At 44.3% G+C, this 280,778-nt stretch overlaps 5 protein-coding genes and 1 long non-coding RNA gene across 29 annotated transcripts in view; 4 read left to right on the forward strand and 2 right to left on the reverse strand.

Annotated features, from left to right (window-relative positions):
* The first annotated feature begins 17,294 nt into the window (after positions 1 to 17,294).
* On the forward strand, positions 17,295 to 194,615 carry LOC127915142 (plectin-like). Of its 18 annotated transcripts, none has more exons than XM_052494082.1 (35): positions 17,295 to 17,526; positions 143,940 to 144,001; positions 150,713 to 150,802; positions 152,388 to 152,465; positions 152,667 to 152,759; positions 155,698 to 155,864; positions 160,382 to 160,497; positions 161,133 to 161,233; positions 162,262 to 162,381; positions 164,600 to 164,695; positions 164,916 to 165,043; positions 167,447 to 167,540; positions 168,099 to 168,253; positions 168,515 to 168,860; positions 169,087 to 169,164; positions 169,335 to 169,496; positions 169,707 to 169,811; positions 170,043 to 170,138; positions 170,284 to 170,409; positions 170,740 to 170,892; positions 171,060 to 171,217; positions 171,473 to 171,599; positions 172,458 to 172,641; positions 173,003 to 173,023; positions 175,484 to 175,641; positions 178,289 to 178,470; positions 178,653 to 178,791; positions 179,302 to 179,658; positions 179,909 to 179,992; positions 180,111 to 180,212; positions 180,356 to 180,454; positions 182,129 to 185,482; positions 186,001 to 193,246; positions 193,502 to 193,618; positions 193,772 to 194,615. In XM_052494082.1, the coding sequence occupies exons 1-33, from the start codon at positions 17,310 to 17,312 to the stop codon at positions 192,352 to 192,354; spliced, it is 13,902 nt and encodes a 4,633-aa protein (XP_052350042.1). In that variant the 5' UTR covers positions 17,295 to 17,309; the 3' UTR covers positions 192,355 to 193,246; positions 193,502 to 193,618; positions 193,772 to 194,615. The 18 variants fall into 18 exon arrangements, with proteins under 18 accessions (XP_052350042.1, XP_052350043.1, XP_052350044.1 ...); XM_052494083.1 differs by having other exon boundaries at positions 168,515 to 168,836; XM_052494087.1 differs by lacking the exon at positions 17,295 to 17,526 and adding an exon at positions 32,010 to 32,241.
* Positions 61,627 to 66,620, forward strand: LOC118367293 (uncharacterized). Its single transcript, XR_004822098.2, has 2 exons — positions 61,627 to 65,064; positions 65,221 to 66,620. It is a non-coding gene; the product is annotated as an uncharacterized LOC118367293 (long non-coding RNA).
* A 2,826-nt stretch (positions 194,616 to 197,441) lies between the features above and the next one.
* macf1b (microtubule actin crosslinking factor 1b) lies at positions 197,442 to 242,985 on the forward strand. 5 transcript variants are annotated; one of them, XM_052494100.1, is made up of 41 exons: positions 197,442 to 197,902; positions 198,158 to 198,210; positions 202,512 to 202,622; positions 215,207 to 215,263; positions 215,445 to 215,615; positions 217,852 to 218,018; positions 218,199 to 218,358; positions 218,505 to 218,589; positions 219,001 to 219,245; positions 219,480 to 219,599; positions 219,862 to 219,969; positions 220,085 to 220,303; positions 220,886 to 221,089; positions 221,596 to 221,827; positions 222,214 to 222,440; positions 222,661 to 222,783; positions 222,885 to 222,986; positions 223,528 to 223,629; positions 223,823 to 223,987; positions 224,244 to 224,399; positions 224,539 to 224,736; positions 225,075 to 225,203; positions 230,303 to 230,473; positions 230,744 to 230,899; positions 231,089 to 231,295; positions 231,510 to 231,629; positions 231,787 to 231,956; positions 232,248 to 232,407; positions 232,566 to 232,760; positions 233,054 to 233,179; positions 233,852 to 233,995; positions 234,416 to 234,604; positions 235,089 to 235,203; positions 235,782 to 235,951; positions 236,095 to 236,257; positions 236,535 to 236,689; positions 236,826 to 236,900; positions 237,066 to 237,183; positions 237,474 to 237,628; positions 238,087 to 238,207; positions 240,152 to 242,985. In XM_052494100.1, exons 3-41 carry the CDS (start codon positions 202,527 to 202,529, stop codon positions 240,175 to 240,177), a joined length of 5,802 nt encoding a protein of 1,933 aa, XP_052350060.1. In that variant the 5' UTR covers positions 197,442 to 197,902; positions 198,158 to 198,210; positions 202,512 to 202,526; the 3' UTR covers positions 240,178 to 242,985. The 5 variants fall into 5 exon arrangements, with proteins under 5 accessions (XP_052350060.1, XP_052350056.1, XP_052350059.1 ...); XM_052494096.1 differs by lacking the exons at positions 197,442 to 197,902; positions 198,158 to 198,210; positions 202,512 to 202,622 and adding exons at positions 209,709 to 209,971; positions 214,139 to 214,920; XM_052494099.1 differs by lacking the exons at positions 197,442 to 197,902; positions 198,158 to 198,210; positions 202,512 to 202,622 and adding exons at positions 209,709 to 209,971; positions 214,139 to 214,920 and having other exon boundaries at positions 233,879 to 233,995.
* Positions 225,560 to 228,638, reverse strand: LOC118367292 (nuclear factor 7, brain-like). The gene is made up of 6 exons (XM_035750610.2): positions 228,164 to 228,638; positions 227,097 to 227,192; positions 226,776 to 227,006; positions 226,646 to 226,668; positions 226,443 to 226,570; positions 225,560 to 226,334 (listed from the first exon to the last, which is right to left on the reverse strand). The coding sequence occupies exons 1-6, from the start codon at positions 228,554 to 228,556 to the stop codon at positions 225,793 to 225,795; spliced, it is 1,413 nt and encodes a 470-aa protein (XP_035606503.1). The 5' UTR covers positions 228,557 to 228,638; the 3' UTR covers positions 225,560 to 225,792.
* A 4,696-nt stretch (positions 242,986 to 247,681) lies between the features above and the next one.
* Positions 247,682 to 254,879, forward strand: LOC118367294 (riboflavin transporter 2). Of its 2 annotated transcripts, none has more exons than XM_035750612.2 (4): positions 247,682 to 247,933; positions 249,181 to 250,265; positions 250,589 to 250,712; positions 251,105 to 254,879. In XM_035750612.2, exons 2-4 carry the CDS (start codon positions 249,226 to 249,228, stop codon positions 251,315 to 251,317), a joined length of 1,377 nt encoding a protein of 458 aa, XP_035606505.1. In that variant the 5' UTR covers positions 247,682 to 247,933; positions 249,181 to 249,225; the 3' UTR covers positions 251,318 to 254,879. The 2 variants fall into 2 exon arrangements, with proteins under 2 accessions (XP_035606505.1, XP_035606506.1); XM_035750613.2 differs by lacking the exon at positions 247,682 to 247,933 and adding an exon at positions 248,116 to 248,232.
* An 8,622-nt stretch (positions 254,880 to 263,501) lies between these two features.
* LOC118367295 (nuclear factor of activated T-cells, cytoplasmic 1-like) overlaps positions 263,502 to 280,778 on the reverse strand; it is an 89,323-nt gene continuing 72,046 nt past the window's right edge. For both annotated transcript variants that reach the window (XM_052494101.1, XM_052494102.1), the window contains exon 10: positions 263,502 to 265,156. In XM_052494101.1, the coding sequence (XP_052350061.1) occupies positions 265,101 to 265,156 (56 nt within the window). In that variant the 3' untranslated portion in view covers positions 263,502 to 265,100. The remainder of the gene's footprint in view (positions 265,157 to 280,778) is intronic.

The following is a 280,778-nucleotide window of genomic DNA, read 5'->3' on the forward strand; positions in this document are numbered from 1 at the left end:
AGGCTCCAGACAGTCCGTTACACAGGGTCTGTGCTACTGAATGAACTGTCTCAATTGCAGCACCACCACACAAGCAGAAGGGCAGCGGCAGCCTAACCGCTCACAGAGCACAGCTTTGTTCAGTCATTCTGATGCTTTTGGCTGCATGGCCAAATCTAGGGGTTTTATAGTGATGGTTTGGATCCAAACAAAGACTTCAGAGAGACTGATGAGAGGACTGAGTGAGCTGAATGTTAGATTAGCCCAAAGAAAGAGAGAAGTTTGTTGAAAATTGCTGAGGATATAGTCAGATTGCCATGACTTTATTGTGATCTGCTCTGAATGATGGCATACATGCAATCTGTTACTATTGAAACCATAGCCCTAAGATACATTATCTAAGAGACAATCAAATAGCTGTGCTTCATGGAGCTATGGTGATGAAACATCGGTTGAGAGGTACATCATCTGATCTCTCAAACGCTCAGTTTCTCTCCAAATCAGTAGGGCAGAAGGCAGAGAAGTGATCATTGGAAAACTGAGGTTATCAACAGAACATCTCATCTTTAAAACAAAGGGGGAAATATATTTACTGCTGTAACTTGTGATAGGGCTCCACTGAGGCCCCTGGCTAATAGCTTACACTCATCTTGGGGTTGACTCTCTCTCTGGCTCTATAAGTATCATTAACATCAGCCATAGATAATTATATCTCCGGGTGAGTTTCATTTCAGGATGGCTGGCTGCACTTCTTCATAACCCCTCTATTACAGGAAACATCTGCATCAGCCATTCATTGTTGCTGTGTTATCCTTATAGCATAAGTCATTGTTTCTCTGAATCCTTATCAAATAAAAATATCCTATGAATAAGGATTTTGATTTTGATTCAAGAATAAAGGTTGCCAATGGTCTTTCTTGTCCAGAACTAATTTGTCCCACAATTCCTGGCTGCAGCTCAGGAAACTGCTGTGGTAGCCATTTTGAAATACAAAGGTGTTCTCTACCAGAGACAGAAGAGGAAGCGAGACACCCCACTCGCTGGATTTTGTCGTTTTTTTTCTGGTTCAATGAAGGTCAATGAACTAAGTAGACCAAACCCAGCTGCTATTGCGTTAGTGTCTATGGGAGAAACACACCGTTGATCAGAACTGACCATGTTTTCAATGGTAAAAGGCTTGAGTGAACTGTCTCCATTTATCCACAATCTTTACTCTCTACTAAAGCACAAGGAAGACAACTCCATAGGACACCAATGGAAAATCTCAATTGCATAATCCTGGTGTAAAAAAAAAGTGAACTTGTTTCATTTCAGTTCGCAATTGTAAATTCTAAAATTTGAAAAGCCTACCTGGTTAAATAAAGGTTAAATAAAAATAAAATAAATAAATATGGAATTGTTTTAAGATGGTCATACCATGGATCAACTAGCTATTTGATTTAACACATTCATAAATGACAGTCAAAAAATAAATCATATCGTGTCCTATATCTAAGAGATATAAGAAAGCTCAGGAAAATTGTTCTTTTTTTGACACATATTTAACCCCTATTTTGTTCCTCCGTACTTCCATTCATTTTTTACGGGTTACCTTCAGACGAGTCCCGTGACACTTTATTTTTTAATTATTATATATATTTTAAATGTAACCTTTATTTAACTAGGCAAGTCAGTTAAGATCAAAATACTTATTTACAATGACGGCCTACCATGGCCAAACCCGGACGACGCTGGGCCAATTGCACACCGCCGTATGGGACTCCCAATCACGGCCTGATGTGATGCATCCAACTTTACAAGCAAGTCATTTTTGGCTAGCCAAAGCAGTCAACCAGATAGCTAGCTGTTTAGCTTTCTAGCACATGCACTCATTTATTTGTAAACAATTAACAAGCTAGTTATCTAACACATGTTATTGTCAATCTGTCAACAGAGTAGCTAGCAAGCGACAAAATATGCCAAATAACAGTCTAAAAACCCCTTGAGGGCAAATAAATCCGATATGACCATTCAGACACAAGTTACATGGCCTGGAATCAGATTTGTATCTGACTTCAAAACACCTTTGTGGCTTGAAATAGCCGGTTCATGTGCCTTTAAGCTGTTCAGACTGCAGGAAAAATAACAGATTGGAATCTGAAATGCAAATAGGATTTGAGTTCTCAAACTGCCAATGTGAACAAGGCTTAATTGACCGCACTTTAAAGCGGATGTAGTAGTCAGCTTGTATTCCTGATTGCTGCCAAACTCTCCCTACACTGTGCATATGAAATGTGTAACTAAATCAAGTCAATCGTGAGTTAAATAAGCTATAATATTCTGTCAAATGAATTTGTAGTCTAACAAAGTTGTTTCAAATGACATTTACGCGGAAATGTTTGAATGAAGTATAGCCCTACTACGGTTCTTATAATAACTATTTGACATACATCAGCCTTATGGTATCTTATACTCCTAATAGATTGTTATTTCATTGAGGGTGGGAAAAGAGAACCTAGAAAGTTGCAGCTGTCTGGTATGAACGTAAGATCAGCTAAATCACTGGCGTGCAATCTCCTGTTGGTATCTTTTTTGAGAAAGCTGTCACCACTGACAAAAATGGACATTCTCAATAAAGGCCTTATTTACACCTCTCTACACATATTTGCCACTGTACCATTTGCACTATAGAAGTTATCATCATTAAAGAGATGGGATTGTAAATCCTCAGACCCTCTACTGATAGGATCCATTGTCATAGCATGAAGATTTTCATCGTTAGTCCGTTTTTTTTATATTACTTAAATATCAGTAACTTTAAACTATAATTTTGGTGATTTTTAAACAGAAAACCATCCAGTAACGGTCAAATAAAAACATTTCAGGAGGACTTTTACTTTTTTATTAGTTGTATGATCATTTGACCTTAATGCCGCTAGCTTCACAATGCTCATCGGTACATTGTGTCGGATCAGCAGTACTTTGAAAACTGCATCTGAGCATCGCAGCTCCAGTATCAAGCTTCCCATCACTACACCTGACAACTTTGAGGGCCTAAACCTCTTTTTATTGATCCTTTATTTAATTAGGCAAGTCATTTAAGAACAAATTATTATTTAAATGACGGCCCGCACCGGCCAAACCCAAACGACACACTTTTTAAAATTTGTGTATTTCTTTAAATTAAATTTTATCCCCTTTTTCATGGTATCCAACTGTTAGTAGCTACTATCTTGTCTCATCCCTACAACTCCCGTACGGGCTCGGGAGAGATGAAGGTTGAAAGTCATGCGTCCTCCGATACACAACCCAACCAAGCCGCACTGCATCCAACCCGGAAGCCAGCCGCACCAATGTGTCGGAGGAAACACTGCGCAACTGGCAAAATTGGTTAGCGTGCACTGCACCCGGCCAGCCACAGGAGTCACTGGTGCATGATGAGACAAGGATATCCCTACCGGTCAACCCCTCCCTAACCCGGATGACGCTATGCCAATTGTGCGTCGCCCCACGGACCTCCAGGTCGCGGCCGGTTACGACAGAGCCTGGGCGCAAACCCAGAGTCTCTGGTGGCACAGCTGGCGCTGCAGTACAGCGCCCTTAACCACTGTGCCACCCGGGAGGCCCACCTTTTATGTTTTAAAGAAAACAAGAGGGGTATCCGTGCTTATAAACACTGGGTCGCTGCACAACTCCCTCTTTTCAAAGAGCGCTTCCTCGCTCTAGCCGTAACAGAACCACGCCTTACAGGAACACGCTTACATACTGGTTGGCTCTCTGTGTCTTTCTCACTCAAACACTCATACGCACAGCCACACACTGCCACACACAGCCACACACAGTCCCCGAGCACCGCCCCTCTTCCAACACAACGGTTGGATTTTCAAATACCCCCAATAATTGTTGTTGTTGTTGTTGAGAGAACCAATCAACAAATTTTGGAGCGAGTGCTGCATTAACAGCCTCCTTTACAGACCAGTGTGGTCACAGCTCTCCTTGCACTCTGAGTCACATGGGTTGCGTCAGCCAGGCTAGGAAGCGTGCTTGTCCACAGTGGTATTTGAACCCCCAACCTTCTGGCCCGTAGCCCAGCGTGCCATTGACTGTGCCACAAAAGACTGCTCATGTGGAAGAGTAGATCAAGCGGTTATATACACAGGGTCGCTACAATACTGTAGAAGTGGAAACAAAAATGACTGTACCTTTGGGTCAAACAGCAGTGCAAATCCTGCCTACGGAAATGTAACATAATCGAATTGTCCTCTTGTCAAGCAGAGGTGAGTCGGCCCAGTGACAAAAAAAGTGTCCAAGTCTTTAGGAAGTCAGAGTCACGTCTGTGCACTGTTTATGAGTGAGTTTGGATCATATCAATTGCAGTGAGTCAAACACAACGTCAATCAACATGATGATAGTCAGACACAACGAATGTCAACCCTGTCAGTGTCTGAGAGTTAGTGTGAGTGAAAATCAGCTGCGGTCTCGTTGGGTGTAGCCTAGCTCTTGCTCAACCAAAGTGGGCTTTGTCTTTGGTTCTCAGTTGAAGCATTAATGAAGGCACAGGAATGTTAACAACAGTCTCAACACTCTGTCTACATGTTAATAATCCTCGCTTGCGATAGGTTTTGGCAACCTTTCGAATGTTAATTTCTTATGATCGAGAAAAACACATTTCATAAAACAAAAGGTACAATTATTACACGCTGTCACATTCTGTCCATCGTTCGTATGTGTTTTCCTTGTTTTAGTGTTGGTCAGGACGTGAGCTGGGTGGGCATTCTATGTTGTGTGTCTGGTTTGTCTATTTCTATGTTTGGCCTGATATGGTTCTCAATCAGAGGCAGGTGTTAGTCATTGTCTCTGATTGGGAACCATATTTAGGTAGCCTGTTTTGTGTTGGGTTTTGTGGGTGATTGTTCCTGTCTCTGTGTTTGCACCAGATAGGACTGTTTAGGTTTTCACTTTTCTTGTTTTGTATAGTCTGTTCATGTATAGTCGTCTTTACTAAAAACACGAATAACCACCACGCTGCATTTTGGTCCACCTCTCTTTCACCAGAAGAAAACCCTTACAGAATCACCCACCACAACAGGACCAAGCGGCGTGGTAATGGGCAACAGCAAAAGCAGTAGCAGGAGAAGGAACAGAGGCAGCAGCAGCAGGAACAGCAACAGCGAGGTCAGGATTTCGGGACATGGGAGCAGAATCTGGACTACACAACTTGGGAGGAGATAGACAGGTGGGCGGTCGACCCAGGGAGAGTGCCGGAGCCCGCCTGGGATTCGATGGAGTAGTGCGCGGAAGGTTACAGGAGAATGAGGTTGGTGAAGCAAGCACGGCGGCGCAGACGGAAGCCCGAGAGTCAGCCCCAAAAATGTATTTGGGGGGGGCACAGGGGGAGTGTGGCAGAGTCAGGAGTCAGACCTGAGCCAACTCCCCCCGCTTATCGTGAGGAGCCAAGTAGGAGCTCAGAACCAGAGCTGGTGTTGGAGGTGAGCGAAACAGAGACTGTGAAGGAGTTAATGGGGAGATTGGAGGAGAGAGATATGAGGGAGTTGCTGTGTTGGTGCATGAGACACGGAATTCGCCCGACGGAGCGTGTCGAGGATTTGATGACACCTTGGTCAGCTCTCCATACTCGTCCTGAGGTGCGTGCTAGTTGTCTGGTGAAGACTGTGCCAGCCTCACGCACCAGGCCTCCTGTGCATCTCCCTAGCCTTGCACGTCCTGTGCCATCTCAGCACTACAGTGCTCCTAGCAGTGCTAACCGTGGCGAGCGTGGTGCTGGTCAGGCACCGTGTTATGCGGTGGTTCGCACGGTGTCCCCAGTACGCGTGCTTAGTCCGGTGCGCTACATCCCAGCTTCCCACATCTGCCGGGCTAGGGTGAAGATCCAGTCAGGGCGTTAGTGCCAGCCCTGCTCTCAAGATCTCCAGGACGCCTTCACGGTCCGGTCCATCCAGTGCCACCTCCACACACCAGCCCTCCGGTGGCAGCTCCCCGCACCAGGCTTCCTGTGCGTGTCCTCGGCCCAGTACCACCAGTGCCAGCACCACGCATCAGGCCTACAGAGCCTTCCTCCTCTCCAGCGCAGCCGGAGTCTCCCGCCTGTTTGGCGCTACCAGAGCTCCTGCCCCTCAGTCCAGCGCTGTCAGAGCCTTCCTCTCCAGCATTGCCGGAGCTTCCCGTCTGCCCAGCGTCGCCGGAGCTTCCCGTCTGCCCAGCGCCATCTGAGCTACCCGTCTGCCCAGCGCCGCCAGTGCCGCCAGTCTGCCCAGTGCCGCCAGTCTGCCCAGCGCCGCCAGTGCCGCCAGTCTGCCCAGCACCGCCAGTGTCGCCAGTCTGCCCAGCGCCGCCAGTGCCGCCAGTCTGCCCAGCGCCGCCAGTGCCGCCAGTCTGCCAGGATCAGTTAGATCCGCCAGTCAGCCAGGATCCGCCAGTCTGCCAGGATCCATCAGTCAGCCAGGATCCGCCAGTCTGTCAGAATCCGCCAGTCAGCCAGGATCCGCCAGAACTGCCAGTCGGCCAAGATCTGCCAGTCAGCCAGGATCTGCCAGTCGGCCAGGATCTGCCAGTCGGCCAGGATCTGCCAGTCGGCCAGGATCTGCCAGTCGGCCAGGATCTGCCAGAACTGCCAGTCGGCCAGGATCCGCCAGTCGGCCAGGATCCGCCAGAAAAGCCAGTCGGCCAGGATCTGCCAGTCGGCCAGGATCTGCCAGTCGGCCAGGATCTGCCAGTCGGCCAGGATCTGCCAGTCAGCCAGGATCAGTTAGATCCACCATTCAGCCAGGATCCGCCAGAACTGCCAGTCGGCCAGGATCTGCCAGAACTACCAGTCAGCCAGGATCCGCCAAAACTGCCAGTCAGCTAGGATCCGCAAGTCTGCCAGGATCCGCCAGTCAGCCAGGATCCGCCAGAATTGCCAGTCGGCCAGGATCTGCCAGTCAGCCAGGATCTGCTAGTCAGCCAAGATCCGCCAGTCAGCCAGGATCCGCCAGTCTGCCAGGATCTGCCAGAACTGCCAGTCGGCCAGGATCTGCCAGTCGGCCAGGATCTGCCAGTCAGCCAGGATCCGCCATTCAGCCAGGATCCGCCATTCAGCCAGGATCCGCCAGTGTGCCAGGATCCGCCAGTGTGCCAGGATCCGCCAGTGTGCCAGGATCCGCCAGTCTGCCAGGATCCGCCAGTCAGCCAGGATCTTCCAGAACTACCAGTCAGCCAGGATCCGCCAGAACTGCCAGTCTGCCAGGATCCGCCAGTCTGCCAGGATCCACCAGTCAGCCAGGATCCGCCAGAACTGCCAGTCGGCCAGGATCTGCCAGTCAGACAGGATCTGCCAGTCAGCCAGGATCTGCCAGTCAGCCAGGATCTGCCAGTCGGCCAGGATCTGCCAGTCGGCCAGGATCAGTTAGATCCGCCATTCAGCCAGGATCCGCCAGTCTGCCAGGATCCACCAGTCAGCCAGGATCTGCCAGATCCGCTAGTCAGCTAGGATCCGCCAGTCAGCCAGGATCTGCCAGTCAGCCAGGATCTGCCAGAACCACCAGCCAGCCAGGATCTGGTAGATCCATCAACCTGCCTGAGCTTCCTCTCACTCCTGAGCTTCCTCTCACTCCTGAGCTTCCTCTCACTCCTGAGCTTCCTCTCGGTCCCGAGCTTCCCCTCGGTCCCGAGCTTCCCCTTGGTCCCGAGCTTCCCTTCAGTCCTGAGCTACCTCAGTCCAGTGGGGCCCGTTGTTAGGTTTCCTAGGCCAAGGTTAGCGGCGAGGGTCGCCACTCAAGGGACACTAAGGAGGTGGACTAAGACAATTATGGAGTGGGGTCCACGTCCAGCGCCAGAGCCGCCACCGCGGACAGATGCCCACCCAGACCCTCCCCTATAGGTTTAGGTTGTGCGTTCGGAGTCCGCACCTTGGGGGGTTCTGTCACGTTCTGTCCATCGTTCGTATGTGTTTTCCTTGTTTTAGTGTTGGTCAGGACGTGAGCTGGGTGGGCATTCTATGTTGTGTGTCTGGTTTGTCTATTTCTATTTTTGGCCTGATATGGTTCTCAATCAGAGGCAGGTGTTAGTTATTGTCTCTGATTGGGAACCATATTTAGGTAGCCTGTTTTGTGTTGGGTTTTGTGGGTGATTGTTCCTGTCTCTGTGTTTGCACCAGATAGGACTGTTTAGGTTTTCACTTTTCTTGTTTTGTATAGTCTGTTCATGTATAGTCGTACAGAGAGATGACCACCTGTTCTAATTAGCTATCTAGCTCTCCAAACACCTGTGTATAACAGGTGAAGGATGCCAGGAAAGTGTTGTAACTGAGAAATACTGTCTGATATAAATGTGTTGAAACAGTGTACAGTAAGTGTATATTTTGTATTTGTAAAATGATTCAGATGTGATATGAAAGGAGAAGGCTTTATGTTTCTACAACCGTATCGCAATTGAGAATCGATTCAAGTTTCGATGGAGAATTTAGATGTTTTGGCTGCCAAAACGTCCTTGGACGTTAAAAGAGTAGGCTAGCCTAGACTCCTTAAAGGACCTGCATGGTCAATCTGCGTCTGCACTGGTCCAGCATTTACAGTGATACGGCGTATCCAGACGCCAGCACTTCTCGGAGCAGTGCAGAGCTGAAGTGATTTTGTGTTTCTATGGGACCTCATGCCCCCCACCTACCATCAACCAATCATGTCAATGCTGAGCTATACAGAGCCCTGGGCATTGTTATAAACGGGTGAAAAAATAAATACATACATTTGGCCTCTCCATACAAAGCCTCTGACTAAAATTTCGGATCAATCATAAATTGTCTCTTCAAAGCCCAGTGCAGTCAAAAATGTGATTTTCCTTTGTCTTATATATATTTCCACAAACTGAGATTTCTAATAATACTGTGAAATTGTGAAAAATTTGATAATGCCTTTTTAGTGGAAAACCTGTTTGAAAATCCTGCCTGAAATTTCTGCCTGTTTTGGTAACATCGCCAGTCGGTGAATGAGTTAATAGACCAATAAGAAAGAGAGTTCCAAACCTCTCTGCCAATAACAGTTAGTTTTCCATTTCCCACACCCCACAGACAATCCTAGCAAAATTCTTGCTTGAGAAATTGTTCTTGGCTAAGAAGCTGTTTTTGTTTTTTGTTGGCCATTTTAATTGAAAACAATCACAGTAAGGTACATAATTGTTACTCAGAAATGAGTTGATATTTAGATAAAAAAAAATGGCTCCATTGGACCCTTTAACAGTAGATCTTGGGCTAGGTTGTAGCCTAGCACATTTTGTCCTGTTCGTTAGACAGAATGATTTGGGAAGTTTATTGCCAGTGTGTGATAGTGATGTATAATCTGGTTGGGCTGTGTGTTTAAAGGAGTGCTTTCTTGAGGAATAATTCAGAGCTCTCAAACACCTTGACAGCAAGATAATTTAATCAGCAATACATTCTATATAATCTCCGGATGACTCAGTGGCAGAAGACATCCGGCTTTGTCAAGCACTCCTATTACCCACAGAGCCTACGTATTCATCACTGCAGTGCAGTATGAGACTTCTCCCCTGTGTCTCAATTTCTCGATGAGAATCCAGCCATGGATTCAGTGCAATGCTACTGCAGGCTTATGGTTTTCCCAGTTTAATACTGTACTTTATGTACAGTAAAAATGTGAATTTTATTTTATTGATTTTTTTTATTTCACCTTTATTTAACCAGGTAGGCTAGTTGAGAACAAGTTCTGATTTACAACTGCGACCTGGCCATCATAAAGCAAAGCAGTGCGACACAGACAACAACACAGAGTTAGACATGGAATAAACAAACATACAGTCAATAACACAATAGAAAAAAAGTCTATAAACGGTGTATGCAAATGAGGTAAGATAAGGGAAGTGGCAAGCATCTTCATTTAAAAGGATGGCATGTTCACCAGATTTCTTCTCCATTACACAGCTGTGCAGGGTGCTATTATGATACTTGTGCTTGGGGGAGCTAGTGGTTGATGCTTGTGGGCTCAGCTCTTGCAGCTACGCTCTCTTCTGTATACTACTCTCACTTACCTCTGTTTCCATGGCAGAGGACCTGAGCACAGAAATAGGGAGAAATCAATCATTCCATTATGAATTGTTTCCACCCGAATCTTCTAAATCATAGCCTAACCCACAATAATTGTTTTTTGGAATTAGAAAAATAAAAACTAAGTATTACATGGGATAGTCATTTGCATGTAATAATTTTGAACATATAATAACAGCCACACAATAACAGGCATGCTACTGATGCTGAGGAAGATGATGATGGTAGTGACGAAGACAACTGGGCTATCACTCTATTAGATGAATCCGTATTTCAGGTTAGTCTTCTGATTTCAGAAACATGCGTCAAGAGCATCTCTCTAACCTCGACTGGGCTCTAGCTCTCCTCAGGACCAGGATAACTAATCGAACAACGAAGCACGGGCTCTGGGTTAAATTCACTGCATCAGATTCTCCCAGCAGACCCAGCCCGTGAAGGTACCGTCAATTGCTCCCGAGCGTGTCGTACCTCGCAATGAAGTCTGATCTTCTGCCTCCATCTCTAAATGATGAAAGGGATATATATTTGTAATATTCTCTATCGGTTAACGTTTAGATCCAACAACAGACGCGGGAGGGGATGGTGAGTGAGAGCGAGTGAGAGCGAAGGAGACGTTCACATTCACAAATGCGCCGAGGGTAAATAGTACCGTCAGAGGACTGCAGATTCTGCAATTCGGCTCGTCTCTCATACCCTGCCTCCTGAAAAGGAGTGGCTATTGGAACGTTACACATGCAAGCACGGTCGTTGACAGGGAGCAAGTGCATTTGTTTCGGTTGCAGCGAAGTCGTATGGACACCCGCATTCATGGCTATTTGACAGGAGCCCGTAAAGCAGCAAGCAGAACCAATATAGGGTACGGTAAGGCTATTTTGTCACTCACAACAACTACACAGTACTTGTACTTTAATATTCAGTTTAACACTATTTAATGCAATGTCGAGTAGCCTAGACTACAGAGTGTATCAATACTGTAGGTTCCATGGTCGATTCACTTATCCACTGGGGGGGAATTATGGGCTCCATTTGCAGCAGGTGCTTAATACTTTCATTATGAAACATCATTGACTTTTTTCAATAGTAAAGTGGTAGTTCCATGATATGTTCAGTCACTTTGAATTGCGCACAAGAATTTGAAGCTTAGGCCTAATGGTGCAACACAATTATACTTTTACATAGCATCATTGCCTTCATGTAAGGGACAATGATTGGTCAATAGTTTGGTAGGAACCCATCAGTGGCAGTTGTTGCTGTTTTAAGATTAGGGAAGGTGCTTTTTATAATGAGCATGGCCTTATTTCTTTGAAAGGATATTGGAGGACTGTCATTCATATTCCATTCACCCAGTTTAATGTAACATCGATAGGTTTAGACTACTACATAGTACAAACATTTTCCCTATACCCGTCATGCTACAGCCTATCCTATGAATAAAAGTTTATAACGTAGGTGCACAGGTCGAGAGACAAGTTGGAGGTGGCAAATAGTGACACATCTTGTCTGCATGTAGCTGATCTAGGGTGTAATCATTTGTCCAAACAGGAGTTTCTATTGGACACATTCAGGTAGGTTTATGACCGCTTCAACCGCGCACACAGTTCACTTTCATAGCAGCCACATACAAATAGCATCATCACTTTGCTCGTTGTATAATTCCTTCTTGCATCTTCACGCTCCACTCCACTCACCTTTTCCCTTCGCTAGTGGACTTCGGTGCATAACACAACAGCTATCTCTGACCAGGCAAAAAAAACTTTCCAAACCAAACCTACATTCCATAACCGCCAGTGGTTGACTGAAATAGGTGCCAGCACTCATTTTGGGTGCTGGTACTGATTATATTTAGGCGCAGGAGCTCCACAATACTTTTGAGCTAATATTCTATAAGAGGAACAGGAGCTCAAGCAATAGAAAACTTGAGGTGCCAGGTGAGCTCCTACTCACCGCTAACCGCTACACACAGTCTACATCGTTGTCACCATAGCCTACATAGTACTGCATGGTATACAAATACCGCTTCCACCTGCCCTCCTGGCGATGATTCTAAATATTTATTCAGATATTCAAATCCTCCTGCTGCAGGATTATTGTCCTCCTGTGACGAAATGGATCAAATTTAGATCCAACATCTGTACAGTACATTGTCCATGCTCATTTCCAGGGGTCAAAGGTACAGTGTCACGCCCTGACCTTAGAGAACCTTTTTATTTCTCTATTTGGTTAGGTCGGGGTGTGATTTGGGTGGACATTCTAGTTTTTCTATTTCTTTGTTGGCCGGGTATGGTTCCCAATCAGAGGCAGCTGTCTATCGTTGTCTCTGATTGGGGATCATACTTAGGCAGCCTTTTTTCCACCTTTAGTTTGTGGGATCTTGTTTGTGTGTAGTTGCTTTCTGCACTGCATGTAGCTTTACGTTCGTTTTTGTATTTTTGTTGTTTTTTCGGTGTCATATAAATAAAAGTAAAATGTACGCCTACCACGCTTCACCTTGGTCCAATCCATCTCTAAACGATCGTAACATACAGTAAGAAGGTGACAGTAAACTACATATTTCTCAAGGAAATCTAGACATACTGGGCTGAATGGAATTGAACAGAAGAATAGAATTGTACTTTATTAGTCCATCCGAAATGGGAATTCTTCTTCTCCGCTAACAACTGCCCACCAGACAACAGACAACACACAACACACGTTGAATGGAGCACAGGGCATCCGCAGTGCAGTGCCCTTGGAGATATGTTGGTGTTAAGTTCCTTTCTCAAGGGCATAACGGCCGGAGATGGTACAGAGGAACTGAAACCAGCAACCTTCCAGCTACTGGTTTGTTTTTCTAACATCTGGGCTATCTACTGCCACCAGATGCACTATGTCTCTATGAAGGACTCATTTGCACTCAGTCCAGGCTGACACGTCCCAGTAGCATGTCTCTGGGCTAGTGCTTCACTGTCTAGGACCTTGGAGCCACAGGACTGTTTTACACCCATATGCTATGTGTCACGGTAGGCATGTCACTGTGCCATTGGTACTAATCATTTGCAACTCAAATATGCAATATGCATGCCTATGAAGATACCACGGTTCTTCTCTATATCAGCAACAGTTGGTCTTTGTTGTGGCATTGACCTCACACCACATTGCTGATTGCCACGTTTCATGATGTGACAGTGAGACACTAGTGAACTTATCATGGTATCCATCTCTTTGGTAACCCTTTCAGGAAACACAGTTGAATAAACAAAAATAACTATTGCGCCATTGGCTATAATGAGGCCTAGTCTGACCCACATCCTCATAGCTGAGGTTAATTTCACTGTACCAATATATATTTTACTGGCTTCACTGTATCGCCAGTGTGTGTGTGGGAATGGCATAAGATGTCATCACTAATAGCTAGTAGCCACCCAATGTGTGTGTGTGTGCGCGTGCATAGTATGTGAGGGTGTGTGCATCTGTGTGTGTGTGTGTGGGGGGTTAGGGTTAGGGGCTGATGGGGAGGGGTCTAGTCTAGCTGGGTATGACATCATGTGTTGCATGGTCTGACATTTTACTAGTGACCACACAGAAGAGCTGTGACTCACTGGTCTGGAAAGGAGGTCGTTTGATAATGCAGTTCCCGCTCAGCCCAGTCAAAACTGTTCGCTGCTCTGGCTCCCCAATGGTGGAACACACTCCCTCACGACGCCAGGACAGCGGAGTCAATCACCACCTTCCGGAGACACCTGAAACCCCACCTCTTTAAGGAATACCTAGGATAGGATAAAGTAATCCTTCTCACCCCCCTTAAAAGATTTAGATGCACTTTTGTAAAGTGGCTGTTCCACTGGATGTCATAAGGTGAATGCACCAATTTGTAAGTCGCTCTGGATAAGAGCGTCTGCTAAATGACTTAAATGTTAATGTTAAATGTTAAATAATGCAATATTTGCTCAGAAATTGAGTGGCCACGTTGATTGATTATCTCCAATGTTTTTTTTTTCTTTCTTTCTGGGGGGGTTGTTTGCATGTGAAAATCCAACAGCTGTAATTGAAGGGGGCATCGCTCTGGGGCTGTGTGTGGCTGTGCCTGTGAGTGTTTGAGTGAGAACGGCACAGAGGAGAATCAACCAGTAAAAGCACACCCGACTTCTTTATCAACACATCGTGCCGACAACATCAAAATAGCCTTTCCAGCCTTTTCCAGAAGTCAGAAGGACTTTGAGTTTGGTATCAGTCAGACCTATATTCCACTGCCAGAGAGCCTCTCTGTCTGTCACCATGCCAACCAAGGATTACATGGGAAGCAAGTAAATATGTCTGGGGTCAGGAGGGGTCGAAATCTGAACAAGTTGATAAAACTATGCACTGAAGGTGATTGGTCATGTGATAGGTAGTTTCAGTTTCAGAATACTAGAGCAAATTTTTCAATTTCATCACATGACTTCAATGGTGTGGCGGTTTGCCTTACGGCTGGCTTCAAAATACTAATTGGAACGTACAGGAAGCCGTGCAGGAATGACTTTGCATACATGTGGCTGTTCTTTGCTCTGCGTTTCACCATTTTACATATCAATTTTGGAGCCGCAACTCCTTCAGGTCTCTTTAATGTTGGGATTTACAACATTTCCAAAAGGACCGTATGGGAAGCAAATGCCATAGTCTCTCGTGAAAGATGTGAGATTTGGTTTTGGGAGATTATGAGATTATGGCCAATCTATGCCTTATGCTTTTGTCTTCATCTAGTTACAGTATAATCAAATACTTTGATTACAAATATTAACAGATTTGGCACCGCTTACATGTTTTTACCCCCCAAAAACGACATTAGTGCATTGTTATTGGGTAACATTAGCAGAGCGGGTTTTTGCATTCCGATCAGAGCTTAAGGTCCATCACTTACCGATAGTTGCCACTTAGTCAGACTTTTTCCAGGAAACTCAATAGTTCATAGTCAGCCTCGTCTCGTTTTCCTATCAAGTGCCCAAGTCTACGGACAGTAAGGGATGCAAATGGTAGTTTGCACTTTGTTCCACTCTATGACTGTAATATGGAAATATTTTTCTTCACATTTATCTTGGCTGCATATTTTCATGGTGGTTAATCATCAACTGGGAGTTGGGTCACAGCGAAAGTGTCCCTCCTTTAACACGTGAGAATTGCCTACCGGACCCTAACTCAGTTATAAATGTTGGGTGCTTTTTAGACACCTTGACTGGCAGCAGCTGGATGATATATCCTACTGTGTTGGCTAAGGCTTTTCATTTATCATGTGGCAAGTAGATCATAGAATGTTGTCGTCATTATCCTACTGATATCTGAATACCAGTCTGGACTATCTTTTCAACTAACATGGAGGCATGCTCTGTCATTGGTGGACAATTTTTCCGACAATTTTTCCTGACATGCCAGGCGATTCCAGAGAGTCGTACTGTAAACCACAGTTGTTCCAGTGTATCCACTTGACCCATGTTAGGCAAGGCTTCCAACTGAACATGTTATAGACATTGCCCGTGTGTGTACCTGTGGCTGTGTATATTTGTATCACGTGGACTGTATCCAGTGTTAAATTGTGGATCTCAAAGTGTTCAAATATGAACAATGTACAGTACCAGTCAAAAGTTTGGACACACCTGCTCATTCAAGGGGTGGCAGGGTAGCCTAGTGGTTAGAGCGTTGGACTAGTAACCGGAAGGTTGCCAGTTCAAATCCCTGAGCTGACAAGGTACAAATCTGTCATTCTGCCCCTGATCAGGCAGTTAACCCACTGTTCCTAGGCTGTCATTGAAAATAAGAATGTGTTCTTAACTGACTTGCCTAGTTAAATACAATTAAAAAGGTGTTTTCTTTATTTGTACTATTTTCTGCATTGTTCAACAAATCAAAATATATTCTATATTCTATATATCTATACTCTTCAAAGTAGCCACCATTTGCCTTTGTGACAGCTTTGTGACAGCTTTGCATTCACTGAACCAGCTTCACCTGCAATACTTTTCCAACAGTCTTAAAGGAGTTCCCACACATGCTGCGCACTTGTTGGCTGCTTTTCCTTCACTCTGTGGTCCAACTCATCCCAAACCCTCTCAATTGGGTTGGGTGATTGTGGAGGCCAGGTCATCTGCTGCAGCACTCCATCACTCTCCTTATTGGTCAAATAGCCCTTACACAGCCTGGAGGTGTGTTTGGTCATTGTCCTGTTGAAAAACAAATGATAGTCCCATTAAGCACAAACCAGATGGGATGGCGAATCGCTGCAGAATGCTGTGGGATCCATGATAGTTAAGTGTGCCTTGAATTCTAAATAAATCACAGACAGTGTCACCAGCAAAGCACCACCACACCATCACACCTCCTCCTCCATGCTTCACGGTGGGAACCACACATGTGGAGCTCATCCGTTTACCTACTGTGCGTCTCACAAAGACACAGCGGTTGGAACCAAGAATCTCACATATGGTGTCAAAGGACAGATTTCCACCGGTCTAATGTCCATTGCACGTGTTTCTTGGCCCAAGCAAGTCTCTTTTTCTTATTGGTGTCCTTTAGTAGTGGTTTCTTTGCAGCAATTGGACCATGAGGGCCTGATTCACGCAGGCCCCCGTGAACAGTTGATGTTGAGATGTGTCTGTAACTTGAACGCTGTGAAGCATTTCTTTGGGCTGCAATTTTTGAGGCTGGAAACTCTAATGAACTTATCCTCTGCAGCGGAGGTAACTCTGGGTCTTCCTTTACTGTGGCGGTCCTCTTGAGAGCCAGTTTCATCATAGCGCTTGATGGTTTATGCGACTGCACTTGAAGAAACTTTCAAAGTTCTTGAAATGATACGCATTGACTGACCTTCATGTCTTAAAGTAATGATGGACTGTCGTTTCTCTGCTTATTTGAGCTGTTCTTGTCATAATATGGACCTCTACCTTGTCACAACACAACTGATTGGCTCAAACGCATTAAGAAGGAAAGAAATTCCACAAGTTAACTTTTAACACGGCACACATGTTAATTGAAATGCACTTTAAGGTGACTACCTCATGAAGCTGGAGAGAATGCCAAGAGTGTGCAAAGCTGTCATCAAGGAAAAGGGTGGCTACTTTGACGAATCTAAAATCTAAAATATATTTTGATATGTTTAACACATGTTTATTACATAGTCGTTTTGATGACAATGTAGAAAATAGTACAAATAAAGAAAAACCCTTGAATGAGTAAGTGTGTCCAAACTTTTGACTGGTACTGTATGTTTCAAATAATCATAGGCCTATTCACGTGCCATGTCTTACTGCTGCTCTCCTCCATGTCGTTGTACAGTACTGTAATATAGGTGATGGCGTCGGGGCGTAAGGACAGACAGAAGGACAGGGACCGGCAGAGGGATAGGGCCCTGCTAGACAGCTATGGAGAGAGGAGCTTCCCTGCCCCCTTCCCTGGGGACACACTCCCCTGGAACCTGGCTAAACACCAGAGGGTCAAACGCTCTAAGTCTGCATCAGGCGCCGGGGACGTCCTGGACCCGGCTGAGAGGGCCGTCATCCGCATCGCAGGTAGGCAGTCTGCTGTCTGCAGCACCACGACACTCCTCCTGCCACCTCTCACACATGCTGCTTTGCCATGCTACTGTTCCAAACAGGCCTCACGCTCGAAAATTGGGTCTGAACTAGCCTTGTCTGAATGGGGCTAATGACACGTTCTATGTATGAGTGTGTTTATCATACCAGCCATTGAAGTAGTTGATTTCTGTAGAATTTTGTTGACTGTTCTCATTGGCAGTAGCCGAGTGTGTGTGTGTGTGTGTGTGTGTGTGTGTGTGTGTGTGTGTGTGTGTGTGTGTGTGTGTGTGTGTGTGTGTGTGTGTGTGTGTGTGTGTGTGTGTGTGTGTGTGTGTGTGTGTGTGTGTGTGTGTGTGTGTGTGTGTGTGTGTGTACGAGTGCTGTGTCGGGCAGGTGTCCTTGGACTAAGTTTCACCAACTGAACAGGATGTGTGGGTCCACAGAGTGTGGGGCTATAGTCAAGTGTTAGGTGTGATTGTCCTTACAGGGCTCAGTCAATAGAGGGATATCTAATTCACATGATTTATTTAGATAGTTGGGGCACGTAACGTTGATGTTGCCTTCTTATTAGCTGCTCCACCCATAACACTGTAATTCGTTGGGTGGTTGTGCAGCGAGACAACAGAACAGTTTCAGAGACATTAAATAATCTATGTTACATATTTGTGACAACTGTGTCCCTCAACTGGTAGCCGAGAACATCCTACCGTGGGGACGGTTGTACATTCCTTACAGTATACTGACACCATATTCACTCAGTCGGTCTGTGCTATTGAAGTCCCTGATGGCAGTGTAATGGACATCAAGGGCCCAATCAGATTACATTTCACCATTGTGTTGCCACGGCAACGTGGAGTTTGAGTTTACGACCTCAGGTGCACGTTGGAGTGCCTACACCTTCCCCCCTTCATTAGATGCTTGGAGGAAATGCATGTTCCTTCCCCTCATTCTGTAGCATAATTGGAATAAGAACAACGTCATTGTCCACACACCATGTATGTGAAAATGTGCCTTTGCTTCACTATAACATTTTTGACATCAAAGACAAACAAACATTAATACATCAGGATCATTATCGACATCTAGCTCATTTCAATGAAACTATTCCGTGTTTTGCTGGTCTCCTCTCTGGTTAAAGTAAGGTTAGATCTACCCAGAATTTGCTGATGGCTTTGAGGCCTAAACACGTCCATTGCAACTGCTGAGATTTGAAAATACGTCTAAGTTATAGCCTAGTCTTTTTCATTATATACTGTATGATTATTATTTATTTTTTTTGTGTGGTGGGGGGGGTTGTCTCCTGTCTCCTATCTCCTATGCTCTCCCTCTGCCATAGGACCTGGTGGGGCTGTGTCAGCACACATGGGGCAGCCTTTGTTCTATTCTCTGCTGACATGCTGCCCAGAGAAGGCTATAAACCCTGACAGTATGGGGAATCATGCATATATCTCAGCCTCTAGCTCTCCAACAGCCAGCCGGGGCATTAAGATAGGTCTGGGGTGTGCACATTTCAAATGGCAAGTGGACTGCCTCTGCGGCTGCATCTGTGTGTGTGCACTGCGTGTGTGTGCACTGCACAGGTACTTGGATGTGTGTACACTACGTGGGAATCCTTTGCTGGGGTGCATCCGAATTTGCTACACTTCTCCCAAAGTGTGCACTTGCACATTCCATATCATGGCTTTACAGATGGTAGTTAGTGCTAATGCTCACATTTGGGAAAAGTGTGGAGAACATCAGTCATGTTTGTCAGTCACAAGTGTATGGCACCAATTAAAGCCATGTACATGTATGTGTGGCAGGATGCTGCTGACGGAAGAACGGCTCGTAATAAAATGTCCGGAACGATGCAATTGGAATGGCGTCGCACACATGGAAACCATGTGGTTGATGTATTTTGATACCATTCCACTCGTTCCCCTCCAGTCATTACCACCAGCCCGTCCTCCCCAATTAAGGTGCCACCAGCCTCCTGTGCTGTGTGGGACAGGCGCTAATTAGTAGGCTTTGCTCTGAGTGCAGCAGTGTTCCCTAGAGGCAGGTGTGTATGTGCATACTGGCAGGAACCGGAGAACGGTGCCTTCTGCAGATAGTTCCTCCCTTAAACACATGTATCCACTAATGTCTCCCTCGCGTGGCGGGTCTTAGACAGACAGGTTTTAAAATGTATTACTATGTATCTAATTACTTCATCGAGGCTGATTTGAACCACTTACGGGAGCTCTCTGGCTCAGAGGAGCAGGGGAGTTGTTGGGCTCCTCCTTCATGTGTTCGGTTATAAATTAAATACCATGAAGCTGCATCCCCTAGCAGTGACATGTGGGGTATGGCTATTTGTCATATAGCACTCTCCTTTGGCACACTTGGAACAGTTGGGAATGGTTCAATCTGTCTCATTTACACTCCAGTGTCAAAAGGCTCTTGTTGAGTTCAACTCAATTCTCCCAGAGGGAGTTCTTCTCAGCTCCTCTACCAGTGTTCTTGAAAAGGGTGAAAAGTGAGGTCAAACTAGGGAACCGGGAGGTGAAAGGTCGTGTAAGCGCCAGGGCCGAAGAATGTGTGTCATCCTTAATGTGTCCGCTGGGACCTGAACTCCAGAGCAGTGTCCCCGCTTTTCAGTCACTCACACCAAAAGGTCAATACGTGTTTTGAATGCCATCCAACGGCGCTAGATATGCTAGCTTTGATTTTAGAGGGCTGAAGAGAATCATTCAATGCTTTCACCTCAGACAGGAGTCATGAATAAATATGTTGACACTGTTGACACATTAAAACAAATGTATTACAACATCTGGTGCCATGCTAGTTGCACACTTTGACGGCCTTGTTGTGTTCAGAGCTGTAAAGTGTGTGAACGGTGTCTGTTTCTGACAGGGCCCTCCTCTGGGGTAAGGCTTTACTTAACCGGCTAACATCCCTACTGAGTGGCTGTCTATTATTCATAACAGAGCTGCTATGATCTAAAGCTGTCAAAGTCACGGAGCCGGGTACACACACACACACACGCACGCACGCACGCACGCACGCACGCACGCACGCACGCACACACGCACACACGCACGCACACACACACACACACACACACACACACACACACACACACACACACACACACACACACACACACACACACACACACACACACACACACACACACAGAGAGCAGATTTTAATGTGGGAAAGAGCCATTTGATTCATAGGGCCGTGTGATTCTGCACTGACTGTATATTGATGACTGGATGAGTCATGCGTCCTCTCTGTTCCTCTCAGAGTGTGTTCACTGTGCTGTAAACAGAGTGAAAGAGAGTCTCTTCAGTCAGTGTAATAAATAATCCACCATTCACACGCATTGGTACTGTCTCAGTCACTGAGGGACTTTGGGTTGAAGCCATGCCTGAGGGCTGCCATCAGTAGAATCACTAAAAAGAACATGCTGTCTGTCATTCCACACTGTGGTACAGCAAGTGTCTTATTTGTCTCTCGCAGATCTCCAAAACATCTCAGGCATTTGCTCGACAGAGGCCTGCCGTGTGTCAGTGGACCCTTTTCCCCATCCCTCCAGAAGTCTCCAGGCTGCAGTAGCCGTATTCACCACCAGGTGTCAGTCCGCATGGGAAAGTTTCCCAACCGGGTCCTGGAGTAGCCCTGGAAACCCTTTGAGCCTCTGGAAAATGTGCCTCATTCTCTATCGTTTTCAATAGAATGTGTTACATATTTGTTGCGGCCGATCTTATTGGCCACAATGGCTCTCCTTTCATTTCACAGAGGACAAGTTTTATACTTCCTGAAAAGTCAGTCGGAGGGGTTCAATTTCCATTTTCTAATATAATATATGTGTGGTAAAGGACTTTTTGGACACAGCATAAAATGGCTCACTGACGAAGCCCCATTGTATGCTCACGCAAATGAATGACGTTACTAGTATGAAGAGTAGAAGGTGGGGTATTACAGTGGTGCCTGATGGTGACTAGTTAGAGGCAAGGTAGAGCATGGGATAGACTAGACCTGATGTCACCAAGATAAGAATGTCAGACTGAATGACTTGTCAGTAACCAGAGGGTGGCACCAGCCTGTTTCCATGGCATTCTCCTGTACTGTCAACATCATTGCACAGTCCGTACACACTCGTTAGACAAGTAGTACACTGCTCAGAATACGCCATATAAGCTGGAGGCTTATAGGGATTCTATATGTAATTATACATGAACCCGAGACATGTTTAGAGACTCCTGTCCTGGCTGTAACTGATTAGCATGGAGATATGTTGTCAAGAGGTAGGAGTGAGAGAGGGAGCGATCGATAAACTGAGAGATGGGTCTCTGTAGCCCTCCTTACCCCCCCCCACACACACACTCAAGGCATTAAGGGACAGCTGGCAGGAAGGTCACTTTGAAACACACACAGAACGGTGACACATTTACAGTATGTGGGTGACGTAGTAGCCTGACATGAGTAATATTCTTTGTGTCAGCCATCTTGGTCATCGGCATAGATCTTAGTCTGTGACACAGATTTGATTTGTTGCAAACGAATCTAACTTGAAACAAGCAAGAGTGCCTAACCCAGTGCAAACGCAAGTGCCAAAAAAGCTGATATTGTTTCAATAGAACATTGGAATATTAGCCCTGTAGGACAGTATCCCTCTACGCCCTTCAATTCCAGTTTCATTTCTCACTTGCCATATTAATTTCCTCCCCGTTGCAAAGGACTATAAATCATAGCGTGCATAAACCAAGAGCCACACACACAGTCGTAGTTATGGCTTTAGAATTACAGCTCAGGAGTCTGTTATCTCTGGCCCACCTTTACTGCCAAAATTAGCTCCTTCTTGCGTGTGTGCGCGTGTGTTTGCGCTTAACTGTGTGTGCGTGTGTATGTGCACGCGCATCTGTGTGTACACCCGTGTATGTGCGTGCATACTTGTGTCTTTGTGTGTGTGTGTGTGCCTTTGCTTGCAATCTGCCGCGTCCCTGTACCCGCTCTGCTTACAGTAAATGCGGTCATCGCCACCATCCTCCAGCAGAGTATTCATTAATAACTTAGACATACATTTATAAAAGCTGCTGAGGTTGGCGCGGGCCCTGGGATTAATGACACTTCACTCTCGGGATGTACAACGCTGAGAGAAACATTAACGAACTCTGATGGATGCTTAAAGCACACCGGCGGTTTGAGCCATACATTCTTAAAACAACAAACGGATCATAAAGGGCACAGGTCACAGGTCAAGTTGGGCATGTTTAATTCCGTGTTTGTGCCAGCTGTGTTAACATGTTAACGTGTTCATGCAGTGTCATATCACTCACCTCATAGGCCGAAGTGGACATATTCACTCCCATGGTTGTTGTGTACATGGGTTTGTACAGGGTTATACATCCCCAGAATCATACATCACACACATGCACACTAGGGATGTGACAAATGTAAAAATGTTCTTAACGTTTAAAATTCATTTTTTTAATACAGTTTAAACAATAACAAAAAAAATGTACATGTGAATTCATAATGCAGATATGGTGCTGCATATGACCACTAGGGGGCCATTCAGTTCAATCTACCGCAGTCTTGGCTACCATACGGCGCTCACCTTATTACTGTCCCCCACCCACTCAGCAACGGGGGAGTAAATTACGTTTTTTAGGTTCTCAGCTGTGTGCCTCTCCTCCATTTTCTCAGTGGTCAGTATATTGGACTTCATGTCCCACTTCTCTTCAATGGCTCGTTGCAGGGATGTATGACAGTGTGTTCAAAGACATCCAACAATCATACCATCATACCGTTTCTGTACCGTTCCGGGGCATATGGTATTACCGAAAGTGCACACAAGGGGCGCTATTTAAAAAAATATATATCCAGGAGGGAATTGAACTATAAGAAATCTAACAAGAAGCTTGTTCTTAACATCTAGCCACATAGCTAGCAAGTTAGCAAACCAAATGGATAGCTTTAGCCCTGAGCTGGATACAGTGCATTTGGAAAGTATTCAGATTTTTAAAAATGATATCACATTTACATCAGTATTCAGACCCTTTACTCAGTAATTTGTTGAAGCACCTTTGGCAGCGACTACAGCCTCAAGTCTTTTAGGGTATGACGCTTGGCACGCCTGTATTTGGGGAGTTTCTCTCATTCTTCTCTGCAAATCGTCTCAAACTCTGTCAGGTTGGATGGGGAGCGTCACTGCACATCTATTTTCAGGTCTCTCCAGAGTTGATCGGGTTCAAGTCCGGCTGGGCCACTCAAGGACATTCAGAGCTTGTCAGAGGCTTGTCCTGAAGCCAATCTTGCGTTGTCTTGGTTGTGTGCTTAGGGTAGATGTCCTGTTGGAAGGTGAACCTTTGCCCCAGTCTGAGGTCCTGAGTGCTCTGGAGCAGGTTTTCATCAAGGATCTCTCTGTACTTTGCTACGTTCATCTTTCCCTCGATCCTGACAAGTCTCCCAGTCCCTACTGCTGAAAAACATCCCCACAGCATGATGCTGCCACCACCATGCTTCACCGTAGGGATGGTGCCAGCTTTCCTCCAGGCGTGACGCTTGGCATTCAGGCCAATGAGTTCAATCTTGGTTTCGTCAGACCAGAGAGTCTAGTTTCTCATGGTCTGAAAGTCATTAGGAGACTTTTGGCAAACTCCAAGCAGGCTGTCATCTGCCTTTTACTGAGGAGTGGCTTCCATCTGGTCACTCTACAATAAAAGGCCTGATTGGTGGAGTTCTGCATAGATTGTTGTCCTTCTGGAAGGTTCTCCCATATCCACAGAGGAACTCTGGAGCTCTTTCAGAATGACCATCAGGTTCTTGGTCACCTCCCTGACCAAGGCCCTTGTGATGGCCTATGATATATTTTTGCAATAATTGCAATAATAAATAGTCAAGATAGTAGAGCGTAGGTTCTTTCAACAATGAGACCAACGTTGAGGAAGGTGGTCTTGATCACGCTGTTGCTTGGAGGAGCCTCTGCTGAAATGAGTTGAGCGGATCTGGGGGCTGGTACTTCCAATGACGTTGTCAATCTTAGTTTCTCTCCCCGTTTCTCTCCTCATTTGTCTCAATGGCCACATCCTGTTCAACAAGGTCCTCAGTGGTCACTTCCGTGAGGGTCATAATAATCTCATCGGCTCCCATATCCAGAGGTGCTTCCTCTATTTCAGCATCTTCCATCTCTGCACCGGTGGCAGTGGTGGTAGCACTTGTAGATGACGAAGAGGTTCTTGATGTACCATTGGAGGTGGTGGTCACGCTTGTGGATGACATAGGCAACGTAAAGGGCCTTGCTGCAGTGGAGGTCACACTTGTGGATGACGTAGAGGTTCTTGATGCACCGGTGCCGGTTGTGGTCATACTTGTGGATGACGTAGACGTCGTAGAGGGTCTCGCTGCAATGGTGGTCGTCACACTTATAGATGACGTAGAAGGTCTTGATGCACCGGTGGCGCCCTCACTTGTGAAAGACGTAGAGGATCTGGCTGTAAAATTGCCACCCGTTGCCCTAGGCACAATAAATGGATCCAGAAAAGAAAGAATGTGGCAGAGGCGCCAAGGCCGCTGGCCTGAAGCTGCTGACCCAGATCTCTTTTTCTCTGTTTCTGCCCTTCTCTCTCTCTCTTCTCTCTCTCTCTGATACTTGTCCCTGAGTCCTCTCCACTTACTCCTACAGTTTTCTTCTACATAGACATTTACATGATAAACCAAACCATCACCTCGCATAGCTATAGTTATTTGATTGCTAAAATGGACATCTCACCAACTGTACACACAGACACATATACACGCAGGGTTGGGGAGTAACTGAGTATGTGTAATCTGTTACACGTAAGGGATTACCAAAAAAATGGTAACTGTAATCCGTTACGTTACCAGCAAAAATATTGTAATCAGATTACAGATATTTTTGAAAAACTAGATGATTACTTTGAGGATTACTTTTAAATTCAGAAAGTCTTTGATACTTCTCTGTTTTCTCAATGACGTGCAAGTTTCCGTTTGTTCCACCTGAGCGAGTCTGACCACAAGTCAGAGAACACTATGATGACACACCAAATGGGTTTGATGGATGAAAAGAGCAGGAATAGGCTTTTGTAGGCTACAGTCCAATGGTACAACTGCTGTCAGCATCCAAAGACTATCCAACTTGAATAAACGCTTGGAGGTAAGGTTGACAGCAGTGGTGTATTCTACGGCTTTACGGATATCACTTATTATTGATGTCTACTGTTGAAGTCGGAATACACCTTAGATACACCTTACATACACCTTAGCCAAATACATTTAAACTCAGTTTTTCACCATTCCTGACATTTAATCCTAGTAAAAATTCCCCGTCTTAGGTCAGTTAGGATCACCACTTTATTTTAAGAATGTGAAATGTCAGAATAATCGTAGAGAGAATGATTTATTTCAGCTTTTATTTCTTCCCTCACATTCCCAGTGAGTCAGACGTTTACCTACACTCAATTAGTATTTGGTAGCATTGTCTTTAAATTGTTTAACTTGGGTGAAACGTTTCGGCTAGCCTTCCACAAGCTTCCCACAATAAGTTGGGTGAATTTTCACCCATTCCTCCTGACAGAGCTGGTGTAACTGAGATGAACGTGGTACCTTCAGGCGTTTGGAAATTTCTCTCAAGGATGAACCAGACTTGTGAAGGTCTAAAATTTTTCTTGTGGAGGTCTTGGCTGATTTCTTTTGATTTTCCCATGATATCAAGCAGTGGCACTGAGTTTGAAGGTGGAACTTGAAATACATCCACAGGTACACCTCCAATTGACTCAAATGATGTCAATTAGACAAACAGAAGCTTCTAAAGCCATGATATCATTTTATGGAATTTTCCAAGTTGTTTAAACTTAGTGTATGTAAACTTCTGACCTACTGGAATTTAGATACAGTGAAATAATCTGTCTGTAAACAATTGTTGGAAAAATTACTTGTGTCATGCACAAAGTAGATGTCCTAACTAACTTGCCAAAACTATAGTTTGTTTACAAGAAATGTCTGGAGTGGTTGAAAACCGAGTTTTAATGACTCTGACTTCAACTGTATACACTACCGTTCAAAAGTTTGGGGTCACTTAGAAATGTCCTTGTTTTTGAAAGAAAAGCACATTTTTTGTCCATTAAAATGACATCAAATTGATCAGAAATACAGTGTAGATGTTGTTAATGTTGTAAATGACTATTGTAGCTGGAAATGGCTGATTTTTAATGGAATATCTACATAGGCGTACAGAGGCTCATTATCAGCAACCATCACTCCTGTGTTCCAATGTCAAGTTGTGTTAGCTAATCCAGTTCATAATTTTAAAAGGCAAATTGATTAATGAAGGAATAAAACTGGCCTTCTTTAGACTAGTTGAGTATCTGGAGCATCAGCATTTGTGGGTTCGATTACAGGCTCAAAATGGCCAGAAACAAAGACTTTCTTCTGAAACTTGTCAGTCTATTCTTGTTCTTAGAAATTGAAGCTATCCCATGCGAGAAATTGCCAAGAAACTGAAGATCTCGTACAATACTGTGCACTACTCCCTTCACAGAACAGCGCAAACTGGCTATAACCAGAATAGAAAGAGTGGGAGGCCCCGGTGCACAACTGAGGAAGAGGACAAGTACATTAGTGTCTAGTTTGAGAAACAGACGCCTCACATATCCTCAACTGGCAGCTTCATGAAATAGTACCCGCAAACACCAGTCTCAACGTCAACAGTGAAGAGGCTACTCCGGGATGCTGGCCTTCTAGGCAGAATTCCTCTGTCCAGTGTCTGTGTTCTTTTGTCCATCTTAATCTTTTATTTTTATTGGCCAGTCTGAGATATGGCTTTTTCTTTGCAAATCTGCCTAGAAGGCCAGCATCCCGGAATCGCCTCTTCACTGTTGACATTGAGACTGGTGTTTTGCGGGTACTATTTAATAAGCTGCGAGTTGAGGACTTGTGTTTCTCAAACTAGACACTATAATATATTTGTTCTCTGTCTCAGTTGTGCACCTGGGCCTCCCACTCCTCTTTCTATTGTGGTTAGAGACAGTTTCATAGTTCAGTTTCATAGTTCTCATAGTCAATACCCCCAACCAACTTCATCACTACTACACACTACACCCCCAACCCCACACAAAAAAATAATCTTGCTCTTGACTTTCCTACCAGACTTTGCTGATACTTTCTTTATTGAGGAAAATGTACTTACTATGACTGTGATATGTGGTTGTGTCACCTATCGATCTTAGGAAGAATGCACTAACTATAAGTCGCTCTGGATAACAGCGTCTGCTAAATGACTACAATGTAAATGTAATAGACATGCACACACACGCACACCTTCTCGAACCCTCTCATGTGGACAGCGTGTGTGAGTATCTCAAGCCACATGCAAACTGCCACATGCCTAAGCACACAGCGTAGCACACCTGTTGTCTGCATTGGGAGCTGGGAAACTGCAAACAATCACCTCAGATTGTGTTGACACAAAGTTAGATATACATAGATGCACATTGAAACACGCACGCACGCACGCACACACACACACACACACACACACACACACACACACACACACACACACACACACACACACACACACACACACACACACACACACACACACACACACACACACACACACACACACACACACACACACACACACACACACTGGTCATCTTTCACCTCATATAGACAACTGGAGAGTCCTCAAAGATGTCGTTAACTTGTATCTTGTTAACAACTCACAACTCACCTATTTTTAGGGGGCTAGATGAAATGTCGAGGCACGGAAAGAAGTAAGTGTAAATGTAAATATTTCTAAAAGGGCCTGTTGCTGATACACCAGTAACAAGTATGAATGTGTGACGTGATGTGTGTGTGTGTGTGTACATCTCCAGGTGAGGTGTAGAGAAATGGTGTAAATGGGTTTATACAGGAACACACCACTCCACTCCCATCTGTTAAGCCACAGTACAGTCTTCTAATACCCTCAGCCCTTTAGCCTAGTGGTTAGAGCGTTGGACTAGTAACCGAGCGGTTGCAAGCTCAAATCCCTGAGCTGACAAGGTAAAAAGAAATCTGTCGTTCTACCCCTGAACAGGGCAGTGGATGTCAACAAAGGTAGCTCCCCGTACCTCTCTGATTCAGAGGGCTTGGGTTATTTGCGGAAGACACTTTTCAGTTCAAGCATTCAGTTGTACAATTGCCTAGGTCTTTCCCTTTTCAGGTTTAGAAGAAGTGAATGCTAACTCCCGTTTGTTTAAGATGGTTAGCATAGCTAGCATACATAAATCGTAGTTTTTTAACTGTAATGCAGTTGATTGGTAACGATGACATGAACATGTGTTAGGGTTAACATCCATACAACAATTATACTCAGATTTCTACCTCAACATAGTGTTAAATACACATACAAACAATAACCTAAATGTAGGCTAATTTTGCAAGGAGGCAATGAGGAGACTCTTTCCCCCATGGCTCTTTCCCCCGCGCGTTTCCATGGCAATTTCATTATTTTAGTCAAGTTCGATTGGCCTCTTTACCGCATCTACCGTATGCCGAAGGCTACTCGAGTTTTCTATTGTTATGGCACATGGCAACGATAGAATACTAGAGTTAGCTTCAGCACAGTAAAAACAGTGCAGTAAAGTATGGATGCAAGCTTGGTCTCGTATCTGTTTGTGTTGACTTGCCAACTCCTATGGTCACTGAGTCGCCAATGTTTGGCTTGATAATAATAATAATTAATAAAAAACATTTATTTTGTGCTTTTCATAACAGGCTGAAAGTGCTTCAAAAAACCAAGCAACACATCATTATGAGTAGCCTAGCTATAGTCAGGTAAACCAATAGAGGCCAAGTCTTTGAGTGCGTGCATCCTCCAAAGATGGAAAGGGACAGTGATCAGAGGAATGACCAACAATGTTCATAGGAGTTGGCAAGACAGCATCAACAGATCTGGGACCAGGCTAGATGAAAATTGTGGTGAACCATCAGGTCTGTGTAGTCCTAGTCCTATCCTGTGCCAGTAGTGAAACAGTTTCCATTTCCTGTCGAAGTGTGGGCGTTTGTCTGGAACGGCAACAACGGCTCCTTTTCCAGTGGCGAGTGAGGCGTTTGGACTTATCCTGTTTCCTCACAGGAAAGGCCCCTGGCTGATGTCAGGGACTGGCCTTGGTCATGAGAAACTCGCTGATAGAACGGCCAGGACAGCAATGAAACAACGAGGGGAGATTTTCCTACGGTACTGCCTCTACTCCCTGTTATTGTGCTGCTGAAGGGGATCTGATGTTTAAAGACACTGAAATATAACAATACTTGGAGGAGTTAACACTAGAACCGTTGGGCCTCGAGGGACCCCCCCTTCAAGCTAATGAGCAGTCATTCTGACTGCAACATTCTAACAGTGTAATTAATACATTTCATATATGCTTTTGCAAAAATAATAATTTGGTAGTGTTTATGAAGGCTGTGGGTAACGTTAGATTACTTTATTTTATATTATTTTATAATATAATATTTTATATCAAAATCTAATTATCAGTTTATGTTACTGTAGGCTCCATGTAAAAGAAATATGTGTTCAATCAATTTTATTAGTGTTTGTTAGAACTATGAAGCAGAAATGTGTCTGAACACAGTAACAGTTTCGTTTTTATAACAAAATAGACTAAAAATAGCCCAGCCACCAAGATGCAGGGTCAAGATGCACGGTCAACTGATGAAAACATTGGTAGCCTAAACATCATTATATGCACCAAGTGGCCTTGATAAATAGTGAAACTCAGCACAAAAGCAATAATGACATTATAATGAATATAAGTGTCGATATGGCAGCAGTCAAAAATAGTCAATTATTATCAGCATGTGCTTGTGTGCGTCTTCACGCAGGAGTTAGTGTGATTTCATTTAGCTGTTATCCCTTGTCCTAACAGTTGACAAAATGTTTGTAACTCACTCGTTGACACACTTTCACATACCTTTGTTTGGTTGTAGTGCGTATTGGTCTCCGGTTTTCTCTTTATAGGGGCCTTATTTCGCGCAGAGGGAGGGAGCTTTGTTCACGGTGCCAGCCAGACTTGTTTTCTTTGCAAGCAACTTGGCCATAGTGACATTTCTCCCCTTGCCTCATCACCACATTCTGCAACACTCACCACATTCTGCAACACTGATAGGACTGCTTTGATTCGAAGGACTGATGTCGGGTACATACAATTTTAAGATTAGAATGAGAGTGGATCAATACAATAGCATGGGCCGCCCTGTTCTTCACTCACAATGGCTGAGTACATAATTATGCATTGTTCGCACCTCCTCTAGTTCATCAACTCACCCGTTCTCCCCCTTTCTCCCCATCGTGCTTTTACGTAATTTATTTCATCTGTTGTTGCATGTGTGAAATTAGTTTCAGTATAGTTTAGGTTCCGTTTCGAGGTCAAGTATCAGAGTGATTATCAACTGGGCACGGCACTTTCAACTGTTGGAAGATGTCAGCATTGTTAGTTGTTTTATTGCTTTCGCACCGATACAGATGATTCATCAAACCTTTTATGTGGCTTGTATGGGTACCGTGAGTGAGGCCGCCAAATCAGGTGTGATATTAAATTGATGAAGTCATGACATAAAAAATAAATAATAGTTATCCCTGGATTGTCAAGTAGAGGAGCTGCTGAATATTCAATGTTGCCTGCTTTCGAAGGAGCTTGTTCCCAGAGGATGCCAAGGGCATATCTGCATTGTAACTAGTTTTTAAACGTATTCATCAATTGAGAGGCAGCAGCATCAAAACATTGACTTCCACTGCCTGGTGAATGACCCAGACACGCCAGCTAGGCAGCAACAGCATAGTGCATTGGCACAATCTGGGGAAGGGAGGGAAAAATATCCTTGATCATGAGAATTGTTTTTATTTGGTTTGTTTTTTATAATTCAATTGAGCTTTTATTTTGTTTCTGTCATTAGGAGTGCATATACTGTACATTATACATTATATATTATATATATTTTTCACTGTTTATGTTTGGGTCTTGCATCTTATGTTGAGAATTTGTTCTTCCTTTTTTAACCCTAAGTCAGGAATTGGGCCCGCTGTAGAAATGCTGAAGCAGCTTGTGTGTTAATTTGTGTAGGAGTTGTCACTGGGTGTGACTGTGAGTTTGGTTAGGAAAGTACATGCTAAACCCATGTGGTGCTTTTACTACCATGCAATGGTTTGATGGTGCTCTCTCTCTCTCTCTCTCTCTCTCTCTCTCTCTCTCTCTCTCTCTCTCTCTCTCTCTCTCTCTCTCTCTCTCTCTCTCTCTCTCTCTCTCTCTCTCTCTCTCTCTCTCTCTCTCTCTCTCTGTGCTTCCCCTGCCATGTGTCTTTAAGAGCTTAAGAGGAGGAGCCTGGCATTCATATTGAGTATTTCTCTGTTACGGGGGTGGTGGGGGGGGGTGCTGACCACTGGAATGAAGTTGAGAGCTGGGGAGAGCTCACAACCTACTGAGAGAACTACAGAGCAGGCAGAGAGACAGCAGGGGTTGTCGCACGAACAGGGAACGAGAGAGAGGGAGCCCCCTGACCTCAAAAGGAGAAGAAGGCAGAGGAGAACAACAAAAAGAGGAGCAGAGGGTGACGTGCCCCGTTGACAGACAGCACCGGCCATGGCCATGTATGAACCCGCATGCCTGCCCCCCAATGCAGAGGAGCAGGACTTCATCCAGGCGTATGAGAACGTCAGGGAGAAGTACAAAGGTACATGCCAACTAGGGCCCACACACTCACATAGAGGGGTGTCTGCTGCTACTGCTGCCGGTGATGACAGGAATTGAGTGCGTGTGTGTGAGGAGGTGTGGGGGAGAGGGAGAGTGTGTGATATCGGTAGCTCTGCACTGGGGTGTTAACAGCACGTGTTTGTATAAGCCTGTGTACCTTCATGTGTCTTTCTTCACGTCAAGTGTGTGTGTGTGTGTGTGCGTGTGCGTGTGTGTGCGTGTGCGTGTGTGTGCGTGTGTGTGTGCGCAACAGGGAGTGCAGGCGGCCAGCCACACACTGCTCCTCCAGAGTGCTGAGTGAAGTGTTGATTGGACCACGTTTTGCTGCCACTCTGCCGGTCTCTCTCAGTGGAGGTTGTCAAAGTTCACTGTTGATTTACTCCACTGCTCTACTTTGACATGTGGCCATAGCCAACTAGGTCTACCATTCTAACCTTTGACCTTAATGAAATGGAGCGGAGAGGGTCTTACGTGTACTGTAAGTGCTCATCTGATTGTGTTATCTTTTGCCCCGCTGCAGTTCATGGGACGTGGACAGGGGTTGTTTCTCTACAATGAAACATACTGTCCGTCAATTATTATCACATTATGTGTCGTCTACCACAATTAATACAATTCATGTTCTCTTTAATTGTCTCTTTTGAGCCACTTGGCTAATGTTCCTGATAAAGAATGCTCTGTCGTTCGTAGTCTGTCACATCCACTGGTTGGAATGTCAATCACCTCCTTTTGTTCAGTGCAGAGGCTTTGTTTAAAAATGTCACCCTGCTTCCGCACGTCTGAAAAGTGAAGGCGTACCCGTGTGGGGAGTCTACCTGGTAGTCTGTATAGGGATCTATACAGCAACCCCAGAACAGTCTGTGATTTTATATCACCATGGGGAAAAAAAGAGCTAATGTGTAAATGCAATACTGCAATGAGGACTTGATTGAATTGAGCCCCCAGTCAGAAGTGGGTTTTGGGATGCACAGGTGATTATGCACGACCTCAATCATATCACACACCTGCATTGGTGTGTCTTTGTACCCATAACTCCTCTCCATATCCCCATCTCTCTGCATGTCTTTCCTTATTCCTTTACTGTTCTGGATATCAAAGCTCTAACTCCCTCCATCTCTCTCATCCTGGTGTCCCTTCTCTCTCCTTCTCCATGCATTTTGCTCCCCTTTATGTATCCCCGTTCTGCTTTCCCCGAGGAAGTAGTCCTTCCAGCCAGTCCTTCCTTCAGAAAACAGAGAGCTCATCTATAAATATCGCCCCAGTTTTTTTTTTTTCCCCGAGAGGATCTGGAGAATGAGCCCCGGTGCTGAATCAATTTAGCTGTTGCTGGATGGATCTGCACGTTTGTGGGTTTCTGTTTGTGAACTATTTGTGGGGGGGGCATGCATACACGTGTTGAGCTGAGGTCACTGTGTGTGTGTGTGTCTGCGTGTGTTTTTTTTTGGGCGGGGGGGTTATAGAACGCATGGCCAAGAACGGTGGCAGCCAGGCAGGTGTTTATATTTGAGACGTTACTCTGTGTTCTGTATTCACAGTATCTGTCCTACAGGCATGGAACGTAAAACAGGCAAGACTGTCCTGCTCTGCTCTCCTTATTAAGGCACAGGAGTCAGGGAGGCAATGAGCTGCTCATCTGTCTCTCTCCATCTCTCCCTCTCTGTCTCAGACCCCGCTCTCTCTTTTGCTCTCTGTCCGTCCCTGTATCTCTGTCTGTCTCTTTCTCTCTCTCCATTCCTCCCAGTCTCTGTCTCTCTCTGTATCACCCCCACTCTCTGTCTCTCGCCATCCCTACCAGTATCTCTGTCTCTCTCTCTCTTTCTTTCTCTGTCTTTCGCCATCCCCCCCAGTGTGTCTCATTCTGTCTCTTGATTTCTTGAGTTAATTGTTTTAATCTGAACCTGTGTTCCTTTCAGTGGTGTTTCCTCACTATCATGCACAGGTGAATCTCAGGTCATGACTCATCAGACTTCTTGTAAAACCCCCTTTTGCCTTCAACTCTGGTTCTGGTTCTTCTCTGCGTATCTCTCGGCATATAGTAGGACCTAGTGTGCCTGCTGATGTCCGATAATAGAGTAGTATTTAGTATTTAGTCTGTAAACATTGCCAGGTGGCTCGCAGTTCATATGTCTAGTTTGTTCTTCCGCTTGGCGTCTTTAGCCAGGGCAGCATACCGTGACAGTGTTGGTGTTTCACTGGGAGATTTCATTTCATTGTCCACACTCACCACTCACCGGAGAATTCCCCATTTGTTTTGAGCTGTAAGTGTGCTTCTCGCCTCACTGTTGGAAGGAGGAGTGGTTGCCATAGAAGTGCCAGATTATGGACCACTCGAATGACCTCGATTCAGAAATGATTATATTCAATGAGAGAAGAAAGTTGGTGATGCATATTATGTGAGATGAGGTAAATATGTCTGAATTAGAATGCTAAACCATTGCTCTGGTACTTTGTACTGATGCTCCTCCATTTCACTAGTCAGAGTTTATCTCCGGTAGAAGACGTATCCCCCTGGGTGATGAAACAACTATTTGAAAATTCTCACCGTCCGTCCCCCATTCTGTCATACCGCCAGATGGACAACATGACACTTGGGTCTTACATTCATCACAGTATGTACAGTACATAGAATGTGTGTAACGTTCTGGGTGTCGTGAGTGGGAAGTCAGGCGCAGGAAACAGAGAGTTCAATATAGTGCTCTTTCAATGCACTCATGGTGAACAACGGCCACCCCACAAAACACTGGGTGCTCAAAACAAACGCCCCAGTCACGGGGGACGAAAACTGTCCAGCAAACTCCACGAACATAAACCAACACGTTCGTCTACACCAAACACAAAGGTTACAATATTTAATCCCGCACAAAGAAACAGGCGGGCCGGCTGACTAATAAAGCCCAACTAATTACAACAAACTCAAAACAGGTGTAACCAATAAACACATAAGGAGGGGGAGGAAAGAATCAGTGGCAGCTAGTAGGCCGGCGACGACGACCGCCGAGCGCCACCCGAACGGGAAGGGGAGCCACCTTCGGTTGGAGTCGTGACAATGTGTCCCTCTCTAGGAGTCACTCAGCCTGTGTTCTTTGATCCACTGTCATATCAGGAAGACGGACAACATTAATGGATAACAATAATGCAATACATTTGTAAGTGTCTATATATATATATAAATGTATCCCTCTGTAGGAGTTAGTCAAAATTTCTCTTTGGTTCATTTGCAGCTCGGGAGACAACATGACACTACTGTCTTACGTTCGCCAGAGTTTGTGTATAGAACATATCCCTCCTTGGAAGTTAGTCAGCCTGTGCTCTACCTATTTCATTCACTTGTGCTGTCTCATTGTCCCAGCATGGCGAAGGGAGTGAGGGAGGCAGGTGGGCTACTGTGGCTGGCCGGCTTCCCAGCGTCCTCTAATGCAATTTGTGACGACAGGTGATGTAGACGGGTCGTCACTGGTGAGGGGGATTGCCCCAGTCTGGATGGACGTGCCGGGCGGACGGGCGGACTACGGTTGGCATCCACGCTCTCTCCCACCGCCAACTTCCATGGCGCCTCCCTTTTCCGCGGAGGCTTAAAATAACCCACAAATATAACCTCAGCCTTATTCGGCCAGCCAATTAAATAGTTATTTTTGGCTCGAGGGCAGACTTTGATTGTACCATCTTATTCTGGGTTATTAAACACAGACATATATGGACTGTGGTTAATAGTTTGATTTGATATAAATGTGCTTATGCTATGGAATGATGGAATCTTTACTCATGCTAAAAACAAAGGTTGCAGGTTGCAGAAAGTGAGGGGTGCACTCACAAGAAAAGACTGTGGTTGTGACAAGCCGAACTTGATGAATCTCCATAGATCAATGAAGAATCTGTCAGTGGATGACTTAAGTTATATTTAGGGGCCTTGTGTAAAGTCCTTTGGGAAGTGGTCAGTCACCCAGCTTGATGAATGAACAAACTATTTAAAACCAGTGGTGTCTATTCTACTGTTGCTATGTAATGTGCGACTGTAGTGACTTTGTCTGCTTTAAAGCGGTGAGTGAGTGCGTATACTGTATATACTGAACAGAAATATAAACGCAAATGTAAAGTGTTGGTCCCATGTTTCATGAGCTGAAGTAAAAGATCCCAGACATTTTCTGTATGCACAAAAAGCTTATTCCTTTGAAATTTTGTGCACAAATTTGTATACGTCCCTGTCAGTGAGCATTTTTCCTTTGTCAAGATAATCCATCCCCCTGACAGGTGTGGCATATCAAGAAGCTGATTAAACAGCATGATCATTACACAGCTGCACAACACATGATCAGTTGTCACACAAAACAATCCTACAGATTTCTCAAGATTTGAGGTTGTGTGCAGTTGGTATGCTGCCAGCAGGAATGTCCAACATAGCTGTTTCCAGACAATTAAATGTTAATTTCTCAACCATAAGCCGCCTCCAATGGCGTTTTAGAGATCTTGGCAGTGCATCCAACCGGCCTCACAACCACAGACTACAGATTTCCCTAATTAAAATCACTTGGAGCTGATTTCCTGGTGTTTTTATAGTTTTGAAATGTTTTTGGGGGGCCAAATAAAGCCAACCGTGGGTCAAATTCAGCTCGTGGGCCGCCAGTTGGGGAACCCTGCCCTAATCTATGGATTTCACATGACTGGACAGGGGCGCAGCCAATGCCACGCACTTGCTCAGTCATGTGAAATCCATAGATTTAGTGCAGGGTTCCCCGACTGGTTGGTTTTATTCGGCCCCCCAAGTTTTCTGAAAAAAAAAATAGATATATATTTTATTTTCATTGTTAGACATAAAAAACTGTAAAAACACAAGGAAATCAGCTCCAAGTGATTTTAATTTAGAAAATCTGTTCCCAATTTTTTCCACACATAATAGAGAGATGTGATCATATACAAGTGTAAGCAAGGTTTGAAATCATTATGTTTTGGTCAAATATTATATCTATTCGGCTTCCTGTGGTCAATTTGCACTCTACAAATGATTTGTAATTACGTTCCGTCCCCCCGACCATCCTCTCAAAAGAAACCGTCCCGTAGCTGCGTCCCGTAGATGGTCCCTGGATTAGAGCCTACTGAATTTATTTAAATTGCTTGATTTCCTTACATGAACTGTAACTCTGTAAAAGCGTTGAAATTGTTGCACGTTGCGTTTATATTATTGCTCAGTGTGTATATGAGCTGGCAGATCAGGTTTCCCCAATGGACAGGCTAGTGAGTGATGTGTGTGTGGTGGGCCCGAGGAGCTTCTTGTGGCTGATAGGCTGAAGTGATGGGGATTCTAAGGATCAGGGTCAGTGACAGGTCAGATCTCCATGAATCACTGCTCTCTCTCTATCTGTCTCTCTCTCTCTCTCTCTCTGTCTCTCTGTCTCTCTCTCACTCCCCCTCTCTCTTTCTCTAAGACTCTCCATGCATGTCCGTCTCCCGTCGACCGGCTGAATTAAGGACTCTCAAAAGTGTTACTTTAAATATACCCTTTTTAGTGTGTTTGTGTAACCACTTTGAAATGGAAATCCATACATATGCAGTGTGTATGAAGCTATTCACATACCACTTGCATTTAGCTTGCCGCAGAAGTACTGAAATTGAATAATACATATATTTGAGAACCATGCTGCTCACGTGTCTCTGTCTGTCTTGTGTTCTATCTCACAGGTAAGCATTGTCCCTCTCCTCATTGACTCCAACACAGGTCCATTGGAATCAGGTGTTGTAGCCTACTGTGCTGTCTTAAATTGCTTTGCTGACAACGTACCTGTGATTTTCCAGTAGTACCCTCAGTGCTTGTGTCTACTCGAAAATCGCCCCTCACCCTCTGAAGCATTGCCCTACAGTGGCCCCTATGGCTGTAGCTCTGTGAATCACACACACACACACACACACACACACACACACACACACACACACACACACACACACACACACACACACACACACACACACACACACACACACACACACACACACACACACACACACACACACACACACACACACACACACACACACGTGCGCACGCGCACGCACACTGAACTGACGCAGAGGTCAACCAGGCACCGCAAATGACATGTGAATGCTAAAGGAAGTCTTGAACAATTGTGCCTAGGTAGAAAATCAAAGTGTGTGTGTGCTGTCTGCTGTGTAAAATGTGTGACATTATGAGGACGTTTTCCTTAATTGAGTGGCTACCAAAATGGTCCCTTTCAAAGAGCTTAAGCTGGCAGTTTTCCGGAGCAAAAATTGAAAAGGAAAATCTCAGTAATGGAAATGTTCTGTACAGTATGTCTGTGAAGTCGTTGCAGCAGAAATGCAGCGAGCTCAGAGTGTGTGAGAGTGAAAAGAGAGAGCGAGCGAAGGAGTGTGTGTTAGAGAAAGAGAGGGGGGAGAGAGAGAGCGGGGGAGAGAGATGGGTAAAGTGTGAGTGGGAGAGAGAGAGAGAGTCCTTTGTTCCGTCGGACTTAACTCTGAGAGGCGTCTGAACCATGCTGAGGGAAAGACGGCGGGTTATTCCGGGTCTTTTCCCGGCCTCTATGTGTTTCTGTATTCCTGCCATGTCAGCATTCTTAGGGCCGGTGGCAGCAGCAGCCCGGGATAGATCAGCACTGACACACAGCTCAGTTGGGAGGTCACTTCAAGGCCAGGAGGGTCATGGCTAGCCGGGATCCAGCTTTTGTCAAATGAACGTCAGATTTGACTTTTCGTAGCAGGTTAGGAGAACTTGTGCAGCACCTTAGGATAATTAACGTATCAGGTTAGGAAAAGGGTTAAGGTTAGCTAAAATGCCAATTTTTTTTCGCCTTTGGACTTTAATTTGACAAAAGCTGGAATACGTCCTGGCCGGTCATGGCTAGACCCTTCCAGCTATGACCGGCCAGGAGGGATGATAATAGATGCTTTACAGAGATTCCTCCGGCCTTATATGGACTTTGCAGAGTCCGCTGGGAGCCTTCCCAATTATTTACTGTCCGTTTCCTGTCAGAGAGGCATAGCTGTGCAGAAGCTACTGTTCTGTTTGCTTGGATTACAGCAAGTCCCACAGTAAAATCTGCTCTCTGTCTGTGTCTCTGTCTGTATCTCTGTCTGTGTTTGTCTGTGTCTCTGTCTGTGTCTCTTTCTGTGTCTCTGTCTGTGTCTGTGTCTCTGTCTGTGTCAGTGTCTCTGTCTCTGTCTGTGTGTGTGTTTGTGTGTGTGTGTATGAACTTCCTCGCGCGTAATGTGTCTGTTGAAATTCAGTTTTTAACAATGTTGTCAAACATTACACGTGAGGGAGTGCGCACACACACACACCATCTGAGCCTCTGAACATGCTGAACAGACCGATCTGCAGTCTGCTGATAAAGTCGGTGAAATGCTGAGCCGTCTCATTCGCTTACAGTCATGGTTTTTGTCCACCTCATCTCTTCTCCTCGAACTACATGACGTGACATCTTTATTTGATGTTTCTCAGACATCTTTGTTTGAAAGCGGCATGATTGACAGTTTAGCTGAGTGACAGGTGTCAGCGTTTGATGGAGTGACAGCTCAGTGTACCAGATAACTTTTCACCCCTGCTTTAGTTTCAACCTCGGGTCGATTATATGCTACGTACAAGCAGGAGTCCCCACATCATTTTTTTGCAACAGTTCCTTTAAGCTTTTCATGGAGACACATGACTTTCATTCAACTGTTGTCGGGAATTATGTGGAAAAACACTGTTTGCACCTGGACTGTGTTTGACACAATGCCTCTCTTTCTTCCTCCATCTCTCCCTGTTCCTCTGTTCCTCTGTTCCTCTGTTCCTCTGTTCCTCTGTCTAGGGCTACCAGGGTTAGGCTCTATTGACTGCACTATGTGTCTGGTACGGCTGCCCCAAGGCTTCAGTAAGCAATGAAAACATATAGGAGTAATCTTATTGCTCCTGCAGTTGCGCGCGCACGCACACACACACACACGCACGCACGCACGCACGCACGCACGCACGCACGCACGCACGCACGCACACGCACGCACGCACGCACGCACACACACACACACACACACACACACACACACACACACACACACACACACACACACACACACACACACACAGCACAGAATGCATAGAAGATGAAGGTATCAGGATGGAATGGATTCAGTGTGAGTGGCCACAGTGTGTGTTGTTTTCCATGGCCCTAATTGGACCTCTTCTTTAATGTGGAGTCTTGTGCTGTGATGAGTTTTTAAACGGACGTGTCTGTCTGTATGCTCTGTGAAGGAGGACTGTACGAGAGAACAAGCTCTGTTTGATAGCACTTTTATTTATATCCAAATGAAAGATGGTCCTTCTTACTGAGAGAGGAGCAATTGGCTGATGGAAACATGTTTTCCGCTCCAGAGAGAGGGTATGGATTGAAATGGACTTGAAACAGTTGAGCATTCTTCTAGCGGGTAACTACTCAAACAAAGTCCCTAAAAGGTCATATGTTTATTACTGTGAGCAATCAGTGAGAAATGAGGGTGCTTCTGTGTGGAAGAGATTTAGATCGGTCTGTGTGTGTGTGTGTGTGTGTGTGTGTGTGTGTGTGTGTGTGTGTGTGTGTGTGTGTGTGTGTGTGTGTGGTCAGTGGTCTGCCATGACATTCTCTAGCACATTGCTGCTTCCAGGCACGTTGCGCAACTCGAGCCGGCATGACAGAGTCACCACGAGGGCCGGTAATGTCACAGCAGGTCACCCTGCACAGCTGCCGCACACACACACACACACACACACACACACACACACACACACACACAGGCATGCGTGCACACATGCATGACGTGACACACACACACACACACACACACACACACACACACACACACACACACACACACACACACACACACACACACACACACACACACACACACACACACACACACACACACACACACACACACACACACACACACACACACACACACACACACACTCGTAGAAAACCCTGGGGTAATACAGATTGTCCTTGAGGTATCACTTGCTACATTCTACCCTGGTAGCAGGCTGCTTGGTTTGCCGCATATTGACACGCTAAAGACTTTGGAGAAGTGATGCCTGGAGGCAGAGACAAATACCTCGCAAGCTGTTATTCCCCAGCCTCAACAATACCAAGCAAAACACTGAGTGACAGAAGTTGCCATTACCCAAACTTCTTGTATAAGGAATACCAACTTATCAGATGTGTGAACAAGGTCTCAGATACCTGAATGTGGGGAAACTCTGGTGGTAACTCTTTTTGACTGCTATTGATTCCGTTTTGTATTTCACCACTATTTTTTTTGAGTGGTATTCTCATTTGAACATGAGACCTGGGTCTCAATATGACTCCCTGCAGAAATAAAGGTTAAATAAAATGTAACGTTGGTCTCTGACCTCTCCAGCCCAGAGGGGTGTACCCCTTCTCCCGTGGGGAAGAATGGCCACACTGGAAAACAGTTTTCGTTTTTATCAAAGCACGAAGAGCGCAGCTAATTCTGGGTTTTCCTGTTGTAGCCCCTCCTGTAGACATGTTTAATCAGTCAGAGCAAACGGGGGTCAAGGTCGTTCAGCATTTCTCAACAGTAGCAAAAGCAAGGTCCTATCTGAGCTCGCTTATCAGTGCTCACAAAAGCAGCGTGAAAAATCAAATATGAAAAGATATTCAGCAACCCTTGGCTGGACAATGGAAGTTTGCTTTGACATTGTCTTTCCAGGAGTTGCTGTTTTCCGTTTCAGTCTGCTCCACTGTTCACTGCATCAGCATTTCACTGTACGAGCGCTTTACCGTGTTTTTATGTATGATAAAAGAGGACAGAACAATAAGAGGATACAGTGCTGCCCATCAACAGTATGCTATACACTGAGTGCACAAAACTTTTAGAACATCACACGCTCTTTCCACGACACGGACTGACCAGATGAATCCAGGTGAAGGCTTTGATCCCTTGTTGATGTCACTGGTTGAATCCACTTAAAGTCAGTGTAGGTGAAGGGGAGGAGACGGGTTAAAACCATATTTTTTAAGCCTCGAGACAGTTGAGACATGGATTGTGTACATGTGGCATTCAGAGGGTGAATGGGCAAGACAAAATATTTCATATGTTTTTGGAAAGGTTATGGTTGTAGGTGCCGGGTGCACCCACCGGTGGCAGTGTGTCAAGAACTGCAACGCTGCTGGGTTTTTCACACTCAATAGTTTCCCGTGTGCATCTAGAATGGTCCACCATCCAAATGACATTCAGCCAAATTGACACAACCGTGGGAAGCTATTGGAGTCAACATGGGTCAGAATCCCTGTGGAACGCTTTCGACACCTTGTAGAGTCCATGTCTTGACAAATTGAAGCTGTTCTGAAGGCAAAACGGGTGGGGGGGGGGTACAACAACATATTAGGAAGGTGTTGTTAATGTTTTGTGTAAATGTGTATAGTGTAAATGGTGTATAGTGTAAATGTCATGTCCTCTGGCTGGCATCGTCACTCTGCAGTTCTATTGTCATGTTAGGAATCTGTAGCTCAAAGGTTTGTGTACATGGATATGCCATGACAACTGCTTGTCGTGTCACCGCTAGGGTTAATGTCTTGTGTGTGTGGATGTGTTTGTTTTGAAGTACTTGTTTTTGCTTCTGATAGTACTGTTGTGCAGTAATCTTAACTCCATCTCATGTGTATATACTGTATTCTATTCTACTGTATTTTAGTCAATGCCACTCGGACATTGCTCATTCTAGTATTTATATATTACACTGTTGGAGCTAGGATGTTGATCTCACCAATCATTTGGATTTGAATAACGCATAATCCTAAAACATTGTATCGTATGTGAATGGGATTACGTGTGAAATTCTAGCTATGACAGTTTTAGATGTCTCATAAAGGAAAGGACTCCTTGAGGGGCTGTAAGTTGTTCACCTAGTTAAACCAGAGTGAATGCTGCTCTCACTAATTGAGCACAGCGTTAGGTCTGCTTTTACCGAGCTCGTAAAGCTGTGGTCATTTTTATGTATTGTACCTGTTTTGGTTGCAGACGATAGATTCCCCCAGGGCCTGCTGGATGTGGCCCTTATGAGGCAGCAGTTAAAAGAGAGGAGAAAGACATATGTTTATTCTGGAGATGCTGAGGCTCCTGTAACAGAATCAGTACAACAGTACCCAGGTCCAGGCAGAGACAGACATCTTGGATGAGTCTGGCCAGGCACCCGGGGGAACACAAAGTAGCCGAGCCGGCGCCTTCAATCAAAAAACTCCCCGCATCATTACATATTCCAGGCATATACAGAGAGAGAGGGAGAGAGATGGGAGAGTATGAAAGGGAGGAAAACACAGAGAGGGAGAAAGAGAGACACAGGAGGGAGAGAGAGGCTATTAGTCTCTCCGTGCTACTGTATTGATCAGCTGTGTGGTTGGCTTCCACTCAGCAGTTTGTTTTTCGATTATTAGACATGTGTAAGGTGACAGTACAGCCCTGTCACTGTGGGACTCATGTTCAGCCCTGAAATGGCTGTCTGTTTCTGCTGATTCGCTGCAACGATATCTAGGCAAGCCAGAAGAGACGCACTCACTCACTCACCCCCCCAAGGAGACAGCCCCTTGGCAAGGGCAACATTTTGAGCCATATGTGAGCATCCAGTTTACAGCTCCCATGGCAACCTGCTATACTCCCTGTGAAACTATAACATGCGGACTCTACCGACGTAGGACATGTATGCAACCTATAAAAAAAAAATTGCATGTTACTGAGGGTAGCATCAATAATGAATACGCTGTTTCGTATACATTTATGTAAGAAATATGGTAAAACTACTCCATTGCCCCCCATGCCCAAGCACATATGTGATTGTGATTCCATCTGTTTGTGACTCGTTTTCTTCAACAGACCAAAATAGCATTTTGCTATTTACTTGCCGTCTGGACAGTAACTGCTGTCTTGTTTCCTGTAATTTAACAAACCGTTTCCTAGAAAACAAATAGTTGTCTTTTCACCCTTTCTCCACTGAGAGTCCTGACTCAGAGAGTTGGGGATAGTTTGGTTGTACAGTGTAAGCACAGCCCCTAGTGGAACATAGTCCACATAACAACGTATAGCAACTTTTGGACCCACTGTTCACTTGTTTGAAAGAGGAGATTGTGTCAGGCTTCAGATAAAGGTACCTCTGGAATACTACAGCCAAGCAAATAAGTACTGCGGTTATTAACGATCAAATATTGCAATGAGTACTCAATTTTTTTTTTTTTTATTTGAACATGGATTTTTACAGAAGGAGACACATGTTTTGATCATCTCAAACACACAGAATTAGGTCTGCCTTTTGCTACTGAGATGACAGCATCTCTCCAGTGTCCAGCGGGGCTCATGGTCCAGCTCCAGCCCTCTGACCTTGACTTCCCTGTCCGTTCCCTTTGAGCATGGGTGTGTGCCTTAAACCCTGGGGCCTGGTCTGGTCTGGTCCCTGGTCTGGGACAGAACATAGAGGAAACCTGGCTGCAGTCATCACTTTCTGTGCTCCGTTACCCTCCAGCCCCATTCCCAGCATTCCTGCACCAGGCCAACGCACGCTACCCAACCAGCCGCCCAGCCCTTTGGGTCGGAAACCATCTCCCCGGGCAGAGTTAGAGCAGCTGCATGCTGTATGCCTGTCAACATACTGTAGGCAAGCAGACGTAGAGAAGCAGATCCACAGTGACAGTACCCACTCATTCTCTCGCCACACACATCATGTACTGGTCAGCGTATAGACATTTAACCTCAAGATTGTAATGTCAATAAAATGTCATGGTATAAATAATGACTTAAGTAGCAGTTGTTTGAAATACATGTTCAGATCTAATTAGAGACTTTTGAATATCGAATGAAAGTTATGGAAGTTGATAAGCTCCAGTTATTGCGAGGGGGATTTGGCTTTTTCGAAAGTGTATTCAGCAATATCCTCCAGAGGGCATGAGGTTGAAACTCTGGGTTCTCTTGCAGTGTGTTGACATGATCTTCTTATCTTGAGAAGTGAATATCCGGTGAGGTGGAAGATAAGGCAGTATGATCCTGTAGTGGACCGCCTTTAGTAGCAGGATACAATGGTGGGGGTGTGTCGGGCAGAATGTGTGCCAAAGCACCCTGCCCTCTCAGCACACTCTTACAGGGGATTGTATCTCCCGTGTGTGCGTGTCTGTGTGCACGTTTGTGTGTGTGTGTGCTTGTGCATTTAATGCAGCCGTGTGTGTCTAACACTCTGCGTGGTATTTAACCTCAAGATTATTCAACTGCACCTGCAAGGGATCCTCAGTTACCAGCATCACCTGTGACTTTAATGAAGTAGACAGTGATGTTTCACAGGGATATTTGCTAAGTGTGTGAGTGTATGTGTCCTCTTTGTAGTGTGTGATCAATAGACTGGGACCTGTTGTGTGTTGGCCTTGGCCTGTCCATTGACTAACAGTTTTATCACCAGATACGGCCTCTGTGCAAAGCTTTTCTCTCAGTGCTGCGGGAAATCTGTCCGGCCTGGCCGCTGCCCTGCGCTCTAAGCTGTCACATTGGACTGGAGATTTGTGTGGCTGTGTGACCTCAGGGAGATGGAATGTTTTGTCTGGACAATCACAGCGGGGCTACCGGCATCAACTGGCCAGGGGCTGCAAACACATTCAGGGCCCACACAGTCAGGGGTGAAAGGATATAAGGCTCTGAAATGGACAGGGCTCTGAAATTGTGACGCCTCTGAAATGGACAGGACTGTGAGGGAGTGTCCACTCCGATACTAGGTGCTACACTGTCCCACACCGCCTTTCTGTGGCAGATTTAAAGAAAGGGAGCACTGGAAAGCGTTCTATCCTACATCCCACATTCAATCCACATCCACACGCTAGCACAATCTACAATACTGTTCCTCTCAGCAAATGTACAGAGTCCTCCCCTTAACCCTCCACGGGAATAATATCTCGACTTAAGCTACGTGTGAAAACCAGTGCACAGAGCAATAGAGACATCACTGGGAGAGTGAAACGGGCCGTTGGATTCGTCATGGTTTTGGCGAGAGGAGAAAAGAGGATTCCTTTAGCAGGCGTTAACACTTTGTAACCCGGACCACTAATAAACGGCTGTGGGGATTGACATGTTCCCCCATAAGTCTGCACTCTGCATTATAAACCGCAGACAAGCACATAGCTCCAACACAGGCCCTACTGTTACGACTAAAGGCCTCTGCCTCATAACTTCATTCCACGGAGGCTCTTTGTCACTAACAAATGCCCGCTACTGCTAATGACACAAAGTTCCATCTCTGTATCCTTGACCATATGTGACCAAGATTATTATTACTGGGACAACCCCTTCAAAAGAAAACCTTAGTAGTCACAACTGTTTGTTATCTTGAATACACCCGTTGAGTACTGTGGCTCAGACTTGTCTTTAAATGGCATTTGACATCTTTCAAATACTTTGAATGTGTGCTCGAGCCTTGCTGGAGTCCAAGATGGGCGGGGTTTGCACTTTTGGGAATATCAAGCTCAATCAATCACAGCTGAAGTATTTGAAAGATGCCAAATGCTATGTGAACCCAGGTCTGCTGTACCTAAATCTCAGTCAGTCACTAAGGCTCACTCAAACATGCAGTGATGCTGGTGAACTACATTTGAGAACTACCATTAAACCTCCCTCCCTCTGGCCAAACATTTGCTGACTCATACAGCAGGCTGCAGTTGCAATACGCATCTGATGAATTCGGTTTCCATTCCTGCCGCCTGCAGCCATTTTTTGAATTTGCTCAATGCCTATTCAAGCAGACAACCAAATAAACTAATGACTGAACACAAACAGTAAACACACTAATCAAGCATGCTAATAAATAGACTTATGGGCTCTATCTGGTCTCTTCAGTTGGACAAAACATAGTGTCTCATAGGGATTCACATCTGGACATATTTAATCTGGGAGACAATGTTTACTGTGTGACAACAAATGCATTCAACGGGGTAATAGGCTTATTCAAACGCGCACAAATCTCTCTGCTGTTTTGACATGATCCTTATCCTTTAAACCTCCTAGTATCAGTGGTTTATCTATAGCACCTATTAGAGGTCGACTGATTATGATTCTTCAATACCGATACCGATTATTGGAGGGCCGAAAAAAGCCGATACAAAGTGTTGGAGAAGAAAGTAAAAGTGCAATATGTGCCATGTAAGAAAGCTAACGTTTAAGTTCATTGCTCAGTACATGAGAACATATGAAAGCTGGTGGTTCCTTTTAACATGAGTCTTCAATATTCCCAGGTAAGATGTTTTAGGTTGTAGTTATTATAGAAATTATAGGACTTTTTCTCTCAATACCATTTGTATTTCATATACCTTTGACTATTGGATGTTCTTACAGGCACTTTAGTATTGCCAGTGTAACAGTATAGCTTCCGTACCTCTCCTCGCTCCTACCTGGGCTCAAACCAGGAACACAATGACAACAGCCACCCTCGAAGCAGCGTTACCCATGCAGAGCAAGGGGAACAACTACTCCAAGTCTCAGAGCGAGGGACGTTTGAAACGCTATTAGCGCGCGCCCCGCTAACTAGCTAGCCATTTCACATCACATCGTTACACCAGCCTAATCTCGGGAGTTGATAGGCTTGAAGTCATAAACAGCAGAGCTGCTGGCAAAACGCACGAAAGTGCTGTTTGAATGAATGCTTATGAGCCTGCTGCTGCCTACCATCGCTCAGTTAGACTGCTCTATCAAATCATAGACTTAATTATAACACAATAACACACAGAAATATGAGCCTTAGGTCATTAATATGGTCAAATCCGGAAACTATCATCCCGAAAACAAGACGTTTATTCTTTCAGTGAAATACGGAACCGTTCCATATTTTATCTAACGGGTGGCATCCATCCATCCATCTAAATGTCATTTACATAAAATTCTGTTACATTGCATAACCTGGATTTCTTTTAGCTAAATATGCAGGTTTAAAAATATATACTTCTGTGTATTGATTTTAAGAAAGGCATTGGTGTTTATGGTTAGGTGCACATTGGAGCAACGACAGTCCTTTTTCGCGAATGTGCACTGCATCGATTATATGCATCGCAGGACACGCTAGATAAACTAGTAATATCATCAACCATGTGTAGTTATAACTAGTAATTATGATTGATTAAGTTTAATGCTAGCTAGTAACTTACCTTGGCTTCTTACTGCATTCGCGTAACAGGTGGGCTCCTCGTGAGGCAGGTGGTTAGAGCGTTGGACTAGTTAACCGTAAGGTTGCAAGATTGAATCCATGAGCTGACAAGGTAAAAATCTGCCATTCTACCCCCGAACAAGGCAGTTAACCCACCGTTCCTAGGCCGTCATTGAAAATAAGAATATGTTCTTAACTGACTTGCCTAGTTAAATAAAGATGAAATAAAGGTGTAAAAAATATATATTTTTTTTAATCGGCAAAATCGGCGTCCAAAATTACCGATTTCCGATTGTTATGAAATCTTGAACTCGGCACTAATTAATCGGCCATTCCGATTAATCGGTCGACCTCTAGTACATATTGGATAAGGACTAGGGACTCAGATCATCCGATCTAAGTTGGGTAGAGGGAATACAGTATAGCTCTGCTATTCTCTTCTCAAACTCATTAACACATGCTGTAGAGATTCTTATGATGAACAGTGAGGCACTCCTGTGTGTCCGGTGTGGAAAAATGCATGCAGCATTTAATCACATGCATGCGATACGACAAAATTACATTGGCCAGACATATTCATCTCTCCACACCTTCTATCCTGTTTCATCCTGTTGCACTTGTGAGTGACATGTGAGCAGTCCATTTCAAAGTAGTCCAGTTTTAATCTGGATCCACTTCTATGTTAGTCAGCTCACCCATCTGGAAGTTATTGGGGAGTGTTGTTGCTATTGTCACATCTAATTCATTACAGTTCTTGCCTATTGCCTTCTGTTGGTTACATGCTGGTAAGTATTCATTCAACCTGTCACACTGACAAAGCGGGAGGTACAGGAAGAGAGGGAGGCACAGGTCCAAAGGGATGCTGGTGTGAGCCAATCCAAACAACAGTCACCCCATACACAGTTGTGCCATCTCTGTGTCTTTTGTTGGCTGTTTAGTCTCTCTGGTGCTGTGGAATACTGGGATAGCAGGGAACACATCCATAAGGAAATAGTCAGGGACCCCAACCATGGACCCTCGCACGCACCTATACACACACACACACACACACACACACACACACACACACACACACACACACACACACACACACACACACACACACACACACACACACACACACACACACACACACACACACACACACACACACACAGTTTTGTATGTATTTTCCCTTGAAATTACAGAATGGCTAGACTGCCAGTTCCTTTGCGGCCAACAGTATGTCACTCGTTTCCTCCCCCCTTCCTTTATTATATGGGAGAGAGAAAGCAATACTGATTGTGACTCAAATAATAGCACCATTCATTCCAGGAAGAGCGCTTCAGGGTTGTGTACTCTGAATCAGACCGATGCTTCAGAATTATAGGGTCATTTCTATGTACAGTGCATTCGGAAAGTACTCAGACCCCTTGACTTTTTCCACATTTTGTTACATTACAGCCTTATTCTAAAATGGGTTCAAGCAAAAACAGTTTTTTAGAAATTTTGGCAAAGTTATTAAAAATAAGAAACTGACATCACATTTGCATAACTATTCCGACCCTTTACTCAGTACTTTGTTGAAGCACTTTTGGCAGTGATTACAGCCTGAAGTCTTCTTGGGTATGACGCTACAAGCTTGGCACACCTGTATTTGGGGAGTTTCTCCTATTCTTCTCTGCAGATCCTCTCAAGCTCTGTCAGGTTGAATGGGGAGCATCACTGCACAACTATTTTCAGGTCTCTCCAGAGATGTTCGATCGGGTTCAAGTCCGGGCTCTGGCTGGGCCACTCAAGGACATTCAGACACTTGTCCTGAAGCCACTCCTGTGTTGTCTTGGCTGTGTGCTTAGGGTCTTTGTCCTATTGGAAGGTGAACCTTCACCCCAGTTTGATGTCCTGAGCACTCTGGAGCAGGTTTTCGTCAAGGATCTCTCTGTACTTGGCACCGTTCATCTTTCCCTCTCCTGACTAGTCTCTCAGTCCCTGCCGATGAAAAACATCCCCACAGAATGATTCTGCCACCACCATGCTTCACCGTAGGGATGGTGCGAGGTTTCCTCCAGATGTGATGTTTGGCATTCAGGCCAAAGATTTCAATATTGGTTTCATCAGACCAGAGAATCTTGTTTTTTATGGTCTGAGAGTCTTTAGGTACCTTTTTAGAAAATTAATGTGCCTTTTACTGAGGAGTGGCTTCTGCCTGGCCACTGTACCATAAAGACCTGATTGGTGGAGTGCTGCCGAGATGGTTGTCCTTCTGGAAGGTTCTCCCATCTCCACAGAGGAACTTGGCCACCTTACTCTAGGAAGCGTTTTGGCGGTTCCAAACTTCTTCCATTTAAGAATGGAGGCCACTGTGTTCTTGGGGACCTTTAATGTTGCTGACATTTTTTGGTACCCTTCCCCAGATATGTGCCTCGACACAATCCTGTCTCGGAGCTCTACAGAGGACCTCATGGTTTTTGCTCTGACATGCACTGTCAACTGTCAGACTTTATATGTGGCTCACCACCTGGACTCGTTCTTATGTAGCTGAATTTGAAATGGTGTTTTTTACATTGGATAAAAGTAGAGACTCAGAGCTACAAAATGGTATATCATACTTCATTGTTGAGGAACAATGGGAAAGTTATTCTGCTTTGAAAGTTGATAAACTCGGAAAATGCAATTTTGAGAAAATGGCCTTTGATTGTTTTGGTATCTAGTGGTATCTTTGTCTTCACCCAGTCAGCATTGTTCACACCCCTCTTAAGCTTTAGCCACACCCATCTTGCTTCGCCCTCGGAGCGTTCAGAGCGCACACTTGTTCACCTATGGATAACATGAAAACAGCCTAAACAGCTCTGCTGGCAACAATTTCATTATGCTTCTTTGCAGACGTTTACTGACACCGGCCATATCCAATGCGTGATGTACACTTTATCTTAAGACATGTAGCTAGCTAGGTAAACAATGATCCTAACTAGGTAAACAAAGTGTGTAGCTAACGAGGCAGCGTGCTAACGTTAGCTAGTTAAACAACAAGGTAGATAGTGCCAAATCATGTCATTACTACCCTGCATGAATAAGCTGGGAGCTAACCATCCAGGTTCATTGTTAGCTAGCTAACATTAGGCGCTAACTAGTGAAGCAAACAGCTGTGGGATACCAATAATAATGTCAGCTAGGGAGCCAGCCAGCAAACGTTAGCTAGCTAGCTAACAGTACATTTTAGCTTAAGACATGTAGCTAAACAACGAGCCTAGCTAGGTAAACACCGTGTAAAATCACACACATCATCACGTAACGTTAGTCAACAAGCCAGCCAGCTAACGTTAGCTAGTTAAACAACAATGTACATAGTGCCAAATCATGTTGTTACTACATTGCATGAATATAATGGAAGCTAACCAACCAGGTTCAATGTTAGCTAGCTAACATTAAGCTCTAACTATAGCAAAGCAAACAGCTCTGGGATACTAATAATAACGTCAGCTAGGGAGTCAGCCAGCTAACTTTAGCTAGCTAGCTAACAGTATACTTTTTTCTTGAAATGAAACCAATTTTTGTCAAGATATTACACAAAAAATGTGTAATATCTGAAAATGTAGCTAGCTAATGCTACACGATCTTGCCCATTTACATCATCATGCATGATGGACTCGTTTCCATGTCATGGATGCCAATGTCACAGTTGCCCTTAGTTTGAAGATGTAATCCGGACACAGGTGTTTTCTCCATCTCTTTAGCTATTATAATCTAATTCCAATGATTTCAAAACTTGATCCTCCAGAGAGTGCAGAGCAACACTTAGCTATGCAGCTCCACTACAGCTCCACTACTAGCTCCACTTTCGACAGTATTACCAACACAGACGTACCAGCTCAAATAGACAGAAGCCTTCAAATTTGGGGTGTCAAATGAAAGCCACGAGCCTTTTAATTTTTTAAAACATTTTTTATAAATGAAGACCTACATACATTTTTCAACCATTTTACACCCTCAAATTAGGAATAAGCAAGGGCTTGGATTTTTGGTCAAACTGATGGAAAAGGGGTCTTAGAAAACATATACTAGAAAAAGTCTTAAAAGGTATTCTAAATACATCAAAACTTCAATAATAATGAAGTTAAGTCCCTTGCAAACTAATATCAACACTTCTATTTAATTTTGCCTAAATGACTTGCCTTCTGTTTTATTGCTTAGTGTCTTGAAACTATGTTAGAAAAACCTCACCTACTGTATCTTTAAGATACAGTATTTAAAAAGATATATTATCATGAGGAAGGAAAATGAAAGTTCGCAGAAGTAACAAATAAAGGTAGACCTACCAATTAGTATTTTTACTGATAACAATTTTGTTTATGATTCATTAAGTGATTAATACTGGGCTCCCGAGTGGCACAGCGGTCTAAGGCACTCTATCTCAGTGCTAGAGGCGTCACTACAGACACCCTGGTTTGAATCCAGGCTGTATCACAACCGGCCGTGACTGGGAGTCCCATAGGGCGTCGCACAATTGGCCCAGCTTCGTCCTGGTTTGGCCGGTGTAAAATGTGTTATTCTGTTACAAAATCCGTAAAATCTTTAACAGAATGACTGCAATTGAATTGGCTAAAATAGGAAAATATAGTAGTCACAAACCACAGTTGGTTCACATGCTACTGTCCTTCCACTGGCATACTGTTATGTTCAGCTCATAATTGTGAAAACAATCTGGACAACTGCTCTCTCTCTCTCTCTCTTTTCTCCATCACTCTTTTCTCTCTCTGTCTCTTCTCTCTGTCTCGCTCTCGCACTCCTTCTCCTCTCAAGTTAATGTCACCTCTTCCAGCTCTTACTGAATAGTTGAGTAGAGTATAGGTCAGTACAGTACTCTAGAGTTTAGTACAGTAGAGCACACTACAGTAGAGTACAGTATAATTTACTGTACTGAACTCTGCTGTGCTGTACTGTACTCTATTGTGCTCTACTGTGATGTCGAAACTTGTGTAACATAGACGTCTATGATTGGTTCAGATTTGGTCTGGTCCGTACCAACCAAATTTGGTCTTGTTTGGGTTTGGGGAAGAATAATAGTCAATTTGGTTCTGTAGCTCATTTGGTAGAGCATGGTGCTTGTAACACCAGGGTAGTGGGTTCGATCCCCGGGACCACCCATACGTAGAATGTATGCACACATGACTGTAAGTCGCTTTGGATAAAAGCGTCTGCTAAATGGCATATATTATTATTATTATTTACCCAAACAGTCAGGTGTTAATCCACTTCTCTTACTGTAGTTCAATAAGCAAAATCATTTTTTTTCAAACTCAAGGTGTCATCATATTTGACACCCCATTATTTACGCAAACATCTTTGAATCTCCATTCAGAGTAGATATTTAACAAAGATTTTGGAAAACTTCATAACATAAAACACTGAGGGGGATTTCACTGTCATTCTGTTATGAAACTAGCTTGTTTTTGTTTGGCATACGTTTTAAACTGAGTCTCAGCATCATTGTTTTTCCATTGAATTTTTCCATATTCAAATCATTTACATGAGGATCTCATTACTATCATTAGTTATTGTGTGGTTTTAGGGAGAGTTGTCTCTGTCCATGAGAGTGGAGCAGAGGTTGCTGTGAAATATGCTCAGATTTTGTGCCGCTCTGTCTTCAGTGTAGCCTGGGGGCTCTGTGTAATATTGAAGGAACCCAGGGGACTCTAAAGATGGGATGGGGTTGGGTTATGTTGAAATTGAACATGGACCGTAACTGGAACATTTGACAAAGTCCTGGCAGTTTTTCAGTGGCATTTCAATGTCAGATCAGCAGCTAAACAGGGATATTTGAGCATTGGTTAGTTGCTACTGTGGACAGTTACTGTATGAATTAGAGTAGATGCTAAAGTAAAGTCATGCTGATGGGGCTCTTAATTAAATGACTTTTACTGGGTAAATAGTTCTGCAGTGATCATGTTTTTGTAATGCAGATCTGTCAAATTTAGAGTGGGTTACTGTTTTTGTGTCCTCCCACTATTCCCCCCCAAGCCTGACCGGGGATAGCTCTTATACGGGTGTGCGATATGGTGTCTAGCCTATACATTTCTGTGTGTCGATAAGGGATCTTCCTTCCTTAGTTTTATCTTCCATTTCCACATGACTTGGGATTTCTGGTCTGTCTGGTTCGGGAACTGGGTGTGGCACAGGGATTTTATCATATGTCTATTATGTCTATTACTCTATCCCCACTCTCTAGCTCTCTCTCTGCCGCCAACTCACCATCATTCAAACTCTACTTGTTACAGTAATGAGTCTGAATGGCAGAGTTACACTGTGATTGGTTGCACTATAATGAAGCGGATGCCAGTGCCCTTCAACCATTGGCTGAGTCATGGTGAATGAGAGGACTGTGCAGTGCAGTGATTTGCAGAGGCACTGTCCTCAGTGAAAAGCCAGCTTTAGGCGGAGGAGGAGGGAAGAAGGGAGGGGCTTCCCACAGAAGGATATTCCTGTACACCCAAGGTGTGTGTGTCCGTGTGCATGTGTATTTGAGAGGGGACCCAAACACAGCAGCCTCTTCCGGCAAGCAGCACTACAGAGACCGAAAGAAAGAGGGCAAAAAGAGGGAGACAGAAATTGGGCAGTTCTTAAGCCTGTAGAGGAGTAGCCAGGACTCACAGACACTTGCAAAGTCAACTTGAGGCAGAGGTACACAGTAGGAGCTGAACCGAGAACTGGCATCAACATCATCACTGTCATCAACATCACAGAGAACTGTCATCAACCATCAACAGCAGGCCAGAGAGTCAGAATGGAAGGCTACAGGTCCATTCAGCAGGAGATCATTTCTCTCAAAGGTACCTTCTGTCTGGACTGCGGGCAAACTTTACTTTGTACTGTCACTGCAGAGTTACAATATACTTGTAACGGGGGATTTTACAGAGGAACTCTCTGTGCGTTCTTCATTGTACTTAACCACAGACAGACAGACAGACAGACAGACAGACAGACAGACAGACAGACAGACAGACAGACAGACAGACAGACAGACAGACAGACAGACAGACAGACAGACAGACAGACAGACAGACAGACAGACACCACAGAAAATTTTAGGTACATTCCAGATACAAAGTTTGGTAACAGAATGACGACACAAAAAGCACAAACCGTCAATCTGTTACCAAACTTTGCATCTGCACTGTTCTTAACATTTTCTGTGCAAATTGTTAAAAGTAGTCCTTGTGCATGGAGTTGTATGGTTTGTTTAACTGTACAATAATTTGTCTTTTGTTTGACATACATTTTATAGGTGAAAAATCTGTCTCAGTTGTCACAATTGTCACAATTGTCCGTCACTCTGTTACTGTGGAATTTTCCTAAAGCAACATTGTTTTTGTTTTTTAGGCTGTCTGTGAGGAAGGGGTGTCCGGCAATGCCATTGTTTTCAGAGCAGTGGGGGAAGAATATCTCCCAGCTCAGACATTTACATCCTTGCATGTGTGTTTCAGAGAGAGAAAGAGAGTGTGTGTTTGTGCGTGCGTGCGTGTGTGCGTGTGCGAGAAACGATTCAAGGCAAGAGTGTCTGTCTGTGTCTCTTAAGTCTGCATTGTTTGTATAGGAAAGCTACAATGTCTTTGCTTCGACTGACCTGACAGACAGCTGCAGTCCTAGAGGAGTTGTGTAGAGTATGTAGTAGTGTGCTGACGTGTGCCATGGTAGCACTAACATCTCAACTTCATATTTCCTATGCACACCCATCAGGCAAATCTGACTTGCACGTTTCCAGCAGTTAGTACTACCACAGCTACTCAAACCCTATGAATGAAGCATTTTAGAGATTGGTATTGTCTTTCCTAAACATGCTGGAGTAACCAGTCAAGTTTTGGCTTCTAAATCATGCCACTACAGTTTCTGCTGTCATGATGTAATGACGGACATGTGATTTCATCAGCAAAACAATACTAAGTCTGTCGACCATGTAGACCAACATCTATCTACCACCATTTTATTTTTAATATTTTGAACAGGGAAAACTGCGGGAGATTTTAGCATGACCATAGCCTAAATTATGATTGTTTTGATGAGGATGACGATGTGGATGGTGTTGCCCACGATACTTACCTGCTTGTTTGCCGGAAGTGTGTGTGCGTGCGTGTGTGTGAAAAAAATGAAGTCATTCAGTAATAATCCTGTTGAGCACCAGACAGTGGTGTGACTTAATGATGTCATGACGGGCACTCCTTGACCCTGCTACCCGGCCAGCAGAGCTGAGATGACATATCACCAGGGAGTGTGAGAGCAAAGAGAAGGTGTTTGTGTATGTGTGTGCACACGGTGCGGTGCATGTGATCTTAATGAATTGAGTGAGGATACAGTAAATCCACTAACCTCACGCTGGCACACCACAAATGCGGTTCTACCACACCCATTGGACGATTGGCGCGAGGGGGTAATACTGTTTGACTCCCGTCTTAGTCTGGTGTAAGCACTCCTCTCAGCCACTGTGTTCGTCGGAAGTCCCGGATCAATTGCTCTGTATAATTCCAGACATGTCACTCACTCTCTCTGACGCCCCGTCCCTAGGCTAGCCTGTTAACACTGACGCGCTAATAGAACACATTGTGTCTCGCCGCGGTGCTACATTTGGACAAGGCCTACTGATACATTTTAGATGACACCTTGTCATCAATGCCCATCGGTCAGATGGAGGAATTTGCAGTCATGGCGAAGAAGCAGGGAGGAGTGGCTAGTTCTCGTTCAGCACTGAGATAGAGATCCAGGACGAGTTAGTGATACGCGATCTTGATCAGTCTTAAGCCTATATCCTTACTTGGTGTGTTTGTGTGTGTTTACTGCGTTTGTGTGTGCCTGCACGAATGCATTGGTGGGTGTGCTTGTGTATGTTACATTGTACATAACATGTGCATCAGTGAGTGCTGGAAGAGGGTGCGTTGCCAGGAAGTGGCTCCTAGATGGGGGATTCATCTCATCTCCCCCTTGATCACCAACCCAGCAGCCTCTCGTATATCAGCTCTCCAGACCGCCGATCGATTTCAGTCTGAGCTGGACTTCCTGGTGGAGATCTACAGCCATATAAACCCACTGTAGCCCTGCTGCACGGTGAACCACACCACTGTACCAGAGCCATCTAAATATATAGCTCTGCACTATACCGTATGATGAATAGGAGCTTTATGGTTGGCCTGGGGAAGAGGGAGAGAATATACAGATTCTCCCTCTGGTCTTAGTCTGATATTGTCATAGTATCTTGTAGAATATATAGACTCTCCCCATGAGGGATGATGCCGTTGTGTGTTTGAGTGTAAAAATGCCAGGGTATCTTGGAACCTAAAATAGTGTATTGATGCTTTGGACTGTCTAAAAAAAAAACTCCCCACATTTCTGGGTCAATACCAAGTGAGCAGCAGACTGCAAGGTAAAGCATTTGCTTGAGGAAGGATGATCAGCTCATGTGCTGGATGAGCCACTCCACTATTTGATAGGCTGTGAATTTCTGAAATAAAAAAAAGCCTTCAGCGGTATGGGATAGGTTTTGATTCGAACTGTCCAAACTCAGTCCATTAAGCCACTGCAATGCAGCTGAGCAAAGAGCTGGTGAGACCCAAACACAACCGAAATGAGTGAATGCACGCGCACACACTGAACAAAGGGTGTTGCTGTCTAAAGGAAACACCTCTGATTACACAGGAAATGTTCCAACTGCATGCGTGTGTACTTTACCTCCCATCTACTCTGTGTGTCAAGAAGTAATGGAGAAGAACACCGTTAAAAGGATTAAAATAAAAAAACAAGGTTAATATGCCTCTCAAAGATTAGGTCTATTAGAGAGAGAGAGAGAGAGAGACGGAGGGAGAGAGAGAGGGAGGGGGGGGAGAGAGAGGGAGGGGGAGAGAGAGAGGGGGAGAGAGAGAGAGAGGGAGGGGGAGAGAGAGAGAGAACTACAGTAAATCAGGTTTGACTCCAGGAAATATCCTGGAATCCCTCCGATTTCTGCCTAACAAGCGTTTTTATTTATGTCGTACCATAAATGAACTGAGATTTCCTCTGTGCCTGAGGCAAACAGTCCTTTTTGGATCTAATGGGAGTATTAGAAATCATAAATAAAAAATGTATAAACTCTTGCCTTTACCCTAACTTAAGCAAAATGGCATCTCTGCATTGCCTCCAAGTAGCCTTGGCACACTGAACCTCTCACACTACATTACATTTACATTACATTTAAGTCAAAAAGTTTTAGTCAGCCACCAATTGCTTCTCCCACTATTTACCATTTACATTTAAGAGCGACTTTAAACAAAAATTGGTGCATTCACCTTATGACATCCAGTGGAACAGCCACTTTACAATAGTGCATCTAAATCTTTTAAGGGGGAAGAAGGATTACTTTATCCTATCCTAGGTATTCCTTAAAGAGGTGGGGTTTCAGGTGTCTCCGGAAGGTGGTGATTGACTCTGCTGTCCTGGCGTCGTGAGGGAGTTTGTTCCACCATTGGGGGGCCAGAGCAGCGAACAGTTTTGACTGGGCTGAGCGGGAACTGTACTTCCTCAGTGGTAGGGAGGCGAGCAGGCCAGAGGTGGATGAACGCAGTGCCCTTGTTTGGGTGTAGGGCCTGATCAGAGCCTGGAGGTACTGAGGTGCCGTTCCCCTCACAGCTCCGTAGGCAAGCACCATGGTCTTGTAGCGGATGCGAGATTCAACTGGAAGCCAGTGGAGAGAGCGGAGGAGCGGGGTGACGTGAGAGAACTTGGGAAGGTTGAACACCAGACGGGCTGCGGCGTTCTGGATGAGTTGTAGGGTTTAATGGCACAGGCAGGGAGCCCAGCCAACAGCGAGTTGCAGTAATCCAGACGGGAGATGACAAGTGCCTGGATTAGGACCTGCGCCGTTTCCTTTGTGAGGCAGGGTCGTACTCTGCGGATGTTGTAGAGCATGAACCTACAGGAACGGGCCACCGCCTTGATGTTAGTTGAGAACGACAGGGTGTTGTCCAGGATCACGCCAAAGTTCTTAGCGCTCTGGGAGGAGGACACAATGGAGTTGTCAACCGTGATGGCGAGATCATGGAACGGGCAGTCCTTCCCGGGAGGAAGAGCAGCTCCATCTTGCCGAGGTTCAGCTTGAGGTGGTGATCCGTCATCCACACTGATATGTCTGCCAGACATGCAGAGATGCGATTCGCCACCTTGTCATCAGAAGGGGAAAGGAGAAGATTAATTGTGTGTCGTCTGCATAGCAATGATAGGAGAGACCATGTGAGGTTATGACAGAGCCAAGTGACTTGGTGTATAGCGAGAATAGGAGAGGGCCTAGAACAGAGCCCTGGGGGACACCAGTGGTGAGAGCGTGTGGTGAGGAGACAGATTCTCGCCACGCCACCTGGTAGGAGCGACCTGTCAGGTAGGACGCAATCCAAGCGTGGGCCGCGCCGGAGATGCCCAACTTGGAAGGGTGGAGAGGAGGATCTGATGGTTCACAGTATCGAAGGCAGCCGATAGGTCTAGAAGGATGAGAGCAGAGGAGAGAGTTAGCTTTAGCAGTGCGGAGCGCCTCCGTGATACAGAGAAGAGCAGTCTCAGTTGAATGACTAGTCTTGAAACCTGACTGATTTGGATCAAGAAGGTCATTCTGAGAGAGATAGCGGGAGAGCTGACCAAGGACGGCACGTTCAAGAGTTTTGGAGAGAAAAGAAAGAAGGGATACTGGTCTGTAGTTGTTGACATCGGAGGGATCGCGTGTAGTTTTTTTCAGAAGGGGTGCAACTCTCGCTCTCTTGAAGACGGAAGGGACGTAGCCAGCGGTCAGGGATGAGTTGATGAGCAAGGTGAGGTAAGGGAGAAGGTCTCCGGAAATGGTCTGGAGAAGAGAGGAGGGGATAGGGTCAAGCGGGCAGGTTGTTGGGCGGCCGGCCGTCACAAGACGCGGATTTCATCTGGAGAGAGAGGGAGAAAGAGGTCAGAGCACAGGGTAGGGCAGTGTGAGCAGAACCAGCGGTGTCGTTTGACTTAGCAAACGAGGATCGGATGTCGTCGACCTTCTTTTCAAAATGGTTGACGAAGTCATCTGCAGAGAGGAGGAGGGGGGAGGGGGAGGATTCAGGAGGGAGGAGAAGGTGGCAAAGAGCTTCCTAGGGTTAGAGGCAGATGCTTGGAATTTAGAGTGGTAGAAAGTGGCTTTAGCAGCAGAGACAGAGGAGGAAAATGTAGAGAGGAGGGAGCGAAAGGATGCCAGGTCCGCAGGGAGGCGAGTTTTCCTCCATTTCCGGCTGCCCGGAGCCCTGTTCTGTGAGCTCGCAATGAGTCGGAGCCACGGAGCGGGAGGGAGGACCGAGCCGGCCTGGAGGATAGGGGACATAGAGAGTCAAAGGATGCAGAAAGGGAGGAGAGGAGGGTTGAGGAGGCAGAATCAGGAGATAAGTTGGAGAAGGTTTGAGCAGAGGAAGAGATGATAGGATGGAAGAGGAGAGAGTAGCGGGGGAGAGTTGGGACGGCGCGATACCATCCAGTAGGGGCAGTGTGGGAAGTGTTGGATGAAAGCGAGAGGGAAAAGGATACAAGGTAGTGGTCGGAGACTTGGAGGGGAGTTGCAATGAGGTTAGTGGAAGAACAGCATCTAGTAAAGATGAGGTCGAGCGTATTGCCTGCCTTGTGAGTAGGGGGAAGGTGAGAGGGTGAGGTCAAAAGAGGAGAGGAGTGGAAAGAAGGAGGCAGAGAGGAATGAGTCAAAGGTAAACGTGGGGAGGTTAAAGTCGCCCAGAACTGTGAGAGGTGAGCCGTTTATCAAGGCATCAAGCTCATTGATGAACTCTCAGAGGGGACCTGGGGGCGATAAATGATAAGGATGTTAAGCTTGAAAGGGCTGGTAACTGTGACAGCATGAAATTCAAAGGAGGCGATAGACAGATGGGTAAGGGAGAAAGAGAGAATGACCACTTGGGAGAGATGAGGATCCCGGTGCCACCACCCCGCTGACCAGAAGCTCTCGGGGTGTGCGAGAACACGTGGGTGGACGAAGAGAGCAGTAGGAGTAGCAGTGTTATCTGTGGTGATCCATGTTTCCGTCAGTGCCAAGAAGTCGAGGGACTGGAGGAGGCATAGGCTGAGATGAACTCTGCCTTGTTGGCCGCAGATCGGCAGTTCCAGAGGCTACCGGAGACCTGGAACTCCACGTGGGTGTCGCGCTGGGACCACCAGATTAGGGTGGCCTCGGCCACGCGGTGTGGATTTGTATGGTCTGTGCAGAGAGGAGAGAACAGGGATAGACAGACACATAGTTGACAGGCTACAGAAGAGGCTACGCTAATGCAAGGAGATTGGAATGACAAGTGGACTACACGTCTCGAATGTTCAGAAAGTTAAGCTTACGTAGCAAGAATCTTATTGACTAAAATTATTAAAATGATACAGTACTGCTGAAGTAGGCTAGCTGGCAGTGGCTGCGTTGTTGACTTTGTAGGCTAGCTGGCAGTGGCTGCGTTGGTGACACTACACTAATCAAGTCGTTCCGTTGAGTGTAATAGTATCTACAGTGCTGCTATTCGGGGGCTAGCTGGCTAGCTCGCAGTGTTGATTACGTTACGTTGCGTTAAAAGAACGACAATAGCTGGCTAGCTAACCTAGAAAAACGCTCTAGACTACACAATTATCTTTGATACACAGACGGCTATGTAGCTAGCTATGTAGCTAGCTACGATCAAACAAATCAAACCGTTGTGCTGTAATGAAATGAAATGAAAATGTGATACTACCTGTGGAGCGAAGCGGAATGCGACCGGGTTGTTGAGTGCGGAAGTTCTATTCAGTAGACGTTGGCTAGCTGTTGGCTAGCTAGCAGTGTCTCCTACGTTAAGGACGACAAATAGCTGGCTAGCTAACCTCGGTAAATTAAGATAATCACTCTAAGACTACACGCTCTAAACTACACAATTATCTTGGATACGAAGACAGCAAAGACAACTATGTAGCTAGCTAACACTACACTAATTAAGTCGTTCAGTTGAGTGTAATAGTTTCTACAGTGCTGCTATTCGGTAGACGGTGGACGTTTGCTAGCTGGCTAGCTACTGGGCAGATAGCAGTGTAGACTACGTTAGGACGACGTAATACGAAGTTGCAATAGAAGTGCTGACTGTTTCACTTTGTTGTCCTCTTTCTTTTCCTTTTTCTTCTGTCCTTATTTTGTCCTTATTTTGTCTTCCTTTCTTCTGTTAACTAGATATTTTTTGTTGTTATTCTTTGTAAGCTAGCTAGCTTCTAAAAAAAAGGAAGGAGAGGCCTGTAATTTATCATCATAGGTACACTTCAACCATGACAGACAAAATGAGAAAAAAAATCCAGAAAAATTACATTGTAGTATTTATAATGAATTTTACTCAAAGCAAAGAAGGTATCTCAAAGCCCCCTCTCATACCTTAACTGCCTAACCACTACTTAGCTAATTTTGCACCACCTGGTGCCCTAACCAAAATACAGGGGGTGATCCGCCCAGGTCTTACCTAGTGTGCTTAGACAGTGAATATACTACGGGTATATGTATGCCCGCGGGCCTATTGCCTAAGCACTCCCTAGGTGCCTTCCCCTTCCCCCTGGGAACAAATGAAACAGGAGAACAAACAATCTCAAACAAACTAAGAAACAAAAGGACATCAAATAAGCGCTATCTGAGCAACAAACTCACACAGTACATACCAACGACCAACATGCTACGACCAACATGCTACGACCAACATGCTTACAACCCTCCTCTCTCAGCAATGATCTATATCACATTCAATCTCTCCCCTGAACAACAGAACACTGGCTTTTATAGCTTCAGAAGGCATTGGAAATTGGAGAGGGGGGTCAGCTCTCCAATTAATCGTGGAGTCGACCAATCAGCTGCTGGGGGATTTCAGGAAGCCATCTCCTGAAACACACTCAAATACACAAACTACAACACCGAAACTGGGGAACGTAACATATGAGGATAGTAGATTGCCATAGTTATTTTAATATCTTCAATATGTGTCTTCAAATTCGATAATTGCATCCCCAGTGTGTCTGTCTTCACTTGTAGCCTAGTTCGGAACTGCAATGCCTGTGAAAAGGATCCAATCACGTGACGGTAGGGGTGAAACGGTTCGGTACAGGGTCCACGGTGCACATTTCGGTACACACTGCGAACCGAACATACATTAATCATATATTATAGCTAGGAAAATATATATATAATTGTAAAAAAAAAAAATATTATACTGCATAAACCAATGGCGTATAAATTAATGTGAGAAAAATATCTACATAGTAATAAAGTTAAAAAAAATAAATAATAATTGTCTCGTAGCTGTATGCAGCTCCACTCCTTAGTTATTTCACTCCAGCGACAACAGAGCTGAGAGATCGTCTTAGCAGCAATTAGCTTATGAAGGAATTAGCAGTTAGCTAAATGCAGAGGAGCAACATGGCAGGCATTGGCGAGCCAGAACTAAAAGACGCCCCTGTATCATTCCGGTCTGCCATCTGGGAACATTTCGGTTTCCCCGTAAACTATAACGGGGATGGCCAACGAGCGGCGGATAAAACCTCTACAACATGTAGCCTCTGTTCATTGCCAATAGCCTATACGAGTAAGAGGACTACTCATTTGCGCTGACATCACACCAACCGACAACCAATCGGCATCCACTTCTCCACACAGCCTTCAGGCAACAACATGCGTCTGACTCCGGTAGGGCTAAAGAAATCAATGCAGCGATAGCAAAATTCATAGCAGCAGATATGAGACCCTTCTCTGTGGTAGAGAATGAGGGGTTCAGAAACATGTTTAAAGTGGTCGAGCCGCGCTTCACTATTCCTTCGCGTACACATTTGGCCCAGACATTAACAACTTGAGAGCGAGTTGTCAGAAACGTGGTCTGTTGCTCTTCAAACACGTCCCCTTGAGAGTCGTTACACCAGTGTAAACTTGGGGGAAGAGCTAAGGGAAGTAGTTGCAGTGTGGAAGTTGGAGGGGGATAACGAAACGATTCCTGTGACCACTGACAACGCTAGAAATATTGTAAATGCAGTTGCACTAGCTGGATTGGTGCCACAGATAGGATGCTTTGCTCACGTTAATAATCTAGCATCTCAAAAAGCAATGTCAGTGAATCCAACCTCTCGCCTCCAAGCAAAGATCAGGAAGGTGGTATACTTCTTTCATAAAAGCACAACAGCTGCATATGTTTTCAAGACAGAACAGGAGATGCTGGAGCTGCCAAACCACAAACGAATCCAAGATGTCCTTACTAGATGGAATTCAAGCCATGACATGGTTGAGAGATACCTTGAGCAGAAAGTCGCGGTGTATTCTACACTGTCTGATCAAGCTGTGAGGAAGAATGTCAAAGATATTGTGACTTTGTCTGACAATGACATAAAACTAGCAGAGGAAGTTAGCAAAGTGTGGAAACCTCTCAAAACAGTCACAACACTGATATGCACTGTGTGCGTTCCATCAGTTTCCATGGTCCTGCCTATGAAAGACAATGATCCTGAAATCAATGGTGGCATCTGATGAAGATGAACCCGCAGTAAGGGATGTGAAGACTGCTATCAGAGTTGACCTCAAGTCCCTGCTGCACCTGGATGCTGCTCCCTCGTCTGAGAGTCTACAATGAACTCACAGAGGAGATGGTGACCAATATACAACAGGTATTGTATTTATTTTGTTAATGAGTGATTTAACAATGAATTATAAAGTAATAATTGTAATTGTCATAATAGTGTCTGATTATATATTTCAAACAACAAATCATATTTTTAAAGCCACTTCAGAGATAGTAATTTTCATCTAATTTAATTCTGCAGGGTCAATCCACAGATACCGCAGGAGCCAACCCCTCTCCAGAGATGGCAGACGACGGGGGTTCTCCTCCAGAAAATAAGTCTGCCATGGATGAGCTTTTTTGGGGAGTTGTTCACGACCCAGGAGCAGGGAACCAAGTCAAAGGTCAAGGTCATAGAGGAGGAGGTGACCTCATACAGGGAAGTGGACTGTATTCCCCAGGATGCTGATCCACTTACATGGTGGAAGACTAAAGGGTTAGTATACCCTCATGTTGCCATGTGAGCAAGGCGCTACCTGGCTGTGTCTGGGACCTCTGTCCCTAGCGAGAGGGTTTCATCCACAGCGGCTGACATTGTTACAGCAAGCATTATCTGTGCTCACTGCAGATAATGTGGATAGACTCATCTTTAAGAAAAACTTGAAAATCTGATTTAAAAAATATATATTATTATAATTAACCAGTCTCAAGTGGTCCTATTTTGTTTAGGGCACTGCTATGTGACTCAATTCTTCAATATGTTGCTTGACTATACACTCTTTTGTTGTTTTTTAAATTACAATTGTATTGTTTTATGTTATAAGGCAGGCACTGCTGTTTTTGATGTCCCTTTGTTTCCATATGCTCCTGGGAACTCAAGCTACCCATGTTTACTATTATAATAAATGGAAAATCTAAATACAAATGACATATTTCTCAGGCGTTTATTTTGTCGATGTATCGAAACCGTACCGAACCGTGACACCGCTGTTCCGTATCGTACCGAACCGTGACACCACTGTTCCGTATCGTACCGAACCGTGATACCACTGTTCCGTATCGTACCGAACCGTGACACCACTGTTCCGTATCGTACCGAACCGTGACACCACTCTACCGTATCGTACCGAACCGTGACACCACTGTACCGTATCGTACCGAACCGTGACACCACTGTACCGTATCGTACCGAACCGTGACACCACTCTACCGTATCGTACCGAACCGTGACACCACTCTACCGTATCGTACCGAACCGTGACACCACTCTACCGTATCGTACCGAACCGTGACACCACTGTTCCGTATCGTACCGAACCGTGACACCACTGTACCGTATCATACCGAACCGTGAATTTTGTGAACCGTTTCACCCCTACTTGACGGGCATTGACTAATAACAATTGAGATATCTGAGAGAGCCACGTGAGTGAGAGGTGCTTTCGAGCATGGTGATTAGCAGCCAGGAGAAGGGAATTATAATTATTATATTCAGCTCGAGGGCACAACGGCCAGATTTTGTTTAGGGGGCATTACGGCAACTCAAGGGGCCATGGCGTCACAAGGGGTTTCTTGCAGTGCCTGCTACTGCCTTGCGCAGTATATTGTATTGTTTATTTTTTTGTCCGTTTATTTTTTATCAATAAAACATTTTGTTTTAAATACTGCATGTATTTTTTTTAAAGGTTTGGGGCTGGACCAAAAACATCCAATACTGAGGCCCCTGAAGCCCAGACCTAATGACACTGCTGGATTTTTGGTAAATTACTGGAAGCTTTGCAACCCTATGTAAGGGGGAATCCCTGGGTCTTGCGTGAGTGGCATGCAGGGAGGTACTCCACATACCCTGTCTTCCTGAAGTTCCTGCACTCACATTTCCTTGGCGCCGAGGTCAGTCAGACCAGGAACTGCAATGCTGAACCCCTGGTAACAACAGAAAACATAAACAACAAGTGTGTTATTTCGCTTGTACTTACCTAGTGTATACACTATCATGTAGGTACAGTACGTGTGCCCATGCCTGATAAGTCTGGATGTTATTGTTTATGATTTGATATATTCCAATTTGCCTCAACCAGATTTCATAAAATAATTGAACGTAGGTCCTACTAGAGGGTCCCCTCTCTACCTCCCCACACTAGCCTGCTCGAGATGGCCTGATTAGTCCTTACCAGGCGGGGCTGAAGAGGCCCTACTAGAGGGCCCCTCCCTTACCTCCCCACACTAGCCTGCTCAATGAGTTCTTACCAGGCATCCTACCAGGAGGGGCTGAAGAGGCCCTACTAGAGGGCCCCTCCCTTACCTCCTCGCACTAACCTGCCAAAGACAGTTTGACCCAACCCCGCCAGGTGTGATACAAGGAGGAGTTGGGGAGACCCTGCTGGAGGGCCTCCCCCTTACCTCCCCATACCCCCTTGTCAGAGATTATTTGACATTCCCCTAATTGGTCATTGTAATGGTAAAGGTTAAGCTCTTTGATTAGCTATTTTGAAATGATTTTTCTTCTTAGCCATGAAGCTCTAACTGCCCTCATAATAATATATGCTATTTAGCAGACACTTTTGTCCAAAGTACAGTGCAGTGAGGCTATACGTGTTATGGTCCCAGTGGGAATTGAACCAACAACCCTGGTGTTGCTAGTGCCACACTATTACCAACTGAGCCACACAGGCCCACAGTCAGTAGCAGTACTGTTAGCTCCATGTGATTGTGGAGAGTGTTTGCGCTGGGTTGTGCCCTCTCACTGTGCTGGACTAGTCCCTGAATGGCAAGCAGGGTGGCATCAAATACCTCAGCCTCTTTCAGAATCCAAGTGCTGAGACTTGACCTAGTTTTGCTGAAAGATGTTGGTGTGCCTAACCCCCCCCGCTATTGTATGAGTCTAAACCACTCATAATGCCATTTGACTAGACTTTTTAAAATCAATCAAACACATTGGTTGAAACCATATGTTTGAGTTAGTTGAAGTCATATACTTTACTGAGCATAGGCCTTGAATGTCAATTTAAATGGTATTTTCTTGGGTGTTACTTAGGCTATGTGTAAAGCCATAACAAAATGTACAGACAAGTATCAATATGCAAGGAGTTTGGGATGGTTATTTTCCCCTCACAGATGTTATTCAACTTCAGTAGAGTTGAGTGTAGCCTATGATCTTTAATGTGTCAAACTTCATCAGAGACCATGTGAACAGAGTGCCATGTCAATAACAAACGGACCCTGGGCAAATTACCACCAGTCTGATGATGATAATTACAGGGCAGTGTTAGACATCGACTGACTTTTCAGTCAGACTTCAATAGGCACCACACATTCCTTTATATGAGGAATGTAGGCTCATTTTTGTATTTTTATTTAACCTTTATTAACTAGGCAAGTCAGTTAAGAACACATTTTTATTTACAATGATGGCCTACCCCAGCCAAACCCTAACAACACTGGGCCAATTGTGCCCCGCCCTATCAGACTCCTAATTTATTTACTTAATCTTTATTTAATAACTAGGCAAGTCAGTTAAGAACAAATTCTTATTTACAATGACGGCCTAGGAACAGTGGGTTAAATGCATTGTTTTGGGGCAGATTCTTTCCTTGTCAGCTCAGGGATTCGATCTAGCAACCTTTTGGTTTTCATCAGTGTTGACTGGGACTCCTCCTGCAACATTCTCTTAACAACTAGGCTACCTGCCACAGCTGTTTTGACACAATAATCACAGCCTGTTGTGATACAGCCTGGTCTGTGTATATTCTCAGAAAGTATTCTTACCACTTGATCTGTTCTATATTTTGTTGTTACAGCCTGAATTCAAAATGGATTCAAATCCATTTTCTTTCTCACACACAATATCCCATAATGACGAAGTGAAAACATTTGTTTTGTTATTGTATGCAAATGTATTTCAAATTAAATACATAAATGTCTAATTTACATAAGTATTCACACCCCTGAGTCAATATATGTTAGAGTCACCTTTGGCAGTGACTATAGCTGAATATTTCTTGGTAAGTCTCTCTAAGAGCTTTCCACACCTGGATTGTACAATGTGTGCACATTTAAAAAATAATTTTTATTATTCATGCTGTAGACAGCCATTTTCAGTTCTTGCCATAGATTATCAAGCTGATTTAAGTCAAAACTGTAACTAGGCCACTTATGAACATTCAATGTTGTCTTGGTTAGCAACTCCTGTGTACATTTGGCCTTGTGTTTTAGTTCATTGTCTTGCTTATATGGTGAATTTGTCCTTCAGTGTCTGTTGGAAAGCAGACTGAACCAGGTTTTCCTCTAGGATATTGCCTGTGCTTAGCTCTATTCAGTTTTTTTTATCCCCCCAAAAACTCCCTAGTCCTTGCCAATGACAAGCATACCCTTATGATGCAGCCACCACCATGCTTAAAAATATGAAGAGTGGTAATTGTGTTGTGTTGGATTTGCCCCAAACATTCAGAACATAAAGTTTATTATTTTTCCCCCACATTTTTTGCAGTTTTATTTTAGTGCCTTATTGCAAACAGGATGCATGTTTTGGAATATTTGTTGTTATGTACAGGCTTCCTTCTTTTGAATTTTTAAAACATTTATTTAAATAGGAAAGTCAGTTAAGAACAAATTCTTATTTACAATGACGGCCTACACCGGCCAAACACGGACGATGCTGGACCAATTGTGCGCCGCCCTATGAGACTCCCAATCACGGCCGGTTGTGAATACAGCCTGGAATTGTACCAGGGTGTCTATAGTGACGCCTCAAGCACTGAGATGCAGTGCCTTAAACCTCTGAATAACTACAATGCTGTTGATCTATCCTAAGTTTTCTTCTATCACAGCCATTAAACTCTGTAACTGTTTTAAAGTCACCATTGGCCTAATAGTGAAATCCCTTAGCAGTTTCCTTCCTCTCCAGCCACTGAGTTAGGAAGGACGCCTGTATCTTTTGTAGTGACTGGGTGTATTGATACATCATACAGGGTGTAATTAATAACTTGATCATGCTCAAAGAGATATTCTATGTCTTTGCGAGGCATTGGAAAACCTCCCTGATCTTTGGGGTTGAATCTGTGTTTGAAATTCTTTACTCGACTGAGGGACCTTACAGGTAATTGTATGCGTGGGGTACAGAGATGAGGTAGACATTAAAAAAAGAACACAGAGTGAGTCCATGCAACTTATTATGTGACTTGTTAAGTAACATATTACTCCTGAACTTATTTAGGCTTGTCATTACAAAGGGGTCGAATACTTATTGACTCAAGACATTTCAGGATTTTATTTATTTTTTCATTTGTAAAAATGTCTTAAAACATAATGGGTATTGTGACCCAGTGACACAACATTTGAATTTAATCAATTTTATATTCAAACGGTAATGCAAGAAAATGTGGAAAAAGACTAGGTTTGTCAATACTTCCTAAAGGCACTCTGTGTGTGTGTGTGTGTGTGTGTGTGTGTGTGTGTGTGTGTGTGTGTGTGTGTGTGTGTGTGTGTGTGTGTGTGTGTGTGTGTGTGTGTGTGTGTGTGTGTGTGTGTGTGTGTGTGTGTGTGTGTGTGTGTGTGTGTGTGCGCGTGTTCAGGGACTCAGTGAATCAGATTCTGGTGAGAGTTTTGAAGGAGGAGAGACAACAAAGACAGGAAGGAAAAGCCGCAATAGTTTTTTTGTTGTTGAAGAAATTGGAAATTGTAGCTGCTTTTATGAAATCTGATATCAGATGAAAGGGAAGTATTCTGTACATGGGAGCTACTGTAAAGCCATGCCCCCTTGTGTGTGAAGTGGCTGTTTGCTTGATTAATATGAGCCTGCCTCAGTCTGGGCAGAATGAAAGGAATTCTATAGGAAGACATGGATAGTCTGGAGCTTACTCCTTGAACTAGATATTTACAGATGCTGTATCTTAATTTGATCATCTTGGTGTTGCAAGAAATGCAAACGTGTAGTGTATTCAAGGTTTCAAAAGGCTTCTGTCAGGTCCACTGTCACGCCTCTGATTGAGAACCACACCCGGACAAACACATAGAAATAGAAAATCATAGAACATATAACATAGAACATGACCAAACCAAAATAAAGACATAAAATGCTCTCTACGGTCAGGGCGTGACAGTGGACCTGACAGAGAGAATGAAATATTTTCAATGTTTTGGCAATTGATTGTTCATTATATTTAGCTTTGTAATTTCCAATAAAAAGTAATAAAATCATTTTTAATGTCATTATTTGATAATTATATATATATATTTTTTTAAACCTAACCTAAATTGAACCGACCTCAAAAATCCCCCTGCACTAGGCTATATCTGGCTTACTTGTCATCACTCAGTCTGTTGCTTGTACCGTTTTTCTGCCCTCTACTGTTAATTTGAGGACATCCATTTCCTACTATAGTTTCAATTCCTATTTATTGATTATCAGTCATATTTAGCCGATACAGATATCTCGGTAAAAGGCCAATATCGGCCAATAATATAGGTGAACCGAAATATCGCTCGAAATAAGATGGGGATTGGGGAAGAGTTGCATTGGAGAGCAGAGGGTTCAAATGAGCCAACTGGAAGGGGAGATTAGCCGAGGACTAGGTGGTCAGGTTAGTACAGTATGAGGGGGCCAAGTTTGTTGTTTGAGCCAGGAGAGTTCGGGATTAACAGCTCATGAACAGGACATTGATTTACTGTAATGTTCTATCCGAAGGCAACACCCTTTGCAAGGTAGTGGCCCTGATCGACATCTCATTACTCTTAAGTTGTTTACCCAAGTGTTTGTCTTTCCCATCGATCACTTATGGTGTGGTGGCAGTCAGAATGTAACAATAGCGCTTTGGTAGATGCTTGACTCACTGGGAATGGTTAATAATCAGTGAGCAGACAGACAGACAGACAGAAGAGCCCATCGATTCCTCCGCTCAGCTGTCAGTGACAGGAGGGAGGATGCGTCACTGCCTGCTCTATCAGGGGGACATAGAACGCCCTGTTCAGTTTTATCTGATCCATTCCTATGTCTAGTCGGAGAGTCCTGGAACCACGACAGTCACCCTGTGATTTATCACTGATGATTGTCCTTCTGTAGCTCAGTTGGTAGAGCATGGCGCTTGTAACGCCAGGGTAGTGGGTTTGATTCCCGGGACCACCCATACGTAGAATGTATGCACACATGACTGTAAGTCGCTTTGGATAAAAGCGTCTGCTAAATGGCATATATTATTTATATATATATATTATATATATATATTTGCTATCATACTCTAGTCGGCTGGCTACTGTATACTAGCGGAGGTGGCTACAGTGTCTTGGTGTGTGGAACGATGGCTGGGTGGCTGCTGGTCCCATTGTCTGGTATTGTTTACGTCTGCTTATTTTGGTGGGGCAGGGAATGGGATTTCCCATCCGACGGTTGTCCTTCCCAGTTTATCCCAGTTACTTCATCTGGGGATCACATCAAACACTCTGGCCTTGATTCCGAGGGCGATGTGTGTGTGTGTGTGTGTGTGGGTGGGTGGGATATGGAAATACTGCCTTAGATATCATAACACTGTCCCTGGATAACCTCTCAAGGATAGCTTCTATTGAAAGATCTCTTATGTAGGGGGATTTTAAAAGCATTTCAGTTGGCCTGAACAGATAAGGTTGAGATAGTTAGTAATAACAAACTGTTAAGTGAATATAGCCATTGTCAGCAATATCCTATTACTGTTGAACAAACAATGCTGACTCATGCACTCATAGAGCTTTATTAGTTCAACTCAACATTTCCAAAATGTCCCCACATAGGATTCAGACCTGAATTCCTGTGGTTTCATGTCAATTTCCAATTTCCCACAACCACTCTGCCGCACCAGCGCTACAAGCTTCCTCACAGCAGGACATTCCTTTAACATGGTCATCACTGGTAGGAAATGCATCACAGGACTGGTTTCCACCTCTGTTGTCCAGCTACTCACAGTGATTGTGAGGCCCAGGGGAGCAGTAGACAGTACAGTAGATAAACATAAGGCATGTCCCTCCACAGCTGCAGGTTAGGGCTTTCCCTGGGTGAAGTGTCCCTCTGCTGGTGGTTAATATGTGATCAGGACAGAAGCAGAAACAGGGTGCAGCTGGGTTTTACTCATTAGTGCACACCGTAGCAAAATGTTTTGCCACGGAAAAGGGAGAGATTTGTTTGGTATTTCGCAAAAACATTTTTTTTTATGGGAGATTACAATAAATGGAATTGGACAAAAACGACAAACATTCTCCGCGCTTTTCTTTTTAGATCGTAACAATCACATCCCTCGCCTCCGTTAACCCCCCCACTCCCAGCTGGTGTTACTAAGATTTGCAAAGAAGATGTGTCTCCGTTGTCTTGGTGTGGAGATACAGTTTCACTCAGCTCGATGGTCACACCTCTTTTGAGGTCAGCGTTTGCGTACGGCTGCAGTCATACTTAGCTTGTGTTGTGCATATATACAGTGTACCATTAGGCCATGATAACTGTAAATGGTTAACTGTGTGCACATAGCGTCGTCAGTCTCTAGCTGCTCAACACTGCACCTTTTTGAACTACACCACCGATAAGCTACACGTGTAGCAACGCAAGGCGCACACACACACACACACACACACATGGCACACCTGCGCCACGTCTGCCACAAGGTCTTTCAATGTGTCTACGTGCACTCTCTGCTTTGTATTTACTCAATATAAACGCTGCACAAAGGTCAAGAAACAAGGTCTAGCCCTAACCCCTTGGACTTACGTAGACTTGTATAGATCCTAAATAATTGGGTGGGCACAAGCAATATGGGGTTGGAGCTATTAACCATATTTCTTGTACCTGTCTAATTCTTTCACATCTACATGCAGTGTTTAGGTTAAGGGGGTCGTGGATTGTTTCTACATAGGGCACATTATGTATTCTACTGCATGCCCAAACAGACTCTATCCCCCCCGCTCCCTCAGTGGGGCTGGCCCATCTGTCACTGTGCCAGAACACTTAACCACCTCGACCCCCCCGCCTCCATGGAACTCTGTGGTGATAGTCCCCCCCCACTGCTGCTTTCATCAAGGCATCCTCTGTCTGTCCATCCGTCTGTATCTCTGTCTGCATGTCTGGCTATCTGTCCGTCTGGCTGTCAGTCAGGATATATACTTCACTCGACCACAGGATCTCTCAGGAGGTGCAACCAGTTTTAACACTGCTAGCTAAGCTATGAACCGTTCAGTAGAGGGTGGCAGCTGGGGATGTCATCAAAGCATTGCACTTGTCTCCTTATAATGAATCATGAGCCTGCGTCTCACGTCTCAAGTGCACAGTGTCAGTGGTTGGCTGGTTTGCATTTGTCACCGAATCGAATGCAGAACTATTTCCTCATTCTGCATTCTTGTCCTGTTCTTTTGAAGTTGTTTTATTCCCCGCTGGCCTTTGTTGCTGATGTGAATACCTCGACTCTCTCAAAGCACTTGAGCGCTGCGTTGACACTCACACACACACACACACACATACACTCTCACACAAGCGGTGCTTTACATGGGCCTTATGATTGAGGGAGGCTCCAACCTGTGAAGGGGGGAGGGGGACTCCTGTTCTGTGGAACTACGAGGCGTTACGTGTTAGAAAAGGGAAGAGGACGACAGACCGAGAAAGACAGAGACCAGGCTGCACAAACTGAGATCAAGAGACGGGGAGAAAAGGAAAGGGTTCAGCAAGGAATCTCAAGGGACGTAGCTTCAGCAGTTCCAAAGGTCTCAGTAGCTGCTAAGGCATGTCTTCTCCCTACTCCTCGACCAAAGGTAAGACAGCGGATTGCGTTAGCGGGTACAAATGTGGAACGCTGAAATTGAAGAAACCAAAGAGTGGTGGAGGAAACAAACGCAGGTGCAGAGTATGCATGACAGACCCTCTGGACTAGCCGGGGAGTATAGACACCATAGCAGACTACAGCCAACACACAACAGGTGTCTGTCTGTCTGTATCCAGGGGCTGCATACTGTTGTCCAGGGGAATTCAGATCCTTCTGCACCGTATTTACTTCATGGTTACAGAGGCATAAGGTGTGTGTGTGTGTGTATGTGTGTGTGTGTGCGCCCACGTGTATGGGAATGAGATATGGGGAGATGAGTGTGTGGTCTCTCGGCACATCTACAGGGATTAGTGCATAAAACTTGATGATATCAACAAACAATGTATTGAGCCTGGTTCTTAAAGTTCAGCCTGGCTGACTCCCAATGGGTTGTGTACGCTACAGGACAGCTAGTTTACTGTGTGCTCCTTGTGTCTGTGCTTGCAGGGTAGACGAGACCGCAAGCTTGAGTGGTACTAATGGTTGTGTATACCTTTTAGTAATTAGGGGTCTTGTTTTTGTTGTCCTTATACCTCTGCCTTGGTCCTGTATGTGTAGCCTAGTCAAATGGTATGATGTGATGATTGATGTTCTATTTCTTGACCGCCCCAACAAGCTAAAAAGGGTTGTTTAAATGTCATAAGAATCCCGAGCCGAGTCGTTGATGTGAGTGACTCTGTTTGCTGTTTTGCAGGATTAAGCAACAGTACCCACCTGCCCTCTGTTTTTCCCTCTACTACATACTACTCTGTCTACCTCAAACACACACATACAGTTGAAGTCGGAAGTTTACATACACCTTTGCCAAATACATTTAAACTCAGTTTTTCACAATTCCTGACATTTAATCCTAGTAAAAATTCCCTGTCTTAGGTCAGTTAGTCCTAAACGACTTGCCAAAACTATAGTTGGTTAACAAGACATTTGTGGAGTGGTTGAAAAACGAGTTTTAAGGACTCCAACCTAAGTGTATGTTAAACTTCCAACTTCAACTGTATATACACTACCGTTCAAAAGTTTGGGGCCACGTAGAAATGTCCTTGTTTTTGAAGGAAAAGCACATTTTTTGTCCATTAAAATAACATTGTTAATGTTGTAAATGACTATTGTAGCTGGAAACGTCAGATTTGTAATGGAATATCTACATAGGATCATTATCAGCAACCATCACTCCTGTGTTCCAATGACACGTTGTGTTAGCTAATCCAAGTTTATCCTTTTAAAAGGCTAATTGATCATTACAAAACCCTTTTGCAATTATGTTAGCACAGCTGAAAACTGTTGATTAAAGAAGCAATAAAACTGGCCTGCTTTAGACTAGTTGAGTATCTGGAGCATCAGCATTTGTGGGTTCGATTACAGGCTCAAAATGGCCAGAAACAAAGTACTTTCTAATGAAACTCGTCAGTCTATTCTTGTTCTGAGATGAAGGCTATTCCATGTGAGAAATTGCCAAGAAACTGAAGATCTCGTACAACACTGTGTGCTACTCCATTCACAGAACAGAGTAAACTGTCTCTAACCAGAATAGAAAGAGGAGTGGGAGGCCCTGGTGCACAACTGAGCAAGAGGACAAGTACATTAGAGTGTCTAGTTTGAGAAACAGACGCCTCACATGTCCTCAACTGACAGCTTCATTAAATAGTACCCACAAAACACCAGTCTCAACGTCAACAGTGAAAAGGCGACTCCGGGATGCTGGCCTTCAAGGCAAAGAAGAGTTGCAAAGAAAAAGAATAACAATAAAATATTAAGATGTGCAAAAGAACATAAGACACTGGACAGAGGAACTCTACCTAGAAGGCCAGCATCCCGGAGTCACCTCTTCACTGTTGACGTTGAGACTGGTGTTTTACCGGTACTATTTAATGAAGCTGCCATTTGAGGACTTCTGAGTTGTATGTTTCTCAAACTAGACACTCTAATGTTCTTTTGAACGATATTATATATAGATATATATATATTACTTACACACATACACACACAGAATGCAATGAGGCCTATACAGACAGATGGATGCAGTACACTGTGCACACATACACACCCGCTTGACTGTCAAAGGTACAATAAATCACAGATAGCCACCTGTTGTTTCAATCTGTTTTTTTTGACGAATATAAAGTTTGTCTGAACATGGCCTACAGTAACACACGGACACATACTGCTTCCTCTATACTCTTCTCCCTCTCACCCTCTGCCTTTCTCAATAACACCCCCATCATTAAAACTCTTTTGTCAATAGCCCTCCCTCTCAACTCATTGTATGAAAAGGTCCTGGGGGGAGACGCAATGAAAAGGATGAAAGACTTGATATTCGCTTCAAACTAATCCAGACCAGACCAGTGCCTTACGGGAACAGCTGGCATCAGTTCTGTACTGTGGAGGTTAAGTGAGCTATTTAGACCACCATTACTGGCTCCTCTTCTAAACACTAAGCAGCACAGTGACCTCTCCAGATCAGCCCATCTGTCTGCCCTACTGAATCTGAGGCTGCAGCTGATTCCTAGTCTAGTGGCCACTGGCAAGGCTCCTTCTCATTAAGAGTATTTTAATGGAGAGTGTGTCTGTGTGCGTCTGTCTAAGGGTGAAAGGTCCCTCTGTGTCCATCGAGACGTGTCTCCATCGAGACCTCCCATGGGAATGGAATGAGGAGCGAGTCTGTCTGTGATTTTTTTTTGTGGCTGTGAATGCCAGTTGTGTTTAGGTAAAGCCTGAAACTGCACTCTGACTGAGGTTGCAGTTTGGCTGGTCGAGGCAGAATGCATTGGCCTGTATTCAGAGAAAGGGACAAAGGGAGAGAGTTGAGTGCTCGGTGTGTGTGTGTGTGTGTGTGTGTGTGTGTGTGTGTGTGTGTGTGTGTGTGTGTGTGTGTGTGTGTGTGTGTGTGTGTGTGTGTGTGTGTGTGTGTGTGTGTGTGTGTGTGTGTGTGTGGGTGCGTGTGTGCGTGTGTGTGTGTTGCGTTTGGGCATTGTTGGATAACAAGGGCCAAGGGTGTGTTTTTCTCCACCAAGTCCCTCCAGAGAAGAACCTTTCCCAATAAAGTAGGGTATATTTAAGTCATGGTGTCAACCTTGAATATAGCCGATTACAGTAAAACAGAATTGCAATGTTTTTTTGTGTGTTTTTGACATGCTTCCTTGAGGTTTGACAGACTTGAGTCTTTCTGGCCCTTGTGCAGCTGGTTTGCGTCCTACCAGGAGATGTGACTATCCTGGAATGTTCCAGAGTAGGAGTAGTTAAGAGTTCAGAGAGTAGAAGTAGTTAAGAGTTCATATTATTTCCCTCCCAGATTCTCATTGTGCTCTCTGATTGTTGTCCATCTCCAAAGTGCACAGAACAACCCGTTTTCTTCCCCGCCCACCCACACAATCATCACTCACTTGCCTGTTCCCAGATCTGTCTGTTCTGTCTTGTCAACTCCTATAAGAGAGCTACAAAGGCGTTACATTTCTAGGTTTAAAGGCTGAAGTAGACAACAATATGGTGTACTGGCTGCGTTTTAAAAGGAAGATGCCCCGGTAAATTATACAGTGTCATGTCAGTAAAAGGCTAGGTGTCAGTATTTGAAGTAGACCTAGTAGCCTTTATGTCTAGTAGGGAAGTTATTTAAACTTGTATTAGTAGATCATTTCTACATTGATATACTGTTAGTATTAGATTATACCAGTATAATTATACTTCCATTCGGGGGGGGTGAAAAGTAAGCCTTTTGATTTATGGCCAAAGCATAATATGTCACATTTTGAACACATGGCTCTACTCTTTAATCCCAGCAGGTGGCAATGTTGGCAAGTCATCCAGGCCTTGCCATGGTGTGAGGTCTCTCAGTGCAAACTCGGTTGATGTGTCAAGGAGGATTATACACAGTGCACACTCCTACAGCGACCATAAACCTATCGCTGAAGCATCTACTACTAAGCTATAGCCTGGACTCCTCAGTATCACAAATCCCCTCTGACAGCTCAATGCTTCTTGCTCACTCTACTATTCAATTATTGTGTTTGCAAAGCTCAGATGTGAACGAAACACTGAAACAGTTCCGGTGTAGGCTGATCCCAATTGTTCTCTTTTAACGGGAGGAAGAAAGGTTCAAGATTTACCCTGGAGGTTTACTCCTGCTAAGCATGCAACCGCTTAACTTAAGAATTTGAAAGAGTCATGGGTTGCTAACATTGACATGTTTCGTCTTGGTATGCTCTAACTAGTTGCGAACATATTGAAGATTTACATTGCCTCTAGCTAATTAGTACAAAAAAATGTGTTCAAATAATATGCAATGAACTAATGAGTTCTTCTTCCGCTGTTTGACTCATCAGAAGGAAGGGTGGGACACAGGGGTCTGATGCCATCTGTCTCAGTAGAAGAACAATACTCTAATAACATGAACATACCATTATATTATATCATACCATAAGGGACAAAAGGAATCCACATAAAGGCGTAGGTAAATGTCAGAGAAAATGTGGGACAGATCATGTTATTGTAATGGTTGGAAACGATGTTTGCCCTAAGTGTTCTCAGGCAGGTTTAGCGGTGGTGCTGCTTCGCATTTGCATTTGCATTTGCTGGGATTTGTATACGAGATGACAGGACAATGTGTACAGATGTAGGCGTGTAGCCTTTCAATTTCTTTGCCAAATCCATCGCAATGATGCATTGAGTTTAGTTGAGTGTAGTTGTGCAGGGAGCTGCCTTGAATCAAATAGTTAGGGGATAATCGAGTGTTTCAAGGTAAACAGCGACGGACAGTACGGGAATAACAATTGTCTCCAAGGTGGCTCATTTTGGGAAATGGAATCACTGGCATGTAGATATGAAATTCCTTACATGCGCATGCTGGAACACACACACAACGTGTGTTAATCATACTGAAACATCTCTGTAACTGTGTAAAAAAAAAGAAAATGCTGTCTTGAAAAAGAGGCCCCTCCAGTGAAGTTGAAGGGCTTTGTTGTGACTTGCCCTGTTTCCCAGACCACTTATACTAGCATCTTAAAACTGGCTGGAATGCTTCAACGCCCTCTTCTGACCTGTGTAGGTGCTGTAACACCTACTGTAGATGAGCGACACCTGAGTGAGAGGACTTGTCCAAAACGGGAGACTGGGAGAGGTCACCACCATGGTGCAGTATTGGTAGAGCATCCAGTTTTGTGAAATCAGTATGTGAAGAATGCGTGTGTGTTTAGCAATTTACTTTCGAGTATCTAGAGTCAACAGACTCATGACTCTACATGCGTTTATATGTCTTTTGCAGACCTCCAGAAAGCAGCAGGCGGTCTACAAAAACATGTAGAATTAAAGTATAGTCAGAGACAGCATGCTGATAAAGTAGCAGTTGAGGTGCATCGTTGAGCAGGCCAAGGACTGCAGCCCTCTTGCTAGCTAGGCTAGAGTACACTGTTAGAAAGAATGGTTCCAAAAGGGTTCTTCGGCTGTCGCCGTTAGGAGAACCGTTTTTGATTCCAGGTAAAAACCCTTTTAAGGGTTTTATGTAGAACCCTCTGTGGTAAAGGTTCTACGTGGAACCCAAAATGATTCTACCTGGAACCAAAAGGAGGTAGTCCAAAGGAGAACCCAAAAAGGAGAACCCAAAAAGGATTCTACCTGGAACCAAAGGAGGTAGTCCAAAAGAGAACCCAAAAAGGAGAACCCAAAGGAGAACCCAAAGGAGAACCCAAAAAGGGTTCTGCTGTGGGAACAGTCGACGAACCCTTTTAGATTCTAGAAAGCACACGGAGTGTGTCGGTGTCATTTTTGCACCTGAGGGCATTTCATCATGCAACAACCTGGGCACACCACGCATGTGTCCTCTTTCTGCGAGACACTGGAAGGGAGGTTATTTTGAAAGTAAATCCATCTGGTTGGCATTCAATTCCTCTCTAGGGAGGCTGGTATCACTTTCCATCCACCAGTGTTATGACAGTATGTCTGCTCGTCTTTATTCTTGCGAGCCATTATCTATTCTTAAGCGAGCTATGAATCTCTCTGGGAGAGACTACCTCCACCTTCCACCACAGGATGACATTTGCCCATATAGTATAAATGTCTATGTGAACGCAGAGCCGCAGGATTATATTACAGATTTTAAGTCTGTTTCTAATCACAAATGAAATCCTCCGTGAGATCAAAGTATGTTTGTTGACTTTGATGTGTTGTCTCTGGTGGCCCTGATAGGTTACTGTACCACTACTCTCTGGGGAGCTCAGAGTTGTCAGGGGAGAAACATGATAGGCTGCTGGCAATAGATATACTATACCGTGCTTATCTCTCTCTCTCTCTCTCTCTCTCTCTCTCTCTCTCTCTCTCTCTCTCTCTCTCTCTCTCTCTCTCTCTCTCTCTCTCTCTCTCTCTCTCTCTCTCTCACACTCTTTTTCTCTCACTCTCTCTCTGTCTCCCCCCACAAGTCCACACTCTCTGAAGGAAAAAAATGTAATGTGAACACACTGCAACTCACACTGTTGCCTGTAGCCTCTTCTGGGAGGGGTCTGAGAGGCCCACATACTGTAGGCTTTTTTTTATATGACCAGAGCTGAAATGAAGGAGTGAAGAGCAAGTATCATCTGCCTGTTGTTTGAACTGGCTCTTTCTCTGTTAGAAGGAGCGTGTTTGTTTTGCTAGGTACTCATAGTGCAAAACAGGATAGGGCGAGACCCAGTCCAGCTGTGCTGATAAGCAAAGGCAAAGTAAATGTCACCTCTTGCAGCGATGGTGACTGGTGACATTAGAAGATGCTAGATATTACGAGCCAAGAAAATGTCAGGTACTGCATTAAAACGAATTGGTGTGCAGGTTGAGGCTCGATCATTTTGTTCATGATATGTCTGGTTATAGAAGTAGCCTAATGCAGGAGGACTCAAACCTTTTCTAACGCAGTGAATCCTAATGCTATTGAGTTGATGTGGGCTAAAGGCTTAGCATCTCAACCACCACTGAACCGCTCCCCTCTGCGATCATTCCCAACCATAACCGCCGTGTGATATTGTAATTGCTCCGCTGCGCTGTTACTCCGGGTGTGGTGGCCCTGTGGCCCGCTGAACACTTGTAGCCGGGCCAGAGGTGTCTCTCGAAGACGCCACGTGAGAAAATTAAAACAAACACGCGCTATCAGATGGTGGTCTTGGATTATTGCGTACCATTTGATCAATATCTTCCTAATCGTTGCACGATTATCTTTGTGACGGATCCTCGACTTACAATCAGCCAATGACACCAAATGATAGTGATGTTGACTTTTTTTTACGAGAGTAATATGAGTTCTAATAGCCACCTCTATCTATTTGGCATGTTGTCTTGAGTTTATGTTGTGTAATAACTCAGTTCAACTGTGTTGCGGACAGAAGTTAGAGACTGCTACATTTAAAGACCAAACTATACATGTAAATCTCTTGCGAGCCTAAATGTGGTAGGAAATGAGTCCTAAATGTGTAGGAAATAAGTCCTAAATGTGGTAGGAAATGAGTCCTAAATGTGGTAGGAAATGAGTCCTAAATGTGGAAGGAAATGAGTCCTAAATGTGGTAGGAAATGAGTCCTAAATGTGGTAGGAAATGAGTCCTAAATGTGTAGGAAATGAGTCCTAAATGTGGTAGGAAATGAGTCCTAAATGTGGTAGGAAATGAGTCCTAAATGTTGTAGGAAATGAGTCCTAAATGTGTAGGAAATGAGTCCTAAATGTTGTAGGAAATGAGTCCTAAATGTGTAGGAAATGAGTCCTAAATGTTGTAGGAAATGAGTCCTAAATGTTGTAGGAAATGAGTCCTAAATGTGTAGGGAATGAGTCCTAAATGTTGTAGGAAATGAGTCCTAAATGTGTAGGAAATGAGTCCTAAATGTTGTAGGAAATTAGTCCTAAATGTGTAGGAAATGAGTCCTACATTTTTAGGACTACAACATTTATAGACTGCTAGTGGAGGACCCACCTGCTCTTCTCATAAGAGGAAACACGCAGAGAAGGAGCTGAACTGTAGAAATAGAATTCCAGTAATTCTATTTCTAAGGGCTCAACTTAAGCTATATAAAAGCCTAGTTAGGTCATGGGAAAGGTCTCGGAAGTTTCTTCGTCTCTGCAAACACACTACATGACCAGAAGTATGCGAACACCTACTTGTCCAACATCTCTTTCCAAAATCATGGGCAATAATATGGAGTTGGTCCCCCCCTTAGCTTTTGTTACAGCCTCCACTCTTTTCAGGGAAGGCTTTCCACTAGATGTTGGAACATTGCTGCGGGGACTTGCTTCCATTCAGCCATGAGCGTTAGTGAGGTCGGGCACTGATGTTGGCCAATTAGGCCTGACTCGCAGTCGGCGTTCCAATTCATCCCAAAGGTGTTTGATGGGGTCGAGGTTAGGGCTCTGTGCAGGCCAGTCAAGTTCTTCCCCACTCTCGACAAACCATTTCTGTATGGACCTCACTTTGCATGGTGGCATTGTCATGCTGAAACAGGAACAGGCCTTAACCAAACTGTTGCCATAAAGTTGGAAGCACAGAATTGTCTAAAATGTTATTGTACGCTGTTGTGTTAAGATTTCCCTTCACTGGAACTAAGGGGCCTCGCCCGAAAAACAGCCTCCACCAAACATTACAGTTGGGACTATGCATTCTCCTGGCATCTGCCAAACCCGCGCTTCAGCACTAGGCAGTCCCGTTCTTTGAGCTTGTGTGGCCTACCACTTCGTGGCTGAGTGGTTGTTGCGCCTAAACATTTCCACTTCACAATAAGAGCACTTACAGTTGACCGGGGCAGCTCTAGCAGGGCAGAAATTTGACAAACTGACTTGTTGGAAAGGTGGCGTCCTATGACGGTGCCACGTTGAAAGTCACTGAGCTCTTCGGTAAGGCCATTTTAATGCCCGTGTTTGTCTATGGAGATTGCATGGCTGTGGCTCGATTTTATACACTTGTCAGCAACAGGTGTGGCTAAATAGCTGAATCCACTCATTTATATTGCTTCACTTGAGTTTCTGGTGATTTTTCTTGGCATTGTAACTTCCTATAGTGTCCTTGCGTTCAGCCTTTGCATTCATAAATGTACACCTTTACCATTAATCTCTCCCTCCAGTACATCTGTATAGGTGGTTTGACTTCACTTCTTGGTTGACTTCATAGCTGTCAGTCACTGCCATTGGGCATCGCCTGTCTCCTCCATAAGGATGGTATGAGAGGATTTCAGGAACTGCTAATTTTCCCTCCCTCAGAGCATACACTTAGAATACACGTTATTCAATGTTTAAGGAATGGCCCTCTTTACATTCCTCAAAAAGGTTTGGGTACTGAAATATTGCAGTCGTAGAGCAAAAATAATGTTTTCACACTTCCAGTTAAGAGATACACTACTTCCATTCAGAATATGGCTGATCTATCCCTCTATGGTTGCTATTTAACTAGGGTTTTTATTTTGGCAAGTAAGTTAAGAACAAATTCTTATTTTCTATGATGGTTTAGGAACAGTGGGTTAACTGCCTGTTCAGGTGCAGAACGACAGATTTGTTCCTTGTCAGCTCGGGGGTTTGAACTTGCAACCTTCCGGTTACTAGTCCAACGCTCTAACCACTAGGCTACCGTGCCACCCCAGGGTTGCTATTGAACTAGGTTTGATATAGGGTTGCTTTTGAACTATGGTTGCTATAGGGTTTCTATTGGGTTGCTATTGAACTATGGTTGCTATAGGGTTGCTATTGAACTAGGGTTGCTATAGGGTTGCTATTGAACAGGGTTGCTATTGAACTATGGTTGCTATAGGGTTTCTATAGGGTTGCTATTGAACTAGGGTTGCTATAGGGTTGCTATTGAACTAGGGTTGCTATAGGGTTGCTATAGGGTTGCTATTGAACTAGGGTTACTACTATACTATAGGGTTACTATTGAACTAGGGTTACTATAGGGTTGCTATTGAACTAGGGTTGCTATTGAACTAGGGTTGCTGTAGGGTTGCTGTAGGGTTGCTATTGAACTAGGGTTGCTGTAGGCTTGCTATTGACCTAGGGTTGCTATAGAGTTGCTATAGGGTTGCTATTGAACTAGGGTTGCTATAGAGTTGCTATAGGGTTGCTATTGAACTAGGGTTGCTATAGAGTTGCCATTGAACTATGGTTGCTATTGGGTTGCTATTGAACTAGGGTTGCTATGGTGTTGCTATTGAACTAGGGTTGCTATAGGGTTGCTATTGAACTATGGTTGCTGTAGGGTTGCTATAGGGTTGCTATTGAACTAGGGTTGTTATAGGGTTGCTATTGAACTATGGTTGCTGTAGGGTTGCTATAGGGTTGCTATTGAACTATGGTTGCTGTAGGGTTGCTATAGGGTTGCTATTGAACTAGGGTTGTTATAGGGTTGCTATTGAACTAGGGTTGCTGTAGGGTTAGTTTTGAACTAAGGTTGCTATAGGGTTACTATTGAACGAGGGTTGCTATAGGGTTGCTATTGAACTAGGGTTGCTATAGGGTTGCTATTGAACTAGGGTTGCTATAGGGTTGCTATTGAACTAGGGTTGCTATAGAGTTGCTATAGGGTTGCTATTGAACTAGGGTTACTACTATACTATAGGGTTACTATTGAACTAGGGTTGCTATATGGTTGCTATTAAACTAGGGTTGCTATAGGGTTGCTATTAAACCAGGGTTGCTATAGGGTTGCTATTGAACTAGGGTTGCTATAGGGTTGCTATTGAACTAGGGTTGCTATAGAGTTGCTATAGGGTTGCTATTGAACTAGGGTTGCTATAGGGTTGCTATTGAACTAGGGTTGCTATAGGGTTGCTATTGAACTAGGGTTGCTATAGTATTTTAACCAGAGGGTCTACTTTATGGAATTTATTTGCCCGCTTACCTCACTTTTAAAAATGTTTAAACTCTTGAATATATCTTTATATATTCTCTAATAGGCTGCTATTCACACATCTGCTCAAAACTAACAACATACATGGACTGCTGGTAGAGATGTACTGTAGGTTATAGTAGGTCATGATAGTTGGATTCAGTTAAAGAGCTTAGGGATAGTTCCCTTTCTGGTTCTCCAGCTAAAGCCTGCGGAATGGACAGACCCTGCTATGTTGCTGTCTCTGACTACCGTGTCCCTGGAATCACAAAGAGCTCCCTTGTGGCGAGATCAGCTCAGAGACGGTCCATTTGATGATAGCTAGAGAGGAACGACAATGTTGGAAAGTTACTGCTGATGTTGATGTCCAGAGCTGTTAGAGAAAGGACCCTTTCTTTTCTCAGCCACAAACAAACTAAATAAATTACAGCAGGCTGCTTTTACGAATGGAAGTTCTTCCAGGAATCCCCCCTGTTCCGCTCAGAGGAAAGAATGCGACTGATTTATTCTCTCCAGATGGAGAGGTTTTTATGGGCAAAATGTGGATAATAAATCACCTTATTGTGTGTGTTCATTTGTGCGGTGCCTGTGTGCATCATTTTGCGTGTGTGTGTCTGCTGGTTTAAATGTTGACTAAGTTGATTTTCAGGATGCCTGGCTAAAAATATAATACAACCAAGCCTCTTCAGGTCGCAATGCAAATTCTGCCCAAGTCACTGCCAGTAAGGAAGGGTATCTTGTGTCAGTTTTGTTTCGGTGACGGTTGCTGGGGCAACAGCCACGTTCTTTCGACCTCAGCCACAGACGGTACTGTATTTGCCTAGTCTGTGTCCCATTTACAGGCGGCGTCTCTATGGCAACGCGTGGATCAGCATGACCACTCCCATGTGTGGTTTTGTAGTCGCTGAACGTCGCTGAGTCATAGCACAAACATTCCCAAGGTTTTTATTGTGCTTTTGCTTCCTCAACACCGACTTAGCTGCTGCCCTTTCGTTTTACTGTGGGACACGTTTGAGTGTGAGACTTAGTCCTCTACTGTGGCTTTCCCCCGCTGTGTAGTTTAACTTCATTAATCATATCGACACTGTGGAATGAATGCTTCCCTCTGGTCTGGAGCAGCCGCCGGGCTCTGGGTGGCGCAAACGGGCCGAGCCCGGTTGTTGGCTAGCACTCCCGGGCCCGACGGACATTTCCTCCCTGCTCCTCCATCTTAGTTCCAATTCAAACTCCGACAGGAAGCGCAGGGGACAAAAATCAACAACAGTTATCACCCCAGAAACGGCCTTGTGAATAGTGTAAGAAGAAGTTCATGATAAGGTATTGGTTGTAGTGTGTCCTATGCAGACAATGTTGATGCAGCTCTTAGTGAACCGTTTTCGTGTTATCGTCAGCAATTCCACACTGCTCTTGTGATTAAAAAATGGCAATAATGCTACAGGTGCTTCTACATGTTCAAATGAGACCCGGAGTTGGAAAACCTTATAAGAGAGTCATCACCAGTGCTGTCTGGGAAAGCAAGTAGAGACAGGTCTGATGCCTGCACAATTATTTTATTGTTGAAATTTGCACAATGGTGTTTTACTGTTATCTCTCCTATCTTGATCGTATCCTTCAAAGTGCGTTGTTAAATCCACTATGAAGGCATCTAGCCAAGTGCACTGACTCATATCTGTGTGTCCCAAATGCGTTGCGAATGTTATCTTCCAGCCCATGTCCCCTTCAAAAATGTTAACAATTTGGGTAATCCTTCTTCAGCCACTCAAAACAAAGAAAGTATTGATTATTAATACAGGTTTGAACTGTTATGGAGCCTTGAGTAAGGGAGGATATCTGGATCTCTTGTCACTTTCTCCCTGGGCCTCAACACGCCTCCAACTGTCTGCAGAAGAACGGAATGTTTCTTTTAACAACCTGGACAAGGCCTAACCGCTCACCTCCATGAACTTAGGAATGAGTAGGAGAGAGTAGAAGAGAGGCGAAGATTGACTGTGGGGTGAACTTGGGTAAAAATGCAGTACTGAATTGCAGCTTTTATTGACTAAGACTGGGTATAAGAGAAGAAGGCCAGATTCACTCTTTGTTTTTGTCCCTCCTCTAGTTTTCTCTTTGCCTCTCTATCGCTCCATGGCAATGTCCGACCTTCGTCTTAGTCAGCAAGGCTGAAATTTGTGAGGCCTCCAGGGACAAGGAGCCCTGTGTGTGTGTGTGTGTGTATGTGTGTGTTTGTGTGTCTGGCCTGACAGAGTGGTTCTGGAACAATCTGTGGGTGCTCTTAGATGTATGGGGTACGGGGTAATGAGAGAGACAGAGAGAGAGAGAGAGGGAGAGAGAGAGGTGCGGGCGGGCAGGAGCCGGAGGAGGACACATTGATTCCTGGCAAGGCCTTAGATTTATGGTGTAGGCCTACTCAGATGTTGCTTTGTCTTTATGGGCACATTGGACATAAGATGAAAAGAAGCTCTTGTTCCATCGACCCCCTCCTTCTCTTCCTTGTCACATCTTGCATGCAGTGTGGATCTACAAGACAAGACGGGCAATATGTTTCACATGGGGGAGAGAAGTGGTTCAATTCTGGCCTAAGGCAGTGGAGGTGGTGGAAGGTTTAGTATAGTCTATATGGTCTAGAGGGTTAGAGTGGATGGACCCAGGAGAACCTGAGGTGACACTGAGAGGTCAAAGCGCCATGGACATGGCTGAGTGTTCAATGGGTGACCCACTGGGAGATCGCTTCTGGCGCGGCACTAAGAAAGGTAGGTGACAAACCAGACTGAGAAGACATTCCTATGAATGGTAGGTGACAAACCAGACTGACGCAACATTTCTAAGACTGGTAGGAGACAAACCAGACTGATGTGACATTCCTAAGACAGGTAGGAGACAAACCAGACTGATGCGACATTCCTAAGAAAGGTCGGAGACAAACCAGACTGACAAGATTTTCCTAAGAAAGGTAGGAGACAAACCAGACGGATACGACATTCCTCAGAGGTAGAGGTGAGAATAGACATGAGGAGGGGGGGTGAAAGACATGGTGGGTGCGTGGATGGAAGCCAGCTAGCTGTTTATCTTTCCTTTTGGACAGGTGGATGGTTGAGGTGCATGCCTTGAGGTCTTGGTCAGAGCATTCCTCCCTCTCCCACATTTTTTCCCCCAGTTGCTTTTGAGTTTCCCACATACCTTCTATTGCGCATTTGCATACGTTTTCGGGGCATAAGTTCCGCAAGTATTGCCACCAGCCAGGTGTGCGACTGAGGTGTATTTAGTTTTGGTTCAATTATAAATACGATAGAGTTTGTGGCTACTTTCTTTTTACGTTCCAAGTGTGACTGAAATATGACACGCCCTGCTTTCCATTCTACGTAGTCTGTCATCCAGAGGGGCTGAAGTGGCGAGATTGAGGGATTGATATGAGAGAATATTGGACCACCACAGTCTGCCCGTCAATGGTTAATCCTGACTGGTGCAAAAGTGAAGTAATCATCCTGATGTTTTGGCTGCTGCAGAGCTGTGCTGTGTGGAAATCTATGGCTCCCACAGGGGATCTGCGAATGAGCAGGACTGTTTCACATTCCCTGCCGACATCAGATCCCCGAGTCTGCTGGAACTTGTTTACCGCACACAAAGCCTTGGTGAACACAATGTACCACCACAACTTTCAAACCTGATTTTCATTACGAAATGCAAAGTGGGATTTTTGGCATACATCTGACTTTTTCTCTTCAGAATTGAAACATTGATGTGAAATGAAGCATTGCTCGATAGTCTGACAGGTTTTACAGTAAGAATGTTGGAGTTGATAAACATGACACCTTAATGTAATACACTGTAAATCTGTCGGACTCCGTTACAGGCCCACGATTTCAGCCCTCGCCCATAGTGAGTCCCACTGGGGTCCTCTTCCAGGATCTGCAGGGGGCGCAGTTACAGTTTGGTTGGTCAGGGAGCGCACCACTGTCCCCCGCCGAATCTCGGCTCATTAGATTAGACAAGTAGCAACACTGGAAGTGGGAGAGGTGCTTATTTTCGGCGGGTGAGCGGTAATCTCTGACTTCATATTTCTTTCCACTCTGGGAAAGGAGAAGTCGTTGTGATCCATGACTCATGGAGTTGATATTTTTCACCTCAAGCTCTGCACCCAATTTATAGGTTTTCCATGTGTGTTTCGTGCCTCTGAGAACTCAGCCAAGCTGCTCTCCCTTAACACCTACGCTGCTCCTAAAAGGATTATTGATTCGATTTGTATTACTACCACTACGCTGCTGTTCATTGATTATTGATTGCCATTATTAGTATCCATTTATCCTGCTACTGGTCACTTACTCCTGTTTATATTACCGGTAGCATATTACCATAAGTATTTCTACGTATATTCTTGCTACGAGTCACTTTTCAGCCCTGTTAACATGTATATCCACCTGTCACGCCGACACTGACAGTCTTGCGCACACACACTAACACCTATACACACGTTCACCATCACGCACACACACACCCACCACTTATTCTGCTGACGTGCTGTTTACTGTTATTCATGTTCTTATAATTTCTCTTGCTACCAGTCACTTTCTCCTAAGCCGTGCCCACGTGCACATATCTATCTACCTCAACTACTCCAGTATGCCTGCACATTACACTGGCACTGACCCTGTATGTAGCTTACATTCTCCTATTTATTTCATTTAAATGTATTGTCATACTAGGTTGATATTGAATACTGCGCTGATTGGAAGGGCTCGCAAGTTAAGTATTTCACTGTCCTTGCGCATGTGACAAATACAACTTGAAACTTCCTCTTGCGTAACACACACAATAGCCTCTTCTTCAGATGTGACATCAGCTTCATTTTTTTTCATATAGGTGAACTCTGCCCAAGAGAAAAGGTCATGGCACACCCACATCTTATGCAAAAGCTTAGTTTTTACCACTTAATCATTCGGACCTGCTTTACTTGATTCCAAAACTATTTAATTTATTAGGCAGCATCTGGAGACAGTTCTAGCTTGGCCGAGTTTACAGAACAGCTCCTGGAGTTTGCTATTGATCTCTGCACAATATGTGTGTTTCTCTCTCTCTCTCTCTCTCTCTCTCTCTCTCTCTCTCTCTCTCTCTCTCTCTCTCTCTCTCTCTCTCTCTCTCTCTCTCTCTCTCTCTCTCTCTCTCTCTCTCTCTCTCTCTCTCTCTCTCTCTCTCCCTCTCTCTCTGTTCACCTCTCATGGACTCAACACCCTCTGTGTCAACATGCCATAACTTTCTCCCCTTGCAGTCGAAGTTGATGTTTAATTTCAATTAGCCGAGAATAGTCAACTTGTTTATTTTCCTCTCAATATGTGGAATGCCAACGGCACCTCTTTTTCTCTCCTTCTCCTTCCCTCTTTCAGCCAGCTCATGACGAAAACACTGCTCTTTTGTCTGCAACAGTCCTTTGTGGTTTTCCAGTCTTTCCTTATGGTGGCCTTTGGTGGTTTACCGACAGAGGCTGTCCATTGCGATGCCAACTCACCCACCACACCTCTCTTTTCTTTTCCTCTGGTTTAGAATTTCATGACAAGTTACACCAGGGACGCTGAAGCCCTCCATTTTGGATCTCACTAAATCATCCCAATTTAGTCGCCCGCTTCGTGCCAGGGGTTAATCTATGCTGCTCTGGCCCTCTTGCATTTCAAAGGTGCCACTCAAGCCTGGCCAAGGTGCTGATTGACACGGCCCGTGAAGCAAGACACACTGTAGATTAAGGTCACCTCAGTGAATGAGCTTTCTGGCCCTTAATGTTGCTTGATGCTGCTTGTTGCCACTCGGGTCATGAACCATTTTATAGCAAGTGACCAGTCAACCTGTTGACCTTTGCTATGTTGAAAGCTGTCAGTCACCTGGATGGCACTTTTAACCGTTACCGTACAGAGAAGGGGTCCAAAGAGGTGCTTCCTAAAACTAGGTCACATCTGTCAAGTTGCTGAAGCTCCCAAAACCCTGTTACCCTAATTGGTGACCCAGTATGCAGGGAATTGACCAACCGTCGCTGACTGGGGGAAAAAAACATATTTTGTTGGCAAATTCTCTCAAAAGACACCAAACACGGATGTCACGAATGTATAACCAATAAGTGGACACTTCCAGCCAGAAAGTGCTTAGTCCAGTACTAGGCATAATCTGTGTCTAGAAAACTTTCTCAATGGATCCTCCCGGATAAGTCATATTGACATCAACATTAATCTCCATGTCCACGGTTGCCTTGTTACCCCAACCTATAAATTTGTGATTTTCTCTCTATAAGTAGCCCATTTTAAGAGGTGTTATCGGGTTAAAAGCGCCCCTCCAGCTGGTTGCAGTCCTCCCCCGGTCGAGAGATTCCAGAGGTGCGAGGTGACATGCTAGTCACCTTGTCCCAATCTGAGGGGGTCATCCTCAAAACCAGATCAAGCGAGCACAAAAACAATAGGGGTTGTAAATGTATAATTGCACAGATACCCTTCCCAGTTTCTGGGAAACTAGTCAGGATCGAGGGAAAGATGAAAGATAAAAACCTGCTGCAGAGCGCTCAGGACCTCAGACTGGGGTGATGGTTCACCTTCCAAAAGGACTAAAAACACAGCCAAGACAACACAGGAATGGCTTCGGGACAAGTCTCTGAATTTCCGTGAGTGGCCCAGACTTGAACCCGATCGCATATCTCTAGAGAGTCCTGAAAATAGCTGTGCATCGACGGTCCCCATCCAACCTGACAGAGCTTGAGAGGATCTGCAGAGAAGAATGGGAGAAACTTCCCAAATACAGTTGTGCCAAGCTTGTAGCGTCTTACCTAAGAAGATTTGATGCTGTAATTGCTGCCAAAGGTGCTTCAACAAAGTACTGAGTAAAGGGTCTGAATGCCTATGTAAATGTCATATTTCAGTGTTTTGTTTTTAATAAATTTGGCAAAAAGTCTAAAAAAACGTTTTTACTTTATCGTTATGGGGTATTGTGTGTAGACTGAAGAGAGATTAAAAAATTAAAATAAATGTTAAAATAAGGCTGTAACGTAACGAAATGTGGAAAAAGTCAAGGGGTCTGAATACTTTCCGAATGCACTGTAATTCATTCCAGTTCATTCTTCAACATTAGAAATCTCCATAGCCTCCCCAGCATTGGCTGATCTAGTGGAGGGAAGCATACTGTAACGGAGTTCAAGTAAGTTACTTAAGAAATAAGGCCTGAGGGGGTGTGGTATGGCAAATATACCATGGCTAAGGGCTGTTCTTATACACAACGCAAGGTGGAGTGCCTGGATGCAGCCATTGGTATATTGGCCATATACCATAAACCCCTGAGATGCCTTATTGCTATTATAAACTGGTTACCAACGTAATTATAAAAATACATGTTTTGTCATAGCCGTGGTATACAGTGTAATATATCACGGCTGTCAGCCAATCAGCATTCGTGGCTCGAACTGATATTGTGAAGTGGAAACGTCTCGAAGCAACAAAGGCTTAGCCACGAAGTGGTAGGCCACACAGCTTACAGAATGAGACCGTCGAGTGCTCAAGCACGTAGCGCATAAAAATCGTCTGTCCTCGGTTGCAACACTGACTACTGAGTTCCAAAGTGTCTCTGGAAACAACGTCATCATAAACTGTTCTTTGGGAGCTTCAAGCCTAAGATCACCATGCGCAATGCCAAGCGTTGGCTGCAGTGCTGTAAAGTTCGCCACCATTGGATTTCAGAGCGTGTGATGAATTCCGCTTCCATCTGGCAGTCCGGCGGACAAATCTGAGTTTGGTGGATGCCAGGAGAACGTTACCTGCCCCAATGTGTGGTGACAACTGTACCGGGGCTGTTTTTCATGGTTCGGGCTAGGGAAATCTTAAGGCTACAGCAAACAATGACATTGTAGACAGTTCTGTGCTTCCAACTTTGTGGCAATAGTTGTGGAAGGCCCACAAGGTGATACAGAAATGGTTTGTTGAGATAGGTGTGGAAGAATTTGGATCGTCGCCGGGGGCTTCAGACCGTGGATCGTCGCCGGAGGAACCGTACCGTGGATCGTTGCCGGAGGCACCGTACCGTGGATCGTTGCTGGAGAAACCGAACCATAGATCGTCGCCGGTGGTTCCAGACCGTGGACCATCTCAGGAGGTTCTGGACCGGGGACTGTCTCAGGAGGTTCCGGACCGCGGACCGTCTCAGGAGGTTCCGGACCTTCTTTGGTGGTTCCGGACCACGGACCGTCATTGGAGGTTCCGGACTGTGAGACGTCACCGGAAGCTCTGGAATGGGATCTGTCGCCAGAAGCTCTGGACTGGGGATCCTCGCCGGAAACATGGTACGTGGGGCCGGCACTGGTGGTACCGGGCTGGTGACACGCACCTCAGGGCGAGGAGCAGGCACAGGACGTACTGGACTGTGGAGGCGCACTGGAGGCCTGATGCGTGGGCCCGGTACAGGTGGCACCGGGCTGATGACACGCACCTCAGCGCGAGTGCAGGGAGGAGGCACAGGACGTACTGGACTGTGGAGGCGCACTGGAGGCCTGATGCGTGGGACCGGCACTGATTGTACCGAGCTGGTGACACACACCTCATGGCGAGTGCAGGGAGGAGGCACAGGACGTACTGAACTGTGGAGGCGCACTGGGGATACAGCTCGTAGAGCCGGTGCAGGATATCCTGGACCGAGGAGGCGCACTGGAGACCAGGCGCGCTGAGCCGGCACAACCCGTCCTGGACAGATACCCACTTTAGCACGACAAGTGCGAGGAGCTGGCACAGAATGCACCGGGCTGTGAATGCGCACTGGAGACACAGTGCGTATCACCGCAAAACATGGTGCCTGACCGGTCACACGCTCCCCACGGTGAGTACAGGGAGTTGGCGCTGGTTCACTCCCCTCAACTTTCGCTGCCCACTCCTTGCTCATTCTGTCCCAATATTCCTCCTCGGTCTCTGACTCACCCTCACCGTCGCCGACCACTCCGTGTGCCACCCCCAAACATTTTTCAGGCTGTCTTTGGGCTTGTGTCGTGGCCGCGAACCCTGGCGTCGTCGCTGTTGTTCCCTCGCTGCCTCCGCCTGCTTCCATGGCAGGCTTCTGTCTCCTGCCATAATGTCTTCCCACGTCCAGGATGTCCTCCACTCCTGGCTTTCCTCCTGGGCACGCTGCTTGGTCCGTAGTTGGTATTACTAAGTGAAACTCACAGCAAAACAAAACAAAACAATAAATCTCAAATGAAACGTGAAGCTAAACAATCGTGCTAACAGGCAACTATCCATAGTCAAGATCCCACCAAGCACAATGGGGAAATGGCTGCCTAAATATGATCCCCAATCAGAGACAACGATAAACAGCTGCCTCTGATTGGGAACCATACCAGGCCAACATACATCATTAACCACCTAGATAACCCACCCTAGTCACTGTCCCGCCCCAACCAACATAGCAAATAAACAGCTCTCTATGGTCAGGACGTGACACTCAGAGCATGTGGGCTCGTAATGATCTGTGGTGTGTTTAGTCATCTAAAGACCTATCATAGGTCGGTTAGACTACCTGCAGTACTGTTGGGAACTTACTACCTGGATGTGGTTTGTGCCATTATCCGTAGCAGAGCACTTGAATGTTTTGCTGGCAAACTCAGCTGTCAAGCATCCTGTTGACTTGCTCTCTTTATTTTCTCTCTTACGTTCTTCCTCCCAGAGACAGATTGTGGGGGTCTCAGTCGTTTATTAGCAGCTGTAATTACATCTACCAGCCACATGAATTTGAGCTTCATTTGATTCCTGGACATATTACTCTCAACGCAACAGATACACACAACTGGTCTCTAAGACATATCCTGATGACCTTTGTTTTTCCCTGGGAGTGGCTGGAATGGCTTGGGGTCTTATATCAGAGTGGGCAGGCCGTAGGCACGTGTCTTGGACGGACCATTGAGTCCCAGAGCACAGAGCCTTTACAGTGGGCATGGAGCCCAGTCAGCGTCCCTGGTGTGGGTGCTGACATGTCTATTCTGGGCAGAGTGGGTTTTCTGACACATCTAAGCAGACTTACCAGGAACAGGATCTGGCTGGAGTGGACTCTCCTACGATCTCGCCTCTCTCTCTATCTATCTCTCTCTTTCTCTCGCTCTCGTTTCTGATTATCCCGTTTTTCATCTCCCTCTATCTATTATCAATGTCGACTTCCATTCCCTGGCCCGACGTCCCATTGCGAACTTCAGCAGTCCAGAGATAATGAACAGCTTATTCAGCATAGTGGAAACAATTCCCTCTCTCTTAGACTTCTATTTCTGACCATTCATTTGGTTGATAATGCAAACATACAGTATCAGCAATCATAAAGCAATTGCAACCATTACGACCTGTTGAAACACTGAATCGATGGTCAGCTGTGTCATAGAGTGTCATGGTTTGGAGGAAGGGGTTATAAGTGGGTCTGGGCATTTAACCAGTTCATTGTCATTGTGAGACAACGGGTTGTTCAGTTAGCACTTTATGCACAAACAGCGCATGAAATCCCACTGATGGGCAGTTCTAAGAGGAGGGTACTGGGCATGTGGATGCAAATTATCCCTAATTAGGAGTGCTGGCATGGGCAGAAGGCACAACTAGGGGACATGGCATGACACAGTGAAATTGGGGGATGGTATTAAGGTGCTATTGCCAGTTTATCGTTTTTAACCAGGAGCACATTTTCTTAAGGAAGTAATAGGGTCATCTCTTTTCATTATAAACTGATAGATCATGGTCCTTTTGAAATTGATGATTAATTGGAGACATTTCATTTTAAAGCAAAAGACAAAATAGTGATTTATAGTGAGTTATAGAGCTGTCACTGAAAGCAAGTCTAAGCAGCGGGAGATCTGTTCTATGTGCTCTATTTCTATGATTCCCTTGCTTAAGTTGAGTTTTTTTCTTCTTTTATTTTCGGTTTTGTACACCAGCTTCAAACAGCTGAAAATCCAATCTTTTTGGTTATTGAAAATATATTTCACAGTGGTTTAGATGGTACAATGATTCTCGACAGTTGTTTTGTCACAAACTGAAATTAGGTGAACTATTCGCATTTTCAGCAACCAGGAAATGGCGAAGCAATTTCTGCATATTGCAACTTAATATGAATTGTGTAGGAGTACAAACGCACACCTGCACAACCTTCCTTTCTGTGATTAGGCAGACTGTAGCATGCCAATGATAATCCATTTCTTTCGTAGTTGCAAGGAATGTGTTTGCAGTTCATTGCCTTCAGCATTCCTTGTGCTTTTACACTATTAAATGTGGCCACTGACCCTTCTTCTGAAAGAGTTGCTAGTCTTGAGTGTGTAAGGTCATGTTAGGTTCAAAGGTGATGGTGTTTTATCATTTAGTTGTCATGTTGGCAATAGAATAAGCTTTCAAATGTTACCCACCTGACCCAGATTGTGATTTATAATAGAACGTTTTTGGATTATGTAAACAACAACAGTAATTGTGTGATGGTGGGGACACAGGCCATTGCAAGTGCGCTTGCTTCAGTTCCTCAGTGGCAAACCAAGGAGAGCTAAAAAATAAAATGAAAACAAAGCACCGTGCTGTTGAAAGCTCTTTTCTTGAGTCATAAAAGTGCATTGAAACTACTTTCAAGTTTGGACAGGTGTGTGGCCACTTGGAGACACCAGTTAGTCCTCTCACTCAAATCCGTAATTGTTTTTTGTTCATATCTTGCCCCTACTCCGAAAGTACAGTGAATATTCATATTCTGTTGAATGTATCCAGAGTATTTTCAGATGTTGTCATTGACAAATGCTGTGAAAAGTACGGTCAAAGTAAAATGCACATAAAATCAACATTGTAATGTTTGGATTCAGTCTTGTGTCAGGTGAACAGGTCTTTTGGTCTGACAATTTCCCCGTCATTTCCAAAGTCTTATCTTTCAATTGCTACCCTGGTCATGCATATGCTTTTTATAATTCCTCTGTTGGAATTATTTACATGTGTCGCTATATAATGCATACAAACAAGTCTTCAGTTTTCACTGAACGAGGCTATTACTGTGGCAGTATGTACTTTTTTAAATGAGCGCCTTAGATCTAATTGCATGCAGTTAGTTTTAAGGAGCTGTCTGTATTCTAAAATATAGACCTAAAAGAGTGCAATTACATCAGGTGATTATTTTAGGATGGCTTGATTGGTGATTGAACGCTGATTTGCGCCTATTGTATAGTTTGGCTGAGAGCGCAATGCTAACTGTTGCAGACCGCTGTCTTGTGAAGTGGCAGTGGAGTCAAGCTGCCCTGAACAACATATTTATGGCCCGCTGCAGCCCTTAAAGAGGATATAGAGAGAAATAGTAATGGTGTCTTTTTGTAGACACTAACTCCACCATGGTTCCTTGGACAAGGCCTATGGGGAAATTAATGGTGTTTTTGTAGGGTTTCTGGATAAATGACGAAAATAAGGTTTGTGGTAAATACAGGCTTGAGGAGATCTTATATGTTTTGTTCTATTAGATCATCTTCGACAGCTAATGTCACTTTTTGTGAATTTCTATAGCGTTTACGTAATCCTAAAATGCACAAAGCACATAAAGGCTTCATAATTCATAAAGGTCAGGTTAACTGACTGATATTACCTCATAGAACAAAACGTATTTCCTAAGATTTCCTAAAGCCTGTGTTAACCTCAGACCTTATCTTTGCCATTTATCCCAAAACCCCATTCTTTCCCCATTAATTTTCCCCATAGGAATGGCTGAACGAACCAGAGGTAACTCATTTCCTGGTTTTAGGACTACAAGCTGGTGAGCTCTATTTGACTTGCTCTGAACTGGAACACTGTCTTGTATGTCTGTCGCCATGGCGATGAAAAAGAAAACCTTTTTTTGTGGTTGGAAATAGTAGCCTATGCGTTTCCTCATGGCATTCTTTGCGTTGTCGCCACAGGCATTACTCACATACTATCTATCAGTGAGTTTCAGACCTACGTGTTTGTTGTACCTGATAAGTGTGTGAACGGAATATAATTCAGACTAATGAAATGTTCTGCCTTGATCTCTCTTCCCCTAAGGGCACTTTCTAGTTTTCCTCTCTTACACACATGAATGCACTGGAGACTCCCTCTGAGAGAGAGAGAGATGATCTTGGGGAGGGTAATCTGATATCATGTTCCTGGGTGCTGTGAAAGGTTAGCTATAATGTACAGGCTCTTTATATAGTTGAGTCAGGCAATACAAGTTCACTGGCTATATCAGGGCATGAAGCCTCCATGTGAGCCGTTTGGACAGTGGGAATAGTGGTTCTTACAGCCTGTTGCATCACTTTAATGGGTTACATTGGGAGAAGTTGGTGAGATTCTTTTATTTCCTCTTCACCTGGTGCCCTAACAAAACACTGACATGAATAGAGTTGAATGAAATCGATGGTTTGCGTGCGATCTGGCTATACCTCTTTGGCTTGTGAACAAGATGGATTAGTGAAATAAGTTCAGTCCCATAGGGCTATTTGTGCTTTCCACCCTGACTTGTCTAACTATCAAGTTACAGCATTCTAATTTTAGTCGGTCACATCAAAGCCTCTGTCCATGTCACCGTAGCTGTGGCTATAGCCGATCTCTCTTTTATCTCTCACATGATCTGTATGTGTCATACTATATACAAGGAGAAAGTGTGTTTACTCTCTTAGGCATGGGGTCTGGAGAGATGCAGTTTTCAGGCAGATCCTCTGTGTGTAGGGCAAAAGTCAGGCAGCCAGTGATACTGGATCTGAAATGTGTAAACCAGGGTGGTTGGGGGGTAACAAGCCTCCCGTAAGTAAATGTCTAGTGTGTCTCTGCAGTGTAGGATGGCATGCCTAAAGGTTGTCTCCCTTTACTGCCGCTAGCCAATCTCTCCTGGTCCAACCCACAGTGTGTGACTGTGAGCACACGTGTGTGGGTGGGCGTCTTCTTTTAGCAACAGCCCTGCATGTGCTCAAGTACTACAGAGGTCTGTTAGTAGCTTCCATTCATTTGACTTTTCTTTCTTTCACTCGCATATCCCAGTCTATTCTCGATTGCGCACGTTTATTCACCCGCTCGTCAGTCATTTTCGGCATTCTGCCGTTGTTTAAGTTAGTTTACTCTGAAGTTTTTTTTTTTTCCATGCCAACTTTTCCTCAACTGTAGAGAGAAGGTAGGAGGAGCCATTTGGACCAGTGTGCCTCTCTCTCTCTTTCTCTCGAACACACACACACACACACACACACACTCTCTCTCTCTCTCTCCTTCTGACACTGCCGCTACATGCGTCAGACCGGAGTCTGTTCACTTCCAAGCAAGTCTGACTAAAGCGTGGAACAGTACTCTTTTGACTTAGTTTTTTGAGTTTTCTTTAAGTTTCCTCTGTTTCCTCACGCGCTCAAAGACAACAAGAAGAGAGTGAAGAAGCAATAAGAGAGAATAAGAGGATTTATTCATACTTTTTGTGATTGGATTGAAAAGCACTTGGCACACGGTTTTAGCCACTGGACCCTTTCACAGACTGAGAAGTGAGGTCATCCTGAAATTCATTCTCCCTTGGCGGAGTGGCTCCAGCTTTGTTAGTCGTACTTTGAAGGGACAAACCGACACACACACACACTCACACACAAATACACACACACACACAGAGCAACAATGGTGGCCGGAATGGTGATGCCCTTGGTGGACTTGAGGGTCATCTACGAGCTCCTGTTTCGCGATGGCGTCATGGTGGCCAAGAAGGACAAGCGGCCCCAGACCAAGCACCCAGAGATCCCCAGCGTGGGAAACCTGCAGGTGATCCGCGCCATGGCCTCCCTCAAGTCCAGGGGCTACTTGAGGGAGACGTTCGCCTGGAGGCACTTCTATTGGTACCTGACCAACGAGGGCATTGTTTACCTGCGCGACTACCTCCGTCTGCCTGCTGAGATCGTCCCCTCTTCCCTGCAAAGGGTTCGCCGTCCAACAGCCACCTTGGCCGTTGCCCAAAGGGCAGCGCGTGGGGTCCAGTCAGTGGACGGCCCCACATCTTATGTCCCCAAACCTGGCAGGGAAGAGAGTCAGGAGGCGATGGCTGAGCGCCAGGTCTACCGACACAGGAGGCTGGACGCAGCTGAGGAGGAAGGCCCCTCAGACCGAACGCCAAGGTTCAGAGGTCGCCCCATGGCCACTGAGCCGGTCAGACCAAGAGCACCATGGGTATCTGAGGCCCAGGCCCAGCCTCCCCTGAGGAAGGCACAGGGCTTCCACACTGAGGCTTCAATGATGGAGGAAAGCCAGGGGAAGAGGGCATCCACGGTTACCTTCTCTCAGACCACTGAGGCTAGTAGCAGAAAAGCAGTGATGTCCCCCCAGGAAAAGATCATCACTAAGGTCCATGCAGAAAGGCCCCAGGTGTTTCCGGTTCAGAAAAATTCTACTTCAACACATGAATCACAGGTCAGCATCAAGTCAGTCTCCTCCAAAACAGCCCTCCCATTAGCTGTTACTGCAATGACTAGTGCTGCAGTAGCTGGGGCTGCAGCAGTGAAGGTCTCAGCTGAATCCTCTTTCAATGAAGCGGGTGAAGAGAAGCCCAAGAAAGCTGCAGCAGCGACCGTCCCTGAGGAGACCCCCAAAGTCTCTGCTGAACCTTTCCCCAGTAAGCCAGCCATCCCAGCACCCCTGCCCCCTACTAAAAAGGTTAAGGAGGAGAAAAAAACAGAAGTGAAGGTAATTCCAGAACCCAAGAAAGCATCAGAAATGACTGTCCCCCAAGAGACCCCGAAGCTCTCAGCCGAACCCACCAAATCATTCAAAGTTGACATCACTGCTCACTTACCAGTGGTCAATGGCAATGACGGTGTTGTTATTGAGAAGGTTATCGAAACTAAGAAAGTGATGATTGAAGATGGCTCCAAATCAAAGAAGAAAAAAGCAACAGCGAAGGCTGTGATTGCTGAACCACCTGTCACAAAGGTGTCCCCAGAAAAAGGACTGAAGACCCCAGAGGAAGAGACACAGGAGCCTGCTAAACACCCACCAGCTATGACATCGTCAATAAAGCACAAGGGACCAGAATCCAAGAAAGAAACTAAGGCTGAGGTTCGAAGAGAAACTAAGGCTGAGGTTCAAAAATCAAATGAGGCTGATCGTCAGACCTCCAAACCAGTAGTGGAACAGAGCAACACGAAATCTGTAGTATTACAAGATGCACCCCATCCCGTTGCAGCCCCTCCAGCTGAGCCTCCAATCACTGTCCAAGTGCAGGAGAAGGCTGAGACAACCAATAAAGTGACCTCAGGCTCATCTGGAAAAATATCCCACAGGTCAAAGATGAGTGTCACTAAAGTGGAAATGGTGACAGTGCCGAAGACCATAAAGATGGAGATGACACAGGAAGCCCTCAAACCTGTGGAGATGACTTTTACACTGCCACTGCAACCACCTCAACCTGCCATAGTGCCGGAGGCTAAAGCCCCTATAGAAACAACAGTGGTTGATTCATCAAAGGCAAAAAAAGCTAAAAAGAAAAAGCAGGTTTCTTCCCCAGACCTTGAAACCACAAAACCATTATCCCCACCTGCAGCTGAAACGTTATCAGCAACAGAGGTGCCGCTGACCAGGGCCACCGTCAAGGGTGACCTCCCAAACACCCCCGGGGCTAAAGTAATGGACTGCTGTCCAAAGATGCCTCCGGAAAGAATGTGGTCTGAGGAAACCAGCGTGGCAGCAGCTGTGCAGGCTGGGTCCCCTGCTTTAGACAAGGGGGAGGCGGAGCCTGCCCATCTCTCTGCTGAAAAAATCAAACGGGAGGACCCGAAACCAAAAACCTCCTCTGCGAGGGAAGCACCCGTTGCAGCCCGAGAGACAGCGTCAGCCAGAGCCGAGGCACGGGCCAGCCTCCACACTGAGCAGGGGGAGCTTCCCAGAGTTGTTGCACAACACTCAGCCGCTCTAGCAGCAGCACAGAGCACAGAGGAGGAGAATAAGAAAAGTCTATCTGTTCCTCCCAAGGCCTTGGAGAAGGACAAGGAACCCCCACAGACCCCTGCAGCCACAGCCCCTCTGCCAGCACAGCCTCACCTGGAGGACACCAGTGACCAGCCTGTAGACGAGGCCAACATGAGGAAGAAGATAGTAGTGGTGGAGGAGGTGATTGAGGTGCAGCACATAAATAGCCCGCAGGCAGTGGCTGGAGGAGAGGTTCCTCCTCCTGTTGTACCTGAGATAGCAGGGAAAGAACTGGACTTTGATGTCCTGCACGCACTGGCCATCGAACGGGCTCTCCTGGCCGGGGGAGCGGTGGTCGAGTCCGCCCAGAGCACCATCTCCGACGATGACTGGGACCACTCTCTGGACGTACCCGAGGAGAAGACCTTCCCCAACTTCATAGAAGGTTTGCGAGAATTTCTTGTTTCCCCCTATTTACTTCCTGTCCTGTGTGTTTATTGTGTGATGTCACTGTTGCTGAGGTTTCCTCCCTTGTATATACTGTGGGAATCTTAGGTGGGTGTTGTGGTGATGGCACTACCATGTCTTTTACCATGTGCTATTATGTTCTAGTTGCATAGTGGTATAAACAGTGTTTAGGTTATTATACTTGTTGGTTTATGCATCTTTCCCTTCAGAGTATATCCTTTGAAGTTCAATCGATGGTATTAGTTTGGTCAGCAAAAATCTGTATTATAGTTTCAGTGTTTTGATTTATATTCAATTATAAAACCGGTTGCACTTTAAGAATAGTTTCAGTGAGATGATGAATGAGTACAAACCAACTACCATGAAGCTGTGATTTATCTATATGAGAGCGCATGCCTCTATAGTAGTTCACACCCTAATGTATATTCATATCCTATCTGTTTCACTGGCAGGGAAGATAACTCAATCCTATACACACCACCAAGTCAAAAATGTGATAGATGTTCATGCATAACAGCATATTGTAGCATACAATGCATGTTGAAAAGTGTCTTTTTGCCGTACAAACAGCAGAGCCACCTGACCTTGAGTTTGGACTTAAGCAATGCACACTCACTGTCTCCCTGCCAGAAATGATTCAGACCTGCAGTAATTCCTGTGGTGTTGCTATGTGCAACGCCTAGCTTACTCCCCTCTTGTCTTTTCTCTGTGGAGATGACCTGCACTATAAAGTGAGGAAGAGAATGAATGAGAGAAGGGGGTGTGGTGCTTTTGAGAATCTCTCTCTCGCTCTTCTCTGTGTTTTTTTTTGTTGTTGTCAGGAAGGTTGTGTTCTTGGCACTGTGATTTTTGAACGGTGGTCTCTGGTTCCTGGTTTCCCCTCTCGGGTGTGATAATAGTGTGCCTTTTTTTGTGCGTTATCGAACAACAGGCTAGCTATATGGGGCTTGTGAACAGTATGTTATCAAACCTGCCTGCAGCTCCCAGCTCTCCACCCCACATTGGCTCACGGAAATGGCTGGAATGTGCGTAAAAATGTTGCTAATGCTATCCCATGTTGTTGGCTTTGACTGAACTAGAAGTTTAAATCTCTGTTTCTCTGCTGTTGTTTGTTTTTATTAAAGCAAGATGCACGTTGGTGACAATTTGGTTTTGAGATTTATGGATTGTGGGTTTTGAGATGTATTACGTGGGTGTTGATGAGTATATACTGTAGAATATAACCCTTGCACAGAGTGGTGAGAGAGCAGTACACATGGGCGTTGTCTGTGCTGTTGTGTGAGCGACAGAACGGACAGGAAATTGGAATAGTTTGCTCATACCATAGCCGTACTATTCTGGGTGTGTTTCCTCGGAGCTGCACGTCACACTGCTTTCTGCAGGTCTCGAGTGAATTAGCAGCGTTGCTCACATGACAGGCAGTGGTCAAGCTGTGTTTTGTCATCAGGGGAATGACTCCACTTTCAGCAATTTAAAGTTAGTGTGTGTGAACAGATCACCTAGTCAACAGCGTTTAGAGCGTTTGAGATATGGATCGAATAACACATCTGGATGCAAAATCTTCTTCAAAATGTCCAGTGGCATATTGTTATACTGTATGTTAGGGCATTACATTACATTTTGTTTTGTCATCAGTGTGAAATGGTCTTGGTCTTTATGTGAATGTCATGGGATAAAAAAGACTGTATAACTGATCTGGCAGGGAAGCCCATCATGCTTCAGAGTGCCATCCTAACCGCAGATAACACCAATGTTTGCTAACTCACTGCTGCCACCTACAGTGGATGATCCATAATAGCCATGTGTATGCGCTCATTACCCCAGAAATACCACTGTAAAAGCGTAGTGTCTTTCTATGGGGAATTTTTTTAAATGAATTTTTGAATGCATGTCATGTGACCAATCATGTAGTTTTATCAATCATACCGTAAGATACGTTAGAAACAGTATCTATGTGATGGAATACATCTGGCAGTGATAATGACTTCAAATGGAGATGTTTAGCAAACCACATTGGTACGAAGGTGTCTCTTCATGTCTGAAGATCCTAGAGCATCTAGTATTCATGGTATGCAATCTAATTATATCGCTGTCGGATTTAGTAATACCCTCAGATACACTGCACCTACTTTTATCCTGCTACTGTAACACTGTCTGAGACTCTCAGGACTCATTCAACTCTTTCTTAGACTCCTGTCAATGTGGCTGTTCTGATTTAAAAAGGCAAGCCGGTTAAGAACAAACTCTTATTCACAATGACGGCCTGAACCGGGCGACGCTGGGCTAATTGTTGCACCGCCCATTGGGACTCCCAATCACGGCCGGTTATGATACAGCCTGGAATCGAACCAGGGTCTGTGCCTTAGACCGCTGCGCCACACGGGAGCTGGCTCAGAGTGAGATCTACTGCCTCCATTAAAACAGTTAACTCACTGTAGTCTAAACTATGGAACAAACACACAGATCAATAGAATACGTTCATGTGTGGAAATCAAAACAGGGATCTTTAGATCTTGTCACTTTAACGCTCTTTATACATCAGGCCAAGCCGACAGTGACTCTTGATCTGGGAAATCCCAGGAAAACACTTACTCTGTGTCTGTGACATTTGCAATCGTGTGTGATGAATGAATAGCACTGCATGTTCAAACAAAAGCTGCAGTGTTTTCGATAAATGGGGCTGCCTGCTAGCGCCATTCAAAAATCTGCCCACACGTGGGACACAACAGGCCCAACTCATATTTCTGACAGGCCATGTTGTTCTGCTTAGACTTCTCTCTACTTTTGTTCACGGCATTCCCACATATTTGTGTAATATATGACATTACCAGCAACTTTCAGGATTCTCCTCTGTCCCTTCTCATACTAAATGGCTCACGATTGTGGTGTGGCGTATGTGAGTGTGTGAGCCTAACCTTCCGTGAGTGAAAAAACATGGGGGTCGAGCACTGTTAGCCGTCACGCTATCAGTAGCCCGCGGTGTGACATCGCAGTTATGCGCATATTGAGTACAGCGTAAGCCTGTGAATCTGGGCTTTGCTGTTGTGCTCAAAACAAGGTTGGGTAGCTCGGCTGCTCCTATGTCTTTCAACTGACACCGCCAGGCATGTCTCCTTTGCAGGGACGGCACCTGTGTGTTTACAGGCCGGCTGATGAGGCAAACACATATTTCTGAAATTAACGAGATGAAATGAGAGATATGTACTTATCTTATCTCTCTGATTTGCTGTCACATGCTTGATGTCACACGGGTCTGATCCAATTGTAGGAACGTGTATCAAACAACGAAACAATGTAGATAATAGTATAGTGTATCGCTGCAGTATATCGAGGTTGTGTAACATAGTCCTCTCACAGGAGCCTGCAGGGTATTGTCTCCCAGTGTAGGCAGGCAGAGGGGGTTGCCAGTTGGAGCAGAGCTGGCTCACATGGAGGAAAAAGGCTGCTGGAACAACCAGCGTTAATTATAGTTTGTAATACAATGTAATGAGTGCAGCCTGGCTGGCTCATGTCAGAGTGACTGGGACATCTACTGCCTCCACATAACAGTTAACTCACTGTAGTCTAAACTATGGAGCAAACACACAAATCAATAGCATATGTTCCTATAATGAGTAGTAGGCCAAGATGAGCTGATGTTAGGTATTTCCCATGGTACATATTGGATTTTGGTCCTTGGTCAACAACATACATTAGAAGCTACAGTGCCTTCAGGGAGTATTCACACCCCTTGACTTTTTCTAAATTGTGTTGTGTTACAGCCTGAATTTAAAATAGGATGTTGTGTCACTGGCCTACACATACTACCCCATAATGTCAATGTGGAATTATGTTTTTAGAAATGTTTACAAATTAATCCAAAATGAAAACCTGGAATGTCTTGAGTCAATGAGTATTCAATCCCTTTGCTATGGCAAGCCTAAATAAGTTTAGGAGTAAAAATGTGCTTCGCAAATCACGTTGTAAGTTGCATGTTTAACATGATTTTTGAAGGACTACCTCGTCTTTGTACCCCACACATACAATTATCTCTAAGGTCCCTCAGTCGAGCAGTGGATTTCAAACACAGATTCAACCGCAAAGACCAGAGAGTTTTTCTAATGTCTCGCGAAGAAGGGCACCTATTGGTTGATGGGTAAAAAGAAAATGCAGACATTGAATATCCCTTTGAGCAAGGTGAAGTTATTAATAACACTTTGGATGGTGGATCAATACACCCAGTCACTACAAAGGTACAGACGTCTTCCTAACTCAGTTGTCGGAGAGGAAGGAAACCACTCAGGGATTTTACCATGAGGACAATGGTGACTTTAAAACAGTTAGAGTTTAATGGCTGTGATAGGAAACTGAGATTGGATCAACAACATTGTAGTTACTCCATAATATTAACCTAAATTACAGAAGAAAACCTGTACAGAATAGCACTATTCCAAAACATGCATACTGTTCGCAATAAGGCACTAAAGTAAAACTGCAAAAAATGTGGCAAAGAATTTAACTTTTTCCCCTGAATATCAAGCGTTATGTTTGGGGCAAATCCAACACAACATATCACTGAGTACCACTCTTCATATTTTCAAGCATGGATGGTGGCTGCATCATGTTATGGTTATGCTTGTCATCGGCAAGGAATATGGAGTTTTTAGGATAATGACAAATGGAATAGAGCTAACCACAGGCAAAATCCTAGAAGAAAAACTGGTACGGTCTGCTTTCCAATAGACACTGGGAGACACATTCACCTTTCATCAGGACATTAACCTAAAACACAAGGCCAAATCTACACTGGAGTTGCTTACCAAGACAACATTGAATGTTTTTGAGTGGCGTAGTCTCAGTTTTGACTTAAATCGGCTTGAAAATCTATGGCAAGACATGAAAATGGCTGTCTAGCAATGTTCAACAACCAACTTGACAGAGCTTGAAGATTAACAAAAACATAATGTGCAAATATTGTACAATCCAGGTGTGCAAGGCTCTTAGAGACTTACCCAGAAAGACTCACAGTTGTAATCACTGCCAAAGGTGTGTCTAACAAAGGTGAGTCTAACAGGGGTGTGAATACGTATGTAAATAAGATATATATATATATATATATCTGTATTTCATTTTCAATATATTTTCAAAAATATATACAAACATCTTTTCACTTTGTCATTATGGGGTGTTGTGTGTAGATGGGTGAGAAATCAATGTTGAATTCAGGCTGTAACACAACACACATATTGAATACTGTAAGTGATGAATAATCTCCGAAGGCACTGTATGTGGCTCATTTTTTCAACAGAAAGACTGGCCATAACAAATACAAAGAAAAAGAATAGAACAAATGTAATTAAAAAAGGTTTAAGGGAGTTAAATATGGCACTATTTCTCAGTTCTTCAATGTTCAAAGCCTTTTTAGGCACTTTTCCGGCACTTTTCATCACTACAGAAATGTGAGTGATGTGTGTATGGATACCACAAGGGTGAACTATAGGGGTGAACTATCTATCTGTTAACATATAGAAATACCAACAGGAAGTCCGCCACGACTTCCGCCGAAGTCGGTCCCTCTCCTTGTTCGGGCGACGTTCGGCGGTCGACGTCACCGGCCTTCTAGCCATCGCCGATCCACTTTTCATTTTCCATTTGTTTTGTCTTTGTTTTACACGCCTGGTATCAATTCCCCGGTTGTGTGTTCATTATTTAACCCTCTGTTTTCCCCATGGTTTTGTTCGTGTTTGTTTATTGTAAGTTCGGTCCGATGCATGTGGGCGTGGTGCTACTTCATGTATTTTGACATTCTGAGTAAAGTTCCTTGTGTTACTCATCTCTGCTGTACTGCGCCTGACTCCTCTGCACCAGCTACACCCAGATCCTTACAAAGTCATGTCTATGGACTACTCTGAGCCTCCAAGGGGTGTCGTAGTATAGCTCTGTTACAGAAATGACTGCACCTCCTTATTGGTTCATTTGGTGGAAATATTCCATGTCAATCTTACTAGGAACTGTGTTTGGGCCATAGATAATCCTATAAGAACATCAGTTGCTAGCAGACAAAATATTGAAATCTTCAATCTCTGTAACTGATTCTCAGTTTCATAGAGCTCCAAATGACTAAGCCTAGTTAACGTTGAACACATAATACTGAGTTTAGAAAGGCCTATTTCATCCTCAAACATAGGGGACCAAAGAAAAACGGTCTCAGAAAGTAGGTATGGTATTGTTGCGAATGGAACATACATTGTCAGTAACTGTAATTCACAATGCCACAAGCACACTTAGATACATAGCCACCAATTTAAAAGAAATGCTATATTTAGCTAACGTTATACATTGCAGGGGTCCCCAAAGCAACAGTGGATCATTAGTTCGAGAGGCTTGGAGATTAGGTCATGCCAATCTATCTCTCACGAAATAGGAGTGTTTTCACTGGCATTTAGACGGTTAAGTTTGACATTTCAAAGAAGACCACCAAGCCAGCCTGAGCCAGATTAGTTCCAGTTCTGGATATGAGAAATCAGGTTTATGTTAGAGTACATTGTAATTGACACGGTGCTTAATTGAGAACCACTTGTCCTGCTTCACCTGCTGATTCTTCACTTGTGTCTTCATGCCACATAGATGATAGGCTTTTGACAGAAAGCTCAACTGACCGTAGTGGTAGTAGATGATGGCTATATAGTAGGCTATTTGATGACAGTATTAGCTGAAGGACTTACTTCGTGTATGTAGGTACAGTATGTGCTCAGGCAAACTGTATGCGTCATCAGATTCCTCTTAAATGGGTCAGGTCTCTTTCCTGGCCTGGCTGAAACCTGTGACATAATCTCACTGAATAAAGATCTCATCTGAGAAGGGAAGTAGCCTGGCGTAGTGGCTACTGCAGCAAAAACAAATGGCCGCCAGGGTGGTTCCATCAGCTTCTAAACTGTGATGGTGTGATCATCTGTCCCTGTCTGGTATTTATAGCCCAACAGTAAGCTTCATTACCGCCCCTTGCCTTCCCCTCCACTCCTTCCCCCTCCACGCCCCCCCCTGTCGGTTCCCCCTTGCCCCCCTTCTAATTGTGAGGCCACTAGAGAACAGGCTGACAAATCCTAGCAGCAGGCACGGGGCTGTCAATACTAAGAAGGTGGAGAAACGGACAGCGGAGAGCAAACAAACAGGAGTCCTCCTCTTTCCCCTCATTTCCCTGATTCGGCTCTCTCTGTTCCTCCTACTTCCTCTTCCTCTCTCTTTTCCTGACAACATAGATGAAGATCATACCTGGTAGGTCAACCGACTGGGGTGACTGTTGTTGGGGTCGATGTCCATCTGTCTCTCTGTCGGCTGTCCTACTGTGTGTTTTTGGCAAACGCGGTGTGTGAAATGTTGTTGTGTTGCTGAGAGGGGGGGGGGAACGCACATCCGTATTACACACAGACGCACATTCACCACACACACACGCACACACTCACGGCCGCTTAACCGCAACCTTCAGCTACCGAAGTACGGATTTTATTCCATATTTAAACCTGTTGGCACTATGGCAGACTTGAATTGTGAATCATGTCTGCTGACTGTTTAAAAAAAAGGACAACAGAAGCCACCCGAAGGGGACTGTCTGGTCCTCTGAGTTGGACAGACGTGAGTCCAGAAAAAAGAGTGTTGTGACTGGCTAGAAGGATAGTGTTGCTCCATTTGAAACTCCTCTGTGTCTGTTTGGGCTATCTATTTTCGTGTCTTGCACAAGCCTTGCTCAAGCCACCAGTGTCGCCAGGCCATTTGGGATTGTTGTTGTTGTATCTAAGCAAGTTAACTGGTGGTCTATCTGTTTCTTTCGTAGAGACTTAGAAGGCAGGATTATTTGATGACTCTTTAAATTGTCTGCGCTTAGTTCACTCTTATTCTCGAAGGACATTTTTCTTTTTGCAAGATGGAGGTGATACTGTACATGGGGCGTGTGTGAAGGCGTGATTGATGGGCTAGTATGGTAAACATGCCGTTGTTAGATGTTGAAATCACAGCGAGACCTTTACCCTGGGATGACTGGCCTTACTTGTGATTACCATTCTTCCAATCGGGCTGGGCTTTCTCCTTTTTGGAATCGCTCCGTGAGAGGACCTACTTAGATAACGCTTCCAGACCAGCCAGTCCCGCTGTAATTAACCTAACAAAGGGATTTGCATCACCTACTTCCTTGCGAAATATTGTAGAACTAAATCCCTGTTCAGTTGAACTACGATGTACTGTAAGTGTAGAGGTTGGAAAAGAGGGGGGCATTCATTGGGGAACATATGGGAGTGATTCGGCTGCAGTGAGAGAGAGAAAAGGGGAACAAAATTAACATTGATACTCTAGGATGGAATCAGTGAGAGAGGGGGTTCAATTCAACGTGGTAAGAACACAATACTCTCAATGTAAACGTCCACCTACTGTTAACGTTTACTTAAATTATAACCATATTATCAGATTGTTTCAAGAGGGACAATAGGATTTTGACATCATTTTACAGTGGTAGTTTTTTAAAAACTGTTCATTCATTTGAAGTCTATCTTGCCTTTTTTGACTGCGTGTGTGTGTGTCTGTACGTTTAATGAATAGAGTCTAGTTAAATGCCCAGTGTGACTAGATCCACTATAGCTTAGACAGCCATTTGCAGTGAAAGCAGACACTGTAAACACACAGAGTGCGCTGGTTATTACAGAACAGACACATACATTATAGGAACGTACTTTCAGAATGTAGAGAGAGGAAGAAAAGAGAAGGAGAGAGAGAGTGTGTTGTAAACAGAGAGAAGCCTAGATGAGGGACAGAAGAAGTGTTGAGGGCGTCGCAGCGAGTGAGAGAAAGCTAGGGGTTCACTGTGTTGGCCTGGAAAGGTTGAAACTGCCTGTCATTATTTTTTAAACCACACTCCCACCTTCTCTTCTCCTCTGGCACACCCACACGGCCCCACTCCCCTCCCACTCCATGCCCTACCACCTGTCTGTCAGTCCTGCCAAAGTTGTCCTGGGCTTATCTCTGTCCTATTGCTGGCTGTGGGGAGCCCCCCAGGACCCATGTACCCTGCCCTGGTGGTTTTGGGGCACATAGTGACCCTGATCGCAGTCTGGCGATTGACGAGACTGAAGAGCCAAGGTAAGAGAACTTCAGGAGATAGGGAGAAAAGGGGAAAGGGCTTTTCAGTCGTAGTCTCCCACTAAGAAGACACACTAACCTTAAGTAAAGGAGAGTCAAAGTCATAGAGTAGCCGGCTGTACCATTCAGTAGGTCTCCTTTTTCCTCTACTTCTCTCTCTCACCAGCCCTCTCTCTTCCTACAGTAACTCTGTCTCTCTCTCGTTTTTGCTTTACTCTCTTCAGCCCTCTTGTGTTGGAAGTTAACCCTCTAAATGCGGGCTACTATCCTAGCCATGTTAGCAGTTGTGACATGTGGTAAGAGAGGCATTGGGGAGGCAATCTATCAAGCCTCTGAATAAATAGCAGCTACAGTATTTACAATATTATATTATTATCACATTTTCATCTTGGCGTTAGCACAGAACAGGCCGTTTATCCGTTAGATTATGATTGAAATTAATATGAGGGTCATAAGTGCCTTCCAGTACTTCCAACATTGATTTGATTTGCTGTGATTGAATCGGCTTACAACATGCTAATTTCGTCCTGCATGCTTACACCAGCTTCACCTTTATTGGTCGGACCTCTGTGGTCGGAGGGCATAACCCGTGGCAAGCCGTGAAGGTTGCGGGGTCTTTCCGTGCTGATAGCACGTCAGCACCCGGTACGTGATTGAAGTGACCTTACTGCAGCAGCAAAGGGCTTAGCTCTCATTACACAGTAAGTGCATGGTAACATGGGAAGCCCATCACCTTGTCTCGTGGTGCAGGTTTTCCTGTGATCCGTTAGACCCACCAGAGCCATCTTGACAAGTCACACCACTGAGAAAGCTTGAGGCGCGCCTCCTGACCACCCCACCTCCACCCCAGCGAGACTTAGCTATGCTTATTGTTGTAAGGTAGTTGATGAGGGCCTGTCAGATGTGAACAATGTGTAAGCTCCCAAACCTGTTTCAGTCATGTATAAGGCTATGCCTGTCTGCGTCGGTGTCGGGCTGGTGTGTGTGTGCCCACCTGTGAGAGTTGAAAGTTGCCTTGTATCCTTTTAGGTGGGATTAATCACTGTTACTAGGGTCATGGTTAAATGCACCTTGGAGACAGGGAAGGGATGTCCCCACCCTGCGGACAGACAGACAGAGTTACAGAGAGATGTAGAAATCCATAGGGCCAGCCATTCAACAGGAACACTTTGATGTCTTCAAGGTGCTAGCCTGAATCAACATCAGATCTGTGATGGGTAATGTCATATGGAATGACACAGACGGTAGGTTAAATACATGAAGGGTTCTGTGTAATCCCACACATGGGGAGGCTAACTGTTGTTTACATGTCAGGCTGCTAGAATATGACCCAGTAATTAGCTAGAATAACATCCACTACACCCAAAATGATAATAATATAATAATAATAATAATATATGCCATTTAGTTCTGTCATGTGTGTAACATTCTTTGGGTGGTCCCGGAGAACCCACTACCCTGTTGAGCTAAAGGACCACTGTTCTGTTAACCTTTCAGAGTTGGTAAAGGTCTACGTAGCTGGGGGCTCCACTAAGTGATTGTCACTGAACAGGAAGAGCATCAATGTTTGGCCCCTACAGAGAAAAACCGATCCACAATAATATCATGACCTGGCATCTAGGTAGAATAACATCCACTATGTCATGTATGTTGTGAACACACACACACACACACACACACACACACACACACACACACACACACACACACACACACACACACACACACACACACACACACACACACACACACACACACATGCAGCAAGTGGAACACAGCAGAGAAGCATCATCAAGAGTTAAGTAGCTGGGGAATGAAGCAGGAGGAAGTAAAATAGTTAAGTAGCTGGGGGAATGCAGCGGGAGGAAGTAAAAGGGTTAAGTAGCTGCGGGGAATACAGCGGGAGGAAGTAAAATAGTTAAGTAGCTGCGGGGAATGCAGCAGGAGGAAGTAAAAGGGTTAAGTAGCTGCGGGGAATACAGCGGGAGGAAGTAAAATAGTTAAGTAGCTGCGGGGATTGCAGCAGGAGGAAGTAAAAGGGTTAAGTAGCTGGGGGGAATGCAGCGGGAGGAAGTAAAATAGTTAAGTAGCTGCGGGGAATGCAGCAGGAGGAAGTAAAAGGGTTAAGTAGCTGGGGGAATGCAGCAGGAGGAAGTAAAGGGGTTAAGTAGCTGGGGGAATGCAGCAGGAGGAAGTAAAAGGGGTAAGTAGCTGGGGGAATGCAGCAGGAGGAAGTAAAAGGGTTAAGTAGCTGGGGGAATGCAGCAGGAGGAAGTAAAAGGGTTAAGTAGCTGGGGGAATGCAGCGGGAGGAAGTAAAAGGGTTAAGTAGCTGGGGGAATGCAGCGGGAGGAAGTAAAAGGGTTAAGTAGCTGGGGGAATGCAGCAGGAGGAAGTAAAGGGGTTAAGTAGCTGGGGGAATGCAGCGGGAGGAAGTAAAAGGGTTAAGTAGCAGGGGGAATGCAGCGGGAGGAAGTAAAAGGGTTAAGTAGCTGGGGGAATGCAGCGGGAGGAAGTAAAATGGTTAAGTAGCTGGAGAAATGCAGCAGGATGAAGTAAAAGGGTTAAGTAGCAGTGGGAATGCAGCAGGAGGAAGTAAAAGGGTTAAGTAGCTGGAGGAATGCAGCAGGAGGAAGTAAAAGGGTTAAGTAGCTGGAGGAATGCAGCGGGAAGTAAAGTAAAACAGGGAGGAGGGTTAAGTAGCTGGGAATGCAGCAGGAGGAAGTAAAAGGGTTAAGTAGCTGGAGGAATGCAGCAGGAGGAAGTAAAAGGGTTAAGTAGCTGGAGGAATGCAGCAGGATGAAGTAAAAGGGTTAAGTAGCAGGGGGAATGCAGCGGGAGGAAGTCTCATCAGAGTCAGTAAAAGGGTTAAGTACATGAGGGTAATCTTGGTGATTGATTCTCTTCCTGTGCAGTGACAGTGACCAGGTGGTATCAAGGGTATCTGGTCTCCAACTGTCCTCTGTCACTGTAAGCGGCCTGCATGATGACAGGTCTGTCCCCCAACACCACTCAATGGCTCCTTAGTTGGTTCCCATCCTTAATATACAGAGTGATGATGAGAGTAGTGAGTATCACATACTTTTACCCACGGTATATTGGCTATATATCACAAACCCAAAAGGAGGCTTATTGCTATTTAACTGGTTACCAACGTAAAACTGAACATTTTGTCATACCTGTGGTATACTGTCTGATATACCATGGCTTTCAGCCAATCAGAATTCATTGCTCAAACCACCCAGTTTATAATAGCAGGTATATTATACAGTGGCCAATTCCCCTGCTTCTGTATTGGATAGGTAGTTTGGCTCTGTTGTACTGGGTCACATTAATGTGGCACCAAATGGACTGAAACAGGTAATGAATATGATCCCACTGGAACGGGAAGAGGCTATCATTTGCTGACCTGACCTAGTTCAAGTTTAAAGTTAAAGTTTAAAGCACAGTGAAATGCCCAACCTGCAAGCTCAACCCAACAGTGCAGCAATCAACATAAAAATATCACAACCAATAATAAAAAATCTGAACAAATATTGGTTGTGATATTTTTATGCTGCACTGTTAGGTGGAGCTTGCAGGTTGGGCATATATATATATATATATATATATATATATATATATATATATATATATATATATATATATATATATTTATATATATACTGTATAGTGTATAGTAAAGAAAACATGAGAAATAAGATGAAAAAATAACATGAAAAAATAAGAGTGGAAGCTATATATACAGGGTCAGTGTCATTGTAAGTGGGTGTGGCTAAGTAAAACCATTAAAACTCTCTCTTTCACGTACAAGGTGCATCACCTTTCTTTCTCTCTGAACTTTAACCTTTCCATTTGTGTTTGTTTACCATCGCCCCAGGCAACCATAGCTAGCAAATCCTTCCTTTGGGGGTCATGCAAATATTTAAACTGTTGTTCATGTAAGTTCTACCTTTTTTTGAAGGATTTTTCTTTCTTTCTACACCTATTATGCATCGTGTGTATCTAGTAGGTGTGTGATATTCAGAGGCTGGTTCGTTTTGAGAGGGTGTTTCCCAGACGGTTGAAAGTGTTGGAAGTGTTTTGCATAATTGGTACATACTGACTTCATCAGTCTAGTTCTCAGCCAGAACATGTTTTACAGGTGGTTTACAGTTTAATCCAGGCGTATGGCAATCCTTTCTCATGTAGATAGATATAGAGGTTGCAAATACAACAAAGATAATCCAATCAAATCAAATGTTATTGGTCACAAACATGTGTTTAGCAGAGGTTATTGTGGTCTGTAGCGAAATGCTTGTCTCTTGCTCCATCAGTGCAGTAATATCTAACAAGCAATATCTAACAATTTCACAACAATAGACACAATACACAGAAATCTAAAGTAAAGGAATGGAATTAAGAATATATACATTTTGGGACGAGTAACATCAGAGCGGCATAGACTAAGATGCAGTAGAATAGAATATAATACAGATGAGTAATGCAAAATATGTAAACATTATTAAAGTGACTAGTGTTCCATTATTAAAGTGCCCAGTTATTTCAAGTCTATGTATATAGGGCAGCAGCCTCTAATATGCTAGTGATGGCTTTTTAACAGTCTGATGACCTTGAGATAGAAGCTGTTTTTCAGTCTCTCGGTCCCAGCTTTGATGCACCTATACTTGCCTTCTGGATGATAGCAGAGTGAACGGTTGGTTGTTGGCCTTCTGTGACATCAAGTTCTGTAGGTGTCCTGGAGAGCAGGTAGTTTGCCGTTTATGCGTTGAGCATCCTCTGGAGAGCCCTGCGGTAGTGGGTGGTGCAGTTGCCGTACCAGGCGATGATACAGCATGACAGGTTGCCATCAATTGTGCGTCTGTAAAAGTTTGAGTGTTTTAGGTGCCAAGCCACCTTTCTTCATCCTCCTGAGTTTGAAGAGGTGCTGTTCTTCACCACACTGTCTGTGTGAGTGGACCATTTCAGTTTGTCAGTGATGTGTATGCCGAGGAACTTGAAGCTTTCCACCAACTCCACTGCGGTCTCGTCGATGTGGATACGGGGTGCTCCCTCTGCTTTTTCCACGATCAGCTCCTTTTGTTTTGTTGACATTGAGTGAGAGGTTAATTTCCTGTCACCACACACCCAGGGCTCTCACCTCCTCTCTGTAGGCTGTTTTGTCATTGTTGGTAATCAGGCCTACTACTGTTGTCACTGCATACTTGATGATTGAGTTGGAGGCGTGCGTGGCCATGCAGTCATTGGTGAAAAGGGAGTACAGGAGGGGGCTGAGCGCGCACCCTTGTGGGGCCCCAGTGTTGAGGATCAGCGAAGTGGAGGTGTTGTTTCCTACCTTCACCACCTGGGGGCGGCCCGTCAGGATGTCCAGGACCCAGTTGCACAGGGCGGGGTTGAGACCCAGTACCTCAAGCTTAATGATGAGCTTGAAGGGTACTATGGTGTTGAATGCTGAGCTATAGTCAATGAACATAATTCTTACATATGTATTCCTTTTGTCCAGATGGGCTAGTGCAGTGCGATGGCGATTGCATAGTCTGTGGATCTATTGGGGCGGTAGGCAAATTGAAGTGGGTCTAGTTTCTCAAAGCACTTCATGATGACAGAAGTTGAGTGCTACGGAGTGACAGTCATTTTGTTCAGTTACCTTTGCTTTCTTGGGTACAGGAACAATGGTGGACATCTTGAAGCAATTGGGGACAGCAGACTGGGATAGGGAGAGATTGAATATGTCCGTAAAACACTCCAGCAGGTTGATCGCCTCCTGAGTCGGACTAGAAGTCCTCTCTAGTTCTTCCCAGCTGTCCTAGCTGTTCTTCCCAGCTGTATGTAGTAATAATGTAAGAAATAACACAAAAATAAAAAACTAAATACTGAAAACTTGCCTAGGAACTAGAAGCACGGCTGCCTTACATGTCGGTGCCATCTGCCCTATCTGTCACTCTACTTTTACAGTAACTCAAGAGTTGCTACATTTTTCTTAGAATGGATCTTTTCTTACATTTGTACACACACAAATCATTCTCTGTTGTCTAAGAGATGACACAAACACTCATAATTATGTAGTAGGCTGATGCTATAAAATGACTGGGGTGATTGGCTTGGCACCGAGTCTCTGGTGTGGAGGAAAGCTCCAGTGTTTCCTGGAAACAATCACAACTCCCACATCTACTCTGGAGGCTGCTACCGACATTCCGGCCGGGAGGGAGGGAGTGATTCAATTTGATTCACTTGTGTGCTTTTTATCATTCCAGGAACCATGAGTGTGTACGAAATAACACATATCCCCCCCAACACCAACACTCTGCCTGTAAAGCTGTGTTGGTGTGGTACGGTATTCATAACAGAAGGTTCCAGAATTTCAAGATAAACAGTGGACATATGCAACATGTGCAACAGGGGACACATGGGGAGCAGAGTTGTAAATCATACATGTAGTTTGGTTCAGATTGTTGCTTTTGGATGCTGTTCATTGTCCTTTGAGAGGACGGGAGAGGGCAGAGCAATTGACCCTGCCAAAACACAGAGGAACAACGTACAGACCTCATGTGGACCTCATGAGTCCCAGTCATTGAGGCTGTATTTATGAGTTGCTCTGGGACCATGGAAACACATCCGGTCCTAGGCTAAGAGTTTATTTATACCTCACTGCCCTCATCAGGGGATTTCTCAACAGCACACCCTAGTTAGTATACATAAGCATCATACTGTATATCCAGAGCATTTCTTTCTAAGTGATATTTAATCTAGGGGAAGTATCTCCCATTATCTGTGAAGCCCTTAAACCCTTATCAAAGCTATGGGACTTCCCACTAAAGAATGCTGGTTACCCCCAGTGGACAATCTCCTGTTGAAAGCTGAAAGACCTAAACACACAAGACAACTGTTCACCTGCAACAAGGTGCAAGATCCCATACAAGATTATGCAAGCGGTTCATAGGACTCCTATTATATGTTGTAAATTAAAGCAGAATTCTCTGACACCTGTTGTAAGTATAAGAAGGAAAAAGGCCATCTCATGGCCATCTTTTTTTGGACTTGCCCATGAATTAGAATTTTCGGGGAAAGTTTCAAAACGAAGCTGTGGAGCATGTTCATATGTCCTATAAGAATGGACCTGTGGCTATTTGGACTAGGTGTCGTCGGGAATAGACCCTCACTTACCTTAGCACAGCTCAATCTTCTTCCGAAATGACTCTTTGTGGCCTGCAACTGCATTTTCCTTAACCGGATGAAAGACGAGCCACCAACAATAATTCAGGGGTACTGTGAGATCTTTACAGTGTGAAAATGAGTGCTATATTTAGGAACAAGGAAGGTGATTTCTATACAATATGGGACCCTTTTTACTATCCCTTCCCCCTAATCTTCCCAGATACCTGAAGACGTGTCAATATAAAAATTCTATGAATTTATTGGTTAACTGGACCCTGGACTCTTTTGTATAAAATGAATATCTTGTTGTATAGGCCTCTATACTCTTTTAGGGGTATTTTACACACTACAGCTACACAAAGTATTCAAACCCTTCCAAACCCGACTTATTCCACATTTGTTGTGTTACAGCCTGAATTCAAAATGGATTCATATTTTCTTTTTTCTCTAACCCATCTACACACAACACCCCATAATGATACAGTTAAAAAATGTTTTTAGACATTTTTACATTCATTTTCAATACATCTATCTCATTTACATAAGTATTCACACCCCTGAGTCAATACCATGTTATAATCATCTTTGTCAGTGATTACAGCTGTGAGTATTTCTGGGTAAGTCTCTAAGAGATTTGCACACCAGGATTGTTTCACATTTGCCCGTCTATTATTTTCAAAATTCTTCAAGCTCTGTCAATTTGGTTGTTGATCATTGCTAGACAACCATTTTCAAGTCTTGCTATAGATTTTCAAGCCGATTTAAGCCAAAGCTGTAACTCGGCCATACAGGAACATTCACTGTCTTCTTGTTAAGCAGCTCCGGTGTAGATTTGGCCTTGTGTTTTAGGTTATTGTCCTGCTGAAATGTGAATTCATCTCCCAGTGTCTGTTAGAAAGCAGACTGAACCAGGTTTTATCCTGAAAAACTCCCTAGTCCTTAATGATGACAAATATCCGTAACATGATGCAGCCCCCACTATGCTGTTTTATCCTGAAAAACTCCCTAGTCCTTAATGATGACAAATATCCGTAACATGATGCAGCCTCCACTATGCTTGAAAATACAGAGTGGACTCAGTAATGTGTTGTATTGAATTTGCCCCCAAAGATAACCTTTTGTATTCAATAAAAAAAGTAAATTGCTTTGCCGCACTTTTTGCATTATTACTTTATCGCCTTGTTGCAAACAGGATTTATGTTTCTCTACAGAATTCCTTATTTTCACTCTGTCAATGTTGACCCATCCTCAGTGTTCTGCTATCACAGCCATTAAACCCTGTAACTGTTTTAACCAGAAGGGGGTTATGGTTCCCAGTGATTTTTCTGTGTATACACGTTAGAATGGGAAAAACCAGTGACTTAAGTGACTTTGAGTGTGCTGTGATTGTCGGTGCCAGGCACGCCAGATCCAGTGTCTCAGAAACGGCCGCACTCCTGTGCTTTTCACGCGAGAAGGATGCGACATCCAGTCAGTGGTAGTCCTGTGGTCGAAAACAGCTCGTCGATTAGAGCGATTCAAAGGGGAATGGCAGGCCACAAACAGACAAGTAACAGCGCAGCACAACAGTGGTGTGCAGAATGGCATCTCGGAAAGCACAACTCATCGTGCCTTGTCACGGGTGGGCTATTGCAGCAGACGACAACATCGGTTCCACTCCTATCAGCTAAAAACAAGAACAAGCGGTTCCAGTTGGCACGCGGTCACCAACGCTGGACAATTGAGGAGTGGAGAAACATCACTTGGAACATGACAGTGAGTTCAGTTTACCTGAGTGGCCTGGTCAGTCATCTGACCTCAACCCGATAGAGCATCTTTGGGGTGCTAATGGAACGCGCTGTCCAATCTCAAGCAACTGCGTGATGCCATCGCGTCAGCATGATCAACATCCCAGTGGAACGTTTCCGATACCTCATAGAATGCCCCACCTTAATTCAAGCTGTTTTTGAAGGAAAGGGGGTACTACCCAGTACTAGATGAGTGTACCTAATGAACTGGCCAGTGAGTGTAGCTCACCACTGTGTTGCTACGCTCATTGATAGACATGCGAGGGTTGGAGATCCCCCTGTGGGTAGCATCTGGCAGTGATCGTCTGAGCTCTGACCCTTATTCCAGAAAATTCCTCATGGCTTTCTCTCCATTCAGTTTATTTTTCATGGGGAAATTAATGTTGGCATTTTATTGTAATGTAGTTCAATGAGTGTGGGATTAAATGGGATTTGTATTTAAATGGACCTATTCTAACAGCCCTTCACTTCACCTCTTAGGTTACCATCATCATTACTACCTATGATGTTCAAAGCCCCCTCTTTGTAAAGCCTGATGCAAATCAAATACAAATTAGTCTTCTCTCTTGACAATGTGATATCCACGTCTGGTGGAGAAGAAAGACCTGATGAATCCCGATTGTACAGTACATTCACACTGAGACACCCGCTTAACCCTAGACATGCACACACACACACACACACATCTTCACCTTTGTGAATAATAAAGCCATAGCCCTTTTTAACAAATATGGGTTTACTTGCTAAAATGGATGTAACAATGTTGTCAGTTGTTGTCTGTTGAGGCTGGTTATTCATGACACAACGGCGATGCTTTGGTATTACCATTTACATTTTAGTCATTAAGCAGACACTCTTATTTTCACCTAGTCGGCTCTGGGATTCAAACCAGCAACCTTTTGATTACTGGCCCAACACTCTTAACCGCTAGCCTACCTGCCACCCAGAAGATCTCTTTATAGTTTTTTGTTTGTACTGCGGGAAATTAATTGGTTAGTAGGATCATAGAGTTAGGAATTAGAATTCGATTAGGATATGTGACCGACTCCCTCGATTCGGTTTTATGACGCAACATTTGAAATGGTGTTTTTTAAAGTCGGGAGCTACAAAACGGTATATAATGTACTGCAGTTGGGGAACAATTGGAAAGCAATTCGACTTTGAAAGTTGATCAACGTGGCCCTTGAATGTTTCGGTACAACTACTGGAGAGCTCTTCTTTGTCTCCACCTATTCAGCATAGTGCACACCCTCTTAAGCCTTAGCCCCACCCATATCTTTAAGGATTCACATGTGAGGCCATGTGCTAAACAGAGTGAGTAAGGATAAACAGACTAAAAGTGGGGAAAGTATAGTAGACTACAATAAGGACAAACTCCAGGTAAAACTACACTTTATCTGATCCTTGGCCTATATCCTAATCTGACTTTGGTGCAGGTCATGTTGTTCATCTCTGGTAAACACACACTCTATCAAATAAAATGTATGTTTATTTGTCACATGCACAGGATATAGAAGGTGGAAACTGTACAGTGAAATGGTTACTTGCGTATTTGCATAGCAGCAATATTAAAAAATTGTGTCCGGATAAAAAAAATATTTGATAAATATTTCTAATTGTTAGATGATGCTTACCCAGACACACTTCTCTAAATGTATGGGTCCTGTGAAAGGAAATGCTATAACCACCACCACCCCCCTAGCCACATCTAGCTAAGTGGATGGGTCACTATTGTCTAGACATGTACACATGTTCATGAAATACAATAGATGGCCTTAATCACCCCCAGACACACCTAGCTAACTTGATGAGTCATGTAATTATCTGGCGAAGTGAAGCATTTTGTTTAGACATGTAGCTAGCGAGCTAAACAATGAACCATAATCCTAACCCCCATACTACTAGCAATGCAAACAGATTGTCATAGCTAGCCACCAGGCAGGAAATGCTGTAGTTTGAATCTGCAGGTTTCTAAAACTAGCCAACTAGGTTCAATGTTAGCTAGCTCGCTAATACTAGGCTACAACTAAATCAAATCAAATTTTATTTGTTACATGTGCCGAATACAACAGGTGAAATGCTTACTTACTACAAGCCCTTAACCAACAATGCAGTTTTAAGATAAATAAGTGTTAAAGTATTTACTAAAATAAACTGAAGTAAAGAATACATTTTACATAAAATAAATAAGAACAAAATAGAAAAATAACTAATAATTAAAGAGCAACAATAAAATAACAGTAGCGAGGCTATGTACGGGGGGGTACTGGTAACTAGCAATGCAAATAGCTTTCTGAGAAGCTAATAATATTACTACACAGATCATACACGTGACGTTAGCTAGCGATCCAGCAAGCTATTGTTCGCTAGCTAGATAACAGTACGCTTTAACTTACAATGAAAACGACTTTCTGACTTTCTGAAATTAGAAACGTATAATATCTGAAAATGTAGCTAGACTCTTACCCGTATACATAGATGAAGGCTTCACGGCAGACTAGAACACCTTTTAAATCTGTTTTGTTTGTACAGCTTGTTTGACCCACATTGTGTCAAGTCACTCCGGTTCACACTGACCATGTTCAGAAAGTAGTCCATCACAACTTTTTTCCTCACTGATCTTTGTCAATATCGCCTGATAAATTTTGGCAGCAATGTTGTTGAGACCAGTAGCAACACTTTTGCAGTTCTCCATTGCCAACGTTACACCTTTCAAAAAAAGCTGCAGTAGCAAGGCTTATCTACACGTACTGAGCAGCTCATGTTATAGACAGATGTGTGCTACATGGCAGACCAATCCAAACTCATCTCTCGGCATGTCCAGCTCATCCATCATCTCAGCTTTTTCCGTGGCCGAACCAACTCGGCTCGAAGTTTTAACCACTGTATTCCTATTTACAGACGGCATACAAGTTTGTTTAGAAGGCATTTCTGCCAAAAGACTCAAGTGCCTCTCCTGTGAAGTAGCAACATACACCTAACTTCCTGAAACGGGTCACATTATATTGCTTAAAGTTTAGAAGTTAGAATCCTAGGTCCAGTTTCCCAGACAAAGATTAAGCTTATCCATGGGCTAAAAATTACTTTCAATGAAGATTCTCCGTTGACCTTATGCTTTTTAGTCCAGAAGTAGTATTGTTTAGTACGGGTGCGGGAAACCAGTCCTTAGTGCCTGAAGACAAGCGCAGTTGTATGTTTGTGGAGCAGAGGTCAGTCATCTGTAAGAGAAGTTTCATATTCAGGCCATCTGCCCACTCTTTAATCTGACCTAGGATCAGGTCATTTGTGACCTTTCGTAAATTTACAGTCCTGTTTGAAAGAGAGAAAGTCGTCTGCTTTTCCCCCTTTTACTTTCATAATGAGAATTCGGCCCAAACAGTGGGAGAAGGGTTGTAGACTTGAAGTACTGTGAGTTCCAAGGTGGAATGCAGTACCAAGGGAGCCTCATAGGTGACCTGATGACAGTTTGTATCATTCTAAATTCACATTATATAAGACCATTATAAGACCCCAGGACACTGTTAAAACTGCCAAAGAGCCCAGATAACACACTTCATAAACCACAACACTCAGGAAGGTTCTCAAAGGCATGTGTACACACACAAAGTGAAATAATTAAACTATGTTTTTCACACGTAATATTTCCCACCGAATATCAAATTAACTGATCAATATTTGCTTTAATTCTCACATATAAATATTGCAATTGTAAATTGAACTTTATCCCAAGAATATTAAAATAATTTCTAACAAAGTCTAACATTTCATCATCATTTTTATTTTTTATTTTATTTTTTACATTTCACTTCTATTTTGAATGGATAGACCTATATATTGTATATATCAATTGAGTAGAAATCCATATACCTTTGGGAAATAAAAGGACCCACATGAAATGGGCAAGGCTGTTGTGAAAGTGAAACTTTCACCCATCCATTAGAAAGCATTTTTTCTCTCCTTCGACTGTCACACCATGAAAAGCGAGTGTGTTTGCATTCTTGCGCTCTTGAACTTCGGTGAGCGCTTCTTGAGAACTATTTTGAAGTTATAGCGACGCAGGGGAGCCCCGAAGTTCCAACTGGAGCAATGTCGTTCTTTCATCTGGGAATAGTTTATGAACGGGAAGATCACCTGCCCGAGATGAGCTATTCAGAAAGAACCAGATATTTGTACAGCAAAATGTGTTGTGTAGGTGAGTGGCAGAAATAGAAATTATGACACGGGGAAGGGGCAAAGTAGGCGTTCCCCACGCGGGTTCTAGTCCTACTGTAGTAAATATGATCACATGTAATACAAATGTAGTTTCTGGTAATAATTGAAGTTTAAAGTTGATATTTAATATATGGTATAGGGCCCTGTGTTTTGCGCAATCATTTGACATAGCAAGATTTGTTCCTGTATTTTAAACCTAATCCAGAAATTAGAAATACACCAAAAAATGCAAACAATTGTCTAAGGAAGGTGCTGGACCATCATATAAAAAGTGTTAAAAACCAGGCATGTAACATGATAGAGCAAAACACAGGGCTAGAACATGATAGTTAATATAGTATTATTTTCACTTGATTAGTTTCCATTTCCAAGTGAAAATGTTGAAACCTCAAGTGTGTTGTTGATTAGGCTACTCTTTCTTTCAATGAATGGCCATTTCAATCTTGGGCAACTGAATGGATTCAGAATGTATGGTAGAATTCTCAAATAAATACATATTAGATACATATTAGCATGTGAGATTTGTGAATGGGGGTGAAAGCGTACTAGACTTGATTCACTGTCTCTTTTTAGTGCTACAGTTAAACTAGTCCTGGATTCCAGTTATATAATGGCGGATGTTTTGCTGATAGCCTGCAGCTGTCTCATGTCCAACTCACTTCCATATGTGTTTAAAGTAGAACACTGAAAGAGCTCTTACTCCCCAGCTCTCACTCAAATCACAAATGACTACCATCATGGGCTTTGGCAAGCCTTTCCAGTGGGGTAGGTCTTCTTGACTCAGAATCCCACACGAATATACACATGAATTAGGCGACCAACGATTTGTTCTCTATGCATGGGAACTGCCTACAGGTCAAACTGTTAACAGTTTAGTATTAGTCTATAGTAATTAATAACTACTCCATATAAGTGTACAAATAACAACACACTTTTTATTCCTCTGTAACACAGTTCACAGGTTGTTATTGCGCTCCGGGTGTGACATGGCAGCTGGGTAATATGCAGATTGAGTGACTGAGGGAGGGGTTTCATTGGGTAGGGATAGTGCGCTGTGGATTACTCACCCTGACTGGATTAAGCAATGTCTCGACAGTTAGGATCAAGGGTGTCATTGAGCTATTATAAATATTACTGTTTTAGAGACACTGATGACGAGTCGTGTCTTAAGAAACACTTCCAGTTCCATGTAACTATCTATAACCCAGTTTTAGAGTGTTCAGTGTGTATGGAGTCTAGTCCATAAATGAACTCTAAGAGGGTCTGAATAGCACCATCATTATATTTGCTTTTTCATACATTTCCTTTTGTGTGATTTGAAATGTCTACTGTGTGCAGGATTGGCAGGTTTTCATGACTTTTTTTGTTGTTGTTCATTTTTCATAATAACTAGATCCAGGAGTTTTTCTTCTCACCATGTAACTTGACTATAATTCTCCTGGTTAGGTCATGGCCACAGAAAAAAATATATAGCAACGTAATAATAAGGCCAGGAAAAGTCACTCTGTCCTCATTGTGCTTTGTTGCCATCTAGTGTTCACTCCGTGAACTTTCTGTTCTTTTCTCCCTCCAGAGGAGAACCACTGTTTTCCTTTCTCTCTAAAGTTAGTCAATCATGGAAGACACAGCTCCCCGTCTAAAAATATAGCCATGAGTAATATAAGTGAAAAATAACCCAGCTACAGGCGGAAAAAGCTACTGTATGTTTGGAGATGTTGCCACAGCAACCCCTCTCAGGTTCCCCTTTTTCCACATTCAAATGTACCGTCGGTCAGATAATTCTCGATTCAGCCCTCCACTAATGTTAATCAAATATGGAAACCAGTAATAATGATTTTTGAAGGAATAGGGAATGAAGTGAGAGTGATGTTTTGACAGGTATTTCTCAGTAGCAATATGTCATTTCCATTTTTGCATACTTTAAATAAAGCGTCTGTTGCCCTCAGTCGAAAAGTATTGTTTGTAATGAGTGCATCGGCTGGTGTAGTATGATACCATCTCCAATAGAGGGAGACTGGGTGTTGTATTGTACAGGTACCGTACCTACACCTTGATCAAACAGACTCACTTTTCTCTTTGTGTAAGTTTACTCAAGGAAAGTCCATGAGAGTAAGCGTTAATTCACAGATGTGGGGCTTTCCACCATGGCTCCAGGAGCGGTATACTAATTAGCCATTTTTAACCTTAGCTGTCAGGGCTAATCCATTCGGTGCTGAGTCGGAGTTAAATTGGGCTTACAGCTTCATCTTTCGATCTAGTCCTGACCATGACGTCTCATCCTGCTGCAGGGATTTAGATCTGTGAAGATAATGTCGGACAGCGAGTGAGTCATTCCATAGCAGCGGCAGCAATCCCCTTTTGCCCAATATGTCTGTTGATCTTTATTAATATTTCAAAGGTACACTGTGCTGTAGTTCCTTTGATTTCTATTTCTTTGTGAGACACAGCTGACCCAAACTGGGTGTGCTCACACACACACACACACACACACACACACACACACACACACACACACACACACACACACACACACACACACACACACACACACACACACACACACACACACACACACACACACACACACACACACACACACACACACACACACACACACAGTCAGGAACAAGGTGTATCCCACTTGTTCCTCTTGGTTTTATTTTATTAACATTCCGAGTACACGCTCCCACTTGCATTGGGCTGGAGTGACAGGACAGTGGGAGGGAGAGTCGGTGAGCGCTAGGCATCCTGAGGGAGGTGGATGTCCCTCTAAGGGAGGGATGAGGCTGTTCCCTTCTCTGGAATGAGGGGCGTTAAACCCTACCCTCCTCTTCCTCCCCTCTTCTCACATTTTCTCTCTCCGTGAGCTCAATACTTTTTAAGTCATGACGGCGGATTGCTGTTTTGTTTAATCTCTGTTTTCCTAACGCTCCCTGTGACTACAAGTCCGATTGGCTCAGTCAAAAAACCTGATGATTTTTACAGATGTACTTGACATGAGCCATATACTGTACAAATGTTCATATGGAAAGCATAATGGCTTTGACATTCCAACTTTGAAGGGTCAGGCAATAGCATTGCATTTATGTGACCGTTTACAGTTGTGAACGAGCACAAACAGAAAGGGTGTGGCCGGAATAGTGTTGTGATTATCTTACGTTATCTTCTGTTATCTTTTGGATGGTTCTCCATTCCTCTCCTCTTGAACTCTGGGTTAGAATGTCTGCAGAGGGGACTCTTTTCTATCGCTGCAAGAGTAGGCCTACCTCTCCGGAGGTTTTGCAATGGAAAATGGAAACAAACCTTTCTTAATGGAGAAGGTTTCAGTCCATGGAGGACATGTTTCAGTCCATTTTGTGCCTCATTAACACGACCCTGGTGAGTGAGTAGGGTTGAGTACCATGAGAAGCTATTTGAAATGGAACCTAGTTGTTTTCTATTTGAAATGGAATCTAGTTGTTTTCTATTTGAAATGGAACCTAGTTGTTTTCTATTTGAAATGGAACCTAGTTGTTTTCTATTTGAAATGGAACCTAGTTGTTTTCTATTTGAAATGGAACCTAGTTGTTTTCTATTTGAAATGGAACCTAGTTGTTTTCTATTTGAAATGGAACCTAGTTGTTTTCTATTTGAAATGGAACCTAGTTGTTTTCTATTTGAAATGGAACCTAGTTGTTTTCTATTTGAAATGGAACCTAGTTGTTTTCTATTTGAAATGGAATCTAGTTGTTTTCTATTTGAAATGGAAAACAACTACTGTACCACTGTTGATTTTGGATAAAAATCACAATTTCCGTCAACCCAATTTGGTAGATCTTTCAGAAACAAGGACGTAGTATTAATGGAACTGTTCAGAGGATTCACAGTGATATAGACGTGTTTGGTGTTTTCATCTGGGACTTTCTACTGATGCGTAGGCTTGCGGGCATATTCTTTTCTATCTAGTATGGAGATGAATACACTACTGATCGTGTGGGATGCTGACTCGTTTCGACATCGGACAAACATCTGACAAAGTTTGGCTTTGTAGAGTCCCTAAGTTCTTTGAATATACATGAGCCTTGAAACTAAACATTGGGCGTACAAATTAGAGGGGTGGATCCCGGGGGTTTCCCCCTCTTCCCTCCACCAGAATGATCCATCCACATCATCCACATATAATCTAACGTAGTAGGCGTAAAAGAAACGCATGAGCGGAGTTTCCACTTCTGGCTTGGTTGAAGTAGCTTTATCCCTGAAGACTGGATGCATCTGGTTGTTGGGAACTCTGCTAAGGGTGTCCACATATGAAGCCCAGTCAGTGTGAGAAACAATGAGTAGAACCCCGAAGACACTCTACTTTAATATGTCTCGTTCAAGCAATGAGAGAACCTCAAGCATGTCATTTCGAGAGAGAGAAAAAAATCTCTTCATGTTTTCAACAGTCTTTCTGTTTTTAAAAGGCCAAGCGTTCCATCTGGTTTAGATGATGGCAAATGAGGGAGCAGGGTTATAAGCATGTATAGACCTTAATGATACATCCTTTCTTTGGAGCATCGTTGGCAACTACAGTTTCATGAGTAAGATTTTCCATGGTATCTCTGATGTTGGCTGCTCTTTTCAGTTTGGGCCTTCCTGTGACATTCCACATTTCCCGTTGTTATGCCCCCCTGGGCTTTGTATTGTTATGTGTGAAGTACCTAACACCCTGGTGTTGCTACAGTGCCTTCGGGAAATATTCAGACCCCTTGACTTTTTCCACTTTTTGTTACGTTAACCTTATTCTAAAATGGATTAAATACAAAAAAATCCTCAGCAATCCATACACAATAACCCATCATGTTAAAGCGATTAAAGCGAAAACAGGTTTTAAGAAATCTTTGCGATTTATTAAAGATACAAAACACATCTTATTTACATATTGTAAGTATTCAGACCCTTTGCTATGAGACTCGAAATTGAGCTCAGGTGAATCCTGTTTCCATTGGTCATCCTTGAGATGTTTCTACAACTTGATTGGAGTCCACCTGTGGTACATTCAATTGATTGGGCATGATTTGAAAAGGTGCACACCTGTCTATATAAGGTCCCACAGTTGACAGTGCATGTCAGAGCAAAAACCAAGCCATGAGGTCGAAGGAATTGTCCGTAAAGCTCTGAGATAAGATTGTGTCGGGGCACAGATCTGTGGAAGGGTAAACATTTCTACAGCATTGAAGGTCCCCAAGAACACAATGGTTTCCATCCTTCTTAAATGGAAGAAGTTTGGAAACACCAATACTTTTCCCAGAGCTGGCCGCCCGGCTGAACTGAACAATCGGGGGAGAAGGGCTTTGGTCAGGGAGGTGACCAATAACCCTATGGTCACTCTGACAGAGCTCTAGAGTTCCTGTTGGGATGGGAGAACCTTCCAGAAGGACAACCATCTCTCCATCACTCCACCAATCAGCTCTTTATGGTAGAGTGGCCAGACAGAAGCCACTCCTCAATAAAAGGCACATGACAGCCCGTTTGGAGTTTGCCAAAAGGCACCTAAAGGACTCTTAGACCATGAGAAACAAGATTCTCTGGTCTGATGAAACCAAGATTGAACTCTTTGGCCTGAATTCCAAGCACCATGTCTGGAGGAAACCTGACACCATCCCTACGGTGAAGCATGGTGGTGGCAGCATCATGCTGTGGGGATGTTTTTCAGGGAATGGGAGACTAGTCAGGATCGAGGCAAAGCTGAATGGAGCAAAGTACAGAGAGAGATCCTTGATGAAAATCTGCTCCAGAGTGCTCAGGACCTCAGACTGTGGCGAAGGTTCACCTTAAAACAGGACAACGACCCTAAGCACACAGCCAAGACAATGCAGGAGTGGCTTCATGACAAGTGTCTGAATGTCCTTGAATGGCCCAGCCAGAGCCCAGACTTTTTTCTGGAGAGACCTGAAAATAGCTGTGCAGCAACACTCCCCATCCAACCTGACAGAACTTGAGAGGATCTGCAGAGAAGAATGGGAGAAACTCCCCAAATACAAGTGTGCCAAACTTGTAGCGTCATACCCAAGAAGACTTGAGGCTGTAATCGCTGCCAAAGGTGCTTCAACAAAGTATTGAGTAAATGTGATATTTCATTTTTTTTAAAATAAAAATGAGCAAACATATCTAAAAACCTGTTTTTGCTATGTCATTATGGGGTATTGTATGTAGATTGATGAGGGGTGTGTTTGTTTGGTGTGGTGGGTTAGGATATTTAGGTTAGGACTTTGGCACAGTGCACCAGCCAGCAGAGAGGAGATCGCAGACACATTCCAACTGCTCATCACATGCCCTGCTCTCAGTCGGCAACCTATCAGCTGTGTAAGCAGTAGTCCATGATCAAATACCTTTCACCTCTTTTCTAGCTTTCTTTCCACCCCACCCCACGCACATTGACATTTGATTCCATAAACTCACTCTGTTCCAGAAAACTCCCAACCTGTTTTAAGATATCCGTAGCAGTTAACGTGTTGTGGTCTCACCTATAACGGGTTTAACACAAGACTGTGTTTTGGGTTTACATTAGATGTTGAGAATCTATATACCGGTCTTCCCCATATGTGGGGGGCTGGCAGCCATAGTTCACTATTTGAGAGACAGAGATACTAACGAATACCCACCAACAAACTTTATTCTGGAGCTGACTTTTTCAGGTTTGATGATGAATACTACCTCCAAACGAATGGAACGTCGATGGGCTCCACATTCGCTCCGAGTTATGCAAACCTTTATGTGGGTCTTTTTGAAGAACGTTTTGTTAATAATGAAAACGTAAAAATCCATTTATGAATAAAGTCCTGAAGTGGTATCGATATATTGAAAACATTTTTTGGGGCATATGGGGGAGTAACGGGAGAAGAGCTGTCAGACTTTATGGCATTACTCAATGACATTGACCCCAATCTCCAATTCACTATTGAATGTGACACTAAACATGTTCATGACCTCGATATGTGGATTGAGAAATCAAATGGAACACTGTTTACAACTCTGTATAGAAAAGGAATAGACAGAAATACTCTATTACAGGGGGACAGCTTCCACTTTGAGCCACTAAAAAGAGGACTTCCAAGAAGCCTGTTTTTCAGACTGCGCCGAGGACTACCGTAATTGCTGGACTATTAAGCGCACCTGAATATAAACCACACCTACTGAATTATTAAAATATATGTATTTTGTACATAAATAAGCCGCACATGTCTATAAGCCGCAGGTGCCTACCGGTACATTGAAACTATCTTCCTCCTCCTGTGCACTGAAACCACTGAAGTCATCTCCTTTGGTGTCGGAGTTGAATAGCCTCAGAATTGCTTCATCCGATGTTGGATCGTTTTCATTGTCGCTCTCATCACTTTCATCCGGAGGCAAATACCCTGCTGAGCTCATGCTGCCCCTTCAACACGCAGCAGTCCAGCCTTTCGAAACCCATTGATGATAGTGGATTTTTTGACAATGCTCCACGCTGTCAGGACCCACTGGCAGACTTGACCATAAGATGCTCTTCGCCTGCGGCCCGTTTTAGTGAAGGATTTCTCCCCACTTGTCATCCAAGCCTCCCACTGAACAATGGAGCGCCACCTTAAATGCACGATGTACACTGATGTCGAATGGCTGCAAATACTTTGGGCCATCTGCTTTTCTTCCCTCTGAAAGCTTTTGTTGTCTTTCTGCACTGAGTGCTGTTTCCAACGTCTTATCAGCGACTCATTAAGGCCAAGCTCCCATGCAGCAGCTCTATTTCCTTTTCCAACAGACAGATTTATCGCCTTCAACTTGAAAGCTGCATCATATGCATTTCTCCTTGTCTTTGCCATGATGAGGGTGACAAAATTACTACCGTAATCAGAATGATGGGAAGTTTGAGCGCGCTCGATTTACGTCACATCATGTGACGGTGCTCAGTTTTTTGGCGGCAAAACACGAGACGAACTGCCACAAAAAAGACCCTCTAGAGCTAAAGAACACTCTGTAATGTTCACAACTACATATACTTTGAACTCGCGAAAAGCGGGAGATGAGGTCAAGAAACACTGGCATGTTTTATCGTCGGACCCAGCTTTGCCTGCTGAATTTAAGAATCCAGCACTTATTGTATATAGGAGAGGTCGCAATTGCCGCGATAAATTGGTCCATGCCAATGACCAGCCACAAAAGAAAATCAGCCAGGCTCTTTTACGCCCTCTTCCAAATGGTAGCTACAGTTGAAGTCAGAAGTTGACATACACCTTAGCCAAATACATGTATACTCAGTTTTTCACAATTCCTGACATTTAATCCGAGTACAAATTCCCTGTTTTAGGTCAGTTAGGATCACCACTTTATTTTAAGAATCTGAAATGTCAGAATAATAGTAGAGAGAATGATTTATTTCACCTTTTATTTCTTTCATCACATTCCCAGTTGGTCAGAAGTTTACATACACTCAATTAGTATTTGGTAGGATTGCCTTTAAATGGTTTAACTTGGGTGAAACGTTTTAGGTAGCCTTCCTCAAGCTTCCCACATTTTGACCCATTCTTCCTGACTGAGCTGGTGTAACTATGTCAGGTTTGTAGGCCTCCTTGCTCGCACACACTTTTTCAGTTCTGCCCACAAATTTGCTCCAGGATTGAGGTCAGGGCTTTTGATGGCCACTCCAATACCTTGACTTTGTTGTCCTTAAGCCATTTTGCCACAACTTTGGAAGTATCCTTGGGGTCATTGTCCATTTGGAGACCCATTTGCGACCACGCTTTAACCTCCGGTAAAACCTCTCGTTCTCTCAAACAGAGAACCAGTGAACATAAAAGTTCAATCAGGAGAAATGACAGGGATTATCCAGTCACATAATATTTTAATGACCTAAAACATGACATGTCTACCTTTTTAGATTTTGTGGCATAGAGAAGGTTAAGATATAAATAATAATACTAATAAAATGGAATGTTTTGGGATTTTCACCCTCCAGACATTATTTCCTAAAGGTCTTAATGATGAAATGCCTATGTATGTTATGTTGTAAATGTGAACATGAATTATGCCCCTATTTCAGATTACTCTGATGTTTTTCGAACGCTGTACCCAATGATTCATGAAAACTTGCTTGGTAGGTCGATGTCCTCATTGTGGTTTTACAGACGTGTTTAATACGTTTCATGTACACACTTTATTCAAATATTTAAGAAATGCATATGGTTATATTTGGAGCACTTATTTGTTTTTCCTTTGCCTCCAACCCCATTTACATTTACATTTAAGTCATTTAGCAGACGCTCTTATCCAGAGCGACTTACATTTGATGCATCTAACGGTTGTGGGTGGGGCTAGGTCTACCTTTGGGTGCTAATTATTTTTTTAAACTCTGAAAACCTTTTACAAATGCCGTGAGGCCGATACGTAAAGCTTATTAAAGATCAGTGATACTATCAAGAGCAGTGTGCGGGTTCCTTCTTCTTTTTTTTCTCTCTGCATAGCACATAGAAATCAATGATGTCATATATTAATCGTTTATTTCACATGCTACACTATCCAAACTCCCCTGTGAGAGGTGATCATATGAATCCTCAATGTTTTTATGTTTAGCCTCCGGCACTGTCGAGTGTGTGATTATGTGTGCGTTGTTATTACTGTTCTCTTCCCTTCTCGGTCTTGGACTGTACAGTATCATGGTATTTGCTTGCCCTCCTTAATTCCTGTTCTTGCCTAGACGTGTGGAAGTACACAAAGCTACTATTTAAGGTGTGCCTCTCCACAATTTGCTAATTTTGTGAACTTAGTGTTTAAATAAAACAAACACACACATCCTGACAAATCAACTGCTTCATGTTCAAACAAGATGCCTTCATAACCTTAATAACCTCACATTGGAAAGAAAAGTTGTTTTATATATATATTTTTTACATCCTTCCTAACGTTATGTCAGACAGGGTGTGGAAATGAGATGCATACCTCCTACCCTCTTCATTTTTTTAGAGGGCTAGGATTTACCAGGGCCTGTTGGTCACAGCCTGTGGCATTGGTTTGGGTGTCAGCACCCTACAGTTCTTATAGGGGGTTAGACCTCAGTGAAGGGGACATTTACATTACATTTACATTACATTTACATTTACATTTAAGTCATTTAGCAGACGCTCTTATCCAGAGCGACTTACAAATTGGTGCATTCACCTTATGACATCCAGTGGAACAGCCACTTTACAGTAGTGCATCTAAATATTTTAGGGGGGTGAGAAGGATTACTTATCCTATCCTAGGTATTCCTTAAAGAGGTGGGGTTTCAGGTGTCTCCGGAAGATGGTGATTGACTCCGCTGTCCTGGCGTCGTGAGGGAGTTTGTTCCACCATTGGGGGCCAGAGCAGCGAACAGTTTTGACTGGGCTGAGCGGGAACTGTACTTCCTCAGTGGTAGGGAGGCGAGCAGGCCAGAGGTGGATGAACGCAGTGCTCTTGTTTGGGTGTAGGGCCTGATCAGAGCCTGGAGGTACTGAGGTGCCGTTCCCCTCACAGCTCCGTAGGCAAGCACCATGGTCTTGTAGCGGATGCAAGCTTCAACTGGAAGCCAGTGGAGAGAGCGGAGGAGCGGGGTGACGTGAGAGAACTTGGGAAGGTTGAACACCAGACGGGCTGCAGCGTTCTGGATGAGTTGTAGGGGTTTAATGGCACAGGCAGGGAGCCCAGCCAACAGCGAGTTGCAGTAATCCAGACGGGAGATGACAAGTGCCTGGATTAGGACCTGCGCCGCTTCCTGTATGAGGCAGGGTCGTACTCTGCGGATGTTGTAGAGCATGAACCTACAGGAACGGGCCACCGCCTTGATGTTAGTTGAGAACGACAGGGTGTTTGTTGTCCAGGATCACGCCAAGGTTCTTAGCGCTCTGGGAGGAGGACACAATGGAGTTGTCAACCGTGATGGCGAGATCATGGAACGGGCAGTCCTTCCCCGGGAGGAAGAGCAGCTCCATCTTGCCGAGGTTCAGCTTGAGGTGGTGATCCGTCATCCACACTGATATGTCTGCCAGACATGCAGAGATGCGATTCGCCACCTGGTCATCAGAAGGGGGAAAGGAGAAGATTAATTGTGTGTCGTCTGCATAGCAATGATAGGAGAGACCATGTGAGGTTATGACAGAGCCAAGTGACTTGGTGTATAGCGAGAATAGGAGAGGGCCTAGAACAGAGCCCTGGGGGACACCAGTGGTGAGAGCGCGTGGTGAGGAGACAGATTCTCCCACGCCACCTGGTAGGAGCGACCTCAGGTAGGACGCAATCCAAGCGTGGGCCGCGCCGGAGATGCCCAACTCGGAGAGGGTGGAGAGGAGGATCTGATGGTTCACAGTATCGAAGGCAGCCGATAGGTCTAGAAGGATGAGAGCAGAGGAGAGAGAGTTAGCTTTAGCAGTGCGGAGCGCCTCCGTGATACAGAGAAGAGCAGTCTCAGTTGAATGACTAGTCTTGAAACCTGACTGATTTGGATCAAGAAGGTCATTCTGAGAGAGATAGCGGGAGAGCTGGCCAAGGACGGCACGTTCAAGAGTTTTGGAGAGAAAAGAAAGAAGGGATACTGGTCTGTAGTTGTTGACATCGGAGGGATCGAGTGTAGGTTTTTTCAGAAGGGGTGCAACTCTCGCTCTCTTGAAGACGGAAGGGACTGAGCCAGCGGTCAGGGATGAGTTGATGAACGAGGTGAGGTAAGGGAGAAGGTCTCCGGAAATGGTCTGGAGAAGAGAGGAGGGGATAGGGTCAAGTGGGCAGGTTGTTGGGCGGCCGGCCGTCACAAGACGCGAGATTTCATCTGGAGAGAGAGGGAAGAAAGAGGTCAGAGCACAGGGTAGGGCAGTGTGAGCAGAACCAGCGGTGTCGTTTGACTTAGCAAACGAGGATCGGATGTCGTCGACCTTCTTTTCAAAATGGTTGACGAAGTCATCTGCAGAGAGGGAGGAGGGGGGGGAAGGAGGATTCAGGAGGGAGGAGAAGGTGGCAAAGAGCTTCCTAGGGTTAGAGGCAGATGCTTGGAATTTAGAGTGGTAGAAAGTGGCTTTAGCAGCAGAGACAGAGGAGGAAAATGTAGAGAGGAGGGAGTGAAAGGATGCCAGGTCCGCAGGGAGGCGAGTTTTCCTCCATTTCCGCTCGGCTGCCCGGAGCCCTGTTCTGTGAGCTCGCAATGAGTCGTCGAGCCACGGAGCGGAAGGGGAGGACCGAGCCGGCCTGGAGGATAGGGGACATAGAGAGTCAAAGGATGCAGAAAGGGAGGAGAGGAGGGTTGAGGAGGCAGAATCAGGAGATAAGTTGGAGAAGGTTTGAGCAGAGGGAAGAGATGATAGGATGGAAGAGGAGAGAGTAGCGGGGGAGAGAGAGCGAAGGTTGGGACGGCGCGATACCATCCGAGTAGGGGCAGTGTGGGAAGTGTTGGATGAGAGCGAGAGGGAAAAGGATACAAGGTAGTGGTCGGAGACTTGGAGGGGAGTTGCAATGAGGTTAGTGGAAGAACAGCATCTAGTAAAGATGAGGTCGAGCGTATTGCCTGCCTTGTGAGTAGGGGGAAGGTGAGAGGGTGAGGTCAAAAGAGGAGAGGAGTGGAAAGAAGGAGGCAGAGAGGAATGAGTCAAAGGTAGACGTGGGGAGGTTAAAGTCGCCCAGAACTGTGAGAGGTGAGCCGTCCTCAGGAAAGGAGCTTATCAAGGCATCAAGCTCATTGATGAACTCTCCGAGGGAACCTGGAGGGCGATAAATGATAAGGATGTTAAGCTTGAAAGGGCTGGTAACTGTGACAGCATGGAATTCAAAGGAGGCGATAGACAGATGGGTAAGGGGAGAAAGAGAGAATGACCACTTGGGAGAGATGAGGATCCCGGTGCCACCACCCCGCTGACCAGAAGCTCTCGGGGTGTGCGAGAACACGTGGGCGGACGAAGAGAGAGCAGTAGGAGTAGCAGTGTTATCTGTGGTGATCCATGTTTCCGTCAGTGCCAAGAAGTCGAGGGACTGGAGGGAGGCATAGGCTGAGATGAACTCTGCCTTGTTGGCCGCAGATCGGCAGTTCCAGAGGCTACCGGAGACCTGGAACACCACGTGGGTCGTGCGCGCTGGGACCACCAGATTAGGTGGCCGCGGCCACACAGTGTGGAGCGTTTGTATGGTCTGTGCAGAGAGGAGAGAACAGGGATAGACAGACACATAGTTGACAGGCTACAGAAGAGGCTACGCTAATGCAAGGAGATTGGAATGACAAGTGGACTAGACGTCTCGAATGTTCAGAAAGTTAAGCTTACGTAGCAAGAATCTTATTGACTAAAATGATTAAAATGATACAGACCTTAGTGAAGCCCCAAAATATACAGGACTAGGAACCCTGATGGGTATACTACGAAGCAGACTCAAGGAGCTAGTTATATATTGTCATAAAAGTCAAATAAAAATGTTTGAAAGATCTTGGAATGGTCTACTCTAACTGATTCAATAATCAAAAATGCATATTTTAGTTGAGCGTTTTTAATGAAGCCAGCTTACTTTGTTCATCAAAGTCAGCTGGCTAACTCCTTGATCCAACTTCGTAGTATAACCCCTGTGTTCTTATCTGGGTCTGTCTTCAGTGTATTTAGTGTCTTCCCATGTTATTACGAGGGGAATAGACACCAAAACAAGCCTGCACTGATGTCTTCACTGATACGGTGTCTTACCAGTTCTCTGAATGGTCGTCTCTGGGTTAGAGGCTGATAAAGGACTCATCATCATCAACCGCTGGCTTAAGGATGCTAGCTGGTTGTCGTGGAGTTGTGCTGGAATGTTTCTGTAATGTCTCTACATGTGAGTGTAGAGTTTGAGGAAATCAGGTACATGAGTGGTCATGCTGGTGTAGTTAAAGGGAAAACAAAAAACACGCACGCGCACACACACACACACACACACACACACACACACACACACACACACACACACACACACACACACACACACACACACACACACACACACACACACACACACACACACACACACACTGTTAGGTCTTCAGCAGAGCAGAAGGAATAAGTACTCCTTCACTAATTGTCTAGTTCGAGAATTTACATCTCCTTAGATGAGGGCATAGCTGGTACTGTATAGTCTTGTTGAGGGTTGGGTCATGGCTGATCTCTCTGTGTGTGTGGGTGCCAAAGTAGCCCTTCCTTCAGCCTCCCCCTCTTCCTCATCACACTGAGTAACACCCACAGCTCTCTCAGGAATGCCATGAGTAGGCAATGATTCATATTGGTGTGTGTGTGTGTGTGTGTGTGTTAAAAAGTAATTAGACATCGACGGAGACATTGAACAGGGTTCTAAAATAATATATCAAACCGTAAAACAATGTTGCGTTATTTATTCCGGTGCCATTCTTCGTTATTGCTTATACAGCCATCGCAACGAAGTGGAATGATTCAGGCTGTGTACTGTGCACTCTTGTGTAAACCAAGGTCTGATGACGAGTAAAAGTGTATGCAGGTGGTGTGTTTTATGGCACAACGGGCCTGCTGGCCACCACACCTCGTCCGATCACTCACTCTGTCCCTGCCCACCCTTCCCGCTCACACCAGCCCACACCAATATGACGGGGCAGAGGAAGAGGTGTGGCCGAGCCTTACCCACCACAATGTCCTCCAAACACACAGGCAGGTATCATAGTGTGCAGATCAGCACAAGGACAGGCCCAGACACCGTACCCCAAAGGCACAACTTATTGCGAAAGGAGGAGAGGAAGAAAAAAACACAACGGGAAGGAAAGGAAATAAGAGCTCATACGGTGATAGAGCGAGAGGAACACATCGTAGGACTGGATCTTAGCCACCCGACTGCACGAGTGAAAGGAGCACTGAGGAATTTTTAAGAGGAACAAGAGCAGGAGAGAGACACGTTATAAGCTACCGACGGAAACCGCGTGACGACAAAAAGCGGCCACAGAGCGCGTTAGAGGGCACGTTTGATTCATTCATTCGGAGTTGAGTGGCATCATGAGCGGTCAGCAACAGAGATACAGGAACTTCTCGACAGATAACAGTGGTGGAAGGGACAGGGTGCCCTCAGACGAAAGCTACTACCAGGGGATGCTGAAGTCTACGGACGACAGGAAAGGTACCAGTACGACAGCGTTCACATAGGAAGCTGTGTGTCATAGACGTTAACAGTACATGAAACGTTTGGTTCTATATGTACGAGGATGACAGTGGTCACTTAGACAGCGTGTCATAGACACCTAGACTTTCTGTGTCAAATAGGTTCATATGAACAGTTTGCCTGTGATACTGTGGTTCATGTTTGCATAAGGGGAAGAGTTAAAATCCTGGGTGTTTTTTTTCCCTCTGAAAGGAAAAGTTTCACTGCTGTAGTTACAGGTTTGGACCATTTTCATATCCCTGCACAGACAAGTCTATTTAGAGGTTCAAGTCGGTGCCTGATTGGCTAGTCTGTGAAATAATGAGCCCCTTCATGATGCTAAGATGCATACCAACTGTCAGTGTCAACTTAAATTGAAAGATGACTCTTCCTGGGGTCCAGCAAAATTAAGGCAGTTCATACAATGTTTTATAAACATTACAATACATTCACAGATTTCACAACACACCGTGCGCCCTCAGGCCCCTTTAGTGCACTCTCAATTACAGTTTGAGCTTTCTCTAATCATCGTCTATGGGGATTCCCCTTCTCTTAAGAGTCAGGATACATTTAGATTTAAAAGGAAGTTGTTGTTGCTGTAATGTTTTCTGTTTCTCCAGTGGTCCACATTGTGACCAGGAGTGGACACTCCCACTAATCTCACGCATCAGCCGCTCCCTCCCACCCTATTGGTCAGCGAACCCCATTCACAAAATGTGGGGGAGAAATGGAGGGGATGACCTCTCGGCATGTCTATACATTGTTGATACAAGTCCTATAGAATGGACCAAAAAACATTCCTTAACCCAGGAGACTTCAACGGTTGAACAAAGAAAAAGGAGCACTCTGTTTCTGCATAGATCTGAAACATTTATTTACGGGACACCGCTTCCGTTTCGGCGTAAACTGCCTTCATGACTCGAGTGGAGGTGTTTTACGCCGAAACGGGAGCTTGTTTGTGTCCCGTAAATGTATATATTTTTTTGTTTTCTTTATTGTCCTGGATAGTCACCCATTGAAATGTCCTGGAGTAAAGATAGTTTTTTGGGGGGAATTTCAAGCCCCTCAGTCGAGCACCTGACTCCCTTTTTTAGCTTAAGCTGGGCTGAAGCACGGATGGGTATATACCTTTGTTCTTATTGAATGGCATTTTCTTACTTGCTCATTCACTTCTGGTTATGTTATAGAACAGGAGAGTAATAGTCATATGCAAATTGGTTAATGGTCACTTATATATCAAGTGCTGAGAGTAACTCACTCGGGAGGACCTATTAGTTTAACACTTTTTACGATGGGTTGAAACACTCCCTTGTCCTGCGGTGAATCAAGGAGATGGCTCAGGGTAAAGGAGGTAGGACCTTCGCCCCTTTTACATTTGTGATCACTGTGTTTATCTTTGGCATTGTACAATGGAGTTTAAATAGTTTGTTTTAGCCTGAGTCATGACTGCGGCAGTGTGTATGCTGATTGCAAGCTGGACACTACTGCTGCGCTAACACAAGTATTTGGAATTTACATTTGTTGAATGGCCATAGGTCAAGGTGCGGGGTTTGTCCAGGATTATGGGGCCTTTGGAAAACGTCCTAAATTTGATTAGTATTTATGCCAGCAATCGACCAATCAGGATTGCCCTTGTATTGTCGCTTTATCGATGAACGAGAGAGAATGACTGGCTTCCAGTTGAAGCTCGCATCCGCTACAAGACCATGGTGCTTGCCTACGGAGCTGTGAGGGGAACTGCACCTCAGTACCTCCAGGCTCTGATCAGGCCCTACACCCAAACAAGGGCACTGCGTTCATCCACCTCTGGCCTGCTCGCCTCCCTACCACTGAGGAAGTACAGTTCCCGCTCAGCCCAGTCAAAACTGTTCGCTGCTCTGGCCCCCAATGGTGGAACAAACTCCCCACGACGCCAGGACAGCGGAGTCAATCACCACCTTCCGGAGACACCTGAAACCCCACCTCTTTAAGGAATACCTAGGATAGGATAAAGTAATCCTTCTCACCCCCCTTAAAAGATTTAGATGCACTATTGTAAAGTGGCTGTTCCACTGGATGTCATAAGGTGAATGCACCAATTTGTAAGTCGTCTGCTAAATGACTTAAATGTAAATGTAAATGACAGAGGTCAAAGTTGCGTCAGTCTCCAGGCACACAGAAACACCCGGTGGTTGCCACGGCAACGTGTTTTCATAACACAATAGCAACATGGCACACCTTAAAATACTAAAACGTAGCCTGCGGGTCCAGTTTGCGGTCGCAGTGAATCAGCACTGCCTTCAACGTTGTACTTTGGTTCAGCAGGGCGTTGCACTATGCAGTACACACTCTGCCATTTCCTGGTTGCTAAAACTCTAATAGTTCACCTAATTTCACTTGATGTGACAAAATAAGCTAGTTTTTAGTGTAGAGAATCATTGTACCATCTAAACTTTCTGTGAAATATATTTTCCATAACCATGAATATTGTTGTTTCAGCTGTTTGAAGCTGGTGTACGAAACCAAAAATAAAAGACTCAAAAGCAAAAGTTAAGAATGGGAAGCATAGAAATACAGTTTCTTAGACTTGCTCTCAAGTAGAATGATAGATCTATAACTCACAATTCTATGTGACTTGGTCAGGTCGGCCACTTTAAGGGAAAATTCCCCCCAAAATGCAACTTCAAATTAATAATCTCCAGCACCAACCCAACATCAACATATGTGAAAATGGCCAATTCAAAAAAAATTGTGACGGAAGATAAGTGTTTCCAATGACATCATTGAGCCCAAATACTATATCTCAATGGGACTTCTTTGTTTATTTTTTTTTGTATCCGTTATTTAACCAATCTTTCAGTGAAGTGGTCTGGCATGATGAATAACCGTTTGCGATATGCCTCTTGGTCGGGGAGGGTCAGTGTCTACAGTTGGTACGTCTGTGTCTGTGCTCTGCAGTATATTTTCCAGCACCCCAGGGTAGTGGGGTGTGTCCAGGTATTTGACTGAGGGTGTGTCCATTCCACTCAGTATGGTGAGGCTGAAACCGTATCTACCTGCTAGATGTGGTTGTCTGCCCGTTAAGGCACCGTTGTCTCTACTCTCTGAGAGCTACCGTATCTTGGCAGGTTCAACATGCGCGACCGGGCCCGTTACAGTATGTAGCCTATCGAGACACTGAACACCTGTACACAGTGTAATCCTTCCACTAAGCCTCAGGCCCTGCCTGTAGTCATACCATAGTGAAAAGCATTCGCAGACACAACTAGACGATGACGGTGTATATCTATCTAGGCACCGACTGCTTTGATGATTTCTCGTAAGTCAGACATGTTTAGTCCAGACGCTCTGGTATCATGTCTCACTAGGCAAGACTAACCCCATCCAATGACTTCTCTTTGTCTCGGGGATGTTCAAAACGATGGCGGCATCTGGGATATTTGTACATTTTTTTCAGCTCTTGTTGTTCATGTTAAATGTATTTTAAATCCTTTGATCTTCTCCGTATCCCGAATAGCCTGCGACATGTTTTACATTTTGACCGAGTCTTCTCAACCCCCGTTAGAATACCTGAGCACCTCAATATGACTGTATGTACTCAGAGGGTGTATCAAATCTTTATTTTCATTTCTTTTTAAACATGTCTGACGTTTGCTCTTTTGTTGTGTCTTGCAGATGAACGGGATCGGGTACAGAAAAAGACCTTCACAAAATGGGTGAACAAACACTTGATAAAGGTATGGTAACACACTGCCAGAGTGTTTTTTTTTATGTGCTCAATAACTCAATACCTAACTCACTCTCCCTGTCTTACTTACGTTAATACACTCATCACTGGTATCAATAGTTTATACACAAAGACAATCACATGCACACACATCGACTTATTGTTAACCAACATCAGTTTTATTTCAATAGATTTGTTTCAATTTTGTTTCTGAGCTTTATTTGAGTTCTCACAATGACTCGTACACCATTTTCAAAATCAATATTCTTGTGTTATTACCCATTTAAAAAAAAAATGTATTTCTTAACTAGGCAAGTCAGTTAAGATCAAATTCTTATTTACAATGATGGAACAGTTGGTTAACTGCCTTGTTCTGGGGCAGAACAACAGATTTTTACCTTGTCATCTCGGGGATTCGATCTAGCAACCTTTCGGTTACTGGCCCAACGCTCTAACCACTAGGCTACCTGCCGCCCCTTCATCAAATATGAATAGCATTCATAAAGCTTCTCAGAGTAGGAGTGCTGGTCTAGGATCAGTTTGAACATTTACATTGTAATGATTGGCCATGGGGTGACCTGATCCCAGAACAGCACTTCTACTCTGGGACACTTTATGAACACAGGCCCAGATAGTCTTCCTCTAATACAGAAACTATGTTCTCACCTTTTATGTTTACAATAATTATTTTGGTGTAGGGGATATCTGTGTTGGTATGTTAGTAGATGAGATGTGAACGTCTGATTTAACCGTTACTGCATCACTATGAGTGGAGCTGGGGTCCATTCTGATCCAGCCATGCTGAACATGCAGGTGCTATTGAAGTCATGATCCCATGCTGGGTAGTATCCATGACAACACAATATTATGACAATGAGTTTTGATTCCCCCACCAGACAGATATCCACAGATATCAAACCATCAAGTGGTTGTTTTGTTTAGCACCATCTCAACCTACTACATCAATACAGTCAGACAGACCAACCCCTTTGGAAGGGCTTCATTGACAGTGACATGCATTGGTCATACACACACACACACACACACACACACACACACACACACACACACACACACACACACACACACACACACACACACACACACACACACACACACACACACACACACACACACACACACACACACACACACACACACACACACACACACACACACACACACACACACACACACACACACACACACAGAGAGAGAGAAAGGTTACTGGAAATCATGAGTGTATGGTTTCTAGCCTGGTGTTTTGAGGGAAGGTTCACCCGAAGACCAGTCACTCTTCAACTGAGTGAGTTTGTAAATTGTGCTGTTGTCACCCTTCTCGTTTCACCTACCTCACCACTGCCCCTTTCCTTAGGGCTGAAAACCATGCGGTGCAAACATACTCTGTTCCTGATATAACACACAAGCGAGCAGTCTTTTTCGTTAAGTGTTTTATGTGAGTCCCAGACATCTGGATACGTTTTGCTCTTTGCCTCTGAAGCACCGCATTCTGTTCTGGGCCCAAGGCCTGGTGGCTGCTAGCTGGGCCAACAGTAGCACATGTGCTACACAGACTGACTGCTGGTCCTGGGTGGCTGACTGCCCACCCTTAGCTCTTTGCTAGGCAAGGTCCTTAAGTGCTCCTTACAGGTACTATCAGAGGAATCAATCTGTGTCCCTTGACGTCCCACTGCCATTATGACAAATTGGTATGACAAGATTTGCACCTCGTTTAATGTTCGACGGACTGGGATGACTGTACATTTTTTCCTTTAAAAAAAAAAAGTTTAAAGGAAGTAGGCTATATATTGACACGAAGTAGACAAATGTTTAATTAAGCGCTTTCTTAGAGAGAACTGTCTTCTTAGAAACCGTTTCATACCATGCACAGTATGTGCTATGCAATGCATTGTCACAGAACCAGCCCGAGTCATTCAAATGAAATAGCAACCCGAGCCAGGCTTGAAAAACATAATGAGAAACATCATGCAGGAGATTTTTAAAATATAGCATTTTGCGGTAGAACGAAAGTGTTAGTCCGCCCGTGCGATGGCAAGCCGACGTTGAACTAAATGTTTTTAATGCGTTTCCAATGGGCACGTCCCGGGGTGGGCCACGAGGGCTTGTAAAAAGGGATAAGGAATAACTTCCACTCGAGCATAAATCTTGTTGTGTGTCGGAAGACCGAATGGAGGGTTTCTCAACCATTATTCTGCGGTGTTATGTAAAAGGAGAATCCACTGTAAGCTGACATCGTTCTGTCGATGTAATGCCCCAGTCACTTTTAATGAAGTGTACAGACCAGACACTGTCACTATTTGCTTATTCAATGACGTGTGGTTTTTATAGGCGTTCAAACATTTTATAATAACACACGTGACCCTGAGTTAACTGAAGGACACATCACCTAAAGGGTGTTTTTTAATGGGAAAGTGACGTGGCGGATGAGGTGTTGTCAGGTTCTGTGTTGACTGGCCTAAATGGTTTTAACCTTGATGTCCTCACAATCTGCAGTGCACAATTTGTACCATGACACCAGCTGATCGCGTTGACTCAATCTGAGCTTCTTCAACATGGGCTATTGTGTTTTGGTGACAGACAGGGTTTAAACATATGCTGCAGGATTGCAGAGAGAGACTGTTGCAGCTACCATAGAGGAACCAATGAGAGTGAAGCATTTCACACCAACTGCAATTATACTGTATTTATTATGGACTCTTCCTGGGGTCCTGCAAAATTAAGGCAGTTATACAATTTAAAAAACATTACAGTATAATAATTACAGAATTCACAACACTCTGTGTGCCCTCAGGCCCATACTCCCCTGCCATACATCTACAACGCAAAATCCATGTGTACGTGTGTGTATAGTGCGTATGTTCTCATGTGTGTGTGTGCATGTGTCTGCGCCTATGTTTGTGTTGCTTCACAGTCCCCGCTGTTCCTTATGGTGTATTTTTACCTGATCTTTAAATCCTATTCTACTGCTTGCATCAGTTACCTGATGTGGAATAGAGTTCCATGTAGTCTTGACTCTATGTAGTACTGTCCGCCTCCCATAGTATGTTCTGGACTTGGGGACTGTGAAGAGACCTCTGGTGGCATGTCTTGTGGGGTATGCATGGGTGTCTGAGCTGTGTGCTAGTATTTTAAACAGACAGCTCGGTACCTTCAGCTTATCAACACCTCTTACAAAAACAAGTAATGAGGAAGTCAATCTCTCCTCTACTTTGAGCCGTGAGAGATTGACATGCATGTCATTAATGTTAGCTTTCTGTGTACTTTTAAGGGCCAGCCGTGCTGCCCTGTTCGGAGCCAACCACAATTTTCCCAAGTCCCTCTTTGTGGCACCTGACCACACGAATGAACAGTAGTCCAGGTGCAACAAAACCAGGGCCTGTAGGACCTGCCTTGTTGATAGTGATGTTAAGAAGGCAGAGCATCACTTTATTATGTACAGACTTTTCCCCATCTTAGCTGCTGTTGTATCAATATGTTTTGACCATGACAGTTTATATTCCAGGGTTACTCCAAGCAGTTTCGTTTCTTCAACTTGCTCAATTTCCACATTGTTCATTACAAGATGTTGTTGAGGTTTAGGTTTTAGTGAATGACTTGTCCCAAATACAATGCTTTTAGTTTTGGAAACATTTAGTACCAACGTATTCATTGCTACCCATTCCGAAACTAACCTCAGCTCTTTGTTAAGAGTTTCAGTCATTTCAGTCGCTGTAGTAGCTATCATGTATAGTGTTGAGTCATCCGCATACAGAGACACACTGGCCATACTCAATGCCAGTGGCATGTCGTTAGTAAATATTGAAAAAAGTAAGGGGCCTAAACAGCTACCCTGGGGAATTCCTGCTTCTACCAGGATTATGTTTGAGAGGCTTCCATTAAAGAACACCCTGTGTGTTCTGTTAGACAAGTAACGATTTATCCACATTATAGCAGGGGGTGTAAAGCCATAACGCACAAGTTTTTCCAGCAGCAGACTATGCTCGATAATGTCGAAAGCTGCACTGAAGTCTAACAAGACTGCCCATACAATCGTTTTATCATCCATTTCTTTCAGCCACTCATCAGTTGTTTGTGTAAGTGCCGTGCTTATTGAGTGTCCTTCCCTACATGCGTGCTGAAAGTCTGTTGTCAATTTGTTTACTGTCAAATAGCATTGTATCTGGTCAAACACACATTTTTTTCTAGAAGTTTACTACGGGTTGGTAACAGACTGATTTGTCGACTATTTGAGCCAGTAAAGGGAGCTTTACTATTCTTTGGTAGCGGAATGACTTTAGCTTCCCTCCAGGCCATGAGTGCACACACTTTCTAGTAGGCTTAAATTGAAGATGTGGCAATATCGTCCCCTATTATCCTCAGTCATTTTCCATCCAGATTGTCAGACCCTGGTGGCGTGTCAATGTTGATAGGCAACAATAATTTTTCCAACAATAATTCTGGGTCTGTAGAATGCCTTAGAATTTAAGTTGGATATTGACTGATTTTGAGGTAATTTGGCCTATAGTCACAAACTGTCATATTGTAGCCCCAAGCAGTTGAACTGAATAGAAACACTTGAATGTTATGCGATCGTGTCCCATCAGTTCCAGACATATACAATATAATACAGTACAGTATAATACATACATAATGTTGTTGAAGTTGGAGACTCTTCGTTGAAGTTGGACAATCTTACGTGATTAATGTGTTAACAGTGGTCCCTAGTGGCCATCAACCCTCACTGCATTTCAAACCTCCATGGATGGAGTGTGTACGCCACAGGTGGGCAGGAGTGAGTTACTGTGTTCACACACAGGGTTATATAACTACTTATAACACACAGTATTACATAAGTACTCACCATTTACCAGATGCCAGTAATAAATCAAGGGAGTGAGTGTTACAACTTGCAGGGACGAGACTTGCATACATACCTGTGCGAGGCCAGTACATGTTTTTCACAAGATCAAACGCACTGACACAGTAGAACAGCATTACATGCAATCTCCCAATATTAACCATGTGTTTAAGCACTGATAATAGGAACTATTTTGACCACACTCTTTTATTCTATTCATCTAACTTCTTTCATTTTCTTTCATCCTTTTTAATCATTTTCTTTTATTTGATTGATTCAACCTTTATTTAACTAGGCAAGTCAGTTAAGAACAAATTCTTGTTTACAATGACGGCCTACCAAAAGGCAAAAGGACTCCTGCGAGGACGGGGGCCTGGGATTAAAGATTTCATAAACATTTTATAAAAATATAGGACAAAACACACATCACGGCAAGAAAGACTACACAACACTACATAGAGACCTAAGATGACGACATAGCATGGTAGCAACACAACATGGTAGCAGCACAAAGGAGGGTACAAACATTATTGGGCACCGACAACAGCACAAAGGGCAAGAAGGTAGAGACAACAAAACATCACGCAAAGCAGCCACAACTGCCAGTAAGAGTGTCCATGATTGAGTCTTTGAATGAAGAGATTGAGAGAAAACTGTCCAGTTTCAGGGGTTTGTTGCCCCTCGTTTGTCGCCAGCTGCAGCGAACTGGAAAGACGAGCGACCCGGGGATGTGTGTGCTTTGGGGACCTTTAACGGAACGTGACTCATGATAATATTCTCTTCATCTTTCTGTCATTCTCCCTCTCTATTTCCTTGTTCTCTCCATCTCATCCCTCGTCCGCGCTTCCTCCTCCGTCCAGCATGGGGCAGCAGAGGTAGGTGCCGGCAAGCCCCAGCAGGAGGGCACTGTATGTGGGACACATTCTGATGAGCATGTAGCGCACCTGAACACTATCCCCTCCCCACACCTTTGCCATCACTGAAAGTATGAGGAATTACGCTGACGCTGTCACACAGAAATAGGCCTATGCCTTGTGGACCGTGGGCCAAATCCTAACTTGAGATATGTGCGAGTAACTAGGGCTTGGTCACGTAAATCACACGCTTATGCCAATGGGAGGTTTGTCCAGGTTATGTGCACAGACCTCAAGTGTTAGGACTATGTGTTGCACAATGAAGTACATACTTTTGAGGCATGCAGTCCCTTCGCATTTTGGATGAAAGCTACTTTTAAATCCTTCAGTTTCAGTCGTTTCCTATGCTCCGCTCCGTCAGCTTTCACCCTCTTCTGCTCACAATGACCGTGTATCTTTCTTACTGGAATTGATTATAGCATGCGCCCAGTCCCAAGACTCACTGGACTATCTGTTTTCATTTGCACGTATCCGTTTGCCTACGTTCGCACTGTTTACTTAGTTGTTTTTGACTGTCATTTTATTTTATTTTATGAAGACCCCCTGACTTCCATCCATCATCTCTCAGTAGATCTGGCAGCTGCCACAGGTGTCTTGGGTGTCCAACGCAGGCCGATTGGTTGCCTGCAGCCGTGCATTCCTGTCCCTTGTACAGATGTACTGGCGGAGAGCGAGAGCTGCAGGCTCCTAGCCTGAGCTGTGTAGACTGATTGAGAGGAGCTTGAACATTTTGTATAATTTTATACAGGAAAGATTAGTTATTCCTTCCAAGGTTTACTGTAAGAGGATGATCCCCCATGTCTAGGTGCCCTGTCAACAGACTCATAACCAGATCCGGAATATTAAAATGTTATTACACAAATACAATGCATAGTTTGTAGGTATTTTGTCTTAGGTGTTGCACAAAGTAAATACATTGTGATGACAACCTTCTCTTTGTGTTCCACAGTCACAGAGTCAGGTGACTGATCTGTATGAAGACCTGAGAGATGGACACAACCTGATCTCCCTCCTGGAGGTCCTCTCTGGGGAGACACTGGTGAGTACTGCTGACTTCTGATTGGAGAATGGACTGGCCTGTACCTCTGATCCTGACTTCTGATTGGCAAATGGACTGACCTCTGCATCTGTAACGGACCTCGATCCAAACCCCCCACGCTGAACCAAGGCCCGACCCTAAGTAACAAAAGTCTAGCCCTTATTTATACCTCCCTCTCATTCCAGTCGCTGGAAATATGAACTATTTGTAGTTGTTTAGATTTTTTAAAACAAGTTAGTAAGTCAACACTGGACGCTTGCACATTATGATGATGCGTTCTAGGTTACTGCAGATCTCTCGGGAAGCCTTGCACTCTGTCTCTGCTACAGTAGCTCATCGCTCTGCTGGTCTCTGCTCATCTACCAGACGCCTCCATGGTCCTAACACAATAACCCCACTTTGGCTTCTCTTTTTGTACTGTGTGCTCCTGTCTGACCTTTCTCTGGTTCTCATTTTCTCTCCCCCACCCCCCGCCCCCCTCCTCATGTCCCCCTCTTTACCCCCCCTACACTTTCCCCCCTTTCCTGTATGCTGACCTTTGGCCGATGCCTCCTCTCTTTGCACGGCTCTTTGCTGGAGCTAGGCAAGGGAGAGAGACGTGGTCAGGAACTTGCGGTTGGTGAGTGGGGTTTTCTATAACTCGGCCGCCATTTTCTTCTTCTACTTCATGTGGCTTGAGTCATCCGTTACCCAGTGGCTCAGCTGTGCATGATGTCACTTCCTGTGCGTATGATTCCATTCATTATTTTTCCTTTGGCCGTCACTTATTTATCATTGACAATTTTCGAAAGGCCTGAGGTGCATTAACCATTTCGCTGCTGGCTATAAAAAAAAAAAAAACTTGAATATTGATAGGTGCCATGGCTGGATGAAGGAAGGACATGATTGTCTAACTACTTCATTGACTCTAGTCATTGACCCTATAACAATACTTAAGCATTGCAAATGATCCATTTGAAAATAGCTTTATTGTTTCTGTTTCTCTCAATTACTAATGCTTATTGCACAGCACAAATACAGTATTCTTTGGAAGTGGAAGTCTTTGATTCATTGTTCTCCCGTCAGAACACATGACCAAAGTGGTGACACAATTCAAAACCATCCAAAGATTCCTGTACCTAATAGCTAATCATGGTATTGGCTCAGCCTCTTTCACTCCAAATATATATCCTATTTACCTCTGTGTTTGTCTTTCGAAGGTGAAGAACAGGTAGGTACACTAATGAATGATGTCATTAATGTGGTTTTACAATGAGGGAAGTTGTACTTGGAGATCTGTGAGATGCATCAGTTATTCGTCGTATTCTTTGTCATTCATCTTTTTCCTTTGGAGGAAAACCATGTGCACTCTTGTCATTGAGTCTGCAATTTTAGTTCCCAATTTCCCTTTTCCCGTTTTGTTGGATATTGTCGTAGCTTGCATCACATTTTTCTCTTCCGACGTAGTCTCACTCGCATTTCTCGAAAGCCTCTTCGAAGGTAGCATTAACTCCTGTCCAGTCTGTTTCTAACCCCTCTCTTTCTCTCTCTCTCTCTGGCTCTCTCTCTCTCGCTCTCTCTCTCGCTCCTCTCTCTCTCTCTCCAGCCCAGAGAGAAAGGCCGCATGAGATTCCACAAGCTGCAGAATGTACAGATTGCACTGGACTTCCTCAAACACCGACAGGTAAGAGAAACAGTAATTGAAATGTAATAATGGAAATGATGTAACAAATGATTTACGATCTTGTACTGTATTAAGATAACTTACTGTAAGTGACATGACTGAGGACTATCTCAATGCATTGGAACAGGGTAATAATGTATCTACTATGATGTGAACTACTATAATTGTTAAGTCTCGCTCTTCTCTGTCGTCCAATCACAGGTCAAGCTGGTGAACATCAGAAACGATGACATCGCGGATGGCAACCCCAAGCTGACCCTTGGGCTGATATGGACCATCATCCTTCACTTCCAGGTGTCCTACTCTGTCAGTGTTGTGTTCCATTACCATATAGCTCCTCATCCTCCTACTTCCTTGGCTCTGATCCAAGCCAATCAGTAACAATCACAAATTGAACTCAATCCAATCACCTGTAATCCATTATCTCAATCATTCGAGATGTTACCACATCGCTTTCATAAAATCACATTACTATCAAATCTGTTATCAAATTATTCTCAAATATATTTCAATCGTAGTATTATTACAGTTGAATAATTATAATTATTAAAACAGATTAAACTCCAGCCTCTTCATAGTAGGCTAATGTACTATAGGCCACGCTAACCCTTCCTGATAATTAATGATCATGCTTTAATTGAGTTATTTTGAAACATGGAAAGAATAAGGAAGTGATCTTATGATGTAGCTTTCCCTGCCACTTAAATAGCCTTAACATACTGATGAAGTGTTGCAATACAATAGCATCAGTGTGTGTGTGTGTGTGTGTGTGTGTGTGTGTGTGTGTGTGTGTGTGTGTGTGTGTGTGTGTGTGTGTGTGTGTGTGTGTGTGTGTGTGTGTGTGTGTGTGTGTGTGTGAATCACTCTCCCCATGCTTCCCAAGGGAAAGGAGTGGCATAACTATGACCCACTGGACAAAAACTGGTTGAATCAACGTTTTTTTCCACATATTTTCAACCCCCAAAAAATCTGTTATGCCGTTGAATCAACGTGGAAAACTTAATTGGATTTGCAGAAAGTCATCAACGTAAGGGAATTTAGTCTTTTTTTCAGAGGTGGAAAAAGTACCCAATTGTCATACTTGAGTAAAAGTATAGATACCTTAATAGAAAGTTACTCAAGTAAAAGTGGAAGTCATCCGGTAAAATACAACTTTAGTAAAAGTCTAAAAGTATTTAGTTTTAAATATACTTAAGTATCAATAGTAAATGTAATTGCTAAAATATACTTAAGTATCAAAAGTAGAAGTCATATACAATTCCTTATATTAAGCAAAGCAGACGGCACCATTTTCTTGTTTTTAAAATGTGTGGACAGCCAGGGGCTCACTCCCACACTCAGACATTATTTACAAAAGATGCATTTGTGTTTAGTGAGTCTGCCAGATCAGAGGCAGAAGGGATGACCAGGTGTTCTCTTGATAAGTGCTTGAATTGGACCATTTTCCTGTCCTGCTAACTAAGCATTCATAATGTAACTAGTACTTTTTGTTGTCAGGGAAAATGTATAAAGTAAAAAGTACAATATTTTTTGATAGGAATGTAGTGAAGTAAAAGTTGTCAAAAATATAAATAGTAAAGTACAGATACCCCCAAAAACGACTTAAGTATTTTTACTTAAGTACTTTTACACCACTGCTTTTTTTCACACAACTTTGAACCAAAATCGAATGACGTGGTGACATTTTTTGTTGATTTCACGTTAGTTGACAACAATTGTAAATCAACACTAGACATTGAACTGACCTCTGTGCCCAGTCTTACTGAACAATTTCAATAATAATTTCAAATACTTTAGCTAAACTTGATCGAATTTGCCTGGCTTAAAGGAACCAATACAATAGTCAAACCCTGCCCATCCGGCACCCCAGGTGGGCTTAAGTAAACATGAAAAGTATTTGAAAGATGTCAAATAGTATTTGAACCCAGGTCTGTGAGGGACCCATGTTCCGATGAAGGCAGAGGAAATAAAAGAAGATTGTGTCCTGCAAACTATTCCCCACGGTAGCATTGACTATTGGTTCCATTAAGCCAGGCTAAAGTATTTGAAATGATTTCAAATAGTATTTGAAACCAGGTCTGATACCTCCCTTACTTGCTATGTTATGCTGTAAAACCTTTGTGAAATAACACATGGGCTTTCTATAACACAACATTATTTGATTAAAGAAGGCGTGGCACTGCCAGTTAAGATGGAGCAGTAAGCCCAAGTGGCAGCCATGGTTGAGCAGGGCACAGGAAGAGATGTTGGTTCTGCAGTCAGACTGGTGTAATACCCACTGGGCACAGACATCAGTTCAACTTCTAGTTTTGATTTACATTTTCATTGGTTTACTGCACTCTGTGTACTGCGTTGGCTAGAGAGGCGTATCTCTCATTTCTCAGAACGAGGGGGGGGAAACATCAGGGCCGAAGCCTGGTGAGTCATCATAGGCATTCTACTCTTCTTTAGAGGGGAGAGGTTTAGGGTGGGGCCATCGAGGGGTGGATTGGATCCCGAGGAGAACACACAGACACACACACTTACAGTATACCCACACACACCGACTCCAGAAAGAGACCAGTAGGAAGAGATTTTGGTAATTGAGCAGTCTTTTTGGCAAGAACAGAGAGTACCCTCTGAGCCTCTGGCGACTGTGACTCATTTCATTTCCCTTCCGGCCCAAATAAAAAGATAATAAAAGAAAACAGTCCTGCCACATTAGCCAATGGACAGATAGTGCTTAAGTTGTGTCTGGAGACCCAAAGCTGGAGCAGTCTCCACTGGACATTCCTCCCACCTACCCAATGACCTAGGAATTGAGATCTAGTTGGCGGTTCCCTTTGATGTCACATATGTACTATTGATGACAGGAGTTGCTTCCCCTGGCAGATCATTGAGGGGTACAAACCTGATTCAGATGGAGCCAGAATATCATATGATTGAATCAAACCCCATCCTTACAATGCATCATCGATTTTTCTCAAATAGATTATATCTTTATTGTTTCCAACTATCTCCTTCTGCCACCATGACAAGCAGGGTTTGGGGTCAATTCCATATCAATACAGTCGATCCAGGAAGTGAACTGAAACTCCGTTTTCTATTCCAAATCTCGTCACTGAGAAGGCATTTTCATCCAATTTTAGTTAACTTCCTGCATTGACCAACATGTAAATGGAATTGACCCCAACCCTGGTGGCGTGTGGCCTCCTCCCCTGTCTAACCCCCGGTATCTGTCCTCCCCTGTTAGATCTCGGACATCCAGGTGAATGGCCAATCAGACGACATGTCGGCCAAGGAGAAGCTGCTGATGTGGTCCCAGCGCATGGTGGATGGCTACCAGGGCATCCGCTGTGACAACTTCACCACCAGCTGGAGGGACGGCAAGCTCTTCAGCGCCGTCATCCACAAACACCAGTACGTGGTCCTCTGTAGCTCAGTTGGTAGAAACATGCTGCTTGTAATGCCAGGATACTGGGTTCGATTCCCGGGACCACCTATACGGAAAATGTTTGATTGGGAAAAGGGTCTGCTAAATGGCATATATTTTTTATTATTTTTAGTATATTACTTTGGCGGTCGACGCCTCAAGCCACAATACGTAGTGTAACATTTACAGTATTTCATCTCTGTACCCCTCAGTAGACTGTACCCACTCATGCTCTTACCCACAGTAAGTGGCACTGATAGGTGTTAATATGTCTTGTCCTAGCGTCTCCGGTAGTGCTAAGCTGTATGCAACGGGGTTGTCGTGACACATCACCGCACATTCGTTTTATTCGATGTGAAGCAGATGGGGCAGGAATGGAACATGTTGTCAAATGTCAAATTGTAGTGTGTGCCATGCTGGTTCTGACTAGTCCTTCAAATGATTATTATTATTATTTTATCACAAGGTCATACATTAGGTCATATATAGGTACAATCATTGGTAGGTATGCTTGGTAGAAGAGCTGCTTCAAATGTACAATATATATAGCTAGCTGCTTGGCCATTCGTATCTAAATTACCAAGTAATTCATTGTAGTATTTTTCTCTTTTACACCATGTGTCCAAATCCCTCCCCATCCACCCCAGGCAATATTTATTTAATTTATTTATTTCCTTTGCATCCTCGTGTTGATGCTCACATCATATATAATATGTACCATATATACAAAAGTATGTGGACACCTCGTCAAATTAGTGGAGTTGGCTATTTCAACCATACCCGTTGCAGACAGGTGTGTAAAATCACTCGCACACCCATGCAATCTCCATAGACAAACATTGGCAGTAGAATGGCCTTACTGAAGAGTTCAGTGACTTTCAACCTGGTACTGTCATAGGATGCCACGTTTCCAACAGGTCAGTTCGTCAAATTTCTGCCCTGCTAGAGTTGCCCCGGTCAATTGTAAGTGCTTTTATTGTGAAGTAGAAACGTCTAGGAGCAACAACGGCTCAGCCGTAAAGTGGTAGGCCACACAAGCTCACAGGACAGGACCGCGGGGGGTGCTAAAGCGTGTAGCATGTAAAAATTGCCTGTCTTCAGTTTCAGCACTATCTACAAAGTTCCAAACTGCCTCTGGAAGCAACGTCAGCACAAGAACTGTTTGTCGGGACCATCATGAAATGGGTTTCCATGGCCAAGCAGCCGCACACAAGCCTAAGATCACCATGTACGATGCCAAGCATCGGCTGGAGTGGTGTAAAGCTTTACACAGCTAAAGTGGTGTAAAGCTCGCCACCATTGAACTCTGGAGCAGTGGAAACACGTTATTTGGAGTGATGAATCACACTTCACTGGCAGCCCGGGGGACGAATCTGGGTTTGGCGGATGCCAGGAGAACGCTACCTGCCCCAATGCATAGTGTCAACTGTAAAGTTTGGTGGAGGAGGAATAATGGTCTGGGGCTGTTTTTCATGGTTCGGCTAGGTCCCTTAGTTCCAGTGAAGGTAAATCTTAAGGCTACAGCTTCCAACCTTGTGGCAACAGTTTGGGGAAGGCCCTTTCTTGTTTCAGCATGACAATTCCCCGGTGCACAAAGTGAGGTCCATACAGAAATGGTTTGTCGAGATCGGTATGGAAGAACTTGACTGGCCTACACAGAGCCATGACCTCAACCCAATTGAACACCTTTGGGATGAATTGGAATGCCGACTGTGAGCCAGGCCTAATCGCCCAACATCAGTGCCCAACCTCACTAATGCTCTTGTGGCTGGATGGAAGCAAGTCCCTGCACCAACGTTCCAAAATCTAGTGGAAAGCCTTCCCAGAAGAGTGGAGGCTGTTATAGCAGCAAAGGGGGGACCAACTCCATATTAATGTCCATGATTTTGGAATGAGCTGTCCAACGAGCAGGTGTCCACATCATTTTAGTCATGTAAGTGTATATGAGTACAAATGTAGACTATCAGGTACATAATCAATCAGACATGGCTTTCAGTTTTGACAAGCGAGAGAGAAGTTTTCCATGCCTTATAAAAGAAGGTTGTGTATCCACTTCGTGTTTTATTTCTCAGTTCTGACTTGTCCTGAGGTAAATTACGTTTTTACATCTAACTCTGTAGTTGTTCAATCTCCTCTCCTGGCCGTACTTGATCGTACAGGTTTCAGGCAGCTCTAATAAGACATTTATTTGAACCTGTCATTGCCCTGGGCTTGGAATACCACAGGTGGGTGTCGTCTCAGATGGATACAGGTACTGGCACTGATTTGAGCACTTACTGTATATGCTGTTATTATTACGTTATTAGACTCACTAATGCCCATTCAGATGGAGAGGGTGCTGTCTGAGGCACCTGGGTGGTGTAGAATTGGGAAAGATGGTGTTTGTTTACTTGTCCCTTTCATAAGAATCTATTTTCCTTGGGAGCCTTGGACTAGAGGAGTGACCAGTTGAGTTCTCAGTGAATCACTCCTTCTGTTAAATATTACAATGGCCTTAGAGCTGCTTTAGTCTCTGCTGAAGCATACAGTTACGTATATAGGCGGAGTCCTAAAAAGCCACAGAGATGGGGCTCATTATCTGTAAATAATAGGGGTCTTCCAGCACCTAACATGTAATGAAAGCAGCACCCTGCACATCCCCAGGGAGTCTGAATGAAACATGAGAGCGACTGAAAAAGAGGGCCATGTGGTGAGGGGAAACTTGGGTGAATACCCAGCCAGGCGTGGCACAAAAGCAAGGAAGAAAGAGAGGCCCACGGGGCAGGTTCAATCAAAGCTGTGCGTGTACCTGCAAAGTTCAGCTACACCCTGCTCCCTCTAACAGAGAGCGAGAGAGAGAACACTTTTTTTTTTTTTTTACAGTTTTGAGTGTCACCTAAGGCAGTCTATTTAGTAGCTTATTTTCATAAAGAGAGAGGTGTGTCACTGTAACACTCCTACTCAAACGACGAACACTGCAGAGTTACATTTTACACAGCCTGCAGTCTGCACTATCTGTCAATTTGAGGCCCTTTTTTTTTAACAGCTTATTTGGAGGTTTGAATGTTGTTCTCACGCTGGGAACTAAGGACCTAACTGGTGAAAGTTACAGTTGATATCGGGGGAGCTGTTTTGGATAGACCGGGCTGATGTTGGGAGGTCAGGTCAGAGGGGATGACAGCAGTTAGCCTCCTAGTGTTACAGAGATGTTTCTTCTCTCACGGAGAGGGTTGGGCACTCTTTGTAACCTCGACGTGACGATTGTGAAGACGTTCTATTGAAGACGTAAATGCTCGGGTGGGATTTACCTGCACATTCTGCAGACATGGACCCGACTGTTTCCAGAACAAACACCAAACCATCACCTTGTTAAAATGGTTGGAGCAGCACGCCTTTTGGAATTGGAATTTCACCGTTAAGTGCAACGCTTTCACTTGCCACTGGATGAGTACGAAACATCGAGCCAGCTAGCTCTCTGTTTTGGGGAGACTACAACTCCCAGAAGTCACCATGATGTCGAGTCTGAAGAGGAAGCTGTCCACAAAGTCCAGGAAGAGGACTGGCCGCTGGTCCAGCAGGGGCACAGGCTTAGTCAGCTCATTGGAAGACCGCGTGGTCATGCAGTGTGACAATATCCCCTCGGAAGGCTCCTCCTGGGACTCGGGCCAGGGATCCCACGGCTCAGTAGCCCACTCCAGCTGCGACTCCCACTCAGGGGACCAGGAACTGGGCCAGGGGACAGGGCTGGGACATGACTGCAGCCCCCACAGCCTCCAGGGAGGGGAGGGGAGGCTAGTCAGCCCCAGTAGGGTAGAAGGGAGGCCCCCCAGGCCACGGAAGCAGCTCTCTTTTACGGAGGTGCAGTGCCTGGAATCGGACCCAAGCCCTGGGGACTACTACACTGTTCGCTCCACCCTTCACGTCAAATCGCTGTATGGGTCTGCTCTAAGCTTCTCTCTTATTTGTCTTGGGCTTTACTTATGGAGTATATCAGAATAATGTGAACACATTGTAAAGAGAGAATGAGTACACTGTGCCATTAAAAAAATAGAATAAGTTCTAAACAGTGCCTTTTGGTTCTCAGTGGATGCAATGAAAAATGAAATCGAGAGGGAACAGATTTTTTTTGTTGTAATGTTTACATTGGTCAAGAATTGAATTTGAGTAACGGCATGCTTTGAATGTTTCCCTATGGTTATTTTCTGTTCACTTCCACTCATCTGCACCACGGAGAGGATGGTAAACGGGGAGCGAGTCTAGGTGCTTATCTAATTTGAAACATGGCTGCCCTTGTTGTCTGCTGCAGCCCCATGTAACATTCCATTCATATATAGATGCCAAGCACCCCTGGGAAGGCAGGTGATCACTTACAGATTTCTGACATACAGATGTGGCATTTTTATTTAGGACAAGCGATATGTAGGTAGGAATGATCCGTGTCTGCCCGGCCAGTCCTTATACCCTCATCTGTCTACACTGCCTGTACACCAATCGTGACTGATGTCCCATGGTTCTGTCTCCTCAGGCCTAGACTCATTGACATGAGTAAGGTGTACCGCCAGACCAACGTGCAGAACCTTGAGTACGCCTTCAACGTGGCCGAGACGGACCTGGGCGTGACACGCCTGTTGGATCCAGAGGGTAAGACTGCACAGAGCTCCTCCAGTGCATGCACATGTGATGATGGCTGACCTCAACACCAGGGGTGGAATCATAAGTGCACACTGTAGCAAAGAGTTGCAAAATGTTTTGCAAACGGAAAACGTTTTTTTTTCCAACGAAAACAATAGCTTCTATTCGGCAAATTCCCTCCCCATTTTGTTGTTTGCTTTTGGTTTGTTCCTAGTGAATGCACCCCAGGTTCTCCAACCACGTCCCACCTAACCTTGTACTTTTGCTATTTAATGGAAGGAGAGTCAGGGGTGAGAGACTCTGGATGGAACTTGAAGAGCCTCCCCCCCTTACCCTTCAGTGCTGATGTACTGTATGAGCCGTGTCCAATCAAATATTTCGATAGCTTACTCCCTTCTCCACATCCACCATGAACATGATCTAGGTGTATAACTAATGTTTACACACATCTTCACATACCAACCAATGATTGGGTGCACTTCACTTTTTATTATACAATGAAAGGTCCTCATCCCCCCAAAAAATGTACAAAGTAACTAATAACACCTCAAAGTACTTAATCCCCTTTTTGGTATTTGCGGCATCTCCATTCCTCTTTCGCTGTGAAAAACCCCCATGTATAAACACACAAATGATTTCCCCAGATGTTGACGTGCCACACCCTGATGAGAAGTCCATCATCACCTACGTGTCGTCCCTGTATGACGCCATGCCCCGGGATGTCCAGGATGGAATCCAGGCTAACGTGAGTGCACTTCTGATCTCTGATCACTTCATAATGATTTTTTACAAGATTGTCCCTAAACCTGATATACTCACAAACTGGACACCTCATGTCCCGAGACTCAAATTGATCCATTTTTAAAAAAGGACACGCTATAAAGCCACTGTTATTGCATTCAAACACCTACTTTCAAGGAGAGTTCATTCAGGGAAACTCCTGGATTATGGCTTGTGACAGTCAGAACATGTGTAATTGCTTAATTTATGACACTGACAGCAAGAGCCACTTCAGTTTGGAACTACAGTAGAAGTCCTGCCATCCTAAGTGGAGCTGCTGGAAATTAGCAACCTTCTGTGTTTACCTCGAAGGACTTTCTACCCAATAAACACCCCTCTCACACCACAGCATGATCACAGCACACAGAAGAGAGCTGTTGGGAAAGCAGAATGGTGTACTGTATTGTATTGCCAAAACAGATTTTAGAGTGCCATTTGTACTGGTACTGTAAATCCCGTTGCAGATTTATTTTTATTTTGGAACTTTTTTCTGTTTCTGTTTTAAAACAGATAAAAATACAAACTTGGTAAAGTCGTGTGGTTCTCTAGTAGGGCACTTTTGTAAAGGAGGGAACTTTTGTTTACGTACGTACACACACACTACATTATCATTCTCGCTCTCTCTCTTTCAATTTAACCTGCTTTATTGGCATGATGTAACAATGTACTGTACATATTGCCAAAGCGTAATAATAATCAATATTGTCAACGGGACAATCAGTAACAACATTCACTCACTCACTCACTCACTCACTCACTCACTCACTCACTCACTCACTCACTCACTCACTCACTCACTCACTCACTCACTCACTCACTCACTCACACTCACACTCTGCTCCCTGTCCAGCCACACAAGGCTGGGCCTGTTGACACCTAATTGAGTGAGGGTGGTGTGTGAGCAGGCGAGTCATCGTGGCTCTCCAAGAGAAGGCTCTTGGCTGTCTGTCGTTAAAACCCCCGTCGTTGCCTGCTGTGTTCTCTGCGCCACAGGAGCTGGAGCTGCGCTGGACAGAGTACTATGAGCTGGTCACTATCATTCGGCAGTGGATAAGCCACCATGTCGTTATCTTCGGGGAGAGGAGGTTCCCAGGCAGCTATGAGGAGATAGAGGTGAGTCTCCTACCTGGACAGAGGGCTGTTGTGAGTGGGATTGGAATGCTATCTGTGACTGGTCACGTAATGCATTATTGTTCGAAAGGGGAGCGTGTATACTGTAACTTGGATAATGAAAATACTATATGTGTTTCTGTGTCTATATATCGGGTCTGTAGCTAAGGCATTCTTTAGGGGCCTGTGAATTATGATTCTAACGTTTCTCCACTCACATTTTCAGTTGCCATCACTAAGCCTATTCAGAGATGCCTGACATGATCAAATCGTTCTGGAAATGCATTTCTCTGAGCTCTCACTGATATGGATGCGTGTGTATATCGTCAGCGCTCGTGAGTCGCATGGTTGTTAAATAGTGAAGTCGTTATTGGGCGGCAGAGTAGCCTAGTGGGTAGAGTGTTGGGCTAGTTGAAAGGTTGCAAGATTGAGTCCCCGAGCTGACGAGGTAAAAAAATCTGTCGTTCTGCCCCTGAACAAGGCAGTTAAACCACTGTTCCCTGGAAGGCCGTCATTGAAAATAAGAATTTGTTCTTAACTGACTTGCCTAGTTAAATCAAGGTTAAAAAAAAACAAATGAACAAGCAGCTAGCTCTGCCATTCGATCCCACATCAAACAGAGCAATTACAGTCTTGAGATTGCATTGTCTCGTGTGGTTGCATTGTGTGGCATCTGGCTGGGTGGCACTGGAGCTGAGAAAAGCAGACCTTGAAGCCACACATTATTCGACCTAATCCTCGGTGGAATCTTCCGTACTGCTCCTCCCCATTCCCTGGCTAGCGTGCCTGCAACTTTCTCTGTGGAGACAAAGGGGACAGTCAGACAAAAGGCTAGGTCAGCTAAGTTCTCCTATTGGATAATGTATAAAACATTCATTAACCCTATCAGTTGCTGTAATCAGTTTCCAAATCTTGCACAGTAGAGTCAAAGGAATTGTACAGTAAAATAGAGGAGGGCGCACCTCTGTGTCAAATTTCCTTTATCAACTGGAACACCTATTATGTGGCTTAAAATGGCATTATCAGAATGAGCAGTACAAGGCTGGGGATATTGTGCTTCAAGGTAGTCTCGTTCCAGGAACTCTTTTCCTAGAAAATGGTTCCCAAATACAGACAAAAGCCATATCGATAGTCTCTATTTGTTTCTATTTGTGTCGATACACCGTCTGCGTCTTCTAATAAGGCACCTGACTTTTCTACGTAATACTTTTCAACGCCCCTTATCTTTGTTGGCTTATGTTTTTATTTGGGAAGGTGTCTGAATAATCGGGTTAGCCACATTATTGATCTGGTTACCATGTTGGATTTAGGTAATCCCATGTTTAATGGCCATTTGAAAAGGTCAAGCTCTGTGTGTATGTATGTGAATTAAGGACATGGGAACATGTTATAGACCTACAAGGTTGCAATCCTTTCTCAAGTAACGCCCACTGTGAGAATGTAAACATGTCAATGTAAACATGGAAGCAGAATCATCTCCTAGACTAGAGTCAATGGAAGCAGAATCATCTCCTAGACTGGAGTCAATGGAAGCAGAATCATCTCCTAGACTAGAGTCAGTGGAAGCAGAATCATCTCCTAGACTAGAGTCAATGGAAGCAGAATCATCTCCTAGACTGGAGTCAATGGAAGCAGAATCATCTCCTAGACTGGAGTCAATGGAAGCAGAATCATCTCCTAGACTGGAGTCAATGGAAGCAGAATCATCTCCTAGACTAGAGTCAATGGAAGCAGAATCATCTCCTAGACTGGAGTCAATGGAAGCAGAATCATCTCCTAGACTGGAGTCAATGGAAGCAGAATCATCTCCTAGACTAGAGTCAATGGAAGCAGTTTGAATAAGTACTGCTGTCGTGGTTGGGGTCAATTCCATTTCAAATGGAATTTCAGTTTACTTTCTGAATTGACTGTCTTGAAATAGAATTGTCATCAACCCTGTTCAGTGTCATGTAGCATTTTAAAAAGGAAGCAAGAGTAGGATGGATTGAGTCACAAGATAATAAGGTAGGTAGCCTAGCGGTTAGAGTGTTGGGTCAGGAACCGAAATGTCACTGGTTCGCATACCTGAGCCGACAATGTGAAAAATCTGCCGATGTATCCTTGAGCTAGGATACAACACTTCACCACACAGATTTTTTTTCCCTACGTCAATTTCCCTTTTGTGACCGTTCAAGAACGGTAAAAAAATGTCTCCTTCATCCTGTCTCTCTCTCTCTTTCAGATCCTGTGGCGTCAGTTCTTGAAGTTCAAAGAGACAGAACTGCCTGCAAAGGAGGCCGACAAGCACCGTTCCAAACTCATCTACCAGTCCTTTGAGGTTAGCCATGCGCACAGAGCTTCTATTCTGTTATTTTCTATTCTATTTGCATTCTAGTCTTTTTCGATTCTATTTTATTATGTTCTACTCTATTGTATCCAATTCCAATATACTCTACTATATTCTATTTTTTGATAGATTGATATAGATAGATAAAAGTGGTTGTCTGATTTGTGGTTAGAGGTCTGACACCTATTATTTTACATCACTCCCTCTACAGAGTGCAGTGCATGCTGGTCAGGTCAAGGTTCCTCCAGGCTACCATCCCATTGATGTGGAGAAGGAATGGGGCCGTCTGCACGTGTCCATCCTTGAGAGAGAACGACTGCTCAGGACAGAGTTTGAGAGGTGTGTGAGTGAAGCTGTGTGGTGGATATCAATGTCTGGCTGTATTATTCCATGATTCCATCAACTCATCTGGATCTACACTGACCGAAAATACAAACGCAACATGTAAAGTCTTGGTCTCATGTTTCGTGAGCTGAAATAAAAGATCCCAGAAATGTTACATACGCACAAAAAAGCGTATTTCTCTCAAATTCTGTGCACAAATTAGTTTACATCCCTGTTAGTGGGGATGCCAAGATAATCCATCTACTTGACAGGTGTGGCATATTAATAATCTGGTTAAACACCATGATCATTACACAGGTGCACCTTGTGCTGTGGACAATAAAAGGCCACTCTAAAATGTGTCACAAATCTCAATACCACAGATGTCTAAAGTTTTGAGGGAGCGTGCAATTGGCCTGCTGACTTTCCACCAGAGCTGTTGCCAGAGAATTGAATGTTAATTTCTTTATAAGCCGCCTCCAACGTCGTTTTAGAGAATTTGGCAGTGCGCCCAACCGGCCTCACAACCACAGACCACGTGTATTCCGCCGTGTGGGATAGCGATTTGCTGATGTCAACGTTGTGAACAGAGTGCCCCAAAGTGGGGTTATGGTATGGGCAGGGCATAAGCTACGGACAACGAACACAATAGCATTTTATCGATGGCAGTTTGAATGAACATATCATGAAGAGATACTAAGGCCCATTGTAAGGTCCATTTTATAAAGGTATCTATGACCAACAGATGCGTATCTATACTCCCAGTCATGTGAAATCTATATATTAGGGCCTAATGAATTTATTATTTCAATTGACTGATTTCCTCATGTGAACTCAGCGAAATGAATTAAATTGTTCCTTGTTGCGTTTATATATTTATATTATATATTTTGTTTACTATATATCTACTCTCTTCAAGTGACCTTGTTAGTTTCTGCCTGTTTTGTTAGAAAGAAATCCTTCATTTTACAAAATGGGAAGAATATGTTGTTGTTTTGACACAAGACCGGTCATTGATTCGTTGGTCTGTGTGAGAGCATCCTGGATAACTAACTCCATTAGTCTATTAAACCCAGTTTTACCTTAGTTGCACTGCTCTGGGACCGTGTTTAGGCTGTGGTTTGTCTCGAGCCAGCTCCTCTTGAACAGTAATACCATTGGCACGCCCGAGGTTCGCTATCTAGGATGCCGTAAGGGGCTTGGACACTGTCCTGCCTGGTTTCTCTAAGGTCTTCAGGGATGACTTCACACGTCTTGACTTTACATGGACGTTTCCACTAGTTTCTTTTGTATTGAGTAGCGCCACAAAGCGTAGGTTAGAATATCAGACCGTTGATGAGTGCAATTTACTTACAGCGAATGAATCATGGTTCATATTAAAACCACAGAGAGTGACAGATGGATTCTTATCAAGCCGATTCTATTCACAGAATCATTTCCTTGTGGTTACATGTGCTGTTTTCAACAGCCGCAAGAACAACCTCTGAAGCCTAGTAATGCACAGTAATTCTATTACCCATCTCCCCTCATTTGGAGACTCCATATCCAGATGTTATGATTGAATCAGGTTTTCCCTTTGCGATGAAGGGATTGCGAAGAAAGACATCCTCTGTACACGCGGAGCGATTTTTTTTAAATGTTTTTTTTACAAAATGTCTTCTTGTCAACTTAATCAGATGTGATTATCTGTCAGAAGACATCAAATGCCAATGTTATCAATATCATAAGGCCTAGGTAGCTGGAGGGGTGTTGCGCTGCAAGTGGTCTTCAAATGGGCTGGTCCACTGTCATGAGACAGCCTTGTTTGCCTGGTCCGTGTTCAGTGTAATGGGCAGTCATCGTTTGTTTGCTAGTTTCGACGAAGTTCATCAGACTGGGCAGCGCTCTGTCTGGGCACCCGTATTCATGAACTGGGAGGAGGAATGGCTGGACAAGCGCAGCAGAATTTGGCCTTACACAACGCAGCAGACACTTGTTGTCCCTGCCAAGGTTGGGAGAGAATTCCCATGACACGACGGGACTGTGTTAAGAAGAGCCACCGCTCTACCTGGGACTTTAAAAGGGAGGGCATAGGGACAAGGAGTATGGCATTTGTGACGGACCCTTATAAGGTAGAGTACCTTCTGCATTCGAAGAGGCCGTAAGTGTCTTGTTTCGGACTTTCAGCGATTGTGCTGTCGTGGTTATTGTGTTACGATGTTATGATGTTTTTAGCTGTGGCCATATTCTTAATCGTGACATAAAACACTTTTGGTTTGTTTGTTTTTCTATTGATTCATTCACTTTTAGCATGGTACAGAAGTGAAATCCTATACCCAGGCCCGTGTTGACCCTGACCGGGTATGTTTGCTAAAAACCATTTGAAAACAAAAATGTTTTGACCAGATCAGTGTTAACGCTCCTCTTCTCTTCCCTCAGGCTAGAGAGACTCCAGAGGATCGTCAGTAAAGTCCAGATGGAGTCCGGTGTGTGTGAGGAGCAGCTCAACCAGCTGGAGACCCTGCTTCAGACGGTGAGTCTTGGACCACTAACACTCTGACTGTACAGTGAGGCCCGAGGCTGGGACTAGACCTGGGAATGAGCCTGTGACTGAGGCTGAGGTTTGAGCTGGGATTAGGGCTGGAAATGAGGCTGGAGCCGGGACAGGCTGTGGCTAGAGCTGGGGGAAACTAAGGACAGTCATTGTCCTCAATTATGTGAAGTTGCTATAGGCCAGTGATTGGGTCAAATGACTCATACCGGGTAAGTCATATGCTCCAGTTAGAAAATCATTAGCTGTCTGGTTTTGAATGAGGTAGTAAACAATGTGTCCAGTCATCACCAGTGAAAATGCTCCAATCAGAATGGTATTCCCTCTTCTGTCATACAACAGCGTGAGGTGGGCTGGATACAGTCTCACATAACAAAATGAAGATCTGAACTGATCTCCCAACAAGTTTGCAAAGCCATGGAATCCTTAAAGTGGAGGATGCATTACTTGTCTGTCAACCATAGAAACCCTTTACCTTCTCGCTTTCGAACGCTCATAGGTTAATGACATTTAATATTGTTGTGCCCCGCCTCCCTCTAGGACATCCGTCTCCTGAGTGCAGGGAAGCCGGCTCAGCACACTGCCGAGGTGGCGCGGGACCTGGACAAGGCAGACGGCATGATACGTCTGCTCTTCAACGACGTGCAGCTGCTCAAAGATGGGCGCCACCTGCAGGCCGAGCAGATGTACCGCAGGTGAGTTGGCCGTTTCAGTTTCTCACAAAATGGATGATAAAGTTTCTATTTTCTATTCGATTATATTATGTACATTGATCGATTACAGCGATTTGCTTTGTTAGGGTAACAATTTTCTCTAAATTATAAATGATATCCCCTCCCCCTGTAGTCATAAACGCTGATTGAGACCTAAGCTTGTTGCATAACCACAGTCATTTAATTGAAGAAATGTGTTGCAGGACAGAACACTTACCTGTCAAATGCGTGTCGTTCCCACAGGGTGTACCGCCTTCACGAGCGTCTTGTGAACCTGCGCACCGATTACAACCTGCGTCTCAAGTCGCAGGTGACGACCACCCAGATGATCCAGACCCAGACCATCCAGCAGTCGTCCTCCAGGGTGCGTCCCGAGCTGGACGAGGTGACCCTGCGTTACGTCCAGGACCTGCTGACCTGGGTGGAGGAGAGTCAGAGGCGGATTGACGAGGCCGAGTGGGGCTCGGACCTGCCCACCGTGGAGTCTCAGCTGGGCAGCCACCGGGGCCTGCACCAGACCGTGGAGGACTTCCGCGCCAAGATCGAACGGGCCAAGGCTGACGAGGTACTAGACCTTAAAGGGGCAAAGGTGAAATATGTTTTAGTGGGGTGTTATAATAACTTTGTTTCATAGACTCTCTATATCTCCATATACAGTATTTCCATTACACTTTGAACAAGTTTATATCATGTACTTTGTATTCGATCCGAGGGAATGGAGACATGATACACGTTCATTACCATCGTCAAGTGCTAGATCCCCTCTGACTGTGACATTACATTGATGTTGCCCGTGTGTCTCTTGTGTCCCTCAGAGCCAGCTATCCCCAGTCAGTAAGGGGATGTACAGTCAATACCTGGGCAAACTGGACCTTCAGTATGCCAAGCTGCTGGTAAGATATTTTATTCAGAAGCGTTATTTAGTGTTAAATGTAATATTTTGGGGTAAAGATGCTGTTCTAGTCAGCAACCACCAGGATTAGTAATAATTGTGTTCTCATAAATGCACACATGCAGTGTGTCATCTAATCTATATCTTCCCTCTTTCACCGCTCTCTCCCAGAACTCCTCCAAGTCTCGTCTGCGTAACCTGGACTCGCTCTATGTGTTTGTCAGCGCGGCAACCAAGGAGCTGATGTGGCTCAACGACAAAGAGGAGGAGGAGGTCAACTACGACTGGAGCGACCGCAACACCAACATGACCGCCAAGAAAGACAACTACTCGGTAGGTCCGACCGCCCACCCAGAAAACCATATACATCACTTGAAAAATATATCAGAAATGCTGTTAAGACAGCTTGGTTGTTCAAGTGCACATTTTCTGAAACTAAGAAAAAGATTGAATAGATCATACAGTATTTCCAAACTCTGGAGTAGTGCTCAGCTGAATGTAAGCCTGTTGATAGCTCAATGATAGCTCATTTTCATTCTGAAGGGTCTGATGCGTGAGCTGGAGCTGAGAGAGAAAAAGGTCAACGACATCCAGGGCACAGGAGACAAGATGCTGAAGGAGGGCCACCCTGGCAAGAAAACAGTGGAGGTGAGCACTACACTACCTCCTAGTGTTCTCCATGAGCAATAGCAGGGTAAACCTGGATGTATGCGTTAGTACACAGAACTGCATACCGTAGTAGATTATTTTGCAAACAAGCATGGCTTATTGGACAAGTGCAGGTAGTCCCTGTCTGTTTCAGGCAGTATTCCTCCGCTTGGTGCCTAATGAACACCACCCTGTTTTGCCCAACTCTTCATGTTCCCCTTTAATTTCCAGGCCTTCACAGCAGCCCTGCAGACTCAGTGGAGCTGGATCCTGCAGCTGTGTTGTTGCATCGAGGCTCACCTCAAAGAGAACACGGCGTACTACCAGGTTTGTATGCGGCAAATCATTTTCTAAATAGAGAATGGCTCATAAACCTGCATGGTTCCATAAGTGATAGTTCCAAACCCAATTGTTGACGTTCTCGTGTTATTGTTCAATACACATGCCCTTATCGTCTTGTGCTTCTTCGCAGTTCTTTTCGGACGTGAAAGAAGCTGAGGAGACGATGAAGAAGATGCAGGAGACGATGAAGAAGAAGTACAGCTGCGATCGCACCACTACGGCCACACGACTGGAGGACCTGCTGCAGGATGCTATGGTACGTAGCCTAATACACAGTTGGACTGTGTACGGGTGCTTGTGCTCACATAAATCCTGAGGTCACCTAGCTCTGGTCCCGTATTCATACATCGTGAGAGTAGGACTCCGCATCTAGTATCAGGTCTGCTTTTTATATATGATGAATGGAAAGGGGGTACACGATCCTAGATCAGTACTCTTACTCTGAGATACGTTATGAGTATGGGCCCTCGTCTCATAGGCAGGACTTTAGTTGCTCAAATGCAGAGAAAGCAAACCAGGAAACTCTCTTTATCTTTGTGTTCCATCTTTTTCCTGAAGATGTTGAATTATTTCCCTTCTTCACCAGGAGGAGAAGGAACAGCTGAACGAGTTTAAGACTCACGTGGCCGGCCTGAACAAGAGGGCCAAGACCATAATCCAGCTGAAGCCCCGTAACCCCACCAAGTCCATCAAGGGCAAACTGCCCATCCAGGCCGTGTGCGACTTCAAACAGATGGAGGTGAGCATATCATCCCTATCACCTTTTGAAGGTATCTGGTGTAGGAATAACGGCTCTACATATGTTCATTCATTCATTCTTCCTGGTTCGTTCATTCATGTTGGTCTAAGCCACCCACCATCCATCCATGGACTGTAACGTCTCATATACTCCGTCTCTCTGTGCAGATCACCGTCCATAAGGGAGAGGAGTGTGCCCTCATCAACAACTCCCCACAGCCCAACAAGTGGAAGATCCTGAACCGCTCAGGCATTGAGGCGGTGGTGCCTTCAGTCTGCCTCCTGGTTCCACCTGTCAACAAGGAGGCTATGGACAGTGTGTCCAGGTGAGACTCTTACATCAATACACAGCTCTCTCCGTCAATGGATCACTGCAGAGTCCGTTTTTCTTTTGTTGCCACGTCCCATATCTGCTTGCGCTGTTCTTCCGTCACAATGACCCGAGGAGTTGGCAAGATGACACAAACAGATCTGGGACCAGGCTGGTTTTTCGTGACCTAACCATGTAAAAAAAAAACCTCTGGCCCCTAGTTATATTTGTTGTACAGTACAGTAACACTTCCTTCTGTCTCCTACCCCAGTCTGGACTCTGGTCACCAGTCGATGCTGCTCCTGTGGCAGAGAATGCATGTGGACATGAAGAGCATGCTGTCCTGGCAGTACCTGACGAGAGACATCACACAGATACGTACCTGGAACATCACCATGGTAAACGCTGGTCATCTGTGATTTTTTAAATGTATTATCTTGAAAAACAACGGAGAAAGATTTATAGTAATTTAAATAGTTTGACATTAGTTAACTGTTTGGCGCTTAGACTATTTGAAGTCAAATGTGATCCTCACAGACAGCCAATCAGTGACCCCGTGAGAGGGGGTCAAGTGGTCACCCCATTTGGGTCACTGCAAGTGTACTGAATGGAGCGGGGAGATTTCCCATGCATTTGTTGCTTTTAACGATGAGGTTGAGTCTCGAGCTCTGTTATTTATAGAGCAGACCATGTAAACATGGACAAGTGTTTTATTGAGTTAGAAAAGCTCATGGGTTTCCAAATGGAATTATCGGCGGGGGAAGTTCTCATACTGTTACCCCAGTAAGGAGCGGTGTCTACCAAAGCCTGTTTGTATTACGTGACAAACAAATTAAAAGCCTTGATTGTATAGTAGATTAGATTTTTTTTTTAAACCGCCTATAACAGGTTGTGATGCAGGCAGGGCACATGGACAGAATGACGGGGACAAATTGACAGGCAATTCGGATCGGTTCCTCTCATACGGAGGAGGTTTTGAAGGATTATAACGATTTAAGATGAACATGTTTTAGATTGACTATTTACTTACCTCTCTCCTTATTCTACCTCTCCCTCTCCCCCCCCCCCCTCTCCTGCCTCTTCTTCTCTCTTTGTCTTCCTTCTCTCCTTTTCACCCTATTTATTTTCCCTCTCTCCTCCCTCTTTCCTCTCTCTCTCTCTCTCTCTCTCTCTCTCTCTCTCTCTCTCTCTCTCTCTCTCTCTCTCTCTCTCTCTCTCTCTCTCCTTTCTCCCCCTCCCCTCTCTTCCCTCTATAGTTTAAGACCATGAAGGTGGAGGAGTACAGGCTGATTATGAGGAACCTGGAGCTTCACTATCAGGACTTCATGCGTGACAGTCAGGATTCCCAGCTGTTTGGGCCGCACGACCGCATGCAGATCGAAGGCGACTACTCTAAGACCACACAGTACTACGACAACCTTCTGCGCTCTGTGGAGAAAGGTCAGTTCCACCTACATGCTCACGAACAAACACAACAAACCTCTGTATGCCTTTATGTTTACAGCCTGGGACTTACCTGGTGTTTACATGGTGTTAACTAAGAAACTAATGGGGTATTAGTGGGTACTTTCTGGTTTGGCGACTACCTGGTTTGACAAATAATGTACAAGTAATGACCTAATAAACAGCGGGCTGTAAAATAAAGTTTTGATCTCGGAAAGGGTGGCATCTACTCTCCTTCTCTGAGTACCACTAGCAAACGTTTTTTTTTTATACAGTGGATGTGTGTAGTCAGGGGTGAAAGGCGTGTTACTGTACACCAGTTCAGAAACATTGGGTAACTGTCAAATTCAACTTTCAGGACCAGTGGTTAAAACCAAAGGTGAGTGTGAACAGTGAACCGCCATGCTTTTGAACTATGGATGGTTGGCACGTTCAAAAATTAACAATTTGTTGTTTCCGTCACTCCAACCCCATCAACTTAGTGTTCACATTGATAGCAATGCTTTCGCTAGCTCTTCCAGCTTTTGATTGAGTGCATGATATTTTGTCTTTTTTTTTGTCAATTTCCAATGTGGCTTGGTTTGTTGTTTTGTTATGCAATATAGTGCTTTCGAAAAACACATTCGGGTAGTGGGCAAGCTGTGTTTTGCTGTGTGTAGAGATACCACTGCACAGTGGGTAATATGCTTTGTTTGAATGCATATCAACGTGTGTGTGTGTGTGTGTGTGTGTGTGTGTGTGTGTGTGTGTGTGTGTGTGTGTGTGTGTGTGTGTGTGTGTGTGTGTGTGTGTGTGTGTGTGTGTGTGTGTGTGTGTGTGTGTGTGTGTGTGTGCGTGTGTGTGTGTGTGCGTGTGACACACTACATGTGAACACATGCATGTCTGATCATGAACCATATGAATACACTGCACTAGTGTGTGTGTACAGTTGAAGTCGGAAGTTTACATACACCTTAGCCAAATACATTTAAACTCAGTTTTCACAATTCCTGACATTTAATCCTAGTAAGGTCAGTTAGGATCCTGCCTTAGGTCAGATAGATCACCACTATTTATTTATTTTAAGAATGTGAAATGTCAGAATAATAGTAGAGAGAGTGATTTATTTCAGCCTTTACATACAATCAATTAGTATTTGGTAGCATTGCCTTTAAATTGTTTAACTTGGGTCAAACGTTTCAGGTAGCCTTCCACAAGCTTCCCACAATAAGTTGGGTGAATTCTGGCCCATTTCTCCTGACAGAGCTGGTGTAACTGAGTCAGGTTTGTAGGCGCACACACTTTTTCAGTTCTGCCCACAAGTTTTCTATGGGATTGAGGTCAGGGCTTTGTGATGGCCACTCCAATACCTTGACTTTGTTGTCCTTAAGCCATTTTGCCACAACTTTGGAAGTATGCTTGGGGTCATTGTCCATTTGGAAGACCCATTTGCGACCAAGCTTTAACTTCCTGACTGATGTCTTGAGATGTTGCTTCAATATATATATCCACATAATTTTCCTCCCTTGTGATGCCATTTATTTTGTGAAGTGCACTAGTCCCTCCTGCAGCAAAGCACCCCCACAACATGATGCTGCCACCCCTGTGCTTCACGGTTGGGATGGTGTTCTTCGGCTTGCAAGCATCCCCCTTTATCCTCCAAACATAACAATGGTCATTATGGCCAAACAGTTTTATTTTTGTTTCATCAGACCAGAGGATCTTTCTCCAAAAAGTATGATCTTTGTCCCCATGTGCAGTTGCAAACCGTAGTCTGGCTTTTTTATGGCAGTTTTGGAGCAGTGGCTTCTTCCTCGCTGAGCAGCCTTTCAGGTTATGTCAATATAGGACTCGTTTTACTGTGTATATAGATACTTTTGTACCTGGTTCCTCCAGCATCTTCACAAGGTCCTTTGCTGTTGATCTGGGATTGATTTGCACCTTTTGCACCAAAGTACGTTCATCTCTAGGAGACAGAGCGCGTCTCCTTCCGGAGTGGTATGACGGCTTTGTGGTCCCATGGTGTTTATTATTTGTACAGATGAAGGTGGTGCCTTCAGGCGTTTGGAAATTGCTCCCAAGGATGAACCAGACTTGTGGAGGACAATTTTTTTTCTGAGGTCTTGGCTGATTTCTTTTGATTTTCCCATGATGTCAAACAAAGTGGCACTGAGTTTGAAGGTTGGCCTTGAAATACATCCACAGGTACACCTCCAATTGACTCAAATTATGTCAATTAGCCTTCTAAAGCTTCTAAAGCCTTGACATAATTTTCTGGAATTTTCCAAGCTGTTTAAAGGCACAGTCAACTTAGTGCATGTAAACTTCTGACCGACTGGAATTGTGATACAGTGAGTTATAAGTGAAATAATCTGTCAGTGAAATAAATAAATTACTTGTCATGCACAAAGTAGATGTTTTAACCGACTTGCCAAAACCATAGGTTTTTACAAGAAATTTGTGGACCTAAGTGTAGGTAAACTTCCGACTTTAAGTGTGAGTGTGTGTGTGTGTTTATTTATTTATATAAATTCCATTCAAATTACTGAGGTATTGCAAGGTAAAGAACGTACATGGAAGAAAACATGAAGGTTTCACCACACTACAGTCAACCCTCTATCATACCACACCTACAGTAACCACACACCCATCCTGCCCTAAGCTCCTCACCATGATAATATAATAATTGTATTATTATTGCCACTTAGCAGGCGCTTCTATCTGAAATGATTTACAGTACAGTGAGCACATACATTTTGAGTATGTGATCCCTGTGGGTATTGAACCCACAGCCTTGGAGCTACTAGTGCCACACTCTTACCACCCTAACCGATCTCCACAATGTCCACGCTGCACACAGGTGAGCAGGACGAGTCGATGTGTGTGACCTACATCACCCACATCAAGGACCTGCGTCTACGGATAGAGGACTGCGAGGCTCGTACCGTGGCCCGCATCCGCAAGCCCGTGGACAAGGACCCCATCGAGGACTGTGCCCAGAAGACCACCGACCAAAAGGTGCTGTACCTAGACTGTACTAACTAAAGAATGCGTTGTGACTTAGGTCTAACCTATTTATTGAACAGGTCTCCTCTGTAAAAGACACTCAGTGGGCTCAACCTGTATAAATAAAGGATAATAAAATATAACCTCTATACAGGTGAAGGTAGCGGTGGGGGAGGGGCAACAGATACCGAACTTAATCACCAAAAAACAATGTTGTTTTATTTGGACACTGGGAATAACGTCATAAAGAACCCTGACTGTGTTTTCAGGAGCTACTATAAAACTGTTATGGAGGGGGAAGCACCTAAAATGTGATGCCAAGCAGGGTTTGGTAGGTTACTTTCTAAATGTAATCCGTTAGTTACATGGGCACAATTGTAATAGATTACTTTCCCCTTAAGATTGCGTTAGAAGGCGGCAAACCTTTATATTACCAATTTACCAACATCGATTACAGGAGAAATCAATATTAGCGTTTACATAGCTGGCCATAAATGGATGTTGCATTTTGCTTTATGGGTTGGTTATGTAGGCTTCTTCTAACCCATTGCTTTCTACTACAGATAACAATCTGATTAGGCTATGTCTTTACATTAAAAACACAAGTCTGTCAGATTTACAGTCACTCCAATTAATTGAATACCCCTTGATCTTCAAGAATAGGACTTGTAAATATGGAAATGTAGATTAGCCAAATTATTTTACCTGAGCATAACCCAAAAACAAAGGACTTACTAGCCTACTCTGTTGTTTATGGTTTTGTTGTCATGCAGGCACATTGCTTTGAGTTTAAAAATAAATCCGGCTCTCGTTGAATGGCGTTCTATGAGCACTACTGAAAAGTGCAACCTTGCATATGAAAAATGTATACCATATTCTGCATTTGCTATAGGCTTATTGTTTTCAAATTTTCTTTGGTGACACTTTGATACCTTTATAATTTGCAGAGGTTTAAGTCTATCAAAAGTGTGCGAGTTTGAGCCATGTGTCCATTAGGCCTATGGGCATTTTCCTGAATCAGCACACATTAGATCCAGCAATAAAATCCCCGCTTGTGGTCTTCTTAAATTCAACTTGTTTTTGACAACACGATATCACAGAGGAGTTGAGAAGGAAGGAACTCCCTCCAACTTGTTTTTCTCAAGGCTGGGATCTGCACTCTGCAGCTTATTTGCAAGATCAACATTTTCTCTGGCTGTCTACTTGTCACAAAAAAACAATGATTTGATAGGCAGCTTAAACTTATTTCATTCAACCATTATTGTGTTAAAATACACATGTCCATTTGTGAACAGCCATCCACAACCACCACAATCCGTAAGGTGCAAATAGCTAGATGAGAGAGCACCGGTGTGATTCAAATCAGTGCGCCATGTAGACACCAATAGGAAGTGGTATCTGCTGTCCTTAACGTCCAAGCGTTTTTTCCCCCAAGTTGGATCATCTTTGGATGCCGACAGCACTCGCACCATTGGAAGACGTACTGTAGCTTGAACTGTAGCCTACTACAGAAGCCTATTCCTGCTGTTTCCCTGCGATCCTTCACATACATTTGGTGTGTCATCGTAGTTGTCTCTGCCTTGTGGTCAGATTCGCTCAGGCGGAACAAACATGAACTTGTTCCTTTTTTAATAATAATAATAATAATATGCCATTTAGCAGACGCTTTTATCCAAAGCGACTTACAGTCAGTCATGTGTGCATACATTCTACGTATGGGTGGTCCTGGGAATTTGAATGTCATTGAGAATAATCTATTTTTCCGAAAGTGTCTGTAAGCGGATCACAATATTTGAGCTGGTAACGTAACGTACAGCTATTTATTTTTTTTGTAATCAGTTACTCCCCAACCCTGATACCAAGCTACAGACTGGCACCAGAAACAGGACAAAGCACTACACAGAAAATGAGAGAGAGAGAGAGAATGAGGGAGGGGTAGAAAGAGAGGGAATGAAATACCGAGAGAGGAGACGGCGAGGCCTAATTACAGCAGATTGCAGCTATGGATATAGGGCTTTCTGCGGCGGGGGAGAGAAATGTGAGAAGGAAGGGGGCTTGAGAAAGGAGATATACATGCTGTACGGGAGCCAAGTGCAGCGGGAAAGAGAGGAACGAAGACTCGGTAGACGGGAGGATAGGCGGGGCAGAGGTAGATAGAGAGGGAGGGAGCGGAATGGCATGGTTGCCGCCTTCTGCGCTGCCTCTCAGGGGGGAAGAGGGAGAGAGGAGAAGGCGAGTCATGAGAGTAAGACGGAGAGCGCGAGAGAGAGAGAAGGAAAGGGAAAATAGACTAGTGTATATGCTCAGTGTGTTCAGTAAGTCCCTGGGCTGTGTTTCTCTATGGAGACTGAGGGTGACTGGCTGGAAGGCCCACTGCCCAGCCTGCTGATCCAGCTCCTCTGGACCCTGCTGGCTCTGGGCCTAGTGGGGATCCTTTCTATGCTACTCCACCAAGACCCCTGGCAGCTCATCCCCCGGAGAGTCCACACACAGGTCAGGCTCAGGAACACACTGCTTCCTTGGTCCTGATCGAGGGGACTCGTTCAGCATTATGACACTCGGTGGAAGTTTGTAATCAGAGGAGATTTTCTCTCTTTGTTTTGGTATTTGTCCTTTTCTTTATCTTAATCGTCATGCGCTTGTTTCTCTCCTTTTTCAGAAAGTCCAAGTGGAGCTTGAGGGGATCAAGAAGAACCTGGACCAGGTGGCCGTGAAGACCGAGGAGGTCCTGAGTACCACTCCTCAGCAGTCCAGCACTGCCCCTGTCCTGCGCTCTGAACTGGACTTCACCCTGAAGAAGATGGACCACGCCTACATCCTCTCCTCTGTCTATCTAGAGAAGTGAGTTGACTTGTCGGTTTTCTTTCTGTAGCCAGTTTCCATTTTTGGGGTTCTTATTGCCCTGACAAAAGCAACAAACAAGCAAGTGAAAAATACAACATTCTATTTAAGCAGCATTAAATCTCTCACGCCACTTCCCTCCCCATCCCTCCTCCACTGACATTTCCTCTTCCTTGCCTCAGGCTGAAGACGGTGGACGTGGTCATCCGCAACACGCAGGGGGCCGAGGGCGTTCTGAAGAAGTACGAGCAGCGACTGCGCGAGGTGCAAACGGTGCCCAATGACGTCAAGGAGGTGGAGACGTACCGCACCCAGCTCAAGGTGAACTGACTGGGAAGCTCTGGGCACAGCCTCAGCCTTTATCCTTGTGTTATGTTTCCACTGAACAACCAGGCTTTTGTTCTCCGTTCTCTGAACACTTACCTCCTCTTTGTATGACACAGTTGGTGCGCTTTTTCCAAGCCAGGGAACTGGAGAGGCTTTTGCATAAACGCTACTCAGTAGATAGGTTGTGATGTTTATTACATTAAAAACGCATGCGCTTTGGGACATTAATGAACTGTGTGGGATTCATTACAGGTTTGTTGACGGCTAACACTCGTCTATTTTTGCGTTTTATATATGTATCATTGGATTATGAACATAGAAACAAGGCAGGTTTACAAAGAGAGAGAAACTGTTTACGCGATGAAACAAGACATGCATAACTTGTTCTGTGGAAAAATGGAACTTTTTCCAATATTTTTTTTGTCGACGTAAGCTGCACTTATTGACAGCTTATTTATTTAACAATCTAACTGTTGCTCTTCCCTGCCGTCTCCTTCCCTGTAGAAAATGCGCGCTGAAGCGGAGGGTGAAAAGCCTGCATTCGATTCTCTGGAGGGCGAGCTCGGAAAGGCAGCAGCCGTGAGCGAGAAGATGTCTCGTGTGCACAGTGAGCGTGACGCTGAGTTGGACCACTACCGTCATCTCCTGTCCGGCCTCCAGGACCGCTGGCAGGCTGTGTTCTCCCAGATGGACCTGCGTCAGCGGGAGCTGGAGCAGCTGGGTCGCCAGCTGGGTTACTACAGAGAGAGCTACGACTGGCTCATCCAGTGGATCGGTGAGGCCAAGCAGAGGCAGGAGAAGATCCAGGCCGTGTCCATCAGCGACAGCAAGACTCTGAAGGAGCAACTGGCCCAGGAGAAGGTACTGATGGGGGAATATTAGGGGTCCGTTACATCACTGCATTGCTCCAGGTGCTTAGCTGATCAACTGAACGTTCTGGAACTTTGTGAAAATAAATCATTGACACCTTTTTTCCCGACTTATTTTGTATGCTACTTCTGAGACGATGAACGTTATAAAGGTGTGTGTTGTGTAGTTCTCGTCATTGAACATACACAGGCACACCGTGAAATCCCATCCAGACTAATTCTGATTATTTCCCCCGACGTAGAAACTTCTGGAAGAGATTGAGCAAAACAAAGAGAAAGTTGACGAGTGTCAGAAATATGCTAAGGCATATATCGACACTATCAAGGTAAGCATATGCACAACATTAGTGAGGAAACCATATTATTACATTCATATCCAGCTTTATTTAAATGTCTTCATTTCATAAAGGTTTAGTGTTGAAACATCCTGTTTCTTTCTATTAGGATTATGAACTCCAGTTGGTGGCCTACAAAGCACAGGTGGACCCTCTCTCACCCCTGAAGAAAACCAAAATGGATTCGGCCTCAGATAACATCATTCAAGAGGTCTGTGCCACTTGTGTAATCTGAGCGCAGATTGTCGTTCTCTGACAACCATTTGCAATGCTAGGAGAGAAGTTTAGATCAGTAGTTTAAGACAAAACCCCGCACCTAATCAAAGGTTTCCTGTTTCATTTCTTCTCCATCAGTACGTGACGCTAAGAACCCGCTACAGCGAGCTGATGACTCTGACCAGCCAGTACATCAAGTTTATCACCGACACACAGCGCCGCCTGGAGGACGAGGAGGTGCGTGACAACACACTGGGAAATCCGAACCCTAACCCATTGACAACCAATGAAAAACAAATGCATGACCACTCTTTTGCACGCACAAATGCATACACACACATTAATGTATGGATGATATTCTTTCATTTTGAGGTAATGTATGGTTTGGAACGTTGGCATTGGCATGCTGTGCTGTAGCCGCAGGATGTTAGGGCACCTAGCAGACAGGAAGTCCTAACTCTTAGAATGATGGCCATGCGGTGCTATTCGGCAAATATGAATGCTCTACCAAAAATCAGCCTAGTGCTAAGTGTCATGGTTCTCAGATGGGAACCTGGGACTATCAATTAGAATATGGCTGGAGTGTCATATTGATTTCTTATGGTGCCTTAAAATATCCAGGGCCAAGTAGATCTATTATATGAACACCAATGACAATCGCATACTGTTTTGATAAGCAGTAGTGGCCTTGTCACAAAATTCAATGAATTGATGAACCGTTTATGTTCAGTCTGAAGCAAAAGAAAGTGAGCATCCTCAAACGATTAAGAGACCACGAGAGGAAATTCCAGTGGGTTAGGAGAAGCAACTCATAGGGGTTTACACATTTTGTATTCTGGCCTATTCATTTTCATGTCATTGATTGAGTTGTGCCGTAATATATATATTTTTTAAAGGGCGTTCTTTCTTTCACTATGTCTATTTTTCTCATTGGCCACTCTTTCTTAGATGTCAATCTAAGCTCTCCCACTGTATGCTTCAGGCCGACTGCCATGTCCTTCAACTTTCCTTTTTTCAGATGAACACACACTTCCCCGTCTCCCGTTCTTTTCTAACCCTAATGTTTTGTTTGTTTCTTTGCTTCTCTTAACTGCTTGCCAGTGCTTTGTCATGATGAATGCTTATCTTGTTTGGGCGCTAAAAGAGGTAAATAATCCACTACGCTCCAGTCACTATTCTCTCATTATGTGCCTTACCTTCCATACCCTCAGGCTTCAATTCATCACCTAAACCTAATGTCAAACATTTTCATATTTACCTTACATTCACTTACTTCCGTGTCTCGTTTATCCTGTGTTCGCATGGGCTTTAGGTGCTATTTTCTTTATTACATTTTCAGACAATCTTTGTACTATCCCTGCTTTCCCCTTTGCACATATTCTGCCCAGTTCCTTGATAATAGGGATCTAAAGAATACATTGCATTGTTGTGCAAGAAATCATAACAGGTTGTTTAACCGTATGAATAGATTAATTTCAACTAACTAGTTGCTGGTTGATTGTGATGTCATTTTTGAATAACAACTTTTTTTTTTTTTTCTAGCTGAAAATAGATTATATAAAAAAAACATTCACTTTAATATTTATTTCACTTATGCAAAATGGTTTATCACAAAATAATTGCCTTAAGGACACCGATATTGAAAAAGATACAGTTGCATGCCACATGAGTTCCTCACTTTGTTGTGTTGTGATGTCTTGTCTCCTCCATACATTAATTGTTACATAACCATTCTTCCATCTTACTTGTTTCTACCTTGAATTGTCTTTGTCAAAGATATCTTGCTTTAACAGCATCCTCCTGAATGAATTTACATCTGAACATATATCTATCTTTAAGCTACCTATTAACATTTAACCTGTCATGCTTAATTTTTAATATTTTCTTTACCATTTGCTTCCACTAATACAGAAAGCTGCTGAGAAAATGAAAGCGGAAGACAGGAAAAAAATGGCAGAGATGCAGGCTGAGTTAAACAAACAGAAGCAGCTAGCTGAATCTCATGCAAAGGCCATTGCCAAGGCCGAGCAGGAAGCTCAAGAGCTGAAGCTCATGATGCAGGAGGAAGTCAGCAGGAGACAAGTTGTGTCTGTAGATGCAGAAAAGCAAAAGCACAATATCCAGCTGGAACTACATGAGCTCAAAAATCTCTCAGAGCAGCAGATCAAGTCCAAGAGTCAACAGGTAGAAGAAGCCAATCAGAGCAGAGTCAAGATTGAGGAGGAAATCCGTATCATCAGGATCCAGCTGGAGACCACTGTCAAACAGAAGTTTACAGCTGAGGATGAGCTCAAGCAGCTCCGGGAAAAAGCGTCTGAAGCCGAGAGGCTGAGGAAGCTTGCACAGGAGGAGGCTGAGAAGCTCCGCAAACAGGTCAACGAGGAGACCCAGAAAAAACGCAAGGCAGAGGAAGAGCTCAAATTAAAGTCTGAGGCTGAGAAGGAGGCAGCCAAGCAGAAGCAGAAGGCTCTGGAAGACCTTGAGAAGCTGAAGATGCAGGCGGAGGAGGCGGAGAGATGCATGAAGCAAGCTGAAGTGGAGAAGGAGAGGCAGATCAAGGTTGCCCAGGAGGTGGCACAGAAGAGTGCTGCCACCGAACTCCAGAGCAAACGCATGTCCTATGTTGAAAAGACATCAAAGCTGGAGGAATCACTCAAACTAGAGCATGTCACCGTCATCCAGCTGCAGGAGGAGGCAGCTCGTCTCAAGAAGCAACAGGAAGAGGCTGATATGGCCAGGGAGGAGGCGGAGAAGGAGTTAGAGAAATGGAGGCAGAAAGCCAATGAGGCACTCCGCTTAAGGCTCCAGGCTGAGGAAGAAGCTCACAAAAAGAGTCGTGCCCAGGAGGATGCCGAGAAACAGAAGGAGGATGCTGAGCGTGAGGCCAGGAAGAGGGCTAAAGCTGAGGAGTCGGCACTCAAACAGAAAGATATGGCAGAGCAAGAGCTGGAGAGGCAGAGGAGGATAGCTGAGGGAACTGCTCAGCAGAAACTCTCAGCAGAACAGGAGTTAATCCGGCTAAGGGCAGACTTCGACCATGCTGAGCAACAGAGATCCCTGCTTGATGACGAGCTGTACCGCCTGAAGAATGAAGTCAATGCAGCTGAGCAGCAAAGGAAACAGCTTGAAGATGAACTGGCCAAAGTGAGGAGTGAAATGAATATACTCCTGCAGCTAAAGTCCAAGGCAGAAAAGGAGAGCATGTCCAACACTGAGAAGAGCAAACAGCTCCTTGAATCTGAAGCTGCAAAAATGAGGGACCTTGCTGAGGAGGCCGGCAAACTTAGATCCATCGCTGAGGAAGCCAAGCGACAAAGGCAAGTTGCTGAGCAAGAAGCAGCTCGTCAAAGAGTTGAAGCTGAAAGGATCCTCAAAGAGAAGCTTGCTGCCATTAACGAGGCAACTCGCATGAAGACTGAAGCAGAGATTGCCCTCAAAGAAAAAGAGGCTGAGAATGAGCGACTCAGACGACAAGCTGAGGATGAAGCTTACCAGAGGAAGGCTCTGGAGGACCAAGCCAGCCAGCACAAGCAAGATATTGAAGAAAAGATCAATCAACTCAAAAAGTCATCTGAGAATGAGTTGGGAAGACAAAAGACACTTGTAGATGAAACTCTCAAGCAGAGACGAGTGGTTGAGGAGGAAATTCGCATTCTCAAGCTAAACTTTGAGAAAGCCTCATCTGGCAAGCTTGATTTGGAGCTGGAGTTGAATAAACTGAAAAACATTGCAGAGGAAACACAACAGAGTAAACTCCAAGCTGAAAAAGAGGCTGAGAAACACAGGAAACTTGCCCTGGAGGAGGAGAAACGCAGGCGCGAAGCAGAGGAAAAGGTAAAAAAGATCACTGCTGCAGAGGAAGAAGCAGGCAGACAGTGCAGAAATGCGCAGGAGGAAGTGGAGCGCCTCAAAAAGAAAGCAGATGAAGCCAAAAAGCAGAAAGAGGATGCTGACAAGGAAGCAGAAAGACAGATCCTCGTAGCCAAACAAGCAGCACAAAAATGCAATGCAGCAGAACAGCAAGTTCAGAGTGTCCTTGTCCAACAGAAGGAGGACAACCTCACACAGAAACAGCTCAAGGAAGAGTATGAGAAAGCCAAGATGCTTGCGAAACAGGCGGAGCTTGCCAAGGAAAAGGCAGAGAAGGAGGCTGCTCTTCTCCGGCAACAAGCTGAGGATGCAGAACGCCAAAAACAGGCCGCTGAACTCGAAGCTTCCAACCAAGCCAAAGCTCAAGAGGAAGCCGTGAAATTGAGAAAGGAGGCAGAGTTCGAAGCTGCCAAGCGAGCGCAGGCTGAGGCTGATGCAATCAAACAGAAACAACAAGCAGATGCTGAGATGGAAAAGCACAAAAAGCTTGCAGAGAAAACAGTGAGTCAAAAGTCTCAGGTGGAGAAAGAGCTCACAAAGGTCAGGCTTCAGCTGGATGAAACTGACAAGCAAAAATCTGTCTTAGATGAGGAGCTGCAGCGCTTAAAGGACGAAGTCGGTGATGCGGTCAAGCAGAAGGCCCAGGTGGAAGAGGAGTTATTCAAAGTCAAGATTCAGATGGAGGAGCTGGTCAAACTGAAACTCAGAATTGAGCAGGAGAACCAGCGTCTTATCAAAAAGGACAAGGATAACACTCAGAAATTCCTGGCCGAGGAAGCTGAGAACATGAAGAAGCTTGCAGAAGAAGCTGCCAGACTCAGTGTGGAAGCCCAGGAGGCTGCACACATGAGACAGATCGCTGAATCTGACCTCTCCCAACAGAGGGCACTTGCAGAGAAGATGCTAAAGGAGAAGATGCTTGCCATTCAGGAAGCATGTAAGCTGAAAGCAGAGGCTGAGATGCTCCAAAGACAGAAGGACCTGGCTCAAGAGCAGGCCCAGAAGCTGCTTGAGGATAAACAACTGATGCAGCAGCGTCTTGAGGAAGAGACTGAGGGCTTCCAGAAATCCTTGGAAGCTGAGCGCAGGAGACAGCTGGAGATCACCGCCGAAGCTGAAAACCTCAAAGTCAAAGTGTCCCAACTAAGTGATGCTCAGTCCAAAGCAGAGAATGAGGCCAAGAAATTCAAGAAGCAAGCAGATGAGATCAGTGCCCGTCTTCATCAGACAGAGCTAGCAACTAAAGAGAAATTGACTGTTGTAGAGAAACTTGAAGTGCAGCGACTGAGCAGCAACAAAGAGGCTGATGAGTTACGCAAAGCCATCGCTGATCTAGAAAAGGAGAAGGACAAACTGAAAAAGGAGGCCGAAGACCTACAGAATAACTCTAAAGAGGTATTGTTAGAGATGGCATAGTAGTGCAGCTTATGTCATTGTTAACCCTCTCTCTGAAAATGAACAATCTTAAATGATTTAATTACATTTCTTTATCTATTCCTTTCCTAAAAATAACCACTTGAGTTATATTTCTATTACGGTACACTAAGCTTAAAAAGATCATATCCCTTCCAGATATTATTATTATTATTATTATTATTATATTATATATTTTCAGTTTGTCCAGGACAAAAATGTAGATTCATTATTGGTGGTGTTCCCCATAATGTTCTCCCCTTACTGAGAAGAGTGTATATACCATTATGTAACATAGGAATAATTCAATCTAATATCTATATTTTTTAACTATTTGGGACTGATTCTTATAAGTGGAGTGTATTGCACTAAAATGTAGTAATTCCTTTGCTATATTGCACAGTATGTAGATTGATGGAGTTTTTTACAGAGTATTTTTTTAAATAAATGAAACTCATATTGTTCTAATTATGTTCTTGTTTTCCCTTTTTCTCAATTAGATGGTCAATGCTCAGCAGAAACAAATCCAACACGAGAAGACAGTACTCCAGCAGACATTCACCACAGAGAAGGCGGCGCTGTTGAAGAAAGAGAAACAAATTGAAGAGGAGAAGAAGAAGCTGGAGAACCAGTTTGAGGAAGAGGTCAAGAAGGCCAAGGCCCTCAAAGAAGAACAGGAACGGCAGAGGAAGCAAATGGAGGAGGAGAAGAATCAACTTCAGGCTACCATGGATGCTGCCCTCAACAAACAAAAAGAGGCTGAGAAAGAAATGCTCAACAAGCAAAAAGAGATGCAGGAGCTTGAAAGGAAACGACTTGAACAGGAAAAGCTGCTTGGCGAGGAGAACAAGAAACTTCGCGAGAAACTGCAGCAGCTCGAGGTCGCCCATAAAGAGCCAATCTCCCACACCAGAGAAATCGATATCCAGACTGACAATGTGCCTGAGGATGAACTGATCCATATGACCATGGTGGAGACATCAAAGCAGGTTATCAATGGCCAAAGTGTTGGGGATGAGGTTGACAGTAAGAAGGATACATTGTCTTTTGATGGCATCCGTGAGAAAGTACCTGCAAGCAGACTTTATGAAGTTGGCCTTTTGACGAAAAAGGAGTTTGATAAGCTGAAGAATGGCAAAGCTACCGTGCAAGACCTCAGCCAGACTGATAAGTTAAGAACAATTCTGCAGGGCAAGAACTGTATAGGGGGTGTCTTGACACAGTCTAATCAGAAAATGGCAATATATCAAGCTATGAAAGAAAAGAAACTGACTCCTGGTTGTGCTTTGATCCTCCTGGAGGCACAGGCAGCCTCTGGCTATGTAGTCGACCCAGTTAGAAACAAGAAACTCTCGGTCAGTGAGGCTGTGAAGGAAGGCCTGATCGGACCTGAGCTGCACAACAAAATGCTGTCTGCTGAGAGAGCTGTCATTGGTTACAAAGACCCTTACACCAGTAACAAGATCTCACTCTTTGAAGCTATGAAGAAGGGCTTGATTGACAGAGACCATGCCATTAGGCAGCTTGAGGCTCAGATAGCTACTGGTGGACTCATTGATCCCATAAACAGCCACCGTGTGCCCATCGAGACTGCATACAAACAGGGGCAGTTTGATGCTGAGATGAACAAGATACTGGAGAACCCTTCGGATGACACCAAGGGATTCTTTGATCCTAACACCCAGGAGAACCTAACATACCATCAGCTAATGCAGAGATGCAGCACAGATCCGGAGACAGGACTGCTGCTCCTGCCCATCACTGACAAGGCTGCTCTGAGCACATCAACCTACACAGAGGAGGAGACCAAGGATGTGTTCAGCAAGACAACCATCTCTGTGCCATTCGGAAAATTCAAAGGAAAGACTGTAACTATCTGGGAAATCATCAATTCGGAGTACTTTACCGAGGACCAAAGAAAGGATCTTATTCGTCAGTACAAGACAGGAAAGATCACAGTGGAAAAAATCATCAAGATTGTTATCACCATGGCAGAGGAAAAGGAAAAAAAGAATGAAATCGCTTTTGAGGGTCTGAGGGGACCTGTCCTTGCTACTGAACTACTGGAGTCCAAGATAATCGACAAAGACCTCTACAACAAGCTGTACACAGGCAATAAAACAATCAAAGAGGTGTCTGAAATGGAGCCTGTTCACAAGTCCTTGAAGGGTACAAACTGCATTGCAGGTGTAGTTATTGACTCAACTAAGGAGACTATGTCTTTCTATCAAGCCATGAAGAAGGATATGATGAGGGTAGGGCCTGCTTTAACTCTGCTGGAAGCACAAGCAGGAACAGGATTTGTTGTTGATCCTATAAAGAATCAGAAGTTCACTGTCGATGAAGCTGTGAAAGCAACTGTCATTGGTCCTGAGCTGCATGAAAAACTACTGTCAGCTGAAAGAGGTGTTACAGGCTACAAAGATCCTTACACAGGAAAGACTGTGTCTTTGTTCGAAGCAATGAAGAAAGAACTCATTCCAAAAGATCAGGGCATCAGACTCCTAGATGCGCAGCTTGCAACAGGAGGCATCATTGATCCAGTGAAAAGCCACCGCATCCCACATGATGTTGCCTGTAAACGAGGCTTCTTTGATGATGAAATGAAGCATATTCTGAATAATCCAACTGATGATGTTAAAGGCTACTTTGACCCCAACACACAGGAAAATGTCACATACTCACAGCTATACAAGAGATGTGTCACTGACAATAAATCTGGCCTTCAGCTTCTTCCTCTGTCTGAGAAAGCAATCAATGCAAAGGAAGAGCATACATACACAGACGTCCAAACCAAAGAGGCCATGAGCCAAGAAACAATGGAGCTGCAGTCTGGTCCATTCAAAGGGAAGAAACTCACTATCTGGGAAATTATCCACTCTGAATATATTACAGAGGAACAGAGAATTGACCTGATGAGGCAGTATAGGTCTGGAAAGATTACAATAGAAAAGATCATCACGATTGTGATCACCATTGTAAATGAGAAAGAGGCTAAGAAACAAGAGCAAGACAGCTTCAAAGGGCTTAGAGCACCTGTTTCTGCCAAGTCACTGTTTGATTCCAAAATCATTGACAAAGCTACGTTTGACATGCTCCAACAAGGAAAAAAGACACCTACACAGGTCAGCGAAAATGTCAATGTAAGCAAGTACCTGCAGGGCTCTGACAGTATTGCTGGTGTCTACCTTGAACCGACAAAAGAGAAGATCAGCATCTATCAAGCTATGAAGAAAAATCTTCTGAGACACAACACAGGCCTGTCACTTCTAGAGGCCCAAGCTGCCACAGGGTTCATTATAGATCCAGTGAAGAACCAGTACCTGTCAGTGGATGATGCAGTTAAAGCAGGCATTGTCGGCCCTGAGCTACATGAGAAACTGCTTGCTGCTGAAAAAGCAGTCACTGGTTACAAAGATCCCTTCACGGGCAAAACAATCTCTCTCTTCCAAGCAATGGAAAAAGATCTAATCATTAAAGAGCATGTCATGCCACTCTTGGAGGCCCAACTGAGTTCAGGAGGAATCATTGATCCTGTGAACAGCCACCGCGTTCCTATTGACGTTGCCTATCAGAAGAGCTTTTTCAGCAAAGAAATGACACACAGCTTCTCTAAACCATCTGACGATAACAAAGCTTTCTCAGACCCCAATTCAGATGATAAAGTAACATACAAACAGCTGAAAGAGAAGTGCACTAGAGATCCTGATTCAGGCATGAACCTTCTACCACTTTCCAAGCCACAGGCCCCTATTGTGGTGGAGAAGACATACCTCTACACAGAGGAACAGACGCAGAATGACCTGGCCACAACACAAATTGACCTCCCCAGTTCACTTGAGTCCCTTGCTGGTGGGTCAAAAAGTCTCTGGGACATCATGAACTCAAATCTACTTCCTGAGCAAGAGAGGAAGAAGCTGATGGAGGAGTATCGTTCTGGCAGTATCACTAAAGAGCGCATGATCATCATCATTATTGAGATTATGGAGCAGAGAGAGATCATCCGAGGTGAAACTGTTAAGTCCTGCAACACAATCAGACGTAGGGTCACTATCGAGGAGCTCTACAATTCCCGTATCATTGACCTAGAGACATTCAACCTGCTGAAGCAAGACAAAAGAAACATCCGTGACATTATGGAGATGCAGAGTGTGAAGCAGTATCTGTTTGGCACGGGCTGCGTTGCTGGTGTCATATCTGACTCCACTTCCAGGATGAGCATTTATTCAGCGATGAAGAGAGGGTTCTTGAAGCCTGAAATTGCCCTTAGTCTCTTGGAAGCACAAGCAGCAACAGGATTCATAATTGATCCTGTGAGAAACGAGACACTCACTGTTGATGAGGCTGTCCGCAAGGGTGTGGTCGGCCCTGAGATCCATGACAGACTTCTGTCAGCTGAGAGAGCGGTCACAGGCTACAAGGACCCTTACAGTGGCAAAATAATATCTCTCTTCCAAGCAATGAAAAAGGACCTTGTTCTGGAGGATTATGCTCTGAAAATGTTGGAGGCTCAGACTGCCACAGGAGGCATTATGGATCCTGAATTCTACTTCCACCTCCCAGCGGACATTGCCACACAGAGAGGATACATCAACAAGGAAACAAATGAAAGGCTTGCTGATGACGTAAAGGGATTTGTTGACCCTGTCACTGAGGAGAAACTTTCTTATGCCCAATTACTCAGGAGATGCAAGATTGACCCTACCAATGGGATGCGCTTGCTGTCACTGGGAGACAAGAGACTGACATTCAAAGGTCTTAGAAAACAGATCACCATAGAGGAGATGTTACGCTCTCAGATCATCGACCAACAGACGGTCAATGAGCTGAATGAAGGTCTGATTTCAGTGGAAGAGGTTAGCCGTCGACTCCAAAAATACCTTGAGGGCACAAGCTGTATCGCTGGTGTTTATGTAGAGGGAACTAATGACCGTCTATCAGTCTACCAAGCCATGAAAAAGAACATGATCAGGCCAGGAACTGCCTTTGAACTGCTGGAGGCTCAGGCTGCCACAGGCTATGTAATTGACCCAATCAAAAATCTCAAACTTACTGTCAATGAATCTATCAAGATGGGAATAGTGGGGCCAGAATTCAAAGACAAGCTTCTCTCTGCTGAGCGTGCCGTGACAGGTTACAGAGACCCCTATTCCGGAAAGACAATCTCTCTGTTCCAGGCCATGAAGAAGGGGCTCATCTTAAAAGACCATGGAATACGTCTCCTTGAGGCTCAGATTGCCACTGGCGGAATCATTGACCCAGAGGAGAGTCATCGCTTGCCAGTGGAGGTGGCCTACAACCGTGGCCTCTTCGACGAGGAGATGAATGAGATTCTCACAGATCCATCAGATGACACCAAGGGTTTCTTCGATCCCAACACTGAGGAGAACCTGACCTACCTCGGGCTAATGGAGAGGTGCATCACTGACCCAGCTACTGGCCTTGTCCTCCTGCTCCTGAAGGAGAAGAAGCGCGAGAGAAAGACCTCCTCCAAATCCTCTGTCCGCAAACGCCGAGTGGTCATCGTGGACCCAGAGTCAGGCAAAGAGATGACTGTCTATGAGGCATTTAGAAAGCAGCTCATTGACCATCAGACCTACCTGGAGCTTTCTGAGCAGGAGTGTGAGTGGGAAGAGATCACACAGACATCCTCTGATGGCGTTGTCAAGTCAATGATCATCGACAGACGGTCAGGAAGACAGTATGACATTGATGATGCCCTCGCACGAGGCCTCATCGACCAGACTTCACTTAGTACCTACCGCTCCGGAAACCTGTCCATCACTGAGTTTGCTGACATGCTGTCTGGAAACATGGGTGGCTTCCGCTCCCGGTCATCCTCTTTTGGTTCCACCTCTGGTTCCACCTCATCATCATACAATCCCATGAGCCCCATACCCTCCATTAGACCCCCTGCAATCATGTGGAATGACCCCACGGAGGAGACTGGCCCTGTAGCCGGAATCCTGGATACAGACACTTTGGAGAAGGTGTCAGTCACAGAGGCCATGCACAGGAACCTTGTGGACAATATAACAGGCCAAAGACTACTTGAGGCACAAGCCTGCACAGGGGGCATAATTGACCCAACTACTGGTGAACGATTCGCTGTTACTGAGGCAACCGAGAAAGGGCTTGTGGACAAGGTGATGGTGGACCGTATCACCCTGGCTCACAAAGCTTTCAATGGATTTGAGGACCCAAGAACCAAAGTGAAGATGTCTGCCTCCCAAGCTCTAAAGAAAGGCTGGCTGTATTATGAAGCTGGGCAACGTTTTCTGGAAGTCCAATACCTTACGGGGGGGCTGATTGAACCGGATGTTGAGGGTAGAGTCTCACTGGACGAATCCATCAGAAAGGGCACAATTGATGCTCGCACTGCTCAGAAGCTGAGAGATGTGAGCGCTTACTCCAAATACCTGACATGTCCCAAAACCAAACTAAAAATCTCTTACAAAGATGCCATGGACAGAAGCATGGTTGAGGAAGGATCTGGCCTGCGACTGCTGGAGGCCTCCTCACAGTCAAGCAAAGGGCTGTACAGCCCATACAATGCCAGCAATTCTGGGTCTGCCGCTGGCTCCCGGTCCGGGTCCAGGACTGGATCCAGAACAGGATCCAGAAGAGGCAGCTTTGATGCCACAGGTTCCGGTTTCAGTATGAACTTCTCATCCTCCTCCTTCACCAGCTCCAGCAATTACGGTGGCCGCAGATATGATGCAGGACCTCATAATGGGCTCAACATGGATGAGCTAGCCCAAGCCCTTATGGCTCTAGCAATGATCAGGCCATGCAGCTCAGAAGAACAACGAGCCTTCCCAATGATGATACCAATGCATACCACAGTCGCATAATTTATAGGAAAAGAAATTGACATTTGAAAAACAAATCATTAATTTATTCTGCTCATGTGGTCACATTCGGAAATGGCTGGAAGTAATTAAATGCAGGTCCTCATATATATGTCCAAAACAATGCCTTATCTCTCCAGCCTTAATTTCTTATAACTATTAGATACATTTAATGTTTTGTTCCATTTTATTGCAATTTTTATTGATTAGTAAGTCAATTTAAGTGCAAAGTATCGGATTTAGTTTTTACTTCATATAAAGTGATCACAACTGATTTTATAGTTTGCGTTAACACAACTTGTATACTTAAGCTTTCCGAAACAAATATATGTACTTCGAACAGATATATTTTTCCAGTTTTCTTTTTCTTTTTGAACTTAAGAATATTTTTGTCCTCTTTCTTTTATCTGTTTGCCAATATCCTATGAAATATGTCAACATAGATATTATAGTGACACTTTTCGATGTCTTCATATTTCTGAATGTCTGTATAGAGTTTGACCCAGAGTTTTTTTTAGTTTTTTTTTAAGTGAAATTAGTTATCTGGCACAGTAAAACAAATAGTCGCAGAGCAGAATTTAAAAAACACTACTTAAACAGTGGACGACGACTGCAACATTCAACGTTTAATGAACTGCTTCAGTGTCCTATACATCCCAGACAACATTGCCCTTTCTGCTCAGTGGACAGGCCCATGTACCAAGTCATCACCTTATTCTTAATCGCCCACTCCAAAGTTATGAACTATTATACCCATCATTACGGACTACTATACCCACCATGTACCTCTTGTCAAGTGTTCCTGGTAGACTGTCCTCAGAAGATGTCAGGCTTCACCATGCTTCCTCTGACATTAGAGGCAAAGATCTGCATCCTGGATGTTGCTTTGGTTCTTGTAAGTTGAAATCAGTTTTCTGATTTTCTGATTTTAGTAATGTAGTTTTGTAAAATACTTTCCTTTTATCCCTTTCATCACTGCCATACACCTCTACTCTCCTCTGATTCTGTTTTTTCTCTTCCCCCTTTATCGCTAGCATTTCAATTCTAGTTTGGAAGAAAGCGCTATCAAACATTTTTATCAGTTGGATGATTATGATCATGCCTTTTTCACCTCAGTATTTCAAGATGAGTGATTCCCTTTTTTTGGCAGATGTCTCATTCCATCAGAATTCGATGGGGATTTGCAGATACTCAGATGGGCATGGCTGATGAGTCACTTAACAGGGACGATATCCCAATTCAACAGCTTCACCATCCAGAAATGCAGGTAAATTCATCATCCACCATGTAAAGCATTAAATCATCAAATACATTTGGAATGTATTTATTTGTTTGCATTACAATTATTTCAGATTTTTTCAATATATTTTTTTACTGTTGGTTTTGTTGTCTCAAATTATAATTTTTGTTTTGTTTTTAGATCTGCCATTGAGTACCTTGCTTCCATTGCACCTCCCTCATTTTTGAAGACAGTTGAGGCTTGTGACCCCTGAAGTCTCCCTGGGATACCATACTAGGAACAAACTCCATGAATTTTTTGTTTTGTCCAACGTTCGTACTTGAATATTGATCATAATCCCCCTATTTTTGGATTACACCTCTTACACATGACTATGTTTATGGGCTTTCACATTGTCAGCGCCATGAAGATGAAGTGCAGTGTAATCTTAATTTTCTGTAAGCAACATCCATGTAACATCAGTCAGAACCAAAGTAAATAGTTGCTGAGATGACATTGCAATATCTGATCTGATACGACAATACATTGAATGAATGTACATATTTTATAGGATGAATACATTTCAAGACATTTTCTGACATTTTACATATTTCCTTTGCAAAAATGATTTTGAAGCTTTGTCATATGTCGCTTTTCAACCAGTATTGGTATGTTTTCCATACCAAGTATGTTTGTTTTCTGTTCTGCTTCTAGGAAGTGTTTTACTTCTTCGTTTTCATTTTTCATCATATTTTTCATATCTTATATAATACATTTTTGCTTTGCATGTTTTATTAACTTGGTAATAAATATTTTTTTTTGGGGGGGGGGAATGATTGTAAGAAGAAGAGAATAGGACATGAATCTGCTCTGCAAAACTTGTTTTGTTAAATGCAGATTTAAGTGGTAACAAGATATTTAATCGAAACTAACTGGTTGGTTTTGCTCATTAACATATTTTTGTGTTGAGTGGCATGGTGAGTGGAATCTGGTGTAGTTTTGATGATAACACTTTAATGTAAATAAATGTGCTTTAAAAAGGTAATCTTGTCAACTACATGTCAATATCCAGGTAAATCACACTGACCATGGAATTATCTACACAGTGACCGTACAGCATACAGAACATATCACTATTTTCAGCATAACACATATGATTACATTGTGTGTACCTGTAGGCACAGTATAGATATTCACACTAAAGGCTATAAACCAATTTATTGGTAGCAGCATCTGATATACTCTGTTTTTCATGCAAAATTGCTCCATTTAAAAATATATATATACTGTATATTAAACCAGGTAAGCTAGTTGAGAACAAGTTCTCATTTGCAACTGCGACCTGGCCAAGATAAAGCATAGCAGTTCGACACACACAACAACACAGAGTTACAAATGGAATAAACAAACATACAGTCAATAATACAGTAGAAAAAAAAGAAAACAAAGTCTATATACAGTGAGTGCAAATAAGATTCATATGACTTCAGTTTAAGACATTGTTTTTTGTGGTAGGCCTTGTACTTTAGTTTAGTAATTTTATTGTGGTATGCATATACTTAAGCTTAAAAACATTGTTCTGTACAGTGGTGGAAAAATTACACAATTGTCATACTTAAGTAAAAAATACCTTAATACAAAATGACGAAGTTGAAAGTCACCCAGTAAAATAATACTTGAGTAAAAGACAAAGTATTTGGTTTTAAATATACAGTCCTCACGACGCCAGGACAGCGGAGTCAATCACCACCTTCCGGAGACACCTGAAACCCCACCTCTTTAAGGAATACCTAGGATAGGATAAAGTAATCCTTCTCACCCCCCTTAAAAGATTTAGATGCACTATTGTAAAGTGGCTGTTCCACTGGATGTCATAAGGTGAATGCACCAATTTGTAAGTCGCTCTGGATAAGAGCGTCTGCTAAATGACTTAAATGTAATGTAAATGTACTTAGGTATCAGAAGTAAATGTAATTGCTAAAGTATACTTACGGTAAGTGTATGAATTTGACAATTGTCCTGTCCTGCTAAGCTTTCAAAATATAACTAGTACTTTTGGGTGTCAGGGAAAATGTATGGAGTAAAAAGTACATTGTTTTCTGTAGTAAGGTAAAAGTTGTCAAAAATATAAATAGTAAAGTACAGATACCCCCAAAAACGACATAAGTATTACTTTAAAGTATTATACTTACAGTGAGCACCATCATTCACCTGGACAGTGACATTTTTTTGTTATTTTGGTTCTGTACTCTAGCAATTTAAGTTTGAAAGGGTACAATGACAATGATGGTAAAGTGCAGACTGTCCGCTTTAATTTGAGGGTATTTTCATACATATAGGATGAACCGTTTAGAAATGACAGCACCGTACATGGTCCCCCCCATTTTAAGGTACTACAAGTATTTGTTGAATTGGCTTCACAGATGTGTGTCGTTAGGCAGGTGTATTCATTTGTGTCATTAGTGAATGCAGGAGAGCTGTTGAGTAATAGTATTGATTCTAGACTTTGCTATTGCCTTTGGAGGTTGTTGTTGGGGTGTGACAACATGAGGAAGACCGCAGTGTTGATGCAAATGAAGCTGGCCGTCATAAGGCTCAGAAATGAAAATCAATCAATCAGGAACATTGCAAAAACCCTGGGTATGCCCAAGTCAACTGTTTGGTTCGTCCTTAACAAGAAAAAAACAACCGGGGAACTCAATTATGTCAAAAGACCCGGTAGACTAAGGAAGATCACTGTAGTCACTACTACAGTGTAGTGGATGACCGGAGAATACTCTCTATGGTGAAGAAAACCCCCCTGACAACAGTCCAACAGATCAAAACACTCTCCTGGATGCAGGTTTAGATGTGTCAAAGTCTACCATACGTAGAAGACTACACCAGCAGGACTACAGAGGATACACACACAGAAGATGCAAACTACTGATACGCCTGAAGAACAGAAAGGCCAGATTACAGTTTGCTAAAAATCACCTAAAAGAGCCCCAAGAGTTCTGGAAAAAAAGTATTGTGGACAGATGAGACAAATATTAACATGTACCAGAGTGATGGAAAGAGGAAAGTGTGGAGAGAAAAAAAGACATGCCCGTGATCCAAAGCATACCACCTCATCCGTGAAACATGGTGGAGGGGGTGTTATGGCTTGGGCCTGTTGCTGCCAGTGGAATAGGCTCACTTGTCTTCATCGATGATGTGACTGCAGACAGAAGTAGAACAATGAATTTTGAAGTCTACAGAAATATTTTATCTGCTCAGATAAAACCAAATGCCTCCAAACTCATTGGATGGCACTTCATCATACAAAAAGACAATTACCCTAAACATACTGCTAGAGCAACGAAGGGGTATTTGATGCCCAAAAAGTGGAAAATCCTTGACTGGCCGAGTCACTCACCGCATCTGAATCCAATTGAACATGCATTTTACATGCTGAAGAGGACACTGAAGGCAATAAGTCCACGAAACAAGCAGGAACTGAAGATGGCTGCAGTACAGGCCTGGCATAGCATCACCAGGGAAGATACCCAGCGTCTGGTGATGTCGATGCATCGCAGACTTCAAGCAGTCATTGCATGAAAAGGATATGCAACCAAATATTAACAATGATTACTTTATTCTGCATTGTTAAACTGTCCAATGTTTTTGATGCCCGAAAATGGGAGGGACTATGTACAAAAGCTTCTATAATTTCTGAACGGTTCATCCGATATGTATGAAAATACCCTCAAATTAAAGCTGACAGTCTGCACTTCACCCTTATTGTATCATTTCAAACTCAAAGTGCTAGAGTACAGAACCAATATAAGTGCTTTACACCACTATTACAGTATACCATAGTAGAATCATTATAGGTGAATGAAGTAGTGTCTTTAATGCCCTCTACTTGCTGTCTACAAGCACTACTGTCTGCATTATTTAATTTCACCATTATGAGGGCACTATTAGTTTGACTTACAAGTCATTTAAACTCATGTACTCTTGAAATCAGAGGTCTTGGAATACAAGCAAACAATGACCCCTCATCCCCTCAATCACGATTTAGCTACAAACTTAATTTCATGGATACATTTTCTGTCAGCGACTTGGAGAACGTTATTAGAGACTTAGATATACAGTCTGTGTGGAAGGGTGTGGAAGTTGTACTCTTTGGTCTATCTATATGTCTACGTGTGTTTCTTTCTATGCTAATGTTAGCCTTTGACATTGATGGAAGATCCAGCCAATATGAGAGATGGGCCGTCTACCTGCCAGAATACCTCTAATGACTGCCTTGACTACCCTTCACTGACCCTGTCCCTCCCACCCCTCCCAGAGAGGGGTGACGAGGAGGTAAGACATCCGAGAATGGGGTGAGGCAGTGCTTTGGGAAGACAGGGCTGTAACAGACCTACCAGTACTGAGCAGTAAAACGAAATACCTGAATTTGAACTTAGTACTATACTAATGTATCGATGAGGGCAAACTCAGTGTCCTGATCACTACCAATTCAGCTGCACTAATTCATTGTATTATACTGTATATTGAGTGAAAGCATACACAAATTAATCATCTCTGATGTACTCTTATTTTTGTTGTCTGTTTCAGGAGGAAAGTGTGTATGGATTGGCAACACCCACATCCAAGGAACCAAGCTCTGGGTATGGGTAAATGCTAGGGATGCACCGCTATAGCATTTTTGGCAGATAGCCAAAAAGATAGTTTCCTTGCCAAAAAAACTTGTTACCGATAACCAATATTTAAAATGTTTGCGGCCTTTAAAGCATTCTAGTACAGTTACATAGTTAACACACACATACAGTATTGACGCAGCAGTCTAAGGCACCGCAGCACAGTGCAAAAGGCATCACTACAGTCCCTGGTTTGAATCCAGTCTGTATCACATCCGGCCATGCTTGGGAGTCCAATAGGGCTGAGCACAATTGGCCCAGCGTCGTCCGGGTTTGGCGGGGGTAGGCCTTCATTGTAAATAAGAATTTGTTCTTAACTGATTTGCCTAGTTAAACAAAGGTTACACACACACACCACACTGCCCAAAAAGTTATTTTGTTGGTATTTACGTATGTCCCCATTACCAGTAAAACATAATCAAAACATATTTATTTCACTTACTTGCTGTGCTGTTTCATTGTTCGTTTGTTCAGTCGTTTCATTCTCAGCCAGGATTTCTATGGAACGCCGTTTGGGTCTTTTTGCATGTCAAAAAAAGATACACGTCACATAACACTATTTGACGTGTCAAAAAGCTTGTTGACCAATCAGGACTTGAATGTGACTGCACGTCACATAATAATTTAACGCGTCCATACTTTTTTTTTGCGTAGTTATTACACATTGATTACGCTATATCACTCGTATTTCATGTGTCACAACGATTCATCGATACGTATGCTATGATGCTGGTAAAGTCTCGCGCGCCTACAGTGCTGGTCATAAAAAAAAGCTAGCTAGCTCATGGATGCAAACAATGTTCTTCTCCAAAAACATAGCAAAACTACATAATCTGTTTCAGTAGCAATCATTATCTAACTAACTATATAGCTAGGTGTCATCATCTAAAATGACCCTAATTTATAAAACAGTTGTTATTTAATTAATGGTGGTCGGACCCATCTATGTGAAGCTAGCCAGAATAAGGATTAGGCACAATAGTGGACTTTGCGGTTAGCCCTCAAAATAAACGCAAGTCATTGACAGTGACGCAAGTGAATACAAATAGTAGAATTATACCATAATTGAATAGATCATGCTAAACGAGGTTGGAATGTTCTTATATAAAATCAACAAAAGACAATCATTTGTTAATTTGACAAAAATCTGTTGAAATCACACTGAATGTATTATACTTTAAAATTGCTTTGGGAGCATACTTATTTCACTGTACAGCCTTACCTATGGATTGTGGATCAATGACATGGGGTATCAGTCTACTCAGTGACAGTCAGAGAACATTAGTGTCGTAGCTCTTATTGCGGGACTCTGAAACAACTGTGAATTGAGCCACATTTATTGTCACCCTGTGTGTATTTTACAACACTAACAATGTCTACACGGTATTTCTGATCAATTGGATATTATTTTAATGGACATAAAATGTGCTTTTCTTTCAAAAACAAGGACCTTTCTAAGTGACCCCAAACTTTTGAACGGCAGTGTGCGTTATATTGGTATGCACGTCAGCTTTGACATAGATTTTTCACATCACCGTTAAACTTGACATCGGGCCAACATCAATATTGGCATTTTTCCGATTCCAATATGTTCACCGATATATCGTGCATCCTGAGTAAATGCAAAAACAAGGTGGCCATGGCTAAATTCAAGACATAGCCATCACAACTTCAACAACTCACATATTGGTGAATTTTCCTTTTTGTATGCATTTCAAGATCATAACATTGGTAATTAAATACAAATTCAATGCGTTAGACATGTTGCACTGAGCTCCATGCCCATCACCCACCATCAGTCAGGTCAAACTGAAAAAGTGGCCGGTGATGATGACAGTTGGTCGATTGTCACAGTTTAGTGGTCCAGTGTGCCTGGATCTAAAGTCATTGACCTGGATGGTCCAACAGTACAAAGATGATAACAAAAAGTATGTGTAAATGGGTCCAGTTACAAACATTGGGGTAATTGGCATGTGTATAGTTATTAGTTATTTCAGTAAACAATGGTTTTAATGAGAAAAAAATATGAAAAAATAACTGTCAATGGTGCAGTGTCTAAAACCGCTCGACGGGAGCTCGCTTGAAAATGCATAGAAACAGATTTTTATCAGAACAGCGCAATGTCGTTTACAGACATTTGTTTACATCCCTGTTAGTGAGCATTTCTCATTTACCAAGATAATCCACCCACTTGACAGGTGTGGCATATCAATAAGCTGATTAAAACAGCATGATCATTACACAGGTGCACCTTGCGCTGGGGACAATAAAAGGCCACTCTTACGAAGCCCTTTTGTGGGGGAAAACTCATTCTGATTGGCTGGGCCTGGCTCGCCATTGGTGGGCCTGCCTCACAAGTGGGTGGGTGGGCCTATGCCCTCCCAGAATGTGAAATCCCCTGCCCAGTCATGTGAAATCCATAAATTAGGGACTATTGAATTTATTTCAATTGACTGATTTCCTTCTAGGAACTGTAACTGTAAAATCTTTGAAATTGTTGCATGTTGCATTTATTTCTGTTCAGTATACTAAAAAGTGCTAATCTTACTAAACGGTGCACCCGATATGGAAAAAATATCTTAATGACAGCATCTATCCTTACATAAAAATGCTAAGATGCTAAAATATAAACTGGGTGGTCTGAGCCCTGAAAGCTGATTGGCTGACAGCCGTGGTATATCACGGATATGACAAAACATTTATTTTTACTTCTCTAATTACCCTGGTAACCAGTTTTTAATAGCAGTAAGGCACCTCGGGGGTTTGTGGTATATGGCCAATATACCACGGCTAAGGGCTGTGTATAGGGTTCCGTTATGCGTCGTGCCTAAGAACAGCTCTAAGCTGTGTTATATTGGCCATACCCCCCCGTGCCTTATTGCTTAAATACAAATTCCCTTTTCAGTGTAGCTGGAAAAGCAGTTTACAATACTCTAGGTATTTGAAGTTACAGTAGGTATCTGGTTAGGCAGGTATTCCTGTACATACCGTACAGTTGAAGTCGGAAGTTTACATACACCTCAGCCAAATACAATTAAACTCAGTTTTTCACAATTCCTGACATTTAATTCTAGTAAAAATTCCCTGTCTTAGGTCAGTTAGGATCAACACTTTATTTTAAGAATGTGAAATGTCAGAATAATAGTAGAGAGAATTATTTATTTCATATTTATTTCTTTCATCACATTCCCAGTGGGTTAGACGTTTACATACATTCAATTAGTATTGGGTAGCATTGCCTTTAAATTATTTCACTTGGGTCAAACGTTTTGGGTAGTCTTCCATAAGCTTCCCACAATATGTTGGGTGGATTTTGGCCCAGTCCTTCTGACATAGGTGGTGTAACTGAGTCAGGTTTGTAGGCCTCCTTGCTCGCACATGCTTTTTCAATTCTGCCTACAATTTTTTTTATAGTATTGAGGTCATGGCTTTGGGATGGCCACTCCAATACCTTGACTTTGTTGTCCTAAAGCCATTTTGCCACAACTTTGGAAGTATGTTTGGGGTCATTATCCATTTGGCAGACTAATTTGCAATATATCCACATAATTGTCCTCCCTCATGATGCCATTTATTTTGTGAAGTGCACCAGTGCACTGTTGTTCTGGGATTGATTTGTACTTTTCGCACCAAAGTAAATGAATCTCAAGTAGATTTGTCTCTTTCCTGAATGGTATGACAGCTGCGTGGTCCCATGGTGTTTATACTTGCATGCTATTGTTTGTACAGATGAACGTGGTACCTTCAGCCGTTTGGAAATTGCTCCCAAGGATGAACTAGACTTGTCGAGGTCTAGAATTATTTTCTGAGGTCTTGGCTGATTTCTTTTGACTTTTCCATGATGTCAAGCAGAGGCACTGAGTTTGAAGGTAGGCCTTGAAATACATTCACAGGTACACCTCCAATTGACTCAAATTATGTCAATTAGCCTATCAGATGCTTCTAAAGCCATGACATTATTTTCCAAGCTGTTTAAAGGCACAGTCAACTTAGTGTATGTAAACTTCTGACCCACTGGAATTATGATACAGTGAGTTAGTTATAAGTGAAATTAATCTGTCTGTAAACATTTGTTGGAAAAATGACTTGTGTAATGCACAAAGTAGATGTCCTAACCGACTTGGCAAAACTAGTATGTTAACAAGAAATTTGTGGAGTGGTTGAGAAACGAGTTTTAATGAGTCCAACCTAAGTGTATGTAAACTTCCGACTTCAAATGAATGAGATGAAGTGATATTGACACAAGCTTTGTGGGGCTTGTATGCTTCCAGGAGGGAGTCAGAGGAATGGAGCCAATGGCAGGGGAGTTCAGAGGTCAAATCCGAGCCCTGCGACACTGGCTGAAGAGCATGGAGATGAGGCTACCTCCTCTGGACCATACGGTCAGTTGGGTTGTTGAGTTGCTCGGTTTCTTACCTTTCTCTCGTTCACCTATTTAACCTACAGCTTGAATGTCATTTGTTTTATACATATGAAAAGTACATTTTATGTCAACATTGCTAAACATCAGTCTTTTCCCTCCGTAAAATTATTCTCAGAGGTTTAGTGCACATTACGCAGTTAACAGTAGAATGAACATGGCCTTGGCACATTTAGTAAAGCAACATCCTTGTAGTGAGATCTGCTGAATGAGGCTATCAATCTATTGCCATCATCATCAATGGATATCCACTGAACCATTAAAGACGTACATCGTCCTCCATCCTCTGTTGCTGCGCATCCAATTACACAGAGTAAAATACACTGATGGAGAGGCGGCTGGATATTAAGTGAAGGAGAAGAATGAGTGAACAATGTTGATATATTATCCATTCACAGGATGCTAGAAGACTGGACAATACCCATCCCCCATGACGCAACTTGTTGGTCTAACGGTAATCGTTTGGGCTGGGAGAAATCCAAAGAAGATTTCAAAGAAAAACCGTGATTTTAGACTGGCCCCTATTGTGTAGCGCTGGGCTGAGCATCACTATCGAATAATATGCCCTAAGCCCCAGAGAAATAAATGCTCACCCACCCAGGGGGCTGGCATGATACCACCAAACAGAGAACGAGAGAAAAACTGTGCAAACAACAGAGCAAGAGTCAGAAGAGGGAGACACATTACACATACAAGGCGTATGACTTCAGACAGATGGAAAAAGAGCAAGGGAATCAGTGAGAGAGGAGAATCTAGAGCCAGACGGACTCAAGCGGAGATCGAGGTGGTGGTCTTAGCTCCTCCGTGTCCTGCAGCAAGTTTCATTTGGGGAGAGGGGCAGGCAGGCAAAGCTCTTTTGTGCTGTGCTGGGACAGGGAGGCTGGAGAGACGCTCAGCAGTGGAGGCCCACTGCACACATGAGCGAACAGACTGAAAAGGACATTAGACTCAGATGGGAGGATGAGGACGGAGAGAAAAGAAGGAAAGAAAAACAGGATCTTACCGAGTCCTGTGGTCTGGCCATAAAGGCATTTGTTGTGTTTCCCCCAGCCATTAGTCTTTTTTTATCTGTTAGTGGCGGACAATGACATCTCAGCGTTGCACAATCATTAGTGTGTCTTGAAGGGCGATATTTTATATCACAAACAGTAACAGTGTTCTTTTAGACTTAGGATAATGAACAAGGGCCTCGACTCGGATAACTAGCCTAATCCACGGATTTAAAGCGGACTAGCATGAAACATCAATATGACCAGACTGAAGAGCACACCGAGACTCTTTACAACATGAACACTGATGGAATCAAACGCCAGACTGTGTGTTTCAGCATCACGTCGCTCCTCTCTGCATTCCTTTAGCCTTTTTGTCTTCTTTGTGTTTATTTTTTTTGTGCGGTTGTGAGCACTGTGTTACCTCAGGGGGAAAGGAGGACCTTAATTGTGATTGATAGGTTTTGGTACATTTAGTGTTACTAAAAGTTCCATTGTCCCGAAATTGTTTTTTGTCACGCGGGACTGTGTGGGTGCAGGAATCAGACGCAGAGAGAGTTCCACTGAGGTTAAGTTCTTTACTCAGGCACAACAAAATAATAAGCGCAACAAATACAGGGCGCGGGACACACAACGAGACAACCCAAAAACCACAAGGTGCCAAGTTAAAGAAAAGAAAATCCACCACTACCTAAAATGCACACACAGAAAGACAAAGACAAAGACAAATAACACAAAGACAATCCCGCACAAAACAAGGGCGGGTCTACCTACTAAATATAGGGAAGCTAATTAAACCAAACAACAGAAACACAGGTGAAACTAATAAGACAAAACAAACAGACAAACTAAAAAGGGATCGTTGGCGGCTAGTAGGACCGCCCGAACAGGCAGGGGAGCCAACTTTGGCGGAAGTCGTGACAGTTTGTTTGATTGATTCATTGATTATAACGCTAACTGGCGTAACAACTGAATTGTTTCATTTTATAATCCGGGTTTAAACGGGATAAATACACATGATCTTCGGGTGAACTTATCCATCAAGCCAAAGCCAATTGTTTTTCTCTATTCAATTGCAAAATATTTTTGAATTATGATGCCATCGTCATGCTTTGTTTTGTTTGTGTGACTCAGAAATGTGTGTATGACACATGCATGACTCAACGTAAAGGAGTCAGTGTTTCAGATGTTTTTTTTTAATGTGCTATAAGGTAGACCCCTATGTTCAGTGGTGAGCTGAGGTTGTGCGGGGGCTCCTGTGCCTCTCCCAGTGAGCATGGGGTTAAATGCAGGTAGTCTTTTATCAGCACTGTGCCTTTATCACAGTGCACCCCTCCATAAGCCTTTTGTCATGTTAATGCTGCTAGTCTGCACCACTGCTGCTTTCAGTCTGGGCTGTGGGAACTCGTTCGTTCGCTCGGCGAACTGCATGAATGAGACACAACACAACTTCCCCCAACACGCCAACAATACACAGGAGAGAGACACACCTGCTCCTTTACACATGCTCTGACAGTGGAGCCATGTTCATTAGAACATACTGTAGCAAAATGTTTTGCAATGGAAAATTTGACATTTGACTTTTGAACGACTTCACTGTTTCACTGTTGAACGGCACCTTGTTTTCTCCATACAGCCTAACAGCCTCCATAAACCAAGTGAAGGCGATTCACAAACAGCTGTGAAGCAGAAATTTGATTCGTTTAAAATACAAAAGTCGGCCTAGAAGTTTTTACGCTGAATGTTCCACCTGTTGAAAATGACTTGAAGTGATGGCACTGTGTAGGAAGTGCTGCGTTTGCGTCATTCAAAAGTCAGAAAAGCGATCTCTCCATTCAGAGGGACGTATTAAGGCCAAAAGTTCCTCTCTTTGTTCCGTCCCCCCGCTATTGAGGAACTGCTGGATAAAGAGTGTCTGTGTCCCTCGGTCTCTAAAGGTCTCTAATCTCCCTTGGTCCACTGCAGAGTCTGCATCTCCAATACGCCCTGCATACATAACCTGTAAACAGACCAGGAAGAGGGGTGAGAGATAGCAGCCTATTCTCCTCTCCTCTGTCTTGATGACAGTGGGAAAACAGAAGCCTCTCTCTCTGATGACGGCAGATAATGACTTGGGAAGATGCGTTGGTGTTGATGGCTGTGAATCACCAAGTGGTAAAGATAAGGAGGGGAGGGATTGTGTGTGTGGTGGTGTGTATGTGTGTATGTGTGTGCGTGTTTTCATCATGTTTTGAATTGTGGTTATCCACTTCTTTCTGGTCCTGGGATTGTTTGTGTTTTTGTGTTTCTTTTACATTTGTTGTCATCAACCTTTGCATCGGAATACTGAAAGGTTATTGACAATTGCTTCTTTTATGTTCTGACTCTTTACTTGTTGTGGAAGCTTTCAATCGAATCTTCCTTGTGAACAGACCAAGCACATAAGGGGGTTGGGTCGTTGATTTTGTTGTTGAATCCCTCCACCCTGTGACTAAGATTTCCAGTATCCAAGCACCCCAGGGAAGCCCCTAACTCCTTTTCACCCAAACCCACACATTTCATGGAAGTGTGTGTGTGTGTGTGTGTGTGTGTGTGTGTGTGTGTGTGTGTGTGTGTGTGTGTGTGTGTGTGTGTGTGTGTGTGTGTGTGTGTGTGTGTGTGTGTGTGTGTGTGTGCGTGCGTGCGTGCGTGCGTGCGTGCGTGCCTGCGTGCGTGCGTGTGTAATGGTGTTGAATGGTGCTTTAGTTTTGACCCATAAAAGGGTCTCATTTCCTCATGAAGAGGGCTCCCTATCTTAGGGGTGGGTGTGGCTGCCAAAGTGCTAATTACCACATAGGCTACTGGAGCCATAGATGATCCACTGAGGTCTTGTTTAATTTGAAGGCAGAGCAGAGAGGGAAGAGAAGGAAGGTTGTGGAGGAGAAGGGGGGACATGCCAGGCAGCCAGCAGGATTAATCTACTTTAGTGCTCTCAGGTCTTCTGGCACATGGGGTCTGTGATCAATTTTGGCCCCATTTGCAACCAATTTGGAATCGTGTTCTGTCAGGCCCCTATATCCCCAATATCAGAACCTACACTTCCCAGTCTTACATACAGCATAGGGGGCAGATGGGATGTTAATGGTAGAGAAACTGGGAAATTATCAATTGCCTGGCTGCCCAGCCTGCTAATAATGGTGTGTTGCTTCGTAGCCCCATTGATAGCCAGTGTTCCAGTGCTTCTTCAGCTACTGTACACCAGACAGTATTTTGGAACGGGGGTTACGTGTGGTTAAGGCCATGGTGTGAGATGGAAAGGGAGAGCGGGTTTGATTCAATTATTTCGAAGAGGATTTGGAGCTAGCTGAAAACCAGGATCGGGTGTTGTGGGTTTAGAACAGTGTAACTGGCATACCGAGGTCTCATCCATGCCAGACCCACTCAGGAAGAAGGAGGAGGGCCAGCACACTTGCTCTTCGTTCAACAGCTGAAGACACTGCTGCTCTCTTATGGGACCAACCAAACCCTTGTCTGGAGTGTCGCTACTATTTCGAAAGCTTGATCTTGTCTGCCGAGAGTATCAATCTCTCTGAACTGTCGGTTGCAGATGTCCGTGCATTTCTGTCATTGCCTGCAGGTTCAGATATCTGGGACGGAGAAGCTAAAGTATGGGAGGTCCTAATATGTGAGGCTAGTATAACTTAGGACACACAGGGATGGAGTAGTCACAGGGTTAAATAACTTGACCCCGTGGGGGTCACGCTATTGAATTCACTTTTTCCTTCGCAGCCAGGGCATTTTCAGTCTCCTTTGTGATTCATGCTATCACCTCTTTCCCAGTTACTCCTTGTCCCTCATTGTTTTCAAAGTGGCAAGTAACACTGTCATAAACAAACATTCACGCCTGAGAAAATAAGCCTAAGCAAGGTTAAATCTCGCATGAAGACGTGCAATACCGGTATGACAGTATCTTGGCATCAGTGTGAAACATGTTGTGTTTACACTCCAGAAAGATGGTGTATTGGTAATCAGCTAATCCTGGCACAGTGAAAAGGGAGGGACATGTGATTTCGTGTCCCCTTCTGTCTTTGCACAGAAAGAGTCCATTTTTCGCCCCCTGTTCCATCTGCCATGCACTTTCTCCTCTGACTAATCATTCTAGAGACATTGATTCCAATGTCACTTCGCCACCACCTACATGTACAGATTACCTCAACTAGCATGCACCCCCTGCACACTGACTCGGTACCGGTGCTCCCTGTATATAGCCTCGTTATTGTTATTCTTATTGTGTTACTTTTTATTATTACTTTTTATTTTAGCCTAGATGGTAAATATTTTCTTCTTCTTGAACTGCACTGTTGGTTAAGGGCTTGTAAGTAAGCATTTCACGGTAAAGTCTACACTTGTTGTATTCGGCGCATGTAGCAAATAAAGTTTGATTTGATTTTGAAAGACTGTAGATTATAGAAGAGGGAGGGGGCTTGCGCGTGTCCATGAGCGAGAGACCGAGAGTGTGTGTGAGAGAGAGGGAGAATATTGGAGGAGGGAGAGAGAAAGATATGGAGAGAGAGAGAGAGAGAGACAGACAGAGATGTTAAATTAGGTTGTTCAGGGCTTCAGGGACTAAACACCTCTTTGAAGGGAGTGACCTAAAATGCACCTGTCCTCCAGGGCTTCCAGTGCACCTGCTGCCCTGCACCTGTCCACTTACTCACAGCTAGTAATACTCCCAGCTCTTATCCCAGGGGAGATCACGACACACATCATCTCCAGGTGATCACATGAGTGTGTGATTAGCTGGTTTCATTCAACTGGGGTGTTGGTTTCCCTAGTCTTAGTCTCCCTATAATAGATATAATAGGACATAAAACAAGTAGGTTACACAGTGTTAATGTAAAAAGACAAATCGCATGTAGGTGCTATTTTATAGTTGAGATTTAGTTCGATGCAAATGTAGTTTGATAAATGACCTCCACAGGGTTCCGTCATAGCTTTCCCAGGAGTCAGAGAAAGGTCTATTTTTGCCAACATCCAATTTTCTCAATTTCTTCTTCATTTACCTTCTTTGTTTTTCATAGGAGTTGTGTGGGTCTGGAAGTGAGTTGAGAAAAGTAATCAGAGATGTTTTTACAGTAATTTGCTGTCTTTGTTGCTGCTGTGAAGGCTGCTGCACTGACTGAATGGAGATGGGGGGAATGGGTGTGGGTGGGTTAAGGTCCCTCCTTTTGTGGCCTTTCGCTGCTTGCCCCTGCCGGCGCTGTGTGAGCTAGAGGCAGAGAGAAGTGGCTGGAGGCAGCTGGAGGCATGTGAATGTTTCCAGGAGGGCGACCCGGAGCTCTTTAGAAGGCTTTTTTTTCTCACTCTATCTTTTTTTTCACCACAAGCAGCATGGAGTTTCAGAGCCCAAATAAAACCTTCTAAGGGAGGGGCTATAGAGGGGGGGTAGAAAGGAGGAAGGTAAGGGAAGCACTTTGCTGTCTAACTGTCTGGCACAGGAGCACAAGCCTCTGCCCTGCGGTCATATGGATCTACCAGAGTGTGATCACAATGCAATAACCATTTTCTGGCTGGGAACCGAGGGAATCTAGTTGAGCCGTTGAAAATACATTGTCTTGATCCGGGTGCACCATCGTCCTATTGGTGGTGTGAACAAGGAAGAAATTCCTCTATCAGAGCTCCAACAACAAAGGAGAGAGGGAGAGGAGCGGAGCTGGTGGTGAGGGGAGGAGGGGGTGCTGTGAGAGGGGAGAGGAGCGGAGCTGGTGGTGAGGGGAGGAGGGGGTGCTGTGAGAGGGGAGAGGAGCGGAGCTGGTGGTGAGGGGAGGAGGGGGTGCTGTGAGAGGGGAGAGGAGCGGAGCTGGTGGTGAGGGGAGGAGGGGGTGCTGTGAGAGGGGAGAGGAGCGGAGCTGGTGGTGAGGGGAGGAGGGGTGCTGTGAGAGGGGAGAGGAGCGGAGCTGGTGGTGAGGGGAGGAGGGGGTGCTGTGAGAGGGGAGAGGAGCGGAGCTGGTGGTGAGGGGAGGAGGGGGTGCTGTGAGAGGGGAGAGGAGCGGAGCTGGTGGTGAGGGGAGGAGGGGGTGCTGTGAGAGGGGAGAGGAGGACATTGTTTGCCTGTGGCTGTGAGCAACGGAAAGCATGGGTTATCAGGGCTTGTGTGTTTTTGTTTAGAGAGTGTGTTTTGATGTGAGGATGTCTGAGTGAGTTGTGAGTGTATGTGCATGAGGAGACTTCTTGGGAAGGGAGGGAGGCCAATTCAAAGGATGCTCAAACAAGGCAGGATTTTTTTCTCTCTCCTTTTTGAATGGTGACTGAGGACTAGCTGAATTCCTTTGCTCTAGCCGTTGTGCCTCGTCTCTGCTCCAGGGTAAGTGTGCGTCACCTCAAATCTCAAACCGCCAAAACTGCCACCAGGCCTGGATTGGCTTGTAAGAAAAGTTCAGTAGGAGTTTACTCTTCTGTGATTGTAGCTTGGAAGAGCATGTGATGATGCAACGTGGCTATGGCCATTGGTTCACTGGTCCACATTGGGCCAAAGGGACAGTTCCGAGTCTGAACAGTGAATGTGAAGCTAGAAGTATGTTTTTATTTTTACTCCACACATAGGAAATATGTATTTTTGATTGTTTCACACAGTTGTAAGTATAATGTCTTCATGATAATGGTAATGTGCAAGATAGAATATTCTAATTTACAGATTTGATTCAGGAAGAAAGTAGTGAGTTTGATATGTGAAATTGGGACAATTCTATGGACCCTTGCTACATTTTGTCATGATCAGAATGATAAAAAAAAATAGCATTGTGGTGCTAGAATCAACATGTGCAGTTTTAAATGCAATTCACCAAAATATCAAACAATTTCACCATTGGATGCAACCGTCACATGTTTTACCATAGCCAATTTGCATCTTGGGTTTAATGTATTAGATATTTCATATTATTTCCTAGGTGCAATGTGAGGTGTTTAAATCAACAAAACAATTTGATACAATTGTTTGTGTTTTAGTCTCGAACGGATGACTTTAAAAAAAAAAATCTGTGATAAGACCCGTGACGGGTGAACGCACAGCTGTCGGCTTTAATTAGAAGACCGCTATCTTGATTACCACATAGAGACCCTCCGTGAATTGGGACTGGCCTGTCTTTGTGCGGCTCCAAGATTGTAAATTCATGATTATTATTCTGTGGTTAATGTAATCAAGGGTCTGGTTTTGCCCGTCAATGGATGCATTTTTGGGGGTTTGGGATACATTCTGGGACAATGGTGCCAAAAACACCCGATTCTCTTTTGTGTGTGAGTGTATGTCGGTGTAGGTGTGGGTTTCTCGCAGACACTCACCGAAAAAGAAACGCACACACATTCAAACTGTCTAGTGTCCATCAGTGATAGGATACATAGATTTCCATTTGTAATGATGGAGATAACAGTATCAGACATTTCATATATTGCAGAGTAGCCCTTTATTGCGACTCTAAATTTGATTCATCGGGAAATGGTCTTGCAGAGAGCACACAAAGAGCAGAGTCTAAATTGAGGGTCATTTCTAGAGAGGTTAAGTGGTGGATTGGACCAGGTCATCTGAGATATGGGTTCGGTGAAATGGTTGCCTGGCTTCAGCTTTTAGCGCAGGACAAGCTACTGTGCACAATCGTATCATATAGCAACATGGCCTTAATAAAATGTGTCAAAACAGTATCATTTAACCTGTTGTCGAATGATTGCCTGGGTTGTTTGAGTTCTTAGTTAAATTGCAGTATGTCCTTGCAGATTATTTGAGATTTTGATGGACCTGGAAGATGGGCTCTTAGAATGACCCAATTACCTCGTACAGTAGAGATGAAATACATAGCTGATAGTTTTGTCGCTATAATAGTAGCTACCCCGGACTATCTGTATTGACACTTTTTGCACTAACTTTTGACACTTCACATACGCTGCCGCCACTGTTTATTATCTATCCTGTTGCTTAGTCCCTTGACTCATACCTATATGTACATGTCTACCTCAATGACCCCGTACCCCTGCAAATCGCAAGGTTAGCGTTACTCATTGTGTATTTATTCTTTGTGTTGTCATTTTTCAAGTTTTCCTCTCTGCATTGTTGGGAAGGGCCGTAAGTAAGCGTTTCACTGTCAGTCCGCCCCTGTTGTTTACGACGCATGTGACAAATACAATTCGATTTTATTTGATTGGATTGATGTGGTAATTAGCATCCTCTGTGTTTGTTTTCAGATGGCATCTCACTGTTAATGTAGTAAGTGTGTGTCAGTAGGATGCCAAACAGCATCTTCGCGCTACATACAGTATGTCTCTTAGGAATAGTTTACGATAGCGCACTCAGGTAGCCTGGGATCCAACCTGATATGCTCGGTTTCCATTGTCTGCTATTTTGAAGTGAAACAATGGGCAAACAGGACGTCTCAGTTTGAATTCCAGGCTACACGTTGTATTTAACTAGGCAAGTCAGTTTGGAACAAATTATTATTTAAAACGGCGGCCTACCCTGGCCAAACCCTAACCCGGATGACGCTGGGCCAAATGTGCGCCACCCTATGGGACTTCCAATCACGGCCGGTTGTGATACAGCCTGGAATCGCACCACTTGGGAGCACATCAAGTGCAATAGCCAGTCAGACATGGCACACCCTCACCCTTTTTGCCTTGGTTTGTTAACCTACTGAACATGGCCACAGCTGCCTGGCCACAGACACTCTCCTCTGGAGAATACGAGGATGTGATTAAGGCTAACAGGGTAATCATTGATCTTGGGCTGTGGCTTTGTCTGTGAGCCACTCTCCTCTCTGATTCTGTGTATTCACAGAGTTCCCCCTGGGATCCATGCTATGGCCTAAATCATCTGCGTTGCAGACATGTGCATAGTACGACTGTAATTACAAAAATGCACAGAGAGAGGCCTAATCAAAATGTTCAGTTCAGCTACACCCTTATTATATCATAGAGGACAGATACGTCCTGGTTTATAATGGGGATCATGGCCGTGAAGCAGAATGAACGGAATAGAATTATGAATTATGAATAGAATAGAATATAATTCCAGTATGACATGAAACTGCTGACAGAGGCACAATGGGGTTTGTGTTCTGCTACAAGCCGAACAAGCTGTTTTCTCTCCAGCAAAGGGAGCAGCCGAATCTAGTCATGCAGCTAACTGTTTCGAGCTCCTAACCTGTGAGTACTGAATATTCATTGTAACCAAAGAACAAAGAGCGGATACAGCCAGCAAAGACGGCACTGTAAAATTTGGTGTCTTCTGGTTCAGCGAGCCAGTAAAACAGAAAACCCGCTTGGCAGGTTTTTTGGAGCTTCCTCACTTTATCTGACCCGACCAGCCGAGACCAGTTGCGACCAGCCGTGACCTGGAATGACCTGTTGTCGATCCAGAGGCACTAATCCACTCTGACCTCAGAGGAAGCAGTCGCAGCCGAGTATAGCAGAGCCCCTCCCTGGTAGCCCCTGATGGGCCCACCTCAGCCCCTATATAGGCCAGGACAAATACACTCACCTTTGAACCCTTTGAGTCCCTAGTCATGGATAAAACTCATGGCAGTTATGTTGGAATTAGCCAATGAACTCTTGGAAAAGGATGCATTGTAAGCCAGGCAAAGATGTTTAATACTTGAAAATGGTGGACTGTACTGTGGCTTACAGTCCAAATTGTTGTGATGATGTGATTTGTTAGTGATCAGTCACAGCCACAATCTTGCTGCTATTACCATTCACAATTCTGTACAGTACAACCGGTTCACAATGCTTCGTGAGCCCAGTGTCTCTGCAGTTATGTCAGGTCATCACAAGAAGATCAGAAAGCGGAACGGTGTCCTGTGTCATCATAGACATCTTTTATCTGTGATTCCCCGACTATGCATCACTGAGGGGGCGTTTTTATGCCTGCCGTATTTGATTATGGGCTAAATAGTTTCCTAAATAGTGGTCCTGCCTGCCAGAGCTCAACAGTGGGTTTCCTAACAGTGGGTATCCTTGAACATTCTGCTTTCAGTGGACAGGCCTGTCACACACATTTCAATAGCCAGAGTGTCTTAGCTGGTGCCTGGTGCAGACCATCCAAGACCAAGAGAGCCCAGATCCGTGCATGTATGACAAAGAACTAGGCTTGTCTGCACAGTAAGCCAGCCAGGAGTCCCTGGCTCTGCTGTGCTTCAGTTGATTTTACTGTACTACTCTCTCTCTCTCTCTCTCTCTCTCTCTCTCTCTCTCTCTCAACAAATGGGCTGTGGTGGCACGTGGTTAGAGATGGAGAGAATAGGTACTTAACCTCTAAATGGACATGTTTCTGCAGTTGTAGTAGTTTTCACCATATTTTAGTTAGGGTTTGCTTTCACAAGTCGTGCACATTGCAAATAATGATATTTACCATTATCCAAAGTTGGTGCAATAACATCAGAGATCAACAAAACATGTAATATAAATCAAACTGTTTTGGGGGGGTCAAAGAGGAATGATTTTACAGTTAAGCTGGATGCTCACCCCAAGCCCCCTTGTCTCACTCTAGGCATCTGAAGGATCTCCTGCATGCATGGCAGAGGGGCCCATTCTCGCCTATTACCTCACTATCCCCTGGGCTGAAAGGTTATGGGTAATCTGATCAGCCGGCCCAGCTGCCTGGGCCAGAAGTCCAAGCAGGTGAGGTCCGACGAGGACTTCCTGAAAGAGTGCTACCAGCGGCGCCGCGAATGGCAAGCTCCACCCCTGACGCACCACGGGGAGACCAGGCGGGAGGAGGTGGTCAGAGAGAGGGAGGAGGAGGAGGAGGAGGAGAGGGTGACAGACAGGACGAAGGAGGATGAGGTAGAGGATGAGGTGTCTCACAGCAACACCCCTCCCTCGGACAAACCCCTAAGGACCAACCCCTCCCCCGCCCCCACGGTCACCACCACCAGTACTCTGGACAATGCCTGGCAAGGCACCCCCTCCCCCATCAAGACTTCCAGGAACAGCACCCTGACTAGGAAGGCCGTGGTCCAAGAGATCCCCTATGGGAGATCCCCTCTAGCCCAGCCTGGCTCAGTCCCAGGCTCAGCGGAGAGGAGGGCCAGCCTCCAGAGGAAAGACTCCAGAGAAGGAAGCCTCCAAAGGAGAGACTCTAGAGAGGGCAGCCCCTGGTCCTGGAAGACATTGGCCTCCCGCGAGGTCACGGAGGTGACGGAAGTGACAGAGACAGTTGTGACAGAGATTGTGGAGGTGACGGAGTACCCGTCTGGAGAGAAGGGCGGAGACCCCATAGTCACCAGGACTGTTAGGGTTCTGACTGGAGCAGCTGAGGAACTCGCTGAGGTCAATACAACTTCAACAGCAAACAGCCTCTCTAAAGTGTCTATTATTATTCAGTACAGTAGACTAGGATTTGACTTTCCTTTTTCACCCCTTTCCATTCCATTCTTTCATTGAATGCCTGAACTTCACCTTTTCATCTTTACCGCTCTGCAATTTCCTTAACATCTCTTCAGCAGCATTGTGCTACATAATGTGTTATATTTTTGTCAGGACGGTGCTCTTTTTCAGAGAAGTAGATTGCGCAATGAAGTCGGCTGTTGTGTTGACTTTTATATTTCTATCCCAGCTGCAAAGTGATGGACATTCTAGTTCAGACCAAGATTCCAGCTTGGATCGTTGGAGGGTAAGATATCCAGTGCATTGGTCTGTTTTATGTGATTTACTATTTAGCATTATCCCAATTGCCTCTGCACAGTATGAAGGTAACACTGATATTACAGAATGGTTCCATGGTGTCCATGTTTTCATATGGTTGAGTTGCTATAAACAGTGTTAATGCTGTGTCATGCTCTCTTTTTCCCCAGGGAACGAGATCTGTCTTGACTCTGAGAGAGGATTTTGCAGATTCTGAAACGTTCCATCAATCCCTGGAAGCACTGTTGACCTGGGTCTGTGAGATAGAGGAGCTGACTGCCAATCAGAAGCCTCCATCTTCAGAGGTCAAAGTAGTGAAAGCACAGCTGCAAGAGCAGAAGGTACAGTACCAGTCAAACGTTTGGACACACCGACTCATTCAAGGGTTTTTTCTCGATTTTTACTATTTTCTACATTGTAGAATAATAGTGAAGACATCTTCAAAGTCGCCACCCTTTGCATTGATGACAGCTTTGCACACTCTTGGAATTATCTTAACCAGCTACATGAGGTAGTCACATGGAATGCATTTCAATTAACATGTGTGCCTTGTTAAAAGTTCATTTGTGGAATTTCTTTCCTCTTAATGCGTTTGAGCCAATCAGTTGTATTGTGTCAAAGTAGGGGTGATATACAGAAGATAGCCCTATTTGCTAAAAGACCAAGTCCATATTATTGCAAGAACAGCTCAAATAAGCAAAGTCAAATGACAATCCATCATTACTTTAAGAAATGTAGGTCCGTCAATCAGGAAAATTTCAAGAACTTGTTTCTTCAAGTGCAGTCGCAAAAACCATAAAGCGCTATGATGAAATTGGCTCTCATAAGGACCGCCACAGGAAAGGAAGACTCAGAGTTACCTTTGCTGCAGAAGATAAGTTCATTAGAGTTAACTGCTCCTCAGATTGCAGCCCAAATGAATGCTTCACAGAGTTCAAGTAACATGTCAACATCAACTGGTTAGAGGAGACAGTGTGAATCAGGCCTTCATGGTCAAATTGGTTAAAAGAAACCACTACTAAAGGACACCAATAATAATATGAGAATTGCTTGGGCCAAGAAACACGAGCAATGGACATTAGACTGGTGGAAATCTGTCCGTTAGTCTAGTGAGGACAAATGTGATATTTTCTGTTCCAACCGCTGTGTCTTTGTGAGAACCAGAGTAGGTGAACGGATGATCTCCGCATGTGTGGTTCCCACCGTGAAGCATGGAGGAGGAAGTGTGATGGTGTGGGGGTGCATTGCTGGTGACACTGTCAGTGATTTATTTAGAATTCAAGGCACACTTAACCAGCATGGCTACCACAGCATTCTGCAGCGATACGCCATTCCATCTGGTTTGCGCTTAGTGGGACTATGATTTGTTTTTCCACAGAACAATGACCCAACACCCCTCCAGGATGTGTCAGGGCTATTTGACCAAGAATTAGAGTGATGGAGTGCTGCGTCAGATGACCTGTCTTCCACAATCACCTGACCTCAACCCAATTGAGATGGTTTGGGATGAGTTGGACCGCAGAGTGAAGGAAAAGCAGCCAACGAGTGCTCAGCATATGTGGGAACTCCTTCAAGACTGTTGGAAAAGCCTTCCTCAAGGATGCAGGTTGAGAGAATGCCAATAGTGTGCAAAGCTGTCACCAAGGCAAAGGGTGGCTACTTTGAAGAATCTAAAATATATTTTGATTTGTTTGACACTTTTTTGTCTACTACATGATCCCATATGTGTTACTTCCTCGTTTTTTATTCTACAAAGTAGAAAATAGTAAAAATAAAGAAAAACCCTTGAATGAGTAGGTGGGTCCAAACATTTGACTGGTACTTTAATTTACAACACGGTACACAAAATATCTAAACTTACACACAGCACCCACGGCTAAGTAACTCTAATGTTTGATCAATCGCATGAGGACACTTTATCTATGGAAAATGGCACTGAGATCATGGAAATAGTAAAATGCTTCCTTTATTCTATTAAATCCCTTGTATTCAGGGCTGAATAGGGAAGGTTCACTCGTACAATTCCTGGGATGATTTTTTTTTTTGAGCCATTCACCTTTCACTGTGAACCGGCGCCCATTGTGAGTACAGTGGGTGAGGTGAAACCTGCCCGGCTCCTCACAATGCAGGCCTGACACTTGAGATGGTGCTTTCACTGCACTCACACAAAGGCAGGAGAGACAAGAAAAGGCACATACTGTATACCCAAATGTAAATTCTCAGGGCTAGCAAGTAGCAATGACTCTCTGCAGCTAAGACCGGAGTCGTCTGAGCTGGGATTGTCCTAACTCCTAATACGTCTATTTGAGGTCATCTCTGGCTTTACACTTCACTTCTCAATAGTTGTAGCCTATTTTCAAGCATTTGTAAGATTACACGGAATGTTCCAAAGTAGCCCATCCCCGACTTATCACAGGTTTCGACTTTTTTATCACTGAGAAAATATCTATGAGTCTCACCATCAGAAAGACAACGAGTAAGAATTGGCGTTTTCCCTGGTCAGTTACTGTGGTCAGGTAAAACTCCTGGTCCTAACAACAATAAGGCAATGGCTGAGTATCCCTTATCATCTCACAGCTCCTGCTGCGTCTCCTGGAGGACCGGAGGCATAGTATGGAGACCATGATGCTGGAGGGCCCTCATATGGCCGAGGCCTTCCCAGGGGAGGAGGGGGAGCAGGCCAGGGTCCAGCTCTCCACGCTCAGACACAAATGGGAGGCCTTACTGGTAGATGCGGTGAACAGGTCAGCTCATTGAACTGTGGTGCTCTCCCTTCATGTTAAGCTATGCTATGCTTTGCTATGCTATGTCATGTTATGTTTTATTTAGCTTTGCTTTGCTATGTTATGCTATGCTATGCTATCATGCTGTTGGCAGCGTGGCTGAGCTGTAATGTAATGGGTGTTGTGTATTGGTGTTGACAGGCGGGGCAATTTGGAGCTCATCCTGCCCAGGGCCAAGCTCTTCCAGGAGAGGGTGGACAGCCTGCAGCAATGGCTCATCTCTGTGGAGCAGGACCTGGCCAAGCTACGCAATGCTGAGAGGGAAATGCTACACCTCCCCGAGGGTACGGAGGAAGCCAAGGTAGGACATCATCTATGTATATGTTTCTTCTATATGCAGACCTATACCCTGTGCCATATACTGCATGTGTATATACCCGTGGAGGCTGGTGGGCGGAGAAATCGTCTGACACAAAATGGCTGACATATTTTTGGAATACCCCTCAGGCTGTGGTGGAAGAGATCAAGGCGAAAAACGCTGACTTGGTGAAAATTCAACAGAGCGGTCATGACCTCAAGGAGAAGATTTCAGGTACATAAATGAATGTTGCAAAATCAATGCGTTTGTAAATGTTTACCCTTACCGATACACAAAATCCATCAACAGATGACTTACATAGAGAAACAACATGAGAAGCCGGAACGGAGCAAATGGAATGGCATCAAATACATGGAAACCATGTGGTTGATGTATTTGATACCATTCCACCCATTCCTCCTGTCATTACCACCAGCCTGTTCTCCCCAATGAAGGTGCCACCAACCTCCTGTGCTACATACTAATAGTAATAACATGCTAAGAGTACTAACATGCTAAGAGTACTAACATGCTAAGCGTACCAACATGCTAAGAGTACTAACATGCTAAGAGTACTAACATCCACATGCTATGTGTAGCAACATGCTAATCCTACACGTCTTTGTGTTGGTGTGGTCCCCACAGAAGAGGAAGCCCAGCAGGTGCAAGAGCGTGTGGACAGCCTGAGGATACGCTGCTCGGTGTTGAGCCTGACCAGTGGTGACGTGCTGCAGAGACTGGAGCAGGCCCTGGAGGCATCCAGCCGCTGCACCTCCAGCCAGGAAGACCTCCACCTGTGGCTGGGCCGCATCGAGAGGGAACTGCTGGGGCCTTCTGGGGGGCAGACTGGGGGTGGAGACACGGCGCTCTGTGCTGCAGAGAGACAGAGGGTAAGAAGTGGGGCTTAGCAATATTGCCTGTGTACAATAATTGATATGAGGTTGATGGATTGCTTACTCACCAGTCACGACTACTCATTGGGTCCTGTGCATTTAGTCCATTTTGATAGTCTTCTGATAAGGATAAAGTAGTAGGAACTCTGCACACACTTCAACTAGACAGCAATGTGTACTTGTGTTAACCTTTTGTTAACCTGTCTGTATGTGTGTGTTATTTATTGTCAGTTGGAGCAGGCTGTGGTGAAGGAGATGGCCTGGTTCAGAGACACTGCCCTAGGCCTGGAGCAACTCAAAGCCATTACTCTGGAGCCTGAGCTTATCTCTGCCCAACTCTATGAACAGAAGGTGAAGAGACCCATTGGAACTACATTTTAAAAGCTACTTTGTCCTTTAGGGCCACCCTATACAAGCCTGTTCAGCCACCTCTACATATGCCATGTTTTGTTTCACAACCAGCTATGTACATTTCTGTAGAGGTCTGATGATGTGTGAAGTTAGAAAATATGTATTGGTTTGCAAAAGGCTTGTGTGTTTGCACAGTATTTTACATTACCTTCATTTTAGATTGTAAAATATGCCCTGCTTTTGTGTTGTTGTGTGCATGAAGATCCTTGCGGTGGAGATTCTGCAACACAAGTTCAACATTGAGAAGATGGTGAAGATCGCTGAAATCTTGCAGACATACGGCGATGAAGGGGAGATAAGGGATCTGCAGGTACATACTGTACCATCTTACCCATGTTATCATCTGAATAGAAAACGTTCCAACAAATGAGACAAGCTACTAGCATACTGGTCACGTTAAAGCTGTTGTCATCCGATCTCCCCAGACCCCGTTGGATGCCTTACAGGAACAATGCAACACCACATCAGCCACCAACTCCCATGTGGTCCTGCAGCTGGAGCATGCCCAATCCCTCTTGGTTCAGTTCACTGAGGGCTTTGCTGAGGTGTCACCATGGCTACAGGAAACCCAAGCACTCATTGGCCAGCTCTCCCTGAGCACCATTAGCTACAAGGCATTCCGAGAACAACAGGACCTCTTACAGGTACTGTACCAGAGACCTGCCTTTGAGTGGAGTGACAATTCTTTTTTTGTCATCTTTTTTTCCCCCCGTTCAACAATGATGCCCTTTTAGACTTCATAGCTCCCCCTCCGTTTTCTGCTCAAATGTGCTGTTCTACTGTTCTTCCCTTGTAGATTGTTTGGCTCCGTTCATTAGTGTACTTTAATCTACTTCCTGAAAGGATAACATTGAACATTCCCACAGGTACATAAAGACATCTCTATTCTCCTAGGCAGTTAATGGAAAGTGAGACAAGGTGACCCGTTTTACCTTTCCTCTTCAACAGTTCTCAGGGATAGAATTGTGACTCCTCGTTTTTCAAACATAGCCATTTAAGTGCACTCTACAATGCCTTTACCATGCCCAAAAAGTTATCTGGGTCATATTCATTAGGTACCAAACGGAAGAAAACATGGAGAAATTACCTGAATTTGTCCAATAAGAAACTGTCCTTTTAGTTTTCAGTTTTAAAATGTTTTTACTACTATGTGCCCTAAATGAATACAACCCAGATCTTTGTGTCTAGGGATCTATTTCTATGACCCCTAACCGTTTCTCACCTAGGGCCTAAGGGAGTCCATAGCAGAGCATAGACCTCTGATAGCACGGCTGTGCTCGCTGGGGAAGCGTCTGTCAGAGCTTAGTCCCGCCCAGGGGGAGGAGTTCTGTCATAGCGCCACAGAGGCTGAGGAGCAGCACAGGGCCATCAGGGACAGGGTCAGAGAGGCTGCCAATCTGCTGGAAGAGTCCCTGCCAAGATACACACAGGTGACATGAACACATGCGCACGCAAGCATGCATGAAGACTGTCTTTCGGACTCTCTGTGGTCACTAAAGATCTCATGACACTTATTGTGAGTAGGGGTGTTAACCCTGGTGTCCTGGCTAAATTCACATACCATCATGGCCACCTAATCATCCCCAGCTTACAATTGGCTCATTCATCCCCCCTCCTCTCCCCTGTAACTATTTCCCAGGTTGTTGCTATAAGTGAGAATGTGTTCTCAATCAAGTTACCTGGTAAAATAAGGGTTAACATTTAAAAAAAGACACACGTGCAACACAAACACACACACACACCCGAAACACACGCACCTACACACACACTCATGCATAAAGAGACACACATGAAGACACACACATGGTACACGTATACTTAAATACAGAACACACAGCAGTGTTGCCAGACTGCATACTGTGAGAATAGACTATACACATGTAAATGTTTGACCATCACACACACACAGTAACACAATGGTGTCTTGTCTCTGTAGTTGAATGAGAGGATGACGCTGATTAGAGAGAGTCTGGATCGTCTGCTTGGCCACATGCAGTCCCCAGACTCTCTGCAGGGCCACACCCCGCGCATCCAGGAGCAGCTACAGGACAACAAGCACACCCTGGCTGAGCTCTCCAAGCTGGAGCTGGGGCTGGGGAGTGTCCGGACCCAGGCTGACGAGCTCCTGGCCAACACGCTGGCAGCTGGGGACGCCTCCATCGGTACAGGTACACCCATGTCGGTTCTTTGCGTTAAACGGTTGGGTGTGCAAAGGGTGTGTAACTTTCTTTTGTGTGAGTTGTTTCCATCAATAGGGAGCTTTTCTTGTTTAGCAGCAGACATCTGGAGAGGGGGAATACATGGCAGGTGTTTTGCTTGCTTGCCTGTGTCATGCATTTATCTTGAAACACCTTTGACAGAGATGCTGCATAGGTTACCTACAATGGGTTCCATTTTTTTTTTGGAGTGTGTAGAGAACGTAATTTGAGAGAAAACGCAGAGATGTCACTGTGACTTGCAATGTTTGTGATATGTGGTTGACATGTGTGTGCCATGTGTGCTAAATGACTAAAACACAATGTATTATATTGAATGTGTTCCGTGTTCTCCCTAGCGATCCAGGAGCAGGTCTCCAGCCTGACCCAGCTGTGGGAGGAGGCTCAGACGCAGGCTCAGGAGAGAGATGGCTGGCTGCTCAATCTGCTGGACCTGGCTCTCAAGTTCTGGAGCGATGTTAGTGACGTGGCGGCCGGCCTGAACGATGCCCAACAGGCTGTCCTGGACCTGAACGCCAGTAGGACAGACTCAGAGACCATCCGCCAGAGCCTGGAGACCATGCAGGTAACTGCGGCCGGTGGAGCTGTTGGTTTGATCTTAAGATTTCCAGTGAATGTGTTTTTTTCATATTCTGTCATGTGTTTGTTTCGTCCTCTGTCGGGTACTAAGACGATCCAATACGATGTATTTCAACTAATGTACTTTATGCTGCCTGCTTCTATTTATCTCCCTTCTTACCGATTCCATTGTGGGGCCTCTCACCCCTGACGATATCGCCTTACAGACACTCAGGAAGGACATTGACAGTCTACAGGGGGAGCTGGACACGCTTGGCATTCTGGGAATGGACCTGATGTCAGCATGTGGGGATACAGACAAACCTGATGTCACCAAGAGCCTAGATGAGGTGAGGAGTGAGAGGCGGTAACATTCATTTTAACATTCATTTTCCGTCAGACAATCATTTTCCAATGTGTTTTCGAAACAACTTTGTCACTGACTCCATAGCTCTACTGCACATGGAACAACCTGAGTAAACTCTGGAGTGAGTGTCACAAAACGCTGGAGGAATCTTTACAGATGGCTCTACACTACCAGGACACCATACAGGTGCGTGTGTACGGTGTGTGTGCGTGCATGTGTAGTGCGTGCGTGCGTGCATTCGTGAATGCGTTTGTGCGTGCCTGTGTGTGGGAGCCGGTCACTAACATATCCGTGTTGTCACATAGCTTTGCTTGGCTGCCGCTTCTCCTCTTAACTCCCCCCAGTGCAGTGGAAATCAGCCAACAAACGCCTCCACTAGTCTTTCATGTCCATTGCAATGGCAGAAACCAGACTCGAGCTCCCTGTAATGTTGGTGACGAGTGACTGACAGACTGTGCACTTCCCTGCCAGTGGGAAACAAATGGTGTTGATGGTGTTAACTGTGAGAGACACCCGTCTATACCCGAGGTCTGGGAAGCCAGCCTCAGTGTCACCACTTATACAAGTCCGCAGGATCGCATGTTTCATTGTTCAATATGGAAGTTATTTCACCACTTCAAAATACATAGCAACTATTCATAGTCTCCTGTGACACAAGCTTGTGCGTATATGAATGAATGATGTTTTTAATCATGTAAAAACAATCCGTTCCTTATTTTTCCCACAGGGGCTTTTCGAGTGGCTCAAGTCAGCAGAGCTGAGATCCACAGAGGAGTTCTTGGTAGGAACTGACCTGGAGTCAGTCAAAGAGCAGCTGTGTGATCTCAAGGTCAGTCTACTCTACGCAAACAGAACATACTGAAGAGGTCCCACTCTTTTCTAAACTCAAACCAAACGTTTATCATGGGAGCGAGAAGCAAGACTTTCCATAATTGTCACTTTAAGCCTTTGAGTCTTTGACAGGTCTTTCCACGTTGTCAGCTCTGTAAAGTATATGAAACCAGGTGCCCCTTTCTCCTCAGGAGTTTAAACGGGAGCTGTACCAGAAGAAGATCGAGGTGGAGAGCCTGAACCACCGCTTCGTGTGCAGGCTGTCTCCAGGCTCTGAGCGTCCCGGATCCGTCTCTCCCCTGTGTGACTTCAGACAGCGCTGGGACAGCCTGGAGGCAGAGACCGTCAGCAGACAGGTCAGACTCCACTCAATCACTCATCAATATGTGGGATCCAATTGGCTGGGACTGGTTTCCCAGACACAGATTAACACGAGTCCTGGATTAAGAAGCACTTTCCATGTAAATATTCCATTGAGGATGTTTTTTTTGGTCTCGGATAAGGCTTAGCCTGTGTTCGGGAAACCGACGCCTGTTCATTGTTTTTTTAAGGGTTATGTTGTTGAAGAGGTCGGAAAATGCGTGAATGTGTTTTCACTACTTGTGGTTGCAGCATCAGTTGGAGTGTGCTCTGCTGGGTCTGGGTCAGTTCCAGAACACTCTGGACGAGCTGCACACCTGGCTCTCCCACACAGCCGACCTCCTCCAGGGCAGCCGCCCAATCAGCATCGACCTGCAGGCATGCGAGATAGAGCTGGCCAAACACAAGGTTCGTGACTTAAAACACCGTTTATTGGGATCAATGCCATTTTAATGCTTCTGACACCTATGGGTGTGTGTGTGTTTGAGGAAGGATGATACTAATTGGATATATTGGATATGCATGTACTATGTTCTCCACACTCTAGGTGCTGCGTAATGACGTCATGTCCCACGTGCGTACGGTGGAGTCTTTGAACCAGGCGGGGCGGGGCCTGTTGGAGGTGGGGACTGGGGACAGCCCTCATGGTCTGCACCTGCGGCTGGAGCAGCTGAACGAACGCTGGGAGTTTGTCCGCTGTGAGACAGAGCGCAGACAGCTACGGCTGGAGAACAACCTCAGTCAGGTGGGGAGAGATTGGGAATGGGGGAATAGACCAAGAGGCAAGTTAAAGGTTATTTTTTCATGGTCCCTCCATCTCTCTTTCTCATTCACTATCGCAAAGAGATGCCAAACTTATTAGAAGTCTTAGGTCTAGCTACTTAGTAGGTTTTTCACCCAACATTGCGATATCTTTAGTCCACAGTACTGAATGATCATCTGCTCTGTGGTGCCCTCTAGGGGCCAATGTCTGAATCCGACTAATAAGAAATATTGCAGTCGTAACAGATAACTAATTGATTGTTAAATCATTATAAATGTGGTTTTCAAAAATGTATTTATCTTAATTTTTTTCTACCCTAGGTCCAAGATGTTACCATGGAGATCCAGGACCTTCTTCAGTGGTTGGAGAACACAGACCTGAGACTGTCCTCCAGTAAGACAGTGTGGGGGATGCCGGACTCTGCCAGCGAGAGGCTCAACGCACATCTGGTAAGGCCAACCCAACACCTCACACCAACTGTAACCTATCTAGTAACTGCCCGCTGAAACTGTCCTGTGCCTTGATGAAAAAATGATATCCAAGTTCAGAGATTCATAATAATATAGGGTGAGAACACTTTCCCCATCCAACTGCATCTCATTAAAACCCAATGTGTATTGTAATTGTATGATTTCTACAAGGTTTTGCCTCAGCTCAGAGGAACCTAATCTTTGAGTATGCACATTTACAGTGTGGCATCGAGCAACAGTGATATCTATATACCTGGATAACCCCATCTAGTAGTTGATCTCTTTAATTCAAACGTTTTTCTTTGAATGTGTAAATTCAAGGGTGAATTGAAAGGTGCCATGGAAAATGACATATATTATTTATTTGTGTTACTGACATTACATTTTTTTTATATACTGTATCAACTGCTTGAAACACTTGGTCATTACTTCTGAGATGGCAGTGTGTCTTATATCAAAGGCGAGTTTTACTGTTAATTACATGGAGTTTGAGTCATTAACTATCTTCACAACCCTTCAGCTAGTCAGTACATTAAGTCATTACATCATGTATGATGTCATTTTGTCCTCACTTGACCCTGGAAATGTAGCTAGTTTTTGCCTTTCCTAAAAGGCGTAGTGGGCAAATCCCACTTCCACTGTTAAAGTATGGGAACATCTTTTCAGTGAATTTGTCTTTGAAGGTGCACAGGGTCGTGTTCTTGGTGAGGTCAAAGAATTTCACCTCCCCTCTGTTACAGTCCAGTTGTACTCGGATCACACGTGGGCTCTCGTCTACCTCGATCTGGACGTACGATTTTATACCTGCTTTGTATTTCCCACAGATGTATTTGATGATCCACAACCCACTCTGAGGCTCCATTTTGACCTGCGTCTTGCGTGGAATGGACTCTTTGGCTACTCCTAAGATCCAGTTATCGTTATCTCCGACGTCCACGTCCCAGTAATGGATGCCTTTACTGTACCCTTCAGAACCCAACACTCCTACGTTAAGAAACCTTTCGGGATTGTCTGGGAGACTCTGCCTCTCGTCACAGTATGTCATAGTGGTGAGGTCATCAGAGAGGGTGAACTTAGTGGACATTGTGTTCGGATCCATGATCACAGGAGCTATAGGGATGTGTGCAGAGATGTTGTATATTAATATTGAACTATATTGGTGGGGGAGACAGTAGAGAAACACATTTATTTTTGGGGGGGGGAAGGGAATGCACTCACTGTAGTCAACAAACTCAAGCATCTTCTCCCAAACTTTGAACTTGAGAGATCCTACATGTTTGGCCATGTTAATCAGTGCTCCTGATGCTACCTCAGTATCTGCAGTATCTGGGAATGTGCAGTCGGCTCTATGGTAAAAAAGGGATGGCGTCAGTGAAATGGGAAAAAATATAGATATTTAGATATATTTTTGATTGATTTACCTGTTAAGTATGGCCTTGTAGTTCTATAAAAAAAAAAGAATGAGAACAAACGTCACTTTTGATATCAGATAACTGTGAGAGAAATAGTTTCACAGCAATGGGATTTGAAACATTTTGACAGACCCCTTACCTTGAGGAATGTGATATTGTCCACTTCCATTTCCTTATCGATAGCTACAATTGTCTCTGAAAGGGTTGTGATCTCTCTGGCCAATGTCTCGGCTCTTTCTCGCATCACTTCAGATTTCTTCTGTTCTTCCTCTCGCAGGGTAGCTATCTTGGCCGTCTCTTCCTCTTCTAGGAACTGCTGGAGTTTCTTAAACTCCCTCCTTATCTGCTCCTCTGCACGTTGGGCCTGGCCCTACAGTAGAAAACATTAGGCTCACTTTTCAACGCTGCTCAAGTGCTCACTCCAATTCGCATGTTGCTTAAATTGTATTGCGATAGCTACCTTGATGTGCTCCTCCCAGCTTTGATGGCCCATCTTGGCTGCATTCCTGTTTGCTAGTTTGTTCTTCAAAGTGGAAACCACAGCCTGAATTTCACTCTAGATTGGAAGTGATAATTGGAACACATCTTTTTTTTTAGTCACACAACTCTGTCACACTGTAAAAAAAACCACAAAAAAAAACATGTTGATTGAGCTTCAGAACATCTAGGCAACCAGCTGCAGTACCGTTTTTAGTTTGCTCAACATTTAGGCATATTAGCTCAACCAACAAATGTAACGAGAAATCATATTGCAGCTGGTTGGTTGCCTGTGTTGAATGATCTGAAGCCCTCTAACCTCCTGCTGGGCTCTCCCCTGATATATTTTAAAACATTTTTCTTTTTAAAGGGTTTTGTACTTTATTCAGACAGATGCAGAATACGGGATAGTGGGATAAATAGTTGGAAAGGTGGTGTGAAGGACTGAACCCCTCGGGGGAACAGTATATGTGCATAGAAACCAAGATGTTACCCCCTGGGCCAGTAACTGAAAGGTCGCTGGTTCGAATATTACTATTTCATCGCACCTATCTGGTGTATAATTTAAACGGAACAAATATATCAACAATTTCAACAATTTTACTGAGTTACAGTTCATATAAGGAAATCAGTTAATTGAAGTAAATGAATTAGGCCCTAATCTATGGATCCTCCAGCCTGGGAGGGCATAAGCCCATCCACTTGGGAGCCAGGCACCTACTCTGAGATGCTTTTTCAATACGGGTCCAGGACAAGACCAACGGACGGCACGTTGGGAAATCGTGTTGCCAAAGAGAGTAGATAGTGGTTTCCTCTCTGGTGATGTGCTCTCTTCGTCAACCTCCAAGATGAAAGTGCGTTTGTGCAATGTCTTTTGTCATTGCCTTGAATGAATTTGTCATTTTACCCAACAAGCCTTTTCAAATTGAACTCAAAGTCCACTCGACTCACAAAATAACGCTGATTAAGACATTCATTCCGTCACTGAGGGAGATACATTGGCAGTTAAATGAAACCAAAGGAAACAGAAAGTTTACAAAATGGTCTCACCTTCAAATCCGGCACAGCCTCCTCAATGGGATAACAGTTATGACCTTTATGTTTTTTTGATGTGTAGCAGACAACACAGATGGGCTGTTTATCATCGAAACAGAAGATTTTCATTTTCTCTCCATGCAGCCGGCAGGTATCAGATCTGATCTTTTCACCCCCCTTCTGTAAGGAATCACAGAGACTCTTTAAGGCGAGGCTTAAACCCTGCTCCTCAGATGAACACTCTGCCCTGCATGCAGGACACAGCGGATTCCCCATTTCCTTCCAGTATTTCTGCAGACACTCCTCACAGAAGCTGTGGCTGCATTTCAGGACCACAGGGTTCCTGAAGATGTCACAGCACACGGGACAAGAGAGGTGCTCCTCCAAGAGAGACAAACTGGCTGCCATTCTTTTTCACACACAGGGATCGTCTGTGCTATTCCTTCCTCGTCGATGTGAGCTGTGGCTGGATCAAAGGGCATGTTAATATGATTGAAATGGACTCCTCCCACGAGTTACCAAGAAACATAACAGAAACCAAACTCACTCTGCCTCCGTGCAGAAACTCAGTCTTGGAAAATAATGTCAACTGTTTATGATTATAGCAATATGGCAAACAATTAGCAAAGGCAAAATATTGTACAAACTATTAGACATAAAACAACAAAAAACGACATTTGGTGAGGACTTTTGCCTGTGTGAGCACACCTCTTTTACCACTAGATGTCAGTAAGTTCCAGACATGGTGAAGACATGAAAATGATGAAGGTATTGCTTAAAACGGTGTAAACATAAAGCCATGTTCACCATTGAGACTGTTGTAATACAGTATGTAACATTTTACCTTTACAATCTGGTGGACAAAAGTCACCGTGAATCCCAGTCAGAGTAAACCTGTCCCAAGGTATGCTTTCATCTTATTAGCAAGCAACTCTGAGCTTCAACTAAATGTTATTGTCTGCCATCTCTCTCTCTCTCTCTCTCTCTCTCTCTCTCTCTCTCTCTCTCTCTCTCTCTCTCTCTCTCTCTCTCTCTCTCTCTCTCTCTTTAAGATGGAGCGGCAGGCAGGCAATGTGATGGACACAGGCTTAGTGATGAATTACTTATCTCACACTGTCCAATGTTCTCCCTCCCAGGCAGCCAGGAAGCTAGGAGCCTTATTAGGGCTGAGGATGGCTGCCAATCCCCCTAGGTTCTAATGAGCTTAGGCAGTTTGACATAGTGTTCTCTCTTACTATTCTCCCTGGGACTAGTCTCAGTGACAGATGCCTTCTGGAGTGCATCAAGACCACTCCACCAGTCTCACACCACTCTCAGGGTGTTACAGAGCTGACAGTACAGAGTGTCAGTGTGGTTTGCACTTCCCCAAGGGTCCTTGGGACAGGAGAGGGTGCTAGAGCCCAGTGCCTGTACCAAAATATGATCTTCCTCTTGAGCTGACAGCACAGTGTCAGTGTGCTGGGCCTAGTGTTGTGGTCAAGTCGGTAAACTGGACTTTAGTACTGCAACACTGGCACTCCCCAGAGGGTCCTGAGAGAGGACCGGGTGCTAATGCTCAGTGCCTGTCCCAAAATACCCTCATCCTCTTTGTTCAATGTCACAATGCCACTGTGCTGTAGAGCTCCTCCCTGCTGCACAGACTCTGGGGAGACGGAAGGTATTGATGGCAATGGCTCCGAGAGCATATTTAATATTGTTATCAGTAGAGTATAACGGTGTCACATTTATTGCAGCCTCATATCAACCGATTTGCAAAAAGATGACAATTAGTCAATAGGCTATTTCTCTCCTGTGTTACACAGTTATGGTGGACGGTAAACTAGTGAGTAGATGACCGTTTGACTGCATACATAAAGAATAATATTTTGTACATTTAAAAAAAATATATATATATCAGTTTGAAAGGAAAGTGGGAGACGTACTGTATATGAGTGGACATAGTGGATGCTGAGCAGGGTTCAATCCCCCACTGCAAGGGGATGTGGTCCAGAGTCCGCTGCGTCAACCACAAGGCCTACGCCAAACTCTAGTGTCTCTTTTCAACGCCCCTCTCAGGGGTTGGGTTAAATGCGGAAGACACATTTCAGTTGAAGGCCTTCAGTTGTACAACTGACTAGGTATCCCCCTTTCCCTTTCCCTCTCTTTAACCCCCAGGAACTGTGTAATGAGATGGACTCCAAGCTCCATGCCTACACAGACGTGAGGAATGCCATCCGCAGGATGTTGGAGAGCAGCAACGTGACCCGGGGCTCCAGCACGGAACACAGCCTCTGTATCCTGGAGCAGAAGTGGACTACCGTCTACGGGAAAGTACAGGACCGCAAGGTGAGAGTGAGACTTCTCTTGCTCCCGGATCTATGTGCTTTAGCCAACTCCTCTGGCCATTGTTAACATCACATACAGGGTTGTGTTCACTGGGGCATGCGGCAATGTTTTAGCTACAGAAAACGAAAAGGAGCATTTCTTACTGGATAAGTTCAAGTAGTCCCTCCCTTTTTCAATCAGTTTACTTCCAACCGACTAGGGGCCTAAGAACAGGATGATGTATGTTTGTGAACGACCTGAGTAAAAGTGTGGTATCTGTTCTGTTCGTAGGCTAAGCTAACCGAAGGGTTGAGCCTGGCGAAGGAGTTCCACTGTAATGTCCAGGAGCTGCTGACCAGGATGGCCAAGTGTGAGGAGGCCATAGGAGTCCTGCCTGTCCCCAGCTTTGTCCTGGACACAGTCTGTGGCCAGCTGCAAGACCACAGGGTGGGTTTGTGTGTGTGTGTCTGTGCCTGCACGTGAGTTTGTATTTGTGCATATTAGCATGCATGTGCACATGCATTTGTGTGTCTATGTGTGTGAGAGTAAAGTGTATGTTTGTGCATATGGGTGTGCATGTGCAGAATTATGTCTGCGTGTATATGATAAATCATAGTGTACTCACCACCCCCTCAGACTCTGGTGAGTGAGGTGAACTGCTACGGTGAGAAGAAGACAGTGGTGGAGACTGCAGGCTCCAGGCTGACCGAGTTGAGCAGGAAGGAGGACTGTGACGTGGTTCACAACCTGATCATGACCGTACACGACCGCTACAGGAAACTTCACCAGCGAGCCACAGAGAGGGGCCGAACACTAGAGGACGTCAAGAAGAATGCAAAACAGGTAGAGATACAGAACCATCAGATATTCTCTGAAATATAGTTTTTTTTGTCATTATGAACTATTCTGTATTTTCCACCCCACATAGTCATTTTTTCCAACATCCTCTATCTAGTAACTCATAATAACCTTCCAAACAGCTAATACCTCAGTTTCAATAGTCCAATTTAGAAGGGCTCTCATGATAACAAGCGGGTGTAAACCTCTAATATTTCAGTTCAGTGAATCTTGGCGCCTCCTAGTGGACTGGATGACTGAGGTGGAGCAGACGCTGGACACACATAAAGAGATTGCTGTGGACCACGAGGAAATTAAACTGCAGCTCACCGAACAGAAGGTAGGCCTAAAGAAATTATGTAAATAATTATAGCTCTTGTGAATATTTTTCTAGCTTGGAATGTAATAATTTAAATCCATAGTTTTTACTTTTTAAATGACATATTTCACTGAACTATCCCTTTCATTCCTGTATTTTTCTGTATGTGTGCTCCTAGGACTTCCAGAAGCTTCTGCGCTCGAAGCGACCCATGTACGAGGCCACTCTAAAGAGTGGCCGGGGCCTCCATGAGAGGTCTCAGAGCGCCCAGGACAGACAGCACCTGGAGAACCTGCTCTCTGAGCTCCGGGACTCATGGGATACCATCAGTGGCAAATCCTTGGAAAGGTGAGGGACACAATGCACTGATGAGGGAAATAGCATTTCCACACACCTAAAATGATTTCAAACACTGGTCCCAATTCGCTCCCTACCTCTTCCCCTAGGCCTTTGATATCTGTAGACCTGAAGTGATAGGATAGGTTCAATCCAAATAGTTGTGGACTATCCACAATTTAGCTTCCACCTTACAGATTCGCAAACATTGAAGGGTAAGGTAGAGAGTGGATTGTGATCGGAATCAGTTTGGGCAACATGGCAACTTTGACAGAGTATATAATCCAATTACATTTTCCTCAGGCAACACAAACTGGAGGAAGCACTGCTGTTTTCAGGCAGATTCACAGACGCCCTTCAAGCCTTGAATGACTGGTTATACAGAGCAGAGCCACAGCTGGCTGAAGACGTACCTGTCGGTGGGGAAAAAGACACGGTCAACAATCTGATCGACAAGCACAAGGTCATTTTTTTTTATACATTCTGTGTATGTGATCCGATAAGATATTGAGGCTTTCCTATGGACACCATAAAAATGCCTTTCTTTGAGGCTTCACCTGTAAACGGTGTGACAGCAGACAGCGGTCAGCTGACACTCTCTTGGACTCTCTTGTTTCTCAGGTGTTCCAGAAGGAGTTGGGGAAGCGAGCCGGGTGCATTAGGACCCTGAAGCGCTCGGTGAGGGACCTGACCAGGAGCAGCACTGCTGATGCCCATTGGTTGCAGGAGCAGATGGACGAATTGGAGGCACGCTGGGAGGACGTGTGTAAACTGTCCGTATCCAAGCAGGCCAGGCTGGAGGCAGCCCTTCAACAGGTAACTCACCATACTGTCTTATTCACATTTTATGATAACACTGACTTATCTTATGTAATTGTCTCGCGTGGACAGGGTATATCAAAGTTCACATCTCGGATGAGCCCCCAAAAATCGTCCGAGACAATTTCCCACCTCTTGGACAATAAAGCCTATCCTTCCTAAACACTTTACTTAATATAGCTTTGCAGGTATAATGATTTATGACTTGTTATAAACGTGCTTGAGGCTTTATGTCTTTCTCTGAAGGATGGTTTGTCTCAATTGTCCTTTCATATGTGTGTCTCTGTCAGGCTGAGAAGTTTGACAGGCTGGTCCACTCCTTCCTGGAGCATCTGGCGGAGGCAGAGAGGGTGCTGAGGTACGGGGTCATCCCTGAGGAGGAGGAAGCTCTGCTGGCCTTCCGCAAACAGCATGAGGTAGGTAGACACGTAGGCCTAATATGACTGTAGCCTCCATTATTAAGGTGTATAAATAGCATAATAACAATTAACATCAGGGCTTGTAGAGGTTTCAAAATACAAGTTATAAAAGCCTGATCATTTATCTAGCTTTTTATATTAATAATTATAGTTATAATAATAATAATAATAATAGGTCATGGAAATTACAAAGCATTTTTCAAGAACCCAAAGTTGCTTTAAAATTGTAGACATGAAAAACAAGAAACTGAAATCAAAACAAAGCAATGCCAAACTAAATAAAAGGACAAAAACATGGAGTAAAGAGTAGGGTCTGGGCTCAAGGATGGGAAAAGGTGTGATGTGTCGGTGCATGACTGAGCGAGCAGGTGTTGTGTGTGTGTGTGAGTATGTGGTAAATAGCGGGTGCTTGAGAAGAGTGTGTGAGGATAGTGGGGTTAAGGGTAAGCCATGCTGAAGAGGTAGGGCTAGACTGAAAGATGGTGATGGACTCAGATGGCTGGAGGAAGGTCGTTTCAGTTTTGTGTTTACCTTTACAGTTTTACTGACTTTCAAGATACCAAGGCTTTCAAGATACCAAGCATTTTGTATTTACTCATAGTATATTTTGATGGCATTACCCAGTAGACAGGGGGTGTAACGAGCTCTGCGTTTATGCCCTGTGTCTAGGAGTCAATCACTTCCCTGCGCTCCCAGGAGATGGAGCTAGAGAGCATCCGGTGTCTGAATGAGGAAATCCTGTCCTCCTGTCACCCAGACTCCATCATTACACTCAAGTCCTGGATCAGCGTCACCAAGACCCGCTACGAAGAGGTGCGTCCACTCTTACCTACTTGGGACTTTACGTAGGACAAAAATATAATAACTATGACTTGAGCGTTGTAGCCTTATTTCTCAGAGGTATTTAAATTAGCCTTTGCGGAGTCGCCAGAAAACACTAACATCCGGTTTTCAGGGATACAGTATTTTACAGCCAAACATTCTGCTTCCCCTAAAAACTGAAGTGGGAACTCTACTCAGGCATCTTTCTATGCCTGCTACACTAGGTTATATTTACATTGACAAAAAAAACTGAATGTTTGATCCATTTTGAAGAGAAATTATGTTTTTGTTGCTGCTTTGGCAGCCTGTCAGTCAATCTGCAGTCAGTCTGCAGTTAGTCATTTTCTGTTAGGTGGTCTCGCTGATTCCCTGTAGACAACACAGAATCCCCCCCCTCTCTCTCTGATTCAGGTGCAGACTTGGGCCCAGCAGCAGGGCCAGAGGATCCAGGCCAGCCTGTCTGCTCTGGAGGCTGAGCGGGAGAAGCTACAGCGCCTACTGGACTGGATCTCATCCGCCGAGGAGGCCCTCAACCTCAGAGACCAGGAGCCACCGGCTGAGAGCATAGAACACAACCATGAACTCATCGCCCAACACATGGTATCGTGCATAAACACACAGTCTCAAACCACATAAACACACAGTCTCAAACCACATAAACACACAGTCTCAAACCACATAAACACACAGTCTCAAACCACATAAACACACAGTCTCAAACCACATAAACACACAGTCTCAAACCACATAAACACACAGTCTCAAACCATGCAGAGCACAGAACTAACAAACACAGCTAAACAGTTCCAATTCACACATTATTAAATTACCAAATAAATTGACATTTTACATTTTTGTAATTTAGCAGACACTCTTACCGTTAGTTTGTGCATTCATCTTAAGAGCTAGGTGGGAAAACCACATATATTTCCCACAATAAAGTAGCTATCAGCGAAGTCAGAGCTATTAAGGGGGAAAAAGTCAAGTGCGAGTATTAGTTCACAAAATACTATTTAAAAAAAATTTACAGACTCAAATACTTGTTTTGTTAAGACTGTTAATAACTCACCATTCCTACCTCCAGGTATTCATGGAGGAGCTGAACCGAAAACTACCAGAGGTTGAACATGCCACAAAATCCTGCAAAGAGAAGCTGATCCCCAAACAGCAGGCTTCACCGTGCCGCAAGGCACTGACAAGTAAGTGAAGGGTCAGGGTTAGCAACCACTTGGCTTCGGGACTTTGTATTTTATTGAATAACTGTTTTACTTACGGCTCTAATCTGAGCCATATTAAAATGTTGACGTGTCCGTTTTTTGAGGGATTATGTGAAATATGGACTAATTTTACATTAAAGGCCCAATGCAGTCAAACACGTAATTGTCCTGTGTTTTATATATATTTCCACGCTATGAAGTTGGAATAATACTGTGAAATTGTGAAAATCATGATAATGCCCTTCTCGTGTAAGAGTTTTGGCCTGCCTATTGACATCAACAGGCGGTAAATTACTGAAAAGACTAAAGAGTGTTCCAAAGCTCTCGGTCAATAACTGCTTGTTTTCAGTCCCCCCTCCCCCCAATCAGATCACTCCCAGACAGTCCGTGATAAATTCTTGCTTGAGAAATTGTTCTTTGCTATTTTTGTATATTTTTTTCACCCAGAAATTATTTTATATTGAGATAAAATATATATATAGGTATGTTAATGTAAAATGTTCCTTGAAGTTTGTATCTACTAAGCTAATTGAGGTATCCATCTTCTGTATTTGCTCCAGAGAGGAGGAGCACTCTGAAACTCCAGCCTACAGTAATCCCTCTCCCCCTGGAGAACCTGGACCCTCAGACCCCTCAGCTGTGTCAGCTGGTCAGCCACTGGCAGAAACTCTGGCTCATGGCTCTGGCCAGACAGGGCCGCCTAGAGCAGCACGAGCAGGGACTCCAAGAGGTGACTGGCACAACATACTGCCACCAATGTGTTAGCTCTAGTTCGTTAGTTTCCCTTTCAATAGCTTCAAAACCGGACATAAATTACTCGTTGTACAGTGTTAATGTCATTTGTCGCTAATATTATTGATTCTCAACAAACAGATGGAGGAATTTGCGAATTTCGACTTCAACGTCTGGCGAAAGCGCTACATGCAGTGGATCAGCCACCTCAAGTCTCGGATCCTAGACGTGTTCCGAAACATCGACAGGGACCAGGACGGACGAATCAGCAAGAAGGAGTTAATCGACAACGTCCTGGCATCCAGTAAGCCCTGCCCCCATCCCCACTCCCAGCCTCTCAGCATCTGTCCCTCAAGCCCTACGTTCATTTACTCAACGCCCATTCATTATTAATTTGATTCATGTATAAAACTGCCACTTGGCACTTAACGTCCTGGAGAGAACGATGGCCTTACTAAATCAGCATAAAGCTTTGATCAGTCTGTTATTAAAATGTTATTGAAATTTCAACTTCCATCACTGATTCAAAGTCTAAAACTTGAACAAATCCACATGAACAAATCCACATATTACCTTTTTAGAATTCCCCACCAATTCCCTGGAGATGAATGCAGTGGCCAATATCTTTGACATGAATGGGGACGGCTTCATTGACTACTATGAGTTTGTGAGTGCCCTCCATCCCAGCCGGGATCCCTACAGGAGAACGCTAGATGCAGATCAGATCAACGAGGAGGTGAAATGTCTCTCAGAGTTGTTTTCATGCCCATGATCTTCAACGATGTAACAGCATACAGTTCAACGTATTACACCTAACCACAGTTGGGTTTGATGAAAGTTGTCTGATTGACTGACTCCCGTATCTCCCTCAGGTGGGTCGACAGGTGTCTCAGTGCAACTGTCCCAAGAGGTTCCAGGTGGAGCAGATCAGTGCCAACCGCTACAGGGTGAGGGACATTTAACCTTTGACCTTTTGATTGTATGTAGGTCATTGGAACAAGGAACATGTGTTTAACTGAACCCAGTGAAAATGTTGGTTATAGGGTTGTTAATGCCTTGATTAATGCCAGACTATTAAAACCAGTTATGTTTTTTGTTGGTCTCTGCTGTAGTTTGGGGATTCCCAACAGTTGCGGATGGTGCGTATCCTGCGCAGTACCCTGATGGTACGGGTGGGAGGAGGCTGGACAGCACTTGATGAATTCCTGGTCAAGAACGACCCTTGTAGAGGTTAGTGGAGACTTAAAGTGCAGTAGGACCGTATAATTCTCAAAAATAAGGTTTTAACTTATCTTGGATGTTGTCATTTCATCCAAACCGTTTTGAAGTTTGTTAGCTGGTTATTTAGCAACGTCCAGAAAGCATGGGGACAGAGGCCGTGGGGACCTAAGAAGAACTCTGTAGAGCTCTTTCCCCATGCTTTTAATACAATCAATTGCCACTAGCATTGCATCCACTACATCCTCCAAAAATGAAGCCAGATTCATAATGACCATTGACATCTGTTACTTATGTCACAGTGAAAGGTCGGACGAACCTAAAGATAAAGGAGAAGTACTTGTTCGACAACTCTCGGAGAGGAGGCTCATCTAAAACCCTGACGGTCAGCAGGTCCAACTCCAGCCTGAGTCTCTACAGCAGCGCCTCGGCTCCTAGCAGCCCCCTAACACGCAAGGTAAGATCTCCTCCATCGTAGTGTACTACCAGACCCAGAAACGGTCACATCACTAACTGTGTATAAGCCTACAAACTAACAAGGTAAGCATGCCACTGTAACTTTGTACTAGCCCCAAACCAACACACTCTGTTGGGGCATCAGGTAGCCTAGTGGTTAGAGCGTTGGACCAGTAACTGAAAGGTTGCTAGCTTGAATCCCTGAGCTGACGAGGTAAGAATCTGTCGTTCTGCCCCTGAACAAGGCAGTTAACCCACTGTTCCTATGCCACCATTGTAAATAAGAATTTGTTCTTAACTGACTTGCGTGGTTAAATAAATGTCAAATAAATAGATAAAAACAACACACTCTCCTTTGTAGTAGTTTGGTAGTCCTCAAAGCAATAAGGTAAGCTCACCTATTCATGTCATTGAGATGGCTAGTATCATGGGTAACTCATCTCTAAGCCTATGTTCCAGGCCTTACTGCGGAGGAGTCTCTCAGGTGACCGCTGCATCCGGCCCAGGAGCTCCATAGCTGCTCTGGGGTCAGATCTACAGTTCTCCACTGCGGGGGATGACGATTCTCTTTCACCATCAGGTGTGTACAGTAAATAAACCCTCTGTGAATGGAAATGGACTTGCAATTATAGTGAAGTTCAAATGAGTTCAACATGATCCCTACAAATCAGCTCGTCTAGACAGCTAGACAATCTGGACCCTCTCTTTCTAAAATGATCTGCCAAAATTGTTGCAACCCCTATTACTACCCTATTCAACCTCTCTTTTGTACCTTCTGAGATCCCCAAAGATTGGAAAGCTGCCGCGGTCATCCCCCTCTTCAAAGGGGGAGACACTCTAAACTGTTATAGACTTATATCCATCCTGCCCTGCCTTTCTAAAATCTTCAAAAGCCATACTTTTCCCACCGTACCTCCTCCACTATGCAATCTGGTCTCCGAGCTGGTTATGGGTGCATCTCAGCCACGCTCAAGGTTCTAAACGATATCATAACCGCCATCGATAAAAGACAGTACTGTGCAGCCGTCTTCATCGACCTGGCCAAGGCTTTCGATTCTGCCAATCACCTCATTCTTATCAGCAGACTCAATAGCCTTGGCTTCTCAAATGACTGCCTCGCCTGTTTCACCAACTACTTTTCAGATAGAGTTCAGTATGTCAAATTGGAGGGCCTGTTGGCCGGACATCTGGCAGTCTCTATGGGGGTGCCACAGGGTTCAATTCTCGGGCCGACTCTTTTCTCTGAATATATATCAATGATGTTGTTCTTGCTGCTGGTGATTCTCTGATCCACCTCTACGCAGACGACACCATTCTGTATATTTCTGGCCCTTCTTTGGACACTGTGTTAACAACCCTTCAGACGAGCTTCATATCATACAACTCTTCTTCCGTGGCCTCCAACTGCTTTTAAATGACAGTAAAACTAAGTGCATGGTCTTCAACCAATTGCTGCCCGCACCCTCCCTCCCGACTATCATCACAACTCTGGACGGTTCTGACCTAGAATATGTGGACATCTACAAATACCTAGGTGTCTGGTTAGACTGTAAACTCTCCTTCCAGACTCACATTAAGCATCTCCAATCCAAAATTAAATCTCAAATCGGCTTCCCATTTCGCAACAAAGCCTCCTTCACTCATGCCGCCAAACATACCCTCATAAAACTGACTATCCTTCCTATCCATGACTTCGGCGATGTCATTTACAAAATAGCCCCCAACACTCTACTCAGCAAACTGGATGTAGTCTATCACAGTGCCATCCATTTTATCACCAAAGCCCCATATACTATCCACCACTGCGACCTGTATGCTCTCGTTAGCTGGCCCTCACTACATATCTGTCACCAAACCCACTGGCTCCAGGTCATCTTTAAGTCTTTGCTAGGTAAAGGCCCACCTTATCTCAGCTCACTGGTCACTGGTCACCATAGCAACACCCACCCGCATGGTATATATTGCACTGGTCATCCCCAAAGCCAACACGTCCTTTGGCCGCCTTTCCTTCCGGTTCTCTACTGCCAATGACTGGAACAAATTGCAAAAATCTCTGACACTGGAGTCTTTTATCTCCCTCTCTAACTTTAAGCATCAGCTGTCAGAGCAGCTTACCGATCACTGTACCTGTACAAAGCCAATCTGTAAATAGCACAACCTCATCTCCATATTATTACTTACCCTCTTGCTCTTTTGCACCCCAGTATCTCTACTTGCACATCATCATCTGCACATCTATCACTCCAGTATTAATGCTAAGTTGTAATTATTTCAACCTATATGACCTATTTATTGGCTACCTCCCTACTCTTCTACATTTGCACACACTGTACATAGATTTTTCTATTTTTATTTTCTTATGTGTTATTGATTTTACGTTTGTTTATGTGTAACTCTGTGTTGTTGTTGTTTGCTTTATCTTGGCCAGGTCACAGTTGTAAATGAGAACTTGTTCTCAACTGACCTACCTGGTTAAATAAAGGTGAAATAAAGAAATACAAATGATGGCTTTTGTATTTTTCAGAGGAAGCTGAAAGACTGCCCACATGATGAGGAAGGTATGTCCACAACGTGCATCATGTGAATGCTACAGTGATGAGCTCCACTACAGCCTTGGGGTCCAGAGAGAGAGAGAGAGAGAGAGAGACCAACAAGACAAGGCCTCAGTCACAAACTCCACAACCTTCAGAAAGTGATACAAAAGGGCCAGATACACTATTGGACACTGTGTTTGCAGGCTCTCTGGAGAGCCTTCGATTGGTCAGCTAGGGATCTGGACATGACCTCTGACCTAAACCTGGACATAACCCACTACTCTCCTCTCTGAGTCGTTATATTGATATAGTCATCATTTCGATCATCTGAACAACTTCGATACTGGCTTTCCGAATATGACAGTATCCGAGGATAAAGATATTGGAACAGTCTGCATGGATACGAATTGCATGACGGCTATCGACAAAGCTTACAATCTACAACATTTGTTTTACCCCTGCACCCTTATAATGATGTCAGGGCAAGCTGCGATCAAGCAACGGTGTGTCCTGAAGCTAAGTCTCAAAACTCTGCAAGAACAAACGCGTGCATTAGCAGCAACTGGATCATGGTTTCCTAAGCTATAATGAAGTCAGGGTTTCATCAGCGACCGTCATAATTAGTTCCCTTATGTTACTGTGTGTACTGCATTTCTCCTTTGAAGTAAGTGGGTCTGTAAAATGCGCTCAAATGCAAGTACGTGAAGTTGTGCTACTAGACGCTGTATTTAGTAACAAGACACAGACCGTCCAAAGGATGATGCCAAAGCCTGCAGAGCCAATGGTTCCATCATCTTTCACCGTTGTAATTCTTTTCCCATGACATAATAGGAAACACTAGCCTGGTCCCAGATCTGCTTGTACTGTTTTCGCCAATAGCGTCCATAGGAGCTTGCAAGCCAGCACAAACAGATCTGGCACCAGGCTAAGGAAAAACTGCTGGCGGGGCCACATTGCTGTTTCAAGTTACAACTTCAACCTAAACAGACGCTACACTGTCAGTGTAAAGGTTTCTTTTTAACGTCCTGTAAGTATTGTTTTAAATGCTGCATTTTAAGGTCAAAACATGTATGAAGATGGGCATGGGTCATTGTTTTGTTGAGATTAATATTCTCAGGTTTGGTTTTGCCTTTTGATGTTTGAGGGTTGAATGTCTACGTGGACCATTACTGTGAGATTGTAGATGTACTTTTTATGTCACCGCTGAGAAGCCACTGGAGGTTTTATATGGCGGGACATTTGAAGGGCAAGTTGTGTTCTTCACACATGAACTTCTCCCCATGGAATGCACTTTTTCTTTGGTTTGGTTCTGTATGTGTGTGTCACTTTTTGCGATTTAATTCACTTAGTTTCAGTGTTTAGGACTAGAGAAATAGACGGGAGTTTATTTGATTTCTGATGAACAACTGTAGGGTTTCACAGGGTGTGGCCATCCCAAAATACAAAAGTGTAGTTCTCAATGAGATCTTGGCTTTCTTTCCTCCATTCGGTCTTAATTCTGACTATTTTAGGCAAAGCAACACATTCATTTATGTCTCTTTCCTCCTTTTGAGCCAAGGCATAGAAGCAAAATGTCCCACCTATAGCAAACACACCCCATGTGTGTCTCAAACAATTACACCTCTGCATACAACAACTGTCAGACAGAGGATTGATGCCGCTCACCATGACTGTGGCGGTGCTACAATTCATATAATATAATATATGCCATTTAGCAGACGAAGCGACTTACAGTCATGTGTGCATACATTCTACGTATGGGTGGTCCCGGGAATTGAACCCACTACCCTGGCGTTACAAGCGCCATGCTCTACCAACTGAGCTACAGAAGGACCATCAATATTATAAGCCCCAAAGAAAACTGTATATCATGTGATCCGCTTGTGAAAGTCTACACCCTCAACTCTACCTCAGACAGATGAGGTGTGAGGCTTGAGGCTGACGATGTCCTAAAATGGACAACGTACAAATATTTTGTCTGTAGGTGGCATCTGGACTTGTCCCTGCTTAATCTTGAATCATGCTTGCCTTCTCTATGGTTTACTGTATATCTGGTAAATTGTACCACTGTAAGCAAGTGTGTGTATGTTGCCACTGTTAGCACGTGTGTGTATGGGCATGTGTTAAGTATGGGTTTTCATTTTTTTATCGAGACTGGTCCAAGAAAGGTACAAGCTTACATGATGTTTCCGATTCATTCCATTGTCATTTTACGCTTCAATGTGAGAATGTTGGGCAATACAGAATCTCAATGTACTGTAAAACACAATATCCAGATTCCTCTACTGCTATGCACCCCTGTACTGTACATGTCAATTTCTATATCCAGCGCTTGTTCTGGTATCTAATTTAGGAACACTGTAGAAGAATGAAACTAATAATGTTTTAGGTCCATTGTAAAATAAACCATTTGTAATGAAATGGAGATAATGTTTCATATTTTATTGCACACTTACTTTTTAGCGTTGATTTCCTATCATTTATTTCTGACCTTGAGACATCATCACTGCTACATTTAAAAACATGGGGTTCAAAACCTCCTCTTTAATTCAAATGTGCCCATGTTCTCATATTTAAATGTTACAGAGAAGTGACACGGAGGCTCATAAATGTATGCATAGTGTACTCTTTGTTAGTACTCTGTGAAATCATTTAGAGACAGGAAAACATCCTGATGGCATCGGCTAGCATGAACTGGGTACTGAAGGATGCTGGGTCACGATGCACACACAAAATCGAGGAAGAAGCTATCCTTAGTCTCAAATGATCATGTATTTTGTTCCTGTACCTAATATGAGTGTATAAAGAGCAACATCTAACATAATACCCAGGTGGTCGTCTTACTCTGTAACCTTTGTTTTTGGCTTTCTCCAAACTCAGACCCTTCATGTCCAACGTCCTATTAATGCATGTCAGCCAAAACACACGAATATGTATTGTGCAAAATGGAGCCACAAAGACCCGGCAGAAAGAGAGAAGGGGAAGAAAACGGCCAGCACCAACTCAGGTCATGAGAGTGACCTGCTTGACCGGCTTGGCCTGAAGTGAAACCACCATGGTGCCCTGTGGCTGGACTTGTGTTCTGTGGCTGGACTTGTGTCCAGCTCGCGAGTGCCCACCAGGCCTGGGTTCAAATAGTAGTTGCTTTCTCTCAAATACTTTGATCTAGGGCTCTATTCAATCTGTAAAGCTGAAGCGTTCCAGTGAACGTGCCCGGTGAGAGAGATGAGAGCAAATTCCTCCAGGCCAATCATGGGCTCCTTCGTCTGCACAGTCGAGTGTGAGTTTCTTTCGTCCTACTTGGCAGACTCAACACTCTCACTGTGCTGGTAATGAAGTAAAGAACAGTCCGAACAATGCCTTGCAGCTTGGATCCCTTCCCAAAGACAGGAAAGAGCTAACTTAATGAGAGACCAGTGAACTGTGTTACTGAGGATGGTTCACGATTCACAGCCAAACACTGCCTGACATCCACCTTAATCCCATGGCTATAGGGCACATGAATCTGACAAAACCAGCCTGGATTGCAAATAGTAAATCTGAGCAAATAGTAACAAAGGCATTTTTGTAACTCTAGAACTTTATCAGACAAGAAGTATAAGCCCTGCAGGGCATGTGGGAGGGTATTTTTTTAAATTTATTTAACTAGGCAAGTCAGTTAAGAACAAATTCTTATTTTCAATGCCAGCCTAGGTTAACTGCCTGTTCAGGGGCAGAACGACAGATTTGTACCTTGTCAGCTCAGGAATTTGAACTTGCAACCTTCTGGTTACTAGTCCAACACAATCTAACCACTAGGCTACCCTGCCACCCAGGTATGTAGGAGGAATGGGGAGGGCTCAGAGAACAAATGTGGTTGTTAGTTTATTTGTCACTTTTTTGTTTTGGAAATTCACAGCACATGCTAAAAAATAATAAAATAAAATAATAAAATAATAAACAGTATGTTTTCGTAACTCCAGAACTTTATCAGCAGAGAACAATTAAAAGTATACGCCCTGCAATAAAAACTTGTGAAATGTAAATGTCACAAAGAATGTTGACAACAAATGTGCAGAGGTAACGGATGTGGTGCAGGATTCTTTAAAAAAATATTATACAATGTTGATTTTGGGGTCAGTAACTCCCAACACCAAAAATGTGATAAGTTTGGTAGTGTGCGTGTTAACCCTCTTTCAAAGATTGTTAGAAATGTTTTCTCTTTGGTGGCAGGTTCAGATGATAGACACTCAGTAAAATGCATCTACTGTGAGCATGCTCAAGTTTTAATGAAGAAGCCTCAAATCAAATAATTTTAGGAAATGTTCAGGAGAATAATTATCTGGCCTTAATTGAATAGAGGAGGGGGGTTGAGATAGAAGGTAGAGGGGTGCTCGTTCTCTGCACTCAAATCAACTCCCATCTAATCAAGCTCCAGGCCAACCAGGCCCATTAATTTGACAGCATAACAAAAGCTACCCTGCAGCCCCCCTCCTACTCTGCAGCCCCCCCTTCTGAAGTCAAACATCACAAGCCGCTGTCTGAAGCCGTCGTATGGTTGGCTAAGCTGTGCTACACACCCAGCCTTCCAACCATCAGGGAGGGCATAACCCTGCTACTCCACCCTACCTCACTTCCAGAGCCACCCAACTCCTCTACCCCTCTCCAGCCTCTGTAGCCCAGGACATTGGCTCCCTGACTGGATCCCTGTGAACCAAAGTGCAGCGAAGCCCTCCAGAGTCACGTGACATTCTGATACAGTAGTTATACACACACAGCACCATCCCACTGTTATTTTAACAGACAGACACATCAGCAACCTGCACAAGGTCGCTCCAGACCGTAGTGTATCAGCACGGCAACCTCACACACACACACATACTCTGTCAGAGGACCATCACATCGCGCTGTGGGAGTCAAACACCGGCAGCCAACATCCATCAACTGCATCCAACTCTGTCTGACTGAGAGGAAGCTTACAGAGTCAGGTAGGCGCTTCCTGTTAGGTGTTTCGGTCAGGTTAGGAAATGTGTAGGTCAAGAACTACTATAGTTGCGTTAGGTGTTGACTCCCATCATGCTACATTGCCATCTGAGGTTGAGGGATCACTGGTATAGGTATATAATGGGGGCGGTATATTTCCTGGTTGCTTATTGAGCTATAAAATCCTCACTTTTATTGTACTGTCTTCCTCTAGATTTGATTTGACCCATGACAATTACTTTTCAGGTGTGCATTACTATCATTTAACAAGTTCCCAGGGTAATTGGGATGGACTAACAGAAGCATATTTGACTTTGGAGGAGAAATGACGTAACAATTTGGATTGAGAGCTGCAACAAGTTAATCAGGTCTCTTCAAAGATAATTGAGGACCTTTCTATGTTTCTTACTTTACCGCGCTGCACTGTATGTATTTGCAGGTGCCCCAAACTAACCCCATCTTACCTAAGATGACCTACCTCATAGGATTTAAATGCCAATTCACATGAATTAAGTTGTATACCCCCTTTTCTAGCAATTAGTGGTACAGTGCAGTACATCCAATATGAAGTTTGGTGTTCTTTGGTTTTCCTTCTTCTAGCGAGTAGCCTGTGTGAAACTAACTTGACTGCACTTATTTACATGTATTATTTTTTACAGTCAACAACAATACGGAAACTTTACCAAGTGTCGCACAAGGAAGGAAAAGACGAATGGTCTCTCTGTCACCGTGATTATGGCTGGGGATTGGCTACAGCTATACAATACCAAACAAATTGAAATAGGGGGAATACAGTATGGATGATGTTATCGCTTTTCCTTGGAATTACATGGGGTAGTTGAAATACAATTGCCATTGCATTGCAATGGTCATGTAAAATGCAGATTAATGTACTTTCTCATCCGTCTTCATATCACTTTGTCCTTCTCTTGTATAACTGTCTGGGCTACTTCCAATGTGAGGTGAAGGAAGAAAAACGAAATCAGATGCTTTTAGCGCCATCTACTGGTCTACTGGCGATGTGCCGTATATTCAATAGCGTTTTAGTAGTACCATATGGCTGCGTAAGATTTTTGTTGATTTCTACTGAAGATTTATTGTGAATGGTTAAACAAAAAATGACTTAGTTTAATTACTTGTTTCATAAAACAAGTTTGCTACACTGATTTTTATAATTGTTTGTATTTTGCCAAAAGTGCACTTCACAGGCATTTCTTCACTGTGAAGTAACACATGTTCACTATAGGCTGCACACATCTGGTTTTCGGCACAAAAAAACCACACACAAAAAAACAAGTTGTAAGAGATTGAGGAAATACCTGCTATTTCTGTTAGGGGACAATGGAAGAACAATTAGGTAATAATCCTTTTTTTTCTCATTAGACTGGTTCATATGCTCCAGCTAGATAATGCAGTGTTGGGTCCAATTTCCAGAGCCCGACATTCATCTGAATCAGGAGACAATCGTTAAACCAAAGCAAACGAAAGCAAATGTTAGCTGACTTGAATCCCACTGTGAGAAAAGGTTTGAGGCACGATGTACTCCAAACAAAGCCTTGTCGACAACGTTCCAGATAAACGCGGCAGATGCCAGCTCAATTGGAAATGACCTTTGAATGTCAATCTCGCTATAATACTGTTTGGGATTGAACCCCAGACAAAATTGTGTTATGTCAAATGAACAATTAGAAAAAGATCAACAGCACAATATGATTGTGACAACATTATATAGGCACCACACTAGAGGGTAATATATGCCATTTAGCAGACGCTTTTATCCAAAGCGACTTACAGTCATGTGTGCATACATTCTACGTATGGGTGGTCCCGGGGATCGAACCCACTACCCTGGCGTTACAAGCGCCATGCTCTACCAACTGAGCTACAGAAGGACCACGTAGAACATAGAGATAAACACAACGGATCAATCTCTATGGGGTAGACACGTTTAATGACTCTCCAAGGACTCGAAGGCTGTTGGAGAGAACATGGGACAGGAAGAAGATTGGGCAAACAAGTAAATCCTGCCTTTTCATGTGTTTTGGGTGTGTTGTATCGACATTACAGATACACAAAGTGGTCAAAGTAGCATATACTGCATTTCCTTTGAGTAGGTTACTCAGGGGCAAAGTAACAACCTGTTTCATCATCACCCCTTTAGGTCACTGTAACATTCTCCTAAAACCAATCTGGAGTAGTCAGAACAGCCCTCCAACAATCAATTATAAATACACAGCTTCTTATGACTAGTGTGTAGTAGTAGTAGTGTAGTAGTGTGTAGTAGTGTACCAGGCAGCTGCCTCTCTCGCTCTCTCCCCTCTCTCTCTCTCTCTCTCTCTCTCTCTCTCTCTCTCTCTTTCTCTCACGCTACAGCCAACATTTTCTGCTCAGTGGGGGCAGAGCCAAGGTCATATTTCCTAGGGGTGAAGGCGAGGGGGAGGGTACAGTAATTGTCCCCCCCCCCTCTCTAGTGCTCTTGGGGCCGCAGGGAGGCAGAGCGACAGGGCACATGGACAAATCATTTTCGAAAGAGACTCCTTTCAAACCCGGGGGATTAGAGTGTCATAGAGATGAGGAGCCTGCGCACTGCCTGTTCTGTCAGTTGAATGGGAGACACAGAAGTCACGTGAGTGTGTGTGTGTTCGTGTATGTGAGAGTGTGTGTAAGAGAGATAAAGACGGGGGGAGGGAATATGAACTGAATGGGCACACATGCTGGCTGATGTAATAAAACAATGCTCTGATCACAACGGAGTGAGAAGTTACCCAAGAGAGAAGGAGATATAATAGGCAGTCCCACTCCATCACAAGGTAAGATCATGATTGGAAAGTAATTCCACAAGCCTCTGTAAGTCCATCTGCTCCACACTGAAGCTGAGCCAGTTTGTTAATTAGGCAACATGGGTTGTGGAAATAGTCTAACCAGTGGTATTATTGCTTTGACTATTTCCTCATCACTCACATCCCATGTTGCCTATTTATCAAAATGTCTCAGCTACAGGGTGGAACAGATGGACTTAAAAGAGGCTTGTGGAATGGTGATCTCTTCCGTGTAGGATGGATTCAAGATGAAGAAGAACCAGGACGAGAGGAACTAGGGTTGAGTTCCTGTGAGCATACAGTAGTTCTGTAAACTCTAAGTTTATGTGTGTGTGTGTGTGTATCGGTATGTATGTAAATAAAAACAGTGTTTCTCTCCATACACTGAGTGAGGTGACTCATCAACTATTGAGTTACAGACGTTGAATTACATGGCACTATGAATCCGCAGAAGTCACCGTAACACCCTCTTACCATGGTGTACTTCCACAGAAAAGGATGATGTGTAGGTTCAGCCTGTCTGTATGGGCTGTTCTGAGACCAGTGGGTTTGTGTGTGAAAGGTCAGGTACTCTGTGCCAGACTCAACATTCAGGGAGGACGGGGGAGGGAAGGCTGCTGAGTCTGAGTCTTATGGTCACATACTGTGTAGCAGACAGGCTAGCTTTTGTAACCAATGACAACATGTGTGACCCCACCAACATTTACATGTAGGTTAACCTTGAGGAGAACCAAAGAAACTATGGAAATGTGTTCATATAATGTTGTCAATGTGCTGGTGTTGCAGAGCTGAGAATAGGGATTTTAGCAGCACATTGATTTAGTTCTGTGTTATTGTACAAGGAATAGTGTGCTTTTCAACACCCCAACATGCCTTTCAACACCCCAACAAATTTCACTTCATGTTGTTCACTAGTTTGCTCCAAATGGGGGAGGGCTGGTAGGGTTGGAGGGTAATAAAGGAAATAAAGATACAGTATGTATATATGTATATATTTATATGTGTATGTGTGTGTATGTATATATATATACATATATATATGCACAAAAAAAATGTGGGATTGGAAGTGATGCAGACAATTACATTGATGGAAGCTACAATGTATTTGCAATATTAAAGCTGATCTACACCCTAAACATTTTTTTTTAAATATAAAAAATAATATATCAGTACATGATCAGTATTATGGCAATGTATGTTGTTGCTTTTTAATAATGTGCATTGTTCATGTGTTTCAGGTCCTTTATGCAAGTTGTTTACTGGCTGTGCCCCTGCCCTTCACCATGACTCTCCTAACCCACGTGCTGGCATGCCTTTTTGGCATGGGCTCCTGGGTGGCCATCAACGGGATGTGGGTGGAGCTGCCCCTCATCGTGCCAGAAATCCCAGAGGGTTGGTACCTGCCCTCTTACCTCACTGTGCTCATCCAGATGGCCAATGCGGGGCCCCTTTTCGTCACCCTCATGCATCGCTTCCGCCCGGGCAAGCTGGACGAGCGACCCGTCATCTACTCCATAGTGGGCCTGGGCGTGGTCGCCACCTTCCTCCTGGCCTTCTTCTGGAAGCACACGGTGCCCTTAGCGGGCGCTACGCATAGTGTCCCCCTTCTAGTGCTCTGTTTCCTAATCTCTGTGGTGGACTGCACCTCCTCGGTCACCTTCCTGCCCTTCATGATGCGCCTCGGTCCCCAGTACCTCACTACGTACTTTGTAGGGGAGGGCGTTAGTGGCTTGGTGCCTGCCGTAGTGGCTCTGGTGCAGGGGGTGGGGGTGGTTCACTGTCGGAATGCTACAGTGGCTAGCCTAGCCAATGGGACCTTAGGGGTTAACGCCACTGTAGGGGCCAGTGGAGAGCTCCAGGCTCAATACCAGCCCGCTAACTTCTCGGCCCAGGTCTTCTTCCTCTTCCTCAGTGCCATGATGGTGGTGTGTCTGGCCGCCTTCCTCCTGCTCAACCACCACCCGGCCGTGGCCAGGGAGAGGAAGTGCGAGCTATACTTCAATGGAGGCCTGGCAGAGGAGAAGAGTGACCAAGCCCTGTCCCTGTCTCACAGACCTCAAGAGGAGAAGGCCATGATCAGTTCTCCGGATAGCCACCGGAGAGCCCGGCGGAGCTCCTTCGGGACGGGCTTCTACAGTGGGCCGGAGCTGGCGTTCATCTTTGTGGTTCTGGCTTGGGTCAATGCCCTGACCAATGCAGTGCTGCCCTCAGTGCAGTCTTACTCCTGTCTGCCCTACGGGAACCAGGCCTACCATCTGGCGGCCACCATGGCAGCCGTGGCCAACCCCGTGGCCTGCTTCATTGCCATGTTCCTGCCCTTAAGGTAAGCCCGACATTGGATTAGCATAACCGACTGATGAATAATTTGCTGAACACAGAATCTCAGAGCTATGCAGTCACCAGTGAAGGCTGTTGAAGGTAGACATGGGGAGGATTCATTGTAATGGCTGGAATAGAATGACTGGCAGTCACTGAATCAAGTTGATTTCTATAAGAAAATACAGAATAAACAGTATTAAATAACATTGCACTGTCTCATCCTAAAACATGCAATACTTCAGTGGATAATTTACACAATCCAAACGCCTTGAATTTTCCAACCCACTTCCTCAACTGACCGTGTAGCTCTTCCTTGTTCTTTTTTAGGTCGTTGGTGCTGATTGGGCTTCTGACAATAGTTGGGACAGGGTTTGGTACTTACATCATGGCCATGGCTGCACTGAGCCCCTGTCCTCTACTGGTCCACAGCGTCTCAGGCACCGCACTCATAGTAAGGCTCTTTCTGTTATTACGTCATGGAATAGAGAAAATACATGTGTTACGTTGCAAGATTGCTGATATGATCTGAACACAACATGACTTCAATTTGATTTCATTGGGCCATTGAAAACGACGTGTTTCTGAGTGAAAATGGGATGTTTGAGGTCAAACAAAGGCTTCCTAAACGACAGTAAACATTCAAACTCATGTCCATGTTGTTCAATATGCAGTTACAACGGCCAGGTCGCAGTTGTAAATGAGAACTTGTTCTCAACTGGCCTATCTGGTTAAATAAAGGTGATTTTTTAAAATGTTTAAATGATGATCCTCTAATGTACTGTGAATATAAACACAATTCTAATTTCTATTTTGTTTGTAATGTCTATCTACTCTCTGTTGTAGGTCATAGCCTGGATGTTGTTTGTCCTGACCCTCTCCTATGTGAAGGTGATCATTGGGGTGATCCTTCGGGATGAGGGTCACAGCGCCCTCGTCTGGTGTGGAGCAGTAGTGCAACTTGGCTCCATGCTGGGTGCCCTGTCCATGTTTCCCTTGGTCAGTGTCTATGGACTCTTCAAATCAGGGGACCCTTGTAACACCAAGTGCACAAAGTAGGGATCAATACGTGGCTTACTGTTGAAACTCACTGTAGAAAACAAAAATGGTTGACACTGGAAATATATCTTTCATCATGTGAGTTTGCCTCTTTAAACTGATTTTGAGGTATCTCGTCTGTTGCGTAAGCAATGAAATATCTTCCTATGGTTGCGGAAGGATCTCTTTGAAGCACATCCTCAGATTAGGAACTAAATGGTACCAAATCGCTTGTGTTTATTTACTGTTGAATTAAGTTTCAAAACGTTTTGCCTCAGATGTAGGGCCTTAATTTGATCATCCTGTTCCAACATAGATTTTTCTGCAATGCAGGAACTTAAAAGGTTTAAAAGGTTTAAAAGGCTTCTGAAGTTTGCAATTTCCACTTTGACATTTCAGACTTAATTTTCCCTTGCGAAAAAAATATCATCCCCTACAAAAATGCCCATGAATTATAATCCAAATAATAATTCAAATTGCTTGTTGTTGCAGGATTATTTTCCTGCTGTAGCAAACTGGCTCAAATGAAGATACGAAATCTATACAGTGTGCCCTAATGAATACGACTCAGTTTGCCTATATTGAAGTAAACACCATGGGAGGCCAGTGTATTGATGTCTCAGACTAGACTTTTATTGTTACAAAGGCCACAAAGATGATCAAATTTTATTGCTAAGCTTTTTACAAAGGTTAAAGAAGATTAATGCCTTTTTTTTTGCTTGAAGGGTAATTAAGTATAGTGATATAATAGTGATGATTGGAATATGTTACTGGGACAAAACAGTGTCTTAATTTTTGAGTTTCTAGTACTGCAAATGTCAACAAAAAGATAATTTATGTTTATTCTTTACCAGTCTATAATTTATGGGAGTTTTTCAAAACCAACGTTTGTGTTACATTATTTGTATACGACCTTACTGCAGTTATAATGCAATGTACTGTAATTATGTATGGCTCATGTCAATTCAAATGTATACTTATGTACATGTTTTGTATTTCTGTACTAATTGCTGACCTCATTATCAACTTTCTGTGGTTTATTTATCACCAGGATGGATATAAAGCATCACTGTAATCCTAATCATACTTACAGTTGAAGTCGGAAAGTTTACATACACCTTAGCCAAAAACATTTAAACTCAGTTTTCACAATTCCTGACATCTAATCCTAGTAAAAATTCCCTGTCTTAGGTCAGTTAGGATCTTTATTAGTTAGGAACTTTATTTTAAGAATGTGAAATGTCATATTAATAGTAGAGAGAATGATTTATTTCAGCTTTTATTTCTTTCATCATATTCCCAGTGGGTCAGAAGTTTACAATAACTCAATTAGTATTTGGTAGCATTGCCTTTAAATTGTTTAACTTGGGTCAAATGTTTTGGGTAGCCTTCCACAAGCTTCCCACAATAAGTTGGGAGAATTTTGGCCCATTCCTCCTGACAGAGCTGGTGTAACGGACACAGGTTTGTAAGGCCTTCTTGCTCGCACACGCCTTTTCAGTTCTGCCCACAAATTTTCTATAGGATTGAGGTCAGGACTTTGCGATGGCCACTCCAATACCTGGACCCATTTGCAACCAAGCTTTGACTTCTTGACTGATGTCTTGAGATGTTGCTTTAATATATCCACATAATGTTCCTACTTCATGATGCATTCTATTTTGTGAAATGCACCAGTCCCTCCTGCAGCAAAGCACCCCCACAACATGATGCTGTCACCCCCTTGCTTCACGGTTGGGATGGTGTTCTTCGACTTGCAAGCCTCCCCCTTTTTCCTCCAAGCATAACAATGGTCATTATGGCCAAACAGTTCTATTTTTGTTTCATCAGACCAGAGGACATTTCTCCAAAAAGTATGATCTTTGTCCCCATGTGCACTTGCAAACCGTAGTCTGGCTTTTTGATGGCGGTTTTGGAGCAGTTACTTCTTCCTTGCTGAGCAGCCTTTCAGGTTATGTTGATATAGGACTTGTTTAACTCTGGATATAGATACTTTTGTACCTGTTTCCTCCAGCATCTTCACAAGGTCCTTTGCTGTTGTTCTGGGATTGATTTGCACTTTTCACATCAAATTACATTAATCTCTAGGATACAGAACACATCTCCTTCCTGAGCAGTATGACGGCTGCGTGGTCCCATGGTGTTTATACTTGAGTACTATTGTTTGTACAGATGAACATGGTACCTTCAGGCGTTTGGAAATTGCTCCCAAGGATGAAAGACTTGTGGAGGTCCACAGTTTTGGCTGATTTCTTTTGATTTTCCCATGATGTCAAGCAAAGGGGCACTGAGTTTGAAGGTAGGCCTTGAAATACATCCACAGGTACACCTCCAATTGACTCAAATGATGTCAATTTGCCTATCAGAAGCTTCTGAAGCCATGATATCCTTTTCTGGAATTTTCCAAGCTGTTTAAAGGCACAGTCAACTTAGTGTATATAAACTTCTGACCAACTGGAATTGTGATACAGTGAGTTGTAAGTGAAACAATTTGTTTGTAAACAATTGTTGGAAAAGTGACTTGTGTCGTGCACAAAGTAGATGTCCTAACCAACTTGACAAAACTCTAGCTTGTTATCAAGAAATTTGTGGAGTGGTTGAAAAATGAGTTTTAATGACTCCAACCTATGTGTATGTAAACTTCCGACTTCAACTGTAGATACTTTGACCAGTAGATGTCAGGCTAAGGTAATGGTAACACAAACTGAGAGTGAGATGCGAGACCTGAACAGAGCAGGGGTCCACATCCTGGAATTACAGCTCAGACCTATGGATATCACATACGCCTTCAATCTGCCAGCAAGATCTAATGGGAACATATATAGCTATGAATACAACTTTTTTTTTAAATAAGTTGTCCTAACCGACTTGCCAAAACTATCGTTTGTTAACAAGAAATTTGTGGAGTTTTAATGACTTCAACCTAAGTGTATGAAAACTTCTGACTTCAACTGTACCATGAAAATAGCCCTTTCATAATAAGCCATATTCAAGATAATTGTATAAATATCACTATATCACATTGATAACGATGAAGGATAATTGTCTATATATTCTGATCCTAATTTCTGGAGATATATATATATTTCCGGAGACCATACTTCTGTTCTTTTCTACATGACTCATTTTCTATTTGCCCTTCCTTCTGCTTTTTGAATGCATCTTGAAATTGCTCAAAGTACCGTAGGAGTTGTGCATGTCTCTTGGGTATTGCCCCATGCCGCTAGAGTCACGTCTCGATCATTTTCCGAATCCCACCCACTCACAGTAACTTAGTGAGAGTGAGAGTGGGTGCAGGTGTGTGCTTTTTTTTCTCTACAGGCCCTAAAGATAGAGAGCACTGAGGAACCAAGTCATTGCCTGATTCAGACCCCAGCGGCCCCCAAGGATCCCCAATGGACATCTGGGTTCATCATCTCCTGTTGTCTCATACCATACATATGCTAATATGTCTCTTTGTGGCTTTAGTGGTTTAAGTGTGCAGGGGCCCATCAATAACAGAGGTTAGATAACTTTAGGTGCTAAGTAATATATGAAGTGATTCATTTTATTTATCCACTATTTGTCGAGAGAGAGCCCTGGCAAATTAGGATGCTTTTTCTGTGAACGCTATTGCTTCTGTGAATGCCATTGCTTCTAGGAATGCTATTCCTTCTGTGAATGTACAAACTGTAATGCAGGTGGACTGTCTGACCTACTTGAAGGTGGGTGCTTTGGTATAACCGTCATTGGAGTAGCAGTGGCCATCTCTCTCGTCATTGGAGTAGCAGTGGCCATCTCTCTCGTCATTGGAGTAGCAGTGGCCATCTCTCTCGTCATTGGAGTAGCAGTGGCCATCTCTCTCGTCATTGGAGTAGCAGTGGCCATCTCTCTCGTCATTGGAGTAGCAGTGGCCATCTCTCTCGTCATTGGAGTAGCAGTGGCCATCTCTCTCGTCATTGGAGTAGCAGTGGCCATCTCTCTAGTCATTGGAGTAGCAGTGGCCATCTCTCTCTCTCTCTCTCTCTCTCTCTCTCTCTCTCTCTTTCTCTCTCTCCTATTGTCTCTCGAACCAATTCTCTCATTCAGTCGCCTACTCTTGACCCAAATCTCACACTGTCAGTTTCCCTCTATTGGCTCCCATTGATTATGCGTACAGCATACATTGTGATCCTAATTTCAATTGAATACATATGAGGGGAAATCCTAGCTCCCACTGCTCTTTAATGGGCCGACGTGGGATAGGAGAATGCTGAGAATGATTGAATTTTGTGTTAAGGCCAGGGACAATCAGGTCTCGCCTGGCGTTATGCAATCGACCATACTCCCCTCCTTACGCCACGTCTGGTAAAAGCCTGAGAGGGAGGACTGGAAAGCCAAAAAGGGATTTCCAAAAAGGGACGAGACCAAAAAGGGATTTCTCTAAATGATTCAAGACAATATTAAAGGAATGCTGAGCGATCAGAGGAGCCAAATGAGATTTGATTCACCTCCAGACTCTGGAGGCGACTGACTTTTAATATTGCTAAATTCTTCTTCTTCTTTTTTTTTTAACACTGTGATGCTTGACATACTATATTTCCCGACGGAGGGAAACATATGGTTCTTATGGGAATCCTGCTATGCACAATTATTTATATGATTATGTCATGTCTGTTTTCGTTCTACTCCTTCCACCTGCTTGGCTGCGTTTGAAAGTCTTATGGGCAAAGGTTGGCTTACTCCCAGGCATTAACATTACCACTTTGTCCAAACTCATCAAAAACACTTTGAGTGCAACTTCATAGTATCATTTTGGGCCCTTTGTGGAAGGCCAGAGACTTTTGTTTTCCATTTAGCCCATTACACAGTTGTCTTGACCTTGGCTCCTCTTTTTGTGCAACAATGTACACGGTCATCAAAAGTTAAAAGCAACACAAAGCAAAGGCTTTTATGATAAAACATTCATATGGGCTATATTAAATAACAATCTTTGGAGATGACAGGGTTGCCTTGCGGTTAAGTGCAGTATGGGTTTACAAAGTAGATGGCTACTTCTAATGTCATCTTTCTCCCACCCCTTATCGACCAATTGTAGCTGACAGACACTCTACCCTACGTACGTCAGGAGTGTACTATCAGAGTGTACTAAACTTAGCAAAAAAAGAAACGTCCTCTCACTGTCATCTGCGTTTATTTTCCGCAAACATTACATGTGTAAATATTTGCATGAACGTAACAAGATTCAACAACTGAGACATCAACTGAACAAGTTCCACTGACATGTGACTAACAGAAATTTAATAATGTGTCTCTGAACAAAGGGGGGTCAAAATCAAAAGCTCTTCAACCAAGGCACCTGCAAGTTCCCGGACATTTCTGGGGGGAATGGCCCTGGCCCTCACCTCCGATCCAACAGGTCCCAGACGTGCTCAATGGGATTGAGATCCGGGCTCTTCGCTGGCCATGGCAGAACACTGACATTCTTGTCTTGCAGGAAATCACGCACAGAACGAGCAGTATGGCTGGTGGCATTGTCATGTCACAACAAGCCTGCAGGAAGGGTACCACATGAGGGAGGAGGATGTCAACCCTGTAACGCACAGCATTGAGATTGCCTGCAATGACAACAAGTTCAGTCCGATGATGTTGTGACACACCGCAGCCCATTACAGACCCTCCACCTCCAAATCTATCCCGCTCCAGAGTACAGGCCTCGGTGTAACGTTCATTCCTTCCACGATAAACGCAAATCCGACCATGACCCCTGGTGAGACAAAACCGCAACTTGTCAGTGAAGAGCACTTTTTGCCAGTCCTGTCTGGTCCAGCGACGGTGGGTTTGTGCCCATAGGCGACGTTGTCTCTGCTGATGACTGGTGAGGACCTGCCTTACTACAACAGGCCTACAAGCCTGTCCAGCCACTCTCAGCCTATTGCGGACAGTCTGATGGAGGGATTGTGCGTTCCTGGTGTAACTCAGGCAGTTGTTTTTTCATTATTTATTATTATTTTTACCCCCTTTTTTCTCCCCAGTTTCGTAGTATCCAATTGGTAGTAGTTACAGTCTTGTCTCATCGCTGCAACTCCCGTACGGACTCCGGAGAGGCGAAGGTCGAGAGCCATGCGTCCCCCGAAACACAACCCAACCAAGCCGCACTGCTTCTTGACATAATACACATCCAACCCGGAAGCCAGACACACCAATGTATCGGAGGAAACACCGTGCACCTGGTGGTGGCACAGCTAGTACTGTGATGCAGTGCCTTAGACCACTGCACCACCCGGGAGGCCAACTCGGGCAGTTGTTGTTGCCATCCTGTACCTGTCCCACAGGTGTGATGTTCGGATGTACCAATCCTGTCTGCCACTGTGAGGACAATCAGCTGTCTGTCCTGTCTCCCTGTAGTGCTGTCTTAGGTGTCTCACAGTACAGACATTTTAATTTACTGCCCTGGTCACATCTCCAGTCCTCATGCCTCCTTGCAGCACGTGCAGGGACCCTGGGCACCACACACACACACACCATTCACCAGCGTGCACAAACACACACACACACACACACACACACACACACACACACACACACACACACACACACACACACACACACACACACACACACACACACACACACACACACACACACACACACACACACACGTGTGCACAAACAGACACACACACAACCACACAACCGCACACACACACCATTTACACACATGCACAAACAGACACACAACCACACACACACACAAACCATTCACACGTGTGCCCAAACAGACACACACACACACACACAACCACACACACACACCATTCACACACGTGCACAAACAGACACACGCACACACACACACACAACCACACACACACATTCACACGCGTGCACAAACACACACACACACACACACACACACACACACACACACACACACACACACACACACACACACACACACACACACACACACACACACACACACACACACACACAACCACACACCATTCACATGCATGCACAAACAGACACACACACACACAACCACACACACACACGCGTGCACAAACAGACACACACACATACACACACACCATTCACATGCATGCACAAACAGACACACACACACTATTCACACGCATGCACAAACACACACACACACACACACACACACACACACACACACACACACACACACACACACACACACACACACACACACACACACACACACACACACACACACACACACACACACACACACACACACACACACACACACAGTCCCATCACAGAGAGTGCAGGCGCTTCTGTTAACATACTACTCAGCTGTTTTGAGAAATTCTGACTGTTTTCTGTGCTACAATACACACAGTAGGGACTATGAAACAGAATGTCTGAGCTGCGGACAGAGGAGGAAATACCTCGGTGTTTACTGGCTCTCTAAAACGCGGAAGCACTTCCTTGTGAGTCCTCTGCGAGTCGTCTGCTGAAGGCCAAGAAGCAGGGCATTCAAAACCGATTTGAGATGGATCACAAAATGTCTCATGTGAGGGGAATTACTGGATCCCAAATGGTATCAGGTGAGGAAAACCCTGTTGGACCACAGAATGGGAGGACAAGTGAACAGTTATTGATGGCAAAGGTTTGTAGTGATGGAAGACACTATTTTCTTAAGTGACCTAATTGTTTTGCTCTTTGTGATACATTTTTGTGAAGGTAAGACTAGGGGCTCTATTCAATCTGTATCGCGAAAGTTCAGCGCTACAGGGTGATTGTCATTTAAAGGCAAGTTCCCGTGTTTGCCGAGACTGCATAAACACTGTAAATGTGGGCTCAATCAGAAATGAACTTTACATTTCTATCGTTTCAGCGATACATATTGAATAGAGCCCGAGCCGTTCACTACGCATTTTATTTCCATGTCTAACAGGTGTCTTGCGCTAATCTGGCTATGTTGATTCTCTATATTCTCTAGCATCATCCACCTGTAGCACGCGCTCCAGCAGGTTTAACTCTCTGGTCACCCCCAAAACCAATTCTTTCTTTGGCCGCCTCTCCTTCCAGTTCTCTGCTGCCAATGTCTGGAACGAACTACAAAAATCTCTGAAACTGGAAACACTTATCTCCCTCACTAGCTTTAAGCACCAACTGTCAGAGCAGCTCACAGATTACTGCACCTGTACCATAGCCCACCTATAATTTAGCCCAAACAACTACCTCTTTCCCTACTGTATTTATTTTATTTATTTATTTTGCTCCTTTGCACCCCATTATTTTTATTTCTACTTTGCACATTCTTCCACTGCAAATCTACCATTCCAGTGTTTTACTTGTTACTGTATATTGTATTTACTTTGCCACCATGGCCTTTTTTTGCCTTTACCTCCCTTCTCACCTCATTTGCTCACATCGTATATAGACTTGTTTATACTGTATTATTGACTGTATGTTTGTTTTACTCCATGTGTAACTCTGTGTCGTTGTATGTGTCGAACTGCTTTGCTTTTTCTTGGCCAGGTCGCAATTGGAATTGAGAACTTGTTCTCAACTTGCCTACCTGCTTAAATAAAGGTGAAAACAAATGTATAAAAAATATGCTGAATAAGGCTGCGGCCGAGATTTGTCCGTGCAGAGCAATTTGGATTCATTAAAGATTGTTTTCTGGTGTGCTGTCCATCTCATTTACTGTATTCTGACAGTGACCCAGACTAAAACCTCCAATTGAGAAATCCTATAGTCTCCTCTCTGTCAGGAAGCCAATCCACCAGGGGTGTGCCAGCAGGTCACCCTGAGGTCATGCTGGGCATCCATTAGAGTGCTTATTTAGTGGATTACTCCTTTAAGAGGAGTGATCGGCCTGCTAAGGCAAATAATCATTACCCTTCCTCCCCGCCCCCACCCTGCTAACAATCAATACAGAGGGATCATTAAAATGAATAGCTGGACATTCCCCTTTCCTCCGGATCCTCATTGTGAAATCAGTGTCAGGGGGAAACGAAGATTGAGCTTAGAGAAGGCGTCTAAAAGCCTCCAGTGATTGACATGAAGTCCTCTAAATCCGAGAGCCCATAGCTGAGTGAGAGAGAGAGAGAGAGAGAGAGAGAGAGAGAGAGAGAGAGAGAGAGAGAGAGAGAGAGTGAGTAGAGAGAGAGAGAGTCTTAAGCACCCACCTGAACTCTGACTAGCCCCATTAAGAGCAGTCCACGTGTCTGCCGCTACTGTAAGGTCAACACAACTACATAGTGTATACAGAACTGCACGGTAGACAAGCTAATGTGCAAATGCAGGGTCGATGACGGTACAGTGTGTGTGAGTGTTTCAGCGTTTTTATCCGCATGAATTTAGAGCATTACAAATTAATCAGGGTAGCCTCGTGGTAGCATTGGACTAGTAACCGAAAGGTTGCAAGTTCAACCTTTCGGTTACTAGTTCAAATCCCCGAGCTGACAAGGTACAAATCTGTCATTCTGCCCCTGAACAGGCAGTTAACCCACTGTTCCTAGGCCGTCATTGAAAATAAGAATTTGTTCTTAACTGACTTGCCTCGTAAAATAAAGGTAAAATTTATTTTAAAAATCAGGAGGGGATATCAGAATTACATTTATTGTATAGATTGACACACTGAAACCTTATGATAATATCAATAAATTAACTCTTTCGATTCAAGTCTCCTCAAGCACAACGGTATGTCCGCGTCAGAATTGTATAAATCCTTGCATGACATTTCACGCATCGCAAGAGAGTTGAATGATTGCAGATGAAGAAAAGACATACACACGTTTTTTTTCCAGTCCATCTGGCTCTGTCTTTTTAAGAGTCTCTTAAAGTCTCTTTTAAAAAGGGATTTGTCTTTGCGACCGTACTGATGTGACCATGTCAGTGGGTCATTTGTTGGGCCTGTCACGTGTCCAGAGGGCCCATGCGGAGAGAGAGTGCACCTGTGGATACCCCCTCCCCACACACACACACACACACACACACACACACACACAGACACACACACACACACACACACACACACACACACACACACACACACACACACACACACACACACACACACACACACACACACACACACACACACACACACACACACACACACACACACACACACACACACACACACACACACACACACACGCAGTCCCTATCTACCCTCAGCCCCTCCTTCCCCACTCCCTATAAGGGGCAATATATTCATTCATCCTCTTCATGGGCAGTAGATGCTGATCAAAGACCAGCATTAATATCGCCACTATCATGCTAAATTTGCATAGCGACATACCCTTATGTCTCTAACTGTGATCATGGAACAAATATCCATGCAGTTGTCCCCTTTAACCAAAATAGAAAAACATCAAAAACATCTCTATTGCTTAGAATGACAGAATATCAAAGTCCAACTGTATGCATGGTCAAGCAATCATCTCTTAAAGCATTTCTTGAAGTCGCCCTCATGGTTCTCTCAACATGCCCTTCATAACAGAGGTAAGTTATATCCCGGATTTACGATCTGCAGATGGCTGGGCTGGAGGAGAGGAGAAGAGAGGGCATGAGCTGAACCACCGTTCCTAGCTATGCTATCACTTTATAAAAGCAGAAATCAAGGGCTGGGTGAGGAATACAATAAGAGAGGAAGCAGAGCCATAAATAACCTGTAAATCTACCCTCTGGAACTTCTAGGCAGTGCCCCGTGCCCCGGTGAAGGGGGCACGAGAGCCCCAGGAACCAAATGGCACGAGCTTGAATCATGACGATTTTCTTTTTTTCACTGACAAAGGAAGCACACGGAGTCAAGCCACGTAGGTGTGGTGAAATCTGTTGATTCATCAATAAATGCCGCACAACGTGAACACGATAGGACCGTTGCTATTAGTTTGTCAGTTCGATTCTTCTTCTAAATCAACTCCTCTAATAAAATGATAGCGATTTCAATGATTACTCAACTGTAGCTGGGTAGCTGTCTCCGGCAGAGGAAGATCTAGGTGAGAGCGGGCGCCAGGAAAAAGAGGCGTGACTGCATCTGTAAATAGAGGGGCTATTTTGGGACTGCCGTGGGTGTACAGGGGAGCACCGCCCAGACCTGCCCGCCTGACTTCTGTCACTGTGACGATGGGCCATTCCAAACTTTGCTGCTGGATGGAAAAAGTCTGGAGGACTGGCAGGTGGTACACAGGAGCGTGGTACAGCTCCCTTGGTGAGAAACACCATGCCACTCGCATAACCACCCACTCCACACATGCAATACCGTACCGGAGGCTATACACGTCCGTGCAAAGACACACACCTGACGGAAGTGCATGTTTGATCGAGTACAGCAGCTCGCCAGGTTCGTCAGGTCAGTCTGAATTAAGGTAAAGGCTTGAATCTTGGATCAAAGGCTTGAGTTGCATAAGAAGAAGAATGATGTCGAACATCGCCTGCCATTCGCAGTTCATTTATGTAACTACCTTTTTGCAACCCCCCCCCCCCCAAAAAAAAAGAACGGCCTACGTGAAAATTCAAAACTATTGTCCATATATTTGCATTGTATTTCACCATTTTGCTAATACATAGGCCATACATCTATACTACTGTATTGTGCCTCGTGAGAGACCTTGAAAAGAGAGAGAGAGAGAGAGAGAGAGAGAGAGAGAGAGAGAGAGAGAGAGAGAGAGAGAGATAAATAAATCACCAGAGTTTAAATGTCTGCATAAAGCCATGGTGAGATAATTGAATATAGCCCATTCACGTCAAGGTCCTGCTGTGTCCATGTCAAGCTTTATTAGGCATATGGGGACAGGTTGGAACCATCCAAGGTTTACATTGGTCAAAAATAGTATAACACAAAGCTGCTGAGTTATATAGAGAAAGTCTGAAGCTAAAGCATAGCCATATGGAGCATAAGGCGGATAAGTGAGGGAACGAGTTCAATGTGCTTAGAAAGATGCAATTGGTAAGTTATTTGATTCTGTGTCGCTGTATGGAAAATATTGTTTCAACGTTGAGGGTGAATTAGATATGTAAAAATGTTATGTCATTCCAGACAGTCGGAGGGATAAAACACCATATATGATTTCTGGTAATGATTTGTGCCGAAAGGGAAAGGATTTTTATAGCACACACATAAATTCAGGGACAATGCCATCTGGTAAAGACTGCAATATAAAACAGCTGGAGTATCACTGCATGTGTGTGTGTGTGTAAAATACTCAACGTAAAAATCAAACTAAAATCCTAATAACAGCAATGCACATGTCAGTATGGTCAACATTATGTTATTTATTAATTCATTTTTTTTTTTATAGAACACATTGAGTGTACATAAAACACCATTTGAATTTCCATAAATATTTCATATTAAAGAGGAAATATGTTTCACCTTTGTGCCTGGATAGAAAATGATTAAGAGTTACAATCATGTCGTAGCAGAGAGACAATGGAGAATAAGGCACGATACATCAATCTGTTACACAAGAGCCATGCTATCCTATAGTCCACATTTATTCATGACGCTATTTAACGGCGCCGTAAAGCGAAATCACATATATATATATATATCATTAGTATTCTCTGCATGCTGAAGAAAGACATTGAACTCGACGACGTAGAAAAAGATTGCAGACCTGTCAACCTTTATAAGAAGAGACCCCGTGGCTCAGTAAGGGATGTCTGTACTATCACACTAAGTATAGGAATCTAGATCCTATAACATTTGGTCATGACGCAAGGGAAACGCGTTACTGCTACTATGGCAAAGTGCATTACATCCTGATTGAAGCCGACTGAGCCACTGTCTCTAAAAGCAAAGAAGAAGCTTGAACAATCATTTCCAAGGCGAAAAATCCTTTGATATGAAGAAATCAATTTATTCCCAAGCTGAAGCCTCCATCCTTCTCTAGCTTTATTATACAGGCAAGGGACATCTTTTCTCTTAGATAGTCCTTATCATCATATGGTATGTACATGCAAACCCCAGTCGTTCTCCTGCAAAGTGTACAGTAGGCTCTTTCCTGATTGTCTAAGCATTTGTGCATATTTTAGAAAGAAGGGACGAGGGAGGCCAGAGCAGAAGGAAAGAAGAGGCACGAGGTGTCAAGACAGATGCTAGCAACGAGGTGGTACACATTGGATCATCAGAAAGAGGAGGGCAATTGAAGAAGAAAAAAAACGACGAGCTAAGGCATAAGTACACTTCAAATACATGTTTATACAAAGAATATCATACACAACATTCAGTATAAATGGACAAGGACATAATAACAACAAAAAAAACTGATACACAAATCTAACCTATACACACGTCCCTACATATTTTTCAGCCATTTTTTCTTTCCCTGTAAACGAATGTTTGACGTGATCGAAGTGACATTGCATTCTAGTCAGTGAGTGATGTTGTAAGGCACCGCTTGGGTTGCTGTGGTTTGCCAGGACGCTCTGACCAACATATGATACACCCATTGACTTGTCCGTATATTAGAGTCCAACACACATAAAGAAGAGGCAATCAGTAACGAAACGAGTATTCAGTCTTTACTGAGCTGTTTGGTCCATGGAAGAGCAAGAGTTGTCATTTAAGGCAAGTGTAGTAATTGTCACAGTCCCTCTCATTATATCTAAGGCCATCTCACATTATATTATAACATTCGTTCATATGAAGCTTTGCAGTTTCCTGTTAATGACCACCAGTCGGCCAATCGTTCTGCAGCGTCATGAGGGGCAAGAAAATCAGGCATCTGGGAAATGTAGCAATGAGGAAGTGGTAATGTGAAAGCTCTCTGTTAAGGGGTTCCTCATGTGGATATAGGAGCTTTGGTTTGGGGTCCTTTTGCCTCTGTCCCTTTTTGTATCTGCAGAGAGTTTATGTACTGAGATGCACTGAGATGCTGGACAGGTCGTTTCGGATGATCTCATTGACTGTGGAGATAAAAGGAGAGATATTGTTACTCGAAGAAAAGAAAAAAAACATACCTCTCATTATATCATCATCGTCACAATATTAATCTTCATCATCTTCATCAACATCATCATCATCACCATTATCTGTAGCTGTACCACATGATATTTGGTGGTTAAAAGTTTGTCACTGTGATTTCTGCGGGTTCATGTTTGTCATGTTTGTCACCCCCCAAAAAAAAGATTTAGATGCAAGTGGCTGTTCCACTGGATGTCATAAGGTGTATGCACCAATTTGTAAGTCGCTCTGGATAAGAGCGTCTGCTAAATGACTTAAATGTAATGTAAATGTAGTAATATCTCCACTTTCTCAACAGCAGCACAACTGCAAGGTGAAAAAGAAATAACTCATTCTAAATCTCTTTTGACACAGCAATAAATATACTTTTCTTAAGAGTTTTCAGTGAATCACCACTCTGGGATTTAGATACAATTACACACACACCCTTATTCTCTTTTTCGTCTTTCCCGTTCTAGATCCTGTGCCCGCGTGTTTCCCACAGTTGGGCAGACAGAGAGCAGTCCCCTCTCTTTATCTGCTGTGTGTTTTGGCACATTGGGGGGAAGTGGCTGACCAGGGCCCTAGGACTGGTAGCAAACAAGAGGCTCCTCAGGGCACCCCAATGTAAAGCAGAGATAGAGAGAGAGAGAGACAGAGAGAGAGACAGAGAGAGAGACAGAGACAGAGACAGAGACAGAGACAGAGACAGAGAGAGAGAGAGAGAGAGAGAGAGAGAGAGAGAGAGAGAGAGAGAGAGAGAGAGAGAGAGAGAGAGAGCCACTCAGTCTGGAACTCAGTGAGGTCACTATCCACATCACTGGAGGCGGGAAAGGAAGTCAACCACCTCCTCATATCCACTCTGCACCCACAGACCTGGGCAGACTGGGCCTACTTTATCAGCTCCTAGCCCACTGGACAAACAGGCAGAGAGGAGGGGACGGGGGCTTATCTAACGAGGGCACCCTTTCATTTATTGTGGGAGTAGAAGTGTGTACATGATTAAATACTGTATTTTCCCGGTGTTTCTATGAATATGAATGTTTATGGATATGAGTTGTGATAAACGAGTTCAGTATGTGAATTATAATTTACTTAAACAGCTCGGTACAGGTAAACATTTTTAAATCATTCTGAATAGAATGCTTGGACATATGCACGCATGCGCACATGCACACACACACAGAGTTGGGGCTCACCTCCCTTTCATGAGGAACTACTGGATAAAGTCAACCGAAGCCGGCTGTTTTTACCAGTGATTCCGCTCCGGGCTAAACAGGCTTTTACACGTTGAGGTTATTTTTAGTTACAAAAACGGCAAACAAGCATGTTACAATTAAATGATCAAACTTTAATGCCAGTCTTTTCAATTCCATCGTTGTGTGAGAAACAAGAAAATAGCTTGGGGCAGAGAAGTGTTGTCGAGGGAGGGAAAATCCAACACCTCAGCAGTGTATGCCACAAATGTACCTTTTCTCTGAGAGAAAAGCAGTAGGAAGCTCTTCTTGTCAGTCAGGGTAAAAACACTCCCGTCTCAACACCCACGCATTAACCACAGTGTTGTTTTTCTATTCTTTATCAACTAATATTTTCCATTTTCAAAGCGCAGGATTTTCCATGGTGAATTTAAAAAAAATCTCATTTGTACAGGTACTACCTTTGACTGACGGCCTCCTATCTGAGCCCTGTTGACGTTCAGCAAGCGACCGAAACAGGATGTGGCTAACTGTTACACCACACAACTATCACAAACAGTTATTTATAACTAGCTATTTGCCGTCAGTTATCTGTGTCTCAAGGAGAAAATAATCATTCTTAGGTAGGCCTCAAAACAATTGACTGACCAGGGACAAATTAGTTTGTATTCGTGTTTGGTGTTTTACTGTGCTTAGAGATCCCCATAACATGTTATGTAAAACTTTATTGCATTATTAATTTATGAAGTCTTGTCTCAAATTATGTGCACATGTTACTAGGTAGGGATTGTCCTAAGTTGTAGGCTAGTATCAAGGTTAAGGCTTCAAGTCCTGGATCATGTTCATGGAAATGATTTCAAACAAAAAAATCAACGTTTCTCATTGGACGAGTAAAGGTAGTCCCTCCCTATTTCAGGCAGTTTTCTTCCATTTGGTACCTAATGGACATGACAAAGTACTGTACCCTAGCCCACCCTGCCTAGTCCTTAAGGAGAAACACATTCTTCTGAGGTGAAGAAATAAGGGAAAAGGGGTCAGAGGTCGGCCTAGGTCCTCTCACTGCATTCGTCTTCCGTGACGCAACACTAACCCAGATGAGAGTGCTTCACTCAATTCACTCCCCCATCCACCTCACTCTCTCCCATATGAAGGAGATAAGCACAAAAACCCAGTAAAATGTTGCTATAAATCAAGGCAGTTCAAGGTATTGCACAACCTTGTGAGCTAGTGCAAGTCTGCAATGTCTCCTCATAGACGGAGTAAGACCCTACCAAATATGCCCAACTGACAAAACAAGACCAACGATCACACTTCATGCACATGATAATGTGAATCGTCGTTAGATAGGCAGTCAGTATCAAATGTAGTTATATTATATAAAGTCCTATTAATTTAGGTTACGACAATATTATCGCAATATTATTGCAACCGCCACAGACGTTAATGTGTGACTCTCCTTGGATCAAACTTTGATTGATGAGAACACTCTAGTATTGTCATGTAAATCCAACCTGTTTGACCAGCTTCTACACAGCATTGGAAACTTTTTAGGTTCCTGTTTCTGATGCATGGAAAGCTATAAGTGGGAGAAGTCCTTTGTTGAATCGACAGAAACAGTGGAAAATTCAACGGAACATATTCCACTCATGCAAAACAACACAATCCGCGCCAGATGAATAATAGCATCATACTTTATTAGCTCAAGTGCCTCTAATCACATCCAACCCACAGCCATAGCTGTCAGCCTGTTTAACAGCTCATTTTGGAAGGTGTGAGAGTGACAGAGGGTGAATCTCAATTGGGATCCTTGGTTTCTCACCTCCTCTCTCCTCGCCTCCTTAAGAGGGGAGGATCATTTGATTTTCTCCTACAATCAGTGCGGTTACATGCACACAAACATATGATGATTGTGCATGGTCAGGGGAATATAATAGTTTGTTTAAAACGATTACACAATTTTGCAAGAACAACGATTTCCCTAATAACCCTGTTGATATGGACACATCTGAATTTCGGCTACCTAATGAGCCTTTATACCGCAGAGAAGCCTTTTTGATTCTGAGTTCGGACATATAAAGTTTGTATGTAGAAAATGTACTTTCGGTTTCTCCAAGCTCACTTCACTCTTGCAGATCACATAAACGGGTTGGAACGCCAATGAAGCTGTTTCCATGTCCCGATAATTTCGAAAGATTACTCAGAAGACCAGGTGTTTTATCATCGGCGTATGCTTACTTCGATGGTGACCGTACGCTGCTTATAAGCAAAGTGTTTACACGATTATTACCATAATCGATTTTAGAATCAAATTATTACTGTGCATGTAAATGTACTCAGTGTTTGGAGAAGGAGAGGAGGTTTTAGTATGGAAATATAGTGTGTCAATGAAGGAGCCATTGCTCCTACCCACCTCAATAATTATCCTGCCGCAGTACCTCCTATGTGTTTGTGCGGTGGGGAGTACACGTCGAACCATGTTTCTAAGGACGGACGGACAACAGATGGATGTATCTCTGGGATTGGCTTGGGTTGGGCTCTCTAATCTCTCTGCTACAATACATCAGGGAAGAAGCAGCTTTCCCTCCGGGGTGTGGCCCTACTGAACAAGTGTATAGAGAGAGAGCTCTCCAAGGTATTCTCTCTGTCGGCACAAACAGTCATTAAAAAGACTTCCCTCATCTCAGGGAGGAGCTACCAGGCACCTCTGAAAGGGCCCAAAGTGCACAGCAGAGGGACTGCAATGCCATGTAATTAAATTTCAAGCTTTGAATAAACCATGTTTGTCAGTTGTTCATGAAATTAGAACACAGAACCAAGTGAACCGTGAGGTTTGGATTACAGGCTGCTGTTAGGTTAAGCTACTGTAACGTGCCTGAAATGGACGCCAAAGGCAGTAGGCACCCAAAAGGTTAAAGAGCTTGTCAACGTTCAATTCTGATAAAGACTGATCCGAGACCAACAGCAAAGTCCATCAGAGCAGCAGTGGAGCAATTTGGCCCTGTTCTGATTGAGTTATTCAGGCAGAAGCATTAAGACTTCATTTGGGCGAGGAGAACGTGCCACCCGAGCTCCCCCAGCCGAACCTGACCCACGCGGGGGATTGAGTTAGCCGAGGTTAGCGGATAGCGCTGGCGTCGGGGTTCGATAACATCCAGGCTATCCTCTGAGAACAGAGGATAGCCATGTGGTTAGAGGAGACGGAGAGGAGAGCCTCCTGGGCCGCAAAAACACTCGGTGGTCCCTGCAAGCGTAACCCGATTCCCAATTTACCCAATCAACGACTGGCAAGGACCTGGCAGCAGCGCTGACTTCACTTCACCTTCTTCCTGTTCAACTTTCTAAACATACCCTTTGAACTCTGAGTTGTAAGCGCTGTAAGAGAGGCATCCTCTGCTTGGGAGTTTCTATTCTCTCTGGCTGCTCATGAAGAAAGGCATAGCTCACTTCCTGAAACACTTTCACAGGGTGGATAAACTAAATCAACTCCAGTTGTGTTAGGGTTAGAGACCTTGGTGCCGTACGTAGGGGTACTCTTCATATGCTTACACTTCCTCTCGTGACCCATCGTGCCTTGTGAGAAAGACAAGCACAGCTTCCACCTATTGTGTTCTGGCTCCCTACTGCATATGAAGAAGCTGCTCTGAATCATAATGGTCATTCATATAAACATTCTGAATATAAACATGGACACACACCCGCATGCAGGCCCACAAGACAGCGTCCGCGAATGCACGCACACAGGCAAGCAGAGATGCAGACAGACGCAAACAGGCTCGCACAGAGGAGCACGCAGGCAGACACACACATGAAAACAATGCCATGAAAATTCATATGATTTAAGGAGCAATAACGTACTGCAACAAAACTATGCATTTACCCATCTCTATTTCAAAATACTGTAATAGGCAGAAGAGGGGCGCACAGCCATTAGGATATCCACCAAAATAAATGCTAAACCTCGTTTGAACTGAACGTGTACGTGAAATTGATTTGGTGAGGAAGCTGAACTGGAGTTTGAAGCTGCTAAAGAGAGACAATTGAATTTCCTGCTACATATTACTTTTGTTTCCCCACAAATATCAAATCTGCTCTCGGGTTTCAGCAGAAACGCTTCATTGACAATTTGCAGCCTCCCACGCATGTCTGCAACAGCTAGAGGGAGAGGCTGGATGCACGTCACTCACTCCTCTTCTCATAAGGATCTGTCAGAACCAGTGTTGTGAAGGGGGGTGAAAGGGTCAGAGCATGCAGACAGGCACACACATACGCACGCACGCGGTACACACACACAGAACCTATGCATGCACGCAGACACACAGACACACACACACACACACACACACACACACACACACACACACACACACACACACACACACACACACACACAGACAGACAGACAGACAGACAGACAGACAGACAGACAGACAGACAGACAGACAGACAGACAGACAGACAGACAGACAGACAGACAGACAGACACGTGCACTCCTATAGATAAATGCAGTTGGACACAGAGAAATGACACGAAGCTAATTCGTCTGGGCTTTACCCTGGGAAGCCCTGTGGGTGTAATGATGTGATTATATGTGCAGATGTGGATATATCATCCCCACAACTCTGCGGATGTGTGAAGCCTGCCTTTCCCCATGTGGAAGCACTCAGCCTCACAACTGACCTGAGGAGACGAAAGAAAAAGTTAAAGTGTGTGGAAGAGAGAGTTGAGAGAGGCGCGGGGGGGGTAGCTGGAGTCGACTCTGAGGGTCTCTGCTCGAATTTTACAACCCTTCCGGCAGCAGCTGGGCAGCTGCGCAGACGTTGCTGTGTGCCCTGGGCCTCGGCCAATCCACTTCCTTCACTGCCAAGGTGCAGACCAATGGTAAGGGGGGAGGAGAGAACGGGGGGGGGATAATGGTTAACAGAGGCAGAGGCCACGCTGGCGGATATAGGGAGAGCGGGAGTCCTTGGATCTCCAAGAATACTTTCCTCTGATGGCTGCTACTGCTTGCTGGACCTCTGAGTATTGCTCCACGGAGAACAGCTTTGAAAAATGGCAAAGCCATTTGTTTCTTAATACCACGTGGAGCGGTGGAGAGCAGGGAGTGGAGAGATAACGTGAGATAAAGTGAAGTGCTGCTCTCATCTCATCTCCACCTGTGTCTTCCTACGTGAGTCTCTGATGTGCTCCTCATATCTCAGACAGCTTGCTTCCTTGGCCCCCGAAGTCAGATGAAGCCCCGCTCGTTGCCAGGCTAAATGAGTGGACCCCTAGAGAGCTAGTGAGCGCCTTCTCTGTGCTCAGCCCAGGCAGTAGCCAGAGGGCTGCAACTGCCGCATCACAGACCGAAATAGGCTGAAAAAAACAATAGCCAGCCACCCCAAAATTGGACAGCCAATCTAAACACAACAGATTTTTTCACTGAAAACCACCCGACACTGATTTGCTTGTTTTGGCAAGGCACTTTCTCTTTGATCTTCTATGGTGTGTCGCTACTGCTGCCTCCCCTCCCTATCTTACTTCTCTGTGAGATGCCGCCGCCACCACCCGTTCCTCTCCTCCTCTCACTTCCTCTAAGGCCCTGGGGGCGGTGGGTGTGTTCGGCGGGGCCCGTCTCCGGGGACGAGGCTGGGGAGGTGTTTACATGGTTAGGGCCGCTCTCCTGTGAGCTCATCATTGATGGACTGAAATAAGTCACTTGATTGCCTTCGCTGTGTCCTCTCCCAGTTTCTCTGCTACTAACAGTACAAAGTAAAGCAGTGGTACCAAGATTCCCTGATATATTTGGTAATAAAATTAAAACGGGGGTTCGTCCCTTCCTTCACGCTATAGCAATGCGATATGCGTTTCGTTATGCTTAAAGCCACAACGACTAAAAGTATCCGAGTGAGAAAGTGAGTGAAACACACGTCTGCATGGTGGAGATATGAAAGGAGACAGATTTAAAAACGCTCAGCATGCCTCATTTGACTAAAAGTTTCAATGCTAAAATAACGATGGCCGTCGGATATGGCCGGTCTGATTGATAGTGAATTGGAAAGGCATGAGGCAACAGTGGCTAATGCACATGGATAGAGATCTCACTTCTTGAATATGGCGGAAAAGCATGGCCATGTTGAAGCGATCATACTGTGCTAGATTACAACCATCTGAGTGAGGATTTGGCCGTAACACCTGCACATAATGGGATTTATGACATCAGCGTTTTGTATTCTGCCTCTTTAAATCACCTGTTCCCTGTCGGTTGTAAATGTGGGATTTCTGAATCCACGTTCTATCTAGAAAACCACATTCCCTGCATCCAAAAAGTCTTACCTTAAGTGCACGTTTTATTAGCCCCTATCTATCACAGACATAAGGCTTAGAGAGGTACCTCGTCGTTTGAGCGTGCGTGCGTGTGTGCGTGTGTGTGTGTGTGTGTGTGTGTGTGTGTGTGTGTGTGTGTGTGTGTGTGTGTGTGTGTGTGTGTGTGTGTGTGGAGAGCCTGGCGCTTGGCCTTGGACTGGACCGTTGCTCTTTCCATCCCGGTGAAGAGGTATTGAGCTACTGTTCTTCGCCATCTCTTTCATGCATTATGAAAGGGAGCCCTTGAACTTGACAACATTCTCCTGGAGCACCCATCCCACTGCCAGCAGGGATATTGTCTCAATCTGCCTCGCAGTATTGGATATACTGTGAAGACCTTGCAATGAGGAACTTCCAGGAGTCACGGCACATCACAGCGCAGCACTAAAACTCAGGATGGACACTAAAATCCACAAAAGGCTCAAGCAGTGCAGAGAAACGTCTCTGGTCTCCAACACTCCCGCTGAGATCTCGCGGCTGACCTACAGGGCCAGACTTATATTTACTGTAAGTCTCAGATCTGATTTACTCTCATTCCACTGACCTGGAATCTGCTCTGAGTCTGCACGGTTTGAAATCTTCTCCCACCTGCTCCGATTGGTAGACTGAGAGGTAAAAAGGGTCAACTCGTGGACTTACTTACCTGGGATAGGGTTCAAGTGAAGGGTTGGCTTGGCAAGTCCTCTCCTCATGCCAACCGCTTTTAATTTACCTGTGCAGACAGACAACCTTCCTACATCTGGAGGTCCTGATCCATCCAGCCATCCTAGATAATATAACATCGATATGGATCCCAGGATATCTGTTCCAACTTCTTCCTACACACATCAGAGCAACCCACATGCGCCCACATGCAAACTAACACACACAGACAGACACACACACACGAACGCACGCACGCACACACACACACATAAACAAAAACCTATCTGAGCCGTCACTGGTAAATCCTAGCTGGTGGTTTCACCTGATTATGGCCATACAATTTCATCCCCTGTAGATTTGCTGCTTGACATCGCTCGGGGAGTTCGGCCACATGAACGTCTTAGCAGAGAGGGAGTCCCGCTCTTTTTTTTCCTCCTAAATACAGTCAATCTCGCTGACTCAATTAAAACATATGTGACATCTCCGCTCACTTGGAGCATTTAACAACTGACCTTATCTGACGCGAGGAGCGTGCGAGCAGGTTTGACATGAGCGATGTCTAACACCTAACAGAGGGAATGTCAATTTACCCATCTAAAGAAAGATAAACTAACATTTTAAAGAGGGCAGCTTTGCCATCTCATATCACCTCCTAGTTTTAAACTGGACTCCCCCAGACAAGCTCATTCAACCTCAGCGTGGTCATTCTCTGCCCTACAGGTGCTCAGTGGGAAAATGAGAAAAAGAGAGAGAACCCCCCCCAGCCACCCATAGCCCTTCTCATTGCAGCTTCTGCCCTATTGCTTCCTATCCCTCTCTAAATATATATATATATAATATACTTGTATGCCATTTAGTAGACGCTTTTATCCAAAGGAACTTCCCACTGGGTGAAAACTGGTTGAATCAATGTTGTTTACACGTCATTTCAACCCAAGAAATCAATGTAACGACGCTAAATCAACGTGGAAAACTGATTGGATTTGCAAAAAGTCAACAACGTACTGTAAGGCTATTTAGTCATTTTTTCACCCATCTCTTAACCTAAATCCAATGACATGGTGACATTTATTGTTGATTTTACGTTGGATTCTAGGTTAGTTCACAACTCAATCAAATGTAAATAAAAACTAGATGTTGAACTGAGGTCTGTGCCCCGTGTGTTACAGTCATGCGTGCGTACAGTATATTACTCTCTCTCTCTCTCTCTCTCTCCCTCTCTCTCTCTCTCTCTCTCTCTCTCTCTCTCTCCCTCTCTCTCTCTGTATCGCTGCCTCTCTCTCTGTCCCTCTCTTTCTCTGTCTCTCTCTCTCTACATGTCTCTCTCTCTGTCTCGCTCTCTCTGTCTCTCTCTGTCTCTCTGTCTACGATTCTCATTTCACAAGGAGAATATATGCTCCAAAGTAGAAAATATCTCCCGTGATCCTGATGCTAAAACTTGACATGATTACAGAAAGAACTACAGAAGAAATCGATAAATAACTGCACGATTATAAATGTGTATACGAGAAAACTCCTTTCCTGTCTGTTGAAACATCTGTGTTGAGGATGATTTGTGTAACGGCCGGCACCATTGAAACCGGCGGTGATGTGCTGTTAGTATATAGGCTAGTGTCAGAAGCTCCTGGGGGACTATTCGTTCTTCCCCAGTCTCTCTCTCCTCTCTGTCTCCATCTCTCTCTCTCCACCTCTCTCTCCCCATCTCTCTCTCTCCACATCCCTCCCTCCTTCCCTCCATCTCTCTATCTCTCTATTTCTCTCTCCACATCCCTCCCTCCCTCCCTCTATCTCTCTAATTCTCTCTCCACATCCCTCCCTCCTTCCCTCCATCTCTCTATCTCTCTATTTCTCTCTCCACATCCCTCCCTCCCTCCCTCTATCTCTCTAATTCTCTCTCCACATCCCTCCCTCCCTCCCCCTCTCTCTCTCTCTATTTCTCTCTCCACATTTCTCTCTCCACATCCCTCCCTCCCTCCCTCCCTCCCTCCCCCTCCCCCTCCCTCCCTCCCTCCCTCCCTCCCTCCCTCCCTCCCTCCCTCCCTCCCTCCCTCCCTCCCTCCCTCCCTCCCTCCCTCCCTCCCATTCCCTCCTCCCTCCCTCCCTCCATCCCCCCCCTCCCTCCCCTCCCTCCCTCCCTCTATTTCTCTCTCCACATTTCTCTCTCCACATCCCCCCTCTCTCTCTCTCTATTTCTCTCTCCACATCTCTCAATTCAATTCGCTTTATGGGCATGACATAACAATGTACATATTGCCAAAGCTTATTTTGGATATTTACAATATAAAAAATATATATATAAAATGAGAATCAAAATGGTCAACGGGACAACAGTAACAACAATAACCGAGGGTCAAAATAACCAAACATTCACCAATAACAATAACCATACATTCAACAATAACAATAACCATACATTCACCAATAACAATAAGCATACAGTAGAGGACATGTGCAGGTTGATTGGTCTGTCAGACACCGTCCCTCAACTTTTGGCAACCCACAGCTCTCTGCGTTCTCCCCACGCGTAGCCTATCCTCATGAGAGAGGTCTTTGAAACCTTGAATAAGGGTTTCAAATTTGTGGAAATGACACTCTTTAATTGTTATATATTTTTGACATTTTGTCAGGAAATGCAGCTCCGTCTCAGGTTCTGCTGTTGTGCAGTGGTTGCACAGCCTTTCCTCTACAGGGAAACAGATTTTCCTGTGTCTACCCTTCTCAATGGCAAGGCTGTGCTCACTGAGTCTGTACTTTGTCAATGTTTTTCTTTTGCTTTGTGCTTGTGTTTGTGTTTCCCAATAAGAAATATAGTTTTGTTTTGACTGTGTTGTAATTTGGTTTATCCTGATTGATTGGGTGTTCTGGTCCTGAGGTTTCCGTGTGTTAGTAGAACAGGTTTGTGAACTCAGCCCCAGGACCAGCTGGGGGAGGGGACTCTTTTCTTTGCTCAGCTCTTGGCATTGCAGGGCTTGGTAATGATATGAACTTAATTGCTATTTTTTGAGTTTTTATTATTAGTGGATATTGGCCTAATTCTGCCGTGCATGCATTGTTTGTAGTTTTCCTCTGGACATGTAGGAGAATCTTACAGATCTCTGCATTCAGGGTTTCAATTGGGTGTTTGTCCCATTTGATGAAATCTTGTTTTGCGAGTGGACTCCACACCTCGCTGCCATAAAGTGCAATTGGTTCAATGACATATTCAATTAGATTTAGCCAAATTTGAATAGGTATTTCAAATTGAATTAGGATTAGGTATTTCCCTCTCTCTCTCTCTCTCTCTCCCCCATCTACATCTCTCTCTCTCTCTACATCTCTCTCTCTCTCTACATCTCTCTCTCCCCACGTCTCTCTCTCTCTCCCAATCTACATCTCTCTCTCTCCCCATCTACATCTCTCTCTCCCCCCATTCACATCTCTCTCTCTCTCTCTCTCTCTACATCTCTCTCTCTCTCCCCATCTACATCTCTCTCTCTCCCCATCTACATCTCTCTTTCTCTCTCTCTCCCCATCTACATCTCTCTCTCCCCGTCTACATCTGTCTCTCCCCATCTACATCTCTCTCTCTCCCCCATCTACATCTCTCTCTCTCCCCATCTACATCTATCTCTCTCTCTCTCTCTCTCTCTCCCTCTCCATCCCCACGTCTCTCTCTCTCTAATTTTCCACCATAATTTGCAAATAAATTCATTAAAAATCCTACAATGTGATTTTCTGGATTTTTTTTCTCATTTTGTCTGTCATAGTTGAAGTGTACCTATGATGAAAATTACAGGCCTCTCTCATATTTTTAAGTGGGAGAACTTGCCCAATTGGTGGCTGACTAAATACTTTTTTGCCCCACTGTATCTCTCTCTCTCTCTCCCTCTCCCTCTCCCTCTCTCTCTCTCTCTCTCTCTCTCTCTCTCTCTCTCCCCATATACATCTCTCTCTCTCTCCCATATACATATCTCTCTCTCTCCCATATACATATCTCTCTTTCTCTCCCCATATCTCTCTCTCTCCCCATCCGTCTTCCTCCCACCCTCTCTCTCTCTCCCCATATACATCTCTCTCCCATATACATATCTCTCTTTCTCTCCCCATATCTCTCTCCCTCCCCATCCGTCTTCCTCCCACTCTCTCCCACTCTCTCTCTCTCTCTCTCTCTCTCTCTCTCTCTCTCTCTCTCTCTCTCTCTCTCTCTCTCTCTCTCTCTCTCTCTCTCTCTCTCTCTCTCTCTCTCTCTCTCTCTCTCTCTCTCTCTATATACATTTCTCTCTCTCCCATCTACATCTCTCTCTTTCTCTCTCTCTACATCTCTCTCCCCCCATCTCTCCCTCTCTCTCCCCAGTTACATCTCTCTCTCTCTCCATCTACACCTCTCTCTCTCCCCACGTCTCTCTCTCTCCATCTACATCTCTCTCTCTCTTTCCCCATCTACATATCTCTCTCTCCATCTACCTCTCTCTCTCTCTCTCCATCTACATCTCTCTCTCTACATCTCTCTCTCTCTCTCTACATCTCTCTCTCTCTCTCTGTCTCTCTCTCTCCCCCCTTCCTCTCCCCCCTCTTTTCACTCCCTCCCCTCAGCCGAACACAGTGGAGATGGTGAGCTTGCCAAGAGCAGCAAACCCCACGTCATTCTCTATCCTGTCTGGCTGGAACAGCCCTCTTCTGTTGACATCCGTCACTACAGGATACTATTTCACTGAGCTAATACATTTCAGATGGCGTCTATTATAAACGAGTCTGAAATGAGAGATCTGCTTCTGTTTACCGGTGCCACAGGTATTTACCTTCCCCAACAAACTAAAAACTAAAAACCCATATGAAGTGTGAGAGTGAGGACTTACAGTGTGGCAGTGGCAGACCCACATTGTAAAGGGGGACTTAACACAGAAATCTGTGTTTGTCTGTCTGTGTGTGTGTGTGTGTGTGTGTGTGTGTGTGTGTGTGTGTGTGTGTGTGTGTGTGTGTGTGTGTGTGTGTGTGTATCTACGCGTGGGCGTAGATTGTGTGTTGTGTGTGTGTGCCAGCAGACAATCCCAGCAGAGAGAAAAGATTTACCATGTACCATTCAGAAGCCAATATGTTAGTGGTCTGGAGCAGAGGAAGCTACAATCATATCTAGTATAATGTCTTTGCCAGGCTACAGATAACCTCAACGGCTCACAGGCCAAAGGGGAGTCAAATGGGAGTCAATCAAATCCGGAGGAGAATAATATAGATCATCCTGTCAGTGTTGTAAACCACATGCACATCAATCATCTTTAGATGCTGTGGAGAGAATGCATGGGACTATGGGTCGCTGGGGTACCACCACCACCCTCACCACCTCACCCAGATGCATGGCCCATCCCAGGCCAAGCCACAGGCCTCTCTTTGGGGCTTGACCCGCTGTGATTCGCGTGGCCCGGTGGCTTCTGGATGTGTACTCTCGGAGCCTCGGAATGCAAGCCACAGAAACCAGCCATCTAAACTGCTGCGTCAGGAGAATCTGCATAAACACACATCACATGCCCATCCAGGCAAGTACAAATGATAGACTAATGAAATGTCCTACCGACGCACACACACCCGCGCGCACCCGCACCGGCACACACACCTTACTTTCATTAGATCAATTAGGAGAAAGCACAGCAAGCCACAGTGTCAATTGGCCACTCTTCAAAGAACTGGAGTTTGTGATGCCATAGATTGGCCTCTACCTGAATCAGTTCACGTACTGTACCTAACCATGTGCGCACAGCATGGAATAATTAGACAACAATCAGACACTCTCACAGTAGCAAATCGTCTAGAAGCATTCCTGACATCTGAGCATTCTTTCATAAACACAAAACCCATTAAAAAGGAAATCTGGTCTCGCATCTAATTACATCAGGCCACTGACATGGAGAGACCCAATTTGTTTAGATATAGAGCTGCAGTTACGTGGTCGATGGATTCTTTCACAGTGACTGCGGATATTATGACGGAGCGGCTGAAAGCACAGCAGACTACTGCGGTTAAGCTACTGGGCCTGTAGGGACACATTTGAAAACACCCAGAGCCCAATGGAACTGAATAGGTTGACATTTCAAGACAATATATAGAACTTTTGTCTCTGGGGTTGCTCTTGAGACAAAAGGGGTCCCTTAAATATAAACATTGCCCAGAAATGACCTAATTGGACAGAACGGGACACATATTCCCACACCCATGAGCAAAAGCATACATTGTTAGCTTAAACCTAAGGATTGGATGGACTTCTTAGATCTCAACTCAAGAGATGGAGGAATGTTTTTTCACGAATACAACAAAAATCATCTAACTTCCATATAGCGTGTTTCAAGTTAGAGTCTTCCTACAGCTCATCCGAACCAATCACCTTCCTCGTGAGTTTACGACAAGGATACTGCAATTCAAAGCTCGATTGGGGACAGCCTATCGTACGTCCGCTATTATATGTAACCACTTAGATGGGACTATTTCCCCTTTCCTCCTGATCTTGGATCGGAGAGCCTATAACACGGTGCCATGTCATAATAGGGGGGAAACGTGTAGAAGGCAGCTGGTCCCGAACAGCAACCAGAGAGCTTCTCAAACCTGGCCAAGAGGACCAAGATAAAAGCACACTGAGAGGAAACAGAACACAGTGCTAAAAGGTAGTCCAAGGTGCTTCACACACACGCACACACACACACACACACACACACACACACACACACACACACACACACACACACACACACACACACACACACACACACACACACACAGACACAGACACAGACACAGACACAGACACACACACACACACACACACACACACACACACACACACACACACACACACACACACACACACACACACACACACACACACGGTGCAAAGGTAACCTATTCCTCAAAGCGCGAAGGGGATCTCGCTATGACCATGAGATCATGGTCTATTCTGATTCCGGGGTTTCACCGAGTCTAGCATGCATTTATTATATTGCAGAACTTCAAATAGTTACATTAAAAGTGTAAGGAGTGAAGAGATCTCTCGGAAGACTTTCCTTTAATCCTATTTCTAAGTCATTGCGTACTATATGCGTAAGTAATGTGACAAGCAAAGAAAGGATATTCATCGTGACTAATAGTACATTGGGCCAGTCGATGATAACAATAGTAAAATGAGAAAAATATTTGTTTAAAAGGCCGGGTACAAGACATGGTTTTGATTCCACTAGGAGAAACCTGCAGATGACACAATGTCCTAGTGGTCTTCATTGTCTCTCTAACCATCTTCTAAGCGCTCAATGTCTCTCAGAGACCTATCCATACGGCCTTGTACTCTTTTTTCCTCCCATTATAAAACTTCCCAAAAGCCTACACCCTCCTTTATCCACCGTCAGTTCAAGGTCCTGCCAGGAAAACAAGATTCCTAACATG

This window comes from Oncorhynchus keta, chromosome 34 (genome assembly GCF_023373465.1).
Source record: "Oncorhynchus keta strain PuntledgeMale-10-30-2019 chromosome 34, Oket_V2, whole genome shotgun sequence".
Taxonomy (NCBI): Eukaryota; Metazoa; Chordata; class Actinopteri; order Salmoniformes; family Salmonidae; genus Oncorhynchus; species Oncorhynchus keta.

Bases quoted from the DNA above. Each gene is read 5' to 3' on its own strand.
- LOC127915142 (XM_052494078.1), top strand. From the start codon at position 100,178: ATGGTGGCCGGAATGGTGATGCCCTTGGTGGACTTGAGGGTCATCTAC. The intron at 102,900-143,939 runs GTTTGCGAGAAT...TGTGTCTTGCAG, and splicing joins CTTCCCCAACTTCATAGAAG to ATGAACGGGATCGGGTACAG. The intron at 165,044-167,446 runs GTGTGTGAGTGA...CTCTTCCCTCAG, and splicing joins CTCAGGACAGAGTTTGAGAG to GCTAGAGAGACTCCAGAGGA.
- macf1b (XM_052494096.1), top strand. From the start codon at position 214,219: ATGGGTAATCTGATCAGCCGGCCCAGCTGCCTGGGCCAGAAGTCCAAG. The intron at 219,970-220,084 runs GTACATACTGTA...CGATCTCCCCAG, and splicing joins GGGAGATAAGGGATCTGCAG to ACCCCGTTGGATGCCTTACA. The intron at 221,828-222,213 runs GTACACCCATGT...TGTTCTCCCTAG, and splicing joins GGACGCCTCCATCGGTACAG to CGATCCAGGAGCAGGTCTCC.
- LOC118367292 (XM_035750610.2), bottom strand. From the start codon at position 228,556: ATGGCAGCCAGTTTGTCTCTCTTGGAGGAGCACCTCTCTTGTCCCGTG. The intron at 227,193-228,163 runs GTGAGACCATTT...CTTCCAATCTAG, and splicing joins AGGCTGTGCCGGATTTGAAG to AGTGAAATTCAGGCTGTGGT. The intron at 226,335-226,442 runs GTGAGTGCATTC...ACATCCCTATAG, and splicing joins GCTTGAGTTTGTTGACTACA to CTCCTGTGATCATGGATCCG.
- LOC118367294 (XM_035750612.2), top strand. From the start codon at position 249,226: ATGACTCTCCTAACCCACGTGCTGGCATGCCTTTTTGGCATGGGCTCC. The intron at 250,266-250,588 runs GTAAGCCCGACA...GTTCTTTTTTAG, and splicing joins GCCATGTTCCTGCCCTTAAG to GTCGTTGGTGCTGATTGGGC. The intron at 250,713-251,104 runs GTAAGGCTCTTT...TCTCTGTTGTAG, and splicing joins TCTCAGGCACCGCACTCATA to GTCATAGCCTGGATGTTGTT.